The following is a 237,500-nucleotide window of genomic DNA, read 5'->3' on the forward strand; positions in this document are numbered from 1 at the left end:
AAATTAGTTTGATTTATTTTTGTAATTTTATTCAATATATAAAATAGAGTGCATCTGCATTGTTTTCTTGCATTTTCCCCACACACCAACGAGACAATAATTCTGAATATTTTTTAAATGTATAAAACTGTTTAACTCTTTCACTCCTGTTGGGATAATGCGTCCCAAAGCTTTTCAAAAAAAATGACAGTGGATATAGGAGTGGTACCAATTAGATGAAATGGTATGCCAGCGGTTCATTACACACCTATCTACAGATTCCAGGGCATTTAGCAACTTTTCCATACACAACAAGTAACCTCGACACTTGATTCTCCCATCTCGATGCGCGTTTCAGAAAATTGTGGCACTTCTCCATAATGCGGCAAAAGTGTATAATCGAAAATTCCCAAATTGACGTTTAAATTTTTTTGAAACGATTAAATTTCCCAACCACTTGTCCTCGGTGTATGATACATACATACAAGAAATGTAATCATATTTTGTACTGTCGTAATAAATGATGCCATCTTTGCAGTGAACTGTGTGTCAGGATTATGTGTCTGTACTCGTAGACACCGGCGCGCAATTCACTCCATGCATTCCTTGTTGGAAATAAAATAGGAAAAGAAAAGTAACTTAAGTAAGAGAAATCAACATTTGATGTTTCAGTTATGACCTTCGAAACTCTTTGGTCGAGAATATCTGCACCATTTCTGTACCTCTGCCGTGTCACGTGATCATCACGTGATCAAGGTCAGGGTTCAAAGTCATACGGCTTTGCTTCGTAAGTATGGCGGCCCTGGTTGGACGCAGGACGCTTCTGCAAGCTTGCCGCGTGCAGTTTACAGACTTTGATAACGCGTGCAAGTTTGGCGCGTCCTATTTCGCGTCAAGACGATATGTCCGCGCCACCAAGTCTTTTTTTCCTCCGATCGGCTTTGGCACATTGGCAAGACAGTACAGCTCAGAAGCAAAGGACGACTTGGTCGTGAGATATCTTGACGGAGAAGATTACGGTATGTCCCCTCAATTGTTGTCATCACAGAAGGCTGGTAGCTAACACCCGCCGGTACGTGATAATTTCAAAATCGCCCATTAATGACAGGACACAAGGATGTCCACCTATCGTTAAACTAGTGTGACAGCGTCCACTTCGGTCCTCTAATAACTATCTGGAAAGATGCTTCGTTGCAATTACCAATAACATATTTTATTTTGTGCCACATTGACAAATACTATTAAAGTAATTTTAATTACTTGTTCAGTGTCTTAATAAGGCAAAACCAATTTAAAAACTGAGTTGCTCAAGTTTTGTATTTTATTTTCAAATTTCCATGTGTTACAAGAAGTCACGTCATTTTTTTGCAGTGGTGAGCCGTCAGGGACAGCAAGTCCTTTTCTGCTGGCCTAATATAACCTGACATCATAACTATAATCAACTATAATAATTATAACTACAATAAAAACAAATGTAATTTTACATTTATTGTTACTAAATATTTATAGGTCATATATAAAATTATTCAACATATTCTGTTCTTTTCGTGTCATATCATATCCTTATGGTTACACTCCTCCCAAGTGCCGCAGTTTTAGTGTAGTTTTTAGCCAATTAGAATTAAGCTAACGTGTTTCGCCAGGCAGACTTCATCACTCCCTGAGTCCGGAGGCACTGGGCATTTACTTGAATAGTCAAAGGCTTCTAGAAGTGCAGTGTGCAATGACATATTGTGTACGGGCCCATATTTTTGATAGACAGCTGCAATAGCCAATCAACCCATAAAAACACCTTAAGAAACCTCACGTAGAACGGACGCTCACTACAGGAAGGCGGTGCTATATTTATCCGCCATGTTTAAAGTTGGAAGAAGTTAATTAAAGTTATTGAAGAACAAAAAGAAGGGGGGGGGGACATGTTGCTCAACCAGCTTATGTTAGCTCATAGGCATAGCGTACAGCAAGCCAGATCCGACGATGTTTGTTTATTTATTTATTTATATTTAAACCCACAATAGCTGAAAAAAAACACACAAAACATAAACTGGACCAACGTGACTTTCAGCATTGGCTTCGGTCAATGCAAAAGGATTTATTATTGGAAATGAAACTCTACAAGCTAGTCATGAAAGTCTTTCTGAGAAAAAAAAGAATGGATTTTGTATTGAAATAACTTAGGACAGCTGTTTTGGGTGAGTTAACCCATTTAAGCCCATTTTTTTCCTGGACATGAAAACATCCAAATCATATGGCCTTTGAAATAATCAAGAACTTTTCTATTTTTTAAAGTGAAAATTTTGATGAAAAGGTGTGTTTTATGACCGCTCACAACAATATAATTACTCATTGTACAAACACACCAAACCAGTTTCAGTAAGAACAAATGCATACATCATCTTAAAGATCACGTGTATAAAAAAATATTTGTTCTGTGTTTATTTTAACATACTTTACTAACCTTTGGTTTGGGAGCTTTGAGGCTGTCATCTTTCTCTCAAAGTGCAACCACAAAGTAAAAAGCTTTGGTCATGTGAAAATATTACCATGTGACATTGCATACATTTCATCTAGACATTGTAGTATTTCAGTGCTTCATGAAAAATGATTGAAAAATCATTCATAAAGTATCATTAATAGAATTTTCTTTACAGTCACTTTTGTGACAGATGGGTTGAAATGGGTTAATGTTTTTGATATTTTATGTCATTCATATTCAATTGTCATGTTTGGTTGGGTTTGGTTGTTGCGAGTTTATGGGGTTTTGTTCATGTTTCTGTTCCAATGGCGTCGCCTTTATTGTCTTTCTCGTTTGTTTGATTCGGTCCACCTGTCTGGTTATACGTTATCCAGTTTTGTTCCCTGTTCGGTCCTGCCTGCTTTTCTTGTTAAAACTTCATTTTTTTTGAGCCACATATTTCTCAGTTTTCCTGCATTTTTTGGGTCCACTTCCTTTTTCCACCCAACTCACCATGCCCCAGATGTGACGCTTATATTAAATTGCCATATGTAATTTAGCGTACAATCTTGTTAAAAGCTTGCCTGCTCTTCGTGGACAAATAATTTGAAATTATTATTACTTATTCTAAGTTTCGGCTGACTAAATTATTTTTCTTTTGTAATTCTTTAAATGCACTTTCTCACTTGTCGACGGAAAACGCAACTTCAGTGTCACATGACTAATATTTGAGGCTGTCAGAGTTATCAATAATGAGCGACTGGAGAAAAGCCAAAACTCTGGGTCAAACACGATCTTTTGCAAAAGAGGGGGAGAGCACCAGGGTCTTCCGGTGTTCTGGGGCTCTCCTCCTCGTTTTATTACAAAGATTACAAAGAAGGCGGTTACAAGTTTCAAAATAATACCATATAAGGAATTGTTTATTTCTGTAGTGTGAGTGTGTGTGTGTGTGTGTGTGTATATGAGAGTGAGTGGGTTAAGAGGTGTGCAAGCAATGTGTTTTCATATGATAACATATATACAATTATTCCGTCATTTCCCTCCTGTTTATCAAATAAAAATACAGTCCTTATCATTATGCCACCTTAATACAATATACAGCCTTTCACCATTAATGTTCACCATTTTGTCCATCGTTCAGTAAGGTCATGTTTTTTTTTTTATTGTACTCTCTTGTATGTACCCAATATTACCCAATATTAATTCTGTACTCACCATACATCTAATGCCTATGTCACTAATGGTGAAATGCCTTAGGGAAATAAAGAAAACAGCTATAGGAGTTGTACATAGTTGTCAATAACATAGTCATCCATTCATCAGATATAAACCAAGAAAAGGAGTCTCAACCTTTCATGAACAAATTGTTTTAGTGTGAGCTTCTGAGCTCACTAATATCCATAGCAACCATTTAACGCCTAATCTGTAGGCCATAATCTCAACTCAACGGTACTTTTAGTACACCTACCCATGGGGAATAAGAATGAAAAATAACTCAAAATCTATTAGGTACATTTGCACTCCAAATTGAACCATGTCACAGTGTCCGATTGTCACCGAATTGATTGTTTTTTACCCGAGCCTATAGCGCAAGTAATACACCATTTTTAGTCAACTCAAAAATTGTTTTTGTAAAGTGACTAATTGAACTTGAAAAATAGTGTGAAGGCTGAGTCATCATATTATTTTTTTATATTAAAGTATTTTAGATTATATCTGTTTTTATTATATTTCATCCCGCATGCATTTTTTTGACCTGCTATAACTTACATTTTTCGACCGCTCAACATAACAAACATAACAAAATTAACGTAAAAATTCAACATTTTCGCAGTTAAAATGCCCACACCATTTATTTTTTTTAATAATTCTAACCGTTCGACGTCTATACATTTACAATATCCTACCATTTCTGAAAAATAAGTATTTTCACACTAATATACCCACCAAAATGTTTAAAAATTATGAATGGCAAGGGTTCTTTTAGTTCCAAGTTCAAACTGTTGAGCTTATTCCTGCTCATGGCAAAAATTCCCATGTGGGAAGAATTCTAAATGTTTTTTTTCTGTAAATCTACATTTTTGATCCATTCAAGTTGTTCCAACACTAAACTGTTAACAGCTTAAACGGTACATCATATTCCTCCCAGTGCCAAAAATGATCACTTACCAAAAATTCGATGTTTTCATCTTTATAGTACCTACACAATTTTAGACAATGCAAGATTGTTTGTTTTTTCTCCTCTAGAGGAGCCACAAAATAAACAGGTAGTGACCCAAAATAAATATGAAGTGAAGCTACATCACCAGGAAGAGACCCAGAAGTGCCCCAAAATAAACAAAAAGTGACATGGAAACACTCCAACTCAAATGAAAAGTGCCCCAAATGAACAGAAAATGGAGAGGAGTCGCAAAATCAACAGTACGTTACCCAGATACCCAGATGGGAAGTGACCAAGAAAAAGCAAAATCAACAGGAAGTGGAGGTCCCTTGCAGTCAACAAGCTGATCTACATTGCAAAACTTTATACATTTTACAAAATGTTTCAGCCAAAAGTTCAATTTAAACCATTTTGGATCATTCAACACTTCTTTACTGAATCAAAGATCATATTTGTTATTTCCATTCATATACAGTAACTATCATTTTCAAAATCCAAAATTCTGAATTTTCATACTAATCTTTACTTTTCACATCTCTTTGACCAGCCCAAACCTTTCCAACTAAAACAAAATGTAATAATTCCAGGTCATTGTATAGGTCATCATTTCATGCCATTAAAAATAATTACACCTCATTCTTTATTATTTCAAGTCATTCTAAACTTTGTATTTCAGCCTGTACACACAATTTCTTCAGAAATTGCATTTCTGTTTTGGTTATCAAATCATCAACAAAATATTAACTTTTTACTGCTTAAAATAGCTACATATGTAGACTATACCTTTAACAGACTTAAATGTTTTTATTTTGTGAAATCTGAACGCCCACATGGTTAGTGCCATATTTAATGATCTTTTAACCTTGTTTTTCAGGTATAGTCGTTGTTGGGATAAACCGGCCAAAAGCTAAAAATGCTATAAGCAAAAATCTGGTGAAAATGGTATGTATTCTATATTTGCCTCTTGTATTTATCTCATCTGTAAATTCCTGTATTTTTCAATCTGACCAATTTGTATAAATGCATATCCAATACTTTTAGAGCAATTTTGAAGTTGTATGTGAAAACATCATCAACAAAAAAGGAATGAGTTAATACATATATTTTTTTTATTTCATATTATATTATTACATTTTTTACAGTCATTTTTACATTACATCTTAAAAGTAATTATTAGATAAGTTTTGTTTATTTTGGTTCAATTTGCTGTAAATTTATCAAATTGATTTTGAAGCAGCCGCAGCCTATTACTTGTAAACTTTATTGAGCATTAAAGTAACTTTTTTTTTTTTTTTAAAACAAAAATGGTCATTTTGTTCCATAACCATGTTTGAAACCTTCCTGTAGCTCCACCAAAGGCCCGAGTAACTTGAAACTAAACCCATATGATTACAATTAAGTGTGCAATTGCTGGATCCCACCTGAACTTTCAAGCGCTGTAATTCAAAAACCTTTTGAGTTCGGAGGCTCAAATTTGGAATGTTTCATTTTACATAAAAAGTCACTAATAGAATAATAATCAGGCAAACTGAAGAGGTGTCCATGGAGAGGATGTGTGCTTTTTAAAAAATACAATTATCCAGGTTTAAGTTAACGGAAGTACTTTCTTATATCCAACAATTTTTTTTTTAAGAATGTTCTTAAGACATAATTCCCATATCGTCACCCTTAATGGTGGTAATCAAACTTTTAAAGGACTGCATTGTGCTATTTTATACTTTCCACAGTTAACTGTAGGTATTTACATGATTATAAATCACCGTTGGCACAATTGCAATTCAATTTTAAATAAATTCAAATTTAATTTGCTTGAAACAGGCCTTTTGAAAGAGGAGTTATAATTTACCCCACAATCCAGGGTTTATTAGGTTTAAGGGGCATTTTTAACACAGAGCCACTTTTCTTCAAATAGTTTTTTTTTTTATTCAAAATATAAAATCCCCTATTTTAAAAATTGCATGTTATGTTTACTTGATTTGGGTTATCTTTGTTAATTACATTGCACTGCATATATCTGTCAATAGCTGAATTTTTTAATTTTAATTTTTTCCAGATGTCTGAGGCTGTGGGGGATATAAAAAAGAATAATAAAGTCAGAAGTGTAATTTTTTGCAGTTTAGTTCCTGGGATCTTCTGTGCAGGTGAGTGCGGGTGGTGGTGTCAGGTTCCTTTTGTTCATATGTTAAATGCACTTACACAAGAATTGAGAATTCTGTGGAGTGCTCAAGCCAGATGCCTTGCTCTATGCAGGATACCTAAATTGGTATGAACAGAGCCTTAGTGTTGCTGTCATCAACGAAATTCATGTAAAAAATATCTTTGTTAATGAACCCTTATCAGACAACGAGTAATCTGGGTCATGTGATAACAAAAATGCAGTATGTACAAGCATATTTTTGACAGATAAAAACGAGACTGAATTTAGCATAGCTCTCGAACAAAAATCCCAACTAAATAGTATTCATCAGCAAGCTTTTATCACGAGGAAAACAAGATTGAATCACAGGCGAGTGTAAAAGTTTAACAGGCTCCCAGATTTACTGGCTCACAATTTCAGATGTGGTAATTTCGGACAATGCCAGACCCTGTAACTTTTTTGGGAGCCAGTTGAACTCTTACCACTGATAACAAAGGTAAAATGTGTAGTGATGAAATGTTATGGCGATGTTTCATATATTTTAGTTTTATTAATATTATTTTGCTGTGTATACAGTGATCCCTCACTACTTTGCGCTTCGCCTATCGCACCCTCAGTGGATCGCTGATTTTTTTTTTGGGGGGGGGGGGGGGGGGGGGGGGAATTGTATTGCGAGACATGCCAGATAGGCAAGTTATCTATAAAACACACTCCTTGGAAGTCGAACTACTACTGCAGTGCACATATTTACTATAATCTTTAGGTAGCCATCTTTTTGACCCCATGCACTGATCAATTGCAGACCAGCATCTTTGTGACCCCTTCACGCTGACCAATATTAGACCAGTATCATAGGGAGTCGAGACGCCGACCAGTAGCAGACTAGCATTGTAGTGACGCGTTGCAGCGGAGGCAGTTTGACGCCAACAGAAAATAAGAGCAATTATCTTAAAACACCTCAAGAGGGAGGCAAAACAACAAACACAACCAACCCCACAGGTCATGACAGTTGTTGTTAACCGTAAAGCGGGATAAATGCCTTAAAGAGAAAAGAAAAACTCAGTATTCCACATCGTAATGTGAAAAACACATAAGCCAGGGACGCCATAACCCCGGGGTCCACTGTATTTTAGAAAGACTCTAGCCTGACAAATGTGTTTGTTTAATTATTTTCAGGAGCAGATCTTAAGGAGAGAGCCAAGATGCATCAAAGCGAAGTGGGACCGTTTGTGTCCAAAGCAAGGGCACTAATCACTGATCTGGGTAAACATTTGTACGTTTTATTTTCTGGCTATGTATGTTATATTGTCACTGTGTGGTGGAAACATATCCAAATTTGGTCAAGTTCAATTTTTTATCCATAAACAGTCAGTTTTACAATTTATTATTGAACAATTTAATGTAATGAAATGGACTTGTTCTCTTTAGAATGCATTGTCATTGACTCAACAGTGGTATCTCACATAACCCTTCACTTAATTAAAGGTACAAGACTTAAAGGTGCCGTAAGATGAAAAGTCACATTTTTGGAGCTTTTAACCATGTTTTGATTTCTCACCGTAAACACTCCCAAAGTATTATTTTACTTCATTGGTGCACTTCTAAGCATGTGTTACTTATTGCGCCCTCTCATATCAGCCCCCCTGAAGATGAAAGCTGCTTGAAGTTCGCTAAAGACAAGAGGAGCAATTCAGAACCCCTCGCATTGCCTGGGCAAGAGAAAATACATGCCGACTTTATCTTTCATGTCGTTTTGGTTCCGGAGCTGAGGAGGAGTGATTTTGTACCGAGTCAGCCAAGTAAATAGCAACGTAAATAGCACTATGTATTTTGAAGCACACAGTCATACAATCAAAGTTAGTTGTAAATAATTCACTCGCCGGCAGAACTACTTCTATGAATACTTATTTAATAGGAGGAACATGAGATAGTGAGAGTGGTGTACAGTTGCCGTTTTGCATTTTAATGTCAGTAAAAGGCCTGTTTTTGGCCCCGTTATTTATGCTGTTGGAGTAGTCTTAATCAGCCGCAAGCCTTGTGAGGACAAGCGCTCACTATGATGGATGGATGCATGTTGCGCGGCCCACTGCATAAGCTGCAAGATGGCGCGGCAGCTACGCAGTAATAGAAAAAACAAACCGTTTTACTTCCTTTTTAGCCTGATCGATACCACAAAACTTATATTTAATAAGAAATTAAATCACCAATGTGCCAAAACTACTTAATATGCACATATTACACTGTGGAAAGTATTTAAATACCATGTCATGCTTTGTTGCTTGTTTGTAAACACTTTTAAAGGGGCCTTTAAAAGTGTTTACAAACAAGCATTTAAAAGAAATTAAAAGTACCCTAGCTTAATAATAATAAAGAATGTACAGCACAAGACAATATTTTCGAGAACACGATTTTGAGAATATGCTGACAGACCATAATTATAGGCATGGGGATACATACAAAGATTTAACCTGGAATTAAAAGCTTTTACGCTTGATGCTGACCACTTCCGTTGGCAGCCTTATCCATTTGCATGGCAACATAGCAAAATGCATTGACACATCTAACAACTAAGCAGTTGGACAACTCAGATGCAAACACTGTAACCAGCTAACATTAGCATATGTGCAGTACAGTATTTTTGTTGCGCTCCCGTGAAACTATGAATTATATTCGATTTGTTGTTTACACTTATTTAATATGCACTAATTCAGAGCAGCATCCCTATTTTATTTATTTATTTATTTGCATACCCGCTGTACAATGACAATAAAGTCATTTTATTCTATTTTCTGTTCTTATCTGCAGTAAAAGACATGGCTGTGTTCACAACAGACACGTAGTAAAGACCATCTACACATAAAACACCCCCCCAAGATAATTATCTAAAAAATTGTATGAAAATACCTAAAATTATATCCTTTTTAATATGAACTAAAAAAGAAGTATGAAATAACTTTCAAAAAATGTTACCTTTACTTTTTACAGTGTTTATGCAGGTTACAGTCTGAAACTGGAAAAACATAACATAAAATGCACAAAGTTCCCGGAATAGCAAAAATATGTTATATACATAAGTATATACATATGAAATATGTCAAATACACTTTTGGCCAACTGAACTGTTTGATGCTGGGAAAAAAAAAACAAAGAATAAATGTAAATTGATCTGAAACATTTCCACAGCAGCACTAATATCTTAAATATTTTAACCTAAAGTGTAAAACATTGCGCTGATGTATTTTTTCCTCAATCACATAATCATTAATGTGATTTCTAAAAAAAATGTTGACAGTAATATACTTTATAACTCCCAACAAACTTTGACAATGACCACACTCGAGTGCCGTGGCTGTGTAATACCCCCTGCGCATTGCGCTATTTGAGAAGGACTGGTTTATAGTCATTCACACTTCCTTAATTTGCATGAGGTTTAAAAAAAAAAAAAAAAAAAAGGGGGTGTTTAAAAATCAAATTTGAGTTGATAAATGTGATTAATACTGGTTAATTTAATGATCATTGAATGGTTTAGTTGACTGTGAAGGGAATCATATATTAGGTTGTTATCATTATGTTCTTAGTTCATTGTTACCCATTTATGCAATCCTAGTTCATCTTGACCCTGTCCTTAGATAGAACTGTTGACGCACGAAAGTGTGAGCCGGGACCTTGGCCCAGCTGCCGGTGGCGCCCGGCTGGCTCTCTTGTTGTGTCTTGTAATCTGCTATGCTTCTATTCAATAAAAGCCGGGGGGAACGGCTGGGCAAGTGGAAAAACTGGCGTTGGAAGACCCACGAGTTACATTTGCCCAAGCCTTTTTTCCCTACGCCGGCGTAGAAAAGTCAATCTTGGCTGGTCTGAGTTACTCTTTTTGCTGTTTAAGCAGCTAGGCTTGTCCTAGTCTTCTTTTCTGAGATTTCTCTGACATTGACCTGTTTGGATCTTTTTCAATCAGTTCTGGGGTACAACAAGGAAAAGTAGTTATGCTTCTTTACTTCCTTAATACTTGTTCTTCTTTTGAAATGTGTTTTCACTTATAGGTAACCTTCCAATGCCAACAATAGCTGCACTGGATGGAGCTGCCTTAGGCGGAGGCTTGGAAATGGCTCTGGCGTGTGACATCAGAGTTGCTTGTAAGTTTAACTATTTATGGAATAATACCAGGAAGTTATCTCTTTGTTGTTGTTATTGTATTTTTATTATTGTAAGATGCATACTTTTGTATCTTTAAAAAAAGTAGTCAAAGTTTGTAAAAGGTTAAGTCTTGTCCATTTCCTTTCATCTATTGTGTGTAATTACTAATTTTAGTCCCAAGACACAAAACACATAAAATGTTTCAATACATGTACCAGAACACTGATCATTCATTCGTGTTCTATTACATATCTGTCCTGTATTAATGTCAAAAATGTCAATGTTTGCCTTCTGTTCTTCCAGCAAATGCTGCAAAAATGGGACTTGTTGAGACCAAACTTGCCATTATTCCTGGGGCAGGTAAGAATCCCCCCCCCCCCCCCCCCCCCCCCCCCCCCCCAACTAACAGCAACAACAGCCATTTGACTTGTCCTTGCTGGCAAAATCAATTTCCATGTCGCTGCACTGTAACTTTGACAGACAAAACACATCTTCACACAAATTTGGTGTGTTGTGCATAACAAAAGTGAAGGTTGCCCAGCTATCCTAGAGAATTGTGCTCACTACGCTAGCTGATTACATGGTCTAATACTGCAAGTCAGAGGTGGCCAATTTACTTTTTGAAAGGTGCCATACAACCAAGGTTAATATCGTAAACAAAAGCTAAAATAAGAAATTAACTAAATGAAATAAAAAAAAAAAAATTGTAAATGATGAGTCCCTTTTGGGATTATTTTGATTATGAGTGCGCCTCTGATGGAATAAATGCATTATCACAGAAAAGTGACTCAGGCGGCTCAAACAGTAAAATCCTACAAAACGTACATTTCAGAAGTACCATAATTCCCCAAATCTAAGACACACCTGTGTATAAGACACACCCTTAATGTTGGGGTCAAATTATGGTATTTTCTAAGTTACTGTGTGTCCAGTTTTAGTCGAGCTGATGCGGTCAGCCTGACTAACTCCCCCTGGAAGGGTAAATGGAACGGGGGCGGCGGGTGCAACTCGAACGTTTATTACCTTGATGTGTTTGCGATCACTCATGTGATAGTAACAGCAGTAGTTATTTGACATTGGTTGCAGAAGTTATTTGATATTTGTCGCAGTAGTTATTTGACACTTGGTAGCAGGTCGCAAACCGTCAATCCCCCCCGGTCTCGACTTTGATCGAATCAGTGGACCGCTTGCAGCTGGACATTGACATGCTTAAATAGAGCCCCGCTCACCCCGCATGGATAAAACTGAAATCAATTGTAGGCAATCACAACTCATACCGTGAGCCCCATCCGGGTAAATAGACTCGGGTGAAACAAATGATCACATAAACAAAATAAATTGAGGTTCAGTCACCGGAAAGTTCTACACTGTGTATAAGGCGCAGCAACCCTTTGGCAACAAACTATAAAAACTATAGCAAAACAGTATAAATTAATCTTTTGTAAACTTAAAATGTTCTTGTCTTCATATCCGAAAGTTATATATTTGTTACGCGTTAAGTTAAACCTGTTTCAGATTTTCTACATTGTGAGCAATCAGTGAACATCTTACCACTGTAATGTTGAATGTGCTTCAAACATTTGTTTTTCCTTTTTCTCGCGACGTGATTCGAGTTCATTTAACCGTAAATACTCGAAGTTGAGCAGCAGTTTGATTGTTTTGATTGTGAATATGCCACAATTAATATACCACAATTAATAAAAGTTGGATTACTTTTCCATGTTCTCTAAGCATTCTTAATTGAATCAGCTAGAGACATCATATCTTTTAATTAGTAATAATCCTGTGTGTGACCAAAGATGGACTTGAACATTGGTTTAGTCTGCCTGCTTCTTTTATTGAAAATAATGCTGTAATAACCTTAGCTAACATAAACTGTTCTTAGTTGCAACAGGCACTTGATGCCTGCTGACGTCCACTTGTTGCAGTAATTATTTGTGAGTAAGAATACGGCCATTATAAAAATGCACATCTGTGCGTCAAAACTCTGCTTATGTGGCTGACTTCAATCTTCCTCGAATAGTGACAAATTAAAAAACAAAAATCTATTTTTTTGTTTACAGGACAAACCCATATTTTTGGCCTTCATTTGGGGGGGAAAAATGTGTGTCCTATATTTGGAGAATCGCAGTATGCACAAGAATCTCCATGGGGAATACCTGGACAATTGAGAATGTGCAAGCATCACCTGATAGCGAGGCAAAATCCTTAAGCAGGCAAAGAAAGTGTTGTGAAAAAAAATAACACATTGTCTTTCATGCAGAGGTGTCATCATTTTACCTGATCTCTGAAAGTATCTCTTCTTGTTGTCGTCGTTGGAGTTCTCTTGATGTGAACATCCTAGTCTGATGTGGCGATAGGGCTGGCAACACCATTGCATTGACGCATGTGTTGAGCTCATAGAGTGAAACTCATGTCTGTGTGTATATCACTTCAAGAAAAATCATGTGACCAATCCAGCCGCTTGTGTTGGATCACGTGACCAACTCAGTTGCTGTATTGCGGGTTGTGTATTTGATTAATAAATCACACATCTTTCAATTCTTCCCTTGAATTTAGTGTGATAAGATCCTGAAAAAAGAAGAAAAGATTCCACTTTCTGGGAGCATTTTTTAAGTCATTTTGGCAAAACAGATGATTCAATTGGCAACAATTTTGCTTGCCGTACATTCAAGTTACTTCATTTTATAAACATCATGTCGGTTTTGCTCAATGGTTAAGGTAGATTTTTCTTTCATTTTCAGCATGTTTGTTCCATGCATTGGGTGAGGAAACATTCTAAAATTTTATAAGCCATCTCGTTTTGCCACGCATGAAAAGTTTGCCTCGATAGAGTGATTAGTGGAAACAATTAATTACCGGTACTTTAATATTTAATACATATATTTTAAATTTGGCTCTCGATTGTTTTTCGCCACACCAGCCACATGGCTACCTTGTGAAAGAGTTGCAGGAAAAATGCACAGGCGAGTTTTTATTTTTTTTCAATGCACAAATAAATATATACTTTCTCTCTGACACATTCATATTAAATATTGATTTATTATTTCAAAGATATTTTAAACTGGGATTAAAGTTGAAATGCAAGATACAAGATGACATGCGAACATAAATGATACTAATGACTGCAGATACATTTCCTGTACAGCATATTTAGTAATATCTTAACTGGTATAATTACACGTTACTATTTACTGTACTGATAAAAATACCTTGAGCATTGTTTTTAAAACAAAACTGAGAGGATCATAAACTGTGAGGTTCTGGTTTTGTTATGATAGTTCTTTAAGAGTGGCAAAGTATGGATTTATATGCTTGGACAATTGCTCCATTCAGCATGTTTATTAACTGTGGTCTGCAATAATCCAGATAAAGAATAACAAATATTTGGCGATTTATGTCACTGACTCAAACTGTGTCACAGACGAAGAAAGGAGAAACTACTGTGAGCCATTCACGTTAGACTGGTGCTCCTTTCATGGAACGCTCACAGCGTGGGAAATTCGAAACCCACAAAATGTCCACCTCAACAAAAACTAAAAACAGTCAAACAATGTGGGCTTTCCAACAACCGAGGTACTTTTATTACTCATACTTGGGAGCATCATTTGTTGCCCTTTTCCTGTGCAGGTGGTACTCAGCGTCTCCCCAGAGTGATTGGTGTGTCTCATGCTAAAGAGTTGATGTACACTGCTCGAGTAGTGGATGGCGCAGAGGCTTGTCGCCTGGGTCTGGTCAGTCATTCTGTGGAGCAGAATGAGCGTGGAGACGCTGCCTATCTACGCGCTTTGGAGCTTGCACGTGAAATAAACCCTCAGGTAAGAAGGCATTAGTCGCAAAAAGCTTTCAAGGATAGTGTTTTTTTATGTGTGTGTGTCTCTGTGTCTTATCAAAGCAGTCATACAGAGACCTTGTGTTTTTGTTTCTACAGGGCCCTATTGCAGTCAGGATGGCAAAACTGGCCATCAATCAGGGTATTGAGGTAAGTAAGCATCCCACCAACCATCAGAGTATTAAAATCACAACTTGTGAGATTACAACAAAAGTTGCCTTGGCGTCTTTCAGGTGGATCTGTCTACAGGCTTGGCAATTGAAGAGGCATGCTATGCCCAAGTGAGTACTGTTCCAGAAATTGGCACATATCAATAAAAGTATTTTAGGTGTAAACATTCTCATGTAAAATTTCAACTACAGGTAAGTATATATAATCAAATTTTTATCTATTATAACATTTTGGAAAACAATCCCGCTTAAGCTAACCTCTGATCTGGCCATCCAAAACGTTTTAAATAAAAGTAGTCTTTGTGAAAACACAAAGCATGATTCATATTTATGAGGAATAATTCAAAACAAAGTCGAACAGCTGAAAACGAGTGAATGATGTGCTAAAGGGCCTGTATCACGGATGTTTAATTTTGGGAGATTTGAACCATGTTACAGTTTCACCCTAAACACCCCTAAAGTGTTATTCTCCTACATTGATGCATTTTAAAGAATTTCTGGCTTATTCTGCGCACTCAGCACCAACCCCGCCCAAGCAGATAAGGGACTTCTGTTCTTGCATCTACTTCATAGGTGTCCAACCCCAGTCCTGGAAGGGCGGTATCCTGCATGTTTTCCACTTTTCTCTCCCCAACACCCCTGATTCAAATCGTTAGCTTGTTAGCAAGCTCTGCACAAGCTTGAAAGTGATCCTAATCTTTTGAATCAGGTGTATTGAAGAGAGAAGGTCTGAAAACATGCAGGATACCGGCCCACAAGGCCTGGTGTTTGACATCTGTGATCTACTTGGTATGTCACAACTAGAAGAAAGGCCCTTCACTGCCTTTTTTTTTTTTTTTAAATAAAACTTATGGCATATATTAGTTGTTAAGTTTAGGATACTTGGAAAATTAGTGTAAAAAAATGCCTACTTCCATTTCCACCAAGAAATACCACTGTGACTGTACAGTATATCCCATAGACCATAATACATGTACAAAAATGTGCCAGAGAAGTGAAAATGATCACCAAACAAACAATACATAGTCAGTATAAGCTATAATAACACACATATATAGCACATATTATTAATTACCGGTAATTTCAGTAGTGCTAGATGGTTAATCTAGGAGAAATTGTACAATGCGAGCCACCTTGTTGACAAGTGGGCCCAGAACTGGCTTGTATATGGAAAGGTTGCTAGTAGCCTCTAGAATGTGTAGATAGATGTGTCATGAACTGCTGGGATGTCATTGCATCTTACTGCGACCATTCCTATATCACTGCCATTTTTTTTTTTTTTTTCAAAAGCTGTGGGGAGTATTGTCCCAATGGGCGTGAAAGGGTTAACCACCTCTACACTGCCCGAGTATCGCCCGTGCAAGAGTAAATACACACCCATCTCATCCGAGGAGATGTTTTTTATTTTCAGTTTCAGTGCAGGACGAAGAGATTTTGCACCAATTTTGCAATGTTTCATTGATTAGTTACAAGTGTAGGGATGTTGTAGTAGTTAATTCACCAATGGGCGGAGCTGTTGTTATGAGTAATGGTTTTCCAAGGGGACGAATCTGAGTAACTGGTGTCACTGTGTCGTCTCTCAGTCATTGCTAAATTGTTAGCTTTCATGTCATGTTGTCGTGGCGGTCGGCTTTAGAGCTACATCATGAAGGGGGTTAGGCAGCCATAGAGTGAAAGGCGGGGTTTCAATGACCAAGCCGTTTCACTTCCTGGTTTGAAATCTAGCCAGCAGAAAAACTCATGTAAGAAATTGAAAGATTTTACCAAAGGTAAAATCCTATCATTTACTAGTATTTTACTAGTATTTCTCAAAGTACCCTCAAAGTCGACACCCTCCCCCCCCTTTTTAACTGCAATCTGGATGAATTTTACAGTATAAGTCTACCCTTGAATTTAGATCATAGATCATGGATATTCAATTATAACACGTGCTGTGTGTTATTCAAATGACAAAATTACAGTACTTTTAGTGGCATTTCTATATCATATTCTATGGTTATGAGGTGTAGTGGGTGGGGCAGAAACGACGTGCGATGCAATGTACACGTAGTCTCAGGGCTTTACAGTGGGCCCCCGTGTTACGAACTTAATCCGTTCAGCGGCTACACTCGTAACTCGAACTGCTCGTATGACGGGCAATCCAAACCTATGTTAATTAGTGAATGCGTGCAACGCGTGCAAAAACCTTAGGTAAAAACATCACGACTTTATACACATATTATAAATGAGTAACATAATCTACTGTACAGTTAAATTAAATAACATATACAAAGGAAAAATGACATTTACCTTTGGGGCGATGTGACTTAGCTGGGTGGAGGCGGAGGGGAGCAGAGACCAACTCGCAGAATTTATTTATTTATTTTCTTAAACGGGAACTTTTCTCAAACTAGAACATATCACCGGTGATTTCCTTTTCTTTAATCCATAGTAGAAGAAGCCTCTCCATTTTGTTGTCGACCGAGGTCCGTCCCCCGGCAAGGAAAGTCTTGCCCTTAGAAGATTGCCGAGCGGTTACGGCCATACTCACTAGCCATGCGTGCGCCTCCTTCGTTTTTTTTTTTTTTTAATTATCTCCTGCTTGGTTTCTATTGTCATCATCCTCTTACTTCTTCCTTTACCGCCACTAGCAATTTTAGAAGCCGTGTCTAACAGATAAAGTTTGCATCACACCGACCAGCTGTGCCATCAAGCTAGATCCATGTTTTTCAACCGCGGCACAGCGGCACAGATATTGTCAGTTGTGGTGCGGGAAATTATCCCCCCCCACCCCCCACCCCCCGGTCCGCTGTATACATTTACGGCATTGACTGTGCCGCGGACAGCACCCTCAAGGCTTTAAATTTGACGCGGTGATCAAAAGGTTGGGAAACAACTGAGCTAGCTGAAGGCGTTCGGCCAAGCATATCGGCATTTCTGTGATTGACGTGACGCCGGCCAATCGTATATCCGCATCTCCATGAGTGAGACCGGGACTGTGACCTTAATCGACCAATAGCATATCGGCATCTCCGTGACTGAGACCGTGACTGAGACAGTGACTGTGACATTGTAAGAGCAATGGCGTTCAGCGTTGCCGTTACAAGCGTGATTAATTAATTTCGATGATGCAGCAAAGCGAAAATAATTGTACAAACATTTTGACCAGTATGTCGGATTGTTCGTATGACAAAAGGTTTGTGCGTAAGAGGGGGACAAAAAACGCCGCGGTCCACGCTCGTAAGTCGAAAAGTTCGTAAGAGGGGGAGTTCGTAAACCGGGGGCCCACTGTATTTTTATGACACAGCTCAATATTTGTTTTAAAGCCCTAAAAGTCATCATTACTATCTGACACACCAAATAGCTCCTCCCATTAAACTCCCAAGACGCCCTTTCCTTCCTGCTTGTCATTTGTTCAAACATACTTGTTACTCTTCCTTGGGTAGTAATTTTCGAACACGTCCAATCTGTTTGAAACTGAGGTCTTTGAAGATGATTTGCTGATCTACTTACTTAAATGTTCTTTACCCAAGTGACAACTGTTGTGAGATCAGAGCGTAGAAGGTTGCCCTTCGCTGTTTCTCCACCCACCTGCCAACATTCAAGCTGGCTTGTTCAAGCAAATGTCCAAGGGCTGAAGGAGACAAGTCAAGCCGTATTTTCCTTTTTATAATGCATCAATAAATGATTCACCAGTCTCATTGTTGACAACAAGAGGCAATTCGGTGGCGCTTGACAAAAGTGCATTTTGCGATGTTCTGTGTAAAAACTCTAAAATGGATGCATACTACATCGAATTAGACGTATGTAAAATCATGTAAATGACATGATATTTCACATTCAAATTCATTATTCAAGCATAGAAGTGTAGGGAAAAAATGGTCTGTTTTGAGTTATGTGGTTATAAGTCGACCCTCCCTAAGATGAGGAAAAAAAAAAACTCGACTTGTACTCTGAGAAATACAGTATATGCATATATTTAACTGTGGAAAGCTTACAATAGTATGATATAGGCCCTTTAACAAAAGCAATTGCTGTTGATTTTAATATTGTGTTCTAATACAACCTGGAATTTCACTCAAATGCCAGACTTTTGTGACTATTAAAAAAAAGTATTTTTGCAAATTGCCTGTTGTGGATCAAGTATTGTGTCTTGTAACTGTTTAAAAGCAAAACATGCCACTTAATAACAATTGGTGAAGAGTTTTGCAATATTTTTATTTCACAGGTGATACCAACTAAAGATCGTCTGGAGGGTTTGGCTGCTTTTAAGGAAAAGAGGCGTCCTCAGTACAAGGGAGAGTGAGTCACCCTGCTCCCAAAAACTTTCAAGTTCGGCCTTAAGTTCTTATACCACTGCTTCCAATATGCTTAAAGGTAGAATTGTGCACATAAGTGCATTAGCAAAGACAGAATCATGTCTGACATGGTTCCATCAGCGCTTTACATCAGGATAGCTCTAATATTAATAATGACCATCCCATATTGACCGAGCAATGTCCAGGGGTTGCATTTTTAGTTCAACAATCCAATAAGCCATAAATGAGTACGATTTTGTTAGATTCTTGAATGATACAACAGCAGGTTTTCTCTTTTCTCATTTCTGTCTGTCTAAAGCACGCTGTGACCTGGGAATTTCCTTCGAGTTTGCGAACCAAAGCCTATGTAATCACAGTGATTGCTCAAGGAATGTGGTGAGAGAGACATTTGGAGTAAAATGAGTGAGCCAGGATGAATTGAAACCTCAGTATACTCATACCGCACACATTAAGCTTTGCATGGACATATGCAGTAGTTGTGGAAGTGAAAGCTTTCCTGTGTCTGTACCCTGTTCTACATTAACCCTCGCAATTTTTATGCTGCACAACTGATTAAAAATATTACATATCGCGTGTGTCTGGTGGAGTCCTTGTAATGTACCTCCAAATGTATCACTTTTCAAGAGAGCAAAAAAAATGAAATCAAGACATCAATCCATATTCAACACTTAATATTTGTAAGAAGTGGGGGGGAAAAAAAACTGGCCAGATTGTGACATAGGAGGCTTTGACCTGACACCCGTGATATGTATTTCCTCCACCCTTTATTCTACATTGTGTTACTGTACTGTCATCTTGCTCAGAACTTCTGTATGTATATAAGCCTCAAGCTGATCTGGATTGTGTCAGTCATAAAGAAGTATCTTGTAATCCTTCTGTAGTATGGCACAGCCCAGATGGCAAAATAAAAAAAAGTCTGACTCATAACTTGACATATTCAACTTCTTGATCATTGCTAACAAGCGTATGTACCAGTCTTGCAGTAAGTTAGCATCAGAGGCAGGGCTGTCACTCAGTTTTAAGGACTGGGGGGGGTTAGGGTCCCCGAGACCGAGATATATATCCCGGATGACCCCAGGATAAAGCATTTGTTTTTGCCATGGGAAGTGGAATTGTGATCAAATAAGAATTGGCATCTTTTGATGCACTTGGATTTTTTCCTGCTTGGACAAACCTTCAACCTGTATTAATGCTGTTTTAAAAAAAAAAAGTAGTTAACCGTTGTTGAAAGTTGGTTTATATTGCGTTTTCCTTTTCTCTGTGTTAAAAAGAATACCGTTTTAGGTGTACGTATGAAAAAAATTATAGACAATAACCATATTTACGGTTGGCATGGGGGTGGGTGCTAAATGTTTTCTTTTTCCTGGGGGGGTTTGGCTTTACAAAATATAACCGAGAATCACTGGTATATATGCAGTATTTGCAACTATTGTCTACATGCCCCCTCTTTCATACTTGTAGTCAAAATGCTAATTATATAATTACAGTATTTTAAGTGTGTGTGTCTCTTTGGAATGACTTTTAAATGAGAATGATGGTCTTCAGTGTTGGACCTTCATAATTTTGTACTTTCAATCAAAAGAGTCAACGGTACCAACAAAAAAAATGTACGATGGTATAACCCCTTCAGAGGTGTATATTAACATTATTAGATAACAGTTCCTCTTTTTCATCAATTAACTTGTAAAAATAAACGGGATGGATGTTTTCAAACAATAACACAATATGAAATGCTTGCCTCTGCATCTTCAACTGAAATCAACATTCCATAAATCAAGGTTGCTCAATGCAATGACATTTAAAAACAAAACAATAAAAAATAATAAAACAGGTGCATTGAGTGGTGAGGTTGTATGAGGTTCACTGCTGGAACTATAGATCTTGGAGCAAAAAAACAATACTCGTAGACTAGTCAGATTTTCATAAGACGTTTGGTTTCGCAAATGTTCACCCCTCACACAGCCCACTATCAATTAGGGGAAATACCTGTTTGTTGTTGTGTGTGCTAAGTTCTACCAATCATGGAGGTCACTGCATCGATAGATAGGACATTTAAAACAATTCAAACGAGGTGTACTTCAAATTCCCCCTCCCCTTTTATTTTATTGCAGAAGCAGAACATGTACACTATTTACAATTTCAATGTCCAAGAGTTCAATATGAAAGGAGCTGATCTCCACTTAAAATTAATGATTTATTCATTTTTTATTTGCACGTTTGTGTGGCCATTCATTGTGCAATGTCGTAATAATACTGTCGTAGTCTTTGCTCAATAACAGCAAACGCAGGTCTTTTCTCCCCCCTGTAAAACAAACAAGGCTCGTTTTAGTGGGAAATTCTACAAACTATTTCCATTTATTTCTACTGTATTTCTATTAATATAATATACTGGCCTTCCTAAGTGGAGTCTGCAGTGGTCTAAAAATGGTATTCTGGATTTATGCAATATGAAGGAAGCAGCAAAATTCTATCTCCGTGGGTGGCCATTTTGTAACTAGCTGTCACCTAAAAATTATATCACAGGGCTCAGGTAACGAGCTCAGCTAGCTGCTTACAAGTTTGAAGAAATCCATGATGCTAATTAGAAGATTGGTTAAAAATGTTTCTCTATTGTTGAATTAAATTTTTTTTGTCTTGGTGTACCATCATTTTTGTCCAGCTCCATGAGTGGATTGATGCAAGACAGGAGTAAGTCAGGCTCCCCTTTATAACACACCTGATTCAAATGATTAGGATTGTTTTCAGGCTTCTGCAGTGCTTGATGATGAGCTGATTATTTGAATCAGTTGCGTTGTAGGAGCGGCATCAAAAACATGCAGGACCGGAGTTGCCTACCCCTGAAGTAAAGCTTTAACCTGGCTCATAACAGTCAGACTGACGTTATTACAGTATGTTATAATTAAGGATTGATTTATGATCACTTTTCTTGTTTTTATTACCATTATTACTTGTTTCCTATTTTTATTTTTCTTGAACGCGGGCATCAACGATTTTCTCTGTGTATGTAGGCGACCTTTGTGGAATTTAGAATTGCAGATGGCTCATCATAGAAGACTACAGAATATCTTCTCTTCCGCCGCCTTCTGGCCACTATCGGGAACGTTGGGGACAACATCTGATGGTGTCTCCGGGTGACTCTGTGGACCCAGAGGACTTCAGCTTCTAAGATGTGATCTTAGCTTCAAATAAAAGACACATATTTTTTCCCCTAGCACCATATAGGACCATAATTAAACATGTAATTACAGCACACTTATTCAGTGGGAAGAAAATCCTTAAATTAATAATTATTTGATTCTTCAGCGTGTCCTTTAACATCAAGGCTTGATGTCAGATGTCATCGAATGTGGGTTTTTTTTTCCACTTTCAATGAATTCTGGGAGACCCCAAAATTAGGAACAGGTTTTTTAATTGACCCGTCAGCCAAACGACATCACTGGAGGAAGGAGGCAAGTATGGAATTGATCATAACTACACAAAAGAGCAATTATTAGAACATCGCACTGCATATGGTCGGTGGCGATACTGCTTTCAGACAAAAACTCGAGCGGCACAGTTAACTTTTACAAGCCAAAACTTGTTATCTGACTATTTCATCAAAAAAATCCGTAGTGTATTATTGATACAACAAACCACTGCTGCTTGATGTCTCTCAGCATATCTTGCAATGGGTGAGTGTGATCATATGAAATATCTTTCATACTTTTCCCAAAGTCTGGGAGTAATCTTTAGAAATGTCTACGCTGGGTTCAAAGATGTTTATGGTAGGGATTTATAATAAAAATGTCACCAAAAAGAGTAACTGTGATGTAATTTTCAATCTAGCAAGTGGCAAAACGGCCGCCCCTGAAATGGTTAAAAATGTGTGTGTGTGTGTGTGTGTGTGTGTGTGTGCATGTGTTGGGGTGGGTTAAAATCGTGAAGTCGCAGAGAGTACATATATACTTAAAAAAAAAAAAGTTGGGGCATTGACTTCCTATTTTTTACTTACTCATATGTCCAGCAAGCGTTCATGAGGCTGTACATTTCTTCTGGACAGCTTGGCGGGGCATCCATTCTCATTCCGCTCTCAATCATTTGCAAAACACTGTTTCCTCTCATTCCCTGTGAAAAAGATGACAGGTTACATTTGCCACATTAAAGTCCACTAACCATTGCTGGGGTGGAATGATGTGGCTACTTTTGAATTTTTAAATACTGTAATCCCCCAAATATATGACCAGTTGTGTATAATTTGCGGGTCAAATTCTGGTATTTTCTGTTACTGTGTATAAGACGCACCACTTTGGCAAAATTGTCAAAACTAGAGCAAAACTGAATCAATTTCATCTTTTGTAAACTCTTAAAATTTTCTTGTGTTCATATCCCTAAATAATATATTTGTTGCGCGTTAAGTGTGTTTCAGATTTGCCACAGTGTGAGCGGACAGTGACTGCCTCGTCAGTGTTAAATGTGCTCAAAGTTGTTTTTCCTGTGTGTGAACAAGGCTGGACACGGGCGTTGGTTCAGTCTGCTTGATTCTTTTATTGAAACTAATGTCGTAACAACCTCAGCTAACATGAGCTACGGTTAGCAACAAGTGGCTGTTGCAGCGAACAGCCAACTGACATTCGGCCTCCAGCTTGTCCCTTTAGGGCAGTGCTCCCCATGTATGTAATATCAACAGCGGTCAGATCAAGCGAAATTTCTCCTTTTGCGTTAAGTTAAATTTTATTAACTGTTTTCGCGTTTCGCGTCGCGACAGCCAATCAACTTCGGGAACATTCAACAGCTCACGCAGGGGGCAGGAATGAATCACTACGGCCGCTTTTTGGTCACCGGGAGCGATCCAACATGGCCAAAGCAAGAGCAGAGCCAAGCAAGAGCCCTCACCTGGCTTGTAGAAAGGCGGAAGCGAGAACTTGGGACAACTGGTATGTGCAGCGTTTGCTTCACTTCACAGCTTTTGAACCGTAGTTACTGTGCTAAGCTAACGATAGCGCAGCATTGTCAGCACAATATTTAGCACAGTCTCGGCCACTTGATTGGGACATTGAAACTTTAATTTTTTGGCAGGCGAGTATTGCCGCAAAGAATAAAAGGGCTGTCGGTGAAAATATTGGCTCTGTCACATTACAGAAAAGTGAAAGTTCTCTGCAATGCTCTTCTTTCCGGATCTACCGTAAAGTGCACAGCAAGCTCGCGACACTCCCCTCCCCTCTCCTCGCGCGACAAAAAAAAAGTGGACAAAAAGTACAACAGCGACAGAAAGCCCCGCGAATGAGCGTAGTGACGCAGATTTTCGCGTTCGATGTGCACGTAGCATAAAACTAAATCATTTCCAAAACATTATTTCGGGTGCAGCCCACGCGGCCCAGTACCAGTTGATCCACGAACCGGTACCGGTCCGTGACCCGGGGACAGGGGACCACTGCTTTAGGGTAGTTTTTGTGAGTAAGAATACGGCCGATATAAACATGTACATCTGTGTGTCAAAACTCAGCTTGTGTGGCTGAGAGATCAATCTTCCAAGAATGGGGTCAAATTAAAAAAATTAATCTAAATTTTAAGTTACTGTTTATTGGACCTTTATACTTTTGGCCGTAACCAAGCATGAAAGAAATGTCCCACCCAACACCCATGATATAAATCTTTCTAGCTACTATTTGCATTACCAGAGATAGTACAGTTCCTACCCTATATGGCTTCTCTCCATATGAGTACGCTTCCCACATAAGCACTCCAAAGCTCCACACGTCACTTTTGGTTGAGAATTTGAAGTAATTTATACACTCAGGCGCATACCACTTCAGCGGCCACTTCCCATGTCCCTTTGCCTGTCGAAACATTCACATCATGGTCATCACAAAGAGGTGAGTTCATTCAGCCTCCTATGTCAATCAGACTTTCTAGAGCAGGTGTTTCAAAACTTTTTACTCTAAAAATCCCTCTACTTCTCGCCTCCCCTCAGTGCATCGCAATTTTTTTTTTCATTCAAAAATAAAAAGCTATAGAAGGTTACCTGCATGCCAGACAGACGAGTTAACTATAAATGCAGATGTCACGGGCACTCCTCGGACGTCCAACAATTGCAGTACACATATTTACTTAAAAGTTACATTATTAAACCTTATACAGTAACTGTAGTGCTGTTAACCTTAGCTGTAAGTAGTCGGGATCATGGTGAGCTGCAGTTGCTCTCTAAGTAGGTGCTTGGACATCTAATTAGAGTCAAGCAAGTAGCTGACCAAACATGATTAAGAAGCAGCATTTACACTTGCTTAATGGTGCATGTATTCTAAGATGGCATTATCTCCCTAACGCTCACCCTCCTAGTCATTTAAAAGCTCCTAAGATTGCAATGGTTGCCCTGTCAAGTCAACTAAACGGAGGCTTCTCTTCTTCATTGACATCCAGAGTTAGCAGGAATTACCTTGTAGTAGTTCTGGTCCTCTGCAACTACTTTGGAGAGACCAAAATCACTGATTTTGGCATAGTGCTGTGTTACAAGCAGCACGTTCCTAGCAGCCAGGTCCCTATGGACGAAGTTATGCTCCTCAAGGTACTTCATCCCCATAGACACCTGGTGCACCAGCTCAGTAATATTGGCAATGCTTGTTTGCCTGTGAAAAAACAATCAAGACTTATCTCAACAATAATACACTTTTAATTGTTTCTCTCTCTCTCTCTCTCTCTCTCTCTCTCTCTCTCTCTCTCTCTCTCTCTCTCTCTCTCTCTATATATATATATATATATATATATATATATATATATATATATATATATATATATATATATATATATATATATATATATATATATATATATATATATATATATATATACTGTGTATATATACATATTCTGTTCTCTTTGTGTCATAATGTGCATTTGGTTGCACACATTACAGTGTTGTAATTTTAGGTTAGAGTTTTTATCCAATCAGAATTCAGCTAACTTGTGTCGCCAGGATGTATGAAATCAACAGTTGCGAGTGTCTGTGCACTGTGAGTGAACGGGCACATATACTGTATAATAATATTAATGTACCATATATACTGTGTGTACACACACACATATATATATATATATATATATATATATATATATATATATATATATATATATATATATATATATACTGTATGTATGCATTAAAAATATTGTTTCAAGTCTTGTGGTACGCTCAGTTTGAGAAGTTATAATGCAATTACGTGTTTTTAAGTGTCATTTTACATATATTTGAATGAACTGTATGTACTGTAAATGTGCCGTTTCCTTCTAAGTTCTCTCCAGTAAAAGACAATTTTCAATCCAAAAACAATTTTGGTGCAAATCCCCAGTTGTTACACCCAAAGTACTTTTAATACCTCTTGTTGCGTAACGATGATGTATCTTTGAATTAAGTTTTGCTAAAATCTTTCTTCAACTTTGTAGAGTTTTTTTTTTTTTTTGCTAAATGAGCAAAAGAAAAATGGACAGAAGAACACATACTTGTTTTTCTGCAGGAATTTGTGGAGTGGCCCCAACTCAGCCAGCTCCATGACGAGCATGAGGCTCTCTGACTCACAGATACCGATCATCCTGACAATGTAAGGATTGTCCAGCTGTTGCATGACACTTGCTTCTCGCAGCATTTCCTCCTGAAGTGATGGGTTGTTGTCATCGTTCTTCAAGATTTTGACCGCAACTGGCTGCTGTGTCCTAATGCACAAAGTGGATTAGTTAGTTCTGGACCAAAATCAAATATGTAATTAATGAAAGTGTATTTTCTTTTAGCAAACAACTGTGAATATGTGGATAGTATGCAAGTTAAAATTAATTGGAAGTTGGATTTTTTTTCTTTAACCAATCAACAGTTACAACATAAAGCCTCATCATGAACCACTGTTGAATCTTTCATTATTATTCTTATTTTGCTCTTCTCGGTTGAACTAGACTGCAATATGCAATCATGTCCTCTTGAAACCAGACACGTTCAACACTGTGTATGTTCAACATGTATTGTTGGAAGTAGACTGTAGACTGTAGTAGACAAGTAACGATCAGTTCAACAGGAAACAGTACTGTGCTTCAAACAGATTTTTACCACCCTCTGAAACTGCTTGAAACATTTTGAATCATGGTTAAGTATAGCAAAATTACATTTGACCACATGTCATCTGTTGCATAGACTACAAGTGAAGGGGAATTTTAAAAAATCTATTTTGCATTTCCTGGCTAGGAGCCAATCAGAGTAAGGGTCACTTTGCAATTCCCTCATTGGTTACTTTATTGCTTAGGTGTCAGACTCCAGTCCTCGAGGGATCCTGCTTGTTTTCCGGTTTTCTCAGCCCAACACACCTGATTCAAATAATTAGCTTAGCGTTAGCTCTGCAGGAACTTGAAAAGTATCCACTTCATCTGAATCTGGTGTGTTTGAAAGAGAAGCTTCAAAAACATGCAGGATACCGGCCCTCGAGGACTGGAATTCCACACCTGGGCTTTACTGGATGCAAAACCAGAATGCTTTGCTCAACTTTGTGAAAGAAATATATTAATTCAAATCATATTTAAAAAACAATATAAGGCAAAAATGTCTTCATAGTTCATTTACACTAAAATGTTTCTTTTTACTTTATCTCAGTATAATGAATGTTTCGAGCAATACAAAGCATTAGAGATAATCCCTCTCATGTTAGTAGATTCTGAGTATCAACTGACTGTTCACTCTGCCATGTGCACATGTGAATGGTAGTTTACATAAATAAGGGAAATGGGGAAGATTTATCTGTGTGAAGTGACAAAACATTGCAAACAGTGACAGGTGACACATGTAGTGGTGAAGTACGTTTGATCTCAGTCCGCAAAGCCTCAGTTCTGATGAACTGCCCAGCTTTGATCAAATTGGTCCAGAGATATGTGTTTTTATAGTGCCACAGAGATAAATGAAGAAAAACAATAATAAGAAAATAAGAAAAATGTTGCTTGCATTTTTGTCGTGTAGGTGCCCTTCCTGACTGTGCCGAAGTTCCCTGAACCCAATTCTTCATTTTCCAAGACGAGCTGTTCGGGATTCACGGTGAAACTCCTCAGCTCATCTGGGTCTGCATATGTTCTGTCATACACTGGGGTGTCCATCGGCAAGGACTCTGGTAGAGAAATAAGCATTAACCAAGAATTAGTTCATTAAAAATCAACAATCCAACAGTCCGCATTGACAGCCTTGCACTGATATCAGAAAGCTAATAGTATACAAGTGTAAAACTGGTAAAATGGTGTAAACATTTTTGACTGGCATACACTTTTAAAGTGTTTGCAAGTATATTCAAACATCTGCATGTACAGTATGTTCAAACGTATGAACTTGCAACCACATTTGAACATACAGTACGTGTCCTAATCCTAAAAGCTGTACTAAGTAAAAATAAGGATTTGAACAGTCAGGGTTTTGTACTGATATCAGGGAGGGATTCAAATATTGAAATAAATAAACATAAGTAAGTCATCAGTAAATATTTTTGACGGACAAGTAGATTCATCCATTTTCCTTAGCCACTTCTCCTCTCTAGGGTCGCTGTCTATGAGCAGTAGCCGGGGGACACCCTGAACTGGTTGCCAGCCAATCGCAGGGCACACAGAGACGAACAATTATTCACGCACAGAATCACACCTGAGGGCAATTTAGAGTGTCCAATACAACTGCCTAGCCTAGCATGTGTTTGCAGTGTGGAAAGAAGCTTGGGTGTCCAGAGAAAAAAATGTGGACACGAGGAGAACATGCAAACTACACAAAGGAAGGTGAGAGCGGGCTGGAATTAAACTCGGGAGTCTGAACTGAACACGGATGGACTCGGCCGTTGGTTCATTCTGCTCACTTCTTTTATTGAAAATAATTCCGTAACAACCTCAGCTAAGAGGAGCTGCTGTTAGCTGCAACGGCTATCTGTGCATCAAAACTTAGCTTATGTGGCTGACAAATCAATCTTCCCCGAATGTTGTTGAATAAAAAAAAAATTAATAAATTAAATTTTTACTTTACCATTTATAGTGCAAACCTCATCATTTTGGCCTTCATTTTTGGAAAAAAAGTGCATCTTATTTTTAGGGAATCACGGTATATCTAAAGTTAAAGTTATTCTTTGTTACAAATGTTTTTATAACAAATAACATTGCCATTGATCTTTTTTGTAATTGTTATACTTAAGATGGTTAGGAAGGCAAAAAGAATTATCGCAAAGCACTGAATCAAAAAGGTTTTGCTCTGCTTCACAATGTTTTTGTATGTTTTATTTTTTTTTTATGTGAGTTTCTCTGGGTACACATTCCAAAAAAATATGTGGTACGTAGGAATTGTAGACATTCTCAAATGTGTTTAGGTGTGTTCTATGTGTGTGCTCTATGATTGGTTGGCAACAAGTTCAGGGTGTGCTGTCCAAAGACAGGGATGGACTCCAGCAAGCCCGCTTGGCTCATGAGGATAAGCAGTCAAGATAATGGATGGATAGTTAGAAGTAGCATCTATACAATCACACACATACTGTACCTATGGTGACTATCCGACTGTTGGGCACTCGGGCTTCATATGAATTGGCATTATTTGAGTCTTTACATTCGTGTCGAGATCCGCGGCTCTGAGGTCATGAAAGATGATTCGAAATGCACAGTTAAAACACAACCAAGAACTATTGTACATGATCCGGTACTTAGTGTGACACTGTGACACTGTGTAAAATGTAGACTGTTTTTCATTAAAAATTAAATGACAATGTTTATTGCAATACAGATTAATTTACTGAGAGAACAGGACCATGAAAAAACAGTTGCATATTTAATCACAATATTGAGGCAGAAATCATAATTAGATTATCTTTTTAAATTGCTCAGCCATAGTACAAAGCAAAGTAGGGCTCTAAGATAAAAGTGGGCATGGTAGGATATGTGTTAGATCACCTTATGTCGGCCAGGTATGGAAACTGTTTTGATTTTGGCAAGAAATCCTCCTGCTGCATTTTGCTGCAAAACAGACAAAAGTCAGATAGTTTATCAGTGTGCCATTCAAAGAGCCCCAAATCTTTTCTTTTTTTTTGTCAGTGTCATGAAAACATATTTAACCCATCACAGTAATAAACAGAGCACACTGATAGTGGCACATACTCGAGCAGTTCAGTGTCTTGCTCAAGGACACCAATTTGTCAGACAGTCAGTGAGACTTTAACCCAGCCATCAACCACTTGGCCAAAGCTGCCTACGTGTATCTTCGTGATAGTGCCATGGTCAATGTGAGAGCCTCCGTCTTATACGGAGCTCTCGACGAATTTAACCCGTAGATGGACCTGGCTGACGCTTTTCTTATTCCATACTGTTGTGTGCTTCAAACAATGACGATGTGAGAGCTGCTCTTTCTTGTGTCAGTGGATTTATTTGCACCAGCTGTGAGTAGTGGCTTCAGTATCTGCGTATTCAAAACATAAATCATAATTAAATATTGTGCTGACAAACAAGATTTCCCAAACCATATTTTAAATGCTTATACTGTACAAACGCTTATATAAACAACAGTGCTGCCCCAAGAATACATAAATGCATTTGAGATTGTGGCATGTGGCCCTTACAATCACTACATTACCATAACAGTGTAGAATAAGCACTATATAAGTGCACAACATTCCCTATTACTGCTATGTATTTCCATACATTAGCCGAAATTTTACAAAAATCCATACATTTTCCAGAAATTCCCAATGGCTAGCTTTCCCCTGGAGAGGAGTCCTGCTTAATGTTTAATAGAAGATCATTCAATAGTAACAGCTGGTCCACTGACATGATTCACTGGGAAGGTGCGTAGAAGGGGAGGAGCTCATAGAGCTAAGGTGAGACAGGACCATTTAAAGATTTAAAGACAAATAAAGTTATCTTAAAATGAAATTTAAAATGTAGAGGTGGATTATATTTGCTCTCAATACTCCCTCCTGTGGGCCTCCAAATGTACATACGTACAAAAAAAAAAAAAACTACAAAAATGCACGCATATTACATTGGGTCAATCATATAACTGAATTATAAATACCATTTTATTGAATACAAAACGTTAATTAGATCTAAATGAGTTCTTATCAGTGCAAAACCTTTGTATATGCTAACATATAGCAAAGGGAAAAACCTGGCACAAACGAAAATGCTAACGAGCTAAACGCATACAAGACGTGCTGAAGAACTAACATTAGCTAGCATGTTATCCGCAGTTACAAGTTGTTGGATCAACCAACTAATTTTGGTCATATTATCATGCATGACAACATTCTTACAAAGTAAGTGCAACACAGTTGTGGGCCAGATTTCACAGAGAGACAAAACGTGTGTGTCATTGACTAACTGCTCTCAATTAAACCACACTGTCCTTCTCACTACAAAATGTAATATCAACGGCGGCCAGAGGCAGCGCCAAAAAACAAGCTCAATCCAAACAAAGCACAATTGATTGAACTGTTAAACTAAATCACCTCCAAAACATCATTATTTCGGTTGTGGCCCAGGCGTCCTGGTACCAGTTGATCTACGGACCAGTACCGGGCCGCGGACCATTGCTCTAAATTACTTTAGCGCACTACCACTAATGTTCACCTGCTCCTTCTGCAAATGAGCCAAACAGAATACTGTACTGTGATCCACCATATCATAGGCTTCAGACAGGTCCATCAAATCAATAAAAACATAGTCTTCAGTGTCATTAACCAGGAGAATGTCATTAAAAACTCATAACAGGGTTGACTCGGTGCTATGCAGCATCTTTGAAAAACCTGACTGGAAAGCTTTCATGACATTATGTCCATCATATCCAAATGTTTGGGACTAATGTCCTCTACTCTTATTGTGTTCAAACATCAGAATGGCATAATAAGCATTAATAGCAGTCAAATAAAACTTACAAATATCGCACCAATTCCAGATGGATCCTGTGGTAGCAGCGGCTGTCCTCCAAGATCTAAGAACAAGGGCACTTAAATACAAACAGTATATCATACAATTTGTACTTTATGTACTTTTTAGAGTACATTGTATATGTTTGTACCTGCATCTCCATCGGGTCGTGGACTGGGTTCAGTGAGAACTTGCAACAGGCCATCTGGCTTATATGAGTAGTGTTCTACCAGCTTGTGTAAAGACAAAGTCTTGTTAGCATTTTATACAACAAAAAAGATGACATCCTCCATGGATTTATTAAATGTTGGGCTTTTCAAAGTAATAAAAATGTTAGCTTTCTAATGCTCTTTTTGGCATGTGTTGAAACTATTCAAGGCAAGATTACCATCCATCACAGAATCTATAAGAGCACATTTTAAGAAAGAATACCACATTTCTTGTGTCCATGGAAAAATATTACATTTTGATTACATCTGTCCACGAATTAAATGGAAACTTGTACATGGACAAACATGTATATTGACATTTCAACCTGCCAAAGAGTGTCAAACTTCTTCCCATCTGGAATCGAGAGCTTGTCAGCTCTGTCCTGGTCAATGCGATAATGCATCACTTCTCCTTCATGTAATAAACAAAGAGCGTAGGATCCATTCATATCTCTCTGCCGAATCCTAGACAGAAGAAAATCAAGAGAAGAAGTAGTACAAGAAATCAAACTTAAAGTTTTTTATATACACAATATGCTATGGACTCATTTAGTAGCAGGTATAACGATGAAGGTTATAGATGATATAGTAAAGCATGTTTTGAAAACCGAGACTGAAACCTGTTCTCTTTCGTCGCTGTTATTCTTCATCATATTTCATGAGCACATACATTTATTTACTGATGGGAAAATTAACCCTCAGAACCACTTTTGTATTTTTTTTTCCTCCTCTAGATGACACTATTTGTTTAAACATGGACTGTCAAGTTAAATACATTTCCATTGCTCTAGCTTTTATCTTTAAACCAAAAGAACCACATAGAGCAGTGCTTCTCAAACTGGGGTAAATGGACCCCAGGGGTCTATGGCCAGGGTCCCGTGAAAAAATTTGGGTTATTAATAAAATATGTTTGTGTTAATTTTACTTTATTTTATATCAAATTATGAAAGTATTCATGACTATGAATATCTATCTATCTATCTATCTATCTATCTATCTATCTATCTATATATATATATATATATATATATATATATATATATATATATATATATATATATATATATATATATATATATATATATATATATATATATATATATATATATATATATATATATATATATATACAGATTTGAGCCTGCGGCTTATACAAGCAAATATGTGTATGTGTTCGAGGTTTCAATTTATGAAACAACTATGAACTGAAAAGATGTGAATCAATGGTTGTGCTCAAAAAGAGTTTTAAAAATATATTATTAAAAAAATATGTGTCTTAATTGAATAAGAGAATGTATAAAATTTTGGGTAAATTTGTGACGTGTAAATTTTATATACAGTACACAGTATATATGATTTTATTTATGTATTTATGATTGTATATATGAATGATGTGCAATGTTTTTCTACAAGGACTTAACTAATCTATCAAAGAAAGGGAGATAAAATGAAAAGATGCTCTTGAAGTATTGATTTGGATTCTGTACTGCTATTAAAGCTCTCAATTTATATATACTTTTTACATTTTCAAAATAGATTTTTAAAACACGTTTTGAGCACAGCAATTTATTAACATCTTTTCAGTTGTATTACATAGTTTTTCCTTAACAGAACAGAACAGATACACACATTTACCTTACTGGTGGATTGGACCAGTGGAAAAAAACAACCTGCAGATATGGTGCACTTGGACTATAAGCCACAGGTCTTAAATCATTTGCGGCTTGTAGTCTGAAAAATATGGTGGATATATATAAATTTATATAGATTTTTTTTTTCACAGAATAAAGGTTCCATGACAGTGTAAATGACATTGGTGGGGTTCAGTACCTCCAACAAGATTAAGAAAAGAACCATTAGTCAAAATCCATTATCAAACGGATTCAGTCTTTTTTTTTTAAACATACACTTGCAGTATTTAAAAGTAAAACACTTTTGTGCAGTTGGTGGCATAAGAGATCTAACAGTCACATCTTTGCGTACTGTCATTCTTCCTCTTTTATGGCTATTTCAGGAAGCACTGAGCGGAAACCGCCTCTCGGCCTGTATGTGTTTGTGTGATCTGTTTCTTCAGCCGACCATGACCTTTTCTCAAAACTGGAGCATGTGCAGAGAAAATACTTCTCAATGTGTTCACGAAGAGAGGATGCAATGTAGTCCAATAATTGCAATGTATTGTGCTTTTTACTTTTTAAAATATGAAAAAAATTCTAGGATGTGAAATTTGATAATACTTAGGCCCCAATTAGGCATATATGACCTTGCAAATAGTAAAGATTTTGTATACATTTTTTTCAGTGAGCAATGGCGTTCTGGTATTTCCTCAACGACTACGCCCTAGGTTTCTGGCCAGTCACAGGTCACGTTTAAAAACAGTTAGCAATTCTCACTCACATTCAGACCATCACTGAGTGTGAAATGAGCCCACATTTCCTGCACAAAGATAGGCATGGGTTTCTCAATACTAGCGGTGATTACTGGTGTTGGGCATGAGGAAGTTTTCACACTGTTTGCAAACCAACTTAAAGATTGTCCAAAATATGGACAAACTACTCACACACACACTGAGTGGAAAATATAAATAAAATAAATGATGGAGATGTAGCAAATGTTATAAATTCAAGGCCGATTTTCATTGGATTAAGACAGAATTATGACGTTTGAGTTCATTTGACCATTAAGAGGACAGTGTGTAGAATTTAGCGCCATTTAGTAGTGAGCTGAACATTTTTAAAACCACCATAAATTTAAATAAAATGCAAAAAAAAAAACTATATATATATATATATATATATATATATATATATATATATATATATATATATATATATATAAAAACTATATATATATATATATATATATATATATATATATATATATATATATATATATATATATATATATATATATATGTGTGTGTGTGTGTGTGTGTGTGTGTGTGTGTGTGTGTGTGTGTGTGTGTGTGTGTGTGTGTGTGTGTATATACAGAGAGAGAGGGACAGAAATCAATCATAATGTGCATGCTTCAAAATCGTTGGCTCTGGAACTAAATTCGACACAGTGTCATTTTAAAACATTTTATAAATATAAATACTACACTAAAATACACCGTAAATACTGCAAGTAGAATACTACACCCATAAATGTATTGGATCAAAAGTAACTCAAATTTGGTGAAATAGTTAGGCCAGAGCTGGGTCCAAAGTGGTGTAACCCAATTCTGGGTTCTTTATAACCATTTAGCTGAATATTTGACCCATCATGTTGGGTCAAGATTTTGATCCAACAAGAGGTAAAAGCTGTCTCTACCAGCAATAAGTTCCTGTTTGCAACAGTTGTCAAATTGCATCGTCATTGGTGCAACACTTGCCTGTTTCTGAGCAGCAAGTCATACAAAGGTACCGAGAAACTGGTTACGAGGTTTTCAGTCTTGCTGTGGTTGAGAATAAGACAAATTTTATGATCAATATTTTCAAGGAAGAAGAAGCAGCAAATTTTCCCATCACCAAGTCAGTCACATTGATATGTTTGACACTACCCACCCATTCTCCGTGGGTGGGCCATCTGCCCTGATCAGGATTTGAATCCTGATCCCCATGTCTAACATGAGCAACATTGCCCACTAACCATTCACCCACCAACAGCTTTTATTAAGATTGTTATAAATACATTTATTTCATTGTCAGTGCAAAACTCAGAAATGGCAACCACAGCTTCAAGTCTTTTGCCCAGCCAAATCCAATCTGCACCCCAATCTGTTCTATCAAAATAACTCAACCTTGAGTAAAAGTAACATCATTTGCACAAAATTCACAGATGCTCAGCAAACGGGTTATGGACACGCAGAATGTTGCTTTATAAGTTCTGTCTGAGGATAATACTGTAACTTCTTGAATTAGCTGCTGTACTCTATTGTTCTTAGATACTTCAATATCTCATCCCAAGATTTCTTAAAGAGCATTTTAAAGGGACAGTGTATTAGACCGTTTTTCATTGAAAATGAATAAATTAAATGAATGTAAATTTCAAAAACTTGCAAATGAATTTGTTCTTAATGTCCAACAGTATGTTTTCAATATAATAATAAGTCTAGTAATCATTGAATTACCTACACATACACATACCTCTCCGGTATGTGGCCATGTTTGCTTAGCTATGGACAATGGTAAATGCAGGACCTGCAGCACCTCCTGCTCTCCGTAATGATCACTATCCTTTTAAAACAAAAAAGTCAAACTCCATCTCCAGTATTTGCCATATTATGAGATAATACGAGCGGTTGGGCTCGTAAAGCGGATTCACCGTATGACTATCAATCCAATGCTAATGCATTTAGAACCCCAAGTAATAACATCAAAATTGTACATACGTATTAAAAATTGGTGCCAAATAGTATAGTAAGTGCTAAGTATATATAATATACATGTATACAATCAGAAAACATCATAAAGGAAAAGGATTTACTATTTATTTATTACCTTTGAGTGGCGCTTGTTATGCCCATATTCCCTAATAAGGGTTATCTCCAGCATCGTTTCCATATAAATCATCTTCTTACTTCTCTCTTTAACATCACTAGCAATGTTGGGACCCATGGCTAACCCTTTCAACTTTGAATTAAGCAGTAAAATGCACTATAAATACGGTTTTTGTAACCACTTACAATCGAACAAAGCTTTACCGTTCCGCCATTTTGAAATGAGTGAGGTCAACCAAGTGTGACAGCAACTGAAAATAAGTGTAATTACTTAAAAACACCAGCAGATAGAGGCAAAACAACACAAATACAGCCAAGCCCCTAGGGTCACGACAGTTGTTTTTGTCGCAAAACCGGGAAAATACCATAAAGAGGGGATGAAAAAAAATCAGTATTCCATATCGTATGTAAATAACATAAGCAAGAGACACTGTAACACGGGGGTCCACTGTGTGTGTGTGTATATATATATATATATATATATATATATATATATATATATATATATATATATATATATATATATATATATATATATATATATATACATATATATATATATACTGTATATATATATATATTTCCTCGACACATTTCGAGGAATATTGATCCATGAGCCACGTAAGCCGAGTGTTGACTAACAGATGTGCATTTTTTTATTCGGCCATATTCTTACTTATAAGTACAGAAACGGGGCGAGCTATAGGGGAACATCAGTTGGCTGTTTGCAACGAGTGCATTTTGCAGCTAAGAATTGCTCGTGTTAGCTGAGGTTGTGACAGCATTATTTTCAATGACAGAATCAAGCAGGCTGAACCACCATCTGAGTTCACACACAGGAATATTGCTAAAATGGATAGGATCATGTAAAAGTTTTTATGTCTCCTGCTGGTTTAATTAAGGGTGCACCGGTTAGAGAACACTGAAAGGTATTCCATTTGACTCGTTTAATAATTGCAGTCTTTTGGCATAAACACACAAGCATAAACTTGCTGAAACACGAAGGCTGTGAAACTTCGGGTATTTAAGGTAAAATTAACTCGAACCACATCGCGAGGAAAAGGGAAAACAATTGCTTAGAGTGCATTCAACATTAAACTGCTCACAATGTTGAAAATCGGAAACACACTTAATGTGCAACAAATATACTACTTACGGACATAAACACAAGAAAATATGAAGAGTTCACAAAAAGATGAGATTCATTCTGTTTTGCGATAGTTTTTACTTTTTCTCCGAGTGTTGGTACGTCTTATACACAGTAACATAGAAAATACCAGAATTTGACCAAATTAAGGGTGTGTCTTATACACAGGTGCATCTTATATTTGGGGAATTACAGTAACTAATGAAATGTATAAATGATTCATCTAATGAATTAATTAAAAATATCCATCCATCCTGTTTCGTAGTCAATTATCCTCATGAGGGTGTGCTAGTCTCGCCCAGCCATCTTTGGGCAGAAGCAGAGAACACCCTGAAGTGGTTGCCAGCCAATCACAGGGCACACAAAGATGAACAATCTTGGAATGTGAGAGGAAAACCGGAGTACCAGGCGAAAACCCACTCTTGCACAGGGACAATATCCAAACTCTACAGAAACAAAGCCACGATCTCCCATGTGAGGCCGACGTGCTAAACATTCCGGTGCCACCCTTGACCATAAACATTCAAACATTCAAACGTATGTCAAAAATACTTTTAGGATCTAGTTTTAGACACGGATGAGATACGATAATTACTATTTCAATATTTACCATCAAAGAAAAAGGAACAAGCAGTAGACACACACAGTTAATCCTTTGAACAGTTCACGTTCAAAATCCAATTTTGTTTGACTTTTGTGATGGTTTTCTCGTAATTGTGTGACTGACTATCTGATGAGAAACCAGATATCTTTGCACATTGGCCAGCCTGACATCTTTCTGTCTGCGTTTGCCAGTGAATACTGAATGATGAAATGTCAACAAAATTACTATAGTAAATCCCAACAATAAATTCTAGCTTTGGTTTACCATTTAATTAAACATTTTCCTCTCATTTGCAGTAAAACACTCAAGACAGACTTAAGCAAATCACTCACAGAAATTTTCCGTTTGTACGGGAGCCATTTTGAAGCCTGGTCTCTGACTCCTCTCGAGTTATTTTTCCATGGAACCAGGGCATTCGTTCATGAGCAGTAGTCGCAATAAGCTTCTCCAAACGTGGCCTTTGGCTGATAATAGCTTGTTCCAAAGCTGTTCCCTGACCACAGAAGTGAAGATTGTTACTAAAAAAAAAAATACATTTTGACAAGATAGAACATTTACCCGAGTGACTCAAGTCTTACCTGTAAATTCCAAGTTTGCCTTACGTAGTCCTGGATTAGTTTTTCTTTTAAGTCTTCAAACGGGCCCACCTTCGGCTGCATGTTCTTGGGCCTGATGCAGGGCTTCTTCAGCCGACACACAAGGCCATCCAGCTCCTGGGAGTGGTAGTCGATCACATCTATAGGGCTGTTGTGGCTTTTCCCACCGGCAATAGCATACATTTCATTGGCTTCTCTTTCAATGGTGTAATGGTAGCAGCGGCCAGAATGTAATATGGACAGGGCATAACCTCCAAAATGGTTTCGACTTTGCCGTAGCAAATACAAACCACTACCTGCACCAGGCTGCTGCAGATACTCTTCTGCCTCCTCTCTTGTAATATTGCCATAGAAGAATGGCAGACTATTCACTCTATCAGCCATCTTAGCCCACTTATGGCGGCTGCCTTCAAGAGTTTGGTTGAAGGTGCACTATCCCAATGTAATTCACCTGTAATACAAATAAATGTTATATCAACATACTGTAGTTCATTTTACAGATACTCGGTCAAATCTTTTTGATTTGTTTTCTGAAATGAAGAAAATAAATGCCAAAATACACTGAGGACCCCGGTTCAAACTAAACACGGGATGCTACTAATTTAATATAAGATGCTCATAAAATGTTGACACAATTTCTAGTTTGTATTTTGACCTTAAAGGCCCAATCATTTTGGACTGTGCGTGTCTGTGTGCTTGTGGGTTTGTGCATGTATGTGTGTGTATTTGGGGAGGGGACTACTTGTGAGCAGGTGTTATTTTGGCAGGTTTTATTTCGGTTGTTACAACAAGAGTTCTCCCAATAACATCCAATCTACTTAGGACAATCCTCCCCAAGTTGCAAATTCCAGTGGAATTCCCTAATCACTTTGGAAAAAGCCATTTCTTATTATTAAAGCAATTATGGATCAAATCAATATTTTCAAAGGGAAGTAAACATTGTTTTGTATTAATGATTGCAAATAAAGCTGAGCAGGCATTGAATTTCACTTAATTAAATTAGAAAACCTAATACTATTTTCCAACATTTCAAAAGCTTAAATTTGAGAATTTTCCAGTGGCAAAAGAATCATGAATGGGAAATATTAATGTGATATTTTTATTTTCTAAAACGGCATTTACGAGGATAAAATCAAGTTCCACAATATCTCCCACCAAACATTCCTGAATGATTATGTATAAAACCACTGAGAGATGAGAGTAAAAATATAAAAGAAACAGATATTTTAAACTTACTGTATATTTGGGTGAGAGGGATTTCATCAAAATGTATCCTCTTCACTTTTTCACGCAATCCAACAGTGTAAGCAACATAGTCAAGTTCCGATGGTAACTGAAAAAGGAGATGATTGCTGTTGAAACATGAACACAATAGTAAGGTGGTGCTCTGAAGCTTCCTTATTTCAGAGACTTCCTTGACAAATGGATGATTTTACTTCCCTCTTTTCTGATTAGTGCACTGAACAGCATGTTGGACCAATCAGGAGCAAGAGAACAGCTGAAATAAGAAACATGAATTATGACATTATTACGTGTTATACATTATACTAAATAAAATTTTTATTGATTTTGCAGGTCAATCCCAAGTAATTGAAGCAATGTTTTTTTCAATTAAAGAAAAGTAAGATGATGATGATGCGGATTACTATTATTACTGTTATTATAGACTTTTTTCTGTCTGAGTTTGAAAGGTCTGACTGCATTTGAACGTGCCATACGTCTCATCCTCATGTTAGCTGTTGTGTAGTATAGTACAATGACCGAGTAAGTGATGATAGATTTCTTAGTACAGTGGGCCCTCGTCTTACGAGATTAATCCGTTCCACTGTTGGGCTCGTAAGGCGAATTCAACGCATGCCGGGCAATCCAAACCTATGTTAAACAACAAATGCATTTAGAACCCCAGGTAAAAACATCAAAATTGATCATACATATTAAAAATTGGTACCAAAATTGTATAGTAAGTGCTACGTATGTATAATATACATGTATACAATCAGAAAACATCATAAATAAAACATATAGAAAGGATTTATATACCTTTGAGTGGCGCTTGTTATGACCGTATTCACTAGTAAGGGTAGCCTAGGCTAGGCTACCTTTGTATTTCTTAATTATCTCCAGCATCGTTTCCATATAAATCATTTTCTTACTTCTTTCTTACTTCTCTCATCACTAGGAATCTTGGGACCCATGGCTAACCCATTCAAGTTTGAATTAAACAGTAAAATGCACTATAAATACAGTTTTCTAACCACACATGATAGAACAAAGCTTCACCGTTGTCAGAGAAATCTCAGAAAAGAAGACTAGGACAAGCCTAGCTGCTTAAACAGCAAAAAGAGTAACTCAGACCAGCCAAGATTGACTTTTCTATGCCGGCATAGGGAAAAAAGCTTGGGCAAATGTAACTCGTGGGTCTTCCAACGCTAGTTTTCCACTGCCCAGCCGTCCCCCCCTGGCTTTTATTGAGTAGAAGCATAGCAGATTACAAGACACAACAAAAGAGCCAGCCGGGCGCCACCGGCAGCTGGGCCAAGGTCCCGGCTCACACTTTCGTGCGTCAACAGTTCTATCTAAGGACAGGGTCAAGATGAACTAGGATTGCATAAATGGGTAACAATGAACTAAGCACATAATGATAACAACCTAATATATGATTCCCTTCACAACCGTTCCGCCATTTTGAAACGAGTCAGGCCGACCAATAGCAGAACACTATCTCCGTGAGGAGACGCCGACCAATAGCAGACCAGCATTGTAGTCACGCGTTGCATGGAGGCATTGACGGCAACTGAAAATAAGTGCAATTACCTAAAAACTCTTGCAGATGGCTACAAAACAACACAAATACAGCCAAGCCCCTAGGGTCATGACAGTTGTAACTCAGTATTCCACATCACAAGAAGAAAAAAACGTAAGCCAGGGACGCTGTAACACGGGGGTCCACAGTACTGTATCCCAAATCAGCAATTGGATGTGATTCAGTCAATGGTGGGACATCAGGGCCAGCTAGGCCTTCTCTGCTGGCCTAACATAACCTGATATCATTATCATAATAAACCATAATAATTATAACAACTATAATGAAAGCCAATGTCATTTCAAATTAATTTTTACTAAATATATATGTTATATATATTTTTTTTATTTATAAAAATATTCTCCATATCTTGTTCTTTCGTGTTATATTATATCCATTTGGTTACACTCCTTCTAGTGTTGTAGTTTTAATTTGTGAGTTTTTAGCCAATTAGAAATCAGCTACCTTGTGTCGCCAGGCTGTATGGAATCTGCCTTAGCCAGAAGCCAGGGCATTCACATTAACATGGCGCGGGCTTCTGCGAAAGCGCAGATGGATTTGTGAGCGCCCCGTATAACTTCATAGCCAGCTGTAATAGCAAATTGAATCATAAGATCACCATCTAGAGGCCTCACGTTGAACATGACGTGAGTGGATGCTCACAGCAGTAAGGCGGTGCAATGCTCAACAAGTAAGCTATGCCTGATTGCTTTAGAGGTGTAGCGTAACTATTAGCTAAGCTGTCCTGACTTGGCCATATTTCTGACTGGGCTACCAGGGGCGTCAGTTAACCCTGGCAAATAGTTCTGCTGGGAATGCCTTTTCTTTGCAAAGGATCTGTTTGGTGTTTGGAGCTACACTGGATTTGCAAACTTCAATTGTTTAACCAAGGCAGCAACGAGACACCAAAGCACGGCTGGACACATGCGCTACGGTGCTTTTAAAAACTTCTGGGGACACCTAAGTGAATTTACAGTATTGTACATCTCAGTTCGAAGGGAAAGAGGGTTCCTCAATGCGCTATGGTGCTTTTAAAAAACTTTTGGGAGCACCCGAGTGAATACACTGTACATCTCAGTGCCAAGAAAAAGCTTGAGCATGAAGAGGTCGAGAAAAATTGGGAGATATTGAAAAGACTGATCCATTGTGACCCCTGTTTGTTTTGGTGAGTGCATATTGTTTAATTTTTAATATGTTTGTGTTATTTTATTTCATTCATATTCAATTAATAGTAAAGAAACAAAATGATGTTCTTCTTATATTATACTGCGATTTGTGATCTGGGCTTCATAAAATCTTGTGGATATTTATTTATTTATTTTGGTGAGTTTTGACAGCATCACGTATAACGACTAGTTCCAATGGCTGATGCGGGTTTATTGAAGTTTAAAAGCTCCAGAAAATAGCCTGTGTAGCACAGTAATGCATATGTGTGCATGTGGGCTATTTATCCGAGAGTCTGACATCACAGTTACTGTATGAAGTTTAATTATCAAAGGTTTAAGTAAATATGTGCTCTTTTCACATTTTAAATATTGTGGTACCCAGACACATGAAAATTCCTGATGAGTGGGGGTCTCCTACTTTGCGGATTTGGCTTTTCGCATAGAGGTTTTAGTTCCCATTAACCACAAAAAAATGAGTGAAGACTGTGCTGTCAAAGGCAGATTGCTCACCGTGACATCCACTTGCTAGAGATTGAACTGCACTGTGTTTACTGAGAAAACAAATGGATAAAGTGCAAGGCATTTTTTTCTGTCACTTACCTAACATGTTCCCTGGGGGACCCTGGTGTTCCTCTATTCTGTCATATGATACATCTTTTTTTTTCTTTTTTTTAGCTTCCCCTGACCCAACTGTTGGAATAATTGTAAATGTAGTGATTATACATTTGCTACAATCGATATAATTGCTTGCAATGAAGAAATGATTTGCTGTGAGAAGGTTGCCACGACAAGTTTGGCCAGGCTCAAACCGCAGACAGAAGACACTTGTGATTAAAAATATCTTGCAGAATGTCTTGCTCCATGAAATGTTGTGCCATACATGGACTAATCTTCCACCTACAAATGCACACACATAGATGAACAAATACACTGGGTTCTGGCCATGTTTCTCCCCTCAGCTGCACTTTTTCCCTTTTAGGACTGGAACCTTTTCGGAGAGACTGCTTCAGAACGCGGCAGATTTGTATTTGTGCAGTCCTTCTCCGTTCTCCTCACGCATGAGCAGAAATGAATAGTGATGAATAGTTTTTCAAATGTCTATTAGGTGAACCTGACAAAAAATAGGTCTGCAACCCACATTTGGGGCCTGAACTACCAGTTGAGAACTACAGGTCTATGCAAACCCACATAGGATAGTTACACAGAAAAGTAAAACCCTTTAAAAATGTACCTCCTCCTTCTGTTTACACATTATTTACAGTATGTCCTAAAATGAACGCCATATGAATGTTATAATACCATATGAAGTTTTCAAGTTCATTTTATGTCTCGTTTTTTCTTGATCAAAAGAAGTCTAATGTGCCACAATTAGCTACTTTAAACAAAGTGTGTGCAGTATATATTTTTTTTACTTTAATTTGCAAAAAGGTTTTTGTTTCCATTGTGCAATCTACATAATAGATTGTAATTCTGTAAGTCAGTGGTGCAGTGACCAAATCTCTCAAACTATTCAGGAAGTGCTAGCTGACTTTATTTGGTTTCACAATCTTCAGTTCTCATTTCTTGTAAAGCATGTTCAAAGAGTGGTGCTTTAAATTTAGACCGGAACGATGGTTGAGAGTTGTTACATTTGAAGGCTTTTTGGGGGTTCAACCTACTTCCCCAAGCCCCCCACCCCCAAATGTTTTTTCTCATTGTTGGTAAGAGTTGCTGTCACATAAACTGGCACAGATTGCACAACAGTGACATTTAAAACTATATGTATCTATGTCAATCCCCACTCTCAATGAAACACGTACTTCCTTGAGCTGCTGTTACACAAGTTAAATGAATCTGTTTTTAAAGTCTGCAAACAACAAGAGTCCAGTGTTGATAGTTCTAACAAAGTGGAATCTTTGGTTTTTTATTTTGTTTTTAAAGGTAAACACACAAAACACACACACACACAGTCAACTGGGACAAACCACAGTTTTGAAAAAGCTGAGGGTAATTTCATAGGGCACACCCAACCCTTCATTGAAACTAAACAAGCAGACATTTGTTGCATTACATATTTGATGAACGCCACCTGTCCGTGTCTCATATTTCCTCAGTAAGAAGACAATTTAATCCCGCTTAACTTGGCTGTATCAGCATTTGGACATTGCTGGGGCAAGTCAGCATGTCAGTGGCTGATTAGCCAGTTAGCTGTGCTTGCTAGCTAGCGGTGAGAGTTAGCATACAGGCCAAAGAGTTGCTGGCTGTCCCAAAATGTTTGAATACTTTGACTAATCACCACCAAAATGCACATGCACATTCCTACTCTTGTCCACTTCAACCTGTGAAAATATAAAAACTGATCACCACAATACTTGTAGGTTTGATATTGATTGCTGGAAAACAGCTTCGACCCACTAGCCATCCGAACTCTCAACAAATCTCTCACGCACTAATCTGCCTCTTACTACAAGCATATACTGTATAATATTTTGCACTACATGATATTTGCACTATATTATTACCACCATCATTTCTGTTGTTGTTTTATTGTTTATTGTACTGTATTATGGTTTATGTTTATTATGTATCTATTTATTTATTGCTCGAACATGGAATGCAGTCTGCTACTCGGGGAGTGAACGGAATAGGAATTTCATTGTGTGGTATAATACTATACATTTGCCAATAAAAACTCTTGAATCTTGAATGAGAATGATGTTTCCTCATGAAACATCACAATGCATGTGTTATCCGTTCCCGTTCATCTGGTGGCCGTAGATACCAGATACGGGAGAAACCTCATTTCCAGGGCCGGAGTTGCCTGTCCGGGTAAATAGCCCTCGCAGGACGGCTCGAAGCGGTACAGACGGCAACGGGAAGGCAGCGCCGGTCTCAACCGTCACTTTTATTTTAGTAAATACAACAGAGAGCTGCACAGCACTTACACAGATGTTTTTATACGTTAACGCGTTTTTTTTCAGACACAGAACTCTTCATGCGCATGCGTCGTCTTTTCTTCCATTCTCCTTCTCTCTCGCGTGATAAACCACTCTCTCTCCGCAACACATGCCTTCTGCCTCCAGTGATACTGTTTGGAATTACGCGGTCTCCTCCCAATTTTGGGGCATCCCAGAATTTGTTGGAGGCTAACAAAAGAAACCCATCTTAAATCACTTCTGAGTTTTTATTAAGGTACAATTTGTGTGTAAAACACAATTAAATGTGCATTTATTCAGAGACACTGTAAAAAATTCATTTAAATGTGTTGGTAAATTGGAAGCACAGATAAATACCATGTTACTGTATGAGCGTGTATACGCTGTATACTCATGCAACTACATGATCTCATTTGCTTATTTTTACTTCCCCTTAAAAACTTTCAAAATGATTTATCTTTCTTTCACTCTTTGCTCATTTCAAATAAACCTCAAACAACGATGTGTGTGATGCAGTTGACAAAATAAATCAGGCTTATGTTGGTAAAATGAAAATTGAGATTGTGTTATACTGTATTTGATCTATTTCTACCCTCAATTCCCTTTAAAACAACGTATATTACATGTTGGTAGCTCCGCAATTGACGAGGTTACAGCTATTTGAATGTCGTCAAGTTGAAATGCCTAGTTCTGAGAAAAACACGTTGAAGGTGTTGGCACGTTCATCTTTCAATTGTGCACATCATCCACTAATCCCTTATTTTCATAACTTCGATTACGAATTGAACCATTTGGCTGCTGGGAAAGTCTTTTTATGTCCTCTGTGCATGATCATATTTTCCAATTCATGACCTCCCAGTCCCACACCATCTGTTAGTTTAGCTTCAGCCTTGTAACTCAGCATCTTCACTTCCTCCATCTGTCATTCTCAGTTCACTGTAAATGTTTATTTAAAGTTTAAAAATTGGATTATTCTTTTCATTATATTTAGCTGGCATTGAGCCACACCTCACATTTGACAATTTGTTTGATTGTAACCCCCCCCCCACACACGCACACACACACACACGCACACACACACACACACACACACACACACACACACACACACACACACACACACACATCTATACAATTTGTCAGTCTACATACGTGTGGGTCTTTACTTTACAAATTACTGACTAATGTGTTGACTGTAACTTGCTCTCCGACAATGTAGGCAGCCTGAAAAGTAAGGGGTTCGGAGGTACAACAATTACACCCGACACCATGCAGTGATTTGAATTCATACCATTTAAATATTAGTGAACGCCAAGTTGTTCCTGAATTATGTTGTTTAAATACTCTGTGATTTAACCTTATGCTTTTTTTTCATGGCAGCATATGCTATAACTGGATGGTACATAAAGTGGATAGTCTACACAAGTTTATTGTATACTAGCGGAGACCATTTCATTCTGCCTCACTGCTGGCAAAGACAAATGAAAAAAGATACATTGTATGCAATAAATGTGTCTTTTTTGGCAATTGAGTGAAAAGGGATCATTTCATCCAGCACACCTGATCTTTTTTGGCACACAAATGTGCCATAGCACACTGGTTGGGACACGGATCAAACGGATGTGTGAATTTTAAGAGTGTGTCAAGTCAAACAAACAAAAAAATACGATATGTTAGTGGCCACACAAGTCTAAATGTGGTATTCTGTTTGATATTGCATTTGTGAAAAATTAATAAAACAGCAAAATTCACCTGTGTTAATCAATGGCCATTTTGCCTGTACTGAAGATGACATCATAACTCAGGGCTCAGGTAATGACCAATTATGGCTGAACTTGCAAATGTCACATGACCAAACATGTGTGCGGTCGTTACCTAAACTCAGATCAACTGCAAAACCGTCTTCAATTGACAGCAAGTGGAAAAATGGCCACCCGCTGAGATGGCTCAAAACAAGTTGATTTTATAGCTTTATTTAAATTCCACACACACTATGTTATTCGTAGTGTCGTGTGTAGACTACTGGGGGTACATAGAAGATATTGTAAAGATTTTTTGGACTTGATTTCCCCTTTGAGACAACAATCTTATAATTGTTGTGAACATCAATTATCTGTTCTTTTGCAGTGCATACAGATAATCTGAAAGTCGCAAGACAAAAAGGCCACATTTTCCCAGTGGGAATGTCAACATTATTGGGTCAAAATGTGCACATTTGTACATGTTGTACATTTTGTCCAATCATTGCAAAATACAATTTCCATAATAAATTGTTCGGCTTGTCAGCATTGTCCCCTTTGCAATCTTTGGTTAACGATCATTTCTCTCTCGTTTTAGTTCTGTAATTTTGTCTTTGTATTTACTTCTTACATTGCTGCGCCACTGTGGCCCATATTAACTGGGAAACGACTGACATCTGCTGGATGGCCTTGTGAAATAAACAGTATTATACGTGATTATGAGAATAGAGGTCACTCACGTCATGGAATGCAGTCCGCGACTGTCGGATTGTTGTTCATTTTGAGTCGCTCGGCAGTCATCTCAGTATAAATGTAATTATTTTTTGTTTGTTTTTAATCCGTGAGAAGTATATCTGTGTGACGCTGACGCAAACAGAGGGGATAAGCAGTAGCATCCCATCAACGGTACTCTGGGACGTTGGTCGATGCTTTCATCCCGGAGCTGCTGGATTCGTCAACCACTTCCTATTGGTCCAGACGCACAACCACGAGCTCTTGGAAAGGACCAATGATGCTTGAGCAGAAGCCACGCTCGCAAATATTCACAAACGGAAGTGAACTGCACTTTTAAATGTTATACACGATTACCTGTAGATGGCAATGTTGTTCAACCCTTTCCATTTGACAGACGTCTACCACGTTATTGGCATGTATTATAGCACGTGAATTATGCATAGGGTTATAGGACAAAATTTTGAAATCCCATATACAAACACTAAATAGTCTTTATCTTCTAAAATGCTCCTTAAAAGTCACATATTCTCTGATAGCCCTACGATTGAAACACTTCCAGAATTGCTAAAACATTTTTCAACCCACATGAATATTCGTTAAAAGCAACCTGTGAACTAAACACTCCGACACACTACTACATTGAAAAATAAACATGGCATGAACGTTAGTGAAAAAAAAGTACAGCAAGGAATTACAACTAAAATTCAAGCTCCGATCACTGTGCAATACATCCAAACAGATTTTTTTGTACTTATTGTCAGTAAATTTCTTAAGGTGAAGCAAAGTAATTATTTCTATTCATCAAAAATAGAAATAGGGACGCTTTAGAGTGGAGACGTAAACCATTCAATTTATCGCCATTTTCACTTTCACTTGAAAATGTGGGAACCCACTTTGGAATGTTGGAACAGGATATTTGTATGTTGTTGTAAATAAACATTTAATTTAGTCATAGTTGTATCTTCACTTACCTTGTTCTAAGACCAATCTCACTGTATAGTCCATACAATTCAATTATATGCATTTTCCCCCCAATCAGCATCATTTTTTAAAAAGACAGCCACAAAATGGCTGAATTTTTGTTCACCAATTAAAACTATGCAAAACAGTGTTGTTGGTGTTGTTGGGTTGTTGTTGTTTTTTTTGGGGGGGAGGTTAAACTTTTGTTAGTTCTTTTTTACTCACTTAAATCTACCTAATCAAACCTAAATACACTGTCGTCAGGTCAAATAAAGTCAAGTTTATTTATAAAACACATTTAAAACAACCTTAAAGGGCTGACCAAAGTGCTGCACAATTACTAAAATACAGAACAAGTTATTGAGCACAAATATAATACTAAAACAGTGATTAAATTAATATAAAAACAGAGTCTAAAAGACAGACAGACAGCCAAGATTACTTGTCTAGCCTGGACTGAATGCTAGCAAAAAGAGATAGGTATTTAGCAGCGATTTAAAATGTTGAATCGACTGAGTGGCCCTAACTTGAAAAGGTAAACTGTTCCATAGCTTGAAAACACTGAAAAATGAAGCTGAACCTAAAAATATTGAATTACTCCATCACAGTTAATAATTAGGGTTCATTAAATTTATAAAAGTTTTTGGTGTAATCTGAACGTCTTATCTTCAATTATTGTTATTGATTAAACCAAAGCAAACCTAAAATCTAAAAGATTTAAAATAGTTATAATGCTGATTTGTTTTTTGATTTTTTTTCCCATGGGTGGATGGACAATCAGCATCATTTTTAACCCAAATGAAATGTGTTATGGACGCAAGTGTTCCTTCAGTGATTATTTACAATTTAGAATGGCTTTATTGTCATTGTACAGCAGGTGTACAACGATATTGGGAATTTTACTTTCTTTGTGTTGGTTTAAGGGATCTTCTCATTTAAACACTGCCAATGTTACGTGGTCCATTTGGTCAGCCTCATTTCCTGTAAATGCACAAAAAAAGGGTTTGAAGTACAACCACATGCTTAGACTAAAGGCGGTGGTGAAAAAAAATACATAACTTTTGTTTTTTTCCTTTGATAGCAATTTGCCCAAAAAATTTAATCCATCCATCAATTTTCTATAGCCGCTTATCCTCCCAAGGGTTGCAGGCTTACTGGTACCTATCCCAGCTGACTTCATGCAGTAGGCAGTGGACACCTTGAACTGGTTTCCAGCCAATTGCAGGGCACACAGAGGCAAACAACGATTTATGCACCAAATCACACCTAAGGGTAATTTATGCATGTTTTTGGAGTGTGGGAGAAAGCCGGAATGCCCAGAGAGAACCCATGCGGGCTCGGCAAGAACGTGCAAATGCCACACAGGAAGGCCAGAGCGAGGTGGATTTGAACTTGGGTCCCTTTAACAGTGAGGTGGACGTACTCATAAAATTTAAATGAAAACAATTGATGATGATGATGATGATGTTTCCTGACAAAACACATTAACACACATGCATGCACACTTTATGTTCTGCCCAGCAACTGGTTGGTCATGATGTGTTCAAGAGAAGCTCAGAAGAAAAAAAAAATCATCACCTATATTCAGAAAGGGTTTAAAATATCTTAAATGCTGTAAATGTGAGAAGAGCAGAGACAGTGGAGCAATCTAAAATGAAAAAAAATAATTCTCTTCAAATTATAAAATACTGCTGCGAACGTATATATTCATGGGATCATATTCTGGGATCCTCCAGCGTATATATTCATCAAGTATATTTTTCAACGGGCAGCAATGGAGGAGAGTCTTACACACCTTCACTGTCAATTTTGTTTTGGAAACCACTGTATCGAGTCCCAGATCCCTGTAGAAGATGGTGTTGCCTTACTTTGGATTTGCAATCACAGCCTTTGAGTACAAGCCTGGGAATAAATCTTGCTCACTACATCAATTATGGGAGAATAATACAAACATGTTAAGTGACTGATAAAATCTGGCTCCTCATGCTCAAGCAGTCTATGTCAATGTATGGTATAAACAGAGTAAGTGAGAATTAATGTCACAAGCATGAGAAAATATGTTGCATTTCATAGTGTGAAGGCTAAACACACAATGCAAATAAGTCACCATCGTTCGTAAGTCTCACTTAGGGTCACTGAATGAATTATTTTTATCACCAAAAGCCCTTTATTAGTCCTTTTTTTTTTTTTACTAAAAACCTGGTGGGGGTTTTTTCTTTGAACATTTTTCAAACAAAGAAAACCCAACAGACAATGAGCAAGTCACATTGTAAAGGACACATCTGTATGTTCCCGAGTCCACTCTCATCGCACCCCGAATCCCAAATACACACACACACACACACACACTCACCTCAACATAGTGGGTGTAACGACCAAGAGAGGGGGGAAAGAAAAAAAATAAATAAAGAAAAGAAAAAAAAATAAAGAAAGAAAAAAATACACATTGAAGAAAAGAAAAAAAAATAATACGAATAATAAACAAGCAAATACTTACATTTATTATTTGTCCTCCAAATCAAAAGGAATACCCAAAAGCCTATTATACTGCATAAAAAATCCCTTGAATCATGTAATATCTTAGAAACAAAGTCTTAAGGTGACAGAAGTTTACTCTTTTTTTTTTTTTTTTTTGGTGCGAAGAAAAGCAGGGGTTTTCGAAGTGGGGACGCCCAGAGTGGGATCCCCGGGTCCGTGGCCTGACAGCATGAGGGCCGTGAAATAATGTGGGTTATCATTAGTAAAAAAATAAATAAATACGTGAGAGTGAATTTCATTTGCATTATAATAAATTGTGGATGTATTCATGACTCTTCAATAAAACAATCAGTTCAAAATAAAAGAATCAGTTAAACTAGTTCAAGATATATTTTTAAACTGTAATCATTTTGAAATTTGTCAAATAGACTCCTGTAATCTACATCAAGTAGTGCCAATGTTAATACCACAACATAATGTGTTTTATAGTGCTGTTTTTGACTAAATAATTGGCATCAACCTGTTTGGAGAAAATTGATCCAGTTTGCTATGTGCAATTTGCAATTTTTATCGTGTTAACTTCAGTATGGTTGTAAAGTAACAAATATACTTGAAATTATATTTAGAAAAAGGGCATTCATGGTTGGTTTAAAAAATATATATTATTTATTGGCAATGAAGGTCCTTGGAAAATCAGCATTTCTAAAAGGGGTCCCGTAAACCCAAATGTTTGAGAACCCCTGAAACAAAGCGCTGTGAGTGGAAATCGTATATAAACTTCGTAGTCAAGTATTTTAAAAAAAAGGAAAAAATGGACACGAATGTCATCTTACGTTTCAGAAAAAGAAGTACAGTAGGTCAGGGTTGCTTTCTGTTGGTTAGTTAACGGTATTTTTGCAATCGCTAACTGAAAGCAAACCCTACCCAAAGCATTTCTCATACAGGAGTTGCACATACTATACAGTTGTTAGAAGTTATACTATTTCTTTGAAAGTCTGCTGACAGATAGACTCTCTCTTGCCGCTTTTGTTGTGCTGCTCGCAGTTGTTACGTCACTGTCCGGGGTTTCCTAGCGAAGTGAACCCTACGGCGTCATGGCGGAGGCCGGCGGTTGTCGGAAGACCCTGGAATGAAATGCCAGCTTTTTTTTTTTTTTTTAACTGTCTGGATAGAACATTAAGCGCGGGACTTCAACGCACCGCGTAGCGCTAAGAGGGTTTGCCTCTTTTTTTTCACCCCATGGTGTAGAGGAAACGGCAGTCCAAAAGCTCCACTGAACTGGGTCGTTACGGGCTGCTCTCCCAAACTGGGAGATAGCTAGCCAGCTAACGCAAGATAGCGTTAGCTATCCGGAGCTGTTAGCTCACAAACTGTTCGTATAAAAGGGATAAAGTCCGGACCAGGAAAGTGAAGTTTGTCAACAGTTTCATCAGAGAAGCAAAGCTAAAACAAGGCAAGAATAACTTATTCTATAGTTTATTGCGAACGTGTTCTTACCATACATGTTGATGCGGTGAAGCCGCGTGAAGTGAGCGGCGGATGAAAACAAGATGGAGAGGACGAAGTTGGGTTAGCTAATTTGTATATGTGGGCTTTTTTTTTAATAAAGAATTGCGTATGTTAAGTACTCCGCCAGTTACCACCTTAACAATTTTCGGATTGCATCGTGCACCACTAACCGATATGACCCCGTTCGTGACTTCAAAAGAAACCACCATTGCTGTGCAACCTCATTAAGAGGAAGCGCAAAGTTTTGTCATTTTGTTAGCTTCCGTGCTAACATCGTGCTTATTTTACGTTAGAATGCTGCTAACGTTCCCTAACGAACGTTCACTTCATGTTACTTTTATTGCATTTGTGTGCAACACTTCTACCGTGTCACGCTTTGTTTCGAAATGATTGTGTTGTAAGTCTTTAAGTACTTGCGTAGTTATCTTCAAACAAGTGATGTTAAAATTAACCAATCTTATTCATGGGCACTTTCGTTTAAGTGACCTGCCGACAGCAGCACTCATACAGTTAAGACTCTCTACATTTAAAAAGTTATCTGTTGGTTCTCAATTTGGATTTCGAAGCATTGCTGGCGCGTGAGCCGTGGCTGCACACACACAACTTCCCCCGCCAATAGCCGACGCTGGCATTAGCCGCTTTTAGCAGGTTAGCTTAAAGATAAACTATTCCTCTCTCCAAATGGTTAACTGTATCAAATCGCCCCAGCTTTAACAGCCATGGGTGTTGGAGACTTTAAGCCATTGCCTTACTTTAGTTGAATACGCCTGTTTAGATCTTTCGGTTGTGTTGGAGCGTCTGTGGGGATTTGTTGAGACGTAAACATGCTCTCCTCGCGCAGGCCTGATAGGCCTCAGTCCGTTGGAGCAAATAGTGTTTCACTCTTAGTGGCTAATGCTATGTCCATATACTCATAGCTGTCATTTCTGATTTTAACTTGAAATATTGATACTAACCGACTTTTGTCCTCTTGCTATATTAACGCGGGCACTTGATTATTTCAACTGTTTTATGCATTTTGAAATCGAGTACTGCAATATATTTTGCGCCCGTTAAAGATTAAATCAGTCAGCTGAGCTTTGATTGAAAGTACCGTAACCATGAAACCCAAACGAATCCTGTGGCTCAGCTTCAGTCTTAATACTCATCACGGTTGATGGAAAAAAAATGTTGGTTAATAAGACTTTGTTGATGAGACCATAGTGTGTTTTGTTCTTGTGTGTGTGTGTGTGTGTGTGTTTTGGTTGGGGGGGGGCATTTTGCAAGCCGCATATAATTATATAATTTTCTATTTCAGATTTCAGTTAAACCAAGTTGAACACAATTTTAGTGGCGCTGTGGTGGAAGTCTGCATTCTGGACTTCAGGATGGCAAAACGCAGCGCGGATGAAAGTGTAAGCAACAGCAGTGGAGAATCGAGGTAAGCCATATATTTTACATCAATGATCAAATAAAACTACAAAATGAAGAAAATGTGTGTGAAGGTGAAAACACTCAAGGGATAAACGTTGAATGGTGGAATTTTGTGGAATATTTGAATGGCTTGAATCTGTGCAGTATTCTGAATATTACAAATTTGGAACGGTTTGAATAGGCAGATGTAATGTATAAGATACAAGGGAAATACTGAAATGAAGTGGAATTGTGAGAACATTTTGAATTGTGGGAAGAGGAAAATGGAATTTGTGGCATTTGGAATGAATTATGTATTATTATAGGTGAAAAATATGGAATTATAGGAAAATATAAATATACATGAATTATTGAATGTGGGAATGATCCATGAGGTGAAATGAAAGAGTTAAATATTATGAATTTGAAATGCTTTGAAAGCTCAAAATGTGAAATGTTAAATCTCCCATTGGGAATGAATGGGGAATCTCACATTGTAAATGAATTGTGAAAGATTAAAGGGTGAAAAATATGGACTCATGGGAAAACATTGGAATGTATGAATTACTGGAGTGATGGGAATGATCCCTAGTGCCGCGTTCAGATTTAGCGCGAAGAGCGTACGGTTTTGTATTGTAGTCAATGGAGTTCGGGCGACGGGCGCGATGACGTGTCGAGCGACGCGATGGAGCGACGCGCGGCGCGTAAATACGCGTGATGCGAAAAGTTAAAAAAAAAAAAAAAAAAAAAAAAACTTTTGTCGCGTGTTTGCGATCACCGGGAGCTATCCAACACAGCCAGCTGAGCTTTCAATTCAAAACGGAGCCAAGCAAGAGCACTCACCTGGCTTGTAGAAAGGCGGAAGGGAGAACTCTGGACAACTGGTATGTGCAGCGTTTGATTGCTTTTTTCAACAGCTGTTGAACCGTAGTTACTGTGTTAAGCTAACGATAGTGCAGGACTGACAGTACATACAGTATTTAGCACGGTATTGGTCACTTGATTGCGACATTGAAACTTTTTTTTTTTTTTTTTGGCAGACGAGTATTGCCGTGAAAGTGAGGGACACACAGTGTAAAAAAGATTAATAAAGGTGCTGTCGAAGAAAATATTGGCTCTGCCAAATCCCGGAAAGGTGAACGATCTCAGCAATGCTCTCCTTTCCGGATCCACTGTAAAGTGCACAGCAAGCTCACTCCCCTCCCCTCGTGTGATACTGTTGTGTGAAAAGTGAACTTCATCTTGACCTCGCGACAAAACGCCTCACGTAGAGCGGAAACGACACGCTCCATCTGAACGCAGCATAAAGGCGAGATGAATGAGCTAAATATTGAAAATATTAAATGTGAAAGCTTGTAAATATGAAATGTAAAATCACCCAATGTTAAGTCAATAGGATTTTTGAGGTGGAAAACAGGGAATTGTGGGAAATCTCTGAATATTTGGAATGAGAAAAATGGAAGCAGTCGTCGCATGATTAATTGGAATAACATGAAATTGAAACCGTGTGAATCGGATGAACCGGGAATGAATTGAAACGCGCCAAAAAAATGGGCGGAATAAAAAAGTGGAATAACGTGTGTGTGAAGGCTTTCGCCTTCACACAATGAAATTTGAAAATGATGTTTCTTTACGGTCAGTTCACATGGGAACAGTTATATCCTCTGGTCTTGAAGTGCCAATTGATTTGTTGAACATTGGCACTTAAATAATAGGTCTGTTGGCAAAAAAGAATAACTTTACCATAAAATTCTACCTCAATAAAACCTCAACTTTTAAGATTTTTTTTTTTTTTTTGGAACACCCTTAACATTGGGAAAACTCAGCATGATTCCAGAACATGTCACTGAATTCTGAAGGCAAGCATTGCAACGTTTCCTGAGTTGGTTTTGCCTCATTCTGTTAAATATGAACATTCCCACTCTTGTACACTTCAACCTGTAACCATTATAACAACATTGGATCAATAGTTTAGATTTAGACAGCACATATTGAACTCTCATGAAGAAAAACGTCTTATCAGGTGACACAATAATAAATATTGTGATTTATATATATATATATATATATATATATATATATATATATATATATATATATATATATATATATATAGTTTATTTATTTATTTTTTGTTTCATAGAACAAGTTTAGAAATGTGCATTTGAATCTTGGTCGCAATCGGTCATAGTTTTCGGAAAGTCGGGTCCGCTAAATTTTTTACAACAGCCAGCCAGTCAGCAGCTCTCCAGCCTGTAGCTCCCACAGCTAAATAGCCAGCACAGCTAACTGTCCACTGCCATGATAGCCCAAACTACGATCAAGTGCTGATACAGCTAAGGTTAGCTGGATAAAATAGTCCTCTTACTGAGGAGAGTCGCGATCCGGCCAACCACAAGCTCATCTGAGCCTTAAGCAAATGCTCCATGCCAACAAAGAAGTATACCGCTTGAGTGTGGGGTGATATGCACTCATTAAGTGGCCGTTTGAATGAGGGTATATCTGGATAGAAAGCTGTGACAAGCTTTGGTAGACTTTGTGAAATTTTGAAGCTGGAAAAAAAAATCTAGCCCACCTGCACGTTGCCCTGTTGAGATGCATAGGTGGACTCGTAAAAAGATGGATACATAGACGGACTTATAGAAATATGGATCACCGGACCTCCAGCGATGCTGCCGACATGTCAGCTGAGTGTAGCCGCCGTGGAGGCACTGTTTTCGGGTAGTGCTACTCATACTCACTTCAATGTCTCAAAATATCCCGATTGCTCTGCTTATTCTCACCGCAGATAGTCAAGAAGCAACATATAGCGTAAGATAATGTCATAAATGTCATAATATTTTATTTATTTATTAAATATGCAGGGAGGGAAGAGTAAAATGACCCAGGCAGCATAGACACATTTACTGGGCAGTATCGATGGGATAAGATCTGTTTTGTTTTCGTTTTTTTTGCTCATTGTCCCAGAAGTGCAATGAGAGATACTGGAGAATACACTGCCTGTCTGTCAAGCCATTGTATCATCGTAAAACAGACAAATGCAGTGTGAAAGCCAGCCAGTGCTTCAAAATAAAGTGTAGGATATCAAGTGATATATGACACGAATGGCCTAGGTAAACTTTTATGTTGAAATGGCTCCCAGAAGCAAGGTTGCAACAATGGTCTAATACCTGATAATCTTTACCTACCTACCTACCTACCTACCTAACCCTAACCCCCCAGGTAAACAGCAGCACTGTGTTCTTTTTTTCTTGACTGAAGTTCTTTTTTTCAGCTGAATTTTATTTCCACATAGTGCCATGTCATGCGGGCAACCAACAATAGCTAGGTGTTCCACCAGTTGACCGTGACTGACGATAATAATAAGTAGCTGTTTTTATGCTAAAATTTGTCAAATGTATGTCAAGTTTTTTTTAGTCTGCCTTTAGTTTAACACCAGGTACCCCAGTGTGATGGTTCCATTTGTTTTATTTTTATTTCTCTTTCTTTTCAAATTCAACAGCAACTCTGATGATGAATCTGGTTCTGGATCAGTGTCTGGATCTGGCTCAGGTTCCAGTTCAAGCTCCTCAAGCAGCAGCAGCCATTCGGGGAGCAGCGACTCAGGAAGTGGCTCAGACTCTGGGAGCCAGTCAGACTCAGAGACAGAAAAATCCAAGGACAAGATTGACCCTCCGAACAAGTCAAATATTGATGGGGCCGAGGTGCAGTATTTCATTTTAATTCTCTATTGGTTGTCAATTATGTTTTTGAGTTTAAATTAAGGCTACAGATATAATACTGTACAGTGGGCCCCCTGTTTACAAGATTAATCCATTCCGCGGTTGGACTCGTAAGGCGAATTCGCCGTATGGCGGGCAATCGAAATCCAAATGGCTAATGCGTTTAAAACCCCAGGTAAAAACATCAAGACTGTACATACATATTAAAACATTGCTATCAAAATAGTATAGTAGATGCTATCTATATTTAATATACATGCATACAATTAAATAACATCATAAATAAAAAATATATAAAGGATGTATTTACGTTTGAGCGACTTATGGCCATATTCCATAGTGAGGGTAGCCTACCTATCTCAGCCTTCTTCGTATTTCTTGATTATCTCCAGCTTCGTTTCCATATAAATCATCTTCTTCTCTCTTTAACATCACTAGCACTCTAGGGGACCCATGGCTAACCCATTCAAGTTTGAATTAAGCAGTAAAATGCACAATAAATACCTTATTATAAACACTCAGACGAGATTCAGTCTTTAGCATGTGGCCATTTTGACCGTGACGCCAACCAATAGCAGACCAGCATTCAGGTGACGTAAGTGATGACGTGTGTATAGACGTATGAGTGCGGAGCAGAGTCACACTCGCACACTGACTGCCATGTTTGAGGAGGAGTTTTTGTTGTAACACGAAAAAAATGGCGTAATGAGGGGACCAAAAAACGCCAGGGTAAACAGCGTTAGCTGAAACGCAAAAACGCAAGCCAGGGACGTCATAATCCGGGGGTCCACTGTGTGTATGTGTTTGTGTGTGTGTGTCTGTGTGTGCGCTTGCGTGCGTGCGTATGTTATTTTTACGTTGGTGCAATATTCCAACCGAACATGTCGGTGTTAAGCTTAAAAATATGTTGGTTCTGATCTTAGCAATTACCAATAATGCATTCTCTGTTTTATTTGATTTTTTTCAACAACAAATATTTCTTAGTATCATATCCATACAACGCTTATATTGTATGAATAAAGTTTATATTTTATTCATAAACTTTGGTGACTTTGCTGATTGTTTTAAATACATTCGCTTTAGTAACGCACCATCTAGTGGCTGCATAACACAACTATATCTAGTGGATGCATAATGTAACCCCAGCCAGTACTATGGTTTCAACTCAATGTGCGCCTTATAATCCGGTGCGCCTTATATGTGGCATTTTTTTCGAAACTCGGCCATTCATTGATGGTGTGCCTTATAATCCGGTGCGCCTTATAGTGTGGAAAATACGGTAATTAGCAATGACCAACCGTTATAATTTAAAAAAAAAAAAAAAAAAATTTAAAACATTTTTTAAAAAACATTTTATAACCTAAAAACAAACTGTATAGGTATATGTGTTATCAAACTTAGCAGCACACTGATTTCGTCGAGAAACATTAGCTTTCAGACAAATCTCTTCCTATGCATTTTGATCTAAGAGATAAATTTGGTGGCTGAAACAGCACATTTGTGTCAGCATAGTTTGTAAAATGTGATCAGGCTGTCAACACTGTGCAGTTATTTACATCTATCATGCCAGCTTGTGTAGAGAACTATGGGGCCCTTGTGATCGGTAAACACTGGCAACAGGTGCCGCCTGTGATTGTCATTGTCAGCGTTGTTAAGTTGTTTGTTAGCGCACTGAATTGGTGAATAAACGTGATTTCAGAACAACATTGTGTTGAATGTATCTGGAGTCGGAAGCAACCGTTAGTCGGCAGACTAATCAAATTGTAAGGCCGTGACATGCTGCTGGGAATATCTTTCAAATACAGTAATAGCATACAAAGTCATTCTTGTCCATGTATAATTTGGTAAACTAAAGTTTATTTCTATGTTGGCCTTCTCACTCTTTTTTGTAGTGTCTTTTGTCATGCAGATCATTCCCAATTTTCTCTGCATTTGGCCTGACATTTTTTTTTAACATGTACAATCATAAGCGGGTATCTGGGTCAAGAAATAAATTGCTTCGAGCTTTTTCAGCAACCGAGGTACTGAAGTTACTCATGGACACGATTCAGCATGTGTATAAACCATTCCATTATAAGTGTCCCCAACGTCTCTTGGTTGTACAAGTGATGGAATAATTGTATATAGGTATATGTGTTATCCTATAAAAACACATTGCTTGCCAATTGGCACATACACACACACTCACACCACAGACATAAACAATTCCTTATTGGTATTATTGTGAAACTTGTAACCGCCTTCTTTGTAGTCTTTGTAATAAAACGAAGAGGAGAGCCCGAGATCACCTGAAGACCTTGGTGCTCTCCCTTCTTTTGCAATATAGATCGTTTTTGACTCGGAGTCTTGGCTTTTCTCCGATCTCTTTTATTGATAACTCTGACATAAGCAAAGAAGTCAAGTGCACTAAAATCTTATTTACACTTTTACAAGACAGGTAAGGACAGTAATGCAATAATGAGCTAGGAGGCAAGTTATTGTCCCAGGCAGGGTCAGAAGATCTGCCTGAAATGTTTCACAATCATGGCTCTCTTTTTTTTTTTCAAATTGCTGTTACTGTTGCACAGGTCTTGCTGTGGTGTCAAAGTTTTTTTTTCCAGCAAATAGTGGCCAACTCTGAATTGTTAAATGTTTGTCTTTGCTTTCCATTGAATAATTGCAGTTTTGGAAGTCCAATCCCAGTATCCTAGCAGTCCAGCGATCTGCTATGCTCAGGAAACAGCAGCTTCAGCAGCAGCAGCAACAACAGCAGAGACAAAGCTCCTCAAATAGCGGATCTGATGAGGTAAAATGTGGTTAATGTGTGTGCCTAATCTATGTCTAAAATTATAGTGGATTAGAAATCTAAAATTGTTCATGAACATGTCGCATAGGGCTGTCAGAAACAAATGGTTTCTAGAAGCAAATATTCTTCTGTAATCATCCACCAGACAATTTCTTTATTTTATTGTACTTCTTTTGAGAAATGTTTCCCACAGCGCTAAAAATGAGGACTGAGCCTTTTATCATAGTATTATTTTTTTCTTGCTCGGTGAAAAACTAATATACACAGAAGACCAAATAGCATATTTTCACTTAATTATGAATGACCAACTTTTTATAATTTTTCTGATAATCAGTATTTTTAGTTAAATATAAATGAAGATTTAAGACAGCTCTTTCACCATAGATAATCGTCAATTAAAGTAGAAGTAATGACAACAGAACATATTTGAGTCCGCCTTGTTTGTTCCAAAGTGATCACTACGAACGGCAACTGTCGGGCTGTCAGCATCGAAGCGATTAATTAGCGTCTTTGAAAGCTAATCCGACTGCTCTCGCTAGCTGAGGTAGACCACTCAAGTGCTGTTATCCAGTAGCTCATTTAAGCTAGAGGCTCTGCTTAATGCTCTCAAGGCAATAGAATGCACGCACAATAAAACGGCAGCTTACGAAAGTCATTATTAGCACCCAAAATTGGTGATTGAATGCGATTGCAGAACAATGCAGTATTTGAATAGACTCATGGCTCCCCTGGCAATGCATTGTTAAGTATACAGCACCTAGTGATGTGACGGTCTTTTGAACGGTTCTTCACTGTGAACACTGGGACTTGAGTCTTTGCAAGCAGACGTTCATCCCCTGTCTCAACGTTGTTTTTTTCTTTTGAGCACCACAGAGCACCTTAGGCATGCACAACAACTAAGTAAAGATGCTTTGCTAAGATAAGTTAATGAGAGATTCTTTAACTCGAAACAAGTTTTGCCATGCACATAAATTTAGTGAAAGATGACTTGCAAGGGATTTTGTCTGTTCAGTGCAAATTTACAAAACTAATTTAGTGCCATCCATTTTATGGAATGTTGACATTTTAATATACACATGACATTGGATTTAATGATTTAATCTGTACTCCAAATCTACAAATAGAAACCATAGACTCTTTTTTTCTGACATTTTCAGTGTTTTATTTATTTATTTATAATCAGCAACCAAACGTTGTGAGATGGATTCCACATTATTTCATCCAAGGAATTGCACTTCCTGGGAGTGTGATTACTAAGTTGATCATGTCATTTCAAACTTTGACAAGATGTCACCATCTGGAAGATGTCAACTCCCTTCTGCCTCCTTTCAATGTTTTCCTTTTAATGTAAAAAAAAAAAAGCCATTGACGTAAAGATCAACGAATTGGTTAAAATACTGCACAAGGGTTGAATGGGCACTCACAAGCTTAATTTGCAATATAATGTGTGGTCTACAAACACATGTATGTTACTGTGTTCCTGTGCCATCAGTCTCCGTTTTGCAGTAATGACACAACTGTTTTTGTTCTTATTAGTTTAAGTGGCACCAAACCCAGACAATGATTGAAATTGCCACTGAAGAAGGGACCCAATCTGTCTGAAACAAACAAACCCACTGGTTTTGATCCTCACAAATACAGTGTTAAAATAATTATTATTTGACGTAGACTCTAACCCAGTTCTTATGGTTGACTTAACTGAGGTAGTTGACTTTTTTCCTCACTTTTTCATTACTGTTAAATAATTCCAGGATTCGTCAAGTAGTGATGAATCTGACTCATCAAGTGGATCCAAAAGGAGAAGAAATTCTGGCTCCTCTGACTCTGGATCAGGTTCTGGATCTGGAAGTGGATCTGGATCAGACTCATCTGCTGAGAACCACAGCGATGAAACTGCTTCAGACTATGAGCCCAGTCAAACAACCAAAAGCAGAAAGCCTCCGACTAAGTAAGTCATTTTTTTGACACCACCATTTTTGTAATTGATCCTTTATGGTTGACCACAAACTGTTCAGGGAAGGTGGTTTGATTTGTTTGGAACATTTTTTCTTTCCTTCATAGGAATTGATACATAAATACAGTAATGTGGTCCAGGGTAAATCTTCCACCATCATGAATTGGAGGGATTTATAAATTATTTGTTAAGTGCATTTTTCTATGTAATGTTTGTGTTTAAAATGTTTGTGGACAGTGTTATTCTTCAGTGAACTTAGAATGGAGAAGAATAACACAAACTTCAGTAAATACGTAGGTTTGCGTTCGCTCTTCGAGTCACTGCATTTTGTCATCATTAAGTGAATTTAAATAACTCTTAATCTGAGTTCAAATAAAAGAAACTGCTCAAAAGCAATAGCCTATTTTCTTGCCCTTCTCTTATTGTATTATTTTTAAAATATTCTTAATTACTTTTTTAATTACTTGTTTTTTTAACTAAAGGGGCTGTAACATGATATTTCAGTACTTTCCACAATGTAATATGTGCATATAAATTACTTTAAAATATGAGTTTTATCGTACTCGTACATGCATTACTTATATTAAATCAGTCTCAGTGGGAACTCAGAATTCATAACAATAGTTATACCAGCGGGTGAATTATTTACTACTGACGTTAATTGTTCATCTGTGTGGTCCCAAACACACATTTTGGCCACCTCAGCATTTCTACAGGTAAATGTTGTAGCTAATAAATGAAATGTTGCTGTTGACTTGGCTGACTGTGAAAAATCTCTCTTCCTCTGCTCCGGAACAAATACTAAACTAATAGATGTGGATAAGGTCAGCTTGTATTTACTCTTGCACAGGGAATGCGGGGAGTTGCAAATTTCTCCTGTCATAAGTGAACTTAGCTGTTTTCACCTACACGGGTGTCCATGTTGTCGACAATGCAGATGATGTAAATTAGCAGTATTTGATTTCATACCAAAGGTGATAATATGATCCTGTATACATATCTGTAGATAATGTTGGTTTAAAATTCCGCAGTACAGGCAACTTGACGTTAGATAATGACAAGTCATAATTCCAAATTGAAGAGCTTTAACGATAACTGGAGACGTTCTACCGTGACACAATTAAACGTAAGCTTCCCCTTTAGTCTTGTTTTCCTCAAAAGGCTTTGTCAAGTCAACTGTTGTTTTTCTCTTGTCAGGATGAATTTTCGAAATGGCAAGAAGAGCAGCTCCCAGAAAAAGAAAGCCCAGAAATGTTCATCTTCTGAGGACGAGGATGAAAACTACAAAAAGGTTGTCGCCGCTGGTCCGCGGCGGCAGGCCACTGTCAACATTAGCTATAAGGAGGATGAGGAACTGAAAACAGATTCAGATGACCTTGTGGAAGTTCTTGGTGAAGATGTCCCTCAACCTGAAGAAGATGAGTTTGAAACACTTGAGAGAGTTATGGATAGCAGAATTGGAAGGAAAAGAGGTAAGAAAAGAATTGGCTCACATTTATAGAAATACGATAATATCCTATACATTTTAGATGTTTCAGTGGAATACAATGCGTCAAAATGCAAGTAAAGGTTCAGGACATGTTTTTTCTTTTGTACCTAACAGCTGTGGGCAGTGCAACCACAGTATATGCTGTGGAAGCAGATGGAGATCCAAATGCGAACTTTAACTCCAATAAGGAGGCAGGGGAAATCCAATACTTAATAAAGTGGAAAAATTGGGCCCATATTCACAACACTTGGGAAACAGAGGAGACCCTTAAGTTGCAAAATGTCAGAGGTATGAAGAAACTGGACAATTTTAAGAAGAAGGATCAGGAGAAAAAGAAATGGTAAGAAGTGTTTTGTCACTCCCTCACGTTATCTCGCTCTTTCAGCCAATAATACAAATCCCACTCTTTCACTGTTTTCTGTGGGTTTGAATTATAGTTGTTGCATATTTCGTAATGAATCTTATGCCTTTTTACCAGGTTAAAGTCAGCTTCACCAGAGGACATTGAGTATTTCAATTGTCAGGAAGAACTCATCAATGACCTGCACTCTCAGTATCAGCTTGTGGAGAGGATCATAGGTATGGTTTCACTTTTGTTTTTCAATCAAAGATGTAAACAGTTTTGCTGTTCAATGTTCTTGTTTTATCAACTCAAGGATTAGCTACCAGAATTGCTTCTATGCAGTTAATTGTATAAAACAGCATATGTACATGCACTAATAATGTACATCTGCAATATGGTGGACGTTCTATGTAAAATTTCTACGTTCTACGTTAAAATATTGCAAATATTGAAATAAAAATCCGCAAATAGTTGTATTGAGATGAGTCAACATTAATCAATTCATTAACAACGAATTAATTATCAAATGAATTGAAAACTGTGATGATAATACAAGAATTTATTTAGAGCCGTTGTTTAATAATTGTCCAAATCTTCTAATTTCAGTCATTCCTCAGTAATTGTTTGATGCTTTCATGAAAGCAAACTGAATATTTTTTGTTAAATCAAAATCAGGCATTTGCAATTGACTGAATTAGTTTTAAAACATTTGCAAGTACATCAATCCCTACTTTTTTTCTTACTAAGCAGTGCTAAAGAAACAACAATTTTAAGTTAAATAAAAGAACTGCAGGAAACAAAATGACTTCAATTAAATTAATAGATAACTAAAGTTGTGTTTGATTACCTACTTAAATAAATGGTAGAATAATCTATTCTAAGTATATTCAACAGTGACAGCCTGTGTTGAATTCACCTTGTGTAGGGCTCTACTGTAGGTTTGCTGTCGGACTGTAATGGTGCACTTAAGTTAAAATTTGATTTCTGCCCCATTCTTTGCCACCTGATTTTTATTTTTATTTTAACCATATGATATACATTCATGCAATATTTTTATAAATGAATACGTTCAATATTATTTTAAAATGTATTATTTATAGCAGTGGTCTCCAAACCACGGTACCGGTCCGCGGATCAACTGGTACCGGGCCGCGTGGTCTGCACCGAAAATAATGTTTTGTCAATTATTTAGTTTAACAGTTCATATGTTTGTGCTTGATCTTTGTTTTTTTGGATTTCAGTTATTAATCAGGCTTCTGTAGCAAAGAATAAAAAAGTATTCCAACAAAACTTACAATATCACAAAACCATTGCATAAGAGCATAGGTTGGAGGAAAAATCAGCCGCGTCAATTATTGTGGAGGGCCATTACCACCTATATTTCTTCTTGAAATTAAGAGTTAAGAGGGGGTGGTCCCATCTCACCCAAATTAGCCACTGCTCAGCAATCCTATTGTAGGCAATAAACAGTTTTTCCATATCTACTTAAACACATCAACTCAAATGTTAATGGACAGCAGTCATGTTGTAAATTATATTTTCATCACAGTCTGATTTTCTTTGAGCAGGTCATTCTAACCAAAAGTCAGCTGCTGGTTTCCCTGACTACCTGTGCAAGTGGCAGGGATTGCCCTACTCAGAATGTAGCTGGGAAGATGGAGCGCTGATTGCCAAGAAGTTCCAGAAATGCATTGACGATTACATGAGCAGAAACCAATCAAAGACCATTCCATCCAGAGATTGCAAGGTTTAAAAAAAATTTTTGCAACATGAAATTTTCACTGTCAATCTGTGTTGTCGATTTATTGTATTGATTATTTTAGACTAGTACAGTTTTTGATTCAGCTGACCTAACCAGATGCACTTTTCTTGCAGGTGCTGAAAATACGACCACGGTTTGCTCCCATGAAAAAGCAACCACATTACATAGGTGGTGAAGGACTAGAACTCAGAGACTATCAGTTGGATAGTTTAAACTGGATGGCTCACTCGTGGTGCAAGTAAGACTCAAGCAATCTTGACACATATTAAGCCAACCTAAAGATCATATGCTATATTGTATATGATACTAAATATTTCTTCTGTTCCTTCTGACGTTTTAGAGGGAACAGCTGCATTCTCGCTGATGAGATGGGTTTAGGGAAGACCATTCAAACCATCTCTTTCCTCAACTATTTGTTTAACGAGCACCAGCTATATGGACCCTTCTTGCTCGTTGTCCCCCTCTCTACATTAACGTCGTGGCAGAGAGAAATCCAGCTCTGGGCTCCTCAGATGAATATTGTTGTCTACCTTGGGGACATAAGCAGCAGGAATATGGTACGCCATCTAGCAAGGTTACCTGATGATTTGTGGCGGTGCAAATAAAAGGCGTAATGTGGCGCCTCCAAACATTTATACAACATTTATTTGTGGCACTGATCAATGACATCATTGATAGCTTTGCAAATTATGATGTTACAAGCAAATCACCGATTTTGTATAAAATGGCATATATCTGCTGATCACGATAAAGCCGATCAGATCAGCGTAATGCGATTCCTCTGGAAACCATAAAACATCATGGCTTGGCTTGATTTTATGCTCTGCAGCTAAATTAGTTCTGCTATGGAAAATAAGTAAATAAGTAAAGAACCTTTCACTTAACATACATGAGAACTCACTGGTTACTAGAGTGAGATGCACTTGACAGATAAGTGAATTCGACGCAGACGTATATCCAGTGGCGGTCCGTGGGTTTCATACTTCAGCCTTCAGTGGTGTCCTACTTGAAGAAATACCCCTCAGAAGCACACGTATGCATTACTTTGAACATGTACGTACAACGCAGGCTGTTTTCCGGAACATTTCGACATCAATAAACCCGCATCAGCAATTAAAACTTATTGGGATACTGTTAAAACCTAAAAGTAAAAAGGTATTTAAAATTAATTGTCCACAAAGTTTTATAATACAACGTAAAGACGTCTAATACACCCCCCCCCCCCCCCCCGGACCCGTTTACCTACCCAGCAACATGCCTGTGCGCAAAAATGGACCTCTCCCAGCATACGCACGAACAAAATTTATCCCATGCACTCCCAATTTAGCATCAACGAGGAATTTACAACAAATGCGATATGAAATGAAAAGACAAAAACATATTAAAAATGGAAAAAAATACATCAATAAAACGCTTGCAGTCACCAAAACATCTGTTTCCCAAAACACTTAATTCAACATATTAAAAATAAAAAAAAATACATCAATAAAATGCTTGCGCTCACCAAATATGATGATGATGACGATGAGAGAGAGAGATCTCAATAAAAAAAATGAAATTGCATTTTATTTTAGTTATGATAATGCCGAGAAGGCCTTTTTGGCTCTGACGGCCCACCACTGCGTATATCATTGTGTTGCCTTTGCCTCCCTTGTATTTCCTCCCTACTTAGCCATAAGAATCTTCCTTTGACTATGTTTCTACCACGAGACTGCTCTGTTAAGACTTCTGTCTTTGAAACTTCAAATCTAAAGAAACCCAAAAAGACATTTTGTTTCCAGGCTACTTGATCGATCTTGCCTAAATCCTAAAAAAAGAATCTGCAGTATTTCATTTTTTTTCCCTTTCAGTGCCTTAAAAATACACCACACACTTCTGGTGCAAGTCTCTACCTTAAAAATGTTAAAATCCGATTCATTCCATTTTTCCAATTGTAGATCAGGACACACGAGTGGATGCATGTTCATTCCAAGAGGCTGAAATTCAACATCCTACTCACTACATATGAGATTCTTCTCAAAGACAAGGTATGGTGCTACCGCACACAAAACTGTAAGGAAATTACATCATAGGTCCGTCAGTACATCGGTGTATTTTTGCCCACCCTTTCGCCATCACTAGATAGCTGAATTTGTTTTTGTTTTTTTTCTAATCCGTCATTGGTCAGTCGGTTGGTCAGTGTATTTTGCCCACCCTAAATTTCATCTGTCACATACACTACAAGTAAAACAAAGCATTCCTGAGGCTGAATTTGCAAAAAAAAGTCATTAATAAATTTAAATAACGTAAATCTTGCATTTCCTATCCCATAGAAAAATGCAAATTAGTAGGGGTGTGAATCATTGGCTGCCCCACGATTCAATTCCGATTTTGGGGTCTTTGATTCAATTCAGAATCAATTTTCGATTCTCAGCAATTTTCGATTCAAAACGATTCGATTCAATTACTTAAAAAGGATGTCTGCTTCAATCTATGATGCAAATAATCATTGTGCTACTTTTCATTTTTGCAAGACACAATAACAAAGGGAGATAGTGTTTTTTTTTTTGTTGTTTTTAGATTAATTTGTAAAGAGCATGCCTTTTTCCACAAAAATAGCACATTGACAACTGCTATTTTTAAGCTAACTATAAACTGTACAGCTTTTATAGTATAAATAAGATGAAACAAAAAAGTAGAATGTAATTGTCATTTCATGTTCTAAAATAGTATTTTTTTTATTAATATTAATTATTATTATATTTTTTAACTGTTGCCCAAATGAAAACTATTGATATTTTTCAGTACATTTATGACAAACAAGATATGAATATGAACTTTTTCAAATGTGCCGCTACTTTGATAAGGAGCATTATCAGTCACAATTGTTTGTAACATTTTGTAGAGACAGTATTTTCATTCATTTGCATGTACGTGAGTAATGTGTGTTTGCTAAATATTTTGGAGTTTTCATACATTGGTTTATATTGATTACGAACTACAATATTTCTTTTATGTTCTGTATGAATATTTTTATTTGCTTAGATCATTAATTTCAAAAGTTCTTTCCTTAACAGCAAAGTGAAACTATACTGTCCTCACTGAGATGAGTATAAGCTTAGTCCGCGCTAGACAGCAAGCTAAACTCTCAAGTGTTGACCAAGATGTCCTCATCGTAATTTATAGCTTTGAATGCACATCTTGGCATCAACATCAGCAGAGTGAAACTACAAATAAGGAAGGTAACTCAAATCAGCCGTGTTTTTTGATAGCACACATTCATAGCAGGTGTGAAAGAGAAAAAGCAATTCCCTTATACGTCGCTTTAGCTTTTAAATATGACATTAAGAATTTAACAAACAACATTATGCATATAGGTGTTGCCCCTGTAGGAGTTCAATACGCGTCTCAGTCTGTATGGATTCGATCACATCCTTTAGCCAAACTATGTATTTAGCAGGCTCGAAAGCTCACCAAGCTTCCTGTTTGCACAGTTTGCAGCAAAATAAAAGCTTAGCAAGAGTCGTCTAGAACAAATTACTCTAACTGAAGAAAGAACAGAAACATTCAAACTCGCGACCATAGGAAAGAGACGAGACTGCGGTCAAACAGCGCACCTTGACAATCTCGGAGAGCGATCCAGTGACGTCATGACACCGTTTAGCCAACAGGAAGCGTATTGATTTCTGTTTTATTTAAGTATCGATTTAATGACCTTTTATATAGATTTAAATCCTCGTAAATGAGCATCGCGATTCCGATTAAAATCGATGTTTTTTTTGTTTTGTTTTGTTTTTGGAACACCCCTATAAATTAGGTGCAAGCTATTGGTTGCTTGAAAGAGTGACCGCCTGCAAACGACCACTAGATATCCTCATTGAGCCTCACAAAGCCCTCACTCTGCCATCATTAATCCCAGAATGCCCTTAGTTTTCAGCAAGACATTTCTTTATGTAAAACATTTTAAAAAAGCAAAATCACACAAAAAAATTCTTAGCACTCTATTGTAAAAATTATTTTTACCTTTTTGTCAACGAGATTGTGTACAGTATGAGCTTTGTTTGTTTTGTTTTTTGTTTGTTTTTTGTTTGTTTGTTTTTTTTCTTACCCAGAAGTTAAAAAGGGTGTCCAGTCTCTGGTAAAATCAACATAGTTTGGTAAGTGTTGAATTGACACACTGCAGGTAGATCACTTATTGAGTATGGTTCTCCACCACTTGGTGGTGCTGTCAACTGCCCATTATTGGATTGACGTTAGACTTTTTGCAGTAGCATTATAAAAATACAACAATATAGCTTGCAATCATACAAGTCAGTTGAAATCAAATTAAGTCTGCAAAAAGGGGCAGTGACTGGCTGACTGAGGTCTGGCGGACATCTGATGTCATGACAGTCCCAATGATTAGGAAGACAGATGAAAATTACACTTCCGACTTTTTTAATTTGCTGTTTATTTTGGGCATTACCGTCATTTGCTGAACCGTCGGTAAAATGGGCGACCGTCTGTGACGGACTGACGGGCAGGCCAAAATGTGTTATATAATGCCATAACTCAATTCAGGTCGTTCCTGAACTTGACAGCTGTGACCATATTATTGGCAATCTTTTGATCCTCTTGTTGCAGGCTCGCAGCCGTGCGAGCGTCATAGCTGTTATCCACAGCCAAATGGTGGACTTGACCAGATATGTAGCCTACATTGCCTAGCGCTTTAGACGATGATTTTTTCCAACTGGAGTTCAGCGCCTGTTGCTTCATCTCATTCAGAGCATTTTGAATGTTGTTCAGGCACATTGGAATATTATATTCATGCCAATATTCCTTCATGGTAAAGTCGTCCTCGCCTTTGTCCATTAAAGAGATGAGGCCCTCCATCATTGAGAGGGTATAGAGTTCCGTAAAGGCACAAATGAGCCCTTGATTGCTGTTACACATTAATGAAAAAGAGAATATTTGTGTTAATTTTCCAATGTTAAATACTTGAAAATTGTAATTTTAAGTAGCATTTCCTCTAAGAAAATGTTTTATTACTTTCCTTAAAGAAAATGTTTCTTCTCTTTCTGGGAATGTTGATATGAGTTAATACTTTGGAAGGAAAAAAAAAAAGCATTGGAAAGCCTGTGTTTGGTTTCAGGAGAAATGAAGTGCATTTGTCCCAAAAGGAGAAGAAATACAAAAATCAAAACTTGTTGATGAAGATGAAGAAGGAAATATCAATTAAGGAAACCTGATTTTGTTTTAAGGCCATCTACAGTAGCTTAGCCCTAGCTTCTATCATGGTTCTTTTTTTGTCACTTATATAACTAAACATTTTACATATGTCTGCAGTCTTTTTTGGGCAGTGTTAACTGGGCTTTCATTGGTGTGGATGAGGCACATCGACTGAAGAATGATGACTCGCTCCTCTACAAGACTATGATTGACTTCAAGTCAAATCACAGGCTTCTTATCACAGGAACACCACTGCAGAACTCCCTCAAAGAGCTATGGTCCCTTCTGCATTTCATTATGCCCGAAAAGTACGTCATATCATTTGTTACTTTGTAAAAATGACTTTTTGTACTTTTCCATTTTATATATGGTGTGCTGAAATATTTGCATGTTACTGCATCATGTTTTTAGAGAATATTGACACTATTAGATTTTTATAATGCTATAACCATAAGGTGCTTTATTTCTTATGTTTGGTGGTAGAGTGGTCGTCTCCCAGCCGAGAGGCTGTGGGTTCGATCCTCCGACCATCAAGACCATGTCAAAGTGTCCTTAAGCAAGACACTGAACCCCCAGTTGCTCCTGATGCTGCGTCATCAGTTGGTAAATTTAGTGTAAAGCGCTTTGAGTACCTAAGGTAGAAAAGCGCTCTATAAGTGAAAGTTCATTTTTATCATTTTGAAAATGCTTTTAGTTTAATTTTTGTTAGTTTTAATTCATTCTTTATATGCATTGAGTATTTGTCAAGTGCAAAGTTTTAAAAAAGTAATTCAGTATTGAATAAAAGTAAATTAACTTACAATTCCCAAACAACTATCAAACTGTTCAATCATTATGAAATAAATGCAATGAAAGTAAACCTCTAAAAATTAGATTAGGTTGATTTCAGTTTAAAAATCTGGATTGTCGTCACTAAGTTTGCCACACCTTTATTTTTAAGGCAAACTATTTAGGCAGCAAACTGTTATTTACTATAACAGTTATTAACTTATTCGGGCATGATGAGGTCATGAGGGGGGGGGGGGGGGGGGGGGGGAGATGTATACTTATAAGTTACTTTGTTTTCGTCCAGATGAAATGGCGTTTGAAAAAACAAGTAACCAAAATTGTGCTGAACAAACAAACTACTCAGAAATAAGATGATGGATGTTATCATTTTAAAGGTTTCACTCGTGGGAGATGTTCGAGGAGGAACATGGTAAAGGCCGTGATTCTGGCTACACCAGTCTTCACAAAGAACTGGAACCTTTCCTTCTACGCAGAGTCAAGAAGGATGTGGAAAAATCTCTCCCAGCCAAAGTGGAGCAGATCCTTAGAGTAGAAATGAGTGCTATCCAGAAACAGTATTATAAGTAAGTACTACATCCAACCTTTATTCTTATTCATTCTTACGTAATAACAATTTTTGAATTTCAGTCAGAATGAATTATAGCATATTGTTGCATGCACACATATTAAGGAATGTTTGAATAGCTGTGTGTGACAGATATGTGTGTGTGTGGATGCACACAGCATTGTGTGAAGCGAGCTCTTCGAGAATATAGTACCGTAGGTTCATTTCCATTAAAAAATATATTTTTTTAGGCTTATGCTAGAGTGGCTATACATATTTATTATGCACTTAACTGTCAATGAACGTGGTGAATTGATTGCATATACAAACTACATATTGGCTCTCACAGGTTTTGATTGGCTCTCACAGGTTTTGAGGCATTGGGAAATTTTACTCAAGCAAAAATATCACAAAAAATAGTTTGTATGATAAGTAAAGTTTGGTAAGGTATGAGGAATGAGCTGTTTTGTTTTTGTTTTTTGTTTTTTTTCACATTTGCACTATTCACGTATTCCCACTTGGTCATAGGTAGTCTTATGTTGTTAGATAATCCTAACAACTCCTTGGAGATTTTGTAAACAACTTTGGGCATTGTATAGCCGTCATTTAAGTCTTTGTATGCTTGTCCAGTTGTGCATGTGCGGTTGCTTTTCTCATTTGTCTGGCCATCAATCTTTGGTACACGGATTTGTTTTTAAAGTGAAAATGTTGCTTGGTGAAGTGCTTTGGACAACCCATGTAGAAATTACTATAAAAGTGCGCATAGCACTCCATTTATTAATATGTTCAAATTGGATTTTGTATTTTATGGACTATAGTATGTTTGAGTAGGTTTGCTGCTTAAACTGATAATTGATAGTGACTACACATTTTGGGTGAAAGTCTAAATAGATGCACATATTTATTTGATTTGAAACTCATAAATTATTTTGCTTTTCCATTTTTTCTTTTGTGACTAGATGGATCCTGACAAGGAACTACAAGGCTCTGAGTAAGGGTCTCAAAGGCAGCACATCAGGGTTCCTTAACATCATGATGGAGTTGAAGAAGTGCTGTAACCACTGTTATCTGATCAAACCTCCTGAGGACCACGAATTCCTTAATAGAGCTGAAGCATTACAGGTTTGAGTTTCAGTTAAGATAATATCCCAGTGAGGGGTGAACACTTGTGTTGGCAAAAGTAATGAATGTTGATTTGTCGTCATGTTGATTTGTCGTCAGGTCCATTTGTCATTCAAGGTTCATTAGATGTTTGTCAGCAGTCTTTTTTTCTTATCACAAGGAAATTTGAACATGTTAAAACCATTTAATTTGTTTCTTTTAAACCCTTTTTTTAGTGGCTTCAATGGAGACATAAATTGCCTACACCTATTTCCACTACTATTTGGTCTCAAAATACAATGAAACAAACAATGATAAAAGGGTTTATAGACAGATGATGGCATTTCTAGTATTTCAAGAAGAATGTTATTACTACAGAAAACCTTTGCATTGCATCAACTTTGACAAATCAAAATTCTTCACTGTAATATCACAGTTCACAATCATTAGCTATAACAAGACAAAAACCTAAGAATTTCAAATTAAATTCAACATAACATGAGATTCTATAAACCAAATTCAACTTTTTTTCCAGCTTTTATCAAAGCTAGTTAATTGTTTCCACTCTCAAAGTTGCCAATAAATCCTTTTCTGAATTGAAAATAAACAAGCCAACTTGCTACAACAATTGCTACAACTATTCACAACATCTTCAAGTTTAAAACTCCACCTTGACAATGACTTATTATAATAGATGACATTCTTTCTCATCAGCTGGCAGTCACCTGCACATATAGTACTGTACAGTACAACCCTATATACTTGTGGTTTTTCACCTTTACTGTATGAAATAAGTTGAAACATAAGCAAAAATACTGTAATTCTAAAACATATGTTGTGTTGTTGGTTGTGCACTCAAGCAGAGGAGATCTGAATACTGATGCACCTCATCAATTTGTGTGAATTTGATTTAAAAACAAAAAAAAAGTTAATTAAACTTAATGAAAGTAAACAAAAAACATGAAGCTGCCGGGAATCGGACAAATCCATAAGGCACCTCTCTGTTGAATGTACTGGTGAAAACACTTGTCTTATTTTGCAAACTTTATAGTGGTTGGGAGTATGGGGAATTGATGTTTTTCATCCCTTCTTTTCAGCAACTTATCCGCAGTAGTGGGAAGCTGATTTTATTGGACAAGTTGCTGGTTCGTTTGAAAGAGCGAGGCCACAGAGTTCTAATCTTCTCCCAAATGGTTCGGATGCTGGATATCCTTGCTGATTACCTGAGGAGCCGACAGTTCCTCTTTCAGGTATCTTCTCCCCTCTCTGACCATTAAAGCTATAAAGCGACACACACATGTTTGTATTTCATTGCTTTTTTTTTCTTCATCATTTGGATTTGTTTCTTTGTTGATCTGTTTAGAGATTAGATGGCTCCATCAAGGGTGAGATGAGAAAGCAGGCCCTGGATCATTTTAATGCTGATGGTTCAGAGGTAAGTTTATTTTCTTGCAGTTATTGTATTTTGTTGATACAAATATTAACGTATACAACATCAGACAAATATAATGACCTCCAAACAATCAAAAATAACAAATAACATAAATTAAAACAACTTTACACAAAACAGGCTCTTCACTAACTAACAGCATGACCATGTTTGTTGATGCGTAGTTATCTCAATTCGGATATGACATAAAGATAGAAACTGATGCAAGATGAACTTGAAAAAAATTATTACTGTAACAATAATTGTTTGTATGTAACAAGTAGTAGCTGGCAAAACAGGTCAATTATTTGATTAAACCTTTAAATGATGTTGTAGATTTCGAGATTGGTCTTTGCCTTGAGACCACTTTCACAGGGTCTCTGTCTTGTCTCTGAATCGAAGGTATTTTTACTCTAAACCGCATGATTTCATATTGGGGGATGAAAAAATAACAATCGGCATGTAGATTCTTCAATTTGTATCTCTGCATTTCGTTTATAAGTAAATTTCTTACCGTTAAAATTGTTTGAAAATATAATATATAAATATATAAAATATATATATATAAATATAATATGTTATATATGCTCCCAATTTTGAAGCAATTTATATGGAGACAAGGCCACCAAAAAAATCTAATTTTCATCGGCACACACTGTAAAGCATTTATGGGTGACTTGGTCCTAGTGTTGACCCCTTAAAGAAATTTCAAGGAGTGACAGCTATATTTTAGGAGCAGCGGGCCACTACTCCTAAATGAATGTAGAACAAACACTGAGAAGGTGGTATATGAAAACACATTAAATTTACCGACGTTTGAAATTTAAATCAAACTGCTGAGCTTTGGCTCTGACTGTCCTGTTTCCTTTTTACTGTTTTGTAACCTTTTTTAACTAACATTTATCATATGTAATTAAGTTTGTATGTGGGAAGGTGTCAAAAACTTTCCCAAGATTTTGTGAACAGTGAGGTTTTGGACAAGAAGGAAACTTGTGTCATTGGCATAAATTGACAATATGTTTCAATATTTTTTTTAAGCATAAACCTTCTATGGTCCTATCTAATCTGCACAATTAATTTAATTCTAACCGCGATCACAATATTGGCGGCCATGATTAATTAAGCTGATCCTTGGCGATATTAACGTTTAAAAAGCCGGCTACACTACCTGTCATCCTACCACTAGGTGGCAATTTGCACATGTTTGCGAGACAAAAGTATCAGCTTTTCTCACCCTAATATATTATTTACCACTGTGAAATGGTGTTGAGTTTCTCACCTAATTTCTAATATATACCGTGCTTGCTGACAATTGAGACCCATTTTGAAAAATCCAATTGGCAAAAAAATTGAATACATTCGGTTTGAAATGACCAAAAATGACATTTGACTGCTAATTGATTAAAATTTGTTTAAAAGAAAAAAATGTGCTTAGTTCTAAGTAAGCGTCATTGTTTTTGTTGGTTTGCACTCAACTAGTAAGTTACCTGTTGCCCTGTGTGCCATTTGTTTTAATTAGTTATTTTAGTTTATTATTATTTGTAAGAATCAAGCCATGAAGCTTTGTTTATATACTTTTTGTTTAAAAAAGGGCAGTAAATAGACATGTTTGACCAAACTTAATGAATAATCGTGATTTCAAAATTGACAAATAATCGTGATTGTCATTTTGACTATAATCGTGCAGCCCTAATCTAATCTAACATTAATTAGTGAAATTCCTGCAGCAAATATAAATGAAGTAGGGGATAAGGGGTGATCTTGCTTAATATCGCTCAATCTGGGCAGTTAGTTAGATCTGGCAATTATATATGATTGATTTCATTCAATTATTTTATTTGCACAATTAAATCATTTGAGTAAATATGGGTGCCTCATATGCATTTCCACCCTACCCTCAACACACACATTTCCCCAGGATTTCTGTTTCCTGTTATCCACACGTGCTGGTGGCCTTGGTATCAATCTGGCTTCAGCTGACACAGTCGTCATCTTTGACTCAGACTGGAACCCCCAAAATGATCTTCAAGCCCAGGCCAGAGCCCACAGGATTGGACAGAAGAGACAAGTAAGCAAATTGGAGGCTGGACAATTCATTGAAATAGGCAATCAATGGGGGTTTTTGTCAGACTGTTTATTTTCTCAACATAAATTTTTTCTTAGATGCTACTGTACATTAAATTGTTTCTCTGGCTGACTCTCATGCTTATAACATACAGTACCATACCATACCAAAGACAAGAGACTAAGATTACCATTGCAACAATATAGCACATTAATGCATAACCTTGCTGGATTTGCTGCCACCTACAGAAAAATGATTTTGTATCTTCTATCCCTCGAGTGTAGGTTGTAGTTTTTATTGTTACGGTTAGGGTTAGTAGCTTATTTATAAGGACTTGGGCTTTGCAAACATAGGGTCACTGTTCCAAGACCTCCAACTCCCAGTAGTAGTTGGACACACATTTAGGGAGCAGAAGAATATGTTAGTGTTGATTACCTTTTATGCTGTCATTTTAACTTCAGTCATATTTAATCCAAATAGTTCACTAATCTAGTAATGAACTAATTTTAGAATGATATTCCATTTTAGCGTATTCTTATTCAGATACTGTAGCTGCAACCATAGATGATGAGTGCATTAATACCATATTAGACAATAGCACAGCAAACTATGATTGCAATAATAAACATTTTGTATGAATACCTAAGCAAGTTTTGGTATATAAATTTTAGTATAAGACTCTTAGAGGTTGTCCTGTAGGATTCCAAATGGTTGTCTACCACCATCCTTTTCTTCTTGTATCTTTTTCTCAGGTGAACATCTACCGTTTGGTGACGAAGGGCTCAGTGGAGGAGGACATAATAGAAAGAGCAAAGAAGAAGATGGTGCTGGATCACCTTGTCATTCAGAGAATGGACACAACAGGAAAAACTGTCCTCCACACCGGCAGTGCTCCCTCGAGGCAAGCCACACATTGTGCTTAACCATTATGTAGTAAAATGTACCATATATATATATATATATATATATATATATATATAAGTTCAGCGGCTATGCTGGTAACTCGAAATTCGTAACTCGAATTGCTCGTATGACGGGCAATCCAAACCTTAGAGCAGAGACGAACCCGCAGAATTTTTTTTTTTCTTAAACGAGAACTTTTCTTAAACGAGAACATATCACCGGCGATTTCCTTCTCTTTAATCCATAATAGAAGAAGCCTCTCCATTTTGTTGTTGACCGAGGTCCGTCCCCTGGCAAGGAAAGTCTTGAACTTAGAAGATGGCCAAGCGGTTACGGCCGTACTCACTAGCAAGGTTAACAATGCGTGCGCCTCCTTAGTATTTTTTTTTATTATCTCCTGCTTCGTTTCTATTGTCATCATCCTCTTACTTCTTTCTTTACCGCCACTTGCAATTTTAGAAGCCATGTCTAACAGATAAAGTTTGCAAAGTCTTCACAACACACCGACCAGCTGTGCCATCAAGCTAGATGAAGGCGTTCGGCCAATAGCATATCAGCATTTCTGTGATTGACGTGACGGCGACCAATAGCATATTGGCATCTCCGTGACCGAGACCGTGACTGTGACCTTATAAGACCAATAGCATATCTGCGTTTCCGTGACATGCAAGAATAGTTATTTTTGTTGATGCAGCAAAGCGAAAAAAATAGTGTGGACACACTGACCGGCATGTTGGATTGTTCATAAGATGAAAGGTTTGTGCGTAAGGGGGGACAAAAAACGCTGCGGTCCACGTTCGTAAGATGAAAAATACGTAAAACAGGAAGTTCGTAAACCGGGGGCCCACTATATATGTATGTATGTGTGTGTGTGTGTGTATATATATATATATATATATATATATATATATATATATATATATATATATATATATATATATATATATATATATATATATATATACTGTATAATGTGCCATATAAATATAATGTACAGTATGAATTCTCATATAATTTTGTTATATACAGTTCAGCACCATTTAACAAGGAAGAGTTGTCAGCAATCTTGAAATTTGGTGCTGAGGAACTTTTCAAAGAACCCGAGGGTGAAGAGCAGGAACCCCAGGTAAAAAAAAAACAAAACATTTTATATTTTCACTTATGTGCATTCCTTTTTGCCTTTACCATTTATTTTTATAATTTGTCATGTTCTTTAGGAAATGGATATTGATGAGATTCTCAAAAGAGCAGAGACCAGAGAGAATGATCCTGGACCTTCCACGGTTGGAGAAGAACTGCTGTCTCAATTTAAGGTGAAACATTAAAAAGGAATATGCTTATCAACCTCTGATTGTCAATTTTTAATAACTTCCAAGTTAGGATTTGTTAAGTTGATGTGGTTCTCTGACATGTGCAGGTTGCAAACTTCACCATGATGGAAGAAGAGGAAATAGACATGGACTCTGAGCGCAGCCAGCGGAGTTGGGATGACATTATCCCTGAGGAGCAGCGGAGGAGAATGGAAGAGGAAGAAAGACAGAAGGAGTTAGAGGAAATCTACATGCTCCCGCGTATGAGAAATTGTGCCAAACAGGTAATCGAGCAGTAAGGTTTTATTACAGTGAGTCAGGTTATTGCATACCACACATCTATTTTTTTTTCTTTACAGATCAGCTTTAATGCAAGTGAGGGAAGAAGACAGGGCAGGAGCAGAAGATATTCAGGGTCCGACAGTGACTCCCACTCAGATCGAAAGAGACCAAAAAAGCGTGGTCGACCTCGGACTATTCCAAGGGAAAATATCAAAGGCTTTAGTGACGCCGAAATCCGGAGGTGAGTGACGATATTTTTGCATATTAACTTTAAAGCATATTTTCACCTGCCATTTTCATTTATTTTAACTACTCATCAGGTTTGTCAAAAGTTACAAGAAATTTGGGGGACCACTAGAACGGTAAGTAAAATGTGTGCTGGTATATTGTTAGTATTCATTGGTTTACTGTATATGCTGCAAAATGCAGTACTTATTGTTAAACGTTTCTTGACCAATTTCTTGACTCAGGTTGGATGCAATTGCTCGTGATGCTGAACTTGTGGACAAGTCTGAACATGACCTGAAACGGTTGGCTGAAACTGTTCACAATGGCTGTGTGAGAACATTAAGAGAAAACCCCTGTGGACCGGAAAAAATTTCCGGTAACTATACTTGTCTTAGTGTTTTTCGCCATTACATGTGCATTTTCTGGGGAATTTATACTAATACTCTGTATTTTTTCTCCAACTAGGAGGCAGAAGAGGGAAGGTAAAAGGGCCCACATTCAGGATCTCTGGTGTTCAAGTCAACGCAAAGCTTGTTATTTCTCATGAGGAAGAACTAGCTCCACTTCACAAGGCCATACCTGCAGACCCAGAGGAGAGAAAAAAGTTTGTAAAAAAAAAAAAGTATTGTTTTTAAATTCATGCAAAAGCTAAGGAAAAACGTTCATGTTCTACACAAAGTGTACCATCAAAAATTATCATAATTCTCAGTTCATTCTACGTATTTTAAAGGATGGGAATCAAAAAACGTTTTTTTTATCAGAACCAGTTCCAAGTGAATTTCTTGGTATCATTTGCCATTTTTGCTAACAATTGTAGTATCGCTTCCAGTCGGGGATGTATGTCATCATCGTGCATTTTGCTTAGCTCAAGATGTGTGGTGACATTAGTGACATCTATGTAAACATGGGTGATACCATATGTAAGATTGCATTCTATGTTTTAATTCCCCCACCAAAAGTTCAATGCTACCTTATTCCTTTCTTTTTGTGATCACTATCTGAAAATAGGAGTGACACCAAGCTATTTTGGACTAAATAAGGAGAAAATTAGCCTTTTGTGAAAGGATGTGTTATCTGCATAACAATGACTGACACTAATATTTTTGTTTCGGGGCATCTGAAACCTCTCAACTGTCATTATCCTTCCATAAAACATGAAAATGAAAATATGTTTTTGTTTGCAAAATAATTTATATACATATTTGATCAAGTACAATAAGCGCGAAATAGTTTATGTGCATATTTAATCAAGTGCACAAAGAACAGTATTTTTCACATTTGACAACAACGTTATTTAAGTTATGTGTGCATGCAAGTATGTTTTTTTTTTAAACCCAATATTTAATTTTTGTGTGATAATGTGTGACACATGTTAAACGGATAATGCACATTTTGCACACACACCTTGTTTTCATACGACACCTGATAGGCTTTGCCTTAGACTTGGAGATCTTGAGATAAATGAGTTTGTTTGGCAACATGTCTGTCCAGTTTGTGTCTAGGTCATTGTATGTGGTGACCTGGCATTTCCACTCATCATTGCTGAATTCGCCACCAGATTCGTCAGATGTTGAATTTTTTAAACTACTGTGCAAATCATGGCCAGACTTTCAATGACGTAGACACATGCGTTGGTCGCGTATTCTTGTACCGCTTCTCAGAGTCCACGCCATATTCGCCATATTCTTTGTCCTCATCAGTAGTCTTATCATGAGATTTGCTTGTGAGTTTGTGAGCGGATTGCATTTGCCATTCTTTGAGCTGTTTGAGTCACTGAATTTGACTGTGTGCGTGTGTGTTTTTTTTCTTCTTTATAGGTACATGATTCCGTGTCACTCTAAGGCTGCACACTTTGACCTTGAGTGGGGGAAAGAGGATGACTCCAGCCTGTTAATAGGAATCTATGAGTACGGTTACGGCAGTTGGGAGATGATCAAAATGGACCCAGACCTCAATCTCACACACAAAGTGAGCTCAAGCAAACATTTTCAACTTGTGTGAACGTACAAGAATCATACAAATTGTCCTCTTTCCATTCAATATGATAATAGTATCGATATTACACTATATACTATGAGAGTGACATCTACAACTGTAAAATCTACATGTACATGATGTCCAGTCTTCAAACGGCAAAAAAATCAAATGTTTTAATCATCAATCAAATCAACATAAGGTAAGCTTAGGCCACAGGTGTCGAACTCCAGTCCTCGAGGGCCGATCTCCTGCATGTTTTGAAACCTTTTCCTTCAAAAACACCTGATTCAAATGATTGGGATCATTTTGAAGCTCCTGCAGAGCTTGCTAATGAGCTAATCATTTGAATCAGGTGTGTTGGTGAAAGAAAACCGGAAAACATGCAGGATGCCGGCCCTCGAGGACTGGAGTTCAACACCTATGGCTTAGGCGATAGATTGATTTTCTCGATTAATTTTTTTTACTGAGAAAAAAAAACATTATTATTTTCCTTCTCTGTTTGCTGCGGCGCATTTGGACTTCATGAACTTCCGCAGCTTCCGTGTTCCTTTTGTTTACTTTGTACTCATGCCAAACAGAAGGGTAGCGCGAAATGCCTATAGCTAAATAAAGCAAACCGTTTGTTTCTAAAAGACAGGAGGTGTATTGTCAGTGGTTTGTGGCGACAGACGCGAAGCAATTACTGCTGCAACATTTGTTCACAACTAACTTATTACGGCGACTAAATCAGAGGCAACCGACAAAGTATATAACATGTCAAGCTTTGCGAAGGGGAACAAAACTGCGTGATCCAACGAACTGCTACCAAAAATTAGCTCACCAAAGAGGAGTCATTCATGCTTGGAAGCCATTTGTCACATGCGCCGAGGGCCGACTTTAGCACAGTGCATTGGTGGCATGATAGTCATGCATGGTACAAGCTCTTATTGCAGCTGACTTGAATTCTCCATTTTTTTAATCAAGGTAATCAAATTACTCACGGACTCATTTCACCCCGTAGTGAGAAAAGTGAAGACTGAAGAGTTCAAAATGAATGATTGGTGGTTGACTAGTGTAACAGAATGGCTTTTACTATTAGTTATTTCAATGTTTTTGTCAAAACCTTCTAATTTTTTCCTGTAAAATGTTTTCAAATTGTCTGTTACAGCTCCTACCAGATGACCCCGATAAGAAACCCCAGGCCAAACAGCTCCAGACCAGAGCAGACTACCTCATTAAGTTACTGAGCAAGGACCTTGCCAAAAAAGAAGCTCAGAAACAAGCAGGGACGGTATGTCTCATTTACATTTTCATTCTCACACACACACACACACACACACACACACACACACACACATATATATATATATATATATATATATATATATATATATATATATATATATACACACACACACACACACACACATATATACACACACACACAGTGATCCCTCCTACTTCGCGGTCTCAGTACTTAGCGGGTTTTTCCAGGAAAAATTAAAAATATTTCAAAATAAAAAAAAAAGTGCAAAAAAAAAGCAAAGAAAGTACATTATACAGTACTGTATTCATCAAATTACTAAGTAATATTAGTTAACTATGTTAAGAATTCTTCAAGCGTTAGAGTTCATCATTTTTTATCTTATTTTGAAATGCATGCTTTTAATTTGTCGGTTCGCGTTGCATTTCCGTTTCCTGTTTTACGTTCTCTGTACGTCATTCAGCTCATTACGGTGACGTGGTGAATCACAATGTAAACTCATATTTATAGTTTATTATCATTTATGTTGATAACGCACGCTACTACCTATGTTTAGTAAGTGATGGGTGTTTATTCTGTTTTTGTGTTCGGTTGTGTAGAGGTTGTACTTTATAGTTAGTAGTTGTTGTTAGTTGTTGCTAACCCGCTAATGTCGGCTAAAAATGCAGTTAATTCAAAGATTAAAGTTCGGCAAGTGTTTATATGTTAATTGACTGACTTTAAGATTGTTGCTGATTTATTATTCAAGAGATATTACATGATACACCATACATGAGCCAAAATAAATGTGAAGTTCAACATGATGACTTGCGTACTCTTTCACCGGAGTCTTGGTGCAGATAACCAGTCCTGAGAACAAATTCTACAAACTAAGTAATATTAGTTATTTAATGAATATACAATAATGTTAATAAGGATAATGTAATGTTAAATTAAGAAAGGAAATAAAATACGCAAAAAAGATTGTTTATGGTTACTGCGGCTATATTGGGGCGTACATAGAAATCTAGGAACTGATACCCTACTTCGCGGGTTTCAGTCTTTGCGGTTAATGGGGGGGTTGACACTTTATTTGGTCATTAACTGGATGAGGAAAATCTTGGTTTGTAGGTCAATTCTCGAAAAAGGAAGCCAAGAAGCAAAAAAAGAGAAACTGTGAAGCCAACTCTGATAGATGAAATGATTAAGAGTGCATCGTCAGATCCTCCATCGGACAAAAGATCGGATGATGAGGATGAAATAGAGGATGAAAAGGTACGCTGATAATCCTGTTTGATGGCCTTTAGCATAAAAAGAGAAGTATTCACTCTAATGTTGGGCATCAACCATTTCAGGAGGAGACGTCTGTGAAAACTCCCAGCAGACGAAACAGGCCAGACAGAGAGACTGTGAAGGAAGAGAATCAGGAGGAGGAAGAGGACGACGAGGAAGAAGACGATGAGGAAGAGGAGGAGGCTCAACAAGACAATGGCTCTTCATCCGGTGAGAGGGAGTATAAAGAGGAGATAAAGAAAGAATGCAAAAAAGAGAAAAAGGAAGACAGTTGGATCAGCAAAGACACAAAGGAGACAAAAGAGAAAAAAGAAGTGAAACCGCTGGAAGCTGTCCTTAAACAAGAGGACAATGTGGAAAAGGTGAACACATTCAAATATATTTTTTCTACACACAGTGGGTACAATAAATGACCATCATTCCTAATCATCTTCTTTTTAATAGACTGACAGCAAATCTGAGGTCAGAGAACGGACAAAGAAAGCTTCTGATGTGCCAATCCATATAACAGCAAGTGGAGAGAATGTTCCAGTGTCTGAGGAGTCTGAAGAGCTAGACCAGAAAACTTTTAGTGTGGTATGCTCAGTCTTTCAGAAAGTTGGACATGATGACTTTAAACTGTCGGTTTCAATTGGATTATATGAGGTTAATGTGACCCAAGAATCTAATGATTGAAAAGTCGCAATATTTAGGATTGTGTGCTTAAATGTTACAGTGTAAAGAGAGGATGCGGCCTGTGAAAGCAGCCCTGAAGCAACTGGACCGACCAGAGAAGGGTCTCTCTGAGCGCGAGCAGCTTGAGCACACTCGGCAATGTCTCATCAAGATTGGAGACCACATCACGGAGTGTTTGAAGGAGTATTCCAATCCTGACCTCATCAAACAGTGGCGGAAGTAAGCGTGCTTTGCCTCTGTTACATTAAGGCTAGGTTCGCACTGCAGCCTGAAGTGACCCAATTCAGATTTTGTCATCGCTATCCAAGCTTTATCTGATCTTTTGAGAGCAGGATGCACAACACAGATCGGATTTTTCAAAATCGACCCGGGCCGCTTGGTTATGTGGTACTAAATCAGATAATTATAGGGATCTTTTGACATGCGACTTCAGTCTGAACGGCCTGGTCACCTTCATTCAACACGGACGAAACAGACATGCGACAAATGTCACAATTCTGCACTCAAAAAAGAATAAGCAGCTTGGGAAAAAACAAAACAATAGCGGAATGTGGTGGTTAAGTTTGAAAATTTTCTGAGGGAGGGAAAACAAAGTGTATTTTCTCTGCCTCCCGCAACGAGCCGCGCGAATGAGGGAGGCGTTGGTGTCACAGCACGAACTGCCATGGCCAAAAACCACGCTACTCCCCATCCTTTCCATCTTAAATATAATACACTGAAAATATTGTGGGTGAGGGATAACAGCCATTTGGCCCTCCATGGTGGTACTTCGTAAAAATGACGTCATGGTGTCCTCTGCGCATACAAGACGGTTTTCGGATGTTTTGCGTTCACACGAAAGACCTCACAAATTTCCACCAAAAATTCGGAGTTGATCATTAAGTCGTGCAGTGTGAACCTAGCCTAAGACAGTAAGTTGCAAATCACAGTGGTCAATTAATCTAGGCGACAACTAATGACGATGATCAAATTGAACACTATTAACAATTAAGTACCGTATTTTCCGCACCATAAGGCGCACCCTCAATTAATGACATAGTTTACAACTTTTTCCACATATAAGGCGCACCGGATTATAAGACGCATCCTCAATTAATGACATATTTTAAAACTTTTTCAATCACAATATAGTAATACTCAAAGTAATAACAATAAAAACTCAAATCATAACTCTAAACTCTCAATAGCATAATAACTCAGTCAATATGACCAACCTTGTTCAACTGTAAACACACAAAAGAAACAGGTAAAGCTTACTTTATCGGTTCATTCCCCATCTACAAATCCCAAATTCAATATTGATCTATATGTAAGGCGCACCTGATTATAAGTCGCACCATCAGCTTTTAAAAAAAATGAAGGCTTTTAGGTGTGCCTTATAGTGCGGAAAATACTGAAATCATTTAGAGCAGTTGTTTCATTTAAATTGTACAGATCTTTGAATTTCAAAACAAGAAAAATTCTTAACATTTATTATTTTCTGATTTCTGTAGTACCATACTGATTATTGTTTTTGTTTAATTCTGTCATAAGACTTCTGCAAAATTTGCTTTGCTTTGGAAAACAATCACTGAACCACTAAATGATTCAGTTTGAAAAACTGTAAGTACATCAATTCTTCTTGTGTGATTCTTAGGTCAGGGAGCGGATATTGAGAAGTTTTTTTTGTTTTGTTTTAAAGACCTCTAGAACCAAATTATACAAATTATACAAATTTACAAATTATAACTCTCATTACAAGGTGATTAGATAGTAGGTATACAGCATCTTAATCACTAAATTCAAGTTTGAAGCTGTCCTCCACTTATAATCATTTGCCTTCACATCCTTGGGGATTTCCGAAGATGGGCTATCACAGCTTGTGTATAGAATTCCATTGCTGTTTACACACTTTGTTGGTAAAGGTTTGGGGCCTCCGTCGGCTCTCGTGTGTCAAAATATCCTCCTGAATTTCAAAAATGCTGCTCGCCATTGAGAAGTATCGCTATGGGGAAGCACACTGCCTCGTGGCAGCCTATCAATTTCGGGAATGGACTGTAACGTTACAAGCGGGCATTCTGCACTGGCCCCTAAATGATTTATGAAAGTGAAATCAAACCGTATCAATAGCGCTGAATATTATTCTTAATACTGGGTTTTCATGTCAGTTTAAAGGGGACTGATTTTAATGTGCTGTCATTTTGGTTGTGGTAAATTCAATAATTTTTTTTAATCAAACAAACAAAGCCTTATTCTTTATATTCAAATACTGTAGCAACCACAAAAAAAGAAGACATAAGTCTAGTTATTTGTTTAGGTATTTTAAACATAAGTGATGGCCCATTTATTGTAATTTAAGTAAACGATCCAACTGGTTTGATCCTTCTTGATATGTCAGCTTTTATAGAGTGATTCTTTAGATATTTTCTGTTAACATTTAATGCATTTATAATCTTTATTCTGTCAGTTTGAAATATCCAAATGTTTGAATGCACTACATCAGGGGTCACCAACGTAGTGCCCGCGGGCACTGGGTAGCCCTTTAGTATCACATGAGTAGCCCGCAGACCTGTTCTGCAAATAGTTTTACAAGTGATAAATCACTGTGATTTTCTAGGAATTGTACTCACGACTATGCGTATATGACATATGCATTACATATTACGCTTTTTATATATTTTCTACAACTGTTTCTGAATTATTGTGGGAAATCAATAACATGATCAGGGTCTTGACATGAACTGGTAGCCCTTCGTACCAAAGAAGTAACTCTCGGTTTCAGAAAGGTTGCTGACCGCTGCAATACATGTACCGCATACATAGCTAGCAGCCAGCACAGGCGTTTTGTACCTTATCTTAGAAAAACAGCGCAATTGATTTCTTTTATCATTGCATCGTTTTATTTTAGCACTAATTTTCTGCATGCATACAAGAAATACAAAGACAAGACAACTGAACAAAAAAACACACATTTTTCACCAAGCAATCCACAAATCACGTGTGGTTTGAACCATGATGATAGTGCTGTACGGGATCTCGGATTGACGAAACCAAAAGCTGGTGTTTGTTCGTGTATTAACATGCGTCAAGTCCAAATATTACGTCGCAAACAGCGATGCGAAATAATTTGAGTCATGCAACCGCCTCCGCATCATCAATTATGTAGCTGATATTGTTTGTCTTTGACAGAAACCTGTGGATATTTGTTTCCAAATTCACTGAGTTTGACGCTAGGAAGCTGCATAAATTGTATAAACACGCCATCAAGAAAAGACAAGAGAACGCTCAGGTACGTGCACAAACAGTATTTATTTATTCATACATTGACAAACATTTTTCTATCAGTCCATAATGTTTTTTGTTTTGCCAGGCAATGGAGCAGAACACTAGGAGTCTAAACACTATAGGGTTTAAACACACAGGTACCCGATGAATTTTACTTAGCTGCGCATCCAGCATGAAACAAGCTAGTCGCTAACCTAACTAGATTGATTGATTCTGTGCTTTCTGACCCAGATATTGAACGGCTGAGGGACAACTCTCACCAGGATGACAGCAGCAGGGACAGTTATAGCTCAGACAGGCACCAGCCATCGGCACGTTACCATGATAGCAGCAAGGAGAGACACAGCTCGGAGGCCCACTGGAAGACTGCAGAATCCAGAAAAAGGCCCTACTCCTCATTTAGCAACGGCAAAGACCACAGAGACCACTACCGACCGGACAGCAGGGACCGAGACAGGCAAGACAGGTGAACTCGAACAGAGATTTTACTCTAAGTGAGCTGAATGCTTCAGACACAAAAGCCTTTTATTTTGTACGGTTAATTCTGTTGCACCTGTTGCAGCTAACAGCAACTCGCGTTAGCTGAGTGTGTTGCGGCATTATTTTCAATAAAAGAAGCAAGCTGACTGAACCACCGTCCGAGTCCATCCTTGTTCACACACAGGAATACTACTAAAACCGCGAGGAAAAAGTTTTTATGTCTTCAGCTGATTCATTGAAGAGTGCTCAGTTAGCGAACACGGGAACAGATTCCATTTGAGTTGTTTATTATTGCAGTCTTTTGGCATATACACAATCATAAACTTTGTGAAATATGGATTCAAGAGTTTTTATTGTCATATGTATAGTATTATTATACCACACAATGAAATTCTTATTTCGTTCACTCCGTGACTAGCAGACTACATTCCATGTTTGAGCAATAAATAAATAGATAAATAATAAAACATGAATAATAATACCAAAAAAAATAACATAACAGAAACAATAGTGATGATAATATAGTGCAAATATCATGTGCAAAATATGTATGCTTGTGGGAAGAGGCAGAGTAGATGCTGCTCAACATTAGGTATTTATGGTAAAATGAACTGGAACTGTTTCGCTAGAAAATAGAAAAACAACTCCTTGAATGCATTCAACATTACTGTGGTGAGGCGTTCACGGACTACCCACAATGTGGAAAATCTGAAAATTCCAACAAATTTATTATTTACGGATGTGAACTCAAGAAATTATGAAGAGTTTACAAAAGATGAGATGACTTCTGTTTTACTATAGTTTTGACATTGTTGCCAAAGCGTCTTATACATGGTAACACAGAAAATACCCGAATGGGACCCCAAATTGAAGGGTGTGTCTTATGTACAGCCGGTCTGGGAATTACGGAAGTGGAATCACCAAATTTTGATGTTTTTCCAAGATGCAGACTGCAATTTGATGCAAATTTGATTTCAACAGAATTGCTCAGCCCTACAACAGTCTGCGTGACTCTTTGTTTTTGCATTTTGCAGACATTACAGCGACGGGAAGCAAAGGAAGCTGGAGGAGTTGCGCTCCAGCAGAGACCACCGGCCGGACCCGAAGGATCTCTCCCACTCGGACCAGCGCTCGTCTTACCGGTACCACTCGGACTGGCAAACGGAGCAGAGGGCCTCGGCCAGCGGGCCCCGATCTCCCCGCTCCCCCCGAGACCAGCGCTCACCGTACGACTCGCGCTCGCCGCTGGGCCACCGCTCCCCTTTTGACTATTCTTCGGATCACAAGAGCACACCGGAGCAGATCTGGAGTGGGCGCAAGACATAACGGGAGTCGCCCGGGCCCGCCGGTAGCAGCCGCGGAACTGGCCTTACGGGAACGCAGTAGAAAGCACTGTGCCGCGCCACTGGTGACGAACGCTAAGGAGCGCCTCCAACCAGGCATCGAGGAAAAACAAATCATGGCATATTTTTGTATTTAAGAGTTGAATGCTGCACACAGCACACTTTTTTTTTTTTTTTTTTTATAAAGGTCTTTTTTTTTTCTTTTTTTTTCCTAACCTCTGGACAGAATAGACCCTGAGCGCTGCCTCATACTCCCACGAACCCATGACACTGGATCCTGCGTTTTGGACTGTTATTCATGTGTCGTCTGTCTCCATCATGTCCAGTGTAATTATCTACCTTATTTAAGTGTTAAAGTCAGTCGAGCCGTCAGCTGTCGCATGAATCATGTTGGAAGCTGATGTCAAGTCCAGTCTGGGCTCAGGATCATCACCTGACGTACCTCATTCACATACTTGTCTCATTTGTTTGTTTGACAATTATTTAAGAACAGATTTTAGCTGTACAAAAAAACAACAAAAAAAACACCAACAACCCTAACAAGAATCCCTGTATTTGCTCTTCATTTTTCCTTTCTGTAATGTTGTAAATTTCTGTAAAATAGTAAATTGGTTGTCTTTTTTTTCCCTCAGGCTTTTTGGATCTAAGATATTACCATTCTTTATCAACTCAGGCTTTTTGTTCTGCAAGCAAGTTTCTGTATAATAGTTCTTTCACGAAGATGCTTTCAGAATGTAACTTTTGGTAAAGGGACAGTTTTTGTTTCTAGTGCTTTTTGTTGTTGTTAAAACCAGTGACTTTTCAAATCAGTCTAAAAAGACATTAGAGAATTTTCCACAACTTTTCTTTCTTTTCAATTTTTGACATAGGCAATAATAATGTCAATGTTCTATGCAGGCAAGTGTATTTGTGGTGAACCACCTAACTGAATGAAGTCACTGTTATGGTTCACACTGTTGTAAATAACTTTCCTCTATATTTCAGAATCAATTTACACTGAGAGTGCATGGATTTTTATGAACCGTTTTTATATAGTTGTTTATGAAGCCATTAAAATCAATCACTGTACTTTCTTGGACCAGCACTGACAAACTTTTGTCAAATTGGACCATACTCAACTCACACAATTGTGTGCTAAAACCCTTAAGCCACAAATTGCTTTTGTTTATTTTATCATGGAGCCAAGTAACTGCCAAAAAGCAGAGGTGGGCACTTTGTCAGCGTTGATGGACTGTTTGTTAGTCTGTCGCCAATGGACGCACGTTTTGCGGACAGACCTAGGAATGACGGGAATGCTTAAAAAAATTAGGAATTAAATATGTCAGAATTGCGAATTTCATCCGTCGTCACCGTCAGGATGACGTCAGATGTTATACGTCTGTCAGCCGCCTGCCACACCTCTTTTTGCTGACTTAAAATATAATTCAACTGATATGGATGTTTATCTGCTTGATTGCCACATCTGCTATATTGGAGCAATCAGCCTGTAGTCAATGTTGCAATAGTCACTTTACAGCTCCACCAAGCAGTGGAGAAACATGTATCATTCACAGCTTCAACACAGCTGACTGATTTATTTGTAGTAACTCCCTGTCTTAGTCCTGGTTTCTGGTTTCTTGCTGATAAGAGCATCCTGGGATGTGTTTAAAATAACCAATGAATGCAGACCAAATTTGCATTGTTTCTCTGATTGGCTCTTGGCCAGGAAATGCAAGATAGCAGTTTTTTTAAAATCCCTTATTAAAGACGTTTTTTCGTAAATTTAACCACAGCAATACTTTGTTTCACTTGTGACATGAAATTTAAACAAACCATTTTCTATAGTTGTATGGCAGGCAGTGATAAATGAGAATCGACATCCATTTGAGAGTCATGTAAAGCATGATATGGACATGATTGCTAATTGCACTCTCATCCCCTGTATTAAACAAAGTGTAATATTGCCTAGAGTTAAACCCATTAGCTGACTATGTTTTTGTGTTTCACTTATACTCTCAAATGATTGATTACACTTTCTGTGTATTTAAATGGCAGTGTAGCTGCAGAAACACAGACATGGTGTAGCTTTAACTTTAAGTACTAAAACAGAAAAAGATTAGTATGAGCGCAGACAGTACCGTAGACCTGCGCCTGACAAATGACCTGCGCCTGACAAATGACGGACCAGGAAAAAATAAAAAAATGCCGAATGTCGCTCTCTAGAGGTGGTGGAAGGTTGGGCAAAAATACACCAGTAGACTGACGGACCGACGGATTATAATTCCATATGGCTTGAAAAAAATTACAAACCGACAATGACGGAAAGGGGGCGGGGCTGTGGCCAATGTCAGACCAGCAAAAAAATGTAAGTTGCTCATATCTGCATTTCAGCATTAGCATTCTAGCTACATGGTGCTACTTCACAGTGCAGGGAAAATCCTTCCATCGCACAGAGAGATTCACAATGACCAGCTGTCGCCGTTTCCAGACATTTGGCTTTGATGCCCGTGGTATTATCAACAATCAGTGACATGCTTGATTTACAGTTTATATCTGTCCTCATAAAATGAAAAATATGTTTTGGATTCTTCTTAAGGACCAGGACCATTTTACTTCATTGAGAAAATAATAGCAACAAAAATCTTATTGTAAAAACAGACTTAGACATAAGCATTAGTAAAAGTATTTGCAAAAACACACTAATGTTTTCTGACTGTAATTTAAGTTAATTGGAATTGTTTATTTAAATCGACTGTATTGTACTATATTAAAAAAAACATCAGAGAAATGTTTGCTTGACTTGCAAAATTGGCCTACATTTTGAAACAAATAGGAAAATATTCGTACAGGGAACGTAAAACAGGGAAACGGAAATGCAACGTGACCCGACAAATAAAAAAAGCATGCATTTCAAAATAAGTTATAAAAACGTCACGAACTCTTAACGCTTGAACAAATCCTAACATAGTTATTGACTAATCTTACTTATTTGATAAATATAGTACTGTATAATGTATTTTTTTGCTTTTTTCATTTTTGCGCATTTTTTAAATATTTTTTTTATTTTGAAATATTTTTAATTTTTCCTGGAAGTACTGATACAGCGATATCTGAGACCGCCAAGTAGGAGGGATCACTGTATTACAATCATTTGCATAAATCAAGGCTCAAAAGATTTGAAAAATGTTCCCTTTAACTGAGAACTATTTGCTTAAATTTGGCCTGCAACTTGCTTCCATTAAGATTTTCTGACGTTTTTGAACTCAGATTGTTCTTCAAGCATTGGAAAGAAATCATAAATTAGGTTTTCTGGGCAAAAAAAAAAATCTTAGCACAATGGCAGATTTTTTGCTTGAAATAAGAAAATTTGCCAATTGTTTTTAAATGTTAGTTTTTGGTCTGGCATTATTTGCATCCTGCAAATCAAAATTCTGTGGCTTTGAATTTGTTTGACCACAAATCTAAAACGTGTGTGTTAGAAGTCTCCCCAACACAACTCACTTCTTACAAGTACGAAGCTTCATTCCACACGACTTGGTGGCTGTGCACTTATCTGTTGATTTCTGCTTGTGGATTGGCTCCTGTGGGCACGGATCACAATAAGCAAATTGGTATCTGGCACACTGACCTCTGAATGAAATTTTTTGCAGTGTCTAGTGTTATCAGAAAAGGCAAACTGCTGATCACATCTTTGGTAGCTATGGAGACCAATGCTCTCATCAAAAGGTAACTACAATGTTGTCGCTGGCCTCGAGTGTCATCACTCTATTCAGAAAAGAAAGAAAACGTGATGAGAATTCTTGCCACTGGCAAGGAAAGAGTTCATTGAAACATGATGGCCAATTAGACATGGGGGTTCGCAGATTAGAATCCAAAACTGAAAACCAGTGAGAAAGAACAACGTTAAAGCAATTTATCACAATTTGAAGATGTTTTCTGACCAGATTTTCAACAACCAAAAGCCCAAAAAACGTCACTTTTTGCCACACACTTTCTCCAGAATGCATCCAAGAGTTTTTCAAGGTTCTTTTTGGGTTATACCCAGGTTGAAGTGGCCTTTCCGAACACTGTTTATATCATCAGATTTTATTTTCTTCTTTTGGAAAATCTTGTCAAGATTTACAGTGACAATAGATTACGGCAATTATTACTGGAGACAATTAATGCCATTACTAAATGGCATGAAAAATGACAGTGTAGAAATGTAATTAATAGAATACAGTAATAATGTGTGTGTGTGTGTATATATATATATATATATATATATATATATATATATTAATATATATATATTATATCACTTCGATCAATGGTGTCAAACTCCTTTTTATCGTGGGCCACTTGTAATTCTACTTTATGTCAGAGGAGAATGAAGTTGAATCACTTTTAAAGTTTGTCACACACTTATTTAGTTTTAAACTTGCAAGTTTGGTATTTTAGTATTTGGCGGGCCACTTAAAATGAGGTGGCGGCGCCGATCTGGCCCCTGGGCCTTGAGTTTGACACCAGTGACTTAGATATTTGAGTGAAACAGGGCATATTTGCAATTAGTAGCTTGGCATTAAAATTTGGAGTAAATAAAATCATACCATCATTCTTTTCACACATCAAATTTGAGCATGATATTTTTCTGCAGTTTAGGAAGTGTATATTGGCCATTTTAATTTTTGACTTCAACAAACTAATATTACTAAATGGTATGCAAAAAAAAGAAAAATATATATACTGTATACATATGTATATGTATACATATTTATATATATGTATACATAAAGTAGAATTACAAGTGGCCCACGATAAAAAGGAGTTTGACACCATTGATCGAAGTGATAGAATATATATATTAAAAAAATCCCTTATATTAAAATAAATAGATTAGGTGCTCTGTTGTGGCAAAAACACACACACACACACACACACCCATTTGACCATTTAGGCGTTTATTCAGTTCATTCAGGATCAGGGCAATGTACAGTTACCTGTCAAACAAGTGAACTGACCAGGGAAATGGCTTTGACGTAACATAGCAGACAGATAATCCATTAAATACAAGGCAACATTATTTTCTGGAACAGCTGCACAGACGATCCCGTGTGGAGGTCCTGATTAGGAGCTCTTCTTCTCCTCAAACATGATGTTGGCAGTTGCTTTCTTGGCTGTGGGTGTACACACAAACATACGCGCGTTCACAATGACTAAGGAGACACAGATCAATGAAACACACACACACATGCACAGTAGGGCCGGAGCGAGGTGGATTTGAACTCGGGCCCCTGAACTGTGAGGCGAACGTGCTAACCACCGCTTCACAGAGCCGCCTAATAAAACACGGTTTGCAATTGATAAATGCTTACTGTGAGATTAAAAAAAAAAAGTGAAAAAAAATCATTGTGGCCTACAGAATTTGAAATATCAAGTCTATATGATTCCTCTTCCCCTCCTAGTTTCGTCATGATGAACGAATGTGTGTTTAGATGTGGAGTCAGAGCACTCTTACTCACCCTCATCCTTGAACTTGTCAGCAGCTTCCGATGCCTTATCCTTTATGTTCTTAACTGCATCATCAATCTTGGATTCATTCTTGAGGAAGAAGGGGCGGATGATGCGGTTGTAAATCTGCACCGAGCCGTTGGAAGGAGTCGGAGCCATGCACCAGACCAGGAAGGCACACTGGCGGCAAGAAAAGGACTGAATCACTTAACCGCCCGGGACATGAAACTACAACAAACTACTCCATCTTTCTAACGTGTTACTAAGCCACATCACTTTTAATATTGAAATTACAGTACTGAAGTGTCAAAATGTGGGAACAGCCTTGGTGGAGCTCTACATGTTCCCTGTTATTTGGCCTTGGTTATTTTACGCTATGGAGTAAGATGGCTGTAAGAGAGACGTATGCGTGTTTAACAATTTGTATGAGTATGACTCAAAATTGTGTGGAGTTTGAAGTGTTTTCGTATGAGTACGACTCTAAATTGTGTTGAGTGTACCAACTAAAAACTTGCGAGTGCAAGGTGCTTTCAATACAACTCTCGTTTGCACGACTCTGACCACACCAGACATCACTTTGCGTCTTTGCATCCAGCTCTCCTTTGGATTCCTTGATCTGGGTATGCAAATTAAGATGAGGTCATGCCAAGCTATCAGGCAAAGTCAGTCGATCTGCGCCGCCCTCAGTCTCGCGTACATCTTTTTGACAGCTATCCTAACCCCGACTATATGAATTCAGTTGACAGCTAGCAAGGTGTAGTACGTGAATCATGTGAGAAACCCAACGCCATTTTACGCTGGTGCTGATGGGAAGCTGTCAAAGATGTCAAAGCATCATTTTTAGTGAGAAAGGGGTAATGTAATTTTGTTTAATTTCAAACTCAATTTATTTCAGTTTTCGCAATTCTGATTTTACAAAAAGGGTCTCATTTGAAAGCTAGCAAGGTGTTGATTAAGAATCAGGTGAGAAATTCAACGCCATTTTACTCTGGTGCTGATGGGAGATTGCCAAACATGGCCAGCATCACCTTAAGTGAGAATGAAGTAAATGTCATTGTGTGTGATTTCAAACTCAATTTATTTCAATTTTGCAGATTGGATTTTACAAAATGGGTCTCATTTGACAGCTAGCGAGAAAAACATAGACTTTTGTCATAAACCTGTGGGAAACAATGACATCTAAAGGCAAGAAAGCGCAATTGCAGGCTTTTAAAGGAATGGAACGCGGAATTCTCGGGAGTGCGCACCTGTGCTGTTCACGCTGTCTGTCTACCTTGATAAAAGCCATCCTAACATCTAGGGAGGACAGAATAACCAGTGTTGTTTGAAATATTGTTTGAAAATCATCCATCCATCCTTCCATCCATTTTCCAGAGCCGCTTAAACTCATTCATATAAATTAGAAATTGGTCCGTCACAAAGTATTTCTAAGATATTAACTGCCACACACCCACAACAATCAGAAAATTGTAGTTAATTCGTCTTTATTTTGTAAAAGGATTCTACTTCAGCGTTCGTGTGAGCAATTCAAAGATTAGCGTTTTTCCAAATCAACTGCAGTGTTTGCAGTTTTCTGCCATCAGAGGTCACTAGGTGTTACAGAAGCTTTCCAAAATGACAGTTTTGCAATAAATTGGCCCAAGATGTCCCACAAAAGTGTCATTTGAGCATTACTAAAAATACATTTGCATACATTATCCTTAAGATTGAAGCCTGATGAGCTATTGAAAGCTTCCATTTGGCATTCCGTTTGCGTTCAATTCAGCCATTTTTTCTCTGCTTTACGCATGCATGGTACGAATGACTTGCAGATCCACCGACTCTGCCTGCTAGCTTGGCGTGAATGCAAAGAATCAGTCAGATCCACGAATCCAAAGGAGAGATGGATGCAAAGATGTCAAGTGGTGTCTCGTGTGGTCATGGTCGTGCAAATGAGAGTTGTATTGAAAATGTTCAATTCGTAAACACGATTTAGAGTCGTACTCATACAAATTGTTTAACGCGAATACTTATTGACAGCGATCTTACTCCATACTTGGCCACATGGTTCCATCAAGCTCAGCCATCACTACCAACTATCTAATTGAATAAAGGACAATCACTGCTCATTTGTGTATGGCTTTAAAATCTAAGAACAACACATTGCAAAACCAAATGAACAAATGCCCATAAATTTAGAGTACCTTTCCGATGTAGTAAAATGGAAACCAGGAGAGAAAGATGTCTGCAAAGAATTCGGCCACACTGAAGACGCCATACACCACCCAGTAGGTCAGCCATTTAGTATCATCATCTTTGGTTGCACTTTCTATGGCCTTGATGCTGCAAAGAAGACATCAAAACATTAAGACTTAAACATGTTTTATCTCTCTCACTCACACACGCAGACAGGCACACGCACGCGTAGACAGTCTCGGGATGCTGGATTTGGAGTGGAACACTCCATGTGCCGGTATTTATCAAAATTGTATTTAATTTTATTAACTTGTTATATTGACATTTGAGTGGCCAGCCCTTCCCTTTGGAATGACCTTCGTTAAATCAGACAAACACCCTCTTTGTTCACCTTTAAAACACATCGAAAGACAGATTTTTTATTTTTTGGCTTTCGATTTGATATGAAACTCGCCACTGTTGTATATTGTTTCGTTTATCAGCTTATGTTAACTTGCCTTAATGGCGTATGTGCTGTAATTCCCCAAATATAGGACACACCTGTTTATAAGACGCTCCCTTAATTTTGGGGTCAAATTCTGGTATTGTCTATGTGACTGTGCATAAGACACACCAACACTTTAGCAACAATGTCAAAACTATAGCAAAACAGAATAAATCTCAAGACACACCAACACTTTAGCAACAATGTCAAAACTATAGCAAAACAGAATAAATCTCATTTCTAGCAAACTCTTCATGTTTTCTTGTGTTCATATCTGTAAGTTATACTGTATATTTGCTGAGCATTAGGTTAAGCGTACATTGGGCCCCCGTGTTACGAGATTAATCCGTTCCACGGTTGGGGTCGTAAAGCGAATTGGTCATATGTCGGGACTCGCACATTAGTTATTGTTGAAAATAATGCCTCAACTAACACACAGCGTGCTGTTAGCGGCAACAGGCACTTGATGCTACCGCCCAACTGATACGCCCCTCCTCTAGCTCGTCCCATCATGCTAAGACGGCCCATATAAAAATACACATCGGTGCATCAAAACTCGACTTATGTGGCTGACGGATCAATCTTTCTTGAATGATGTCGATTTTTTTTTTTTTTTTTTTAATATTTAAGTTACTGTTTAGAGGACTCACCCACACTTTTGGCTTTCGTTTTGGGTAAAAAAAAAAAAGTGCATCACGTTTGGGGAATTACAGTAATTGCATGACCAAATTTACCACATGTAAGGCACTTTTTAGGCAGCAATGACAGTAGTAACCCTTTCAATGCCGTTGGGATAATGCATCCCTGTGCGTAAAATGAAACGGCATCCCAGTGGTTCATTACACACCTATCTACAGATTATAGTTGCATTCAGCAATTTTTCTACACACAACAAACCAGTGCTGGGCCCACTGTCAACTAGGTAGCTTGCCTTGTACAATTTCTACTCAATTAACCATCTCGTACTGCGGAAATACATTGATAATATGTGCTATATAAGTGTGTTACGACAGATTACACTGATTACTATGTATTGTAGGCATTTAGGGATCATTTTCACTTCTCTGGCATGTTTCTATTATTGTTATTGTTATTTATTATTATTATTATAAAATACAGATGGGACAAAATTCCCAGGGCCTGTAATCTATATTATTATAAAACACAGATGGGACAAAACTCCCAGGGTTTGTAATCTAATCTATGGAAGCGGGAATTTTTTAAACTAATTTTCCAAGTATCCCCGACTTATAAACAAGTAATATATGCCATAAGTTTTATTAAAAAAAAAAAAAAAGAAAAAAAAAGTGCAGTGTGTAGTGAAGGGTTTAAGTCCCCCCCCCCCCATTACACAGATTGTTTGTATAGATTTCAAGATGTTGAGTGCTGCAGTAACATTGATTCCCTGTTCAGGTCACAAATGAAGTGACATCAATGTTACTGCAACTCTCAAAATGTAACTGTGATTAGCAAGTTAACACAATAGCATGAACATTACCGCTAGTCTGTCTTAAATTTGCGTTACAGCAGGAGGATGGATGAATGGGTTTTTACTGTTTTTCTCAGATGTGTGTTAAAACCATTTTAGCAAATGCACACCGAGTACATAATCCAACAGGGTTGACAAGATTGTAAATGTTGAGAAGCTAATGCCTTCTAGGATGATCTTTCAACTGTGTCAAAACACCAATAGTGAGGGTGGAGTCAGATCCTGTGTCACACCCAAACAAGTACAAACACACACACACAAAGATGGTGATAGACCACATTTAGTCAAATCAACAAAACCTACTGCCCCATCCAACCATCCTGAGTAACACCCACAGAACAATTATACTGTTGACTAGTAAAGATTAAGGCTGCATGATTTTGCTAAATAATCCAATTGCTAATTTGTGTGTGTGCTCAATATCATGATAATTTAATTATTTGCTTGCAACATGAATAAAGCTTTTTTTGTGTGAGCATTGTTTTCTGCGTTTCGTCTTTTTTGCGCCACCACACGAACCAAACAAGTTACGTTGTGTAATATAAAACTAACCTAATGCAATCCACTTAATAATATCTTTGTACCTTTGATATTTTTGTCACTTTATTTCACTCTCTTGTTGCATAAAAGACAGGAATTGCAATAGCTTGATTACAGAAAATAATTAGGGGACAGCACCTTAATTTGCATGGGTTAACTTTTGCTTGTGCAAATACTCCCACGCCGTGTTCCAAAAAGGTTTACTTTCACGTAAACATAAGATTATCTGAACATAGATATTATTAGAATTCATTTTGCAGACGCCGCTCACCCCACATCTATAGCATTTTAAAGAATCTTATTTTCTCGTTATTGGATTAAACTGGTGTCTTGTGAAAGTCCTCAACTTGTGTGGAATAATACTAGCTTGCGCAAAACTTTAAATTACGGGTTAGAATATCCAAATTGACAGTCGTGGCCAAAGCGTTTGAGAATGACAGTTTTGCTTTTCACAAAGTTTGCTGCTTCAGTGCTTTTAGATCTTTTTGTCAGATGTTACTATATGATATGTATATATAGTATAGTAAGTATTTCATGAGTGTCGAAGGCTGTTATTGACAAGTGCAGCTTCAAGCAACATTATGGGATTCGCAGTGTTGACCCTTTTTCAAAATTTCTGCAAATTCAACCTGGCATTTATTGTGAGGGTTCCAATCCCTATTATAAAGTCAGAAACAGATCCACACAGTAGCGATTGAACTTTTTTTGTCTATTCTGACTGTTCAGAGTAAAAATATAAATAAAAATAGTGACGTTAATCTGCAATAGATATGAGTAGAGTATAATATTTAGAAGATTGGGGTTCTGACTTATTCCAGCAGCTGGGTCGTGGAAAAATCCCTGAGACAAGGCCCAGTGAGCGGCGAAAAAGTTTGAGAAACCCTGATCTAACGCAGAGGTGTCAAACTTAAGAACTGGGGGCCAGAGCCGGCCCACCACATCATTATATGTGGCCCGTGAAATGATGATTTGACTTCAAGTTTCTGGCTAAAATACCAAACTTGCAAGTTGTTTTCAACTTTTAAAAAATGTCTTTTGAACATTTTTTTCCGACCTTTGATTTCAAAACTAGTGTGACAAACACTTCACATTTATCCTCACAGTCATGCCATCCCTCTAACAGAAACTACAAATAAAATAAAATAGCTATTTTTGAGTGGTCTGACATTAAAGAAGAAACAATGCAAGAAAAATGACAAAAACTGAAAGTTTTTGTCATAAAATAAAAGTAAATGTCTGATGGAGCAAAGCCACAACCAAACAATTGTCTAGCTACTGTATTGCTTAATCAAGGCTCGGAAGTTTGTCAAACTGTAAATTTTGCTGTGTCCAAGAGCTTCTTTTGTATTGGCAACAAGATCTCAATAGGATTAAGAAGTGGGGAGTTTCCTACCCAATTTTTTATGTTTTGTTTTCTGAGTCATGTAAAGTGTCAATAATGCATTACAATGTGTAACATCTTCAGAACTTTTTTTCCACCTCATAATGATGATGATCACATCTGGGACTTCATTGTTTGTCGTATGATCCACGGTCATTGTTCAATGAAGTGAAATGCCTATGTGTACACAATGTTGCTCAACACTTTCAATGTACAGGCTGGAGCAAGCCTAAATTAAAAAGCAATGTTTGGAATTATTGAGAGGTCGCTTTGACATAGCTTAGAAAATTTAATTTAGGGATGCCTTTCCTTCCTAAATGGAAGTGTCAACCCGTGCAGGAGACTGACTTATAAGCAACTGATAGGCCCATCTCATGTCTTTAATTGCATGTTTCAAGGCCCTTGCTCCTCTCTTAAGATGTTGGTACACTCACCAGAATTTCCATTGAGAAGTGAGGACATTGACAAAGGACTGAGGAGTAAAGCGGTAGAATTGTTTTGGCAAAATGAGACGATAGCGCCTTGACATTGTCATTTGAGCACTGACCCGTGTCACTGTCGCAAATACTGTCTCAAAATTATTACCATCACCACAAATGTCCACTTCATGCTCTATGTTTCAAGTGGTATTATAATAAAGTCAAAGCATAAAGACTGCTTCACCACTTTGCAAAAGGCAAAGACGAGCACATTGGTCTGTCCCAAGGCCCCCCCATGTGCGTAGGGCCAATTTAGAACAGCTTGAAATACAGTATAAATGTAACCTTATGTTGCTTATGCATTATGTTTAACGCATGCAATTAAAACCATGAAGAATCACCAAAATGTTAAATTGTTTTCTTCATGTGGTCAAATTATGCATTTCAGAAGTAGCAGCTTAATTAAGCCTTAGAAAGAAATGGTTTAGAGTGACCATGTTGCACTCTTTTTATGGGCTCAAATACTGAATATGCACTCAGCAAAAGTCCAATATTCAAACTTAAATATCAAGAGAAGCCACAAACATGGCTTAAAACTTTAATTTGAAGTCAGGCATAATTTACAATATAGTTGGTACACACTGTCTTCCTATGTCACTATTAAGACGCTACAAGACTTCCACAGAGGATATACCAAATGTTCCTTAATTCAAGCTAGCCAGGAGTAGCTCCTGGATTTGTGAACCAGGCACCTCTTTGCACAATTAAGACAATTGAGATCTTCCTTAATATAGTGGTATGAAATCAACTTTGAGGAACGAGCAGCTAGGAATGCTGCAGTTAAAGAGACATGAGTGTAGTGCAAAAAGAAATTATCAAGTAAATTAGCTCAGTTAAATACCATAATTCCCCAAATATAAGACATATATCCCCAATGAAATGAAATTCAAGGAAGATCGCAGCCACATAAGCTCAGTTTTGCTGTGCCGATGTATTCTTACTCACAATAATTACTATAGCGGGATGAGCTCGTGACGTACGTCAGGTGGCCGTTAGCAGCCAGTGCCTAAGTTACAGCTAACAGCAGCTCGTGTTAGCTGAGGTTGTTACCCCATTATTTTCAATAAAAGAAGCGAGCAGACTAAACCAACGTCCAGCAGTACAGCATTGTTCACACACAGGAATATTACAGTAGCTTTTAAGAAGAAAGTGATTCTTGGTGGCAGATCCGGTTGCAAACCATGAGGCTGCTACAAGGTTTGGGCTAATGGCTCTTGCACGGCGAGTAAGAGTGGAGCCTGCAGTCTGCACGATATCTATCTCTCTCTCACTTGCTCAACCACTCACTACAAGATACACACAGGTCTGACTCGTTATACCCACGACAAATATATAACTTACGGATATGAACAAGAAAATATGAAAACATCACAAAGATGAGATTCAGTCAATTCTGCAGCCCCACTATTTCAACAATTTTCTGAATAGTAATGTGTTTGTGGAATATGAAATGACCAGCAAAATCCACACATTTGTATGCATCTTAAAGGGTGACCATTTTGCCACTTGCTGTTGTCTGAAAATAACATCACAGCTGCTAAGGGCTCAAGTAACAACCAATCAGAGCTCAAAATGCAAACATCACATAATCAAACTTAAAAAAATAAAAGAAAATAGGTGAGCCATTACTGGTCATTACCTGAGCATTGATGAGCTGTGGTCATTATCAATTGTTCCATTGTTGTCGTTTTTGAAGTGGCAAGATGCTTGCTCACCGAGATGGACAAAAATGGATGGATTTTGCTGCCTAATTCATAATCCAGGTATCACCGAGGATGTAGTGTTTGGATGAGGAGGAAGAAACACAGATGTCGGGTAGCCGTGGCTCAGGAGGCAAAAAAGGCCATCCAGTAATTGAACGGTCAGCTGTTCAAATTCTGTTCTGTCCTAGTCGTGTGCTGAGGTGTCTAAGGCAAGACACCCTACCTTCAGTTGTTTTGTTGCCATAGGCACAAAATGGCAGCCATGCTTCCATCAGCCTGCCCCAGGGCAGCTGTGGCTATTTACTGTACTAATTTACCACCACTGGCACATTAATGCGTGAGTGCATGAATAATGCATCCACTCTAAAGCACTTTTTGACTGTCCAGAAAAACGCCAATCCAAAGTGATACATTATTGTAACGTGAAGAACCTTTTCAATAATATCAAATGGAAATTTGTAGTGATCACAAAACTGTCGAATTAACAGAAATGTAACTATACACATAATGTTGACGAAAATATTGTTACGTAAGTTTCATAAGCAGTTTCTTGTCAAAACATATCGAGGGCGCAATTGTGAAAGGATATCTGGCAAATTGTGAGTCACAAGACATGTGGATTATGTCATAATAGTGCGCATTCAAAATCGATGATAACCGAAGAGATGGAAAAAGCGTGTTCACGCTATTCTGATGTGTTAGGTATAGACATGATATTCGAGTACATTACAATCATAAAAACGTACGCCAGTGATGTTAACTTTAGAACAGAGGTTATGTGTGCGTCTGTTAGTGGGTGTGGCCCCTCCTTGATATTGGCCGGTTCACTTACGATATGTAGGCTGGGTAAAGAAAACCGATGAGGTTACATAGCAAGGAGGCTCCATAACCAATGACCAAGTACACTGCGATGATGCCAACGATGGCTGGAACAAAAGAGCACAGCTGATTAACACCAATCACCTTCAACATATAATCAATATTATGCTTCAAATTTCTTTAATTTGAAATCATTTCAACACATTCAAACATATGCGATCATTGCCAGAGGGCATCTAAACCCAACAACAGCTCTGTTGTCGCGCTGGCTCGCCAATGCAGTCTTTTTCCATTCCATCTGGCTGACAACACTCACCGAGAGCGATATACGTCCTGCTGACTCCTGTCTTTGCTTCGACTTTAGCAAGGGCATCAGTTAAGAGGTTCTTCTCGTGGAGGAACTTCTCGAACCTTTCTTTGAGCGCCTGTGCCATTGTTGCTCCTTTACCGAACAAGGATGAATTAGGAAGTTGTATGGGAAACTGCGACACTCGTGAAACCGAACACTCCCGTTAGTTACAAAGCATCAAGGTGGATGGGAAAAATAACAAACACTTCCGGTAATTACCTTCACAATAAAAGTTTAAATTTGTTTCAGATATGTGGTTTAATGCCCTGAAAATAATTTCAAGGAGGCACTGGGTTGGTAAATACTACATTAATTATTTATATTATTTATTTGCCTTGTGGAAAGTTGTTCTCCGGTTGGCATTTCGTTCTAGTAGTCTTAATTGGAAGTATACAACCATTACATAAAATCTAACAAACACATTTAACCTGATGTATTTGATCAGAAAACTTGTGTTGGCTTTATGGCATTCACTTTTATAGGGTTGGTTACATTCTCTTAGTGTTAGCAAAAGTCCTATCAGTTCAGCAAAGAAAATTATGCTTTGATGTTGGACATAGAGCTTTTCTGTATGCCATGATGCGCAATTCAAAAAGTCTCAACAACACGATTTATTTGCTGAATTATTCCTGCAAGTCAAAGATCAGGGAATACTACAATTAACCACGCCTTTTCCTTTTTCATTTTTGGCTGCGATGACATTGCTATTCAGGACACACAACTATCACATTGATCAACGTTAAATTGCATCATTCAGATGAACGCTGGTACACGTTTGCGACTGCTATCTTGACCATTTTCTTTGGTTAAAAGCCAAGGCTACACATTAATGTTCAGGTAGTAGCAGAAAAAAAGTTGACTGAGCATCACTTTTAGTTCCGAATCACAAAACGTCTTTGTAGAGTTTACGTTTATGTCTGATATTTTTAAAAGTGTATACCATATTGAATTGTTATAATGTGTGTCAGACCAACCAACCAGTCTCAGTCGTCAAAGTAATGACTATTCATCACTATATACTTCTCGCAAAGTATACGCGTTTGCATTTTAATTATTTAAAATTAAAATTAAAAAAAATGTTTCATATTTATAGAATGAGGCGGAGAAATGGATCGGATAACATAATTCAAACTTGTTTTTTTTTTCTTTACGAACGTCTAACTAACTTGATATGTGGACATCGCTCTAGTTTTGACGAGCATCACAACAAACCAATAATATTCAAAGAAATAACTCGCGCTATTTCCTGATTGGATGCTTTACTTCCTGTTTTTTTGTAGCATTTGCGAGAATAGTGTGAGAAGTTCGTAACCAATATTTACAAGTTTCTGTCGACTGTGGAGTCGGGTGAGGGCTCCTGTGGGTAATGAAGATGTAAGCGGAGACACGTGGTTGTTGGTTGGCCCGCCTATGGCTTTTGTTCTGTTCGTTTTACGCTACAGCTTCAATGTTTTCGACCAACATGGAAACAAAAAGAGCGGAGATCCCCTCTGGTTTATTGGATGACCTGTGCAGGTAATCGGATGTTCTTTCTTATTGCGGGGCTGTATTATTGAATTTGATTAAAAAACGCATTTTAAAGTCCTCGTAACTGTGTATCTGTCCATCGATCACATTGCTGGCTTGTCGTACCAGCTATTTCCAGACCATCCTTTACACAAAATTGTATAAAAAAGAAAAAGGAAAAAAAAAAAAAACTTTACATAAGTACTTGTGATTGAGTGCCTGGACGGTAAAGCCGTGTAAATACTTCTTTTGGGATTGAACAGATTAAAGGTTTTTGACCCAATCCACAAAACACGTAGCTACTGCATCGTCACTTTGCTTGAACATTACCCCACTGTAAAATTTGGGACTTAGATTATTTTTCTTCAGCACCAACAAGTAAGCTGGTATATTAATTGAAAGTTAGATGGATCCAATACGTGGAAAAATTGGACCAAAGCAATTCGCCTTCCAGACATCCAAACATACTGTACATAGAGCTTCAATGAATCAGTGTAAATCAATAAATATTAATGTGGCAATAATAATGTGGCAATAGGTCCTCCTCAAAGTCCAGGTTTAAATCCTATTGACAATCTGTGGCAAGACTTGAGTATTGCTATTTGAAAATGCTATTGTTTGAAGACGAATGGGCTAACATTTAAGTCTTGAAATGTACAATGTAGGGTTTTTCTACAAAGCATTGACTTAAGATGCTGAATACATTTACAGCATTTCTTATTTTTCTCAGCAGAGTTTTAGAGAAGGGAGGAAAAAAATATGATTTTCCTTCCAGTCCAAAATTTGTAAATGATTGTAATATGATAATATTGGGAAATGTTCAAGGGGTATGATTACTTTTGCATGCCAGTTATTACTTACTACACATATTCTTTCCCAGATCTTGCAAATCATTCTAATTGACAGTAAATATATCACACACAAACAGGTGCTAATAATATAAACTTAAATTGTGAATGATCATTAATGACCTATGGCTGGGCATAGAGAACCTAAGTGAGGAAACACCACCTTAAGGAGCCGTTTCCATATACAGAAAGGCGACAGCCACTGGAGACTGAAGCCCCAGTGCAGTGACTTAAAAGAAGATACACACTTCAATGAGGACTCCATGAAAAAGGATTGCATTCTTTCATAGTTCCAAGGCAGTACTGCAAAATAACAAATCTAGAATAATTTAAAACACCATTAAGAGATCTCCTTCCAGGGCAATACTGAAAGATAACGAAGCGTAGAATAATTTAAAACATCAATAACACACCTACAGTACAACCACAAAAATAGTAAAAAGTTAAACGTAGATGTAAAACACAAACAGCACTTAAAAAATTTTTGCATAAAAAAATAAGATTTCACGTTTGTTAAATATTACCATCATTCATTAAAGGGACTGTGTGTAAGATTTAGACTGTTTTCATTAAATAGGAATAAATTAAATGATTGTAAATTTCAAAGATTTGCAAATGAATGTGTTCTTAATGACCAACAGTATGTTTTAAATATAATCATAGGTCTAGTTATCATTATATTACATGGGGGGTGGCACTTCTCCAGAGGCGGCCATGTTTGTCATACCTATGGACAATGGTAAATGCAGCACCTGCAGCACCTCCAGCTGTCCGTAATGAAAAACGATCTAAATCTTACACATTGTCCCTTAATGCTAAATATGAATATTCAAAGGCAAAACACACGTGGATCTTATGGGGGATTCTAGTGTACCAACACCATTAAGATTCTTAAAATTCAACAAAAGAACCTTAAATTTAAGCCAGAACCACACAAGGAGTCAACGCAGAGGTTTAAAAATTGATATATTGTGTTGCCTTTCATCTTCTGGTTATCATCAGGACTTGTGCTGCTGTGTTCTTTGATCATTTTGAACTTGAAACTGTCTTTTTGGAAGATCATCGGTGGCAAAAGGCCCAGGTTTTTTTTCTTTCCATAGCTGATTAAAATGATCATGATCGTTATCAGGCACCTGCTGAGCTTGTTGATGAACTGAGCATTTCGATCAGGTGTGTTGGGAAAGAAACCTGGAAAACTTGCAGGATACCGGCCCTCAAGGACCAACTTTGAACAACCTTGCTCTAGAGCAGAAGTTCTCTGGGACCCATTTTTGGAAATCAAATTTTCCAAGGAGCCCAATTTCAAATGATTGTTTGTATGCTGTAGAATCCATTTACTGCCACATAGTATGGGAGAATATTGTCTGACTGTGGGGAAAAGCCGCTCCGTGTATAAAATGCTACAAAATGCGTGCCGGCGTGTCAAAATATAAAGCAAGCTAGACTTTTGGTGCGGGCTTGTTTTAGCTGTAGCAGCAAAAGTCTAGCTTGCTTTATATTTGACGCAAATGGGCTCTACAGCATACAAACAACCATTTGAAATGGGGCTCCTTGGAAAATTTGATTTCCAAAAATGGGTTTTTGCGGAACCAAAATAAAATCATTTAGGATAAGCATGTGTCCTTTTTATTCACCAACATACTGTATTGAATTTGACAAGTATATTTGTTACTTTTCAGCCATACTGAGGTTTGCAAAAAAAAAAAATGCAAATTGCATGCCTCCTCATAACAAACTGAGTCAATTTCCCCCAAAGAAGTTGGTGCCAAATATTTAGTGACTATATAATCAAGCTCTTTGATGATGACATGGATTACGTGGATCAATTACATTTCAAAAAATATATTAAACTGGTTGAATTTATTGCTTTATTAAAAGAGTCGTGAATACATTCACAATTACTATAAAACGAAATGTTAACACAAAAATATATTTTTCATTAAAAAGGACCCCTGCTGTCAGGCCAGTGGGCCCCCGTTTTTCAAGATTAATCCAATCCGCGGTTGGAATCGTAATGTAAATTTGCCGTACGGCGGGCAATCCAAACCTATGTTAATTAGCTAATGCGTGAAAAACCCCAGGTAAAAACATAAAAATTGGACATACATATTAAAAATTGATACCAAAATAGTATAATAAGTGCTACTTACATATAATCTACATGCACACAGTTAAATTACACCATGAATAAAAAATATATAAAAGATTTATTTACCTTTGAGTGACGCTTGTTATGGCCATATTCCCTAATAAGGGTAGCCTAGGCTAGGCTATATTAGCTTTCTTTGTATTTCTTGATCATATCCAGCTTTGTTTCCATATAAATCATCTTCTTACTTCTCGCTTTAACATCAATCGCAATCTTGGGACTCATGAACAACCAATTCAAGTTTGAATTAAGTAAGCACTAAAATACATAATAAATACGATATTAAAAGCACCCTCACAAGAGATCAAGTCTTTAGGCAGCCATCTTCGTGCATTTGTGCGCCAACCAATTACAGATCAGCATCTTCGTGACCCCATCACGCTGACCAATAGTAAAGCAGTATCTTAGGGAGTCAAGACGCCAACCAATAGCAGATCAACATTGCAGTGGCGCATCTCAGCGGAGGCAGTTTGACGTCAACAGAAAATAAGAGCAATCACCTAAAAACGCCTCTAGAGGGAGGCAAAACAACAAACACAACCAACTCCACAGGTCAGGTACAGTTGTTGATGTTAATCGTAAAGCAGGATGGATGCCTTAAAGAGGGACGAAAAAATTAAGTATTCCACATCGTAATGTGAAAAAAATGTAAGGCAGGGACGCCGTAACCTGGGGGTCCACTGTGTGTGTGTGTGTGTGTGTGTGTGTGTGTGTATGTGCATATATATATATATTTTTTTTTTTTTTTTCCATATAATATAAACCCATGTTTACTTACAAGTTAAGGTAGGTGACAGAATACATTTGGCCATATAACAGACATGTATTTCTTTTCCACTAATAATCTATGTCCTGTTTTTGTACAGTCGATTCATCCTACACATCCCCAGTGAGGAAAGGGACAACGCTATCCGGGTATGCTTCCAGATTGAGTTGGCTCACTGGTTTTACCTGGATTTCTGCATGCCTAACACCCCAGCCGCTCCTCATTGTGGGATCAGAGACTTTGCCAAAGCTGATATCCTTTCTCCTGTTTCGTGACATTGCCAGTTGTACTTTGCCAGTACCACTTGATGTAGTGCTCTGCAATAGCTTTTTTTTAAATTTAATGAAGCACTGTGGATGAAATTAACATTAATATGCTTACATTTCAGCTAAAAAATAAGGAAAGGTGTACAAGACTGTGTTGAGACCAGTGATATTGTGAAGCCTGGAGACTGTGCCTTTGAGGAAAGGACAGGAGGCAGAACTGGAGATAGAGATGAAGATTCTGAGGTTCTCTTTGGGAGTGACCAAGATAGATAAGGGTCAGGAATGAATACATCAGAGGGACAACACCTGTTAGAGTTTTGGGAGATAAAGTCAGAAAGGCCAGACTGAGATGGTTCGAACATGTCAAGAGATGAGATATAGGAATACGAATATATAGGTAGAAGGATGCTGAATTTTGAATTGCCAGACAGGAGGTCTAGCGGAAGACCAAAGAGAAGGTCTATAGCTGTAGTGAAAGCGCACATGAAAGAAGTGAGAGAAGAGGACGAGGAGACACTTCTTAGTTAGATGGAGGCAGTTGATACGCTGTGGTGACCTCTGAAGGGAAAAAGAAGAAGACAATGCTTTAAAGTAAAGCTGTGATGTGAAATTTAATGGGAAAACAACGGTGCTTGGTAATATTCTGTTTTTGTTTTTTTTTTATTGAAAAAAAATACATACAAGAATGCCATAAATCAAAATACTTCGATATAATACAGTTGTTTTGAAAAACAACTGTTCCATATGCCTTTTATCAGAATTTATTTTGTTAAAAATGTATATATCTGTCAGAGAAATCTATAAATAAGACGAAAACAAGCCCAAACTGGACTGTAAAATAGTAAACTCAGACCAACCAAGATTGAATTTTCTAGCTCGCGAGGGACAACTGAGTTCACACTGTCATGTTTGCTCCTCCACCTGTTAAGCAAGCTTCTGATCCCGTTCACTTTATTTATTCCATTCAGCAAAGCATTGCACAATATAAGACATAACAAAAAGCCCAACCGCAGATAGCCAGGCGCCGCTATCTAATCCAACAGCGGGGAGAAAGTTCCAATTCAGACTTTTCTGCGTCAACAGCTCTATCTAAGGAATGGGGTGAGCTGGACAAGGACTGCACAGATGGATTGCAATATGTGGTATTCTAGACAGGAAATAAACACATAATAATGACAACTTAATGTATGATTTCTTTGACAATATCATGCAAATTTGGTTCACTTTATGATTATGTCACACTTACTGTTGATTCTTCACTCCAAAATTCAAATTATTATTGAATTTTAAAATGTGGCAATGTGTCAAAATCAAAGGGGATAGTGCAAGGCACTATACACAGTGTATCATGAACAATTAACTCATTCAATGCCAAGGACTTGTTTTTTTTTTAAGAGTCCAGACATTCAAGCCCAGACATTTAACTCATTCAATGCTATGGGCATATTTTCGTATTTTCATGGTTTTTTTTTTTTTTTTTAAGATTCCATCTGGGATTGAATGTCTGGAATCTTAAAAAAAAACATGAAAATACGTCCCTGGCATTGAATGAGTTAAGAAAGTGTGCAGTTGGATAAATGGAAGTCATTTACAGACATGCATTTGTAATATCCAAAGAAAGCTTTTCTTGACAGCGACAAACTTTTCCAACACTGTCCCTTCCTGTTGCCCCATGGAGAAGATGTGCAGAAGGTCCTCGAACAATGGAAGGAATACAAGATGGGTGTTCCTACCTATGGAGCAATCATTCTTGATGAGTCGTTAGAAAAGGTGAGTTTTATACATACAATAATCTTTTCTCTTCCTCTGTTTTTGTTGGACTGCAAGATGGGGTTAAACTTTTTTTTGCTCAGGCATTGCTTGTTCAGGGCTACCTTGCCAAGTCTGGCTGGGGCTTTCCCAAAGGGAAAGTAAATGAGGATGAAGCGCCTCATGATTGTGCCGTTCGTGAAGTAAGTCATTATTTCTTTGCCTGTATCGACTGCTGAACCACCGTCAGCACAAACAAATGTCTTCTTAGCTCACATCATATGCTGTATTTTTCTCCCTAGGTGTTAGAAGAAACAGGCTTTGACATTAAGAATCGCATTGATAAAGATGTGTACATAGAGCAGAAAATCACTGACCAACTTGTGCGGCTCTATATCATACCCGGAGTATCCAAGGATACAAAATTTTATCCCAAAACAAGAAAGGAAATCAGGGTATGATTTTTTTTTTCTGTCAGTGTAGGATATTGTTTTTTGATTATATGCTGTATTTTCTTTTAGAATATTGATTGGTTCCCGATTGAGGAGCTGCCATGTCACAGGAACGACATGACCCCAAAGTCGAAACTTGGACTTGCCCCCAATAGGTTTTTCATGGCCATTCCATTTATAAGGTAGTGTATGGAGGTGGAGTCATTTTGATGTTAAAACTACTACTACAGATTGTGCAGTTAAATGTGAAGTTGCTTGCCTAGAAAGTGATTTATTTAGATGTTCTGCCTTTCACGTTTGTTCCAGGCTAATAAAATCAAGGTAGTAGGTATTTTTTGCAACAAATAAACTACATCAGCTTCTATTCTATTGTGTCTTGTTGAACTCAATTGGGAAATAACTGAAAAGATCATTCTCATAGAGAAATGCCTTCCCTACTTTTATTCATTGAACTTTTTTTGCATGAAACAAAACTATTGCATTTATTTACAAAAACCAAGCTCTTGTTGTCTCTGCAAATGTCTTAATCAAACTGTGCTGAATTTAAAAGTTGTATTATTACACCCAAACTATACATTTGGAAACTAAATTCATCAAACACTTCTCTGATTAAAGTTATCTTAAAAATATTGGAATATTTTAAGTGAGTGCAACCAATCTGGCTTTTCTCAGAGCTGTTTTTTTTTTCTGTGTGCTGCAAATTTCTTATTATGTATACTTTAATTTAGTCATCAAATCTTGTCTCTGAAGTTTTGGCTATTGATTGCACATTTGCTGCTTCCCTGGTGCAGGCCACTCAGAGAATGGATCAGCAGGTTGAAAGGTGAACCTTCAGATAGCGATGAGGAATTTGCCAGCAATGGAACCACTCCAGGGAAAACCTCAGACAATGCACGGTAAATGCAGCTCATCCGTCACAACTGGGTGCTCATTTATGAGTGTGGCATCAGATAGCATTCACATGTCACATCAAGTCATGATGATTGAATTAAACAACAAACTGCATGGGTGTCAAACTGATTTTAGCTCAGGGGCCTCAAGGAGGAAAAGCTATGCTCAAGGGCAGGTAATATCATACTTTATATCTTGAATACTGTCATTTATATGTAGAGTTTTGTTATGCGCATCGGGCTGGTCCCAATTTCTCTGCAAATAGCGAGGGTCAATTTAAAATATATTGTTGAAAGTAAAATAAAATAAAGATAAATGAAGTAAAGTAACGTCCTTTTTGGTCCCCTGTGCATCCCGATCTGCCATTGTTCCTTCAATTTCACAAAATGAATGGAAAACATATATTATCTTTTTTTTTCCATTTGTTGATAAAATTCACAATTTGTATAGAACACATAATAAAAACAAAAAATAAATTGATACAATCAAACACAAAGATCCAGAGGAAGGAAAGTGCCCCAATCAAAATCTGGTAGCACAACTTTTTGGCAAGGAGTGCAGTAAAGTGCGAAGAAGGGCATTATAGTATTACGGGCAGCGAACTAATGAGTTTGGTCCTTTTCATTTTTTAATGATTCTTGATATTATTTTGCGGGCCGAGTGTGTCCCACAGGTTGTATGTGTGACACCCCTAATATACTGTATGCCGTGATTGTTTATGTGTAAAAGTAATACCTGGGAGTAGACTAAGGTATCACCATCAGTTGAATATCAGGCCCAACAATATAAATCCTACTTTTCATTGTTTTTCCACGATGTAGTATTGTTTTTCCATGATGCAGTATTGTCATTCTGTTTCTCTTAGGTCAAAATTACGGCATCTCACTTGTATTGAAGTATTTCCTGGAGATGCTTATACCAAACACAAGCAGATGAAGGAGCTGAGCCAGTATGATCTGAACCAGGTTTGAAAAGACAAGTGACCTTGACACAGATGCAGTGGGCCCAGTGTTACAACATTAATCCGTTCCGCTGCTGGGGTCATAAGGCGAATTGGTCGTATGACGGGCAATCCAAACTTATGTTAAATAGCTAATGCGTTTAGAACCACAGGTAAAAACATCAAAATTGTACATACATATTAAAAAATAGTACCAAAAAAGTATAGTAAGTGCTACATATATATAATATACATCATATAATATACAATCAGAAAACATCATAAATAAAAAATCTAGAAAGGATTTATTTACCTTTGACTGACGCTTGTTCTCCCCATATTCTCTAATGAGGATTATCTCCAGCACCATTTCCATATAATTTCCATTTCTTCTTACTTCTCTCTTTAACATCACTCGCAATCTTGGGAGCCATGGCTAACCCTTTCAACTTTGAATTAAGCAGTAAACTGCACTATAAATACGGTTTTGTAACCACTCACAACAAAGCTTTACCATTCAGCCATTTTTGAAACAAGTGAGGCTGACCAATAGCAAACCAGTGTCTCCGTGAGGAGACGCCGACCAATAGCAGACCAGCATTGTAGTCATGCGTTGCATCGAAGCAGTTAGACGGCAATAGTAAATAAGTGCAATGACCTAAAAATGCCAGCAGATGTAAGCAAAAAACACATTTACAGCCAAGCCCCTAGGGTCATGACAGTTGTTTTGGTCGCATAACCAGGAAAATTTCATAAAGAGGGGATGAAAAAACTCAGCATTCCACATCACAACATGAAAATAACATAAATCAGGGACGTTGTAACACGGGGGTCCACTGTATCTGTATTTCTTAAGTTAATTCTGTTTGCAGTATTTTTCATTATTGTTTATATATTTATCAAGTAAACTTGATAAAGTGAATATGTATTTAGATTGTTCAATCAAGACAACGTACACAATGATTGCTGTTAAATACAAATAAATTCTAAACACTGGTAAAAATGGGCAACCGGGAGTGCATCCTTTCAGCTTTTACATTAAAATTTTGTGGTAATCACACCAAAGCATTTGGCTCAAAATTCCTTTGTTGTTGCTGAATAATTTTGGTCTTTCTGTGTAGAGCCAACACTTCAAAGGGAATGGGAAGAAATGTCAAGAATCATCTTATCTAAAGAAAGGATTCTATGAAAATGGATTCAGCAGCCACCAGGTCCAAATATTAACAGTGAGTACAAGCCGAAAACAAAACCTTTTATTCCCAAATTTTGAGATTTTCTGTTTTCACATTAAAGTTGACAAGGGTGGCTCCAAATTTTCAAACCTTATATTTGTAATCCCCCCTCCCCAAAAATGTGGTTTCTGTAATATGGCCATCGAGTAGACTTCTTTCGAAATTTAATATTCAACTCTGGTTTGACCTCATTTGCATTTTTAACTTTCATTTAATTTACTACACATACAGAAGGAAGACAAACGGCTCCAACCTAGAAGACTACAAGACATATTTGAGAAAGGTATGTTTTGTGTGATCATGTGAACATCTTATTCTTGCTCTCTTCAGTCCAACACAGTGAAAGCAAATCTTTGTTTTTTTTTTCTTCGAAAAGATCGTCACCTCACAGCAGGTGTAATGCACAGCAGAACTCCCACGCTCAATCTTAACGTGGAGTCAGAACAATCTAACAGCCCTAATACACAATCTTGTTTGGAAGACGGCACTTTTGCTTAAAACCAAGCCACTGCTTTAGTGCATCTTCCCTATTCTCCTGCCACTGACCAATGAGAGCAGGAGTTGTAATCTACTCCCGCCCCAACTTCCATGGTCATGCCGGGTGCCGATCACGTGTCTCGTAGTCGTGCCGAGAGCAGCGCTCCTCAAAGTCACAAACACACACGCGCGCTTTAGAGGCACATACAGGAATGGAGAAATGCACAGCTTTGCAAATCTGATATTTACCTAGATTTCTTTTATAATAAATTGGAATTTCAAGTGGATACTGTCATTATTATCATGTTTGCTACGAGGCTTCACTTTAATTAGACTTCCGGGCGCCGCTTATATGACCGAGGCTCTTTATGAGGCTACAGCAGTTTAAACTTACTGTACTGTTACTGTATGAGGTTTAAAAATTTAAGATAACTAAATATGTGTACTGCAGTATTTTGACGTCCGAGGAGTGTCCGTGACAAGTGTATTTGTAGTTACCCTGTCAGTCTGTCATGCAAGAAACCTTTATAGCGAGTCTCTCAGCAATATAGCTTTATTTAAAAAACATAAAAAAATAAAATTGCGATGCACTGAGTGCGCAATAGGCGAGGCTTGAAGTAGCAAGGGATCTCTGTACAGGGGTCCTCAACTTACGACGTTGACCTGTTCTTGAGACGTGATGTAACCCGATTTTCAGTATAAGTTGGAACACCATACAAAATAGATTACTTAGATTGTTTAAAAAAAAAAGTCCTTAACCTTACCCAGAAGATTCTGGAGAAACTGGGGCAGATCAGCCAAAGTTTGTTGGCGTTTCACAGTTTTTAGACCGCTTAATAATATCTAATTTCATTTCCATGGTGATGGAGTTTCTTTTTTTTTTTTTTGATGCACTACCATCAGAAGAATATGCCTTACGCTTTGGAGCCATAACATAGGGCGAAAGGTTCAAAGAAACGATCATTTTTGCGCATTTTTTAAGTTATTTTTTATTTTGAAATATTTTTAATTTTTCCTGGAAAAACCCGCAAAGTACTGAGACCGCAATATCTGAGACCGCGAAGTAGGAGGGACCACTGTAATAGAAATAATCAGGATTGTTCTCGGTGTTCAAAATCTTTCCCTCACAAATTCCAAATAAAAGCAAGAAAATAGATGATCAGAATGCAAAAACTTGAAATAAAGTCTGTTCACTGGCTCCAAAAGTACTGACTCACAAAGTTCAAATACATCTAATTCAACACTGTCAAAATCCAAATAAAGTCTGTTGTAACTTCTTTCTGGCTTTGGCTTCAGTAGTTCTTTCGTTTCTGTCTATACTCTAGAGTGTCTCTTGTCTCCTCCTCAGCTGCCTAGTCTTCTTTCTTTTCTTCTCTCAATCAGCCAGGCCTGCTTTTATCAGATGACTTAAGCAGCTGCACCGATTGAGTCTGTGATGCATGCTGGTCAATGGAGTCCTTGGCATGTTGGCCATTTTGGGGTGTGGCGTTGCCTTATAGAAGGGGAAGTAGCATCCCTCCACTACACGCCCCTTCGTAATGCCACAGTATTCATCCGCTGCGCGCTAGAAACTAGTTTGCATTTGTTTACGTCGCTTATGATGCTAACGGCGTACAACGGAATGACGCTTAATATTATTTTTTAAATTTCCATGGGGTGCGTTTGTAACCTCGAAACATCGTAAGTCGGGACCGTTGTAACCCGTGGGCCTCCTGTATATATATTCTAAAATAAAGTATTGAAAACGTCATTATCTTATTCTTTTTTTTTTTTTAACTATTTGTTAAGTGGTATGGCTTGCATGAAAAGATTCCTCGTGTGAGTGTATTTCTTGCAACACAGCAAATGAGTGTTTCTTTCTTCAGGTGGGACTCCATGCAGCTCTCTTAATGGTCAACAGACTGCCCATCAAAAAGACTTGGAGCACTTCCTGTCATCCAGAGCTTTCCTTAGTTTTAAATTTGACAAAGATGCCATTATGAGATGTTTTGACTTCTGACATAGTGGATGATGGCCTCTAAGAAGTTCTTTAACCTGTCACAAAGAAATTTGCCCTTCCTGTTTGCTGACAGTTTTACATTGCATTGCATCTGGTCTAAGGAACTTTTGACTACAGTGGTGTCTATGACCTGCCAGGGTCATCTATTCTTGTTTTAATTATATGGCTCTAGTCTAGTTGCAGTTCTTTTTTGATGCCTCTATGTTATTGGCTTGACTACAAAATAACTTAAGGTTTTATAAATAATCTAGATTGTAATGTAAATTAGTGAAACAAAGTGCATTTGGTTTTTTTTTTGTTTGTTTTTTGAAAGATGTAACAAACCATGTTGTATCGGGAGTCATGGTTACCAATAAAAAAAAAAATTAACAATAGGAATTTAAAGACACAGTAAATTATCTGTATCCTAAGTTAGTAACCCAGTTTATAACTTTCCTGACATGTTTGCTGTTTTCTAACAGAAATTATATTATTTTGCTTTGGTTGCACTTGTTTTTTTTACATTATGTCTCAATTATTTTGCTACCCCATTTGTTTTGTAAAATGTGTTCTTTTTAATATTTGTAAACACAGACCTCCACATTTTATCATTTCACTGAAATGTGTACTACTGGTACTTGCTTGTTTGGAAATGTATGTCTGTTCTATACGGCAAAACTCATGTATTCCGATTTGTTAGCTGTTTGTTGCAGTTTAAGATTAAAGGAAAAAGAAAAGATGCCCCAAATAGACCTCTATAATCAAATGACATGTATTGAAAATATGACCTCTTCAAAAAAACAAAACAAAACAATGATTTCCTTGCTTTCACCTAAAACAAAGTCATTGCTTAAAAAAAAACTCATATGTTTTTGCATTCATGTGAAATGATTGCATCTGAATTGAGATGCGGGATCTGTTTGAAAGTTACTGTGTTGATTGCTACTTGTAAATATGGTGATATGTTAAGCTACGGTTAAACCGATCTTGTGTGGTTTGACTTCACAAATGTAAAATATTAATAAAGTAAGGTTCTCCAAGTTGTGGTTTGTATGTTTTTTTGTTTATCAGAAAGTACTGCATAAAGGCAATTCAAAGCTATGACTGCCCAGGCATTTTAAAGCACCAGATTGTCATGATGGAGTTTCTGGATTGATGGATGGAGAAATTGATGTATGGTTGAATAAGATGAACTAAATGTGATCTAAGTGTGAACATGCAGCAGGTGTGGATTTATGGGGTGGCCACTCCCACACCTATAGAGGAAAATGTTGGCATTTGTGATCACATGGATGCAGTATTCTTAAACATGTTGATATCCTGCCTGCCATGAGTTTACTTATAACGTGTATATTGAAAGATTAATTATGCAATTGGTCTGAATACAAAGTTTAAAAGACAGTTTTAAGTAAAAAAAACATACAACTTGTAGCCAACAGCCATTAACATTTGTTTTTTTATAGGTTTTGATTCTACATGAAAAATAATTCCGTTAACAAATACATTATAGACAAAGTGTTACACTTTTACTCGCGAGAATGGCTAAATGAGTAAAGAATCTGCAATCAGGTATGGTCGGGCTCATGGCCAGGCTATCTTTTTACATTCCAGTCCAACAGGTGGCGGTAATGCGCCTAAATGATTGTTGCCAACTTTTGCATCAAACAGGACGAAACACGTTTGGTCTGAGCAAAGAGGACAGATGTAAATGTGGTAAAATTATTTCTAATTTTCATTCATGTGTTCTTCAAACGCAGTTTCCTCTTTAATCTACTTTAGATTTGTTGGTTGTTCCTGTAGTGTATGCAAAATCTCTCTCGTTTATAATTTATTCTGTGGACTGTATGGCGGAGATCTAAGCTCCTTTAACTCGCGGTAATTTTAAGCGACTGTAAAGACAATTTATTGATGTTGAAAGCAAGGCATGCAAAGTATGAAACAGTTGTTACCAAGGCATTGTCCATCCTGAACGCGATTTATGTTTTCTTTCGTCACCAGCCTCAAACGACTACCTCCAATTATTGTACCTGTACATTCGTAGTTCTATTCTCTATCCCTCGGCAGCAGTATTCGCCAATAGCTCTCTGACATACCTTTGAGTTTAACAGTAATGCCGCACGAACAGGTGAAAAAGCGAACACGAAATAGACACCGTTATAAGATAGCACGATGATCATCAAACAATGATGTAAGAATTGAGAGTTGCGTGGTTTCGTTTCTTCTATAATTTGACAAGGATTGTACAGGTTGACATAACATTTTTAGCGTTCTCAAATGAAACATTCGCCCCAAAAGGTACCCTGATAAACTATTACAACTAGATGGTGAAAATAGTTGTTAGTTAAAAAACAACACTCGTTAGTCATTTACTGTTCATTGACTTAATTTCAAATGTTCCTACACTTTTTTGAGTCCTTAGTTACATTTTCTCCAGTGGTTTTGCGTTTTACTTCACTTCTGTTATGATGTACAATTCTACTGTAAAATGGTTTTGATGTTGCACAATCCAAACATAAAACAACATGGTGACAACGAGAGGTACTTGGTGAGCACAGTAATTTTATTTGTGTTACAGTGCACCATGTCCTGCTTTCGCCCAACTTCGCAAAACCCAACAAAGAGACAGAAAGCACAAAAGTCTTCTGCCACAAGTCGGTTCAAAGACATTCACATCAATGAAGAAGTCAAAATTTCAATTAACTTGTCTCTGGAGAAGTTTCGTTACAGTGATCAGAAAGGTATGTGATGTTTGCATAAAACAAGTGTAAAATGACCAATTTAAGCAAGCAGTAAGGAATGACAGTACAAGTCTCATAAAATGTAAAATTTTATTTGATCGAACAGAGATGGAATTTCCCTCTTCACTTTCCTCGAATGAGAGAGCCTTCATTCATCGTGCGGCACAGGCGTTGGGTTACATCTCTAAAAGTAAAGGGTAAGCATGTTTCACTAGACCAAGAGGGTAGAAATGACTGAAAGCATAAAATGTTTTCACAAAGACCTAGTCTGTTGCCATTTTTATTGACAATACATTGAGGATATCAATAGAAACGTACACAGAAATACAGTGGTACCCCAGTTCAAAAAAAATATTTTCAAATTGTTGTAATTTCTTAACAGTTGTATGTGTAATTGGAGAGTTAAAACTTTTGTCATTGTAAAAGCTTTATATGGTCAAAAACATTTGTATCCTTCTATCAGCAATGTGTGTGTGACAAGATTAACAAAAGAAAATACTTCACAAGGATTTGTGTGTTTAGAAAGGCCAGTCACACTCTCAGTACAATACAGGAAGAATTTTGAAAATCAGATGTATTCTGAAGACATTGAGTCTTGTGTGTTGATGAAAATGGCATTTTTTTTTTTTTTTTGGTGAACACATTATATGGCCTATGGGAATTCTGGTAAAAAAAAAAAAAAAAAGCTTCAAATTATCCATCCATTTTCTTCCGCTTATCCCGGGTCGGGACGCGGGGGCAGCAACCTCAGCAGGGAAGCCCAGACTTCCCTTTCCCCGGCCACTTCATCCAGCTCCGCCGGGAGGATCCCAAGGTGTTCCCAGGCCAGCCAAGCGACATAGTCCCTCCACAGTGTCCTGGGTCGTCCCCGGGGCCTCCTCCCAGTGGGACATGCCCGAACACCTCCGGGAGGCATCCTAACCAGATGCCCGAACCACCTCAACTGGCTCCTCTCAACACAGAGGAGCAGCGGCTCGACACCGAGTCCTTCCTTGACGACCGAGCTCCTCACCCTATCTAAGGGAGAGCACAGACACCCTGCGGAGGAAACTCATTTCGGCCGCTTGTATCCACTTCAAATTAAATGTTTTATTTTTGTGTGCACTTAACCCTTTAGGTGCCAGTGTGTTTTCAAATGAATCCTGCATTTTCATATCACTGTTTCAAAATGTAGCTTGGAAATGGTTTGTGATAAAGGAGTACTGTAAAAGTTTCTTGATGTTATATTGCTACTTTGGCAACGTGTTATTGAAAATTTAGGAATAATTATACTTTAACATAAAAAAAAATTAAGACACTAGAATTAGTATTAAGTGTTTCGACATGTGCTGTGTTGTATTCACCATTATTGAAACATATAAATGAATAAACACAAATTGCAATAATGTATTTTCTTTTTTCAGGAAAAATTCAAATCGGTTCCTGACCATCAAGAAAAAGAATCTCCTTGACAATCGTAGGTTCACCATGCCCCTGACGCTCTCCCAAACCTCTTTAAACGCCATCTGCAGCCATCTTCAGAGGTTTCCTATCACCAGTCAGGAACGTGAAGATCTTCAAGCCTGCCACAAAAGCAAGCTTTGTGTTGCTACACAACCTGGTGTGTTTGTGTTTAGAAGTTCTTATACAAAAGAACTTTTGATACAAAAAGTAGTTTACTTACAGTAGTAGTCGTGCAAACAATCAGCTTATTAAGTCAGATTTCGACAATGTGACCATTTCAAACAATTAGCTTATTAAGTCACATTTCGACAATTTGACCATTTTGTTTTGTTTTCCATCAGAGAACAGCTTTGACATGAACAGACCAAGGGGGCGCCTGGAGAGTGGCATTCCCTGGGTACCCCCGAGGAGAAAGGCGTCGGAGTTTGACAGTTTTCGACATGCACTCCCTGTGCATGAGCACGAGGAAGAGATAATCAGACTGATTCGAGAGAACAAGGTGGTCCTGATCTTAGGAGAGACCGGATCTGGAAAAACAACCCAGGTGAAAGATTAATTGCAAAATCAATACCAATGTTATTGTCTGAAATTTACAAATACTTCTCAGTGGATATAGAGTAAAGGGCCTCCTTGAGCTTTCAGTACAGTATTCATTTGTATATACTGTATATATTTTTTCAGTGCCACTTTATGTGAATTCCAGTATTCTATCCTATATAAGGGGTACACTTATTCACTGGCTTTTTTTCAGTATTCTCATTTATTTGGTAAATATGTTTGCTCAGATTCCACAATTTCTGTTGGACGACTGCAGCAAGAAAGGAGAAAGCTGCAGAATTTTCTGTACTCAACCCAGACGCCTGGCTGCTATCACTGTTGCTGAGAGAGTTGCAGCTGAGAGGGGAGAGACAATTGGCAAGACGGTTGGCTATCATATTCGACTAGAAAGCAGGTAAAACCTTTATCAATCAGAACTCCCTACTTGAAGTATAGATATACAGTTAGTGACGTTCGATGCTACTTTTTTAGACCGATGCCAGTGCGAGTACTCAACTTTTAAGAAGTCATGAATACCGAGTATTGGTACTACTAGTGCTTTTGAAACACAAAATTTCTCGCTAAAAAATCCATTTTCCATAGACGTTTTTCCTCACACGGGTCGCGGGCTTGCTGGTGCCTATCGCAGCTGAGCAGTAAGCAGGGGACACCCTGAACTGGTTGCCAGCCAATTACAGGGCACAGAGGGATGAACAACCATTCATGTACCCAGTCACACTTAGGGACAATTTAGTTTGTCCAATACACCTTCCATGCATGCTTTTGGAGTGTCGGAGGAAGCCGGAGAGAACCCAAGTGAGCTCGGGGAGAACATCTCCACACAGGAAGGCCCGAGCCAGCTGGAATTGAACTCTGGTCCCTTAACTGTGAGGTGGACGTGACAACCACTGCTCCACCGAGCCGCCCTCCCTAAAAACATTGACATAATTTCAAAGAGAGACATCATTTCAAAGAGACACTTACTTTAGTGCTCAACCTTGCAACTACTTCAACCACAAATGCGGTCAACTTTATAGTGTGCACTGGTGAAAGTTGAATCTGGTCAGACGACAGGAAATTGTTTAATGAGTATAAGTGTACTGTACATGGAAGTGACAACATTCATGTACAGTATTTGTTTATATGATGTGAAAAAAGATATGCCAAGTAAGACAACATCATATTGACAAAATAAATTCACTAAATACAACGATAGATGCCACTCCAATAGCCGGAATGAGCCCTTATTTTAAAGCTGGCCTTTGCAGCTGTACGGAGAAACTAGCTTAACTCATCCTCTCGACTATTTTAATCGTTTATCACATCACATAGATTAGCTGCCATTTAATAATAAATAAATTTAAAAATTCAACTTTCATTGTATGATAAGCCATAAGTTTCTAGTGTTAGCGCTAGCAGCTAACTATGTGGTGCATTCATTTCACAATGCAGTCCAACATTTCAAACTCAGAATAAAAGTCCATTTATGCTTTCAATGTTAATATCTGCCAATATCTAAACAATGTGTTCCCTCTATTATGGCTGACATCTATCAAGGATAATGATTGGGGGTGAAATCACTTGGGACGAGATGGGACGAGATTCCACACATTGAGAGCTAGTGAGATTAAAACTCCACTGTGTCCCTGCACAGCATGAGATCTTTTTATTTATTTATTTATTTATGGGGGGGCAGGAGAAAAACACAGCACAATGCACTACATGGTATTAAAACACACCGCCAAATGTTCTGAGAAAGCCAGACAATGCTTCGAAATAAACCTGACCATACCAAATAATGTATACCACGAGCGCTTTGAAACACTTACTTTGAAGAATTTCCCGGAAGCATTTCTTAACGATGGTGACAACTCTTTCTACCTGACAAACTGTAGATTGTAGAGAATTATTGTCACATGTGTAGCTGTCCCTCCCTCCCAGAGTTAGTTGCAACTCTCAACATTAATAACACAATGATGTTCTGGAATCACAAGCAGTTGCCAATTCAGGGCACTAAAAAATTAACATAATGTTGTATGGTGCTGGTTGCCAGCATTTAGGGCAACATCTCGCAGAAATGAGTCAATACAGTATCTAACAGAGCTCGAGTGCCCCAAAAAGACAGTTTAATAGAGTAGATGTACATCTAAACTGCACATTTTGATGCTGATATGCTGATATGCTGACATCGTTGCTGTTGCTACTATTCAATTTTGAACATACCAGGCTGAGTCAAAAGTGTCAATTTTGAACATACCAGGCTGAGTCAAAAGTGTCATCTTGTGAGTCTTGTAATTTTGTCTCATTGAAAAAAAAGTATGGGGTGAGAGCTTTCTAAGATCTCAGTTCAAATTTTAAAAAGTTTAGATAAAATTTGGTCATTTGTTATTAAATGGAAATTTGTTATTTGTTCTTGAGTGTTTAGGATTATTTTTCACCCACAACAATATATTTTATTTTTATCTGAACTCCAAATCAATAGAAGCAGCCTGACAGGAGAAAAACAGGATGCAGTTATTACTTTCTTATCACCTCTGTGGCCATACTTTGATTTTCCAGTTGAAAAACTTAACAGTAAAATACTGGTAAAAATATTGGCTTATCATGTAAAGATTACAAATTGTTCTCATTTAGGGTTTTAACACCTCTTTAAGGGAGACTAATTTGAATGGGCTTCATTTTGTAGTAAATGTTATAAAAATGATTATTTATTTTATTCTTTACTTTAATTAATTGACATTAATGACTCGAATGAATGTAGGAATTTTTTTTTAAGTAGTGTAAACATAAGTTGCTACTGTCAATGGACCATACATAACTACTGTAGGTAAAATATAAAAGTGCCCCATTATTCTTCTTGATGTAATTTAGCTTTTATAAATTATTAGAAAACCCACCTCTACTTTAGATATTTCCAGTTATTAATGTTTAACTTGACTTAATGCTTAACTTAACATTTGACTTTTAATATACAGGGTTTCTCCAAAGACCCTGTTGACTTTCTGTACCACTGGAGTTTTACTCAGGACCCTAATGGCTGGAGATGTCAGTTTAGCATCTGCCACACATATCATTGTGGTAAGCATTAACTCTACAGTGGATTACTATCCAAATGTGTTTATGTCATCACAATTTGTAATTAAGTGTTTCTGTTCACATGATTTGGTAGCTCCCAGAAAATAAATCTGACATCCTAACTTGGCTTACTGTGTTTTCTAAGGATGAGGTGCATGAACGTGATGGTCTCACTGACTTTTTGCTCACAAAGATGCGTCAAGTACTCGAGGAAATACCTACAATTAAACTCATTCTCTCCAGCGCTTCTCTGGATGTTGACTTGTTCCTCAAGTACTTTGGCGCTTGGTCCTGTCCTGTTGTTCATCGTAAGTTATTTTAAAGTTTTTTGTTTTGTTTTAAGTCTAAGATGAAATAATGATCACTTTTTAATCCTAGTGCAAGGGTCAAAATGAATGTTTCACATCGGTGTTCACGATGTAAATTTTTTACTTTGCGTCTTAGATGAATACATGGAATGGAGTCAAGCGCCTGCTGAGAGTCCCAAAGGTTTTTTAAATGACATTTAATTTGTGTTCAAGAGTGCCAGGTTTCATTAGACTTAATAGGTCATAAACAAATGCCATGGTTCATACCACACATAGTTCGTGGATTGCTAGGTGAAAAAAATGTGTGCATACTTGTAAATGCTGAATGTTCATTTGACATTGCACATTCACTGTCGGAGGAGGAGGAAGAACAGAAAAAGAGAGAAACTAACCTGGATCATATAATTTCTATGTATAGGAGGATTGTGTCAATTAATGGTGAAATGTGCAGGTTATTAAAAAACAGTATGCAAACTTTTTATTTTTTTCAATTTTACAATCAAACATTTATTTATTTTACCAGCATGCCAAAGAAGCCATAACAACATAAAATAACAACAACAATGCACCATGTCGGCGAAAAAAACAAAACAAAACAAAAAAACATGTATGAATGGATGTCAGTGAAATATCCTTACTTCACTTTTATTTTGAAGTCTCTGAGTGTTGGTTGGGTTCCGGTTAGCTTGATTTATCCTTGCGCACCACAAGATCCCAAATTATTGTTGTCATTATTGTACATAGCTACAAACATTAACACACTGCCATTAAAGAATCGTAGGCAATTGTTGATTAATGACACTAAGAAACTGCTTGGCAGTTACGCTGTCATTGTAAGATATGGCATAGTCTCCACTAGCGGCGAACGTTAGAAAGATACACATGGTGCATTTAAATGCAGTTTAACATTTGAAACTCAGAAAAAAGGCCATGATGCGTTAAACATGAATAATTGTAATAATATTAATAATAATGTGTGTACACGGGACTACTGTATGCCCTATTTTTGATCTTAAGATTTCAAACTTGTCGTCCTTAAACATACAGTGTGTTGTATTGAACACATTTTCACACATTATATTAATTTGTTATTCATTATTCTACAATTTGGACTTCCTTTTAAAATACACGAAGAATATAATATTTTTTTAGAATAATGAACTAGGGTTAAAGCACCACTATAACCAAATTGACTAATGAATGCTTGCTACCTTGAGTGAGTATTTTAAAGTCAACTTTCTGTGTAAATGCATTAGTAAATTGACTTTTGTCTTTGTGCATGTGCGTGTTTTAATTTGGTTGTTCTTTTTTTCTCTTAGTCAAAGGAAGACAGTTTGAGGTGAAACAATATTTTCTGGAAGACATTTTGAGGTTCATAGGTTTTAACTGTAAAGAAATGGGCAAACACCAGGACGAATCCCAGAAAAGTATGAATGTTTACTGATTTATATTTTTGCATTCATATATTGATGTTCAGCTCACTGTGAATCTCACTATTAGAGGAGGAGATGCAACACCTTTTGACAAAATGGTGCAAAATAGATGAGAAATCCACTGTTGAAGATGGACAGAATGCACATTTGGCATCCTCCGACTTATCCAGAAGCTGCAATGATCTGGAAACAGCGGACACCATGAAAACTCTGGTAATATGCTTGGAAATTAATAATATGCCTGACTAATTATGTTTAAAGTAATGATTGAAAGAAAAAAGTCTTCATACTGTCTAGTTTGTCTTCTTGTTATGAACGGTGTTGATTCAGATGACTCATGTTTCGTGTTAAGCCTTTTCAGGCTACCATGAGCCAATACAATACCTCGTGTCACAACTTAGTCAATTTGATTTTTATTTTATTTTTTTTTAAATAATTTCATCTCTGACTGTATAATTCATCATTAGAGTTGGGCCTCATTTGAATTTGGAAACTTCAGATTTTTCAAATTGATTCCAGTTCCGAACTGTTGATTCTTAAGAAATAAATATAAATACACAAATTAAGTAATAAATGACGGTAAAAATATCAATAAATGATGAAAATAATTTCAAATAAAGGAAGCAAACAAGTTCATTTTGTACTTCACTGTTGTTCAATTTCATTAAGTTTTCATTTTTGTGAACTTTATTATTAGTTACCCAAAGAGCTATTTTTTAGGAGAATAGAATAGATCCATGTTATTTGACCCAAGTCGGTCTGGAACCGCGTTAAAGTGGAAAATATCTTAAAATATCTTTTAACTGCAAGACAGCAGGGCGACATCGGCTCGACAGCTGATTGAGCGTGGCATGCACGCATTTGTTGATCAAGCCAGCGATTTTTGTGTGGGTAAATTATCCTTCAAATGTAAGCATTTTAGTCCATTTTCTTGGATGTTATCCCCTGTAAGTTGGTGTTGATGGCAATACAAGCACTCACTATCAGTCAGCTGCAGAGGATCAAAGCATTTTTGTATACGTTTCAACCCCCGACCACCGAATGTGAATGCGGTTCAATCCATTGCTAACGAATTGAGTTCGACCATCACGGATCTAGTGGTAATGTTAGCATTAAAAGTGGCTTTTCCCATCGCGGGTCTCAATCACGTTGAAGCCGTAATACATATTTCTGCTCTCTTCCTGCTAAATAGATCAACAACATAAGGAACAGCTCTTTCCCTCCTTACACTGGGACTCTCTTTGCTCTAAAGCACTTATAACTTTCTCTCACAAATGTGAATTAAATGCACTAACCAGCAAATATACAGAACAGAAAGCAAATGGTCCGTAATCAACGCAACATAAAAGTTCTGCATGTTAACTAAGTAAAATACAAAACAACTTACGCAAAGTCAAAATTAATACATGAATACATGTTACTCACATACATGTAAATGTATGAAAATACTGTAAATGTTGCAATTGTGACTAATAATGCTTCCAATATACTTGCAGGTACAGAGACTGGCACACGTTTCATTTTTGCCATTCCTCTAGACCAGGGGTCGGCAACCCAAAATGTTGAAAGAGCCATATTGAACCAAAAAAAAACAAACAAAAAACAAATATGTCTGGAGCCGCAAAAAAATAAAAGCCATGTAATGAAGGCAACACATGCTGTATGTATCTATAATAGCTATATTAGCCTACTATCAAAATGATTAACTACGAATACATAATGAGGCTTCATGATTAAATGTTTATTTTTCCTGCAGTGCATCCTGACACACCACATGACTACTCTGCTGTGCGATGCCGCCTCAAATTTGACTAAATTACAATATTAATGAATTATGTTTCATTGCTTTGACAAATTAAATAAAGCGGATTTTAGAAGATTTTACTCATGAGGATTCGAAAAAAACAAAATGGAACGTGCATAAGGTGGCCCTTATCTGGGCAATAGTGTGCAATAAAACGTAGCCTGCATCTATAAAAATAAAACATCAGCCACATACCTGCATAAACGCGCAGTCTGTTCAATATCGATCACATCACTGGCAGTTGAGTATGCTGGCGCTGAATTAATGCCCTTGATTTGTCGATGGGTGTTGCCTGCCGTTTTAATCTTTCTTTCCTTCACTGTCTTGGCGGAAAGAGGCGTCTTTTTTTTTTTGTATTATCCCGGTTTTGTTTATGAAGTCCTTAAATTGGTGTTCTGATATGTTAATGAATGACTCCATGTAGTCAGCAACTGTAAACGGTTTGCCACGTTTTATTATCTCCCGGGTTGCAACGAAACTTGCAGCAGTCGTGGAGTTGGAGATGCAATCCACTTCTTAAATATATTTTTGCGTTCCTCTAATTTCTGCAGATGTAATGCAATCGCACTTTTTCTCTCATTGCCAACTGGGTACTCGGCTGTAAATGTAGAACACCTTCCTTGAAAATGTCGTTCCACATTGCTATTTTTGTTATTTGACAACTTCTCGCTACAGAGCAAACATTCAGGCAATCCTTCTTCATTGGCAACGAATGCAAAAGATTCGGTCCAAGAAATTTTGAATCGTCTGTTCTCCTCAATTATTTTTCTCTTTTCCCCTTTGGGATCCATGGCTCATGGCCGCTGGCTTGTTTACTACGGCCACTTGCCTAGCATCCCGCCCTGCTAACAGAAATGCCTGTCTCAGGTTTTGACGTAATTCTTCGGTGACAGAAATGTTGAAATGTAATATTTATTTTACACATTTTTACAGCATTGGAAAATGTTAAGAATGTTTTTGTCATGTTTGTTCCCCTACAGAAACCACATTAAAATGAAAAAAATATTTTTCTCCCCCATCTTTTTCCATTTTCAATCATTTTTGAAAAAGCTCCAGGGAGCGACTAGGACACCGCTAAAGAGCCGCATGCGGCTCGAGAGCCGCGGGTTGCCGACCCCTGCTCTAGACTTGGCATCTCACTTAAAAAAGTTTTTTTTTTTTTTATGTCTTGTTTGTCATAAATATACTGAGAAATATTAATATTTTTATTGTTCTTTTTTTCTGTAAGAAGGCGTGCTCCTTACAAATCCAAACATTGTAAATGTTAAAAAAAAACTATGAGACAATGTCTACCTTTTGTCATTCTGTTTTGCAAAACAGAAGTAGTTATGTGGATTTTCTTTTACATCTATAGGTTGAAACAGATATTATTTAGAATAGAATTGCTTTGAATCTTTTTTTTTTTAATTGAAAATTGATTCTGAATTAGACCCCCCAAACATCCAGATCAAACTGCAAAACTGCCAAAGATTCCCATCCCTTGAGTTGACACTAATTTTGCTGGGGGTAAATGCTGCAGAATGAAGTTGATTGGGGACTCTCAATACTTGGCAGCATATTATTGCAGTCCCCACTTACCATTTTGTATTTGCCATCCTTGCTATTCAGTACCAGTTGGTGACTGACTTTTTATAGGAACAGCAGGAGAGCACAAATAAGCTAAGTGGAGAGCAGAAATTGATGTCCACAAATATTATTTAGATCTAATAGATGTAGGTATTATTAATTGGAGCAAGTACATTACTGAATAAATGACAATGTTTTTTATTAAAGGATGGACTCATAAATGGATCAGCATAGAATGAGAAGAGGGAAACATCAAATATATTAGATCATATTTAGGTAATAAGATTATTACACCTTTTACTATATTGTATAATTTCTTTTTCTTCTGTGAGGCCCATTGAGACCTGTGGTGATTTGGGGCTGTACAAATAAATTTTATTTGTTTTTATTTGATATACTGTTTTTTGTTTTTCTTTTTAGAAAATGAGCATCACTGAAATATCTACATCTATGGACTTTAATTTGTAAATGATTCCTTTTTTGTTTTTCTTATATTACAGAATTTAGAAGGCACAGAGCAGTTGGAGCCATGGCTCCAGAAAGAAATGGATACCTGCATAGCTAACATTTTTATGGGCGACAATGAGGAATATGTTGTTCAGCTGTTCAACCTAATTTTCCATGAAAATGTTAATGGTATGTCTTTGAGTTCTGATTGAACATTTATTTATTAATAAATTAATAAATTTATTAATAATTTATTCATTAATATTCTGTTGGCAGTGTCCAGGTGGGTTCCAAAGTTAATTCATATATTATTGAGGGAGAGTCTGTTCAATTCAACTCTTGTTTAGAAATGGGAAGATTGCTTTCTATATTAGATTACCATACACAAAGTAAAATTCAGTATTTCATGATTGTCTAAAATTCAAATAAAAATCATTATTTCACAATATTAGAATATCATAACAATTGTAAACAATGTAGATTCCCTTTAGCTAATTAACGTGAAACACCTACAGAGGTCTTCCTCAGCTTTTAAATGGTCTCAATTTGGTTTATGAGATTCTGTGGGTGGAACCTGAAGGTTCTCACAAAGCCAAAACTACCAATGGATGATTATAATAGCCATCGAGCAACAGAATACTTGATTGACGAGCTACTGTAACTCATCTGACTCATCAAACTCATCTGCCTTAAACTCAATTGAAACCCGAGCAAAATACTGATGGCATATTATTTCAATAGACTTGATTTTTTTGTTTTTTTTCTTTGATGAGTGTATTTCTGTAATAAGCAAACCTGAAAGGGATGAAGACTTGAAACACTTCACTGTGTGTGGTGAACTATTAAAACATCATGCATGTATAAGGAAAGTGTTGGGCACTGTACATATTTTCCCATTGAATTTGACCAGTTTTTTTTATTTTTCTTTGTGTCGATTTCCCTAGTTGACTATATGCACAGCGAAACAGGGGCCACACCTTTGATGGTGACAGCAGGTCGAGGTTTCGTCACTCAAATGGAGCAATTGCTTAACATGGGGGCGGACTTCAACCTGAAGGCTTCAAATGGATGGTATGTTTTCTTCATTGACTTTTTTGCACTGTTGCCAGAACAACTGAAACGTAAACTGTTTTCACAGTAATTTACCAGTACGTTAAAATTGTACAAAGAAACTGCTTTATTTAAAGGACTGCCTTGGACTTTGCTGAACACTTCAAGCAGGTAGATGCTGTTGATCTTCTTCAGTCTTCAATGTGAGTATGATGTTGTCTAGGGAATGCACTTCTACAATTGCAGCTTATATCAATTTTATGGTTATATACTATATATACCTCATTGTAACAATAGCGGGTGGTCACTTATTTATGACAAAATAATTACAAACCCAATTCAATGAAATTCGGATGTGTAGGGTCATTAATAAAAACAGCACAATGATTAGCAAATTCTTTTTCAGTCTTTGTCCAATTGAATACACTACAAAGACAAAATATGTTAAAACTTATCAACTTTAATTTTTTACAAATATTAGCTCATTTAGAAGCTGATGCCTGAACCAAAGGTGAGATAGGGAGCAAAAAAGACAAGGTTAAGGAATGGTCATCAGGCATCTTTTTGGAACATCCTACAGGTGAACAGGCTATGCAAGGAATTTGGGGATTTCAGCATCAACGGTCCATAGTATCATCAAAAGTTTAAGAGATTCTGAAGAAATGACTGCATGTAAACTACAAGGCCAAAAATCAACTTTAAATGCCTTTTACATTCGATATCACTGTTAAAAGCATATGTGCTCTGGAACACTTTTTACAAACACAGGAAAACAAATCAGGACTCTCGCTGTAAAAACCAATGAGAACCATAGCTAATTGTCAATTGAAAAGATGATTCAAATGTATTTTACTATTTTTATTAGATTTTTTTACCTCTATTTATCATTAGTAAATGTATCCTTGCTGTTTCAAATTAGGAATCATACGGTGTTTATTACATAGTCACTGGGGTGGGTCACAATCCTCTCTTTCGGAACCACTGCCTTGGGACACACATAGGCAGAAGTGGGCAACTGCAGTTCAGAAGTGTGCCCTGTATGATTTTAAATGTTTATTCCTATATAAGGATGTTATTCCTCGTCATTTGTGTTTTTGTTGCCAATTAGTTGAACGTGTCATCATTTAACTCATTTATGTTCAGAGCATAAGCAAATAGAAAAACACTTTAAATGCATTGGGCAGCACACATGTGTAAGATGAGTTGTTTTGACAAAAGCTATCACGTATAGGACACTGCTGCAATACAATATTTGTGGTTGCGATGTCAAATGCAGAAATAATAAACTATAAGTCTTTTGTCAAGAACCATTTTTTTCGGAAGGCTACTCGTTCGAGTAATAAAGTTGAGTAGTCACAGATTGATACCAAGTACCAAAACCACCAGTAATTCACTTTTGATAAGAGAGCAGGTAAAATTCCATTTACTACATATACTCAACATATACATATAGTTAGGGATGTTGATTGCCACTTTTTTTTTCATACCAACCTAATCTTAATTTCTTGAGTAGTCACCAGTACCGAAACCTTTTTTGAGAGAAAAAAAATTCCCTGACTAAACACTGACAGATAATTTGAAAGAAATGAAATTCATTTCAACGTAGCTTTTTCCTTAAAATTTCATGAAATTAATGGCAATTTACTATTGTTCCAATTTGAAGTTTTTAGTTTGTGGTTGTAAAAACTGCTCCAAGAGAGCAGCTGATACTAGTACTAGCTGCAATCGTGATTACTGATACCTTGAAACAAGGCCAAGTATCAGCCCGGTGCATAAACTTGGTCTTATTTGCCTATACTTATGTATATAAATAAAACAATCTATTTTATAATTAATGTGAAACATCTCTATCAGTTTAATTCAGGCAAAGTATTGAAGTCAATATTGTATTCGGATATCTACTCTAAATCACACATACAGAAATAAACATGTTCTCACAGGTGTCTTTGTTTGTGCAGTGCCATTAAAACGATGACAGACCAGATTGAGTCCCCTCTAGTTCAGTGTGCCAGTGCTGAGCAGCGCACCGAAGACCAGGACCTGCTCAAATTGTACCACCACAACTTTGATGATGAGTTTGTAGACTTAGATCTCATTATGGACCTGTTGCACAAGATCTGCTCAACCACATGTGATGGTGTGTTTCTCTGAAAATTGTTAAAGCCCTAAATAATAATTGTAAATTCTGGCTTATCACATTACAGAGAACAAGTTATATTTTACCTCCACATTCTGCACAATTGTTTTCTCAATACCTTTTATGATTTGTCTTTTGCATATAAAAAGTCTTTTTTTTTTTAAACACAAGAATCTCTACCCTCATCTTCACAGAATGCTTTTATATTAGTATGCAAAAAGGGGAGACATTGGTTTGTAAAGGGTTAGATCATCATTATTATTATTATTATTTTTACCTGGTATTATACCACTTTCAAGAAACATTGTACGGTACTTCCTAACCCCCTAAATTTTATTGTATTTATTTGTCTTAGGTGCAGTGCTAATTTTTCTACCTGGTTATGATGACATTGTGTCACTCCGAGACCGTGTCCTCTACTATGACAAGAGATTTTCTGCCTTTTCCTCAAGGTAAAGTATAAAAGAATTTGGTTAAGCGCTTCAAAAACAGCTCAGTAAATTGTTGTAGTAATGAAAGGTCACATGTTTTATGTTGAGATACTTAAACGGAAAAAAACACTAAACTGTTTGTGGGTACAAATAAAGATATTTAGAGTCAAGTAGATTTTTCATTTCATACACTGATGTATTTATTCAAATGTAGCATATTTCTCTGAGAAAAAAAAAAAAAGAAATCTGAACTCTAAGGTATATTGGTAAGCCTAGAGTTTTAGAATTCCAAATGTTTTGGAACCCATTTCATCAAACACTGTTGATTTAGCTTAGGTAACTCTGCTGGCACGTTTGATTCCCAGGTTCTGCGTTATATCCTTAAAATGACATAATAGAACCTAAGAAAATTTCTTGTGATTGATTATCCCAGCCTTCAGGCACTCTGATGCCATTTTTAGTCAGTATCAAGTGGCAAAATGGCATCAAGTGGCAAAATGGCTTATTATTTGGGGGGGGGTACTGGTTCGTGGATCAACTGGTACCTGGCTGCGTGGGCTGCACCCGAAATAATGTTTTGGAAATGATTTAGTTTAACAGTTCATACATTTTTGCTTGATCTTTGTTTTTTTATTTTGCCGCTGCTTCTGGCCGCTGTTGATATTACATACATAGTGAGAAGGATGATGTGGTTTTTAGAGTAACCAGCAGCAGCAGTCCCCCCGGTCTGCAATTTAAATCTAAAGCGTTGACCGGTCCTTGGTGGTAAAAAGGTTGGAGACTGCTGATCTAGAACATATTGTAAACATATTTTTGGACATGGCTTCCCCTTTAACTCAGACATAAGGTTAATCATTGGAATTTTTTTTGAGACTTATGTTTGACCTCCTTGATCAGGAAAGAGCAAGGTTGGGACAAAAATAGCCTGTTTATCACTGTATGACATGTGTACCTTCTTGGCTCTACGTATTATTTGTCTCAGGTACCAGGTGTTCACTCTTCATTCGGACATGCCAAGCATTGAACAGAAAAAAGCCATGAAATCATCACCACCAAATGTTAGAAAAATTGTAAGTATTTGTTTCCATATTAACATGCTAGAATCTACGGTATTTTTCTCAAGAAAATCATCACGGTTACTGGATTTTCTATTGAACTTAAAAAAATGGAGACATGCTCTACATATTGTGTGTCGAATGGCCTTCAGTCAGCCAAAATATAGATACATTGTATATTATTTATTTCGCTGCACCCTCTGCCCCCATTCAGATTCTTTCTACTAACATTGCTGAGACAAGCATAACCATCAATGATGTTGTTTTTGTGATCGATTCTGGAAGAGTCAAGGAGGTATGAACGTTCTACAAAATATTTACAAAGAACCATTGTTTATCAATAGACAAAATGCTGTACCTGCAAACAAAATGTCTCCTCTTTTGCAGAAATCATTTGATACTATCAGTCGCATCTCAATGTTAAAGACAGTCTGGATTTCAAAGGCCAGTGCTCTTCAGCGAAGAGGAAGGTAAAGAAATATTCAGATTTTGTTTTAGCAATCATGATTCTAGTGGTGATCAAGTGGAATCAAATATTTCTTCTCCCCAGATTGTACAAATCGAATTCTAATGAGTTGAGACAATATGTTAAACACACCTAAAATACAATACAATGATTTGAAAATCATATTTTTACATTTTCATTTAATCTTTTTTTTTTTTTTTTTTATCTAGGAAAAGGTTCCACAGACAAGCAACTGACCCATTATGCATAGTAGCACAGTGACTACACAGGCATTAAATACAACCAAGTAGAAAATATGCACCAATTAAATGACAAATGCATTTTACCAACATTATTGATTTTGAAATGTTTTTAAAGTGGCAGTCAGAAGTATTTAATAACTTCTAGTGACATCCACAGATTTTGAAGTATGCGCACTACGGTATCTCAAGGAGACCATAATTTTCAAGCCTATGAACCATTTCTTTAGAGAGAGAAATTTACAATCTGCCACTGATTTCAGTGGGCAATAGTGCGGAATCCACAAAAGTTGGGCAAATGTTAGAGATCGACGGATATGTGTTTTACAGGGTTAATATGATTATCGTTCCCAATTTTTAAAGCCGATATTTATTTCACAAAATCAAGACATTTTTATAGCCGTAAAATAGCCACTGAACATGTCTTGCAAATATTTGTATTCTGTTTTTAAGTTTAAAAACAACATTCCAATTTCCTTTCAATTGCTTTTATATTTTTTTCACCTAAATTTGAAATAGCCAAGTCCATTAATTCACTGATAATACATTTTTGACTAAATTGAATAAGGAATTGAAATTTGAGCATGTCCACAGAGCGGGGCGCTGTCGACCAGGGATCTGCTTCCATCTTTTCAGTCACCTAAGGTTCAACAATATGCAAGAGTATCAGGTTCCACAGCTGCTACGGATGCCTCTGCAGGTAGTTACAGTTTCAGTTTTAATGTCATTGTGTATGTTTGGAGCCTTTTGGATGCACAGAAGTTCCATAAATACTGTGTTTTAGGAATTATGTCTGCAGACCAAATTGTTGACTCCCTCTCCAGTATCTGAATTCTTGTCTAAGGCTCCACAACCCCCTACTGCACATGCTGTAAGAAGTGCTTTGCAGATGCTCAAGGTAAGAAAAACAGACCAATAATGATTACTTAACAATCCAGCACACACATCTTCAGTATTTTTTTCAACTACGTCTTTTTCATCAGACAATAGATGCTATGAACCAGAATGAAGACCTAACTGATCTTGGCTTCCATTTGGCTGATCTCCCTGTTGAGCCTCATCTGGGAAAGATGGTGCTATGTGCTGTGGTCCTGAGGTGTCTGGATCCCATTTTGACTATTGTCTGTACATTAGGTTATCGGGATCCCTTTGTTCTTCCTGTCCAGGGCTCTCAGAAGAGAGCGGCTCTTCAATGCCGTAAACATTTCTCTTCTAACACCTTCAGTGATCACATGGCCATGCTGAGAGTTTTCCAGGTATTTTTATTTAACTTTTTTTCTCAATTGAGTTACAAATATCTGATTCATGTACGATAGACATTTCAAAAAGTTAATTGTAAGTTAATTGTGTGACTGATTATTAACTCTTTTGAAACTTCCTGTTCAGAGCATCCCTCAGCAAATACTGTGTTTTATAATTTATTAGAGATGCATTACATTTTTGGCCAGTGAAAATTTTGGTTAGTAAAACTGTTTTCAGCCAAAAGACAATTAAAACCAAAACAACGTCCAAAAAAGGATGATGTGATGAAGCAAAAACCTCAGCCAGAAAGCATCTGTGTGACTTTCACATGAGCACACAGGATAAAGAGAGGGGTGCTGCTTGACAGGCAACAATTGGATTGCATTTCAGTTGGTCGAGAAAAGAGAGCACTTCTGAGCTTCCATTTCTTTCCTTGGACTAAGGGCGAACCATAAAAAAGAAGATCTACTAAGGAAGATGCAAAATCACATCATATATCAATGTTTTTGCGATAGCCCTTAAAAATAAACGCACCAAAACATACATGGATGACAATGCAATAGCCATTGGAGGCTTTTATTTTTAATTTGGCTTTCATAGCTGTGTTAGTATAGTGACTAGCTTGAGTTATCTGGCTCTGCTTTTTTTGCCATCATAAGTATGTGGTGCATTCAAACGCAATAGGACACCGGGCAGTTTTCTGTACATTTAACGCAACACAGTAGTCAGTCACATGATGCTTGTAACAATCACTTTTCCAACAATCAGTCATGTTGATTACATTTTGCAATTTTTTTCTATGCACAGTGACCTCATCTAATCAAGACCCAATACTGTCATCTATTTTAATACTTTTAAGTACTTTTTCCAACTTAATCATCAAATCAGAAGAGCTGAGCAATCGGTGGCCAAAGCGACGAGTCACTGATGTAATGCCCAACTGAAGCAGGTTTTTGACGGGGTCATTACAGACAGGCCTGCTCATTTGAGCTGTCATGAGGCTTCACATCATAAAGCCCTCGCCAAAAGAGTGGAAGCATTCAGCAAAGGCGGTGTTCTGCCAGCAACAGATTGCCACAGATTGCCCAGCTATGCAAAACAGATCTTGGAGACTTTATGAATTCCTTTAAAAAAAAAAAAAAAAGAAAGAAAAAAAAGTTGTTGACAATTTCCGTAGCTGGTGCTCCTAATTTGGGTTCCTGTTGATGTCATTTCAAATTGTGATGCTAAGAGAGATATGGGAGTCATGTTTTCATTTTTTTTTCTTTAACACATCTTTTTCTAATTTTTTTTTTTGTGATAGCAGGACAGTCAATGTATACTACTTTATATTTGTCAGGCATGGCAGAAGGCTCACAGTGAGGGCTTGGAGAGGTCCTTTTGCGAAAAGAACTTTTTGTCCAACGCCACAATGGAGATGATTCTTGGCATGAGAACACAGCTCCTGGGACAGCTTCGGGCAACTGGTTTGTTCTAATGATTTTCATTTCCACTAAAATGCGTAAATGCTCCTCAGCTCATTCTTGGCTTTTCTTCTTATAGGTATTCTGAAATATTTGAATGCAATTTATTTGCCCAAATTCTCCTTTCATAATTATTATTTTGTTCCAGGCTTTGTGAGAGCTCATGGGAATGGCGATGTACGTGACATGAACATCAACTCAGAAAACTGGGCAGTGGTGAAGGCAGCCCTGGTTGCTGGCATGTACCCAAACCTGCTTCACATTAACCCTGAGACAAACCTGCCCTCTAGTAATAAGGAGAAGAAAGTTAATTTTCATCCTACATCCACGTTGAGTCAGTCCCAGACCAAGGAGGTATGGAGATTAAGTTATTCTTTTGGAATACATTTTTATTTTCGGTGTTAATTTTCGATGGTAATCTTCTGGAAGACCAAAAATTCTAGTAGACACCTGTAATGCTTGTAGTTAATCAACCACAACTTTAGACTGAATTAGGGTCAAATGACCACAAATGGAGGTTGTGTGAATAACCAAACAAAACTGCAGATATCCAAACGTTATGCGATTTTTACCTCTCTATAAGTACATTAGATGAAGAACAAAAATGAAATCACCGATATTTTACTTTATTAGAATTTCATCACTTTGTTTGCAATATCTAATCAAATAACTAGGCCTCCGTCCGCCATTCTAGTGGTTGGAATGTCAGTGAATCAAACTAAAAAAAAAAAAAACCTGTCTATGTTATATACCCATTGGTATCTGAATTTAAAACGAGCAGGAAAGTTGTGTTGCATGGCAACCAACGACTGTAAAGAGCTTCAGCAGCTCGACAAAAGAGCACTGCTATCTAGGGGATGTCTATCTTTTAAAGTTATTTAAAGTAATTGACCTATTTGTGACTCTCATGAAGATAAGCAATTAAGATCGTGAATGAATGCATGCATGCCACTCTTTTGTTGTGGGCAGTTCTTACAACAAGTCATCTGTATATCTTGGGTGTTTACGTCATATGAACCTACAATATTCAAATTGTGACAACCATAAATCCACAACTTTTGTTAAAATGTACCGACCCAAAAAAGTGTTCAACCAAATCCTGTCTGTTCTGTTTTCATTTACATTTTACAAAACATCCAAATTTCATTTCAATTAGGGTTTGTAGTACTGTAAATAAAACACCTTTTTTATTCTCTCCAGGATAGTGCTTCTAAACTATCACAGGCCCTTCCCACAGACTGGTTGGTTTATGATGAAATGAGCAGAGGCCACAGGATTGCCAGTGTTCGTTATTGTACTGTGGTGACAGCCATCACTGTGGCCATATTTGCAGGTGGCTCTGGACATCTCAGCTCTGTCCTGCTTGAGGCTCCTGTTCAGAAAGGTACTTTTAACTCGCTTAACTTAAAGAAATACAGTACACATGTACCTTAATTCAAAAACACAGATAAATGCGCTGTTTGTACCTACATTTTCTGCAACATTCACTAAATCCACCCTGAACTGGCTGCCAGCCAATTGCAGAGCACACAGAGGCAAACAACCGTTCTGTTCACCCAATGACACCTAAGGACAATTTGGTGTGTCCGATACACCAGGCAAGCATGTTTCTGGAGTGTAGGAGGAAGCCGGAGTGCCCAGAGAACCCACGCCGGTTCAGTTCATACAAACTTAACATAGGTTTGTATTGCCTGCCATATATACACAGTGGGCCCCCGTGTTACAACATTAATCCGTTCCGCGGTTGGGGTCGTAAGGCGAATTGGTCGTATGACAGGCAATCCAAACCTATGCTAAATAGCTAATGCGTTTAGAACCCCAGGTAAAAACATCAAAATTGTACATACATATTAAAAATTGGTACCAAAATAGTATAGTAAGTGCTACGTATATATAATATACATGTACACAATCAGAAAACATCATAAATAAAACCAGCATTGTAGTCACGCATTGCATGGAAGCAGACGGCAATAGTAAATAAGTGCAATTACATGTGTACAGTGTGTGTGTGTGTGTGTGTATATATATATATATATATATATATATATATATATATATATATATATATATATATATATATATATTAACTACTCTACATATGACATTCAAACTCTTGAATCTTGAACCACTGATGTAACAGTCCATTTTGGTAGAAAAGTCTAGTTTTGGCACATTTAAATTTCAACAGTTCACATAGTCTACTAATCCATTATTTTCATACATTTTGATTACAATTTTTACATTTTAGAGATTGCATTTGCAGAAATTCAAATGGGCTTCTCCGTTAAATTAATATTTTTGTCAATAAATCCAGAGTTTTCTCTGTGACAAAAGCCTGCTTTGTAAATCTTTTTGCCAAACGTTTACCTTTTAATACTTTTTAATACTTTAATACTATTCTTACTTCCAGTGTTCATTTTATTTTAAAAATGATTAAAAAAAAAAAACTTCTGTTAAGGTGCTCATTAAGGCATACAACGTGCAAGGAAAAAAACAAATCTTACCAGTTTTGATAGATTTGGATGGTTTTAAATAAGTTACTTAAAATTGCGATATAATGCCAATGTGGTTATCGACCCATCCCTACTCTTCACAGTTGAATATTGTATACAGTGGGCCCCCGGTTTACGAGGGCTGGGATCGTAACGCGAGTTCGCCGTATGGCGGGCAATCCAAGCTATGTTAACTCATGAATGGCTGTAAAACTCCAGGTAAAAATATAAAAACTGTATATACATATTAACAAATGGTATCAGAATAATATAGTAAGTATAAAATGCACAATAAATAGTTATTTTCAGCACTCAGACGCAATCCAGTCCATAGCATGTCGCCATTTTGATAGTGAAGCAGACCATTATCTTAGGGTATCGTGACGCAGACCAATAGCAGACCAGCATCTGAGTGACGCGTTGCAGCGTAGGCAGTTTGACTGAACCAGAAAATAAGAGCAATTACCTAAAAACGCCTGAAGATGGAGACAAAACAAAACAAAAACATCCAACCTCTAGGTTCATGACAGTTGTTTTTGACGTAAAGCGGGAAAAATACCATAAAGAGGGGACGAACAAATGTCTCAGATCACGTCGTAAGCTGAAAAAAACGTAAGGCAGGGATGTTGAACACCAGGGGTCCACTGTATTGTTATAATATTTATTTTACTTCATACCTTTGACATCTTCAGTAAGTTATTTATCATACATTCCTTTCTTGTTTTGCATGGAATAATAATATTGACTGTTTAAAGAAAAGCATGTTCTGATCTCTAAATCAGGTTTTTGGCACACTTTTAACTGTCTAGGGTCACATGAACATTTTTTCAAAGTTAAACAAGTCTGCATATTTGTTGTCCATCTATTTCATTGACAAGTTGTTCTCCAGTAAGATTTATTTAGTTCAATTTGTATTTGACTCTAAAGATGCTGCCTCTTTGCCATTATGTTCCATCCTTCAGAGAGTCCAGTGGATGACATGAGTGACAGTGAGACGGAGGCCACCGTCACTGAGTTACAAATTGATGATTGGCTCATCTTCCAGACAAATCGCGAGGTGTGGAAAAGTACTTTGTTTTACAAATATTTGTTAGAAATTAATTTTTTTTAAATTACAAAAAAAAAAAAAAAACCTTTTCAGAGGTTTTTGTAACTTCAAAATGTTAAAAACAATAGATAAATAAATAATAACAAATAAAAGCATTCATAGCCTTTTACCAAGAAAGGTTAAAGTAAATTTCAGGCCCATTTGGTACCCATTCGTAATTGGAGTCCAATTGTGGTAAAAATCAGTCAATTGTCTTATTATTGGCCGAAAGAGGACAATGCATGTCAGAGTACAAACTAAGGTAGTATTTTTTCGAGTCATGACTTTAGGAGAAGGTATAGAACAAGGTCTGCTGCTTTGTCGGTTAATGCGCACAGTGACTTACATTACAGTAAAACTCTACAACGAAACCTGCGTGTGCAAAAAAAAAATCCCGAACTGTGCAAATAAATCCATGCATTAAAGCCTTTCCCCTTTTCTTACTTCCTCACAAAACGAAAAAAAAACCCTGTTGCATAATACGAAATGTTTTTTCAGCATTTGCATTGCACTGAAATTCACCACGGCGAAAACTAGCCTGCAGCGAGAGTCTAACTTGGTTTATGCTTGACGCGCCGGCACGCGTTTTGCACCACATTATACCCTCATTGGCTTTCCCCCCGCTGTCAGGCAATATTCACCCATACTCTAGGTGGCGGTAATTGGACTCTACAGCATACAAACAACACTCCTCTATAACAGGGGTAGAGAATCCTAGTCGACTCAAAGATCTAAACAAACTTCTCATCCCCAACATGGTGCTCGCCAGGAGTTGTTTACGGTATTTAGATCACGGTACTGTATTCCTTTTGAGACAAATCGTAAAGGATTTTTTACCAGCGAACTGAACTCCCAAAAGCAATCGTTCATCCGCCATGTTGTCCGTCGTAAAAAAAAAAAAAAAAAAAATCAGAAAGTTACACGTTGCGGAAAATCTGTTCTGCGTGGACTGCGTGGAGGGGTGTAGTTGCCTAAATAACGTCATTTGACACGCAGATTTTGCGGAAGCGTCAAGCTTAAACTAAGTTAAACACCTGAAGACAAGATATAAGTAATAAAGATGAACAATGGATGAAGCAAAGTAAAAGACATTATGCAAGAAATTGATGTAAGTATGAAAATGAATGCATATTGTAGATTTGGCATTTTCTTTCTTTTTTTCATTAACTTCAGTCAGATTGTAGATTGCACAACACATTTTTTTGTTTACATCTGAGACATAGATTTGATATGGTTAAAAATCCCCTTTTGTGAAAAATTTAAGTACCGATAGCTGTGACATTGTTCCTCTCGCAGTTCATGATTTGTTTTCCTCGCTGTCAGTTTCAACCAATACTATTTTATCATTGTCTTAATAACTATACTGGAATGAACAGCCATGCACTCAGCCAGTACTTTTCATAGTTGTTTGTGTCCTCAATAAAATGAACATTTATGAATAGTTATGACTAAAGAACATGTCAATTAAACTATTGTAAATTTGATAGTTTTTCCTAAATGGTTAACTTTGAATGATTCTTTGAAGTAAGCATGCTAGGCGTTTTTTCATTCATTACCTCCAGGCTGTATTATGAGTATGACTTTGCAATATGCTTTCAGTCAGCAGAACTGCTGTTTGACCTAAGGAGCAAGTGGCAAAATCTTTTCAAGAGAATTTGTGCTCTGTCAAAACCTTGTTCTCAACAAGATGAAATGACCATTGAAGTCCTAGTTTCTGTAAGTCACTTTTTTTTTTTAATAAACACTTGTCGAGTTTTTTTCTTGTAACACTTGTTGTCCAATTTCCCCTGAGCTTGTCCATACACACCCTTGTCTGAGCAGATGCCTACATTTTACATGTACATGTGAAAAAATACTTTGTCTATTATTAGTGTTGCAAAACTGCACTGCATAAAACCTTATCCCATACTGTTTCCCAACAATATTGGTCATAGTTCTCTGTGTAGTCTAATAATAATAATAATGCTGCAGAGAAAAACATTACATGTCCTATCCCCTGTCAATACCATCTAAGTAGGGCTGCACGATTATGACCAAAAATATTAATCATGATATGACCATATTATGGTCAATATTGAAATCACAATTATTCAACATGTATGGTCAAACATGTATCTGTAGTGCTTCAAGGCTTCAAGGCTTGATACTTACAAATAATAATAAACTAAAATAAATAAATAAGATAAAAATTAAAACAAATTCACAAGACATGGCAAAAACTTGGCAAACAGGCCAACACAGCTAACTTACTTGCTGAGTGCAAACCAATGAAAAAAAAAAAGACAGTGAGTTATAATGCTATTGAGAGTTTAGAGTTATTATTTGAGTTATTATTGCCATTACTTCAGTATTACTTGATTGTGATTGCACTGGAGTAAAATTTCCCTGATATAAATGTTGCACTGTTCTACTTTGCTGTTAAAATGTCATTTTCTGTCATTTCAAACCAAACTTATGACATTTTTCGGATATTTCAAAATGGGTTTCAATTGACATCTAGTACAGTATATATTAGGAGTCAGGTGAGAAACTATATGCTATTTCACACAGGCAAATAATTTATTAAGGTGAGCAAAGCTGAGGCTTTTGTCATTCAAACGTGGGAAACATTGCCCCCTGGTGGTAGGATGAGATGTGCCACATTTTCCGCACTATAAGGCTCACCTAAAAGCCTTATTTTTTTTAAAAAGCTGATGGTGCGCCTTATAATCCGGTGCACCTTATATATGGATCAATATTGAGATTGGGATTCGTGGATGGGGAATTAACTGATAAAGTTAGCTTTACCTTTTTCTTTTGTGTGTTTACAGTTGAACAAGTTTGGTCATATTGACAGTGAGTTATGATGCTATTGAGAGTTTAGAGTTATTATTTGAGTTATTATTGCCATTACTTCAGTATCACTAGATTGTGATTGCACTGGAGTAAAATTTCCCTGATATAAATGTTGCACTGTTATACCTTGCTGTTAAAAGATAAGCTGTCACGGAAATACTAATAAAATAAAACATAAGACAGTTGTTTATTCATTTTGGGACTGAATGAAGTTGTCAGAAAGCTGGTTTGTAATCTACTTATAAAGTTTGACTGCTTCTACTGTTGTGCCTTATAATGCAGTGCGCCTTATATATGGAAAAATGTTTAAAATGTCATTAATTGAGGGTGCACCTTATATTCCGGTGCACCTAATAGTGCGGAAAATACGGTATTTGATTTGACTTGTAATAAAAAAAAAAGAAAAGTGCTTTACTTTTTAAAATTTTAATATCACTGAGGATCTTTATTAGCTTAATTAATTGTGGCAGCCAGTATCATGATCAAGATTAAAATGTGATTAATTGTGCAGCCCTACATCTAAACATTATGGGTTAATTTTAGTTCAGATTTTTCTGTCAGATAAACATGAGGGAGGGAGGAAGGAGGGAAGATATAGCAATATCATTCCACCTGCAATGACATTTTTTACTTAACAAGGCCTATCCCATGGTTTGATTTAAAGAAGAAAAAAAATACTGTAAGGTGTATTTTAAATGTGAGAAATACACATAGTATGTCTCCTTTAGTGCTGGAAAAACTGTCTTCAAGATACACTTTACTAACAAAATGGCATGATGTAGGTGCTTACAACAGCAGAGCATGAAGCAGGCTTGAAGCAGCCAACAGGGATAGGCCAGCGTCCTTGGCCTTTCATGACACAGAAGCTCCTCCAAAATTCTAATTGCAGCAAAAGGATTTCCCACACCACCACCAACGACAGGTACGCAGATACTATCCACCTGTCAATAACTTCATTTTATACCCCGGTTTGTGCAAGTTCAGCAGGAGTCCTTGCACTTAATCCATTCATTAGTTCCTACTGGCCTTTATGTATGCATATTCATGCACTATCAAATTTCATGCAGTATGTATTGTTTAGACCATTTTATGAATTGACAAGTCCTTACATTTTAAGTGACATTTTAATCACAATATTTTAAATCCCTTTGCAAATATACAATTCATGTACAAGAATGCTGAATTGTTTTTGCATTCATAGCTTTAAATCTTTGATTGGCTTAAGTACAGTATACTGTATACAAATTCAAGCATGATTTTGACTAATTTCATCATTTAATCACTGTAACTCCAACCCTCTAACCCCCTATACCACGTCCCATTCCAACTCATTCTTAGAGGCTCCAGCGTGCCTGCAGTTTCAGGCAAATGTCAGAGGAAACCATGTCGCAGCAATAAGTCTTCAATTAGCAAAAAACATCTCATGGAGCAACGTCTCTTCACCAGCACCTCTGCCTCCTCTGTGAGCTTGGACAGTCAGTTTGGCAACCCATTCTCTTCTTTCTCAGAAAAGGTATTTCCAAAATAAAATATCTGAACTGTCTCTCCGTAGGCTAATATAATTTGCTTGTATTTTTTTTTTTAATTTTAAAAGTCCTCCAGTTGCACCTTTCAGAAGCACAAAACCAAAAGCTATATATTTCTTAAGTGATGTAGCGAAGCAGTGTTGCCTGCATACAAGTAAACAAGCGATAGAGCAAGCCTTAAATTATTGATGATGCGGATGTTTTTCTTTTAAATACAAGAACCACACATGCAGCCATGATACAAGTCACAGCAACAAGGCAGTCAGTCGACCGCATAGGATTGCCGCATAGCACCACATTAAAAACACTTTTGTACTAAGAGACACAGATTTTATGCGGACAGAGCATGCGCTGAACACAATTTAATGTTTCAGTTAAAGTAGGTAACCCAAACATGTTTACATGACCACGTGCTTGGTTCTGAAGAGTTAACTCAAGGGTCTAATTTGAGTTTTTAAAAATAAGAATATGAGCTTATTTGGGTTTTTCCACAGTGCAATTTGGCAAACCATTGTGTAATAAAAGTGTTTATCTGTTCTATGTATTCTCAGCATTGCACAAAACAGGTGATACCCCAAACAGCCCTTTCATCATTTCGTTACTTCATCATGAAAAGCAGCAACCTGAGGAACATAGAAATTTCTCAGCAGAAAGGCATCTGGTCCACCATCCCAAGCAATGAAACCAAACTTACCAAGGCCTTCATGGAAAAGGAAGTCATCCTCATCTTTTCCGTTCAAGGATCTGGTCACTTCCAGGTATATTGAATTTAAGTTTTGAAAGTTATTTTAATGTCTAGATCAAATTTAAACTTTCTGTTGCAGTCAATGGGCTTGAACTATTGATTGCATTTTTTTTTTTTTTTTAATGATCAGGATTTTATAAAACACAATTTTCTTAATTGCAATTTAGCTATGTGGCGAGTCATTCCTGTCTTGAGTGCGGTGTGAAAAGGAGGACTGTTAGCAGCCAGAGAAGGCAAAACAGTAATCTTGGCCCATTATAGCTTATAGTGTGTTTTTTCTCTCATTTTGCATTGAGGCGACTTGGACAAGTAAAATGTTTTTCTTGTGCAAGGTTAAAAATCATCATCACAATAATACTATTTATTTTGTGTTGTTTGTATGTTTTGGATGATGTCATATGTTGGAACGTGTGTTGTTAGTAGTAGGTGAGTGTTTGCGAGTGTGTGAGCCACCATATGAAAAAAAAAACTTTTCAATAATCATCATTTGCATTTTATTGCACACTTGTATTTCTGTATTTGGATTACGGTGATAACATTTGGGGAACTACCTATAAATGTACCCTCCGAATGATATGCATCATGCAAAAGAGAACAATAAGAATAATGCACAACGTGGGGTGTTATGAACATACCTGTAGTAAAAACCTTTCCTAAATTTCTAAAAAACTATGACCAATCACAATCAAAACACTAGTGATGATAAGTTGCTATAGGGAATGGATCGAAAATCCAAGTATCGTTCTATTGGTTTTTCATATCTGTCAAAGGTTAGGGTTTTAGTTTCCAGTTTTAGATGACAACTGAATGTCCAATGCTTGCCTTCTTCATTCAGTGATGATGTTTGAAATCAAACTGTGTCCTCTCAGTTTTTGGGTGTCACATAATTAATTAAAAGTCAACACAGAAAACACCTTAAGTCTTAAGTTTATTGTTAGAGAAATTGTGTGTGAGCATAATTTTTACCTAAAGACCTATCATATAAATAGCAACGTTCAACCCACTTAAGTGTCTCTGTGATCATCATTTTTTGTTTGTTTGTTTTTTACTTTAAACCCTGTATTACTGGTGGTGGGTGTTTTGCTGATTATCTATCAGACCAGGCCGGTGCTGCAGCCCAAAATGATCACCGGCTGCATGCAAAGCCCGAAGCCAGTCTGTGATGTTGGTTAAGTTGCATCCTTTTTGTTTCAATAAAGGAATTAATATCAGAGTCTGGATGTCATGTTTACAGCCATCTGATGATTAGAGTGTTTGGCACTAACTCACTCGTCTGCTCGCCCCATTAGCAGTGGGCTTTAGCTATCAATCCATCATTTGGAAGTCTTGTTGCATGACTGTCCAAGCCCTCTAGGATCAGATGCGATGCGATGGATCAAAAGCCAAAAAGCCAAAAGAAATGTCATAGATGAATGTGAAATATCCACAAGTATTTTTGGTTGAGGACGTCAAATATGAGGGAATCATATACAATTAAAAAATGCCTTCCAGGACACATTATGATTGTGTAAGATCATGCTTTTTTGGTCTTTTTAATGATAATTGTGTTTCATTTTCCAGGGATATGCCCGCATGGCTTCGGCTGTCAGCCACACCAGTAGCCAAGATTGGGGGATTGGACGATTAGGAGGCATTTTTAGTGTAGAGTGGCTCTGCATCAAAAATGTACCTTTCCATTGCACGCAGAATATCCTCAACCCATTAAATGACAACAAGAAGGTCCAAATCAGCAGAGACGGACAAGTGAGTTTTTACTTGTTTCAAAAAGAGACCACATTGCGATGATTGGTCAAACGTACAGTCTTGAAGACAACACATTCAGTTAATCTATTTTTTTTTTTTTTTTTTTTTACCCAAAAGATTTGCTCTTATCCTGGGTACACACCAAATGCGATCGGGATGAAAAAGTGGACAATTTTGTATTGTAGTCAATGGAGTTTGTGCAGTGGTGCGTCCAGCAATGCGATGGACGCGTATGGAGCGACACGAGCAGCACAGCCTTCCTTTGATGGGCTTTAAGTGAATATAGTCTTTTCCTTGTTGCTGCAATGTACGTAGGCCATCAAATGAGAACATGTTAAACATAACTTCATCCAGAGTGCTTGATCAATAATTGCATTTACATTTAGTCCAGTCAGAAATTTTGCCTTGGTTTGCAAACTCACAGAGTCATTTAAAATAGTGAGCATAGGTTCACTGTGTTTTCATAGAAAGTTGGTAATGAGCTTGAGGATTATAGCAGGTGACTAAGTCTAGAATTGCCTTAAACCACTTTTATCTCAGAGCTAGTTCTTTAGCTATCCCTTAGGCCAGGTGTTCTCAAACTTTTTGAAGTCAGGGACCCCTTTCAGGAAGCTAGTTTTCAAAGACATATTTTTACATTTGGGTGTACAAAAAGGTATGTACATTACATTAAGTCATTAACTGAATTACAAATTCTACTGTATTAATTTCATTACAAAACATCAAATAGATGCAAATGAGTTCTTATCAATGCAAAACCTTTGCATTAGCTAACATATCAAAGGGAAATACCTGGCACTAACGAAAACGCTAACGAGCTAAACGCATACAAGGCAGCACTACATAACATGCTGAAGATAATAACTAACATTAGCTTGCATGTTATCCGAAGTCACATGTTTTTGGAACAACAAAGTAACTAATTTGGGGCATATTTTCATAAATGACAACATTCTTACAAAGAAAGTACAACTTAGAGACAGTCGTGGGCCAGATTTCACAGAGAGACAAAACAGTGTGTGCATAACCAACTGTCAGCTCTCAATTAAAGTCACACCATCCTTCTCATTACCAAAATGTAATATCAACAGTGGCCAGAGGCGGCCCACAAAAACAAAGATCAAGCCAAACAAAGCACAAATGAATGAAGTGTTAAACCAAATCAGTTCCAAAACATACCAGTTTATCCACGGACCAGTACCGCACTGCAGACCGGTGGTTGGGGACCACTGCTGTAGAGTGCTTTAGATCTGTGTTTGACCAGACAAGGCAGGTTCCTCAGCAATTTTGCTTCTGCATTTTTGTTTAAAACCATTTTAAATCACGTTTCTTCTTTTTTCGTAGGAGTTAGATGCCCAGGCAGGCAGACTTCTGCTGTCTCTTTGGGAGTGACACACCCACTCATAATTGATCGAGTGTTCACACTTCAACACCATCAGCGGGACTCTCTTCTGCATCATTTCTACCACTGGTTATATCTGTTTGTCAAGTTCAAAATCACTGATGTCTCCAGTTGCGTTTGTTAAGAGTTTTCTTATAAATGTCATGAAATTAAGGTCATTCACATGGATTTAACAATGCAATTACAGAACTAAAATTTAAGACAAATGAACAATGGTTTTGTGATAGATATGTTCAGATCTTGTCTGTTTATGTTTTTAGAGTTGCCTTTACATACGTACCCAGTCTTCTCAATGGTATGTTCATAAAATACAGGGAATGTAAATGCTGCTCCTTTGCACATTTTGTGGTGTTTTAGTATTTATACCATCCTTTAAAAAATTTCTTGACAATATTTTGATCCAAGGAATGTTTGTTTATTCACTGTTTATACACCATATTATTAAATAAACAATTAATACAGTAAAGTGCCTCACATCTGGAGCTACAAGAGTTCAAGTCTGTGCTCTGTATTTCAAATGTGGAGTATGCATGTTATTTGTGTTTGCACAGGTTTTCTCAGAATACTTTGGTTCTCTCCACATCACTAAAACATGCATTTTAGGTTAACAGATGACTCTTAAATTGACCATTGGCGTGAATTGTTGTTTAACCTTGTGCTCTGCATTTGACAGATGACCTGTACTCAGCCTCTTGGCCCAAGTCAACTGTGTTAGGCTCCTTATAAGACAAGCAATAAAGAAATTGGGTGCAACATGCACATACATACATAAACACATCTGTATACATACATATATGTAAGCACATGTATGAATATATGAATAAATATAAACACATACAGTATATAGTTCATATATGTATCTGAATACATATGTGCAATATATACATATGTATAGTGTGTATGTATATGCCGTGTGTGTGTGTGTGTATATATATATATATATATATATATATATATATATATATATATATATATATATATATATATATATATATATATATATATATTTAAAATTTCCTTATGCTGTACCACATTTACATCGGACTTGAAACCTTTAAGAGTTGTCCTCTAAAATCTCTACTTACCGCGCCAGGAATTACGCCCGCGCTATGATTGGTTGTTCCCTCTCACCAGACATCGTGCACAGGATTCTATTGGGGCACTGTTAGAGCTCTGACGCATGGTTGCGCTTCTCATTTTCTGATTGGCCAGGAAAACTGAGCGCTTGGTAGCACTGCAAGTTGACGAACGTACCTTGTCATCTCATTGGTCGAATAGCCTAGCGTGTAGCATGTCTGTTTCGCTTTTCTGACATCTTCGTACATAAATACATCTGCCGGCGTTACTTCTACACATAAGCTGCTACTTAACTGTTAGTCGGTCTAAACAAAATTACATTTCTGGCGTTAGACACACACAGGTAAGAATTTTTATGTCTACCTTTAATTTGATCGGTTTGATTCTTGAACACACAAATGGGACCGTATTTATTTTCGAATGTGCTTGGTCAGCGGACTTGCGTGTCTGTGACTTTTTTTTTTTTTTTTTTACATCACATGAGTAATATTTTATTGAGTAATTGTAATGAAAAGTTGTTATTTAAGTTGATGTCACAAGACCGAAGCGAGTTAGCTTGACAGCATTTAAGCTTGTCCGTCATTTATTTTGCCCGGGTGGGAAACGAGTCGGATCCATCGCGACTACTTTTAGGCGTCTCGATATCATCTGCATGAGGAGTTTTCCAAATAAAATAAGTTTATTCTTACTCCGTCAAATTTGCCGTCCAAAACGTGGTGCTTACCAGTGTGTTTGGGAAATATTACTGAGCTAACTAGTTACAGATGGCGACCTAACTCAGAATGACCTATCTTAGCTTGAGACAAATCCCAATCACCTTTCACCCAGTTTTCTTCCCCATATCCTTTGGGTTCAGTTTACAAAAGTCCAACGTAGTATGTTTCTTATCTTTTGTATTTTAAAAACTGAAGATAGCAACGGAAACGTTATTGACATCACATCATGGTTAATTTTTTTTTTCATTCTCTCTGGTTTGAGTTTGGAGCAACGACAACAATATAAAGCGTGAATTCGTTATTATCAATCGATGTCAATATTTGCTTTGCTGGGAAGCTACATTCTGGTCCAATGAGCAATTTTCTTTAACCAGGTCCAAAGGTTTTGCGATTCAAGACATTATCTTGCTTTAAAAACATATTATGTAGTGCAACAATTCACACATTTTGTAATATACTTTTACCTAGTATTCTACCATCAAAAATGGAAATGGAAAAAGTTATTCCGATCTAGAAAAGCAGAGGCAAACATCTATTTACGAATTACAGCCCAATATTGTTGCTACAGCCCCCCCAATAAATAAAAAACAAACAAAAAATCAAGACAAGATCAATTTTCTAGACTTTACACATTTATGAAGAAACATCATCTCTTAAGTGATATCCAATAAGGTTTCAGAGAAAAAAAAGATCCACCTCTTTGGCTGTAATATGGAATAAATTACTTCGAAAATAGACATCAAATAATCTATAGTTTACTCATGAATTGTGAAACTATAGATCATAATATAGTAATGGCAAATTTTGAGAGCTACGGTTTAAGAGATGTATCGTATACAGTGCTGTGAAAAATTATTTGCCCCTTTCTGAATATCACACTGAGACAAGCCAAAGGTTTTATCAACAGTTTCGAACTGATTATTTTGTTAACCAAAAGGAAGAAAAAATCCCAACATGCTTTCTGTGAATAAGTAAGTCTCGACTTAAAAGTTTATGCTTGAAAACCCAACAATATGGTAGAGTTTAAACAATTCTGTAAACCTGTATGGTTCAAAATTTCTCCACAGTGGAATGAAAGAGTCATCACCAATTATCGCGGATATTTGATTTCCTTTCCAAATCTTAAAATAAAAATAAAAATATAACTATTTGTACACATTTCAAAGGTTTATTTTTATGCACGTATGTATACCCGAATTGGGTTTATACTGAACCTGAAGGTCACACTCATGACAGAATCATTTATATATGTGTTAAAATGAGCGTGTTTTGTTTCGGGATGTGTTTTTGTAAATGCCCGACCAGAGTATTAATATGCTCAGTAAAACACAGAGAACTAGAGGTTGGACTCGTTTTTGTACTTCTTTTGTACTGAACTGTGTGATTCATAGAGGATCAATTTCTTTCTATTCTGTTTTGAAATATTGTAATGAGTTTAAATGTTCAATAAATCAAAATGATGACCAATACAAACAATTGCTCACGAAGAATATGACAATTCCTGGTCAAATCCGAATCTATTTTTGAAAGTAATGCTTTCTAACGTCCCCAAAAACCGAAGTAATACCAGTAAACATTTTGTGATACCATTACTAACCAAACACTGTAAACAGTATTTTCATTTTACTGCATATAAGCATGAGCGTAAATATTCAACTTTTGTCATTCTGTACAGGATGCCTGGATCCGCCTCTATGAACTGCTTGGGGCCTTGGCCTAAAGATGTGGGTATTATTGCCATGGAACTGTACTTCCCATCACAGTATGTGGACCAAGCTGAATTGGAACAGTTTGATGGTGTTACAGCTGGCAAATACACAGTGGGCCTGGGTCAAGCCTGCATGGGCTTTTGCTCAGACTGTGAGGATATAAACTCCCTTTGCTTGACGGTGGTCCAAAGGCTCATGGAGAAGAACGGCTTGTCCTACGATTCAATAGGTCGTTTGGAAGTTGGGACTGAGAGCATAATCGATAAGTCCAAGTCTGTAAAAACAGTCTTAATGCAGCTCTTTGAGGACTCGGGCAATACTGATGTGGAGGGCATTGACACAACAAATGCCTGCTATGGTGGGACGGCAGCACTCTTCAATGCTGTGAACTGGGTTGAATCCAGCTCATGGGATGGTAGGTAAATGCGCAAAAATCAAACATGTCATTCCACTACGACAGTGCTGCGGGTGTCTAATCGGCAGCACTTTTTTGCTCTGTGTTTGGTTGATCTTGTTTTCTCTCTGCAGGCCGTTATGCTTTGGTTGTGGCGGGAGACATTGCTGTTTATGCCTCAGGAAATGCCAGGCCTACAGGAGGCGCCGGTGCTGTAGCAATGCTCATTGGGCCCAATGCACCTTTGGCCTTTGAACGAGGTCAGAAAACGTGTGAATTGGTTCATCTCTGACACAGTTGACAGTTCACAAGACCTCACAGTGATTCAATTAAAATAATTGATTTCGATAAGGTGGTAACTGTAATATCCATTGTTTTTAATTACATTTTCGTTATTTTTAAGTGCAGATGGAAATGAATATACAGATATTCTATTCATGCTGTAATGCTGCCTCTTCATGTTCCCTCCTACAAAACAAACATTTAAGTCAATGTACAAAAAGCCTTATCGATTTGCAACACAAATAATCTGTTGGCAATTATACATATGCATATCCTAATCGCTCAGTCTGAAAGTATGAGCCCAAAAGTCAGAGTATTACATTGTTTTATGAATTGGGAGTAGCTCCCATCGGTTCCTCTTTCCAGGGAATGGATTATTGACATCTGTGAAAATTACAAATCTAAAAGTACCGGTAATTATCCGCACAGCCTTGTAGTTGACAACAAAGTGGCAATATTCATGTTATTCAAACACAGATATGAAGAAGAAATTGGCCTGGTTTTGTGTTTCGTGAATAAAAGTAGACCCTCCCAATCTGGGGCTTGAAAATACGGTAAATACGAGAAATACGGTAGTTAATTCTGCTCACCACAAAAAATCTGAGCACTAACCCTGTTCCCGTGATTGCTCGCTCCGTCGGCTACGTACTGTCAATAGAGTGGCCCCATATAACATGATTTCATGAATTCAGCTAGAAAAGAAAGCTATGTATTACACTCCTGCTGCTAAATGCAGGACAATGAGCATTTATTTTGGATATCTTGTAACTGAGTGGCAGCCACAACATAAATATTGAAATTGTACACCGCCATTTTTGCAGTTTAAGATGAAACTTTCATAAATGTGTTAATGTTTTTATTTTTGCGCAGGTCTGCGTGGAACCCATATGCAGCATGCATACGATTTCTACAAACCTAACCTGATGTCAGAGTATCCTGTGGTTGATGGCAAGCTGTCGATTGAGTGCTACTTGAGTGCATTGGACCGCTGCTATTCTGTATACCGAAATAAGATCCATGCTCAGTGGCAAAGAGGTTGGTTGAAACTGTTTTTACAGTTTATTATTAAGCTTCTGAATTGATCATATTCTTAACTAATAGGAAATATCTCCCTGCATAAGATCGACATTATGGTCAAATCTTGAATCCCCATGAGCACATGTTCTAAGATTCTGGTGGACTTCAAGAATATCGATTTGGAGACTATTTTAAAGTCATAAAAAGTAGGTTTAAGGGTAGTACAGTTGTATTTGGGATTGAACGTCAGGACTCTTAAACTTGATACTTAAGTATTAAATCGATACTTAAGTATCTGTGGGACTGACAAGTGCCCTTTTTATTCACCCACATTTTCAATTTGAGAACAAGTGTATTTGTTACTTTTCAGCAATACTGAAGTCGAGACAATAAAAATTGCGAATGCACACCTCCTTATACAAACCGGGTCAATTTCCCCCCAAACAGATTGCTGTCAAGTATTTGTTCAAAAACGGCATTATAAAATAAAATGCCGCTTTTGCTTTTCTGGCTTCATCGACGTGGAGTTAATGACTACTTTTACAATGTTGCACTGCGTGAAATTGGTACATTGACCATTTACAAAGATCTTTATTTTGTAATATTTAGTATAATTTCTGATTTAATTTTTTAATTTTTTTTTAATTAGGACATGATATTTCAAACCAATTTGATCGCATAAAACATTTTTGGTTTGAACCATTACTCCGTGGGAGTTAATGATTTAAAAAGCTATGTTTGCATTTTTTTTATACAAATAAACAAAATTAAGACAATTGAGATCATGTAGAATGACCTGTGTGGTAGTCAAATCAGTGAAGCTGAAATATGTTTCGATGTTACCAGTGAAACAGTTACTATTTATTTTTTAAACTTTTTTCCCTCTCCATGACAGAGGATTCAGAGAAGTGTTTTTCTTTGGAGGACTTTGGCTTTCTCGTCTTCCACTCTCCATACTGCAAACTGGTGCAGAAATCGTTGGCCAGATTGATGTTAAATGACTTTCTGAACCACCCCTGCCCAAACACTGACACGGGCCCCTTCACTGGTCTTGATGCTTTCAGGTAAACTGACAGGAAATTTAGTTGGACAGTGGTACACACTCTTTTACTCAGTGCTTCTTATTAGACCCGCTAACTTTTGATAAAACATAAGTGTGTATTTATTATTTCTATCTAGATGTCTTAAAAATGCTGCTTTGCATTTTAATTGCAGTGTTTGGCAAAGGTTGGCCAATATTTATTTATTTGGCATCTGAGACCTCATTGACCATTTGTCTTTAAGACTGTGAAGCTTCACTAGATTCTTTTAATCAGGGTAATGATAGTGAAGAAATTGTGACAAAGTAGAAATTATAACAGTTTTCAATGGAAATGGAAATTTTACCACTATTGTACTGTGGGCTATTGTAAAATCTGCAGTGTGTATATGTTATTTTATTTTTGAACATTTTAGTTTATTAATTTAATAACCCTGTTTTATTGTGTTATTATGTTCAATAAATTAAATCATTATTTTTTTTTAAATGTCATGTGCAAATTTGTTTTGGGTTTTTTTTCTCTCTGTGAGGCTTAAATGATAGGCATTCCTTGTGTCTCTTAATTTCATCAGACTTGCACCCTTTTTATCAAATTTTTGTTTTTTTGGCAGAGACATAAAGCCAGAGGAGACCTACTTTGACCGGGATGTTGAGAAAGCCTTCATGAAGGCCAGCGCAGACTTGTTTGACAGAAAGACCAAGTTGTCTTTGCTCCTATCCAACCAGAATGGAAACATGTATACGCCCTCAGTCTATGGCTGTTTGGCTTCTGTCATCGCGCAGTACGTCTCAATATTTGGCTTTTTTAAAATTAATTAATGAATTTTTTAAGACTTGTATGCACCACTTGTTACAACCATGTGGCAAGGAAATGTTCTTAATGATTTAAAACAGAATTGTACAGTTATTACAAACAGCATTTTACTCAGGCAGAAAAGACGTGATATCCAGCTTGTTAAACATAAGACCTGTAATTCCAGGGAGCTGAGGGCTGGACCTTGTTAAACCTAATTATTTATTTGTGTTTCACTGATCAAAACATTTGGCCCTGCAGTGAGAAATACAGTTGATAACGCAAACATTTTTTTCTCTAAGGAAAGCATGGAAATTAAAGTATTCCATAAATCAAGCCATCAATATACAGTGGGGCCCCCATGTTACAATATTAATCCGTTCTGCGGTAGGGCTTGTAAGGCGAATTCACTGACCAATAGCAGACCAGAATTGTAGTGACGCGTTGCAGGGAGGCAAGTGTGACAGCAACTGAAAATAAGTGTAATTACCTAATTACGCCTGCAGGTGGAGACAAAACAACACAAATACAGCCAAGCCCCTAGAGTCATGAGTTTTTTTTTTTTTTTTTTTTTTTTTTTTTTTTTTTTGCAAAACCAGGAAAATACCATAAAGAGGGGATGAAAAACTCAGTATTCCACGTCGCAACATATACGTAAGCCAACAATAACGTAAGCCAGGGACGCTGTAACACGGGGGTCCACTGTATTTATTAACTTAATAATTATATTTGGAGGGGAAAAACTCATAAGTTTAAGAGGATAACTGTTCTCCCATTTAAATGTTAAAACAAATGTACTGTCTTCAATTTAATTTTAAATGCCTAACACTCTTGATTATGCCACTTGTTTCCTTCTTACTTTTGTGACTGACTCGCATCCCTAAAAAGAAACTCACATCTATTAGAAACTGAACACTTTATTCATTTAATAATGTGAAAAAGCAGTGGTGCAATCATCCTGGACCCCAAACTTTTTCTGTCAAATATTTGCATTTATTTTACTGCCCTGTAAAATGGAAGTTGAGTCAAAAAATCTCTATAGTATGTCCTATGCACCCCTACTAGACTTAACACGGAATTCTGATGAGCAGTAAAATCCACCCATTTTTATGTATCTCAAAGGCAGCCATGTTGCCACTTGTTATCAACTGTAAATGACATCACAGTTGCTCAAGTAGTGCTCATCACAGCTTAACTGTTTTCTGAGTTTGGTCACATTCCATTGCTGAGCCGTGATTGGTCATTACCTATGCCCTAAGGGTTAGGGTTAGGGTTCAATCTATTGTCCCGCACTGCATTGGTCCCCAACGTTTTTATCACCATTGACTGGTCAACACTTGACAGTTTTATTGTGGCCGGGGAGGCATTCCTTCCTGTTAATATTCAGATACAACACAAACACAATATGAAGGATACAAAAATTTGAACTCACCATTAATGGCAATTTAATGGGCGCCCTGAGCTTTTTTTTTCTGCAACAAGTCAGGCCCATCTAGGTGTGATGGGTGACAATGTCGCTCATACCCAGTCGACTCCATTCCTGTCATTGCAAAAAACTCTGCTTCGCACTGATAGGGTGTTGGAAATCTCAAACCTACTTTTAAGGCCACTGTTATTCCCGACCTCTAGCGGTTGATCATTTTTGTGCACAGCCATGCTAGTTTTACCTGGTTTGGCTGGAAAGTAGCGCTCAGACTCCTAGTCGCAATGAATCGTGATTTTTAAGTAGAATGCCTGATATTGTAAAACACTTTTTTTCTTGATGTCACATGGTTTCCAACCAGAGACAACCACCAACTTTTAGATCCCAGAATAATCCCAATAATTCTAAACAGAAGATTCACTGTTTTTTCAATTGTGTGAAAACGAACCTTAGATTGTTGCATTTTCACACTTTAAAAAATAAGTCTCATACCCTTGAAGAGGATTAAAAACAAGCAGTGCATTTAACAAATCAAGCATTGTTCTTGTGTTGTGGATAAAGGCAGGAATATTACGGTACTGTCAGTATTTTGGGGCCAAACGAGTGTAGCCTTCATTTGGCCTCCAAAATAGGACATAAAGGTGTTACAAATTTGTTTGTATAACTTTAGTATTCAGTTGTTTGAACAAAATCTATCTTTGTTGCAGACTCACACCTTCACAGTTGGCAGGTCAGCGGATTGGAGTCTTCTCCTATGGATCAGGATTTGCTGCAACTTTGTATTCTCTCAGGGTCTCACAGGACCACACACCGGGTGAGTTTACCACAGTTCGCCTCACTTTTCAGACATTAATCCCTTGAGATCATTTTCCAAAATCGTAAAAAATAAATAAAAAAAATAAGTTGACGACCCCTTGCTCCTGCAGGTTCCGCCCTTGACAAACTTGTTTGTAGTATGAGTGACCTGAAGGTCAGACTGGAGTCAAGAAAAAAAGTTTCACCCGCTGTTTTCTCTGAAAATATGAAGCTCAGAGAAGAGACCCACCATCTAGGTATGAAAATTTACATGTTTATGTTGCACATTGATTGTAATAAGTGCTTACACACTGGTTGATAACCAGGAAAAAAGCACACCAAAATATTGTGCAGCCAGATTGATGCTGCAATAAAAGTAGTAGCAACTTAAGGACAATCTATTAAAAAGAAGTAGGTTATACAGTACAATGGACCACCGCCATACGTAATTAATTCTGTTCCGGGGTTGGAATCGTAAGGGGAAATCGTCGTATGGTGGGGAATAAAAACCTATGGTAATCAGCTAATGCGTGTAAAAAAATCAAAATTGTTTACACATATTAAAAATTGGCAACAAAATAGTGCTACTTATATATAATATACCCGTATACAATTAAATAACATCATAACTAAAAAATACATAAAGGAAAGAAAAAGACATTTTATTTACCTTTGAGTGACATTGACTTACTACTTACGGCCATAGTCCCTTGAATCGTAGACTAGCATTCTTTGTATTTCTTGGATTATCTCCAGCTTCGTTTCCATACTAATCATCTTCTCTCTTTAACACCACTAGCAATCTTGGGACCCATGGCTAACCTATAAAAGCTAGGTTTAAGCGTGAAAATGCACAATAATTACGATATTGTAAGCACTCACACGAGAACAAATCTTTAACATGTCGCCATCTTGAAACCGTGACGCCGAACAATAGCAGGCCAGCATCTTAGCGACTCCGTGATGCCAACCAATAGCAGACCAGTATCTTAGGGAGCCGTGACGCTGACCTATAGCAGACCAGCATTGTAGTGACATAGTCAATTACTCATGTAGTGACGTATGCATCCGGAGCGACTCGCAGACTGACCACCATGTTTGAGAAGAGAAGTTGTTGTTTTTTATGTTGTAAGGCGAAAAACGTAAAGGGAGGACAAAAAACAACGCTGCAGTCCACGTCGTAGGGTGAAAAAAAAGGAAGGCAGGGAGTCCACTGTATGTAGATGTTACAGTAAAGTTGAATGGTTTTGTAATGGCTTATTGCTGCGTTATTGTATTTTCTTAAGGTTTTGAAAAGTAATGTCTTCCTGACGAAAGTGGTCCTATTAAGTACTGTATCTAAAACAGAAAAAAAGTTCATAATTAATATCATGATCTGTCCAAAAATAACTATGATAAGTGCTTTTTTTGTTGCTTTATTGTGCAGAACAATTATTTCAAATATATGAGGGTTTTTGGTGGTTACAAAAATGCTATGTAAATCTGTTTCCTACAGCAAGCTACATCCCTCGTGGCTCTGTGGAGGATCTGTTTCCAGGTACTTGGTACTTGACACGAGTTGATGAGAAACACCGCAGGGAATATGCAAGAAGACCCTTGGACAGTGACCTGTCTTCAGAGCCAGAACTTGTTCGCTGCAGCACTGCCGGCGAGGTACAGCCTCCCTCGCGGGACATTTGCCCTGTCTTTGATGCTTTTTTTTGACCTGGCAAAATAATATCCTCTTCCAATGTACACTGCGCTCATATAAATATTTAAATGCTTATAAGGTTTTGGGGTGACCATGCCTCAGGAGCTCCGGCAACTAAAGGGTCGTGTATTCCAGGGGTCTTCAACCTTTTTTGCAACACCGATCGTGAGACGTGGGCCTTTTTTTTTTTCACGGCAGAAAAATACAGCAAATATAAAATGAATGCGCCTTGTGATGGTACTAGCAGAAGGGACACCTGTGCAACCGTTTTAACAGCGGCCCCTACTAAAACTTCACAGCAAATATCTTTGGCTGCACATATATACACACACATTATATATATATATATATATATATATATATATATATATATATATATATATATATATATATATATATATGTGTATAATATATATGTGTGTGTGTGTGTATGTATATGTGTGTGTGTGTGTGTGTGTGTGTGTGTGTGTGTGTGTGTGTGTGTGTAAACATGCATAGTGTGTATATTGGACTCTCCATATTGTCCTTAGGTGTGATTGGGTGTGTGAAAGGTTGTTCATCACTGTGTGCCCTGCGATTGGCTGGCGACCAGTACAGGGTGTCCCCCACTTACTGCCCCAAGACAGCTGGAATAGGCACCAGCAAGCTAGAGAACCTATTGAGTAGCAGCAAGAGAAATGTTCGGGACGTATGAGCGCTACCACATCAAAATTTCCATTTTTATGCTCGTTTATTTGGGATTAAATGTAAACCAAATGTGAGAAATGAAATGTGAAACCTGAAGATTGAAAGATGATCCACGTGTCCAGTCTCCCTCTGCATTATTGCAACAGCACACTGGGAGTGCTGAACATTCTTCCTATGAGACCGTTCTTGGAACTGCAAATGTTTAGTATTTATTGCTGTATGTCTAAAAGGATGTGTCCTTCTAGCACATCCCGAGTCCAGCCAAGAAAATGCCGCGCATCCCTGTGGCTACCTCCAACTTGGACTCTGGCGTCAGCAACTGAGGGCCCTCAGCTCTTCCTCAAGGGATCAAGGTCCAGTAATTTGGAAACGGTGCAAGAGCTAAGCTGTCAAAAGACCAATGCGTTATTGGTTTTGCAGCTCAGTCTGTGGACAAAACTTAAATGCTGCTGATTGGCTTCTAACTTGCCCGACATCACTCGATCTACATACCTATCACGAGTGGACGACATTTCACAAGTTGAATGAGCTTGGTTTTTTTATTGTATGTTTTTAGACATTTTTGTTTGGAGCGCAGACTTTTCAAGTCTTTGGTATTATATACCAATGAAAGTAAATGCGATTTTGAATTCAATGGTAAGCGTTTTTCTCTGTACGTGTGTGGCAGCAGTCATATGGGCACTACAGCAGCCCAGCCTAATCACACCTTCTCTTGCATATAATGAGTTTCATTGTTCCTACATTGTTGATTCCAAATGTATTTTGTTTTTCACAATCTCTGCTTATCTATAGCCCTTGCACATTGGGAGATATTAATTGACATCACTCTTAGTCAAAAGTTAGTTTGATAGTCAGAATTTTGCATTTGCAATTACTCCAAGGGGGACTGGAAGAACTGTAGACTTCATAAGTATTTTTTTTTTTAATTACAATAGACGTTTCTCCTAATATACCCACGATAATAAGAAACTATAATAGTAATTTTATTTGACAAAACTTACTAAACTTTTTGCCCTTTTAATCTTTTTCTGCCATGCCAATCTGAACAGCATGTATCTGCTAACTAGAACGGAAACAGAAACTAACCTACATTCTAAATAAATAAATAACTAGTCTTAGGTCAGTGTCTATTTGCATCAGCTGTGGTTCAGTGTTTTTGTCCATCTGCCATTGTCGTATTTGACAACATTGACGGCAAGCTCAACGCCAAGAAAATTGCATTTTGTACTAACAGTGGCCGTCATTTGCTTTTACAAGGTTTTTTTTTTTTTTAATATTCTAAGTTCTTTCTTCGTCTATGTTCCTCAGTTTGTTTTATTCCTGTTAAATCTTGAATAAAATGTCCAGCATAGGCATATAAAGAACTCAGGTAGAAACCACGGCAAACATCATTCTTGAAATAAACGGGGGTGTGAATAATTTATAGACTGACGGCTGGAGTCAGGACAGTTACGGTATTTTAAATACAGTTACAGTATGCCAATATGAAGCCTTATATTAATAATGTATCAATGTCTCCTTATGTACATATTTTCAGTTGTACAATCAGTTGGTGCCTCGACACACACTAGCATCACAAATGCAGTTGTACCTATGTTTTGCTAGTGTCACTGTAACATGACTTGCATAAGAGGTCTCATGATCTTAACACTTTTGATGGTAATGTACAGTCAAAGCTGAAATAAATATTTATGCTTTATGTAAATAGTGAGCGGATGTTTCATCAGATTTATTTTATCCATGCGATTCCTGTAAACCTTTAAAAAATGAATAAATGAAAACTTCAATATTTGTTGGTCTGTTTTCACTATTCATGAATGAGTCTTTACACACTTAGCATTAAAGATTCGAAGATTCATAGAGATTTTATTGTCACATGTATAGTAGAGTACCACAGTGAAATTCTTATTCTGTTCACTTCCCGAGCAGACTACATTGCAGAAGTGAAAATCTCATGTAACTGAATATGCTTCAGATTAATTGTTATCTTTAATCAATTAAATGGTATTTCAATCCATGAGAAAAAGACAATATAGTAACCATGGCTTGAGACATTTTGACATGCAGGCAGCAATAGGTTCTAAAATGTGAAAGCGGGACTGTGCCAAGAACATTTGGATAGAGCAGGGGTCACCAATGCAGGGCACTCGAGGGCACCTTTTGGAGCAATTTTAAAGATAGTGATTATGCATTTGTTAAAATCTATGTGACTGCTTGCAATATAGAAATGAGACTGAATGCACTGATGCAATGAATAAAAAAAAAGTTTTGGTGTGAGAAGGTAGCCGAAGTTTGCTGTCTCATCCTTGGCCGTGGGAAGGCCAGCTCAGGCTCAACCACAGACGCATTTTATTTATCTACAAAATATCTGGTTTATTACACATGTACTAACCTTCCACTCACATGCACATACTTAGAAGGATAAGTACACTAGGTTCCGGCCATGCCTTTTTTTTCCCCGGTGGGAGTCGGAACCTTCATGTAGGGCTGCACAGTTAATCGAATTGTAATTGCAATCACGATATTGACTGCCACAATTAATTAAGCTGATTCTCTGCGATATTAACATTTAAAAAGTCAAGCACTTTTTTTGATTACAAGTCAAATCAAGCACGTTGCCATTCTACCACCAGGGAGCATTGTTTCCCACATGTTTGCATGATCATGCCGTTTCTCACCTGATTTCTAATATAAACAGTGATAGCTGTCAATTGAGACCCATTTTGTAAAATCCGATTTTTCATTTGGAATAAATTCGGTTTGAAATGACCGAAAATGAAATTTTGACTCCCTAATTGATTGAAATTTGCTTAAAAGTAAATATTGTGCTTGGTTCCAAGTAGACTTATTTTCATTGGTTTGCACTCAGCAAGTAAAGTTAGCTGTGTTGCCCTGTATGTCAAGTTTTCTCCCATATCCTCATGCATGAGCTGGAAAAATAAATAGTTTTCTCCTTTTTTGTGTATAGTCTATTACAAATGTTTTTGGTGTAACGCTTCTCCGATGCACCGGATTCAAATGATCAGTATAACTTATCAATCTTCTGCAGAGCTTCCTGATCATCTTATCATTTGTTTGTGACCCCTGGGATAGAGCGTTTGGAATATGGCGTTATATTTGTGCCACAATTACGAGCGCTCGGAAAAAAAATTGAGCGTTGAAAATAAAACTGAGCGAGCGACAACAGATTTTGAGCACAGAAAAAAAGTTTCTCGCTCAAAATTCCTTTTTGCTCGCTTGCAATAGCATTCTCACGCTCAACATCTCGCTCTTGCTCGCGATACTCCTCCCTCCCTCGCTCAACATCGCGTTTGCTCAACATCGAGCTCTCGCTCGCTCGAGTCGTCCTCTGCGCTCGCTCAGTTCTGCTCACGCGTTACGTTTGTGCCACAAAACCAGCCAATCAGAGCTTGTAAAAGCACAATGATTGACAGCTTGGTATCCAATGAGATTGCTTGTTATGTTCACCCGGAACGAGCAAACAAGAGTGCGTCACATCGACGTGGGCGGGAGGAGGTGGGCTTATATTATTAAAGTACAAAAACTAACAAGGTATTTCTGCGAAATGATACAATACAGTAATAATAATAATATTAAAAGTAATTCTCCAGCCCAAGTCCGTGTTGACGCACTCTCGTTTGCCCTTTCCGGGTGAACACACGGCAAACGAGAGTGCGTCAACGGATAGCATACAAGCAATCTCATTGGATACCAAACTGTCAATCAAAGTGCTTTTACAAGCTCTGATTGGCTGGTTTTGTGGCAAAAACGTAACGTGTGAGCAGAACTGAGCGAGCGTGGAGGACGACTCGAGCGAGCGAGAGCTTGATGTTGAGCAAACGCGATGTTGAGCTAGGGAGGGAGGAGTATCGCGAGCGAGAGCGAGATGTTGAGCGAGAGAGGGCTATCCCGAGCGAGCAAAAAGGAATTTTGAGGGAGCGATTTTTTTTTCTGTGTTCAAACTCCATCGGCGCGCGCTCAAACTCTTATAATTACGTGCGCAATAGTTTTTTTCTTGCGCTCAAAATCTGTTTTCGCTCGCTCAGTTTGATTTTCTCTGCTCAATTTTTTTTTTCGCGCGCTTGTAATTGTGGCACAAATATAACGCCATATTGGAACAGATTACCAAAGTGCTGTGTGTGGTGTGCAACCCTCATGATGTAGTAAAGCACACACAAATGTATTCAATTTGTTTTAGCCACACCGCCAATTTCTTATTCCTGACAAAATATTCTAATTACAGTATTTCAACAAGCAATTTTCGTAATGGAGCCAGTTATTCCCAAGGGCAGCAGAGCAAGAAGATTGACTTCGCTCCCCTCTGACCCTTATGGAGCATCATGGGAGGGTCCACCTCCAGCAACTTCAGCACATGTGCAAACACTTAATACAGTCAAATGCATACAAGTGAAATGGTAATTTTATATCAAGTACTACGATGAACCTTCTGCAACCATATTGTCCAACAAAGAGTCAAGAGTGAAGAATAAGCCAATCTATACTGCCGTATACTGTATTCCCAGTAATTTAATAAAAGATTCATTGTTATATCTAGAAATGTTTATATCCTTAACGTCTGTGCCTTTCTAAAGTGTAAAATAGCTCTCAAATATGCAGTATGCTGAATTTTCACACTATTTGTCACAGCCGGGGAAGAAAGAAATAATGAAGAGCACACATACAGTAATCTATCAAACCAGTAAATTGCATCTGTTTTGAATAAATTTCAATTGAAGGCGCAAAGTTTGAGTCAACTTTGAATGAACTTGATTGATCAATAAATGCTGAGTCGCATTTATTGAGAAAAAAATGTAGGAAGATAAAATACTTATTTAGTATACATAAGTAAAGCACTTCTATTTTGGCAGTACGTACCTGTATAGAAGTAGAGTTGCGGCAACTCAGATATTAAGCCGGTATGCTTCCCGTTTTGCTATGCTTGAAGTGCACCATGAAGAGCATTCGGTGACTTGAAGCGCACCGATGCCAAATGGACTTACCGTAAGCACTTTATTCGTATTTAATTTAAAGGGAAAATATATGAGATTTAGACCGTTTTTCATTATGGACAGCAGGAGGTGCTGCAGTACATTTACCATTGTCCATAGCTATAACAGACGTGTCAACCTCCGGAGGAGTGCCAACCCCCATGTAATAAAACTGAATGATAACTAGACCGACAATTTTATTTAAAACATATGTTAAGAACAAATTTATTTGCAAGTTGTTGAATTTATAATCATTTAATTTATTCCTTTTCAATGAAAAACGGTCTAAAGCTTACACATTGTCTTTTTAAGAACACATCAATTTTTGATATTTACAATCAATTAATTTATGTATTTTCAATGAAAAACGGTCCAAATCTTACATACTGTCACTATAAAGACTATACACTGTAGTTACTACAGTGTATTTGCTATAAAGAGAGTTGAGAATCACTTGAAAACTATGTCGGCGCACGCTCTTTCTTCTTGGCTGGCCAAGAACATATTTTGACCCAGTGCTGTTGCCGTATCTATGAACGAACGTGGAGCTAATGCGCATGCGCACCGCATAGCGCGCAAGCACTGCTGCTAAGTGCTTGGCCAGCCACCGGCAGTCCTGCAGATGGCCACGCCAGTGGAGGTCTGCCGTCCAAGCGGTGGCGGATTCGCAGTGCGGTTCCGGTGGTGGCTCTCTGTGCTATTATTGTCTACGTCTTCGCTGCCGGTGGCCAGGGCGCTGGTGGAGGGTCTGTACTGCGGCACGGAGGTCTGCTATGACGTGCTCGGGGTCACACGGGAGGCCTCCAAGGCGGACATCGCTCGGGCTTACAGGCAGTTGGCCCGGCGCTACCATCCGGACCGGTTCAGACCTGGTGATCCTCTGTCGGAGTCAGCACAGCAAAAGTTTCTGCTCGTTGCTACAGCGTACGAGACTTTAAAGGTCGGTTCAGCCCAACGCTTTGTCAGCGCGGGTTCAAAGCACTGGATTGGTTGGAGCGCCTGAGCAATCTAAGCAGGAAAACTAGTCGCACGCTTTCCAAAGTAAGATGACTAACGACGCTAAACTCATTTAGAAGTAAAACAGTTGACCTGAGACGTGTGTTCGTTTGGCAAACGCGAGCTGCGTTGTTTATAAGACCGACCTGTCCAGTGGAAAAGTGCCACATGGTCACATAAGTGGAACAGGAGTCTGCAAATCCAGTTGACAGCCAAAATATTGTTTTTTCTCCCTCTGGGTGTGTGGCACTATTAGTTTCTCTAAATTGCGTTACGTTACGTTTATACTACTTCATTTCTCATTTGCCGATGTGATTTGATAACTTATCTTCGCAGTAATTAGTACTTAGAAACATGCCGATTTTGCTGATCTACTCACGAGTACAGCAAACCTACTTCCTGTTTACAGACGTTGTGACCAATGAGTAAGGAAAATACAGTGGGCCCCCATGTTAAGACTTTAATCCGTTCCGCGGTTGGGATCGTAAGGCGAATTTGTCGTATGACGGGCAATCCAAACCTATGTTAAATAGCTAATGCGTTTAGAACTCCAGCTAAAAACATCAAAATTGTACATACATATTAAAAATTGGTACCAAAATACTATAGTAAGTGCTACGTATAAATAATACACATGTATATAATCAGAAAACATCATAAATAAATAATATAGAAAGGATTTATTTACGTATGAATGCCGCTTGTTATGCCCGCATTCCCTAATAAGGGTTATATACAGCATCGTTTCCATATAAATCATCTTCTTACTTCTCTCTTTAACATTACTAGCAATCTTGGGACCCATGGCTAACCCATTCAACTTTGAATTAAGCAGTAAAATGCACTATAAATATGGTTTAGTAACTACTCACAATCGAACAAAGCTTTACCGTTCCGCCATTTTAAACAAGTGAGGCCGACCAATAGCAGACCACCATTTCCGTGAGGAGACGCCGATTACTAGCAGACCAGCATTGTAGTCACGTGTTGCATGGAAGCATTTAGACGGCAATTATTTAAACGCCAGCAGATGGAGGCAAAACAAGACAAATACAGCCAAGCCCCTAGGGCAGACATGTCCAAAGCCCGGCCCCGGGGCCAAATGCGGCCCGTGGTCAATTTCCATCCGGCCCGCAGCCTCCGTCATAAAATCAATAACGTCTGGCCCGCATGGAGAATGAATACATTGGGCAGCAGCGCTGTTACCTGTGTGTGCTAAATGCTGCCATTTATAGGCTCTATTAGGAACAGCAAATTAGTATATGAGTGACTGTATGAGCCCCTAATTTTCTAAAATGAGGACAGTCAACAAAAGGAGGAAAGTTGAGCTGCAGTTGGACGCAGTGAGCTGCGGTCAGCACCAGCAGCTTTATATCGGCAACTTTTACTAACAGCTGGAGAAGGACAAGTTTCTGAGATATTCGAGCATTTGGTAAGAAAATGCTAAACTTGTTCGGTTTGACGTATTCCTGTGAGAAGACGTTTTCGGTTATGAACTTAAATAAGAGCCGTGTGAGGACACGGCTATCGGACTCTCACAAGACGTCTTGCGCATCCATACTACTGCCATAGAGTCACACCTGGCCTTTGTCCTGCACCCCAGATCTCAGTTTCACCCATCACACTAATTCGGACAAGTCATTTTTTAATTACGATAAGTCTGAAAACTTTTTTTTTTTTAAGTATTCACTCCAGAATAATAACCATTTAAAAATCCAATCAGCATTTATAGTTACTAATTTCCTATTTTAAATGAGCCCTGCACTTGTTGATATGATGATTACATATCTCTGTTATTGTGTTAAAAAATATTCCATAAATATTAAACTGCCATGGTCAGATATTTTTTTATGTTTCTAAATGTAATTTGTACCTAAGAGTACAATTACTTCTGTTCAACTGTTTCAAAAAAGTTAGTGTTAAAAAAAAGTGGTTAAAAGAATATTCAATTTCAATATTTAATGTCAATTCATTGTTGATATACATGTTTCAAATGAACCAAAACACATGCTTAATATAGCCAAAATGAAAATAAAAAAGCAAATGTTAAACACAGAACGGCTCGCTGAAATGTATTTATTTTAATTGCTGTTATATGTAAAGAACGCCTGCCAAGGTTGGCCCCCCTAAATTTTTAACACACCTAATCTGGCCCTCTTTGCAAAAAGTTTAGACACCCCTGCCCTAGGGTCATGACAGTTGTTTTGGTCGCATAACCAGGAAAATGTCATAAAGAAGGGATGAATAAACTCAGTATTCCACGTCAGTCTTCCACGCAACATGAAAATAACGTAAATCAGGGACTTTGTAACACGGGTGTATATATATATATATATATATATGTACTGTATGTGTGTGTGTGTGTGTGTGTCCAATCGTGAAAATATTTTGCATATTTGTAACATAACATATTTGTTTATGTGGTTCCCCACACCCCAATTTGGGTGATAATAGTGAAAAAACCCGGACACCCAGGGGTTATCAAAAATGCAGCATCAAATGCACATGCAGTTTGTGCTAAAATCAAACCTCAAACGTGCAGGATGAGGACACTCGGAGAGACTATGACTACATGCTGGACCACCCTGAGGAGTACTACCAACACTACTACACCTACTACCGTAGACGGCTCACTCCTAAAGTGGATGTCAGGATCGTGATCCTCGTCACCATATGCGCTATTTCCGTTTTCCAGGTATTGCATGCCGTACAGATGGTTTACTGTTGCCGGCAACATGCAATCATTCCTTTTGGCACACTGGCCCTCTGTTAACATATACAAACAGGAAGCTCAAATGTGGCGTCGTCCTCTCCTTTCCTCTAGTATTACAGCTGGCACAACAGCTACAACGAGGCCATTAACAACCTGGCAACTGTCCCCAAATACCGGTTCCAGGCCACCCTGATCGCCAAGGAGCAGGGCCTCCTAAACCGCACTAAGGAGAAGAGCAAGAACCGGCGCTCCAAAGAGGAGATCCGAGAACAGGAGGAGGAGGTGATCCGCGACATCATCAAAACGAAGATTGACATCAAAGGTGGCTGCCAGAAACCCAACCTGTCAGACATCCTGCTGTGTCAAATAGTGTTGTTTCCCTGTTACGTGATCAACTACGTGGCTTGGTATGTCTCCTGGGTTTACCACTTCACCATCTGCAGGGAGGAGTATGGTGACCGGGAGAAGCTTTACATAATCAGGTCAGTTGTGTATGCTTGGTCAATGCCAATGTTGCGTTTGGATATGTAAAGGTAATTGGATAAGACCATCACGGTCTGTTTTTAACCCTCTGTCGCTTTTTTTTTTCTTTTCAGGAGGTACATGAAGGTATCCCAACCTCAATTTGACAGTCTGGATGAAACCACCAGGCAGTCTTTCCTGGAAAAACAACTCTGGATCAAAGAAAACTATGAGGTATGCGACATGAAAATTAGGCTTTACATTACCTAAAGTTTGCCACATGCTGAAATTGACAACCTGTGTGCTAAAGCCATATGCCGTGTGCTAAGCAGGCGTGCTCAATTTGTTTTTGCCCCTAGATCTACTTTTCTCCCATAATCTACCCCAATAAACAGCGATGCAAATACATAAAAATATATTAAATTAATATCTCCTTTTATGCAGTGATAGCCCTTACCCTAACAAAACATTGTGCCAGGTTCAGGCAACCTAGGACATTTAATAAGCAACAAACCAGAAGGAAGACAAGTAGCTTTTACTTGCGAGGAAGGCGGACAAAGACCTCATGAATGTCAGAAAGCCAGCCACCTCTGATCTCCTACCAGTCTGGTTACATCCCTCGTCTGTTCCTCGTTTATTCATTTGGGTTGGCCCAAGTTTCAAAACCGTTGCGGGCCTTAAAGGTTGAAGGAGACAAATGGCAACAATGCAAACAATCAGTTTGTGATCCTGAGGGATGTAGGCACGGGCGTTGACTTATACCCGCATAACTCAAAACCAGACCAATTTTCTCCACATATCTGTGTTTGAATAATATTGATTATACAAAATTATTGGGGGGGGGGGGGGGGGGGCAGCGAAGGTCAACAGTCATCACTTGGTTAAAGAAGGCTTCCCATGGAAGAGTAACGAGGATGTATGCGCAAATGACGAGCACGGAAGGAGAGGGCCTGCGGGATTTGAATGGGAGGCACTATTTGGAGTGTCAGATAGTGATGATGACTTTTAGGGCTTTACGACAAATTCATATTTAGCTGTGTCAAAAAAAGAAAGCCTTGAAACTTCTAACGGTTTTATTGTTGCAACGGTCCCCATTAACTGCAAAAATGAGGGATTCCTGTATTGCAAAAAACAAATATGGAATAACCTATACACAATTAATCCAACACAATGTTTGCGGTATTAGAATTTAGTGAACACCTTGAATAAAAATACACATCTTGGGTGTGTCACTCATGTGTTTAGATTATTCCAAATGACGTGAGAGACAGTCTAACTCACTGAGCTTACTTAGGCTTGCAGTGCTTATCGCTTCTCCTTTCAGGCAGTGAAGAGAAAAATGACCCAGGCACATTTATGGGGAAGTAACTATGGGACAAGATCTCTTTCTTTTTAGCTCGTTGGCTTAGAAGCGCAATGAGACATGCCGCGAATGCACTGCCTGTCAAGCAACTGTTATTTTCCATAAACAGCCAAATTTTGTGAGAAAGCCAGACAGTACTTCAAAATAAAAGGTAGGTTATCAAGTAATCAAAGTGAACAACCTTGGAACACTATTATTTTGAAGTTTTTTCCTGGAAGCAAGTTCTCGACAGCGGTTTACTACTTGATCGTCTTCACCTCCCAGCGTAAGCAGCTTTTGATGTAAAAAACACTGTGTTCCTTTTTTCAAAATGTTTTTATTGGTCGAGTATTTTTTTCCTGTAGTGCGATGTCTCGCGAGCGACTAACAATAGCTCGGGGGGCCACCTTTGACCCCGTGATCAACACAATGGGTACCGTTCTAAAGGCTCAGGCGATGACCAATCACAGCTTAGCTTGTGAACTAACAGGTGATCCGTGATTGGTTGTTATGCAAGCCTTGAGCACCAGTAATGTCATTTTATGTCGACAGCAACTGAAAAAGTGTATTTTTAAAGATGCTTGGATTATTATTAATTGCAGCACGGAATGTCCCTGGCCTGAACAAGATTGTGATAGCCGTAACCTTTTATTTTGCGGAGCCCATCAACGATGCCATTGATTGTTCGGTAAATTATTTCTGCTGATCGCCCAATTTGCATTTCTGTCGATCCTATGATCCTATCCAGTTTAGCAGATCTGTGTATAAACCCTCAACGACAATGAAAAATCATTGAAAAATTGCCGTCAAGATCAGCTTCTTTATTGACAAGTTACCATTTACAAGTAAAAATCATTTTCCATGTTTGATGATTTTAAAGTGATTCTTCTACTCGCGGTTCAGCTGACACAGATTTAGTTTGTTTTTGTTTTTTTTGGCCGTAAGGAGGACATCTATTATTTTATGGAAACACTTACTGACCTTATTAACTCATTCAGTGCCATTGACGACTTTTGACGTGTATACGGCTTCATTGAAGACGAGGCATTTTTAAAAATGCTGACAGTGAATGAGTTAAAACGATCCATTAAAACAATAACATTTACATTGAGTAATCACTGATAGGAAGTACTGATACCACTAGTAATATTATTTACACACTCTTTTAAATAAATTCCCATATATTCTAATATAGAAATTTTCCTTTAAAGATTCACAAATTGAATGGGAATTTTCTATACGTCTATTTCATTTTGTGAATCAGAATAGTCAAATAGTGGTGCTGCATGGAACATATTATCACACATAAAACAAATTATTGTCAGAAAGTGGACTTCTAAGGTTTTCCTCACAATATGACCTACAAAGTTTTTCTTGCAAGTTGTACCTTAAGGAGATTAACTCATTCACTGCCAGCCTTAAAAGTGTCTTTTCTCTTTAATGAAGCCCAGTAAATGTCTATACTCATCAATGGCACTAAATGAGTTCATGATTTGTTCCAGATTTTTTATTTGTTTATTTTTTAAGGACATTTTTGAAAGATATATATGAATACGTTTTTTTTTTTTTTGTTTGTTGGTGTCCTCCAATACATTTATTGAATAAAAATACTGTATAAAAATGTGAAAATACATCCCTGGCATTGAATGAGCCCATATGTTTTTAAAAATGTAAAAGGAAGTAGTATTTTAGAGTTGCACACTTTTATTGTAGTACCACCTTGTGTCCTAAGCTGCCAGCCTGCAATCAGCTTTATGCTGTTTGAATAAATTTATGCTCCATGTGTGTTAACTTAGCAGATGTTTAAGGGGTTTTTAACATTCAAATTTGTTAGCCTGTCAAATACTTTCTGTTGTTTGCATAAAGCTAGTTGACTTTGATTCGAAGTCAAATTAAAAAATTCGGGGAAATGCATGACATAACATCAGGTTTTTAATATGTCCAAATTTGGCAATACGGTCTCAGTACTTCGTGTTTTTTTCCAGGAAAAATAAAAAATATTTCAAAATAAAAAATCATTTAAAAAATGTGCAAAAATGTACAAAAATTGAAAAAAAATCAAAATAGTACATTATACAGTACGGTATTGATCAAATAACGAAGTAATATTAGTTAATAACTATGTTAAGAATTCTTCAAGCGTTAGTTCGTGACTTTTTTTTTATCTTATTTTGAAATACATGCTTTTAATTTGTCGAGTCGCGTTGCATTTCCGTTTCCTGTTTTACATTCTCTGTGAGTCATTCGGCTCGTTACGGTGACATAGTGAATCACAACGGAATCTCAAATTTATAGTTTATTAACATTTATGTTGATAACGCACGCTACTGCCTATGTTTGGTAAGCGATGACTGTTTATTCTGTTTATGTGTTCGTTTGTGTAGAGGTTGCACTTTATAGTTAGTAGTTGTTAGTTGTTGCTACCCGCTAATGTCGGCTAAAAATACAGTAAATTCATCGATTAAGTGTTCATATGTTAGTTTACTGACTTTAAGATTGTTGTTGATTTATTATTCAACAGATACTGCATGATACACCGTACATGAGCCAAAATAAATGTGAAGTTCAACGTGATGACTTGCGTACTCTTTCACCGGAGTCTTGGTGCAGATAACCAGTCCTGAGAACAAATTCTCAACAAACTAAGTAATATTAATTATTTAATGAATATACAATAATGTTAATAAGGATAATGCAATGTTAAATAATAGGAGAAAGGAAATAAAATAGGCAAAAAATACAAACAAAGGATTGTTTATGTTTACTGTGGCTATATTGGGGCATACATAGAAATCTAGGAACTGATGCCCTACTTCGCGGGTTTCAGAATCGGCGGGGGGTTGACAGCCCCCATTAACCGAAAAGTAGGGGGGATCACTGTATTTTTAATTAAATGACAGTAAATGAGTCTGACATGGGCTAAATTTGACACCTATAGGGTGTAGCTCCCGACCTCTCATTTGCAAGCATTTAGAAGGGACACCAGGATGGCATATTGAAAGTTGTCGTGTTTTAACAATCTATGCAATATTTTAGCCTCCTAGTGAGGTTTTTTTTCTTCATGCCTTTCCTTTGATATTATGCATCAAAAACATCAAAAGCCAAGAAAGGTCAAAGGTCAACATTTCCACCATGGGTTAATGTACTTAGGTATTGATTATCTGGACTTTTAAAAAAGAAAATGTGAAACTATGTCCCAGGCATTGAATGAGTTCATATATTTTTAAAAATATAATAATTTTTAATTTGTCAAAATGCATTTTTTGTCTACAATTGCTTGCTAACAAGGCGATGAAGCCAGCAAAGCTAATGTGGCATTTTATTTTTTGGCACGGTTTTCTACTAAATAATTTGTAAATCCAACCCGATTTGTAATAAAGGGCGCGTCCGATTTGATACTGTTATTTTCTAAACTTCAGCATAACAGCTGAAAAAGAAACAAATATACTTGGTTAAATTGAATCTGTTGGTGAATAAAAAGGGCATTTTGAAATTTTGTGCTAATAAATTCTTTGTTTTTTGGATCGTTTTGTTTTGTTGCCGCCAATTTTTGCAATGGTGGTCCTTGGAAATTTTGCTTTCTAAAGTTTGAGAAGCCCTGTTTTATAGTAAACTCACCAGGGAGGGATTAACAGATCGAAGTAACGTTTTCCCCCTAAATTGGAGAACTGTGTTTGAAGTTTTTCATGAAGTCAGGGTAGAACTATTTAAAAATATTTGGCTTACTGAAATAATAGCCTGTGTCATTTTTCACTAGCTATTTTCAGCACATCGAATAATGTCTTAACTATTCCAGTGTCATCGGAGAACTCAGAACATTTCTGTGGTCTTTTTTTTTTTTTTAACTTTCAAGTTTAAGCATCCTCTTTGTCTCCTCCAGCTCTACAAAGCAGAACAAGAAGAGGCGATGAAGGTGAAAATGGCCACCGACCCAAAGATGAAGCGGTACAGACGCTGGCGGAAGAATGAAGGACCAGGACGCCTGACCTTCATCGATGACTGACGGCCACAAGATGGGACTTGCAAACGTCCATCAGCGCCAAGTTACATTCATCGCGTGGACATTCGTACAGACAAACTGCTTAAATTGTCAGAAATATTTTCGTAGGAATGAAGCCTTGGACGAAAGGACAGCTAAGTGGAATAAACTGCAACCTGCAGATGGAATGTTTCCATTTTCTCAATTCATTTAATTTCATATTTAAGGGTTATTTGTGGTACACGTCCCAGCTCTGTTTTTGTCATCGGGATCGAAAAGCAGAGAGATGCAACAAATGTCACAAAGGAAGTTCAAGTGTGACGCACCTGGCAGTGAGCTGCGCCCTGCTCAGCCACAGTCTTTGATTCGTTAGTGCAGTGGTTCTCAAAAAGGGGTCCGTGGCCTGACTGCAGGGAGTCCATTCAATTTTATATATACACACGTGGACAAAATTGTTGGTACCCCTCAGTTAAAGAAGGAAAAACCCACAATTCTCACTGAAATCACTTGAAACTTACAAAAGTAGCAATAAATAAAAATTTATTGAAAATTAAATAATCAAAATCAGCCATCACTTTTGAATTGCTGATTAACATAATTATTTAAAAAAACAAACTAATGAAACAGGCCTGGACAAAAATGATGGTACCCATAACTTAATATTTTGTTGCACAACCTTTTGAGGCAATCACTGCAATGAAGCGATTTCTGTATTTGGCAATGAGCGTTCTGCAGCTGTCAACAGGTATTTTGGCCCACTCCTCATGAGCAAACTGCTCCAGTTGTCTCAGGTTTGATGGGTGTCTTCTCCAAATGGCATGTTTCAGCTCCTTCCACAGATGTTCAATGGGATTCAGATCCGGGCTCATGGAAGGCCACTTTAGAATAGTCCAACGCTTTTCTCTCAGCTATTCTTGGGTGTTTTTGGCTGTGTGTGTTGGATCGTTGTCCTGTTGGAAGACCCATGACCTGCGACTGAGACCAAGCTTTCTGACACCAGGCAGCACATTTCTCTCCAGAATGCCTTGATAGTCTACAGATTTAATTTTACCTTGCACACATTCAAGACACCCTGTGCCAGATGCAGCAAAGCAGCCCCAAAACATTACTGAGCCTCCTCCATGTTTCACCATAGGGACAGTGTTCTTTTCTTCGGGGAGACGACCAAGGAGGACACTGCTGAAAAAAAAAATCATAAAAATGCGAGACTGGAATTTGCAAAAATGCATGTTGACAAGCCACAAAGCTTCTAGGAGAATGTCCTTTGGACAGATGAGACCAAACTGGAACTTTTTAGTAAGGCACATCAACTCTATGTTCATAGACTCAAAAACCAAGCATACGAAGAAAAGAACATATATATATATATATATATATATATATATATATATATATATATATATATATATATATATATGTATATATGTATATATGTGTGTATATATATATATATATATATATATATATATATATATATATATATATATATATATATATATATATATATTTACACACTCATTGCAGACAACAGTAGGTGCTGCATTTACCATTGGTTGTAGCTATAATGTAATATAATTTAATGATAATTAGACCTATGATTATATTTACAACAAACTGTTGGTCTAGGGTTAAGAACACATTCATTTGCAAGTTTTTGAAATTTATAATTATTTTCTTCCTTTTTAATGAAAAACGGTCTAAATCTTACACACTGTCCCTTTAATGTGTAGACTTCAAAAATGAGAAAATACGTCCTTGGCATTGAACGAGTCAATATACTGTATTTTTAAAAATGTAAAGTGCTAGAAATTTGTGTTGAGGCGATGAAGCCAGCAAAGCTAAAGGGGCATTTTATTTTATAATGCTGTTATTGATTAAATCATTGCAAATTGACACGCCTTGTTATAAGGAGGCATGCAATTTGCAATTTTTATTTTCTAAACTTCAGTATAGCTGAAAAGTTAACAAATATAGTTGTTAAACTGAATGTTTGTGAATAAAGAGGGCACTTGTTACATTTTTAAATTTAGAAATGCTAATACATTTTAAATGTTTGTTTCTGTTCCCGTAAATACAGTACTTGCAATGGGGGTCCTTGGAAAATGTGTTTTCTAAAAGGGGTCTCTGACTCTAAAATGTTTGAGAACCCCTGCATTAGTGAACACTTAACACCTGAACTGTCAAGGATTTGCTCGAATGTTCAGTTATTTTGTCGACGTCGAACAGCAAAACAAACAATTGAATGTAGGTAATGGCGTGGGCCTCATGGGATGTTTACAAGCCAAAGCCATCTCTGCAAAGTTCTGTCAGGTACATTATTGTCTCTTTGGGAGTGTATACATTTTTGTAACTTTTTTTTTTTCCAACTTTGAATTATGATGCAGAAGGTCGCTCAGTAATTAAAGAAGCATTTTAATGAAGTCCTCCGTCTTTGTATACGACCGCCTTTTATTCAAAAATTTAAACTCAGAAACTTTATAATGTATTTTACATTTTTCAAATAAAGTTTTGACATGTACAATTCTCACTCCTGTTTTCCAAACACGGTGGATTAGTGGTTAGCACAGATGAGGTTCAACGTTTGAATCTTGGCTCAAGTGTCTTGCTTTGTTAGCATTTTGTTTTCTCCAGGTGCTGTAGTTTTAATCCACACTGCAAAACATGGAGCAGTGCTTCTAAATTATATACTGCCAAGCCCCCATTAGGAAAGAAAACTTTTAGCCTGCCCCCCACTCGACACTCTTGACTATAAGTTATCTATAAAAATTGAATACCAAAAGCCGTACCCATTTTAAACATTAACACAAAAAAATAGAAATTAACTTTTTAAATTATATCTTAACAGTGTTTGTACGTGTTACAGCTTAGTCTAAAGCAGAAAAAATATAGTGCCTGAAACTGAAAAAAAAATCTCATTTTATTGCAATTACACTTCCCATGACAAAAAACCCTCTTTCCTGGTGTCACCCCCCAAGCATCCAGAGGATTTGCTTACAGCAGCTCTTGTTGACCAAGGTTGTGCCACAATATTTTCATTAAAAGAAGCAAGCAAGCTGAACCAATGTCTAAATCCATTCACATTCACAAATGGGCATTAAGCACTCAGTTTGTGTTGTTTACTTACCTGTGTCTTCTTGTTTTGAAATATTTACTTCTCATCTCAAAGGCCATGCTGTATTCCTGTTTATATTCTTTGTTAGTCATTTAGCTTTTAGCGGCGTTAGTGTTAGCCAAGGCTGTTACAGATCAACTTGGTTTCAAGAAAAGAACTAGAAGGCTGACCCAACAGAGTCCTTCCTTGTTCACATGCAGGGGCCATTAAGATGATTTATTTTGTGTTAGGAATTCTTCAAGCACTTTATTGTTTTAATGTTCAATTATATCATACTTTGAAAATGTTTGCTTTTAGTCAGGAAGGCCGCGCTACATTTCTGTTTGCTGTTTTTACCTTCCCGAAACTGTTTGGCACGCGTCACATTTCGTCTTCTGTCACACCAAACCTGCCCTATAGATGTCGCCCTATTACCCAAACTTCAATGACAGCAATCCAAATGCGTCGCTTGATGTGACGCCCACGTAGCTATCTGTCTGAACCAAGCATTATTTATTTTCCCAAACCATGGAGTGCTGCCACATAAGAATGGCGACCCCCCGACCTAGACAAAGGGCATTTAATGGGAAAAAAACACTTTGAATAATTAAATACACTACCTTTATTTACCACAGTGTTTTAAAGACAAATTTTAATTCATTAAAGTCATTAATTAATATTTTAATTCGGTATTGTTTATTTGCATATCTAGAGGAACTCTGCAGTACATAAATTAACCTTCAACCAGTAGTCGTACCTATTTTCAACATTCTTTACTACTCTACCCACCCCACCACCCCCATTTATTTATTTAAAGTAGCTTTGGTGACAAGTTCAAATGTCAATTATAGTAATTTTGTCAAAAGCCACTGAAAAGGCCACAAATGCCCCCGAGGCCATAGTTTGGATACCTCTCACACTGACCATATTGCAAAACAAAGCTTAACATTTTACAGTGCAATGACATGTCATAAAGCATCTGATTATTCAGTCAAATGAAAAAGTTTGGGCACCCCTGATCATTTTCAAGATTTTCTTTAATAAATAATTTGTGGTTCAGATCATCATTTTCAGTAAAGTACATCATATAACCACTGTGATATTTGAGAAGTGAAATGCAATTCATATAATTTACAGAAAGTGTGCAATAAATATTTAAACAAAAGTAGGCAGGTGCATACACTTGGGCACCCTTGTTGTTCTATTGATTTGAAAACCTTTAACGCTAATAGGGGGTGGGGGGGGCAAGCTCATTGACCTATGACCTACATCAGTGCTTATCAAATAGTGGGGACTCCCCCTGGGAGGAATGCAAGGTGATGCTAGAGGATGTCTCCAGAGAAAAGTCTTTGTTTTTGTCACGTGAAGTATAATTGCAATAAAATATGATTTTATTTATGTATTTGTATGTTTCAGGCACTTTGATGCACTTGGCTATTTTTTTTAATGTTTTAGACTAAGCTAAGGAACCTCATGAGGAAATGGAAGACCACAGGCACAGTTCAAGTTAAGGCCTTGAAGTCACAGGCCAAGAAAAATCTGTTATAAGCAGAGGCGAAAAATGGTGAATACAGTCAAACCCAACCCACAGACCAGCTCCAAAGACCTACAGCGTGATTTTGCTTCAGAAGGTGTTACTGTGCGTGTTCAACTATTCAGTGCATTTTGCGCAAGGAGATGCTGTATGGGAGAATAATGCGGCAGAAGCCTTTTCTGCGCACATTCCCTAAACAGAGTTGCTTGAGGTATGCAAAAGCACATTTGGACAAGACAGCTTTATTTTGGAATAAGATGCTGAAAATTGAGTTATTTGGACATATAGTAAAAAGGGGCTTGTGTGCATGGCGGAAAAAGAAGACAGCATTCCAAGACAAACACTTGCTGCCCACAGTAATATTTCATGATGGCAATCTTGTTCAAGTTGAAGGTAGTGTGGATTCAGTATCAGCAGATTCTTGAAGAACAATGTTCAAGAATCAGTGACAAAGTTGAAGTTGTGCCAAGGCTGGGTACCTCAACAACACAACAACACTACACACTGGTCAAATTCTCCTAAGGCATTCATGCAGAGGAATAAGTACAACGTTCTGGAATGTGGCCATCTCAGTCATCAGACCTGAATATTACTGAATATCTGGTGTGATCTAAAGTGGGCAGTCCATGCTCGGAAAACATCAAACCTGACAGAACTGGAGTTGTTTTGTAAAGAAGAAAATACCTTCAGCCAGAATCCCTCATTGGAAGCCATAGCAAGCATTTAGAGGCTGTTATTGCTGCAAAAGGAGGTTCTACTAAATATTGATGTCCTTTTTATGTTGGGGTGCCCAAATTTATGTACCTTCCTACCTTTGTTTAAGTATTTATGACTTCAGCACATCATGGACTATCGGCAGAGGAGCAGCGCAGTCTCATCCAGCCAAGCGACACTGCCAAATGAGCTGAACTAGTTCTAGGCCCACTTAGACGCCAAGTATCCTGATCAGCAGAGAAGGATGCTGGGCATGGAGTGTGCACTGGACCCTCCTCTCCTGATGACATCAGCAGAGGTGCGCAAGGTTCTGAGCAGAACAAACCCGCGGAAAGCAGCTTGCCCAGATAACGTCCCTGGTCGCGCACTCAGAGTTTGTTCGTCAGAGCTAGCTGATGTGTTTGCGGACATCTTTAACATGTCCCATGCACGAGCCTCGATCCCCACCTGCTTCAAGGCCACCACCATAGTGCCTGTCGCCAAGCAACGCACCGTGACCTGCCTGAATGACAGCTCATAGCGCTCACCTCAATCACAAATGAAGTGCTTTGAGAGGATTGTCACGATGCTCATCAAAAACACCATTCCAGACACCGTGGACCCTCTCCAATTTTCATATCGACAGAAACAGTCCACAGATGATGCAGTCAACACCGCCATTCACACAGCGCTCACACACTTGGAGTGCAAGGACACATATACAAGAATGTTCTTCATTGATTACAGCTCAGCGTTAAACACAGTCATCTCTGACAAACTGAGGGACAAGCTCCGTGCAATTGGTCTGGCACCCTGCCTCTGCAACTGGGTGCTGAACTTCCTCACCGGCAGACCCCAATCAGTCAGAGTCCACAAACGCACATCCAGCACCAGGACTTTAAGTACAGGGACACCCCACGGCTGTGTGCTGAGCCCCCTGCTTTACACACTCTTCACCTATGATTGTGTTACTTCCTAAAACAACACCAGCATAATTGAGTATGCGGATGACACTACAGTCATCAGGCTGATTACTGGTGGGGCTGAGACAGCATACAGGAAAGAGGTGGCAAACTTTGTGGCCTGATGTTGCAGCAACAATCTCCACCTCAATACAGACAAAACCAAAGAACTGATCATAGATCCAAGGTGGCAGATGGAGCCGCACAAACCACCATTATTCATCAATGGGATAAAGGTGGAGATGGTGAAAGCCCTCAAATTCTTTGGTATCCACATCATCAAGGATCTTACCTGGTCCCACAAAACTTGACAGATCATCAAGAAGAGCCAACAGAGACTGTACTTTCTGTGGAGACAGAAGAAATGTGGCGTGCCAGCAAAGAGTCTCAACAACCTCTACAGATGTACAATCCAAAGTGTCCTCTCCACCTCCATCACAGCCTGGTACAGCAACGATACAGCACAAGACAGGAAGGCTCTCCAGCATGTGATCAAGACCTCACTGCACTTCCCCTCACTGCAGGACATTTACCACACCAGGGTGCTGCGGAGAACACACATCATCAAGGACAGGACACACCCACAAAATGACCTGTTTGAAATGCTGCCATCAGGCAGACGCCACAGGAGCCTGAGGGCCAGGACTGCCAAACTGGCAAACAGCTTCTACTCATAAACTGTCTAGATTCTCAACAAATCCCACACAAAATAACCTGCCTCCAACTGCGCGCATAAATAAACAATATCTTGCCCCCCCCCTCATTTTTTTTTTTTTGCACTACATGATATTCTGCACTACATTATTAGCACCGTTGTCTCTGTTTGTTGTTTATTGCTATTTATTGCCATTTATTTATTGCTCAATTATGGAATGTAGTATGCTGCTCGGGGAAGAGAATAGAATAAGAATTTCATTGTATATTACTACTATAGATGTGACAATAAATCTCTTGAATCCTGAATCAATGATTTATAAAAGAAAATCTTGAAAATGATCACTGGTGCCCTAACTTTTTCATACCACTGCATAGCTCTCCTGCCACCTCATACTTCTCAATGCAATTGTGTGGCATTTTAGTAAAAACAAGGTGTTTTTCAGCATTAACATGAAGCAAGAAATTGCAATTTCTATTTATTTCAGTCTAGTATGTGGTCCATATCAACATAAGCCACCAATGTAACTGATAGTATCACGATCAGTGAAGAAAATAAATTGGAATATGAAGATAAGGGGCTCGACTCCAGGAAACTGAGACAAGGACAACCACAGTGCAGTCAATAGACGACACCTATCGGGAAAGAACACAAACCACAACTTTTCATGAACATTAAAAATGAACATACATGTTTAATAATACAAAAAACAAAACAAAACAAAAAAAACAATACAAGGCAGGATGATAGAAAAAAAAGCCATGTCATTCTGACAACAGCAATAATCAGTAACTGCAAAATGAAAGAACCGACTTGACAACTTTGTGGGCAAATCATGCCAAAGTCACCAACCAAAAACAGTGCAGGTTGAGATGATCATACCTCTCTTGAAAATATGCGCATACATGTCTGGGAGAGATGATTTTTTTTCTTTTAAATAGCAGTTATTATTAACAGTTGTCATCTATTCTCTATGACAACTTTCTACAGTACATCACAAGAAGTACACAAACTGAAAATTTGACATTTCTCATCTACATGCATTCAACCAAGCCATCCCCAATGGCTTTCAACATTTTTGTTCTCATCCCATTTAGAAAACGAGATCTTCTTTTTTCAACCTCAAAATATATCGCAAGAAACATTTATAGAAAGTTAGCTTGCTTTGTATAGTCATTCCAGTTGTAAACAACTATTCAGACTTGTTGTTTGAAAATTTCAGCCATACAACATTCATGGTGGACTCCAATAGAAAACTGCGGTCCGTGTTTACGGCAAACCTTAAGTTTTTCGTGAAAGTGACAAAATCAAACGCAAAGAAACGTCGCCCGGAAGATCACTGTATAACATTTATAGTAATACGAGGATCTATTGTATTTGTGACGTGATCTAACAAACCTGACGGCATCACTTGAAAGTCCCATTTTTCAAGTTGCGAATAAAAGAAAGACGTGTCAAATTTATAAGCAGATTTGGCCGTTAGGTGGAAGTCTGTTTTCATTACTCAAAAAAGTCACTAGTTACACTCAACCGTATTTCTGTATTTCACTTAGCTCAACTTGTGACAAACGTTTCAGAGAATATTGGCTCGTATCTTCTTAAACCCTTCCTTGGGATTTAAGGTGCAACAAGTGTTTTCCTTGAATTTCAACACCAAGAATGTATAACTGTTTTCAAACAAGTTAAACTGGAGGAAGCGCAGGTATAATAATAATCATTGTACTATCTTAATAATAAGTGTGTGTAAAGTCACAAACTATACTACACAAATACAACTTCTTGTTTTGTTTCTGTTGTTAACCTCCTTCATGGAAGTTTCCACAAGTACACAAAAGCATTATGCCAAGGTTTAAGTGAAAGAACAAACACTGGCTGCAACACTTAAAAAAACACACACACACACACACACATCAAAAGCAGTTTGGTAAAATCAGGAAAAAACATCTTTTTTTTTATATCACAGTTTTCATTTGCAGACATCTTGAAGGTTCCATTTCTTTTGAATAAATCTTCGATTGTAGAATTAAGTCTTGTTTTTTTTTGTTTCTGTTTTTTTTAAAGTCCATTATACAGCGTCTCCTGCTTTGTTCTTTACAAAACCCTGCTTCTGTTGTTTGGGATACTCTCATCGGTCATTCTCAACAAAATGTTTTCTGTCCTTTTGTGTAGGAAACTCGTAAACTGTCCGCTAAAGGATCGCTGGTTGATGAAAGCCCCCATTTCTGACATAGGAAATCTCAATGAAAAGTATTCTTAAAATAATAATCATGTTATGTATACCCAAATTAGTTGTTGACTCTTTGAGTGCCAAGCGTCATCTAAAAAGGCAAGCCCTAGAGCCAGCCGATTTCGAGCATTTTGACGCATCTTTCAAGGCCGACACAGGACTGTATTGGATGACTATGTAGACATAGGTGGTCACATCTGAAAGATTCTATCCCATTCTTTAGCAAGAAAAAGAAAGTGAGATTCTACCATATTCCGTTCTTTAGTAATCGCCGTTTGATAATAGGTCATTTGAGCTATTTCGGACAGTGACTTTGATGCCAAATTTTTTTTTAGTAGCATCTGAAAGATCTCAACAGTCCTTCCCTTTGATAAAACATGAACAAAAACAGGGAAAATGTGTTTTTGACGGCAAAATAACATTTTGTGTACATATATAACTACATTACAACAGTTCTCAATTAGCATAATATTAAGAGGAGTAATATATAATATTAAGTGTCATCTGTGCATTCATTAAAAAAAAACATAGTTGATAAGAATTCTTGTCACTGGCATACAACCTAAGTATCTTACATGACAAAAATTCTCATCCATGGCACGGAAAGAATTAAAGTTTGGTCAAATGTAAAGTAAAACCTGCTTGAAAGAAAAGGATATCCTGAAATTATGGGATGCTGGGTGCAAATAAACATTCATTAAATATCAACCGTGAAAGGACTGAAAAAAAATGATCATTAAAATAGTAAACAGTAAAACAGTCATTGTTTTACGATTAGGGTGAAAGGAGAAGTGCAAAGGACTTTGAAAATAAAGACTGGATTTACAGTGCAATAATTTGGGCTTTGATAATGCATATTATCAATTCCCAATGATGGAGTTGTAAGTGTGAAACCAAAGTACGACAGTTGCCAAGACGTTGGGCTTGGTATAGCATACATATATCCTGTTCCTTCAATGGAATCAAAATGAGAAAATGGGTTTCCATGTGGTCATATTATACCCAAGTCAGACAGAAAAGGATGAGGATGTCTCTTTCTCTTCAGGATTCTAAACTCTTTCAGTGCCATGGACGAGAATTCTCGTCTTTTAAAATGGTAATAAAAATAATAAATAATAAAATTTTCGTTGTCTTTTTTTATGGAGGGTACCTGGCACCCTGGACTAGTGCTTATCTAATATGAAGCAAATTGAGCGCTGTAGTGATAATCATGACAATTGGATGGCAATGTTGCCATGCATAAAACACATTTTACATACAGTGGACCCCCGGGTTACGGCTTTCCTGCCTTTTTTACGTGTGGAATACTAAGTTTTTCGCCCACTCTTTATGGCATTTTTCCATTTTATGCCATCAACAACTGTGATGACCTGTGAGCTTGACTGTGTTAGTGTTGTTTTACCTCCCTCTTCAGACAATTTTAGGTAATTGCACTTCTTTTCTGTTCGCGTCAAACTGCCTGCGACTGCGCGCAGGGCTTATTTCGTGGCATCATCGATCAGCGCATTCTGGGTTTCTTTGTGATTGCAGCTTCTTGACAACAACAATGTTCTCGTGGTTTCCATTTGCTCTTTGTGTTTAAAAAGGCATCGCTTGTGAGTTCTGTTTTGCTTTCTTTGTGTGACATGCATGTTTGCTGGTACATTTTACATTTATAAATATTTTGTTTATTTGTTTGTATTGTTTTAGTTTTACAGAGAAAAAATCGGAACCTCAAAAGACTGAAAGACTTAAAACTACACCAGCTTCGTCTCTTTGACGAACTGTTCGCTATCTGTCAAAGTGTGTTCTGACACACGCACATTGAGGACAGATTAACAACACTTACAAAATTTGCAGCACACTCATACGTCATTAGATGCATCACTGCATGCGTCACTAAAATGCTGCTCTGTTATTGGTTGGCGTCACTAAGATGCTGGTCTGCTACTGGTCAGCGTTACGCCGTCCCTAGGATGCTGCTCAGTTATTGGTCAGCGTTACGGTGTCACTAAGATGCCGATACGCTAAACATTTGATCTCGTGTGAGTGCTTACCATATTGTATTTATCGTGCATTTTAGTGCTTAATTCAAAATTACATTGGTTAGCCATGGGTCCCAAGATTGCTAGTGATGTTAAAGGTAGAAGTAAGAAGATGATTAGTATGGAAACGAAGCTGGAGATCAAGAAATACATTACGAAGAAGGCTAGGCTACCCTCGCTAGGGATTGTGGTCGAAAGTACTGTAGCTCAAGTCAATGTCACTGAAAGGTAAATAAAATTTCATTTTCCTTTAAATATTTTTTATTTAAGATGGTATTGTATAAATGTTCAGTATATTATATATAAGTACCACTTACTATACTATTTTCTTACCGATTTTTAATACGTACATACAATTTTGACGTTTTCACCTGGGGCTTTATACACATTGGCTAATTACCATAGGTTTTTATTGTACGATCCGGACTCCGGAAAGATGAGTGAAAATTCTAAATACACAGGTACTGGCACTCTAGAGGTTGCTTTTTCCAATAATGCTTGGCACTGAAAGAGTTAAAATCACACAAGCTTCATGTCCTCATATTCTGTGTGCGGCCTCTATTTTTGAATGCCTTTGACACAAACAAGTACGGTCAAATTGGGGTTCTTGTAGCATCTTAGTTGACAAAGACTTACAGTACTTGCCGTGCTGCTACATCGCTACCCACCTATTTGGAAATCGATTGAGCTCTAAGACTTATAGAATTATATCCCGTATTTTTTGGACTATAACCCACAACTTTTTTCTTATTATTTGAGCCCTGCGGTTTATAGTCCGGTGCGGCTTATCTGGATTTTTTTTTTTTTTTTTCCCCTATCCACCAGGAGCCAGTCCACCAGTGAAGCTACGGTTATTGTCTATTCAATATGTCAATTTGTGGAACAACTATGAAATAGAAAAGATAAAAATCATGTATAAAATGAATAGGCTCTTGGATATATATGTGATTGTATTGTGTTTATATGTTCACACTGTTGCTGTAAGTGTGCAATTAAATAAAAAAACGTATACAATTTTCAAACACCATCTTTCTGCGTAAATATCTGATGTTAAGACCGGTGGCTTATAGTGCTGTGTGGGTTATCCGTGACAAAAAAACCAACCAAACAAACAAACAAACATGTTTTTTGTTTTTTAAAATTTTTGCTCAATTTTTGCTGGTGCGACTTATACCAGTGTGGCTTATAGTCCAAAAAGTACGGTAATGTGATTTACAGTCATTAGTTACCAACTTGATCTGCTGTCTTTTCATCTATATTTCAAACATCTATACAATGACTTTATGCATTCAAAAGATCCCCCAGGGCTGTTGTCATTTTGGGTCTGCAGAGCACGTACAGGATCAGGCGTGTTTCCGGTCTCGTGTTTCATTTCTGTCCAGGGAGAAAGGGGGGTCTGCAAAGTCTTACGACGTTTTCACCAGGTCGTAGACATAAATGAGATGGTCGTCGTCAAACTTGATGAAGTATACGGAAGGCTTGGCCTCCACCTGGTGGATGACCATGCCTGTTCGTTTGCCTCCGTCCTCTTTGGCATACTCAACCTGTTTACCCACCAGACTGTCCACCACCTCACCTGGTTCCCTCTCAGCTGGAACGCTATCATCTGTGCAAAAAGGGATGGAAAAGTATGGTTAAGACAAACAGACTGCTAACGACTGCCCATTGATTGAGCTGCAAGATGGCGCAAACAGCCACACAGTAAGAGCAAACGAGCCGTTTTATTTTCCATAAAACTCATATTTAATAAGAAACGAAATCGCCAATGTGCCAAACATAATTTATATGCACATTTTACACTGTGGAAAGTATTTAAATATCATGCTACGCCCCCTTTAAAACAACTAAACAGAATTACAACAAAACAAAACAAAAACACTGTATTGTAGGATTCATTGTGGCGCTTGTGAGGCGTCACAAGGCACCAAGTAGCCCTCATGGACTATAAGTAGCCCTCTGTTATAAAAATAGTTAATTATAAGTAAGTAGAAAATGCTAAAGTCACAACACCCAGGCTCTGCCCCCATCATCATGGGAACAAAAGCCAAACTCACCGTAGGCCTGATGTGTGTATACTACAAGTGTCAAACTCGCAGATTCGGCCTAATCATTTTATGTGGCCCGCAAAACACATATTGACTTCAAGTTTCTGGCTAAAATACCAAATTTGCAAATTGTCTTCAACTTTAAAAAGTTTGAGAGGAAAAGGACAGCCATTTTTTGTTCTCAATCTTTCTTTAGAATCGTTTTTAAGGGCCTCTGATCACAAAACTAGGTAACTATGTGACAAACACACTTCAAATTTATTTGACTTCACGGTCATTCCAGCCAGAAACTAGACCTACAATGTGGGCCACGATAAAAAAATAGTTTGACACCCCTTGTGTATATTGTATGGTGTGCTGTGCATGTACTGCAGTTGCTCACATGTGCCAAGCGGGGCTGCCTCAGTTAAACAGATCTCTGGAAATGTATTTTGACTTGTGATTTCACTGCTCTTATGACTTTGCATAATTTAGATTGCTCAAGCAACTGCTGGCATTCCCCCTGCACATCCACAGTGAAAAATAATCAAATGACCTCCAAAGCAAATTGCACTCACTAGAGTCTGGCATGATGCGTAGGTCTCCTTCTTTAAAGTCATCCAGCAGTTGGTACATGTAGAGGACAGGGTCTTTCTCGTACGTGATATAGAACCAGGTGGTCATGATGGGAGCCCGGGCCAGCACCATTCCCCGCCATTCCTCCTTCGGACCTTCCTCCGTCTCAAACATATGTTCCACGGCTTTTCCGATCATTGTATCTGCTAGATTGACGTCTGTCAGGCGGGATTTAGCTGCATGTGTTGAATCATAAAAATATGACATGAGTCGCTTTCCAGGAAGATATGCAGAACTGAATTGCTTTAGATGCAACAAGACTGTACTACTTATGTGGACATTGATGCAGTTAAAAACATAAAATTAAGAGTCTACCAGTGTTTATTCAAAGAAAGACAACCCCAACAATTGTAGAATGGTCTAAACTAAAGGAAATGAATATATTTGTTAAAAATCAAACACACACGCACCCACACACGCACACAAACATGCAAAACAATGTATGCCTTTTGGCAGTCAATTGGCTTTAGGAACAGACTGTGACTGATTTGGAAATGATTGATGAAAATGAAATAAAGCCACATACGTTGGTTCTGAATTTAATCTTTTTTTTTAATTCTATTCAGTTTTACCACCTGTTTAAAAAAGACTCATTTTAATGTGCACTTTTTTTTTTGGTAAATATTAAAACAAACCAGTAAAATTGAAGACCCGAAGTCTAGTTATTCGATGAGATATTGTAAACAAAAGTGACTAGATAGATATTACACTTGATTACAATAAACAGTCTAAGAAGTTTCACCCCCATCATTCGCTTTTATATCGTGAGAGGAAGCCCACATTTATTTAGACGTTTGCAGCTATTAACATTGAATGCATTGACAGATTTTTTCTGAGTTTCAAATGTCTGACTGCATTTGAATACAACATGCAGTTAACAGCTAGCGCTAATTCTGGAAATTTGTGCCATATCATACATTCCCAGCCTGGTGGATTAGCAGCTTCTTAGCATCCTTAATCAACAACTGAGTGTGATTTTTCACTGGCGGTGAGTTGAAACGTGACAGGATGTGATGGCAATGCTATTGTCACATTACACGACAGATGCCTGCTGGCAGAGGTTTTTGCCTCATCACAACGTCCTTTTTCAGATGTGTTGATTCAGTTTTAATTGTCTTTCGGGTGAAAACCCAAAATGCATTTTTCTTTTTACCATTTTCAGCTGAAATGTTTCGCTGATCGAAAATTTGTCCCATCCCCATTTCAAACCAAAAAGCTCTCATGTAAGGACGCACATGTCTGTGAAGGCTGCGCCAAAAAACCACAGCTCCCACAGATCACTCAGTGTGAGTATTTGAAATGTATAATTTTTGATACTGAGTATACACCTGGGCTCCCCTTTCTTTTGATTGGTAAATTTCAACTAGTGAAAATCCCTGGTGTAAAGCTGGCGATGATGATTCCTATAGATTGTGAAAAACTGAATGAATCTCATAATAGGGCACGGAACAGTTAAAATCTAATCATATATTTAAAAGGGAATGGCTTTTACTCAAACAACACAGCCTCAAAATTAAGACAGCACAAGAGCTGACACTGCATGTCAAGACTGTATACATTAAGAAAAAGTACAAATATTCTTGACCGCGAAGTCATTTAAAAAAATCTTATTCTTCTTTACACAATTCATGAGAAATGAAATCACTATTATATAAGTTACTTAATTCATTATTTAAAAAAATAAATAAAAAACAATTACCGGTACTGGTAGTCGAAAAAGTCACAGAAATGGTGAAAACGGGAAAGTAGTGTTGACATATTGGCATGTTGAACAAATTAGGTCCGAATGCAGCTTACACTTACCCAGTCGGTCAGGGAGCACCTCCAGTCCTTGAACCCTCTCATCCTTGTGCAGCTCCAGACCATACACACAGTCAAAACCATCATACTTTATCAAATAAAGAGATGGATTCACTGGCACCTGATTGGGTGAAAAAGATGTAACACCCTTCAATAATTGCTGAAGTCAAGAAAACAATGCATGCATTAAAAGGATCTTAAAACAAGATGTTGTCTTGGAATTTAATACTGATGACCATTGATGGTAAAGTAAAATTGTGATTGTTCCAAACCCCTCATTTCTTTTAATATACATGTCATTTTTGAAAGATAAGAGAGCTCACATTGTTTGGATATTTGCAACTAATGTTTAGCGTATTGATGGACATTTTTTAATATGAATTGAGCGACTGCATTTGAATGTATCCAGTGTTTCTTCTGCACACATACAGTAAGTGCTAATGGCGGCAATAATTGCAATCTAATTCAGGGGTCCCCAATCTTTTTATCACCATGGAGGCCATTGCCTCAAAATGTACAAAAATGTACACAAATTACATTGATTAAATCGATCGTATAGCTGAATTCCAAATGCTATTTATTTCAACACAAAAATATGTTAATTAGATGCATATGGGAACTTATCAATGCAAAACCTTTTGCTTATGCTCACATATACCAAAGGGCAATACCTGTCACAAACGAAAATGCTAACAAGTTAAATGTATACAGTACAAGGCAGCACTATATAAAATGCTAAAATTAGCTAGCATGTTACTCACAGTCAGAAGTTGTTCAACAAACAAACTAATTTTGGGCAAATTATCATAAATGACAACATTCTTACAAAAAAGTTTAATTTACAGACACTTGTGGGACAGATTTCACAGAGAGACAGAACGAGTCAAACAAGAAACAGATGAATGAACTATTAATGGATAAACTAAATAAATTCCAAAACATCATTATTTCTGGTACGGTCCATGCGGCCCGGTACCAGTTGGTTCACGAACCGTGGACTGGCGATTGGAGACCTCTGATCTTGTTACACCCCCTTTAAAAACAACTAGCATCCTAATTAGCAATAAAAATGGTTTTGAGACGAATCTGTGTTGATGTTGGTCACTATGTTTTGGGACAGCAATAAGAACGACTATAAATCGGTCCAGGGGGAAAGTTAAGCAAGCTGTGTGTTTCAGGCCAAGCTTGGCCCTTTAAGAGAAACTGGATTATGGGAGATGGTGGAGTCGGGACTGCTCTTCACGCTCATGCTCATGGTTCGGAAATCTTAGGACAGGTAAAGAGAAGTAGCACGCGGCCCAACTCCAACTTGACATTCATGTATAATTTGGTATACTGTACAGTGAACCCTCGTTACTTCGCGGTTCTACTATCGCCGGCTCGCTACATCGCGGATTTTTTTTCCAATACGCGGATTCATGACTTCAAGATTTTTTTTTCATTACATATTGAACTTTTGCAATAGTTCCCAAGCGTGCTGCTCCCGCGAAGGCTTGTACTGAGCCTAAACACAAACAAAAAATGACAATTGCTGAGAAGGTGACTTTTCTCGAAGAGAGAAGTTACGCGGCTGTGGCCTGCCACTTGGGAGTGAACGAATCCACCGTTTGCTACATTAAGGACGAGGCGAATATTAGATGACGACTGCCATCCCCTTTGGCTATTCAGCGAAGCCAGTTGTTAGCTGCTTTTAGGCAGCTGCTTCAGCAATCTGGATTGCCGACTGCCGACAGATGAAGAACATAGTGAAGCCCTTTCTTTTGAAGTCTCGCACAGTTGCGGTCATATTAGTAGCTGCCCGGACGTTAAATTAAAGTACATGATCAAACAATGTACATGATCAATGTTGAGTTTACACTTGAAATACCATTTTATTATAAAAGAAATCTAGATAAGAGATTTCCAACGGTCTGATCAAACATGGCAATCATTGTGCGCGCGTGTCTACTAGGGGCAATGCGCTCATACGTCACTACACGTGTCACTGCCTACATCACTTCAATGCTGGTTCCCTATTGGTCGGTGTCACGACTCCCCAAGATACTGGTCTACTATTGGTCGGCGTCCCGGGGGTCACGAAAATGCTAGTCTGCTATTGGTTGGCGCACGGGGGTCACAAAGATGGCTGCCTAAAGACTTTATCTCGTGTGAGAGTGCTTTCAGTATTGTATTTATTGTGTATTGTATTTTAGTGCTTAATTCAAACTTGAATTGGTTAACCATCTGACCCAAGATTGCTAGAGATGTTAAAGAGAGAAGTATGATGATTTATATGAAAACGAACCTGGAGATAAGAAATACGAAGAAGGCTAAGCCTAGGCTACCCTCACCATGGAATATGGCAACAAGCTCGTTGCTCAAAGGTAAATAAATCCTTTATATATTTTTTATTGATGTTATTTAGTTGTATACATGTATATTATATATATATATATATATATATATATATATATATATATATATATATATATATATATATAAGTAGCGCTTACAATACTATTTTGATACCAATTTTTAATATCTATATAAGGTTTTGATGTTTTTACCCGGGGCTTTACACGCATTAACTAATCAACATAGGTTTGGATTTCCCGCCATACGGCGAATTCGCATTACGATCCCAACCGCGGAACGGATTAATCTCGTAAATCGGGAGCCCATTGTATGTGAGTGCTAATATTGGAGATTATTTATGAAGACCATAGGTGTCGAACTCCAGTCCTCGAGGACCGGTATCCTGCATGTTTTTTGGTTGTCTCCCCCCCTACACACTGGTTCAAATGATTACCAAGCTCTGCAGGAGCTTGAAAATGATCTTAGTCATTTGTATCAGGTGTGTTTGAGAGATAGGGTTAGAAAACATGAGGTACATCCGCCCTTGAGGACTGGAATTTGACACTTGTGACGTAGACTGACACTGTCCAATACATAATTTTTGGCTGGGATCGGACCAAATCCCCAGATCAATGTCAGACGAGACAAAATTCTTACCTGGTCAAGAACTGTCCCTTTCCATACTACATGTCCACTTCCGTCCTTCCAGATGTGCTGGATCCTGCAGCCAACAATGTTCCGTCGTGGCTGTGACAGAACTTTAGTAGTTGGGCCCAGATTGCTCTTGTGTTTCCTTCAGAGTGATAGGAAACAAGTCATTTGAGGGTCACCATATAATCCCAAAGAGGAATAAGTGTAACGACTCACTTATTGGGATTTTTTTTCTTCATCATATTTGCAGAAACACCTGCATGCCCTGAAGAGAAACAAAGAAATAAATAAAAACATTACAAGAAAGTTCCACTCATGGTGATTGTTTGGCATGCCAATCATGATTGTAGATGGAAAATGTCATGCACGTTTCATATCAGTAACAAATACATACAGTGGCACAAATTGAAAATCTGAATAACGTAGGACCTGTATCAGCAGTGTCTCTGTGATCCGGAGTGCTCTTCATTCATCTGGAAGCAGGGGGGCAGCCAGGCTGCCCAGCTACAACGCAAAACTCTTCAAGGCTAAAAAAAAATGCAATGAAACCTTTGCAAGTGATAAATATAGAGAAAACACAGAAAGCAGGCCGGATGAATGGATGGCCAAGGTATGTGATTAAGACACAACAGATCAATCAAACAAGACACTCAGTCGGGTGTAAAAAAATGGATCAGGACAACCCCAATAAATACATTTAGCTGAGATATTTTCCATTATGTAAGAATAAAGTGTAGGGCAAATGAGTTTTTTTCCCCCAGTTAATTGGATTAAAACCATTTTTCCCAATCTATCCCTTTATTGAAACACAGGAATTATTTCAAATTGGCATTGTAGAAAATGCAAAAAGTATAATTCAGTTGCTACATTTGTGTATAACATGAAAAGAGGCAAAAGTTATGATCATTTTAAATTTACTTGTGTGAGGCAAGTTTTCATTTTGTGCCTAATGAAAGCACATTTAATGGCAAACAGGTTGCGTATGAAAGGTCAATGAGAGTGCGCTTACTTGCAGGTATAAAAGGTCTTTAAGCTACAAATTAAATAAATAAAAACTCCACAACATTTAATTTGCTTCTCAAATCACATTACTGAGTCATAAAATTGCACTGCAAAGGGAAAAAAATGCCTTGAATGTATCTAAATGATTAATGGATTATAATAAGTGATACATTTTATCATCAATTAGTTGTTGTTTATCTGATTAATCGTTGCACCCTTAGCTTATGAATGAATTGGCAGTACTTACATTCCTCTGTCATTAGATGTTGAGCAGTCTCTCAAGGTGCTGTCCTTCACATTAATTCCGGCACATTAATCCAGACCAGACCTGTGATAATAAAACAATGCTAGTCTGTACACCAGAGGTTGATAAAAATAGAAACTAGACCGTAAAAGAAAAAAAAAACAAAACAAGAAAACGTAGAGAGGCTAATGACTTCAACTTGGTCGAATGTTTGGATGTTACATTGCTTTGTAAATCAGCATAATGATTTCATCATTCATCTTCACCATGATGGATTCTCTTTAGACACATTTCTTTTAAGTCATAAAACCTCATTCAACTTGCGTGGCAAACAATTGCAAACACTAGTTAGTTTGGCCTAAATGACTTCAAAACAAAATTGATCAGGACAATTCCGCTGAACATGCATCTCGTGGACTGAAGGTCAAAGACCTCATTGCTTCCAACTGGCTAAGTGGACTAAATTTCTCTGGCAACAGCTTAAGTTGGGAGAACTTAACATGGATGACTCAGCATTATATAAACATGTTAAAGAATAAAGATGGATTCCCTAACGCATTCGGAAATTCTGCAGCAGGACAAGACTTATCAAAGCTTTCGCTAGGCCCAGTAGTATCACTCAATGAAATCCTTATTTTGTTCGCTTCTCCAAGCAGACTACCTTTCCATAATCGAGCAAATAGTAAAGTAGGCAATAAGACAAAAACAACAATAAACAGTAATAAAGAAATAAGGGCAGTAATAATGAACCACTAATAAATGAATTGACTAACATTCTGAGCAAATAATGGAGTAGCTGGAGTAGAAGAAACTGTATACATGTGAGGATGATTGCGCAAAATATCATGTAGTGCAAAATATGATGTATTTAGCAGCTTCATAACCATTGTTCAAAGATCAGAAAGATTTTCTATAAACAATTATAATTAAAAGACATGACAAATTGGCTGTATGCTTTCAATCTGTTTTTGGGCATCAAAGGCTTCTTAGAGTGGGCAGTGAATTAGAGCAAGCTATGTTACATCCGTATGTCGAGCACCCAGCTATCCTACCAAAGGCCAGTCACATCACACGGTTACTAGTTGCTCACTATCATCAACATACACAACATCAAGGGTGGGACGTGACAATAAGTGCATGACTGAAAAGAACGTTTGGATACTTGGATGCGGTCAAGCTGTTTTCATCCTATGATTGTAGCTACAAATTGCAGGAAATTCAAACGAAGAACAGAAAGAAAAAAAAAGCCAAAAGTCCTCCCTTTGCCTGATGTAGGATGGATTGTTTTGGTCCATTTTATGTAAAGGAAAGAAGAAAAATAGTTAAAATATTATGGACTGCTCTTTATGTGCTTATTCTCATGTGCGGTACATATTGAGATAACAGTTTTTATTTCTCGGTGTGGAAATAGAGTCAGACAAAAGCATCAACTTTGTTGGCGCAAAAAGAGAATTCCTGAAGAAATGACCTGGATCCACTTATTCATAACAAAAATCACAAATGATTTGGTGGGAGTGTAGATGCCATAAAAGGTAAGTCTCATTTATTTCTTTCATTTATTTTATAGTTTCTAATTTTGTTAGAGATTATTTCATGTTGAATTTTCAAGTACCGTATTTCTGAGTTCAAGTCGACCATGCTTATAAGTTGACCCCCCCCCACCACCTCGGGTAGTCATCTTCAGACCCATCCGATTTGTTTGAAATGAAGGTCTTCGGAAATGATTTGCTGATCATCTTACGTGGGATGTTCTTTACCCAAGTGATGACTTTTGTGAGATCAGAGCAAAGAAGGTTGCCCTTCGCTGTTTCTCCCCCTACCTGCCGACATCTAGGCTGGATTGTTCAAGCAAACGTCACAAGAGCTAAAGCAGACAAGTCAAGCTGTCTTTTCCCTTTCATAGTGTGTCAAAGTCCGCCACGCAGCCTCATTGTTGACAACATAGAGGCCTTAAGCATTTTTCGACCTTCTGTGCAAATACTCTACAATTGGTGCATTCTATATCGAATTGCATGAATATATAATCATTTTAAGTCTTACTTATTTCGCAATTTTAATTAATGTAATTCAAACACAGATATGTGGTAAAAAATTGGTCTGTTTTGAGTCGTGGTTATAAATCGATCCCCCTAATATGGGGGGTGAAAGTGAGGAAGCAAAACTCGACTCGTACTCAGAGAAATACGGTTATTTAATTTTGGGTTTAAACGTCATTGAAGAAGAGGAATATACTTTTTGTTCCTTGCATACGCAATTGTTAAGGGACACAGTTGATTGTGAGGCGCCGTACGGTGCATTGACAAGTCGAGAGCTTGCCAAAAAGACAGGACGTATGCTCACAAGATTTGTATTTCATTCCTTTTGAAAGTGGCCAAAGACGATATTAAATGTCTGTCAAAACAAAAAAGGCTGAACCTTGATTGAACTTAACGGGTGTACCAATCCCCAATTGCTCTTTGTTCGACATCAGATTTTAATAAAATATTGGATTTTGAGTGCATAGAAAACCAATGAACACCAAGCAGCAAATTTAGGGGATCAAACAAGTCAATCAAAACATATGTTGTACCCTACTATGAAAGTTAGCAAGGATGATTGGCAAAAGTAGTTAAAAGGAACATTCTCATAGAGCCTGAGCCTGCAACTGCTCAGTAAAGTTTTCATGTCTGAAACATGAGACTTGACCCAGAGAGGAAGTCAGTCCCCTGTGTATTATTTATCTACAAGGAGGCTCTTACGTAGATCTGTAACATATCTAACACTCAAAAGGAGTTAAAATAGAAAAACATTATAAAAGTACAGTAGTTGAGGATAGCGGAGACATGCACAGTGACAGAAATCAAATAGAAAAGAAAAATGTGCCTCCTTCTCAGGTGTCCCCAGCAGCTAGCAAGAATTTGCAAAGCCAGGCAAAATGTCACATGGAACGAATTAGTTCCCTTAACTTGTTCTTGGAATGTCTACGTGCTTCAATGGTAAACTTGCGGACTAAAACGTCATCACAAACAAGGATCACTAAATGGCATGTCATAACTACTCCAAGTTGCTTTTCTGAAAAAGGGGGTGTTTGATAAATTGGGAGAAGATAACAAAAACAGGATATGAACTAAGTGTCATAATGACCTTAAAGAGACTTGACTCATGACCACGGGCTTTGTAGCAAGAAGTGTGACCATGATAACAGCTGTGGTGAAGCAGAAACTTGCCATGAGCAGACATTTTAGAACGAAAAAAAGAAATGCTTATCTCAGCTGGTTACCTGCAGAGGCAACCAACCTTTGAAAAACACAGGAGACATTTTGCAGTGTTTGGCTGCAGCTGGGGTTACTTTTTCTCCTGTTGCCCTAGGCAACGTGTGATTAGTCATTGTTGTAGTTGGGCAAAGTTGTTCTGGACAGAAACAGGTCAGTGTGATCCTGTGCAGCATTGAAACCAGAAAGGAGGTCCATTTTAACAGGTAGCACTACTCAGTTTACCCCCCCCCCCCCCCCCCCCCCCACCAAAAATAAATGTTTTAAAATGTAGGTAAGAAAATATCAGGGGTGTCAAAATGCAACAATAATTGTGATCAATTCATTACGGTCACAATTAACCCATTTGCTCCCATTAGGACGATGAGTGCCTGCGCTTTTGAAAAAATGTTAGTGGGTGTAGGGATGGTAGCAATAAGATGAAATGGAATCCCAGCAATTCCATATACTGTACACCCATCTACAAATTCTAGTGGTTTTTAGCAAGGTTTCCACACACAAAAAGCCAGTGCTGGTCCGACTGTCAACAAGGGAGCTTGCCTTGTACAATTGCTCATGTATTAACCATCTAGTATTATGAAATATATTGATAATATGTGCTACATACAGTATATGTGTTCCTATAGATTACACTAATTACTATTCAATGTTCCCTCTAATTTTCAATGCGTCTGAACATTCACATAAACTCCATGAGCAGACTTTGGACCAAAGTAAACAACTTCATACATGCACACAGTGAGTTGCCATGTGCAAATCTGATGTCACTCCTAAAGTGACCTATATTACATAACTCACATTTTGTCATTAATGAGCAAGGAAGGAGGGGGGATCTGAGTATATACAGGGCCTAGCTGCGGCCCTGGACCGAGCCAGCCTAAGTGGGCTCATTCGTGGCTCGTGCTTTGATGACACAAGGCAGCTTGGAACTCCAAGAATTCATGTGAAATGCACGACAAGATGATGTCCAACAACATATGTGTGGACCGGTAATGTGCTTTTGGATACTTATCCCATCATCTGTGAGGGGATTGCTGAGGTGACAAGCGTTGTCCGGCACCAACATGGGAGAACGATGCATCAATGATTGACATGTTGCCAAACAGATCACAATTATTTTTGTTCGTTTTCAAATAGTTTTTTTTTTTTAATATATCTTGAGCAATAAGTGTTACAGACATGACAGTGTACAGTAAATTGCACTTGTCACCATCGTAATAAACAGGCCACAAGTAGTGAAAAAGAAAAAACTCTCAACCAGTTTCACCACTTGTTTTTCTATTTGCATACACTCCAACAGTCATTCCATCTTAAAAGAAGCGCTATTCTTTTTTACTTTGGCTTGGTGAGTGGATGTATCGCTGCTCATTCGTTTTGCCAGCACAAAGAGCTAGCTAACCTGCGTGGGGTGTATCTGCAGGGAACGTGCGCAAACATTGTCAATGCGTTTGATTGGATGAATAGCTTAAGTGAAACTTATCTTATCATTGGCTAGACACTTGTCTCTCGCTGACACAATGCAAAATGGTACAGAAAAAAATACTAATGGTAATTAATCAGATAAGATTAGGTCTAACGTTAGATATTATTTAATCCGTTTGGATTGTATTTTGTTTTATGCGCATCATAGATTTTCTAATACGCTGAGAATAGTGCTCAATTGCGCATCTTAGAGGGAACATTGATTACTATGTATTGTTGGTGATCATTTTCACTTCTTGGGCACGTTCATATTATTATTATTATTATTATTATTATATTATAAAATACAGATGTGACAAAAAATCCCAGGGCCAGTAACCTAAACTATGGCAATGGGATATTTTTTTTAAACTAATTGTCCAAGTATCTGACACTTATACTCAAGTAATATATGCCACGTGTGTGTGTGTGTGTTTTGTGCTTTATGCTTTGCATAAATATAATATATAGCTTTAAGATCTCTGTATGCTGATTAGATTTGATTATATGCACCAGGCCTCTTGTTCTTAAAAAACCAATCACACCCTGAAGTGGACACAGACTGGCTGTCTTGGTATTTGGCATGAAACGATAAGGCTCATCTTGTGGTTGGGAAGCAAATTTCATGGACATTCTGAAGACGTAAAATGGAAGAGCATGTGAGAGGAGCCGCAACGATGAATGTTAGATTTAACTTAAAAAAAAAAAAAAACACCCCAACAGCACATTTGATAAAGGTAGAGTTACATGTCGTCTTTGTACAGCGAAGAAGCTTGCTTACCACAAAGAAACTCAAGTTTCTGCGACAGCATAAATTCTAAGCAGTAGCACCCAGCTGTGACTGCAGCCAAAAACTAACACTAACTGTAGCGACAAAGATGCTAAAGTAACAAGCCATAGCAAAGTTCTTTGCTAAACTAAACTCAATATCTAGAATTTCAGCAAATCTGGGATGGCAATGACTGACAATGTTCTATTTTATTTATTTTTTTCCTATTTATTTGGCAATTGACAAAAGAAAACAGCACCATTCCTCCTGATTAAAGGTTGCATCCAGTATGGGACTAGTCTCAAATTCAGCAAAAGGGAAATGGTTGCAACTGCATCTGTTCATTTCGGTACAAAAGAAAATAAATTAATGAATGTTGTTATTGTTGTAGAAATATCTTTTTTTATCTGCCACAAAAATACCTGGACTGTAAATTAAAAGAAATACTGGTTGAGGGATTTTCTCAGATTTTAAGAAGGGTTTAAAAAGAAATAAATGAGATCAATTAATTACAGATGTTAATTCACCACTCGTTTTTCAATTTCTTGGCAGCACTAAAAATGTTTCCTGAGCCAAGTTCCAAAAAAACAATGCTTATAATACTATTGAATGCAGACCTTTGCCGAGATCGAATGATGCAAACCTGTCCTTCAAATGCATAGTACAATCGACGTACCAAGAACGTACAGTAAAAAACACCCAGGAATTCAAAGTCCAGCAGTGTCTACAAAACGCCACAAGGTGACAGTATCACTCTGAAAACACAATGATGTTCCCTCTCCATTACATGGCTAAAAAGCGTTATTGCATAGTTTTTGTTTTAATGTGCAGTGGTTACATTCTCTTCCCACCAGGATGGCAGTAAGGACTATAACATGTTAATTAAATAATTTCCTGTGTAGATAATAGTATTGTGTAGTGATGACAATTACAGCATAGATTACAATCAATTCTTTCACTTTGTTTCAGGCCGGAAAAATTCTTTAGTACTAAAACTAGTTAAAAGCATCACGAAATAGATTGTGTTTGGATCCACCACAACTCACGAGTTATCTGCAAATAAATTACTTTTTGTACTGTTTACTAGCATAGGCCATACTCCCTAAAGTGTCTCAAGGGCCTCCTGGTCCACAATTCATAGTGTTAGACGACACACAAACACTCAAAATCCTGAATCCTAACCTTGATCAACACTTTGGCTTTTGTAAGAGTGAAACAGATCAGGTCATATGACAAACATAAACATTATTTTCATTAGACTTATTGGCATTAATAAAAGGTAGATTGTGGTCCCTCAGAGTTCTCTGACAGTAACATCCAAAGTCCAGCTGATGATTACAAGACTTTTTGTGCTCATTTTGATAGGGCACCGATTGTTTGAAAGCCCTTTTTTCTTTCCTTAAAGGGTAAGTCAACCTTAAAGTTTTTTTTACATTAATACAGGTTCGGAGGTACTGGACCCCACCAGTCTCATATGCACATTCACAGAGGCCTTCTTCAGTGAAAAATTAAATATGATTGAAGACATAGGTATATGTTTTAACTGCTGCACAAAAATGAACCATGTATGAATATCACCAACACAGTGCATGAACTCCCAATTACAGAGCTACACATCTGTGTGATTTCTGAAGTTGCATTTGAGAGACCAATTCAGATATGAATGGCTTCACCTTGGAAAGTGCTACTCTCATATCATTTTCACAGCAAAGTCTGTTGCTTGTCTTCATTTTTAGATATGTTGTAACAAGAAGTTTTTTAAAAATCCAGGGCCGGCCACTTTCTCTTTTTGCTCGACCTAGTGTGGGTTAAACAATTAAGAAAGAAATAACGCAACATACTACAACATCAGTAACATGTTGTCTCCAGAGTGCATTAGATTCCATGTGGCAGTGATTCGCCAAGCACTGTAATGTAATCATCTGCAGTGATGGCCAAGGGGGCGTCTCAACACATATTGACACCATGAGTCAGGTGTGTCTTCACCTCCGCAGCCGAGGCTCCACCGAACCCGAGATCGACTCACCAAACCCCTAAAGTTTGATTGAACCCGCGTCAGGAGCCGCTGCAGCAAGAGGGAAAATGGCCGTTCCTGAGATGGAAAAAAAACAAACAAAACGGGTGGATTTGGCCATTTGTGCCATATTTCACAAACATGGCATTCATCAGAATGCTGTGTTTTGACTCGTGGGGATGCACAGAACATATTACTGTCAGGAACATTTTAGGGTTGACTTCCCCTTTAAGAACACACTACTGTAATTCTGCATGTTGTGTTTCAATTGGCTGCTGGATTTCTTAATTTAATATGACCATGACCTAGAACAAGGATGTCAAACTCAATTTGATCGTGGGCCACATTGTAGTTATAGTTATAGGAGGGCTGGGATGACTGAAGTCAAATTTTCAAGTTCTGCAAACACTTGTGCTAGATTTTAAATCAAAGGCCGGCAAAAACTATTCAAAAGAGAGTTTGGGAACAAAAAATTGTTGATTTTTGTGTTGAAGACAACTTGCAAGTTTGGTATTTTAGCCAGGAACTTGAAGTCAAATCAGCATTTTGCGGGCCACTTAAAATGATATGATGGGCTGGATCTGGCCCCCGGGCCTTGAGTTTGACACCTGTGACCAAGAACATAACAATAGTTAATAATGATTAATAACTATCATCATAAGTAAATGGCCTTTCATTAGTTTAGAGCTTTTTTGCCTTAGGTCCTCAAAGTGCTTTACACTGACCAGTTATTTAACTAGTACGTACATCATCGTGAGAAACTGAGTTCAGTGTCTTGCTCAAGGACACTTAGGAATGGACCCGATGGCCTTGGATGGAACCGACACCCCTTGGTTGGGAGAAGACCACTCTTCCACTGAGTCATGCCACCTCACAAACAAAAACAAAGACTTCAAATGGACAAAGACCATTTTGAACCTAAGAGTGTTTGGTTTTACAACATGTTAAGCAGATATGGCAAAATACTGCATAGATACCATTATGCTAGCCTCTTTACAGATGAGCTTTTAGGACAGCAGCTGGACTGCTTTACGTGCAGGATTGAACTTCAAATTGACCATTGCTTCAAGTTAATTCCAAAGGTGGCTTTGGACAAATGGAGGTTTGCAATGCATTGAACAAAAATAAAATACGCAGCACGTTATGCTCAGATAATAACATAATGCCCATGCAGTAAACGCAGTTTATCCCCCTTTCCTGCTAGTTTCAAGGCAAAAGTTGCTTGTGTTCGTTAGCAGTAAGCTTGCTACTATGATCAATGCAAAACTATGAGGTTGAGAAAATGAAAAATAATCAGACATCATCCCCTTTGACTGAGAAACAAGCAAGCAGGTTCTGCAGGACCAGCGTCAGCCATGTTGCTCTCTTGATTTACTCTCGATTGTTTAGACACACATGCGCCAGTCACATAAAGAGGTTGGTGAACGGGTGGCAGGACAGAGGCACTGCCCAAAAAAGTAAAGGCATAAATACCGCAGGAAGAAAGAAAGCAGCAGACGGGGTTATGTCTCAGGCAGTCTGCTGCTGCTGTTGCTGCCGCTGCCCACAGCCCCTCCCCCGCCAGCCGCCACACCAACCGACTCTCTTGCCAAAACGAACGCACAATGTTTTTGTTTCGGGCGGTTTACCCGCAGCTTGACACGCCAGCTGCGCACCAGGAGGGCTTTCGCTTGTGTCTTACCGTTCTAATTTTTCATCAGCGGGTCCGGAATAGGGCTGCGGTGAGTTGTGTCGCTTTGGACTGACCGTCTTCAGAACCCCTTTCGAATTCACTGGAACGCGCAGCGACTGCACGGCCATCTCACCGTGGAAAGTTAAGATAGCCCTGCGCCATTGCGGAGTATCCGACGCAGTCTTTCAAAATAAAATAATGCGTCTCGCACAACACAGCGCAGCGCTTCCTAATTCTATTTTGCAAATCCCCCCTACGGAAAGAGAAAACATTTTTCACCCGGGGGGCCCCACTTGCCTCGCCGACCATAAACAAGATTTGTGTCTATAACAAATGTATGAGTATACTTTCAACTGTATCCTTTTTAACTTATTTTAATAAATGAAACACTTTAACTATTTTATGATTATTAGTAATGTTAATATTTGGAAGGAGAGGGACGTCTAATCGAAAAATGATTTAAAAAAATGTTGTGTTCCATGTCAATCATTTTTTAAGAATATAATTCACTGAAAAGCATTTAGCATTTGGTGATATTGAGTTTCAATCCATCGAAATAATCACTAAAGTAAAATAAACCGTTGTGATGTCAGTTTGGAAAGATTGGGTAATTTTATGCCCCAACCGTACGGTTGAATGACGATTTTTTTTAAATCCTATATTAAACCAGGAAAAGATCCATTAAGATTCACATGTCTTTTGCAAGGATGTCCTGAAGGAGAATTACAAATAATTAAGTTAATTAAAAATAAACGGCGAGATCGGAATTCAACAAAAGTTCCGACGAGCAAGAGAGGGAAAAGTAATTATGAGAAGAACAATACGATATAAATAATAATATCAAAGTAATTACCACCACAATTACAGTTGCAAAAGCAATAGTCTATTAATTAAATTAACAGCTGGTGACAAGGAGTTTGGAAGTAGTACGCTTGAAATGAACAAAAGAGCTTGTTTCATGCGGGCTTGGAGATCGTCCTAGGCCCATAGTCCAAAATAGGACAGACTCTTCCTCCTTAACTGGGTCCCTAACGTATAGTGGGAACCTCAAAATGCTACGGAAATAAATTTGGAACAGATGTATTGAGTGAGAGTACTTGAAACAGCTTTATACATTGTGTGATACCAACGTGATAACCTTCGATCATTAAGGGATTATAACAGTCCTGTGAGATAATATAAGGTACAATGGTACAATAGACAGCCATGCAGACACAAATATGAGCTTTTATTTTCTTGACCGACTCTGTTTCGGCCATAGAGTCGCGGCTTCACCATTTTCACTTTCTCTCCCCGCCCTGTCCCAGCTCTGCCAAATAGTGCAACCCAGAGGAAAAGCATGGCGCATAACGCTTTTCTTCTTGCTTAATTGTGCTCCAGCCTTCTGGAGATTGCGGAGAGAGGACAAGAGCGCTTGAGTGAAACAAATAACACGAAAGGAAGACAAGACTTTATGTAAATCTCTCAGTTAGTTATTAATGATTATTGCAGACATTGTTTCTTTCTGTACGGGTTCAATCGTTATTGAAACACTATACATGATTCATTTGTCACTACTATTGATACTACAAAAATACCTGTGCGCGTTTGCGTGCCTATGTGTTATTTAATGTGTGTGTTTGTGTGTGTGTGTGTGTATGTCTGAATGCATCAGTGTGCGCCAGGTTTAGTTTTTTTTTATTAGTTTATTACTCTTTGATGACATTTTTGCAATTTCCAAAATAATATATTAATATGGATGACTAAATTAGTTAATAAAATCAAAGTACGTAAATCTCCCTCCAACCATTTTCTATATATGTACCTCACTAGGGTCGCAAGTGGTGCTGGCTGGAGTCTATAAGTAAATCTGTCACAATATTAAATGTATTGAATGATTACAACACAATATTTAAGGAAATTAGATAACATGTTGAATTTGTGTTTTTGCATGTATATTATCATTTGTGGGATCTTACTTACTCAGTGTCGAAGATGAGATCATTTGAAAACGTAAACACTGGCAGAGAGTTATAGAAAATAAAATGTTGCACATAAACATGTATTTTTCCTATATAGTATGGTAGTGGTGAAGAAGAAGCTCACCATTCCAAAACGGTTAGTGTCCCCTGGTGTAGGCATATCAAAATGTTTGCTTTTCATGAATCTCAAAGGACTATAGTTACCAGTCAACAGTATCACATCCCTTTAAACTGCTGCATAATAGATAGAAGATGTTCACTGCGTTTCTGGATGCTGTTGTGCTCCTCCTTCACTCGCTCTTGTGCTTGCAGAACCTCCTCCTAAGAATAAATAGGATTATTTGAAGACTTATTCAAATACGCTTTACAATTTAGGACAAATACATTTGCTTTCAGGTTCTTCTGGAAAAAAAAATGGTTTTCAAATGAATTGAGTGAACCAGAGATATAAAGAACTGCAGGAAAGGGGTTCCAGGAGGGTTGCGGTCAAAGAGGTCTCTGTGTATATAGCATGTTCCCACTTATGAGGATCATAAATTTTGTTGAAGAACAGAGATGAGGAGTTAGGAAGTGACGTTGAAGGAGGTCCTTCAGGTATTAAACAGCATAAATGCTTCTCTTTAGTTGTGTTTAATGGCAGTTTGCAAACTGCACGAAGCACATTACCACCACCCAATGACCTGCGCTGATTACGGCTTTGGCTTACAAGTCTAAATAGTACATTTTGCAGATTGGTTAGCACATCTGCCTTACAGTTCAGACGTCCTGAGTTGTGTTTGATTGTGAGTGGTTGTTTGTCTCTGTGTGCCCTGTGATTGGCTGGCAACCAGTCCAAGTCGTCCCCTGCCTACTGACCCAAGACGGCTGGGATAGGCACTAGAAAAGCCCCCCACCCACACACACACACACCCCACACCCACCCTCAAAGGCAACAACTTTGTAAGTAGGGCCAACCTATATGAATAAATGAGGAGCAGATGAAATTTGCAGTTAGACTGGAAGGAGAGCTGAGAAGGTGTAGGTCCCTGTAGGCTCTCCTTGTGAGTCTTCCATCTGGTTTGTTAATAAATTTAAGTTCCATGAACCTGACATTAACAAGTGGCTAAAGTAAATGGTTGGTAAGAGAAAATACAATACAACTTTCTTTACCTAGAGTTTCTTATATTTGGCACTTTATAATTTATAAGTGATCTGTCCCAATTCATTGAGAAGTTGCCATTTCCTTTTTTAATATTTAGTCACGAGAATGCACTTGTTAATATTCTCATTCATCCTGGTCGTTTTAGTCTCAGGCCATTGAATGGACCACTACTGGACTGCTCTGGTTGTCTGAGAAGACAGTTTGCCTCTTGCATACTTTTGGACTAAATTTGGTCCATATTTAACAGTATAACAAAAACAAGTTTTCAATGACAATATCTGGAGTAAACCAAGTCTAAGACGGACAGACAAACAAGATTTAGCTCCAAATCCATCGTCCAGAAGACATCTGGGGCTGGGTGGGAATAAGTGGATGGCAGGTGCTCCAAAGTTGGATGAAAACCTCCTTTGCTCAACAACAGTGAAGATGGTTCTTCCAGGATGACAACAACCCAAATTACAATATCAAGGACCGAGGGAGTGGCTCAAGACAATATCCTATATCTGGTTCATTGCCAGTGAGCACTCAACATGTGTGAAATGGCATACTATGTGTGCATTTGTGTTTGTGTGTGTGTGTTTGTATTAACCCTCAGTTTGCAGAGCTCTCTCCTTTCTCTGTCATTTTCCTCAGCTCTGGCTCGAAGCCATGCCTCGTTTTGGAAACGATGTCTGTCCAGCATCTCCTGCAGCTCCTGATACACACACACACACACACACACACACACACACACACACACACACACACACACACACACACACACACACACACACACAGACACACACACACACAAGCACAACATATTACACACAGCATTCTGAGTGTGTGTTTGATTGTTGTCTCAACTCGAGGAAACAATGCTGTGTTATACTAAAACAGCAAAATGAAATGATGAACCTGTTGGTGTTGTTCCTTCTGGACCTCATGGTCTTCTCTTGCTATTTGCAGAGCAGCAGCAGATTTTGACAACGCTCTCTTCTCCCTGAAATGATCAAGTATGCCAGGCATAAATGTGAGTCCTGCAAATCAACAAACTTAAATGGTTATATAACCAGTTCTAAACTACTTCCCATGGAGGTGGGTGAGAAAAATGGTTGGTAAAGAAATCAGTTTAATAAATAGTTTTCATATGCATCACCTACGTACAGTATTTGATAATACCTGTAATTAACTCCTGGGTGTCCGGGGAGTTTTCACTAGTCTGGCCTTATTATCAACCAACTTGGGCTGATTTTGAAGGAGTCATAACATTGTCAAATATAAATACATATTTACTTACAACCCCTCAAAAGGTTTAATGGCATAACTTCTATCCACGCATATATACTTTTTTTCTGGGGGGGCTATTTCCCCTTTGTGTACAAAAATGCGATAATAGTAAAAGTAACTACGATGTATGTATTAATGAAATTGAAACAGGAATATTTTATACGTCATAATTAGAGTATTACGACTTTTTAACACTTGCATTACGGGAGTCCAGGCTTTGCGAGTCGCTGTTAAAAGGATTCATGCAAAAAACTAAATATTTCCAATTTTTAATGGCAGTAAATGAGCCTGATATGGGCTAGATTTGACACCTGGAATGTGTACCTCTTAACCTCCCGTTTGCAAGCATTTAGAAGGGACGGCAGCGTGGCATAGTGAAAGTTGTTATGTTTTGACAATGTATGCAATATTTTAGCCCTCTGGTGTTTTTTGTATGCTTTTCCTTTGATATTACTCATGAAAAATATCAAAAAGCCCAAATTGGGTCAAAATTTCGAAATTGTCACTATCATCAGCCATTGCTCTACAGAGGAATTCAATATGAATAAATAAATATCTTATAGCAGGGTGTTTTCAGCACGCTCTCTAAGACAAAATGAATCGCAAAAACATTGCACAATGAATGTTTGCGTATATTGGAAGATTATTATCCGTCAGAATGCAATGAATTTGGCCAATACGTTTTATGATAATCATAAAACAAATAGCTGCAGCACATTATTTATCTTGAAGAAAATGAAATACTGTATTCCCAAAGTCACTTAATGACATAAACCTCAGCCGTTGATAGTATAGGTAACATAAACAAAATGTGCATTGTTTGTAAATGTAAATGTCTGTCTCTTTGATTGTTAATTATAAAACATACGCACTGATCCAGCTTTTGGAACTCCTGGTCCAGCAGAGTGAATGCTGTCTGGATCATTGACATGGCCTTGTCTCGAACTATGTTGAAGTCTCTATGGACAAATGTCTGCAGCAGAAGAAAGCACTGAAGTAGCAGCACAACACATAATACGTGAATGAAAGTTGTATGAAAACATTATCTTAGCTCACTAGGGTCGCAGGCCTGCTGGTGCCTATCACAGCTGTCAATGGGTAGAAGAAGGGGGGTACAACCTGAGCTGGTATTCAGCCAATTGCAGGGCACACAGCGACAAACAACCCTTCGTGCACCCAATCACACTTAAGAGGAATGTAGTGTCAATTTCACCTGCCATGCATGTTTTTGGAATGTGGGAGGAACCCGGAGTGCCCGGAAAGAACCCACACGGGCTTGGGGAGAACAAGCAAACTTCACATAGGAAGGCCGAAGCGAGCTGGATTTGAACTCAGGTCCCTGAGGCTGAGTCTGATGTGCTTACCACTGTCCCACCGAGCAGCTACAGTTTAATCATTTCCCATAAATTTAGAAGTTTTTACTGGGAGAGGTGACAAACCATGACCAACAGTGATATGTGACACAGGTGGTGACAATTACAACAAAGAATTAAAATAACGGATGAAATCTACTGTTCAGTTAGTCTTAGTCCATCATTTTTAAAATGTTTTTTTTATCAGGCAGTCCATCAACAAAACATGGGTCCAACGGACAGTCCATCAGTACCAACAAACTGCCCACGTCTGGTGTATGCGTGTGTGTGTGTGTGTGTGTGTGTGTGTGTGTGTGTGTGTGTGTTGACCACCTGTACATCAGCTGTTGTATTCTTGGACTGGTTGGCCGGAGAAGATTCATTCAAATCATAACGAACATTGGGAATTTTGGTGGGAGTAAAGCTGGTTCACCAAAACAAAATGGAAAGTGAAAAAAGGGAAGTATTAGCGTAATGCATGGAGTCGCTAGTATATACACACAAGCACAAATACACACACACACACAAACACCTGTGACTGACTCCTTGAAGACCAAACTCAGACAGAATCTCCTTCATGACTGTGGGTGAAAAGCTGTGTCTCAGTTTTTACACACCTGCTTAAAATCACATATTGCGCTTTTTTTTTGGGCGGATATCATTTGAAAAACAAGAGCCCTATATATTAAAACAGACTGATGTGAATAGATAAACAATGGCTAATACCTGGTTGCCTCTCTGAGGGGTTGATCAGTTTCATCACTTTTAGGTCATTAAATTCCTGCTCTTCATTTTGTCCTCCAAAAATGTACAACTGCCAAACACACAAACATTACTTTAATGAGCAAACGTTTCAAAGTAATGAACATAAGAATATGTTGTCAAAGGTACTTTGACCTACTGCCGTATTTACCACTTTTCTATGAGTTTGTTTAGCATGTTTGGCCTTCAAGTGTTGTTTGTGATATTTGAGAAATTTGGGTTGCGTCATTTGGTAACAATGGAACTCTGTCAACAAGCAAAAGCTCTGTATAGCATTTTGTACTTTATTAGTGTACAGCACACTTACATGGCTGTGAACGATGAAGGCAGTGTGTCCATTTCGGCGTGCTGGAGGAATACCAACATACAGAGGGACTTTCCACTTCATCTTAGCTAAGGATGGAAACAGTACAAGGTTACAATGTACAAAGATAGATACTGTATCTCTTTTCATAATCTGCACTCACCAATACTGAATTTGTGAATCTCATTGGATGATGTCACTGTTTGTTCATCATTTGAGCGTTTGCCTCCAAACAGGTAAATATCCTACATGAACGTAAAGTTGTATTATCAATCAATAAATTCATTAAATAATTTCTGATATTTTAGTTACTTGCTTTTTGAAATTTTGTTTTCACTTTTCCAAAATATACGGTCAGTATTTCTTAAGAATAGAGTTCATATGTTCGCGTGTGTATTTGCATGTGTACTTTGTCATGGTGTGCAGTCAAGGAATGTCCACTGCAGGCGGCAGGAGACTCTCCTTTTGACTCCCATTTTTGCCATATCAAGTTTTCTATTAAAAAAAAAAAAAAAAAAAAAGGGAGCTCGACTGTTAAATGTTATTCAGGGGAAAATAGTGAGGGCAAAATAATGCGCTGATATAATAAATTGGAATTTTGAGTAAAACTCTGCTTCCCTGTTTTCATGTGTGGTCAGCTATGGGCTTCACTCTAGGTCAACATCTCAGGCGTGCCCTTCACATGTACGATACAGTCAACTTGTCTGTTTGGCATACAGGAAGCCCTCACAGCACGTCTCTCCAGAATGTGTGTGTGTGGTTTTTTTTTTTTTTTTAATGAAATGAAAAAAACGCGAAGCGCCGAGGCTGCGAAAGATGAGGCGCAAAGTAGTGAGGGAATACTGTACTGCGGCATGTGGCTACCAACAATGTACTGTACTTGTTCAAGAAAGGGAAGAAAGTCAAAAAATCTTGCCAAAATCTGACTGTGCAAGCAACAATGTACTGTACTTGTTCAAGAAAGGGAAGAAGATCAAAAAATCTTGCCAGAATCTGACTGTGCAAGCATTAGTGTACTGTATTCCCATCAGTATAGAGCCAGCTGGACTGACAAAATGTCAATATGTGTTATACTTCATTTTGAGTTGTTCTCTAGCGACCTGTCTAAAGAATTTTGCCTGCCAAACAGAAGTAGTTTTTTGAGGATGTGTTTGGAAAAGCACTCATGTTTGTTTGCCCCTTGTTTGTTTGCCCCTCACAGATGGTAAATTAAAAATCCTGTCTCAGTTACATGCAACAGCATAATTTTTTTTTCAAGCATGTATCCCAGAAAAATTTCATCACTAATGAAAATGTGCTTTCATATAAAACTTAACAAAATACAATGTATTTGCAAATTAGTCACTATAATTACAATAAACTTGCCCTTACTTTTAAAATAAATGGCACTGTACGGTTCCTGTGATGGCACTACCCATGTATTTTTTCAGTTACAATTTTTGGACTTTGCAACTTTTTTGTGTTTTATTGAAGATAAAACATTGAAAAAAAATTACAGAGCTGAAATTTCTAGTGGAATGTCAAAAGAGGCCAACTCTCTAATTGTTTCATTTTGGTGCACAAAAAATGATACATTGGATCGTGATTTAAATCCAGTTTTTGTCCCATTGTTGCCCGTTTTAAATAGCCATTTTCTATTACAGTAAACTTGTTGTTTTATCATGCATTTCTCATGATTACTGTCTGAATCCCTTCAATGGGCACTCGACTGTTGGTCAAAAATGAACTTGATGTGTTGAAACATTTAACACAACTAATCCAGTAGGCGATGCCAGAGCCTAGTTAGTGAATTTTCTTTACAGACGCTCGCTGCAGAGCAGGAGCGTATTGTTCTCTCTCTGTATGTATGTGTGTTTTGGCATTGGTGCTTGAAGATCTTTTTTTTTTTTTTTTTTTGCCAGTTCGTGCTATTAGTCCATTTACCATTTACAATTTGAAATATGTGTGTTTGAGCATTGCTGCCAACGTGTGCTTCCGCGTCTGTGTTTGTTTTGCTAATGCAAAGGTCCGCATCCGTGTCAGTTTTGCATGTGCAAAAGAGGGTAGCCTGCGAACCTTTTTTCGGGCACAAATGTTTTGAAGTTGGATCTGTAAGTCTTGAAAGAGGGAGAGAGAGCCTCAATGTCTGCAAAAGTGTTGCTTGAGAGCGTGTCTACTGTTTGGTCTCCGCTAATTTTCAGAAGACGACATTACAGACTGTGTGCGTGATGTGACGTGTCAAGTCTGCTAACAAAAAGTGCTGAGTGACTGAGGTGTAAACATTAACACCTCTTATTCGTCTTATTCGTCTATTGTTTGAGTATGAATCCTATAGGATGAGCGTGTTTTGCGTTCCTGCAGTCTGCAGCTAAGAGTGCAGGCCTTGATAAAAACCTGCCTAGTGACCGATGTGGCAAAGCTGATAAATAAATGAACTGCCTAGTGATTGGTTGTGTCAGCATTAACTATTTTTGGTCCACTATTGAAAATTAATATTATTGGATGCGAACATTTTTAGCCCATAGACTAGTCTATAGATTATAAAAATGGCTCAACATTAAAATGGGTTTTGTCGGGAGTCATTTGAGAATCAGTCATTTGAGCGTTGGTCGTTTGGTTAGCGTTTGTTTGAACAATTTAGAAGAGAAAGACAAATGACTCAAATCAGTGTTGGGAGTAATGCATGTCAAAAGTAATCTGATTCATGTAATGCATTATTTTTTCACATCCTGAGATGATAAAACCAAAAAGAAGAAAGACAGAAAAAGAGAAATTGATGCCCCCAAAAATTGCCATAGGCTTTTTTTTTTTTTTTTGCAAAGTCGCGCATATGCATTCTTCACATCTTATGAACTCAAAACTCCGAAAATGTTTTCATCAAGTGTGTTTTGATCACGTCATGTGTTTTATTCAGGTCAACTTACTTACCAATATTAAGGACATAAATGTCTTTACAGAATTCTCCATTGGCCTCGTGACCTCCAAACATGAAAAGTTGGTCGCTAACCAGAGCAAAGCCCTGTCCAGACCTACACACACATTCACACGCATGTACACGCGCACACGCACACACACACACACACACACACACAAATGTAATTGAAAGTTCTATAGAAAACTGTGTAATACAATTACAATTACACATAAATAACCAGAGAAAATCTCACATGGCAGGAGGTAGCGAGCCACTTGTCTTAACTGGTGTCCAGGTGTAAGACACTGAAAATAAAAAGACATTGAAATAAAAGAATAAAATTGACAGCAATATGTGTTGTATGTATCAACAACACTTAAATAATTTACACCTGTGTTGAAGACCATGAGGTCATCAGTTGGTATTCCTCCAAGAGTTCCTCCATATACATAGATGTTATCTTTGACGGCAACAGAACTATGTCCCATGGTTTTAAGTGTGATTCCTCCGACCGTTAGGCAGTCCCAGGTCAGAGACACTGATAAGACAATGAAAGTTTTTGTTCTATTCTTCTGAGTGAAGAATTAACAACATGTTACAAGGATGAGTGTATTTTCCATTGTCTGATCTGCAACACCAAAGTCCACATTAGCCCTCACCTATGTCAAAACTAAACACTCCTGGGAGGCATTCAGCGGCCTTGAGATTTGAAACTCCTCCAAACACATACACCTTCCCTTTAACAACACTGTCAAGGAACATAATGATTAACGGATATTGTGATTATTATTCCTAATGTACAGTAAGAGTTATTTTATGAATCAGCAGCAACGGTCAACCTACATCAGCACACTTGAAAAAAAAAAACATTGATTCAAAAACTAATACTTTTGTAATTTCTTCAAAGACTTTGGCATACAAGCACTGCCATTTACCAACCAAAGAGTGTGTCCTTGTCTTGCTGGGGGAACATCTCCACTCTGAGGAATCCTTTCCCATGTTATATCATCTGGGGAAACTGCACATATCACTTTTGATTAGTGCTGTTCACTTTTCTTTGCACTGACAGTAATTTGGTTTTGGTTGTATGGAATTGATTACAGATTAATTTGAGTTTGAAGCAATTATGACATATTTGGAGTGCATAACATTTTTTTTTTTAAATCATCTGCTGAACAACATCGTACGAATCATCCACGTCTATCTTAAACATCCATCCATCCGCCCAATTTTTTGAAGCTATTTATCCTCCCAGGGATCACAGGGTTGCTGTTCCCATACCAGCTGACTTGGGGCAGTAGGCACACCCTGAACTGGTTGCCAGCCAATCGCATGGGGGCATACAGGGATGAACAACAATTCACGCACCCTATCACATCTAAGGACAATTTATTGTGTTCAATACATGGAGCGTGGGAGGAAGCCGGAGTGCCCGGAAAGAATCCCCACGGGCTCAGGGAGAACATGCAAACTCCACACAGGAAGGCCTGAGCCAGCTGGATTTGAACTCGGGTCCCCTATCTTAAACGATCCAACTAGTCAAAATGAATATCCAAAAATGACAATACCTGTTAGCATATAGAAGTCATCAAAGTAAACAGGGTTGTCCTCCTAAATGAATCATTTAAAACCAATTGATAAAGGCTGTGGTACCAACTTTTCATGTGACAAATTCCACAAGTCACCTCTTGCTTGCTGTTGGCGGCTCCTCCAAAGAGAAAGATGATATTCCCTGCCAAAGCTGAAGCGTGCCCATATCTCTCATAATAAGAATATAGTGACAATGATCATATAACAAGCAAAAATAATAATCTAGACTACTATTTTTAATTGAACCTAAAAGTTCCATGAAGCATGCTTGCTAAGATACAGTACAGTAGTTGTATAGTAGTTGTACGAAGTAGTAATGTGACCCACCTGGGACTTGGGACCTCTCCCTTCATCTCTTTGTAAAGCCAGTGACCGCTAGCCAACGCCATCTTTAGCGTCAGAGCACATATGCAGACATACACTGTAAATCCTAACTGTGAAATAGTTGTGTGTTGCAGTAATAATAATAATAATAATAATAATAATAATAATAATATGCAAACTAATGCTCACAGAAAAAACATTACATACTTTTGCAAATGGTTGCATGCAGACCATAGATCTTGATACATTATTAAATAACATCCACAAACAATTGTGTGTACTTGCCTGAAGTATTTTATACACCGGTAGTTATATATAGTTGGATGAAACCTACCTGCTTAATTCTGTTCGTCTGTCACAAAACGAACTACTCCTGGTTTTCTGTTCCTATTGTTGTGTAGCGGAAGCTTTGCTAAGCCAAAGACGACTTCGCTCTCAGTTTTCGGTTGCAGTTGGGTTACACTTGACTCTTCTTGTTCATGGTTGCTTAGCAATGCCAACAAATTGAACAAAGCTGATCTGCAAGATGATAGGTCACTCCTAGATCGCATAATCGTTTATGTTAAATTGGTGTAATCTAAAAGGGAAAAATGTGGTTTGAAATTGGTTCATATCAACTTTGTAAAAATAAGTTAAGTATGAATGATTTTATAAGGAAAAAATTAGATCACAGAAAAAATAAGAAAGAAAATATTTGTCTCAAATGTTGCAGTATCTGGGTGACTTCAGACAAGTGACCTTGGTCAAGCTTATCCACCTTATTAAAACTCCTCATAAACCTTTGCATGAATTATAAGTGGCTTGGTAATAACTCTGTGACTCAGCCATCAAGGGCCCAAAATGTATTATAATTTAAGTGCATCGCTGAAAATGGTCCCGTCCATTCTCTCTACTGATTGATGATAAGAGGCGGTCACGTTTTCCTCCATCCTCTCTTGATATTTTATCGCACATAGCACACATAGGCGCGCGCTCACAAACACGTGCGTGCGCAGACGCAAACTCACACACACGCACACACACAAACGTGCACAACCACAGCCATTTACACGTGATCAGATTAAAGACCGCCCGTATACCTCCCTTTGTTATTTACGTACCAACCGGAAAATAAGTTTAATTTCAAAGTAAAAGATAATCGATTTCGATTGCACGAGACGCAGATTTCGAGCGACAACCTTTTATGTGCTTTGAAAAGGATTAAGCCACATTGAACAAAATTGTGTAATTTTATTATTTAAATCATTGTGACAGAATATATTTACTTTGTCGACCTGCTGTTAGTCATTTTGTACATTCTTAGCCCAGTTTGATATACAAATATATCATGTGTTTTACACGATGAGTTACACAGGTAAGAGAACAACAACTGAAATCAATAAATTTCGCTAAATTGATAATTGTTTTCAGGTTTGCGCGCATAGAGACTAAAACCAAACCGGAAGTCATAGGCTCCCAATGTCCAACTTGTCAGTGTCAGTGAATGCACCATCCTCACCGTTGTGAACTGCTGAGTGCGAATGCTGACTGATCTGATGGAGTAACTATCCACACTAAGAGACGTCGTGGGGAGATTATCTAATTACTGCTCGTATTCCGTTATTAATCCCTTTGCTCGGTCTAGCCTCTTCGGGGCTCTCTTTACGTTGACACACTGGAAGCAGCCGGAGAACCGCGGATATCAACGCGGCAAGGATGCTTCGTAACCGGCGGCAGGTGTGAAGAGATGGCGAGGGATCCGCCGGCAGGCACCGGCCGAGTGGTTCTTGTCAAGAAGATCATCATGAAGGACGGCGTCGCGGTAGGTAGATGACCCGACATTTTTAGAACGCTATGCAGCTACAACCCCACTAATAGTGTCCTTAATTCACCCCGCACGTGTTGTATTTTATGTCATTATTTGGGCTGATCAAATGATATTCTATGTTCTAATATTCACGTGTTTAAATTTATCTACCTAGAATTAAAATGCATAGCTGATGGGCGTATAAATCACATTTGTTTTTACACACAAAATTACAATGCACGCCTTCAGACCAAATAGCTTCTAAAAATAACTATTTGTGGTTCTGAAGTGTTTGAATGCAATATTAGATAATATCATAGGGAGCGTTCTAAAAGATTGTGTGTTGTAATCGATCAGTCTGCTGAGATCAGAGCAATAGTGATGTGCTCAGGATGGAGCCATTATCTGTTACATAACAGCAGTGCTTCGAACACAGCGCTCAGTGACAGTCTGCACAGTCTGCAGCCTGTGCATGCTCAAGCGTCCATTTTAACATCTCCACTGAACTCAATCCACCGCATTGGAACCACTGACACAACATTTTATTCCTAGTCGCAAACATTCTGTTGCTGATTATTTAAGAAAACATGTTATATTTCACTTTCCCCTTGTGTGATTGTATATAATTTTGTGTTCAGCTAGAATAAGAAAATTATGTAATGTATATCAATTACAAGAACAGCATGGCAAACAAGAGGGTAGCACACCCAACTCACAGCTTTGCAATTGCACATTTCAATGCAAATTTCAGCCTTCTTGTGCACATTTTGCACTTGTTCCCCTCCCAGATACTCCAGCTTGCTTGTTTGGGGTAATTGAAGATGAAACGATTGTCCATTGTGTGAGAGGTTGTTTGAAAGGCAGTCATGATGGAATCTCTTTTTTTTTTTCTCTCAATTATTCCATCATCATCAATCATTGAGTACCTCCTCATTTTTTAGATACATCTACAAAGGTTGAATGTGTTTAAGTGAATTCAAGAGATTCAAGAGAGATTTATTGTTATTTGTACAGTTGTACCATACAATGAAATTCTTATTCTGTCACTTCCCCGAGCAGCAGACTACATTCCATAATTTAGCAATAAATAGCAATAAACAACAAACAGAGACAATGGTGCTAATAATGTAGTGAAGAATAACATGTAGTACAATAAAAAAAGAAAAAGAACATTTTTAGTGCAAGAAATTGTTTATGCTTTCAGTAGGAGGCAGATTAGTTTGTGAGAGATTTGTTGAGAATCCTTGTGGATAGAAGCTGTTTGCCAGTCTGGCAGTCCTGGCCCTCAGGCTCCTGTAGCGTCTGGTGTATGGCAACATTTCAAAAAGCATTTCAAACAGAATGGATATAACTCCACATGTTTGTTAGCTTCTATACATAATCATCTTCAAACGCCTACAAAATTTGTCTATTTTGGGTAGCAATAGTAATTAGAACTAGAAAATGTGCAATTCCTGAAGAAATTGCGTGTGAAGGCAAAAATGCTGAAAGGAGAGGCGCTGAATGGTGGAATGATGTGGAATGTTTGAATGGTGTGAAATATTCTGAATATTACAAGGTTGAAACGATTTGAAAAAAGTGGAATTGTGGGAAAATTTTGAATTGTGCGAAGAGGAAAATGGACACACCAATGGAATAGCCGGAATTGGGGGACTCAATTGAAGTTGAAATGCTGTAAATTGGATGAGTAATGGTGAAGAAGGAAGGTTACAAAGTTTTGGTGAGAACTGTGGTAATGAATGAGAAAGTATGGGTAATAATATTAAAATAGTTATGAATTATTAGAATGTGTGAATATTAGTAAAGATGAAAATGTGAAAGGAATGAATTGAATGACGTATATGTGAAATGGGGAAGCTTCAAATGTGAAATGTTCGATATGCCATTTGGGAATGAATTATTATATATGAAAAATATGGAATAATGGGAAAATATCAATATTTATGAATAACTGGAGCGGTGGCAATGGTTCCTAAGGTGAAATGAATGAGTTAAATGTTGTGAATGTTTAATGGGAAAGCTAAAAATGTGAAATGTTAAATCTCCCATTGGATATGAATATTGGAATATTGAAGTGAAATATGGAATTGCGTGAAATATTAAAATGTATCAATTATTGGCATGATGGGAATGATCCTTGAGGTGAAATGAAAGCGTTAATGTTATGAATGTGAAATGGGAAAGCTCAAAATGTGAAAAATCTCCCATTGGGAATGAATGGGGAATCCATTAAAAATGAATTGTTACATATTAAAGGGTGAAAAATATGGAATTATGGGAAAATATTGGACTGTATGAATCACTGGAATGATGGAAATGATCCCTAAGGAGAAGATGAATGAGCTAAATGGTGGAAATATGAAATTCGAAAGCTGTAAATATGAAATCACCCAATGTTAAGTCAGTGGGATTTTTGTCATGGAAAACAGGAAATTGTGGGAAATCTGTAAATATTTGGAATGAGAAAAGTTTATACGGTCTTTGCACAATTAATTGGAATAATATGAAATTGGAACGTGTGAATCGGATGAACTGGGAACGAGTTGAAACACGTCAAAAAACAGGCGGAATAAAAAAGGGGAGTAACATCTGTGAAGGCTTTTACCTTCACCTTCACACAATGAGCGCACTAACAAGTGCCATTTTCGCTCAACAAATACTTACTACCATTTAAGTTCAGATGTACCTTCTACATAATGTTATAAGTACATGATGGACTTTCATTTATATAGCGCTTTTCTACCTTGGGTACTCAAAGCGCTTTACACCAACTAGTCATTTTACCTACTGATGACTCAGCATCAGGAGCAACTGGGGTTCAGTGTCTTGCTCAAGGACAGTTCGACATGGTCTTGATGGTCAGGGGATCGGACCCACAGCCTCTCAGCTGGGAGACGACCTCTCTACCACTGAGCCATGCCGTCCCCAAATTTTTGACTGACGACTACTCTAAGGTGTACCCTGCTACATGATGTAATAGAGTCAAAGACATTTACAGACGACGCTTCAACAAAATTTCATGAATAAACTTGAGAGTCCCTAGCGCTAGCTTCTGCATCTTGGGGATCGAACAGATTAGATCCCAAGCCCTGGCTGCCGCCCAATTCACATGAGGCCCAAAATCTATAGGAGGAGGGATGGACGTTACCTTTTTGAGCTGTGCCCGGCACCTCACAGGTGCAGGCCTGGCCATCAGGTGCTCACCAACAAGCCCCACACCCAGGCCTGGCTCTGAGGGGGGCTTCCGTGATCAGGCAAGGGAAAAATGTGTCCAGATTCGCCACTCATCATAAAGAGTCTGTGAGTCGTACTCAGTTTGGTCCCTCACCTAGGGCCTGGTTGCTGTGGGTGACCCTGCCAAGGATCATTAGGACATTCAAACAATTCCACCACAATATGGTGACAGCTCATAGAGGTTCCTTTCCGGACACCTCCCTGGTGAAGGCTTCCGGGCATGTCCCACTCGAGGTGGTCCATGGGAAGACCCAAGACACGATTGGGGAGATTGGCCTGGGAACCCTCGGAGGAGCTGGACAAAATGGCTTGGGAGAAGGAAGTCTGGGCAAAGGCAGCAAGGCCTAGAATCAGGGTTCATTTTGTTCTCTTTTGGTGTAGGTGGTGTAGGAGTACACAGATAGACGGCATCTTGTGTGGACAATGTAATCTTAAGGAGATTGCAAAGTACTGCAAAGTATTAGTAAGTGAAAATGGAGGCAGACAGCATAGGATGATGGTGTGCAGGATAAACTTTGATATCACAGAAGGATAAACTTTGATAGTGAAGAAGATGATGAAGGCATATACAGAGAAGACAAAATGGTTGAAGCTAAAAAATAAAAAAATAAAAAAATAAAAAATGGAACAGTGTTGTATGACCTTCAGAAAGGAGTTGAGACATTGAGTCCGGCTCTGGATCCCCAGGAGGTACTTCCAATTGACTGGACAGCTACAGCTTATGTGATAAGAGTAACGGTTGGGGGAGTAGTTGCTGTGCCATCTGGAAGAAAAATAGATAAGGAGACTTGATGGAAGGATGAGGTGCAGGAGTGTATACAGAGAAAGAGGTTAGCTAAGAAGTGCGACACTGACAGGACCTACTTAAATATCATTATGTTATGGTACAATAAAAAAATGTTTTGTTTGTTTTGTTTTTTATTTTGTTTTGTTTTTACAATGACTGTAAGAAGCAAAGACACATGTTCCTGACACTTTGAAAGATATCTATTGCCTAGAACAGAGGTGGGCAAACTTTTTAACTCGAGGGCCACAAAGGCTTCTAAAATATAACTAAAGGGCCAGATCAAGAGCATACGGTTGAAGTGTTTTGATAATCCACATCATCAGAGAAAAAAATGCAGGATAGCTCCAAAATATGTGCTTTAATTTCAATAGAAATTCAACAAAAGCAGAACAGTGTAATTCAAGTCCCATGTATAAAGCTATTTATTGTTGTTTAAAAAAACTGAAAACTCAATGAACAAAATACAGCTAAGAGTTACTATTTTAAGGCACTGATAGTCGCACTATCCCTCAGGATATTAACATTATCACATTATCCCTCTCCTCTTCACTGATAATTTCTCCCATGTTTGGCAGGCCGGATTAAAACCCTTAAAGGGCCGCATATGGCCCCAAAGGCCGTAGTTTGCCTGTGGCTGGCCTAGAACATACACGCCAGAAAAAAGTCACCTATCATTGGAAAGCACAGGTGTCAAACTCCAGTCCTTGAGGGCCGGTATTCTGCATGTTTTCGAGATGGCTTTCCCCAACACACCTGATTCAAATGATAGCTCATCAACAAGCTAAGCAGAATCTTGAAAATAATCCTAATCATTTGAATCAGGTGTGTCTGAAAGAGAAACGTCAAAAACATGCAGGACACCGGCCCTGGAGGACTCGAGTTTGACACCTATGAAAAGGTTAGTAGAACTGAAGGGTTAAAATAGTATATGAGGCGTGTCAAAAATGTTCCAGGACTGCTGTCACAAAAGATGTATTTCAAATCCAAACTATGAGGTTTTCTTCAATGTGCGCCACCTGGTCAACCAACAGTGGTACTAAAAGATCATATTAGTGTGTGGTTTGTTAGCATGACAGGACAACTCGGGGCTTTGTCACTATGACAATGCATTAGCTCATGATGCCCTCATGACCCTGGCTGAGAGGAACATTACCATTCTGGAGCCATCGCCATTGTACAATTTGGTTTAGAGTTATTTTTATCCTCTGTCAAGCTCAAGATAGACATCAAGACGTTCTGATTTGAAGATGGATGGCCTTAATTACAGAGTTGGAGTATATTATGTCCATGAAATATTCCTAGGAGTGTATGAAGATGTTGCAGAGATTGCTGGATATACTATGCTTTGGCTTCAGGAGAGATGGCCTCAAATGAAAAATGTTGTAATTTATTGTTTCGTTCCTAATATTTTGTGTTATTTTGAACATTTTTTGAAACAGTCAAATCTTAATCAAAAAATCTTGTCAAGAAGATCATCATGAAAGATGGTAGGTAGATAAGATCTGAGAAGCACGTGCTAAACATGAACCTTTTATTTGACCAAATATTCAGATTAGAAAAGGAGTAACCAAGGGGTTTAGTGAGTGTTTGGTGAGTGTTCACATGGCCCTTCAAAACTTGAATGTTAATTATTCACTGCAACATCGTTAGAATGAATAGCTATTGATACTTCCTCAGCAATATGCAAGAATCATCTCAACCATCATCTCTTTACAGTTTTCAAATCCCACGAACCAAATGTTCACGCCAAACCTATCTTTATGTGTGCTAATTTCTGACCTTCAAATGTTTACCTCCTTTTCTGAGTGTCACAGAATTGTTGTCATCTAAATATTTATGCCACAAAGTATACATATCATTCGAATCTGATCGCTTTGAGTTTCAATTTTTAAATTTAAGAAGTCCTGTGGGGCAAAGTGAAGCCTGTTTTACGAATTCGGCCATGGGACTTTTGCAAACTGAGTTGTAATTGAGCCCTGAGAAACTGTGATGTAATTTTTACCCGCCAGCAAATAGCAAAATGGCTGTCTCCTTGAAATGGATAAAAAAGAAATAATAGGTTGATTCCACAAATGTCCACATGTTTTATAAATGCTATATTAATCAGAATCCGAAGATTATACCATTGTTTCTAAATTATTATTTGCCAAGCCCCCCAGGAATAAGAAAAAATGTCATGCACCACTTGACGCGCTGACTATAAGAAAGATTATTATCTATAAAGATTGTATAAGTATACATAAAATGGTATCATTTCTAACTTAAAATAAAAGGAAAAAGCAAAATAAATCAACTTTCACCGACCGTTAACTAATTTTTTACAGCATTTATATGGGTTACAGCTTAGTCTGAAACAGAAAAAAAAATAACCAAGTGCATCAAAGTGCCTGAAACAAACAAACAAACAAACAAAACAAATCTTATTTTATTGCAATTATACTTCACATGAAAAAAACAAATAGAAGCAATAGAAGTGCTGATTAAAACACTAAGAACAGATTTAGGATAATCTTTTTCTGCAAAGTATGTCAAGCATATTGTAATCATTTCCTGTCTATCATGTAATGTAATGGATTTTCACTGACTTAACATATATATTACACAGTTTGTCACTCCAATCGTGACAATAAATTTGGTGACAGATTTACATTTCATGCCTGGACTATTGTAGTGATATTAATGTGTATATGCATTGTATTTGTCTTTATTAGCTTCAACAGGGTATAGGCCGACCCAGTGTGTACCATGCAGTTGTGGTCATCTTCTTGGAGTTCTTCGCCTGGGGATTGCTGACCACGCCCATGCTTACAGTGAGTGACAATGAAAATGCAATTCATGGTTTCATGGTCACATCATGGCAGCATAGGGACTCAATACATAACAGTGTCTGCATCTGTGGCCCATTTTAGTAATTGCTGTCAGGAACAGCACATCACTTTAGTAGAGGTGACAGTATGAGTCCTCAGCCATTTCAATCTCGTTGGATGTTGATGACATCATTTTGAATGATGAAATTGGAGTCGTTCTTCTTTAAATCACAGGAGTTTAGTGCTTTTGTTTATATTTATGAAATGCTTTAACAATGCCTATATATATATATATATATATATATATATATATATATGTGTGTGTGTGTGTGTGTGTGTGTGTGTGTGTACATGTACAAAACATAAATCACAAGATTATTTTTTTTAAATGCCTCAATTGTATGTCAATGTGCCAGTCATATTTGTTGTGAAACAATCCCTGAAAAAATAAATACATCTTGTTCATTTTCTTTTTGGAGATGTATCAACAGTTTGTCACTCAAAAACAGAAGTGAAGCGATAAGACTGATCCTACTTTCAGTTGTATTTCTCTATTAAACTTTTTTTTTTACAAATAAAATAAGTATTGTAATTTCCGACTATAAACCGCGACTTTTTACTCATGATTTGAGCCCTGCAGCTAATCTGTTGTTTTTTATTTATTTTTTTTTTTGCTAGCCACCAGCAAGCAAATGTTTGTATCTGTTCGAAGTTTTAATTAATGGAACAACTATGAAATAGAACTGAAAAGATGCTAATCAATGTCTGTGCTCAAAGAGTTTAAAAAATAGATTATTAAGAAAATATATATGTATTAATTGGATAAGAGAATGTATACAATTTTGGGTCAATTTATGACGTGTAAATTTTATATACAGTACACCATATACAGTATATATTTATTTATTTATGATTGTATATACGTATGAACTATGTGCAATGTGTTTTTATGTTCACTAAAATAATCTATCAAACAAAGGGAGATTAAAAAAAAAGATGCTATTGAAGTATTGCTTTCAATTTTGAACTGCTATTTAACTAACAGTATTCTGTTAGCGTTGAAAATATCCATCCATCCATTTTCTATGAATATGTTAGGACTAAACATGCAGGCATGTTCAGCCTGTCAAAGAGAGGATGTTGCTGTTGGCAGACAATTACAAAAAAAAATAAATGACAAAAAAAAAAAAAATACTTCCTTCCTTATATACTGCCATATTTCTGCGTAAATATCTCACGTCTGCGGCTTATAGTCCAGTGTGATTTATCTGTGACAAAAAAACAAACATTTTTTTGCTCATATTTTGCTGCTGCGGCTTATATACCAGCACGGCTTATAGTCGGAAAAATACGGTAGTTTTGGGGCGGATAAAATGGCAACATTCAATATGTGACCCGCTCTGGCAAAAGGATCCCCATGATGGCGAATAAAGTTTCACGTCAATGGCACCTATAGATCATGTGGACAAAAATGTTGATTTTGAGATTTCTCCTGAAATCCCCTACTTGATTACTCTATTTTCATTTCCCAGCTGCCAATAGGTTAAAACTGTAGTTGAAGTATATGAAAATAAGGGAAAACATTATATTTTTTTAGGCTTGTAGCTAGTGTCTGAGGGAACCTTCCCTGACTTCCTTGCCTCAAATTTCATTTCACAAAGGATTTACCCTTTTTAATATGCAAAATAACAACAGCATAAAAATGTACATAGCATGTAATTAAGGTTGAAAACACTGTACATCAGGGGTGGGCAATTCCAGGCCTCGGGGGCCGGTGTCCTTCATGTTTTCCTGTTTTCTCTCTCAAACACACCTGATTCAAATGATTAGGATTATTCTCAAACTCCAGCAGAGCTTGTTGATGAGCTAATGGTTTACATCAGGTGTGTTAGGGAGAGAAAACTGGAAAACATGCAGGACACCGGCCCTCGAGGGCTGGAGTTGCCCACCCCTGCTGTACATGATAATGTTACAAAACAGAAGACTATCTTGCATTCAGATTGAGATTGAGGGTATAGCGGAGCGGAGATTAAGTGGTAAACCTTTGTTTGTGACAGAGTGAAAAGTGCACATTTTGCTGTATAAAGTGGGTGAAAATAAATTTTAATATGAACACTGCTACCCTTGAAAAATCATTGCTATTGGTTCAACCTCCACTCCATAAATGCACTTAATGCAATTTGGATTTACTATTGGACTGTTGCTGTCTTCTTTTCTGTATTACATTGAATGAAAAAAAAAATGTGTTGAACCTTCAAAGCATTTTCATTTTCTCTCTGTGGCCATATTTGAGATATAATACTGATTACAAAATATCAAATTCTTGTCATGTTCCACACCAATCGGCAACTAATCTTGTTACACAGAATTCTTAAATCAACTTCCCATTGGGGTAATATGACCTGCTCCAAAAAAAACAAAACAAAAAACAAAAACATATGTCCTTTAATTTCTTTCGCAATTTAATTTCCAGATGTCTGTCAACAGCTCCTGAAAATTTGTGGTCAATCTGTTTCTCCTAAGGAACTTCTTGCAATAGAAATATGTAAGATGTATGTGACAAAACTTTAAATGGGTTCTCAAAATGGGGCTTTCAACCAAGCAACATTTAAATGCTGTAACCTTTTAGGTTTTAGGTACAGTGTTCCCTTGTTACTTCGTACTTCATCTTTTGTGCCCTCAGTGCTTTGCGTTCTTTTCATAAAAAAAAAAAAAGCAAAAAAAGGCTATATTGCGCACACACAGTCAGGGCAAAGACAGACACAGTAAGGAGCAGACGGCCATACCGTTGGAAATCTCTTACTTTGATTTTTTTTTTTTTGATAAAATGGTATTTCAAGTCTAAACTCTCCATTGTAATAATCTTTAATCATGTACAGATTAGACTTTACCTCAACGTCTGGGCCGCTGCTAATATGGCTGCAGCTGTGCAAGACTTCAAAGGAAAAGGGGAACAGTACTACTGTACAGTGTATAAGGTTTAATTATTTAAGATTTAAGTAAATATGTGTACTGCAGTAATATTTGTCTGAAATAATATGCATAGCATGAAGACTTTTCACGTTAAAAAAAAAAAAAAAAAGTTGAAGTCCTACTTTGCGTATTTTCAGCTATTGCGGCCGGTTTCAGAATGTATCTACTGTGATAAATGAGGGCTCACTAAATATATACTGCAGTAATATTTGTCTCAAATATGTAAAGTATAAAAACTTTTCACATTAAATAAATTCTGTTACCTACATACACATGGATGAAAATTCCTGGGGCGTGGAGGGGGCTCTACTTTGCGGATTTCACTTTTCGTGGTGGTTTTTCGGTCCCCAATAACCAAGAAAAGCGAGAAAAACTTTACATTCATAATTTCAAAGGGGTTTAAGTGCATAATTGTATTACATGAATAACTCAATTTGAAATTTTTTGACGCATGAGAACCATTTTGCCAGAGCTTGTCCCCATATGGAGGATGTGTTGATACACTGCAGGAAAAAGTCACCCTGCTCAAGGCCTATGCATTTTATAGCCCTCATGTATAGACACTGATACATATGACACTAAAAGTGAGAGAAGCACTTACATTTTTGCTGTGCTGCAGGTACATAATTTAAGGTTCTGCTTTTTATTTCATAAATATGAGAAGGACTCAAATAAACATGAGTCATACTTGTTAGAACGTCTACTTCAACATTGTGTCTTTTTTCACCCAGTTTCAAATGTTTTTGTTGAATGCAATAATAATAACTTAAACAGAACATACAGAAAAAGAAAACCAACCTTCATCTTAGATGTCAGATGGGTTTTGTTGCTCCTGTGTTTTCTTCACAGATTTTTGAATATTTTGTAATTACCAATGCAATGTTCAAATAATGCAGTGGTTGCACCATAATGATTGTGCTTTAGAAAGATAAAAACCTGATCTATCTTCATTGTCTTTCTGTGTAGGTGTTACATGAAACATTTCCACAGCACACTTTCCTGATGAATGGGCTCATTCAAGGTGTGAAGGTAAAAATGAGTTTTAAAAAATATGCTTTTCAACACTTGATATCAATCAACCGTTTCTGAATGTCATGAAAATATTACAATAAGTGTACCTATTGACACAAACCCTCTGAGAATTGGTTGCAGTATTTGCAAATCATTGATTTGGAATTGAAATAGACTATCCAGGTGTCTTTAAATAATAAAGTTTAGTATAGTAAAAATATCTAACAGAAGCTAAATTAAATATGAACACTATAAAACAATGCTGTGTAAAATATTACTTAAGATAAAATTGTAGCCACTTTTAAACAAGAGAATGATCTGCTGATTAACTCTTTTGTCGTGATTACTTTTTGTCTTTTTCTGTTCCATCTAAATGGAATTTATATTGCACTTTTTGCTTTTAGTGTTACTGACTTTTCTTCTTCCTGTCAAGGGACTCTTGTCATTCATGTCTGCCCCTCTGATTGGTGCATTGTCGGACGTGTGGGGGAGGCGTTCATTCCTGTTGGTCACTGTCTTCTTCACCTGTGCCCCAATACCCCTCATGAGACTCAGCCCCTGGTAGGTCACATGTTGGTCTTTTTTACAAAATGAAAACTAGTCTACTACTATTCCATCACGATTTTTATTACATTGCAAAAGTAAAGAAAGAAAGAAAGTGCCCTAAGTCAGGTTTATGATGTGGATTTTATAGATCCTGTGTTGTGTGTTTAAGTGTTTGAGTTAAGCAATCAATAAGCAACATTGATTATTCCATAACCACAAGTGAGTGGCCAAACTATCACCACTTCCATCAAGAATATACAGTACCTTCACATCAGCCACAATTGCTTAAAGCATTCGTAGTCATTCTCACATTTCAACAAGCATCGTTTCTTTACTCAACCAGTCAGATAACGATTGCTGAACAAACACAAAAGCCATAAACCTGTTCCTAAAATGTTTATTGATTCATACCATCATATACTGTACCATATATTATTATATAGCCCGAAACAGCATTGCCCTAGACTAGAGCAGGGTTGTCAAACTCCCTTTAGCTTGCGGGCAGCATGGGGGGAAAATATATTCCTAAGTAGGCCGGATCAATAAAATCCTGGTATATATTTGTACAACTTTAAAACAACTTCAAATTCAGTATTCTTTTTTGATACTGTCCAAAACAGTAGTCCTTTTGGCCTTCTTCACAAATATGGCATTTGTGATGTAACTTTTGATTAGATCATTAAGAGACATCTTTCTCCTTCTTTTACAGGTGGTACTTTGCCATGATCTCCATGTCAGGGGCATTCTCTGTCACCTTCTCTGTCATCTTTGCCTATGTTGCAGATGTGACAGATGAAAGAGAGAGGAGTACAGCTTATGGTCTGGTAGGTACTGCAGTTTCATTTTCCTTTCTTTTTACATGAGTGAATTTTGTTAACAAATGCATGCTAACCACCCTCTTTTTAATTAATCAATAATATGCTTTTCAACTGTACTGGGTAGTTGTTTTGCAATGACTTTTTCCAACCTCTGCTTCAAGAACTGGTGACAGTCACAGGAAAACGTGAGACAGGTTACAATTGTAAAATGCTGTCCAAGTATAACCCTTAAGGCTTCATGAGAACAAGGGCATGCATTGCCTTGGACCTTTGTCAAAAAACGCTGCTTGAATGATTCATTGCTGCAATTTGTCATCCTTTGAATTAAAATGGCAGCCAGTGACTCACTATAACATGGCCTGGGTTATCTGCCTACTTTCAGAACTGTCATGTGCAGTTAGAAGTGCTATTCATTAAAAGGCAATGTTTCAGGTATTTTTTTTTCCCTTATGAATGCCAACCAAATGTTTCTATTTAGAATAACACCAGAAATTACACTTCAATGCGTTGAAGTATCAAACTGCTGCATAATAATTCATGGGTAGTGGAGAATGTGGTGCATCCTGCACAATCTGGCACAGGGATGGTTGTGGACTGCACTTTAACTGTTCTGAGTCAACTGTCAAATCTCAAAATCCCTGAATGCCCAGTCCAGTGGAGGACCTAGTTCCTTTGACCTTTTTTGTAGTTCTGTTATACAGAAATTCCTTGGTTGTATTTCCAATACTGCAGCAAAATGTGAACATTTACAACAGCGACGACTGCTCGCAATTGAAGCCACGCTGTCTTTCCTCACTATAAAATGTAATATCAAGAGTGGAGGGCCAAAAGCTAGGATCAAGCCAAACAGAACACAAATGAAGGAACTTTCAAATGATAAACTAAATCAGTTACAATTCATTATTTTGGATGCGGAGGTTGGGACCTCTGTTGTAAACCACCTATTCAGAATTCTCCCGCTTAGTCAGAACGTCACTCATGATTTACCTCATTTTAAGATTGTCTATCTTTAAAATGACAAAGTGATCGAATAACTGATTGTTGGATTGATTTATTTTTATTATTAAGTCCTATTTTCATCATTTAGAGTACAATTAATCCTCCACTTCGAGCAAATTCTACTCTGAATATTTTCTCTTCCAAATGTACATTTTACCCTAAGACTGAGATGAAATATAGTCTTTTTCAGAGTAACATTTACCGCAATAAGAGTAAATTATACTCTACAAAATTTACTGTGTTTGTGGTTGCCTACATCAAAAGTGCTACCAAGGAGTGCCAAACACAATTAAAACTCTCAAGATTTTTTTTTTTTTTTGCAAAACCTTACGTCTTGACAGTTGGCAGTCAAACTATCTTTAATGACTCTGGACTATTTAATAATGCTCCTCATTCAAAATACTATGTAATGGACTCTAGCTTTTGGACTAGCGGCTATTTTGTCAATTAAACCAAACCAAATCAAAAACAAACCTGATACTTATATAATACTAATGTATTTGGCAGCAGTGGTTGCAGTTGAAATACAGTACTCATACTAACTGATGCGTAAGAAAGATTTAAAAAAATTGTGCAGCTAATGGCTTTTTAATAACTATTAATTAGTTTGAAAGCTCAGTATTCTCAAAGTTGGTCCATAAGGCATTAATATGGCTCAACTAAATGACTTGACATATTACTAATTGTTAACAATGTCAACAACATCTTTGCTGCACGATGAAAACTGTCACGTCGAGGCATGTTGAGTTGAAAGGAAGAAGGAAGGGGACCCAAAAATGCAGGAGAAATAAGAGGAACTTGGCTCAAAAAATTAATGTTTAATGAATAATTAGGGCAGGTAGAAACAGGGAACAAAACCGGACAAGATAGCAACAAAACTGAAACTAAAATAAACTCACAGGGAACAGCAGGAAGACAGCAACGGGATGACTGGGGGTGGGCATGCGGAGGGAAGACATCAATGACCCAACAAACGACTGGAACAAAACTGGGTCTTAAATAGAAGTACACTGATTAGGGAAACACGCAACAACTGGATGGGAACAAGAGACAGGGGAATCTAATTGGTGGACACACAGGGGGCAGGCAAAGACAGGTGGACAAAAACATACTAACAAGGACACAGACAGGGAAGGCAGACCCGAGGGAAACATAGACACGAACTAAGAAACATGAACAAAACCCCAAAACAATGAAACCCCAAAACAACAAATTCCAAGCTTTGTACAAATCGACCCATTTTATTTGTGATTGTTTAATGCAAAAAAAAAAAAAAAAAAAAGAATAGTACAGTATACTCATGTAACCATTGAAGACAAACATTGAACACCAAATTGTTCCATTCCTTACAAATGCCATTGCTCCTATCCTCCATTTGCTCTAGGTTTCTGCTACATTCGCAGCAAGCCTGGTGACCAGCCCGGCAATTGGGGCATATTTATCAGCATGGTATGGAGACAACCTGGTGGTCCTAGTGGCTACATTGATTGCACTCGTCGATATCTGCTTCATCCTCCTTGCTGTGCCTGAGTCACTTCCTGACAAGATGAGGCTCAACACCTGGGGGGCACCTATATCCTGGGAACAAGCTGACCCCTTCGCTGTAAGTATGAGTGATGTGATGTTTGCGAAAGAACCAAGTCTTTTGAACAGCTCTTCAATGGGAATGATCGGGCTTGAGTCTTTAGCTCTGGAGCTAGGGCAAAAAATGTCACACTGGGACAGAGTGGAAAGAGAAAGAAGGGAGGGAATGAGGGAGGTAGAAGGTGGAGTGGAGGTGAAGCTGAAGCTGGAGTGGAGGACAGCAGCAGCAGAAGTTGTGTTGATGTGAGTAGCTATAGACTAGATTTGATAGATCTTATAGCTTTTGTCAAAAAATAGACATAATAATAGAGGTGGGAAACATTTTTTTTCACTGGTCTGGCATTTGTTATAGTCCTGCCCCCTTTTTGTCATCGTCAGTCCATCGTTTTTTCAAGCTAGATGAAATTGCAATCGTTGGTCTGTCAGTCTGTCACTGTATTTTTGCCCAACCTCCCGCCACCACTAGAGGACGACATCTGACTTTTTTCTGGTTCGTCATTCATCAGGCACTGGTCTACTTCTGTCTGCACTCATACTAATTCTTTGTTCTGTTTTAGTACTTATACTGTACTTAAAGTTTAGTACTTATACTGTACTTAAAGTTAACACCATGTTTGTGTGTTACACTGCAATTGAAACAACTTTAATAATGAAAACAAAGGCAGTGAAGGGGTTTAAGAGGCTATAATACATCATCATGTTTATTTTCCCCAGATCTGAGGGAATGCTGGGGATGAGCGTGCGATTAGCAATCATGTCTACTGGATGGCATTGTCATGCTTTACATGAAACGCAAATGGTTGTCAGTTCTCATTTATAATTGCCTGCCAACTAACATTTGTCTAAATTTGTCTAAATTTAATCTGTCACATACACTAAAACAAAGGATTGCTGAGGTTAAATTTCCAAAAAAAAAAGTCTTTAATGAGGTTATTAAAAAAAACTTCTATCTTGCATTTCCTGGCCAAGAGCTCATCAGAGAAAGAATGCAAATTTGTTCTGAACCCATTGGTTACTTGAAAGAGTGGTTACTTGAAAGAGTTGACTGCCTTGCAGTGGAAACACATCCCAGAATATTCTTATCAGCAAGATACTGGAAACCAGGGCTAAGAAAGTGAGCAACTAACACTAAATCTTCGGTAAAGTCAGCTGTCTTGTTGCTGTGAATGATAAGTAGTGAATTGAACCAACCCAGTTTATTCTCTCAACCGAACATGTTTCTCCACTGATTGGTGGTGCTGTAAAGTGATTATTGCCACATTGACTGCAGGCTGATTGCAGTTTGTATCCAGGTCAGTTTAATTATATTTCAGTAAGCAAAAAGCAGCGTGGCGGGCTGACAGAAAATTGTCTATCCTGATGATCACAATGGATGAAAATTCCAACATTTTTAATTCACCCTTTTTTTAGCATTCCTGTCATTTGTCGCTCTGTCGGCAAAACGGTCATCTGTGGGCAACCAATTGACAGACAGCGCATCAGCGCTGACCAAGTGCCCATCTCTGCATAGGAATAAACAATTAAATGAATGAATTATAATCAGTGTCATTTGAAAAATATTTTTAGAACACATTTATGAATATAATAAACATTTTATTACATCTTATTTATTTTATTAATGTCATATAGTTTTAAAAGACATCTACCATATAGCTATATTTGTACGGACTTGACAAAATTAAAGTAAATTCAATGACACAATTTGCGTTATTTTTCATCTCAGGGAGCTCCGGTAGTTTGCCCACATCATTGAACCGCTTCTTACACTGGGCTCAAGCTGCTGGGACTTCTGTCCAGGCCAATTTGACGTCATCAATTTGATCGTGGAGGTCTACTTGCAGTTCCGTATTTTAATTTACACGCTTCGACATCCGGGACAAGTGCA

The 237,500-nt window shown here is 37.7% G+C and overlaps 11 protein-coding genes and 1 long non-coding RNA gene across 21 annotated transcripts in view; 7 read left to right on the top strand and 5 right to left on the bottom strand.

Moving 5' to 3' along the window:
* The first annotated feature begins 741 nt into the window (after positions 1–741).
* Positions 742–22,931, top strand: auh (AU RNA binding methylglutaconyl-CoA hydratase). Of its 2 annotated transcripts, XM_088434873.1 has the most exons (11): positions 758–998; positions 5,470–5,537; positions 6,649–6,736; positions 7,909–7,995; positions 10,770–10,862; positions 11,167–11,223; positions 14,494–14,681; positions 14,795–14,845; positions 14,929–14,976; positions 19,073–19,146; positions 22,172–22,931. In XM_088434873.1, exons 1-11 carry the CDS (start codon positions 773–775, stop codon positions 22,296–22,298), a joined length of 1,107 nt encoding a protein of 368 aa, XP_088290999.1. In that variant the 5' UTR covers positions 758–772; the 3' UTR covers positions 22,299–22,931. The 2 variants fall into 2 exon arrangements, with proteins under 2 accessions (XP_088291000.1, XP_088290999.1); XM_088434874.1 differs by lacking the exon at positions 22,172–22,931 and having other exon boundaries at positions 742–998; positions 19,073–20,090.
* On the bottom strand, positions 21,238–48,659 carry syk (spleen tyrosine kinase). Of its 3 annotated transcripts, XM_088434872.1 has the most exons (16): positions 48,439–48,658; positions 40,312–40,573; positions 39,372–39,526; positions 39,058–39,192; positions 38,812–38,972; positions 32,578–32,716; positions 32,194–32,275; positions 32,051–32,121; positions 30,075–30,137; positions 29,668–29,755; positions 28,114–28,273; positions 26,637–26,846; positions 25,576–25,765; positions 24,839–24,979; positions 23,155–23,267; positions 21,238–21,465 (listed from the first exon to the last, which is right to left on the bottom strand). In XM_088434872.1, exons 3-16 carry the CDS (start codon positions 39,423–39,425, stop codon positions 21,393–21,395), a joined length of 1,680 nt encoding a protein of 559 aa, XP_088290998.1. In that variant the 5' UTR covers positions 39,426–39,526; positions 40,312–40,573; positions 48,439–48,658; the 3' UTR covers positions 21,238–21,392. The 3 variants fall into 3 exon arrangements, with proteins under 3 accessions (XP_088290998.1, XP_088290996.1, XP_088290997.1); XM_088434870.1 differs by having other exon boundaries at positions 39,058–39,526; positions 48,439–48,659; XM_088434871.1 differs by having other exon boundaries at positions 32,051–32,106; positions 39,058–39,526.
* Positions 48,660–52,514: 3,855 nt separating this feature from the next.
* Positions 52,515–54,114, bottom strand: LOC148411369 (uncharacterized). Its single transcript, XR_015867954.1, has 2 exons — positions 53,369–54,114; positions 52,515–52,995 (listed from the first exon to the last, which is right to left on the bottom strand). It is a non-coding gene; the product is annotated as an uncharacterized LOC148411369 (long non-coding RNA).
* Positions 52,975–91,987, top strand: chd1 (chromodomain helicase DNA binding protein 1). Its single transcript, XM_088435068.1, has 36 exons — positions 52,975–53,324; positions 54,678–54,800; positions 58,275–58,476; positions 61,157–61,279; positions 63,031–63,227; positions 64,431–64,705; positions 64,837–65,062; positions 65,201–65,301; positions 66,634–66,812; positions 66,941–67,065; positions 67,168–67,384; positions 68,765–68,854; positions 72,132–72,322; positions 73,178–73,366; positions 74,307–74,469; positions 75,546–75,698; positions 75,812–75,883; positions 77,796–77,945; positions 78,695–78,843; positions 79,875–79,971; positions 80,063–80,158; positions 80,263–80,439; positions 80,515–80,678; positions 80,758–80,799; positions 80,908–81,041; positions 81,131–81,269; positions 82,483–82,633; positions 83,790–83,912; positions 84,996–85,139; positions 85,220–85,519; positions 85,602–85,733; positions 85,873–86,051; positions 89,001–89,100; positions 89,182–89,233; positions 89,328–89,562; positions 90,611–91,987. Exons 2-36 carry the CDS (start codon positions 54,748–54,750, stop codon positions 90,900–90,902), a joined length of 5,412 nt encoding a protein of 1,803 aa, XP_088291194.1. The 5' UTR covers positions 52,975–53,324; positions 54,678–54,747; the 3' UTR covers positions 90,903–91,987.
* A 3,834-nt stretch (positions 91,988–95,821) lies between these two features.
* Positions 95,822–105,998, bottom strand: reep5 (receptor accessory protein 5). The gene is made up of 5 exons (XM_088434946.1): positions 105,775–105,998; positions 105,472–105,565; positions 98,572–98,710; positions 96,400–96,568; positions 95,822–96,054 (listed from the first exon to the last, which is right to left on the bottom strand). Exons 1-5 carry the CDS (start codon positions 105,890–105,892, stop codon positions 96,005–96,007), a joined length of 570 nt encoding a protein of 189 aa, XP_088291072.1. The 5' UTR covers positions 105,893–105,998; the 3' UTR covers positions 95,822–96,004.
* Positions 105,999–106,680: 682 nt separating this feature from the next.
* Positions 106,681–120,101, top strand: dcp2 (decapping mRNA 2). The gene is made up of 11 exons (XM_088434947.1): positions 106,681–107,322; positions 111,177–111,328; positions 112,985–113,112; positions 113,196–113,294; positions 113,394–113,546; positions 113,613–113,725; positions 114,335–114,439; positions 115,300–115,399; positions 116,496–116,600; positions 116,838–116,889; positions 118,949–120,101. Exons 1-11 carry the CDS (start codon positions 107,255–107,257, stop codon positions 119,080–119,082), a joined length of 1,209 nt encoding a protein of 402 aa, XP_088291073.1. The 5' UTR covers positions 106,681–107,254; the 3' UTR covers positions 119,083–120,101.
* Positions 120,102–120,715: 614 nt separating this feature from the next.
* ythdc2 (YTH domain containing 2) lies at positions 120,716–153,170 on the top strand. Of its 4 annotated transcripts, none has more exons than XM_088435798.1 (31): positions 120,716–120,774; positions 121,637–121,799; positions 121,906–121,996; positions 123,203–123,399; positions 123,584–123,786; positions 124,028–124,194; positions 126,755–126,857; positions 127,000–127,162; positions 128,482–128,589; positions 128,663–128,808; positions 132,466–132,601; positions 133,357–133,483; positions 133,600–133,665; positions 135,421–135,599; positions 135,955–136,051; positions 137,013–137,100; positions 137,300–137,380; positions 137,473–137,555; positions 138,385–138,490; positions 138,575–138,688; positions 138,774–139,046; positions 140,372–140,498; positions 140,644–140,849; positions 141,696–141,879; positions 143,953–144,047; positions 145,677–145,793; positions 147,695–147,834; positions 148,251–148,425; positions 148,990–149,196; positions 150,744–150,926; positions 152,271–153,170. In XM_088435798.1, exons 2-31 carry the CDS (start codon positions 121,643–121,645, stop codon positions 152,316–152,318), a joined length of 4,167 nt encoding a protein of 1,388 aa, XP_088291924.1. In that variant the 5' UTR covers positions 120,716–120,774; positions 121,637–121,642; the 3' UTR covers positions 152,319–153,170. The 4 variants fall into 4 exon arrangements, with proteins under 4 accessions (XP_088291924.1, XP_088291926.1, XP_088291927.1 ...); XM_088435800.1 differs by having other exon boundaries at positions 127,048–127,162; XM_088435801.1 differs by having other exon boundaries at positions 123,203–123,255.
* A 432-nt stretch (positions 153,171–153,602) lies between these two features.
* On the top strand, positions 153,603–165,739 carry hmgcs1 (3-hydroxy-3-methylglutaryl-CoA synthase 1 (soluble)). The gene is made up of 10 exons (XM_088435896.1): positions 153,603–153,748; positions 155,797–156,245; positions 156,359–156,484; positions 157,377–157,541; positions 158,419–158,587; positions 159,174–159,344; positions 161,486–161,592; positions 161,705–161,830; positions 163,069–163,226; positions 164,196–165,739. Exons 2-10 carry the CDS (start codon positions 155,798–155,800, stop codon positions 164,271–164,273), a joined length of 1,548 nt encoding a protein of 515 aa, XP_088292022.1. The 5' UTR covers positions 153,603–153,748; position 155,797; the 3' UTR covers positions 164,274–165,739.
* A 3,754-nt stretch (positions 165,740–169,493) lies between these two features.
* Positions 169,494–178,618, top strand: dnajc25 (DnaJ (Hsp40) homolog, subfamily C, member 25). Its single transcript, XM_088435920.1, has 5 exons — positions 169,494–169,878; positions 172,477–172,629; positions 172,759–173,129; positions 173,244–173,343; positions 178,332–178,618. The coding sequence occupies exons 1-5, from the start codon at positions 169,561–169,563 to the stop codon at positions 178,452–178,454; spliced, it is 1,065 nt and encodes a 354-aa protein (XP_088292046.1). The 5' UTR covers positions 169,494–169,560; the 3' UTR covers positions 178,455–178,618.
* Positions 178,619–185,830: 7,212 nt separating this feature from the next.
* On the bottom strand, positions 185,831–207,602 carry spina (spindlin a). Of its 4 annotated transcripts, none has more exons than XM_088435313.1 (9): positions 207,484–207,586; positions 205,815–205,880; positions 198,311–198,391; positions 197,491–197,588; positions 197,278–197,326; positions 197,068–197,203; positions 194,080–194,197; positions 192,219–192,452; positions 185,831–191,222 (listed from the first exon to the last, which is right to left on the bottom strand). In XM_088435313.1, the coding sequence occupies exons 4-9, from the start codon at positions 197,528–197,530 to the stop codon at positions 191,023–191,025; spliced, it is 777 nt and encodes a 258-aa protein (XP_088291439.1). In that variant the 5' UTR covers positions 197,531–197,588; positions 198,311–198,391; positions 205,815–205,880; positions 207,484–207,586; the 3' UTR covers positions 185,831–191,022. The 4 variants fall into 4 exon arrangements, with proteins under 4 accessions (XP_088291439.1, XP_088291440.1, XP_088291438.1 ...); XM_088435314.1 differs by having other exon boundaries at positions 205,775–205,880; XM_088435312.1 differs by lacking the exon at positions 205,815–205,880 and having other exon boundaries at positions 207,484–207,602.
* Positions 207,603–208,778: 1,176 nt separating this feature from the next.
* LOC148411377 (uncharacterized) lies at positions 208,779–219,135 on the bottom strand. The gene is made up of 13 exons (XM_088435422.1): positions 219,074–219,135; positions 217,816–217,904; positions 217,548–217,694; positions 217,410–217,461; positions 217,171–217,271; positions 214,267–214,352; positions 213,924–214,011; positions 213,730–213,778; positions 213,531–213,621; positions 212,718–212,818; positions 211,474–211,558; positions 211,166–211,270; positions 208,779–209,756 (listed from the first exon to the last, which is right to left on the bottom strand). The coding sequence occupies exons 1-13, from the start codon at positions 219,133–219,135 to the stop codon at positions 209,652–209,654; spliced, it is 1,161 nt and encodes a 386-aa protein (XP_088291548.1). The 3' UTR covers positions 208,779–209,651.
* A 1,397-nt stretch (positions 219,136–220,532) lies between these two features.
* slc71a2a (solute carrier family 71 member 2a) overlaps positions 220,533–237,500 on the top strand; it is a 30,111-nt gene continuing 13,143 nt past the window's right edge. The window contains exons 1-6 of the mRNA XM_088434866.1: positions 220,533–220,871; positions 227,589–227,687; positions 231,624–231,686; positions 232,102–232,229; positions 232,924–233,038; positions 235,416–235,634. Coding sequence (XP_088290992.1) covers positions 220,797–220,871; positions 227,589–227,687; positions 231,624–231,686; positions 232,102–232,229; positions 232,924–233,038; positions 235,416–235,634 — 699 coding nt within the window. The 5' untranslated portion in view covers positions 220,533–220,796. The remainder of the gene's footprint in view (positions 220,872–227,588; positions 227,688–231,623; positions 231,687–232,101; positions 232,230–232,923; positions 233,039–235,415; positions 235,635–237,500) is intronic.

This window comes from Hippichthys cyanospilos, chromosome 15, assembly GCF_059441005.1.
Source record: "Hippichthys cyanospilos isolate Australia breed blue-spotted pipefish chromosome 15, RoL_Hcya_1.0, whole genome shotgun sequence".
NCBI classification, from domain to species: domain Eukaryota; kingdom Metazoa; phylum Chordata; class Actinopteri; order Syngnathiformes; family Syngnathidae; genus Hippichthys; species Hippichthys cyanospilos.

Bases quoted from the DNA above. Each gene is read 5' to 3' on its own strand.
- auh (XM_088434873.1), top strand. From the start codon at position 773: ATGGCGGCCCTGGTTGGACGCAGGACGCTTCTGCAAGCTTGCCGCGTG. The intron at 11,224-14,493 runs GTAAGAATCCCC...TTTCCTGTGCAG, and splicing joins TGCCATTATTCCTGGGGCAG to GTGGTACTCAGCGTCTCCCC. The intron at 14,846-14,928 runs GTAAGTAAGCAT...GGCGTCTTTCAG, and splicing joins CCATCAATCAGGGTATTGAG to GTGGATCTGTCTACAGGCTT.
- syk (XM_088434870.1), bottom strand. From the start codon at position 39,459: ATGGCTGATAGAGTGAATAGTCTGCCATTCTTCTATGGCAATATTACA. The intron at 32,122-32,193 runs GTACAAACATAT...TTTGTATTTAAG, and splicing joins ACGACCCGATGGAGATGCAG to TGCCCTTGTTCTTAGATCTT. The intron at 23,268-24,838 runs GTAGGAACTGTA...TCTTTTTCACAG, and splicing joins ATGGAGAGAAGCCATATAGG to GGAATGAGAGGAAACAGTGT.
- chd1 (XM_088435068.1), top strand. From the start codon at position 54,748: ATGGCAAAACGCAGCGCGGATGAAAGTGTAAGCAACAGCAGTGGAGAA. The intron at 64,706-64,836 runs GTAAGAAAAGAA...TGTACCTAACAG, and splicing joins CAGAATTGGAAGGAAAAGAG to CTGTGGGCAGTGCAACCACA. The intron at 80,159-80,262 runs GTGAAACATTAA...TGACATGTGCAG, and splicing joins AACTGCTGTCTCAATTTAAG to GTTGCAAACTTCACCATGAT.
- reep5 (XM_088434946.1), bottom strand. From the start codon at position 105,892: ATGGCACAGGCGCTCAAAGAAAGGTTCGAGAAGTTCCTCCACGAGAAG. The intron at 105,566-105,774 runs GTGAGTGTTGTC...CTTTTGTTCCAG, and splicing joins CAGGACGTATATCGCTCTCG to CCATCGTTGGCATCATCGCA. The intron at 98,711-105,471 runs GTAAGTGAACCG...TCTTCTTTGCAG, and splicing joins CTTTACCCAGCCTACATATC to CATCAAGGCCATAGAAAGTG.
- dcp2 (XM_088434947.1), top strand. From the start codon at position 107,255: ATGTTTTCGACCAACATGGAAACAAAAAGAGCGGAGATCCCCTCTGGT. The intron at 114,440-115,299 runs GTAAATGCAGCT...TGTTTCTCTTAG, and splicing joins AAAACCTCAGACAATGCACG to GTCAAAATTACGGCATCTCA. The intron at 116,890-118,948 runs GTATGTTTTGTG...TTCTTTCTTCAG, and splicing joins ACAAGACATATTTGAGAAAG to GTGGGACTCCATGCAGCTCT.
- ythdc2 (XM_088435798.1), top strand. From the start codon at position 121,643: ATGTCCTGCTTTCGCCCAACTTCGCAAAACCCAACAAAGAGACAGAAA. The intron at 137,381-137,472 runs GTATGAACGTTC...CCTCTTTTGCAG, and splicing joins ATTCTGGAAGAGTCAAGGAG to AAATCATTTGATACTATCAG. The intron at 148,426-148,989 runs GTATTTCCAAAA...ATGTATTCTCAG, and splicing joins TCTCTTCTTTCTCAGAAAAG to CATTGCACAAAACAGGTGAT.
- hmgcs1 (XM_088435896.1), top strand. From the start codon at position 155,798: ATGCCTGGATCCGCCTCTATGAACTGCTTGGGGCCTTGGCCTAAAGAT. The intron at 161,593-161,704 runs GTGAGTTTACCA...TTGCTCCTGCAG, and splicing joins CTCACAGGACCACACACCGG to GTTCCGCCCTTGACAAACTT. The intron at 161,831-163,068 runs GTATGAAAATTT...TGTTTCCTACAG, and splicing joins AGAAGAGACCCACCATCTAG to CAAGCTACATCCCTCGTGGC.
- dnajc25 (XM_088435920.1), top strand. From the start codon at position 169,561: ATGGCCACGCCAGTGGAGGTCTGCCGTCCAAGCGGTGGCGGATTCGCA. The intron at 172,630-172,758 runs GTATTGCATGCC...CCTTTCCTCTAG, and splicing joins GCGCTATTTCCGTTTTCCAG to TATTACAGCTGGCACAACAG. The intron at 173,130-173,243 runs GTCAGTTGTGTA...TTTTCTTTTCAG, and splicing joins GAGAAGCTTTACATAATCAG to GAGGTACATGAAGGTATCCC.
- spina (XM_088435312.1), bottom strand. From the start codon at position 197,530: ATGAAGAGCACTCCGGATCACAGAGACACTGCTGATACAG. The intron at 197,327-197,490 runs GTCCTACGTTAT...GTTTCTCTTCAG, and splicing joins CAGAGACACTGCTGATACAG to GGCATGCAGGTGTTTCTGCA. The intron at 192,453-194,079 runs GTAAGTGTAAGC...CAACACATGCAG, and splicing joins GGTGCTCCCTGACCGACTGG to CTAAATCCCGCCTGACAGAC.
- LOC148411377 (XM_088435422.1), bottom strand. From the start codon at position 219,135: ATGGCGTTGGCTAGCGGTCACTGGCTTTACAAAGAGATGAAGGGAGAG. The intron at 217,462-217,547 runs GTGTAAATTATT...TTTTATTTTCAG, and splicing joins CCTCATGGTCTTCAACACAG to TGTCTTACACCTGGACACCA. The intron at 213,622-213,729 runs GTGTTTGTGTGT...TTGGTGAACCAG, and splicing joins CTTCAAGGAGTCAGTCACAG to CTTTACTCCCACCAAAATTC.